At 35.8% G+C, this 265,951-nt stretch overlaps 4 protein-coding genes and 1 long non-coding RNA gene across 5 annotated transcripts in view; 2 read left to right on the top strand and 3 right to left on the bottom strand.

The window, feature by feature from the left end:
• Positions 1 to 8,527, bottom strand: part of LOC144438134 (phospholipid-transporting ATPase ABCA3-like) — a 105,549-nt gene extending 97,022 nt beyond the window's left edge. Inside the window, exons 1-6 of the mRNA XM_078127164.1 lie at positions 8,323 to 8,527; positions 7,765 to 7,884; positions 7,346 to 7,496; positions 3,651 to 3,771; positions 1,148 to 1,258; positions 413 to 556 (exon numbers count right to left, since the gene is read on the bottom strand). Coding sequence (XP_077983290.1) covers positions 413 to 556; positions 1,148 to 1,258; positions 3,651 to 3,771; positions 7,346 to 7,496; positions 7,765 to 7,884; positions 8,323 to 8,527 — 852 coding nt within the window. The remainder of the gene's footprint in view (positions 1 to 412; positions 557 to 1,147; positions 1,259 to 3,650; positions 3,772 to 7,345; positions 7,497 to 7,764; positions 7,885 to 8,322) is intronic.
• Positions 8,528 to 25,238: 16,711 nt separating this feature from the next.
• LOC144438205 (phospholipid-transporting ATPase ABCA3-like) lies at positions 25,239 to 161,597 on the bottom strand. Its single transcript, XM_078127249.1, has 43 exons — positions 161,442 to 161,597; positions 155,968 to 156,081; positions 152,622 to 152,695; positions 142,528 to 142,559; positions 138,560 to 138,721; positions 138,178 to 138,297; positions 137,258 to 137,411; positions 134,084 to 134,201; positions 133,665 to 133,775; positions 129,089 to 129,232; positions 126,376 to 126,584; positions 125,461 to 125,661; positions 124,703 to 124,803; positions 119,061 to 119,096; positions 112,193 to 112,272; positions 108,915 to 109,196; positions 107,428 to 107,546; positions 106,539 to 106,685; positions 105,994 to 106,083; positions 102,103 to 102,287; positions 100,933 to 101,169; positions 98,656 to 98,751; positions 89,903 to 90,183; positions 87,584 to 87,757; positions 81,121 to 81,209; positions 75,576 to 75,768; positions 73,703 to 73,825; positions 73,185 to 73,301; positions 69,428 to 69,601; positions 66,793 to 66,903; positions 64,508 to 64,671; positions 54,537 to 54,675; positions 53,478 to 53,540; positions 51,825 to 52,023; positions 50,307 to 50,410; positions 48,482 to 48,669; positions 45,629 to 45,695; positions 44,262 to 44,365; positions 43,735 to 43,827; positions 39,806 to 39,920; positions 36,175 to 36,297; positions 34,938 to 35,106; positions 25,239 to 33,465 (listed from the first exon to the last, which is right to left on the bottom strand). The coding sequence occupies exons 2-43, from the start codon at positions 156,022 to 156,024 to the stop codon at positions 33,455 to 33,457; spliced, it is 5,556 nt and encodes a 1,851-aa protein (XP_077983375.1). The 5' UTR covers positions 156,025 to 156,081; positions 161,442 to 161,597; the 3' UTR covers positions 25,239 to 33,454.
• Positions 161,598 to 203,167: 41,570 nt separating this feature from the next.
• On the top strand, positions 203,168 to 204,268 carry LOC144437222 (uncharacterized). The gene is made up of 3 exons (XR_013481007.1): positions 203,168 to 203,235; positions 203,908 to 203,992; positions 204,199 to 204,268. It is a non-coding gene; the product is annotated as an uncharacterized LOC144437222 (long non-coding RNA).
• A 10,462-nt stretch (positions 204,269 to 214,730) lies between these two features.
• Positions 214,731 to 252,453, bottom strand: LOC144437306 (pseudouridylate synthase 1 homolog). Its single transcript, XM_078126230.1, has 12 exons — positions 252,389 to 252,453; positions 251,138 to 251,414; positions 249,314 to 249,414; positions 248,330 to 248,559; positions 245,627 to 245,755; positions 232,552 to 232,630; positions 231,428 to 231,567; positions 227,633 to 227,748; positions 226,597 to 226,671; positions 220,465 to 220,535; positions 216,698 to 216,797; positions 214,731 to 214,903 (listed from the first exon to the last, which is right to left on the bottom strand). Exons 1-12 carry the CDS (start codon positions 252,445 to 252,447, stop codon positions 214,766 to 214,768), a joined length of 1,515 nt encoding a protein of 504 aa, XP_077982356.1. The 5' UTR covers positions 252,448 to 252,453; the 3' UTR covers positions 214,731 to 214,765.
• Positions 252,454 to 253,210: 757 nt separating this feature from the next.
• The window catches only part of LOC144438323 (ubiquitin carboxyl-terminal hydrolase 10-like), a 47,286-nt gene continuing 34,545 nt past the window's right edge, over positions 253,211 to 265,951 (top strand). The window contains exons 1-4 of the mRNA XM_078127391.1: positions 253,211 to 253,274; positions 255,404 to 255,499; positions 256,561 to 256,615; positions 261,123 to 262,400. Of these exons, the coding sequence (XP_077983517.1) occupies positions 253,257 to 253,274; positions 255,404 to 255,499; positions 256,561 to 256,615; positions 261,123 to 262,400 (1,447 nt within the window). The 5' untranslated portion in view covers positions 253,211 to 253,256. The remainder of the gene's footprint in view (positions 253,275 to 255,403; positions 255,500 to 256,560; positions 256,616 to 261,122; positions 262,401 to 265,951) is intronic.

Here is a 265,951-nt window from a genome sequence, read left to right as displayed (position 1 = left end):
TACATGGAAATAGCGGCAGAAGAAATGAAAACTTTATTTTCATAACAGAATGGTCGTCTCCATACCTGTATATGGATGGCGTAGGTTTGTCATGTGCCTTCGTTTTCAGCATCATACACAGACATATTTACTCAAGGACTTTCCGTACATATACACATTTACATAATATCCCATAATAAGACCGATGTCAAATCTGAGCAACACATACATGCAGACATGTTGTTTTGTAACATCGACTCAACTTACATTGCGTTACATCGCCCCCAAGTGCCAAGCTGGTTTCAACTTACATTGCGTTACATCGCCCCCAAGTGTCAAGCTGGTTTCCAATATTCATTGAATACAGTTACTGTATTAAAGCGATCACTTTAACGAGGTGTTGAGAATTAGGGAATATAGTAAACTAACAAACCTTTAAGAAAATTGACATCAAAAATCCGGATATCATGAGAAACATAAAACATTTGACAAACCAAGCCGACCAATGTAACCAATTTGATAATCCCATCATCTTCATACTTTCTTTCAGTCTTGTTTCTTTCTCTAAAACCAGTTCCTGTGAGATTAAAAATGAAACGGCAATCACTGTTCACTGTCATAATAACCGAATAAAAAGTGTCGTTTTAATGCACAAACCTCTAGATGTGTCAAATACACAAAATAGTTTACAGCTGCTACAATAACAATTATTTGAAACGGGGAAATATCATTCCGCCTGGAAAATATAACTCTACCAAATATTATTTCTTGATCTCACACTGACATTCTAAAAAAATTGAAATGCCATGGTTACAAGTCTTGGCCCTGGTACGTAATGGTATTTGTCAAAATATGATTCACTGAACAAGAGTCGATGTTGATGGATCTCTACTTTCTACAGTATTTAATTTCTCTCGCTGAATGCCAATATCAATTCAATTAATTCAATTACTGAATTGTTCATTCAAAACCCTCGAACACAGAATTGTGACTTTTCGTGTAGTGTCTCACTTCAATAGTTTCTGCTTTTCTGAATCAACTTACTTGTACAAGCTAATACATTCCTTATCAACAAGTCAAATCAAACAACTGGTTAAGGTACGTAAGTTGGCAATTCTCATCAAATCATTTACAAACTTGTCGTCCATTAAAATTCAAGTAGTACTACCTTTGTGATAACACCGGCGGAGTAAATAAGTGACAAACACATAATTATTGGCATCAAGAACTGCATTGTGGATATGAAGGTTTCCACTTTCCATTCAGGATAAGGGTATCTCTGGGTTGGAAAGGAGACAGTCAAGTTAATTATTAAAACACCTCCTTCTACAATAATTAAAGATATTGACATTTTCTTATACAACAAGGTTGTTCCAACCTAGCATAGTAGCTGTATAGGGATTTTCCATGATTTCTGTGTGTCGAAATAATATTTGGACTTGTTCTTAGATTATATCTGCTGAAACAAAACTGATCGCCCAGTGACCCAATACCATTAGTATATCTCATGAATTCACAACTTGTTGACAGAGTAAATGACGTCATCACTTTCATTGCTGTTTACTAACGGACATGTAAGGGGTCGGTAATTTTTTAACCGACTGTGGGGGCCGGTGTTTTGTAGTTGAACATGGGATTTCTCAAACTGACCCCACAGTAAAGACCATATTTTCCAAAATGCCTCATGCTATATCTTTGGAATGCACACTTCAATTAATTGTGCACATGCATTAACCATGACAAAGCACACATATCATCTTGAACCTGTTGGTATACGGTTCAATGTTAATGACTAATCTGCATAATTAATGAGTTTCAGTAATTAGGCTATATCTCTAAGAATGCACACTTAAAGTTGAATATTATTTGGTACACACTTCAAACAAAATAAAGCACACATATGAAAAACTTGTTGATGTAGCTTTTCAGTTTTAATGAGTTGTTTGCATAATTAACGATGTTCAGTAATTAGGCTATATATGAAGAGTGCAATCTTCAAGTTCTCTATAATTTGGTACATACATTCATTCACGATACCCAGGTGCACATGTCTCATTAAGCTTATTGATGTAATTCCTAGTTTTAATGAGTCGTTTGAACAATTAATTATTTTTAGTAATAGGGTTATATCTTAAGAATGCATACTTCAAATTCAATATAATTTGGTACATACTTCAGACATAACTAATCGTACCTGTCGTGAAGAGCTTCATGGTGTAACTTTTAGTTTAGTCACTTGCATAATTAATGATTTTTAGCACAACTGAACTGGCAAGGTTCAGTAGTGCTATAGGCATGGCAAAGTGTCTGTCTGTCTGTCTGTCTGTCTGTCTGTCTATCTGTGTGTGTGTGTGTGTGTGTGTGTGTGTGTGTGTGTGTGTGTGTGTGTGTGTGTAAACAACTTACAGTCAAAAACTGCTTGACCGATTGCCATGATATTTGATGGTCATATTACCTTCGGTGTCTAGTTAGGAAATGTTCAAATCAAAATGATCTTACCACTGGTGTGTGATTTGGGTCAAAAACATGATTTTTGGTAAAAAAAGTAAACTCTATAACTACTCGGCAGATCGATCTGAAATTTGGTTGGAACGTTCTTCAGGGTGTTTATATTAAGAATTGTTCATAACATAATGATCCAATCAATGATATGCAAATTAGAGCTAAAAATGTGTCTTTTTGGTGAAAAATCTATCATGCCAAAATTATCGAGCAGATTGGGCTGAAATATAATGCATCTGGACATGTGTAAATGAAGCTGTATTCACAACGTGATAATCCCAAGCTATACTACCAAACTTTATATGACATATGCACTTTGTTATCATCAATATATGTACCAACTAACATTGATTTTGAAGTGTAACTACCAAAACCATTAATTGTTCAAATCTATCATTAATATTCATGGTATGTTTTCTGAAACTCAGTCAGTTTTAGCAATTACCCTACAGATCATCTGAACTAAATTTTCGTTTGAATCGAGCTTGCCATTTTTGAGAAAAGGATTACACGGACAGACAGACAGACTGACTGACACACACATACATACATACATACATACATACATACATACATACATGCATACATGCATACATACGTACGTACGTACGCACACACACATACATACACACACATACATACATAATACATACATACATACATACATACATACATACATACATACATACATACATACATACATACACACACACACGTACGTACATTTCTGTGTCTCGTCGATTTTTCCTTTGAAAAAGAATATTTATTAAAAACGTCGGATTTAACAGCTATTTATACGGACTGATTTATTAGTTCCATATGCATTTCTTTTTACATACATACATACATACATACATACATACATACATACATACATACATACATACATACATACATACATACGGACTTTTCACCCCTAGATTATAACCTTCCCTTACGGAAGGTAAAAACGCAATATCTAAATCATGACAAGTTGTTGTTATTGTTGTTGTTGTTGTTGTTGTTGTTGTTGTTGTTGCTGTTGTTGTTGCGGTTGTTGTTGTTATTGTTGTTGTTGTTGTTGTTGTTGTTGTTGTTGTTGTTGTTGTCGTCGTCGTCCTCCTCCTCGTCCTCGTCCTCGTCGTGGTGGTGGTGGTGGTGGTGGTGGTGGTGGTGGTGGTGGTGGTTACCTGTACTTCTCTTCGTATTCTGTTAAAGATATCGTCACTTCCGGTGTGTTGCTCACTCTGCATGGCAATTAAGGTTGAATCGACCGCGTGTTGTAATTCCAAAAAACGCTCATCGTAAGCACTGTATACGTAGAATAAAGTAAGCAAGATTTAAAACTAGCACTATACAGACAATGACTGATGATGTTTGATTGACAGGACATTATTCTGTCTCATCAAGTTCATTCACATCGACCATTAGTAATCGTTGCACAAGACACTGCTGTTAGCTTACTGCTAGAGGCCTGTCCATCGTTGCTATTTGTTAGTTTATTGCTATAGGCCTGTCCACCGTTGCTATTTGTTAGTTTATTGCTATAGGCCTGTTCATCATTGCTATTTGTTAGTTTATTGCTATAGGCCTGTTCATAGTTCCTATTTGTTAGTTTATTGCTATAGGCCTGTCCATCGTTGCTATTTGTTAGTTTATTGCTATAGGCCTGTTCATAGTTGCTATTTGTTAGTTTATTGCTATAGGCCTGTCCATCGTTGCTATTTGTTAGTTTATTGCTATAGGCCTGTTCATAGTTGCTATTTGTTAGTTTATTGCTATAGGCCTGTTCATAGTTGCTATTTGTTAGTTTATTGCTATAGGCCTGTTCATAGTTGCTATTTGTTAGTTTATTGCTATAGGCCTGTCCATCGTTGCTATTTGTTAGTTTATTGCTATAGGCCTGTTCATAGTTGCTATTTGTTAGTTTATTGCTATAGGCCTGTTCATAGTTGCTATTTGTTAGTTTATTGCTATAGGCCTGTTCATAGTTGCTATTTGTTAGTTTATTGCTATAGGCCTGTTCATAGTTGCTATTTGTTAGTTTATTGCTATAGGCCTGTCCATCGTTGCTATTTGTTAGTTTATTGCTATAGGCCTGTTCATAGTTGCTATTTGTTAGTTTATTGCTATAGGCCTGTCCATCGTTGCTATTTGTTAGTTTATTGCTATAGGCCTGTCCATCGTTGCTATTTGTTAGTTTATTGCTATAGGCCTGTCCATAGTTGCTATTTGTTAGTTTATTGCTATAGGCCTGTTCATAGTTGCTATTTGTTAGTTTATTGCTATAGGCCTGTTCATAGTTGCTATTTGTTAGTTTATTGCTATAGGCCTGTTCATCGTTGCTATTTGTTAGTTTATTGCTATAGGCCTGTTCATAGTTGCTATTTGTTAGTTTATTGCTATAGGCCTGTCCATAGTTGCTATTTGTTAGTTTATTGCTATAGGCCTGTTCATAGTTGCTATTTGTTAGTTTATTGCTATAGGCCTGTTCATAGTTGCTATTTGTTAGTTTATTGCTATAGGCCTGTTCATCGTTGCTATTTGTTAGTTTATTGCTATAGGCCTGTTCATAGTTGCTATTTGTTAGTTTATTGCTATAGGCCTGTTCATAGTTGCTATTTGTTAGTTTATTGCTATAGGCCTGTTCATAGTTGCTATTTGTTAGTTTATTGCTATAGGCCTGTTCATAGTTGCTATTTGTTAGTTTATTGCTATAGGCCTGTCCATCGTTGCTATTTGTTAGTTTATTGCTATAGGCCTGTTCATCGTTGCTATTTGTTAGTTTATTGCTATAGGCCTGTTCATAGTTGCTATTTGTTAGTTTATTGCTATAGGCCTGTTCATAGTTGCTATTTGTTAGTTTATTGCTATAGGCCTGTTCATCGTTGCTATTTGTTAGTTTATTGCTATAGGCCTGTTCATAGTTGCTATTTGTTAGTTTATTGCTATAGGCCTGTCCATCGTTGCTATTTGTTAGTTTATTGCTATAGGCCTGTTCATAGTTGCTATTTGTTAGTTTATTGCTATAGGCCTGTCCATCGTTGCTATTTGTTAGTTTATTGCTATAGGCCTGTTCATAGTTGCTATTTGTTAGTTTATTGCTATAGGCCTGTCCGTCATTGCTATTTGTTAGTTTATTGCTATAGGCCTGTCCGTCATTGCTATTTGTTAGTTTATTGCTATAGGCCTGTTCATCATTGCTATTTGTTAGTTTATTGCTATAGGCCTGTTCATAGTTGCTATTTGTTAGTTTATTGCTATAGGCCTGTTCATAGTTGCTATTTGTTAGTTTATTGCTATAGGCCTGTTCATCATTGCTATTTGTTAGTTTATTGCTATAGGCCTGTTCATAGTTGCTATTTGTTAGTTTATTGCTATAGGCCTGTTCATAGTTGCTATTTGTTAGTTTATGGCTATAGGCCTGTTCATAGTTGCTATTTGTTAGTTTATGGCTATAGGCCTGTTCATAGTTGCTATTTGTTAGTTTATTGCTATAGGCCTGTCCATCGTTGCTATTTGTTAGTTTATTGCTATAGGCCTGTTCATAGTTGCTATTTGTTAGTTTATTGCTATAGGCCTGTTCATAGTTGCTATTTGTTAGTTTATTGCTATAGGCCTGTCCATCATTGCTATTTGTTAGTTTATTGCTATAGGCCTGTCCATCATTGCTATTTGTTAGTTTATTGCTATAGGCCTGTTCATAGTTGCTATTTGTTAGTTTATTGCTATAGGCCTGTCCATCATTGCTATTTGTTAGTTTATTGCTATAGGCCTGTCCATCATTGCTATTTGTTAGTTTATTGCTATAGGCCTGTCCACCGTTGCTATTTGTTAGTTTATTGCTATAGGCCTGTCCACCGTTGCTATTTGTTAGTTTATTGCTATAGGCCTGTTCATAGTTGCTATTTGTTAGTTTATTGCTATAGGCCTGTTCATAGTTGCTATTTGTTAGTTTATTGCTATAGGCCTGTCCATCATTGCTATTTGTTAGTTTATTGCTATAGGCCTGTCCATCATTGCTATTTGTTAGTTTATTGCTATAGGCCTGTCCATCATTGCTATTTGTTAGTTTATTGCTATAGGCCTGTCCACCGTTGCTATTTGTTAGTTTATTGCTATAGGCCTGTTCATAGTTGCTATTTGTTAGTTTATTGCTATAGGCCTGTCCACCGTTGCTATTTGTTAGTTTATTGCTATAGGCCTGTCCACCGTTGCTATTTGTTAGTTTATTGCTATAGGCCTGTTCATAGTTGCTATTTGTTAGTTTATTGCTATAGGCCTGTTCATAGTTGCTATTTGTTAGTTTATTGCTATAGGCCTGTCCATCATTGCTATTTGTTAGTTTATTGCTATAGGCCTGTCCATCATTGCTATTTGTTAGTTTATTGCTATAGGCCTGTCCATCATTGCTATTTGTTAGTTTATTGCTATAGGCCTGCAAAAGAATAAACGACAGTAAACGTGACAACCAAAAAGAAATCGCGAGTGTACACTACATCGATTTTAATCAGATTGGTATAATAAGAAACTTTTTTTACACATACGACCACTTCAACATACGTCTTAGTATTGCTGCTAGACGTCCGGGCTTTCTTCCGATACGATAAGCGAACGAAGTTCGCAGTGAGGGCCATCCTCGATAGCGATGTTCGGTCGTGTGTCGTATTGTATCGAAAGAATATCAGAGGTCTAGCAGGTAGACTACATACATCTAAGCTTACTCTAGTGGTATAAGAACACATACAATCTCAAGTAATGTAAAACACATTTTCGGTGACATTCCTGTTTCTTCACTTAGTTGATAAAAACTTACTCTTATAAGGTACAAGTTCAGTTACACATTGCACACAGTCGATAGTCAATTGAAGGGAATAAATCTTACTTGTATGGTATTGGTACAGTCAGTATGTAGTAAGAATACGTCTGAGCGGTATTCCACGAATTGAATGCTACCAGTTCAGTAGATACACGTATCCGGTAGGGGGTAAATAATGGTAGTGACGTCTCGTTTGCGGGGAAATCGAACACTACAGCTGTAAGGGAAAAGATAAGGAAGGTTTGATATGTTGCATCCGATGTGTCATTGGCCGACTTCATCCCGAACGCTTGAGGGTGTGATACGCTATCTCTACGACGATTCCCATGTTCGCATTAGTTTTTTCGACCTTTCGACCTTTCGAACAAGCTAAAATGTGTTTGACTAATTAAAGGGACTTTATCAGAAAACATACAATGAAAGATGTGCATCGATTGTTTTACATCAATAAGCGTTAAAATGACCAAAAACACCATGTACTGTACCTGCAAAGTATTTATCAGTGTCTTCGGATGCTACCTTAGCCATGTCTTCTTCACTGTCAAATTCAGATTCTGTGAGCAGAAGTTGCATATTGACTGATACACGCCGCATTATGTCAGTTGCTGTAACAAGACAGATTTGAATTGCATATTTACTGCTGCACCCAACATAATGTCAGTTGCTGTAACAAGGCAATATACAACGTGCAATCGGGTGTACATTATTATCATTAAACGCCAGAACGATATCCATATCATGGGATCATGGGGGGGTGGGGGGGGGGGGCTCAGAAATTGTTGCTTTCCTTGTCTACAGACTAAACATAACAACGTTTTGACTTGAATATATTTCCCATACCTTGTGTATTGATACATTATGTAGTAACATGATTCGTGATATTTTCCTTACGGAAACATTACTCAAAGTAGTAATACGTGTCCTTGTGATCCATAACCGTTATACCAAGCAATGAAATAATTCGTGCCTAGGTTTTGCTTTAAAAACCCGCTGATACTGTCATTGTATTGCGTCACAGAAGAAGATTATGAAAACCAACATACTGAGTTCTGTTTGTGGATACCATGCCAGCTCGCCACATCTTTTGGTAAGGTTGCAGTATATATCTTGTACGGGAAGGCTGCTAACGATGGGTGGTAATGCCGTTGGTGGAATTAATCCCGGGGGTAGGGGGAATGGTATACCTCCACCACCATCCGTACTAAAGTTGGTTGGCTCATAATTGACTGAAAAAAAGTACTGACTCATTTCAAGATTGTAAATTGAGTATTTCAAGTTATGAAAAGTACGTACATCAGCATCTCCTGACGAGTGATTTACTTACGAAACAGGCTTGTAGAGACGAAAAACCCTTCTTGATTTTCTTCTACCCTCAACATATACTCCGCTCTGCGTGCAGACGTATCGGGCACTGTGTTACGGATAAATACTTACCACTGACTTCCTATATATATATATATATATATATATATATATATATATATATATATATATATATATATATATATATATATATATATATATATATATATATATATATATATATATATATATATATATATATATATATATATGTGTGTGTGTGTGTGTGTGTGTGTGTGTGTGTGTGTGTGTGTGTGTGTATATATATATATATATATATATATATATATATATATATATATATATATATATATATATATATATATATAGTTTTGGTAGTACTGGAACTCTTTCTTGGGTTACACCCAAGAAAGAGTTCCAGTACTACCAAAACTATTACGCTCTGCCACTGCGGTATAGAGCACTGTCTTAGCAGATTGATACTCACCGAGTTATATATATATATATATATATATATATATATATATATATATATATATATATATATATATATATATATATATATATATATATATATATATATATACGTATATATACGTATATATACGTATATATTACTAACGATCACAATGTATCAGATATGTCTATTTCAGGAATGTGTAAGGTTTCTGGCGATGAGAATCAATTGAGGTTGAAGGAAGAGGAAATAATTTACGCTGGAACCCCTTGGAAATAATAGATTATTCACGTCATTTCATGTCTAACTACGCTTATTTCATATTTCAGGCGTGTTCTACTGGGTTCGTTTTGGTGCGTGTGAATTTTAGAACTTTTTGCACTACTCTTATAACCGTTAATCTCGCGCGGTAGTCGTTCTATTCCATAACATTCGAATATAGTCAGGTATTTACCAACTATGTCTTGCCTTATACCTTGAATAAGAATTTTTATTCAAAACGTCGGATGATAGTAAATACGTGTGAAAAGTTATCAAATTATACTTCACATTATGGTGTTATATTCTCTATTTAGTAACTATATTGATTTTTACAAGTAAAAAAGTATCAAGATAGGTAACACTTTCCGAACCATTGCGAATTAAGTTTTTATACGATGGTGGGAATGGTTTGGTCCCATTGGGAATTAAGTTTTTTATACGATGGTGGGAAAAGTTTGGTCTCATTGGTTTTCAGATGATAAGTTATCAACGATTCATAGATTTATGTCACTATTTGCGTTTTGTAATGCATTGTCTGTATGACTGCAAATAATATACTTAATATACTTACCAAAGCACTTGTCTTGGTCAAAGGAAGTTTCTAAACCAACCCTATAGGTGGAACAAAGAATGGATAAATGAAACCTCGCATACTCGTGCTCCTCTCTTTGCAACATTGATATGTGATCGATCAAACGTTGATTGCGCTTCCAAGATGAATTTTACTGAAAATCAAATTTAAAATTCTTAGAATGTCGCCAAACTTCGCTTGCTGTTCGTCCTTTTGAAATAACAATAAAAAAAATGGAGGTCTACTACCTTGCTTTCAAGGAAATTAACAATCTTTTATTTTCCAATAGAGGTAATACATGATTCGTGGGCCATGTTGCGTAATGAAATGTGATAGTATTGTGACCTCTACTTTATAAGATTTGTACGGGGACCCCTATTATTTGAAATCTGACTGGAGAGAACAGTGTATTAGTAGCAGAGCATTATAGAATGTTGTAAGCTTAAGTCTTTACTCGGAGTTTCACACTTCTTCTGCAATCATCAGACGACTATATTAAATTGAGATTGTTAAGGACTATATGTACACGTAAAATGTCTGTATATTCATTGCATAATAAGATGGTCGGACTAAACTACTCCTTATGGAGGTTTTCTTCAATACTTGGCGAGGTGACGGCATTTGGAAACCAACTCGGATTTTTGTTTGGATTACAATATTTTGTTTCATTTGTGTAGGCGGCTGCTTGAGTGATGATAGCTCACTTAATATGGTATGATTGATTCTTTTCCTTCAGGCTCCAAATGTTTTTAAATAACTGTGTTGAACTGAGCTCATGTTTGTGGTAGATTATGTCATGCAATTAGTATAAAAAAAGCGCCAATGGCGTTATCACAACTGCATTTGGCTGTTGCTACGGGCATGGTCTTGTTGCTAGGCATCTGCTTACATTTTTGGAATCGTTATTCACTTACATACCCACGCCACGTTTCATCTTTGCAATATACATTATCATTTGGCTGTTGCTATGGGTGTGGTCTTGTTGCTAGACACATTTGCATACATTTTCTGAACCTGTATTCCCTTTACCTACCCATACCTGTTCTTATCTTTGTAATATTCATAACCATTTCACTGTTGGTAAGGGCGTGGTCATAGTTGCTAGGGCTAGCTATGTCAAAATATTTGAACAGTAACTGCAGAATAACACCTCCAGACACATTCCATTAACGCTCCTACCAAATTTCAGGCCCATCTGCTCAGTAGCTTTGGAATTATAGATTTTTAATAAAAAAGACACATTCTTAGCCCTAATTTGCATATCACTGATTGGATCATGATATGAAAAATTCTTAATCTAAACATCCCCAAGAATGTTTCCACTAAATTTCAGACCGATCTGCTTCTTAATTTTTTAGTGTAGGTTTTTTGACCAAAAATTCACATTTTCTGACCCAAAACGCATATCTCTGATACGACCATTTTCATTTGTATAATTTCCAAACTAAACACCAAAACTAATGTCCCCAGCAAATACCAAGGCAATCGATCGGGCGGCTTTTGAGTTTAAGTCATCCACACACACACATACATACATGCATGCATGCATGCATGCATGCAGGCAGGCAGGCAGGCAGGCAGACAGACAGACAGACAGACAGACAGACAGACAGACAGACAGACAGACACAGACATACATACATACATACATACATACATACATACATACATACATACATACATACATACATACATACATACATACATACATACATACATACATACATACATACATACATACATACATACATACATACATATACAGACAGACAGATGGACAGACACCCAGACACCACAGCATACATATATCACTTGAACTTCATTAGTTCAGTTGTGCTAACTAGAGACTGAAATCAACATCCCTACAAAAAATCAAAATATTCTTCCCAGTGGTCCAGTTAAATTTCATTAGTGACGCAATTTTGAATGTATTATTCAACACCATAATGTAATTTGAGAATCGCTGTTATAACATGTTCTCTGTTAGTCCGTATTATAGTCCTGCCTACATACAGAGTAAGTCGTTCCTTCCTCATTGTATTCTCACATATATACTCAATCTAATTAAAATCTGACGTGGTGAAAACGGCTAAATGCATTCATTTTTTCTTCCGTAAGGAACAGTATTTAGTGGGTGGAAGCCTGTGTGTGTCTGTGTGTGAGTCTGTGTGTCTGTCTATCTGTGTCATCGTTTTCTCCATAATGGTTTGCTAAATTCAAACGAAATTTTGAAGACGTATTTCGTAGGGTAATGGCAAGACTTGATTAGGTTTTGGTAAACATCCCATGAATATTAACGACAAATTTACATAATTAATGGTTTTCGGTAATTAGGCTATATCTCAAGAATGCACGCTTCAAATTCAATATAATTTGATACATACATTTGCGATAACAAAGCCCACTTGTCCTGAAAATATTATTGATGTAGCTTTTAGTTTTAATAAGTTATTGGCATATTTTTGTAGGCCACTGAAAAGGAAAAAATAGTTTCTCGTCAGGAAATGTTGTCTAAAGTGTTGCGATGATGCTCTTATTTTTTTTTACATTCTCAACAAATGTTAATCAATCTACTTATCATTGCAGTTACTGTTCTTTTTATTTAGTACTTTACAGGAACTGTGTATGTGGGGAAGATGTCAGGCTAGTCCATGATTAGTTTTTCAGTTGTCTTCACTCATTGCAATTAATGTTGAGAGAGTTACTTTTGTGTTTTCCCTTTCATCTGCAGACTGAATTGGCTAATACGGAAGAAAAAATTTACTCTGGAAGGGGGGTACTATGATGTGTTAATAGACCAAGTCAATGACCATGACTTGTTAATAGACCAAGTCAACGACCATGACATGTTAATAGACCAAGTCAATGACCATGACATGTTAATAGACCAAGTCAATGACCATGACTTGTTAATAGACCAAGTCAACGACCATGATTTGTTAATAGACCAAGTCAATGACCACGACTTGTTAATAGACCAAGTCAATGACCACGACTTGTTAATAGACCAAGTCAACGACCATGACTTGTTAATAGACCAAGTCAACGACCACGACTTGTTAATAGACCAAGTCAACGACCATGACTTGTTAATAGACCAAGTCAACAACCATGACATGTTAATAGACCAAGTCAATGACCACGACTTGTTAATAGACCAAGTCAATGACCACGACTTGTTGATAGACCAAGTCAACGACTTCGACTTGTTAATAGACCAAGTCAACGACCACGACTTGTTAATATACCAAGTCAACGACCATGACGTGTTAATAGACCAAGTCAACGACCACGACATGTTAATAGACCAAGTCAACAACCATGACTTGTTAATAGACCAAGTCAATGACCACGACTTGTTAATAGACCAAGTCAACGACCATGACGTGTTAATAGACCAAGTCAACGACCATTATGTGTTAATAGACCAAGTCAATGACCATGACTTGTTAATAGACCAAGTCAATGACCATGACTTGTTAATAGACCAAGTCAACGACCATGACGTGTTAATAGACCAAGTCAACAACCACGACTTGTTAATAGACCAAGTAAACGACCATGACTTGTTATTAGACGAAGTCAATGACCACGATTTGTTAATAGACCAAGTCAATGACCACGACTTGTTAATAGACCAAGTCAACGACCACGACTTGTTAATAGACCAAGTCAATGACCACAACTTGTTAATAGACCAAGTCAATGACCACGACTTGTTAATAGACCAAGTCAATGACCACGACTTGTTAATAGACCAAGTCAACGACCATGACTTGTTAATAGACCAAGTCAACGACCACGACTTGTTAATAGACCAAGTCAACGACCATGACTTGTTAATAGACCAAGTCAACAACCATGACATGTTAATAGACCAAGTCAATGACCACGACTTGTTAATAGACCAAGTCAATGACCACGACTTGTTGATAGACCAAGTCAACGACTTCGACTTGTTAATAGACCAAGTCAACGACCACGACTTGTTAATATACCAAGTCAACGACCATGACGTGTTAATAGACCAAGTCAACGACCACGACATGTTAATAGACCAAGTCAACAACCATGACTTGTTAATAGACCAAGTCAATGACCACGACTTGTTAATAGACCAAGTCAACGACCATGACGTGTTAATAGACCAAGTCAACGACCATTATGTGTTAATAGACCAAGACAATGACCATGACTTGTTAATAGACCAAGTCAATGACCATGACTTGTTAATAGACCAAGTCAACGACCATGACGTGTTAATAGACCAAGTCAACAACCACGACTTGTTAATAGACCAAGTAAACGACCATGACTTGTTATTAGACGAAGTCAACGACCACGATTTGTTAATAGACCAAGTCAATGACCACGACTTGTTAATAGACCAAGTCAACGACCACGACTTGTTAATAGACCAAGTCAATGACCACGACTTGTTAATAGACCAAGTCAATGACCACGACATATTAATAGTCCAAGTCAACGACCATGACTTGCTAATAGACCAAGTCAATGACCATGACATGTTAATAGACCAAGTCAATGACCACGACTTGTTAATAGACCAAGTCAATGACCACGACTTGGTAATAGACCAAGTCAACGACCACGACTTGTTAATAGACCAAATCAATAACCACGACTTGTTAATAGACCAAGTCAATGACTATGACTTGTTAATAGACCAAGTCAATGACCATGACTTGTTAATAGACCAAGTCAACGACCATGACTTGTTAATAGACCAAGTCAACGACCATGACTTGTTAATAGACCAAGTCAACGACCATTATGTGTTAATAGACCAAGTCAATGACCATGACTTGTTAATAGACCAAGTCAATGACCATGACTTGTTAATAGACCAAGTCAACGACCATGACGTGTTAATAGACCAAGTCAACAACCACGACTTGTTAATAGACCAAGTAAACGACCATGACTTGTTATTAGACGAAGTCAACGGCCACGATTTGTTAATAGACCAAGTCAATGACCACGACTTGTTATTAGACGAAGTCAACGGCCACGATTTGTTAATAGACCAAGTCAATGACCACGACTTGTTAATAGACCAAGTCAACGACCACGACTTGTTAATAGACCAAGTCAATGACCACGACTTGTTAATAGACCAAGTCAATGACCATTATGTGTTAATAGACCAAGTCAATGACCATGACTTGTTAATAGACCAAGTCAATGACCATGACTTGTTAATAGACCAAGTCAATGACCACGACTTGTTAATAGACCAAGTCAATGACCATGACATGTTAATAGTCCAAGTCAACGACCATGACTTGCTAATAGACCAAGTCAATGACCATGACATGTTAATAGACCAAGTCAATGACCACGACTTGTTAATAGACCAAGTCAATGACCACGACTTGGTAATAGACCAAGTCAATGACTACGACTTGTTAATAGACCAAGTCAATGACCACGACTTGTTAATAGACCAAATCAATGACCACGACTTGTTAATAGACCAAGTCAATGACCATGACTTGTTAATAGACCAAGTCAACGACCATGACTTGTTAATAGACCAAGTCAACGACCATGACTTGTTAATAGACCAAATCAATGACCACGACTTGTTAATAGACCAAGTCAATGACCATGACTTGTTAATAGACCAAGTCAACGACCATGACTTGTTAATAGACCAAGTCAACGACCATGACTTGTTAATAGACCAAGTCAACGACCATGACGTGTTAATAGACTAAGTCAACGACCATTATGTGTTAATAGACCAAGTCAATGACCATGACTTGTTAATAGACCAAGTCAATGACCATGACGTGTTAATAGACCAAGTCAACGACCATGACGTGTTAATAGACCAAGTCAACAACCACGACTTGTTAATAGACCAAGTAAACGACCATGACTTGTTATTAGACGAAGTTAACGACCACGATTTGTTAATAGACCAAGTCAATGACCACGACTTGTTAATAGACCAAGTCAACGACCACGACTTGTTAATAGACCAAGTCAATGACCACGACATGTTAATAGACCAAGTCAACGACCATGACTTGCTAATAGACCAAGTCAACGACCACGACTTGTTAATAGACCAAGTCAACGACCACGACTTGTTAATAGACCAAGTCAATGACCACGGCTTGTTAATAGACCAAGTCAATGACCACGACTTGTTAATAGACCAAGTCAATGACCATGACTTGCTAATAGACCAAGTCAATGACCACGACTTGTTAATAGACCAAGTCAATGACCACGACTTGTTAATAGACCAAGTCAATGACCATGACTTGTCAATAGACCAAGTCAATGACCATGACTTGATTATAGAGTACGTCAACAAAAGTCAAAAGTGAAACTAACATGCACCATTCAGTGATACTGCTATCCAGCAAATCTATGACCAACATACACGACTCAGTAATACAGCTATATATCAAATCTGTATATGACCAACTCAGAGTTTAGTTCGATCAATGAAAATGGAGTCGACATTAATGGCAAATTTTCATCAAAGAGTTCAAGAAATTACTGCTGTATAAGTATCACCAATCAAAATGCTCTATTCAGTTGACTTGTATAGGACTCCAACAATAAATATGATACGACCTTTGACTACTTTCCTATCCGTTATGTAACGAGTGTGAAGCTACCATCATATTCATATTCATATTCACTTTCAAAAGTTGACCTCTACTCTCAATGTGAATATGATGATAGCTTCACACGTTCATCATCAGATTCGAAGTCTTCCGGATGGGTACGAACAAGCATTCGGCAAATCACAAATCCTTCATTGGCAGGTTGAAATCATGTGATTATAGTTACTTTTCACTTGATTAGCGTGGATTTGCATGCTTTCTTCTTATTTTTGCCAGAGTATCCAATTTGCACCATGAATTATTGTTGTCATATAAAAAACTAATTTGGATGTTTAGTATGCCTTTCCCATATCTTTGAAAATGAAATATCAATATTTGGGTGTGCAAAAAACCTGTATGAGTAATGTAATAAAATACTGCCTGGCTGGGTGTGTTTTGATTTCCCGCAGTGCCACTATCTTTGAAACCCTACTTAACACTTACACTGGTGAAATTTACACAAAATAGTGTTGTCAAGAACACAATTATCACAATGTGTGTAGTTCCCTTGATCGGGATCGGTCAACGCAATGGATTGTGAAAAATAATGGTCCATGACAACAATAATTAATGGTGCAAATTGGATACTCTGGCAAAAATAACAAGAGAGCATGCAAATCCAGGCAAATCAAGTGAAAAGTAATTACAATCACATGATTTCAACCTGCCAATGAAGGATATGTGATTTTACCGAACGCATGTTCGTAGCCATTCGGAAGTACTTCGAATCTGATGATGAATGTGTAAGCTATCATCATATTCACATTGATCGTAGAGGTCAACTTTTGAAAGTGAAGATGAATATGAATGTGATGGTAGCTTCACACTCGTTATATGTAGCTTTGATCATTAACAAAGGGGTGACCTTTGACCGCTTGCCCACATAATAATCATGACATACATAATCCGACCTAGTCAATCGATTCGTATCAGTAGCCCCCCCCCCCCCCCCATTTCCCCGGAATTACTGAAGTCTCCCTAACTCAAATGGTCAATTAATTGTATTACAAAACTGTTATGATAGTTTCGGCTACACTTTGGTTTCCTCAAATTTCTGAAAGACAAATTATTGATACATGTAGATTTATTCGTACTGATCACCAATGTTATGTATGATGTTTACGAATGAATACGAGTTTATTATGCATTTTGGTTAAACTTAAAGCACTGTAGTTGGCAACGCTCCTGCTTGTCAAACAAACGAACACAGTTTGGTTTAAAGTGTTATGTATGGGGGAAGGTGGATATTAAAGACTAAGGAAACCGACATTGAGTTGTGGCTCTCCGAATCAAATTAAACCCCAGGAGCAATTATTACAGATGTCGGTTTTACAGTTGGCTCACTTTTTACAAATCAGTGCTCGGGGGAGGACCATATTTTAAACTGGAATTAGATCCAACGACTATGAATACTACATTGTGTGGAACTGAGCTTTGCATTCGTGTGTGTTGCAGTGCCAACAGTGTGTCCCAAGTCTGTGATTCGATACAAGACAAACAAGACTTAATTTCGCTGTAAAAAGTGTTGTATTTTTATATTTGAGAGGTAAATTAGACAGTTAAACTTGTGACATCTGCCTGCCTGAGCGTGTGTGTGTGTGTGTGTGTGTGTGTGTGTGTGTGTGTGTGTGTGTTTGTGTGTGTGTGTGTGTGTTATTTCTGATTTCTCCAGTAAGTATGGTCCCTCCCAATTCTGTACTTTAGAAAAACTCGGCTTTCGTGAGTCATGCAAAGCCAAGTTCTAATGTTCACTTCAAGTCCTATCTGCAAACCACAACATACTGTAAAATAAGAATTCTTTTCTCTTGTTTAGAAAGATGCACTTTGCAAAGATGCAATATATCCTACAAAACGTTGATCAGGTGGTTCACATAGTTTATTAGTACTCGTAAGTAATATAATTAGCTACAACCCTTGATCGTGTCATACAACAAGTAATTATTGAAAATATGCAAGATTATTTTTTTCCTAAACTTCAACACGTCATAAACGCACCAGCATCACTTTAATTTGTGTTTAATTGAGATGTTACATAACATACCTGGCGACTACCAACAAAGCAACCAATATTATGGGAACTAATATCTCAAAGACCGATCCTACAGGACGTCGCCACTGAAAATAAATTACACAAAGAACATTATCAGATGTGAACTAAAAATAATCGCATAGGTTGAACTTGCTTGTAATAAATGTGATGCGGGTATATTCCTATTCCTCGGTGTGTTCACGAATATTACTTGTCAAATATCGACGTATATGTGCATTCCGATCGGAAGATTTCGATTATCCAACCCCCTAGCTCACCTCGGATGCACAAATATCAACATTACATTGGAGAAGTACATAACACAAATTATGTGTTTACGTATTCAAGAAGTCAAATAGTCTACACTTATTAAGTAATACAATGTGTATTAGCTATACTGGCCTAGCATCTCTATTGAATTTATTTATCGCTCAATTTTCTGCCAAACATAAAGTCGGCTTATGGTTCTAAACGTACATTTTAGGGGTAAGTTTGTGAATACATAATTGACCATTGTATTTTGTCAGGGAATAAATTCAACGACAAACTGCTTGTTAACATCAAAGTTCAAATGTGTTGGCACACAGATCAAAGTTCAAATGTGTTGGCACATAGATCAAAGTTCAAATGACGAGTGTGAAGCTACCATCATATTCATATCTTCACTTTCAAAAGTTGACCTCTACGATCAATGTGAATATGACGATAGCTTACACCTCATCATCAGATTCGAAGTACTTCCGAATGGCTACGAACATGCGTTCGGCAAATCGCATATCCTTCATTGGCAGGTTGAAATCATGTGATTGTAATTACTTTTCACTTGATTTGCCTGGATTTGCATGCTCTCTTGTTATTTTTGCCAGAGTATCCAATTTGCACCATGAATTATTGTTGTCATGGACCATTATTTTTCACAATCGATTGCGTTGACCGATCCCGATCAAGGGAACTACACATATTGTGATAATTGTGGTCTTGACAACACTATTTTGTGTAAATTTCACCAGTGTAAGTGTTAAGTCGGGTTTCAAAGATAGCAGCACTGCTGGAAATCAAAACACACCCAGCCAGGCCGTATTTTATTACATTACTCATACAGGTTTTTTGTACACCCAAATATTGATATTTCATTTTCAAAGATATGGGAAAGGCATACTAAACCGGTCCTACTAATTACATCCAAATTAGTTTTTTATATGACAACAATAATTCATGGTGCAAATTGGATACTCTGGCAAAAATAAGAAGAAAGCATGCAAATCCACGCTAATCAAGTGAAAAATAACTACAATCACATGATTTCAACCTGCCAATGAAGGATTTGTAATTTACCGAACGCTTGTTTGTACCCATTCGGAAGACTTCGAATCTGATGATGAACGTGTGAAGCTATCATCATATTCACATTGAGAGTAGAGGTCAACTTTGAAAGTGAATATGAATATGAATATGATGGTAGCTTCACACTCGTGTTCAAATGTGTTGGCACACAGGCGCAAGCATAACCTTTGGTTGTCAATAGGTACTATGACAGGTCGTGTAAGGTGATAATTTACACGCAATAACATATCATGGTAAATTATTAATTTGTCAAAGTTTGTTAACCCTTGGTGTAATTTATGTCACCATTCTAACAATGCATGTTCCTCTTTCATCACGTGACATCCAAGACTGCATTAGCTAATAATTAGACACTTTGTCTTCAAATCTCACTATTTCTAACGCGACTTTGCAAATTATTTCGGGTTTTTTCGATACTTTTTTTTTCGAATTAAAAACGATAACAAATAATAATAAAAAGTTTAGGATCGGCAGTAGAAAAATAGGTTTGGTTGGGTTACCCGAACGAAAGCTTTTTGCCTAATATTTCTGGTACCAAAACCTTTTTAAAAGTTCCACAGTGTGGGTCTCCGTTTGACAGCAATCTCCTTTGTACATATCTCTAGATCTCGCTATACTTGCTGCTAATCATTGTCATGTGTTAGTGTCACTATACAGTACAGTACGAATAAATACATGTACGAGATATTTTGACTGTAAGATTACCACTCCATTACCGTAACAATAGTTCATCTCAAACAAAGTTGACGTAACGTGTATGTTGACCCGAGGTTAATTACACGTTAGGCTATATGTCTGTCATTAATCATGGGGGATCGATTCCTTACACAATTTTGTACAATGCTAAAACGATACTCATTTAGCTAAATCCATGGTTTGATCTTGTAAGAAAATGAACTATTCTTTTAAAATTTCACATTAGAACCTATCTCATTTTTAGCCCAATATAAAATCGTTTACTGACATATTCTCTCTCTCTCTCTCTCTCTCTCTCTCTCTCTCTCTCTCTCTCTCTCTCTCTCTCTCTCTCTCTCTCTCTCTCTTTCTTTCTCTCTCTCTCTCTCTTTCTCTCTCTCTCTCTCTCTCTCTCTCTCTCTCTCTCTCTCTCTCTCTCTCTCTCTCTCTGTCAATATGTCTGTCTCTCAGTCGTCAGTCTCTCTGTCAGTCTTGTGTTACTTGAAAACAAATAATAAACGCAAACGAACAAATCAACCGATCAGTAAACACGGTAAACGAACCATAATGTTCTAGGTACGTAAAGCAGTCAGGTTGCAAAGTCATCAAAGATTCAATAGATTTAACCCTGGTTGCCTTGATCAGTAATGTAGCGAAAGTTAAGTTGTTTGTTGTTTGGACTCGATTTGTTCTGATTATACGAATTAACTCATCTCAACGAGTCACAATCAAACATATATAAATATACAATACCTGTAAAATGAAGTTCTTCCATGTCAACCATTTGAACTGTCTGGTTCGGGCACCCATTTCACAACTCAATAATGGTGGGAAATTGCCAGATATGGTACTTTGTTCCACTCGCTATCTTTGTTCACGAAATCAATAAAATATTGTTGCATTCAACATATAGCGAGTGAAATCACTGTGGAAATTAAGAAAATATATATTAGCGGCTGATATTCTTCACTTTTTGATAAACCGGAAGAGGACAGACAGTCACTGATTCAGGTGCTGATATCACGTCACGAGTCCAGTAACTAGATGACGTCGTCAACATCTTTTACATAGAATAATCGAGATAGGAAGTGTAAGAACCTGAGCTACCACTTACCTTTCATATACACGGGGAAGAAAGTTATCCGTCAATTTGTTCAAATCTATAAATTCGGTATACAGTGCAGTGATCGTCATAAAGCACCCGTTAATACATAAAGGGAGACAATTCTGTACAAGTTAAAGTTTAACTTAATCTCCCTTTGTCTTGTTGAAAATTAACGACATATATGATAAGGACGATCACCAAGTGGTCATCTTATATACGCAACCCTATACGCAAACATGGACGTATTTCATAGTCATAATATTTGAGATCCAAACATGGGAGTGGTTAAGTTAAATTATAACAATTGCATTTGTGTTGAACGCAGGTGTAGTTTTATTTCATTGCATTTATTTCGATTTTGAACGACATTTAACATTATATATGAATAGTTTTGCTGCGTCATCGGTGATGCATCTTCATGTATGTCAAAAGTTATAAAATACCACACGTCGACATGACTACGTTTGACCTTTATGATTTTAGTCGTAGAACACAGGGGAATTCTGGGTATTTTCTTGACTGGTGACGTCAGTTTTTTATTTAGCTATGGCAAATATAGTAGAATAGAACAATAAACATAACTAATGATACGAATACATTTATATCACGTGTGTATTAAATGACATCATGTAGTCGATCTAATTACTATTTCAAAAACGTCAGTGACTGGACTAAGTGGTACCACATTTAAACTGAATGCCTTCCGTAAGGGGCAAATTAAGGCTTTAGATTTTCGTTCCTACACACAATAATTGTTGAAATGCAACATAATATTTGTGATTAGTTATGTTTTAAGTTACGTACCAAATTATATTGAATTTGAAGTATGCATTTTGATGATATAGCCTAATTATTGAAAACCATTAATTATGCAAATAACTCATTAAAACAAAAACCCTGTGATTAATATCATACTCATAACTTTATGATAATGTGTCAGTTTATACCATATATTGGGGTTATTTTGCCCCGGAATGTGGTTTGGTCCTTTAACATCTAAAGTTTATACAATATCAGATATTAATTTAACAAAGGATGACGTTTGTAAATGATGTACTGCGCAAGGCCGTGGTAGACCGAAGCAGATCGAGCCGAATCAACAAGGACCCAATACCACAATACAAAGAACGATTAAATAACAAGACCGCCCCAAAAATGTGGCTGAATAGAAAGAACGCACCCAGAAAGTTACTAAAATTGCGCCTTTTCGAGTCACAGCGCCCTCAGTGACAAACTTTACATTGTCTATGTATCTTATTGTAGCTTAGGTTGGGGTCAGAATTTACGACAGGGTCGCCTGGAGAGAAATAATTTTGGTCAAAAAAAAATTTGCAGCCCCCCCCCCCCTCTCTGCGCTTTCATGCCACCCCCAAAAAATGAACCCAAGAATTTTCGTAGCCCCCCCCCCCCCCCCACACACACACACATATTTAAATGTGTAATTATACATTACCCCGCTCCACTTCAGAGATGTACAGTATGGATGGTTCACTACATTAAGCTAACAGTGAAAATCAATTTCAGCGTCCATACATAACAATGAGAGATTTCTTTACAAATAGATGTGGGCTTTGCGAAAAAGATCTCACATTAGGCTGTACAGCGAGGTTTTTTCTTTCAATCGTGATTGTGGGCAGAAACAGCATCTCCATGATAGCTAGTGAGGAAGGTGTGTTCTATTGTACATAGAACTAGTACTACTGCTACCGACAGAATGATAGCTAGTGAGGAAGGTGTGTTCTATTGTACATAGAACTAGTACTACTGCTACCGACAGAATGATAGCTAGTGGGGAGGGTGTGTTCTATTGTACATAGAACTAGTACTACTGCTACCGACAGAATGATAGCTAGTGGGGAGGGTGTGTTCTATTGTACATAGAACTAGTACTACTGCTACTGACAGAATGATAGCTAGTGAGGAAGGTGTGTTCTATTGTACATAGAACTAGTACTACTGCTACTGACAGAATGATAGCTAGTGGGGAGGGTGTGTTCTATTGTACATAGAACTAGTACTACTGCTACCGACAGAATGATAGCTAGTGGGGAGGGTGTGTTCTATTGTACATAGAACTAGTACTACTGCTACTGACAGAATGATAGCTAGTGGGGAGGGTGTGTTCTATTGTACATAGAACTAGTACTACTGCTACTGACAGAATGATAGCTAGTGGGGAGGGTGTGTTCTATTGTACATAGAATTAGTACTACTGCTACTGACAGAATGATAGCTAGTGGGGAGGGTGTGTTCTATTGTACATAGAATTAGTACTACTGCTACTGACAGAATGATAGCTAGTGGGGAGGGTGTGTTCTATTGTACATAGAACTAGTACTACTGCTACCGACAGAATGATAGCTAGTGGGGAGGGTGTGTTCTATTGTACATAGAACTAGTACTACTGCTACTGACAGAATGATAGCTAGTGGGGAGGGTGTGTTCTATTGTACATAGAACTAGTACTACTGCTACTGACAGAATGATAGCTAGTGGGGAGGGTGTGTTCTATTGTACATAGAACTAGTACTACTGCTACTGACAGAATGATAGCTAGTGGGGAGGGTGTGTTCTATTGTACATAGAATTAGTACTACTGCTACTGACAGAATGATAGCTAGTGGGGAGGGTGTGTTCTATTGTACATAGAATTAGTACTACTGCTACCGACAGAATGATAGCTAGTGGGGAGGGTGTGTTCTATTGTACATAGAATTAGTACTACTGCTACTGACAGAATGATAGCTAGTGGGGAGGGTGTGTTCTATTGTACATAGAATTAGTACTACTGCTACTGACAGAATGATAGCTAGTGGGGAGGGTGTGTTCTATTGTACATAGAACTAGTACTACTGCTACTGACAGAATGCTTCGTGGAATAGACTTACTTTGGACTGTATTACATGAATTCGCGGAATGGCGAGGAATATTTGTTACAGTATATATGACATTGTTGTGAAAGTCTACGATGATTGGAATACAGTGGCGATCTCAGAATATTATTAGTAAGGCGTATTGCAAATAATCGCAAGATCTTATATGTTATCGATAAGTCACATCTACAAAATGTTTGATCAACTTATAGTTAGTGCGATATATCATCAAAAGTAAACTCATCAAAAAGTAAATGTTATGAAAGTGAATTGAAAAACAATTTAACAGTTGGAGAAGAAAAGATGTGTAAGTGTTCCAAAATGGACAGCAGATTTTTAAAAAGTTTTGGAACAAAGTTATAATAGTATTGGGGTTACGTTTTCCAGCAATAATAATAATACTGTAGAAGACTGTGAAAGGTAATGTCAAAGAAAATAGTTATACTAGAGACGTCTCCAGATGTCAACGTATAATTAAGTCTTGAAATGATTTGTTTAAGTGGCGTCACAAACCCAAATTGTTATGCAGTAAAGGAATTGAGAAATAGGAAAACACACACACACACACACACACACACACACATCGATGTGATTGCCATCTCCTTCTATTGATTGGGTATACGCAACTTTTCAATGAAAATGAACAATTCTAGCATGACAAAATAACATTTCAATAAGCACAACACCATATTTTATTACTGCACTATCCATTACGACACATTACAAACCTGAAACTTCAACTCTGTTTAAAACAAAACTGGATAAAGGAACTGCTGGCAGTAATGAAAGTTATCTTGAAAAGTACTTCACTAAATTATGAAGTATGTGCCAAAAAGAAACCACTGATAAAGTGTTCTTTGTGAGATTACACTTTGTCAGGAATTACAATAGCCTGTGTACAGTGCTAGTGTTTATAGACTCCACTGAGTGAAATACAGTAGCCTGTGTACAGAGCTAGTGTTTATAGACGCCACTGAGTGAAATACATGCTAGAATTACAAAGGATAATTCTGTAACTAATTGCCTGACATGTACCCATAGTGGCACGGATAATAAACCAAAAGTTTAAGTATGTGGTATATGAATATTTCTGAAGTAATTAATTAAATTAATATATACACCATCATTCAAAGGCACTTGGTTTCAGAAAGATGATTGATTCATACATTCAATTTTGTAGCTGGTGAATATTGTATGTGTGTCAGTATTTGTATTTGTACCTCTAGCTGTTTCTGTGTGTGTGTGTGTGTCAATCTCTCTGTTAGTCTAGTTCCTATATAGTATCATTACCATTTACTCCTCCACTCACATAGTCTAGTTCCTATACAGTATCATTACCATTTACACCTCCACTCACAGTCTAGTTCCTATACAGTATCATTACTATTTACACCTCCACTCACTAGTCTAGTTCCTATACGGTATCATTACCATTTACACCTCCACTCACAGTCTAGTTCATATACAGTATCATTACCATTTACACCTCCACTCACTGGTCTAGTTCCTATACGGTATCGTTGCCATTTACACCTCCACTCACTAGTCTAGTTCCTATACAGTATCGTTACCATTTACACCTCCACTAGTTTAGTTCCTATACAGTATCGTTACCATTTAAACCTCCACTAGTCTAGTTCCTATACAGTATCGTTACCATTTAAACCTCCACTAGTCTAGTTCCTATACAGTATCGTTACCATTTAAACCTCCACTAGTCTAGTTCCTATACGGTATCGTTACCATTTACACCTCCACTCACTAGTCTAGTTCCTATACAGTATCGTTACCATTTACACCTCCACTCACAGTCTAGTCCAAATACAGTATCATTACCATTTACACCTCCACTCACATAGTCTAGTTCCTATACGGTATCATTACCATTTACACCTCCACTCACTAGTCTAGTTCCTATACAGTATCGTTACCATTTACACCTCCACTCACTGGTCTAGTTCCTATACGGTATCATTACCATTTACACCTCCACTCACAGTCTAGTTCCTATACAGTATCGTTACCATTTACACCTCCACTCACTAATCTAGTTCCTATACAGTATCATTACCATTTACACCTCTACGACTCACATAGTCTAGTTCCTATACAGTAGCATTACCATTTACACCTCCACTCTCAGTCTAGTTCCTTTACGGTATTGTTACCATTTACACCTCCACTCACAGTACTGTTCCTATACGGTATCATTACTATTTACGCCTCCACTCACAGTCTAGTTCATATGCAGTATCATTACCATTTACACCTCCACTCACATAGTCTAGTTCCTATACGGTATCATTACTATTTCCACCTCCAATCACGGTCTAGTTAGAAACCACACTGACATCAAGACTATCTATCTGTCTGTCTGTCTGTCTGTCTGTCTGTCTGTCTGTCTGTGTCTGAATCTATCTGTACCTTATCTTATCTGTATGTGTATTTGTATCTGTATCATTTTGTATTTGTATTAAATTTTGTATTTGTATTCATATTGGTATTCATATTTGTATTTGTGTCCGTATTTGTATTCATATTTGTATCAAATTTTGTATTTGTATTTGTATTTATATTTGTACCTGTATTTATATTTATATTTGTATTAAATTTTGTACTTTTATTTGTATTAAATTTTGTACTTTTATTTGTATTTGTATTTGTATTTGTATTTGTATTTATATTTATATTTGTATATGTATTTTTATTTGCATTACATTTTGTATTTGTATTTGTATTAAATGTTGTATTTGTATTTGTATTTCTATTTGTATAGGAACAGAGAAGTGGTATAAGATCAATAGTTATATTACTTACATTTGTAACAAGTTACTGAATTGAACAGTTCTATACATTGATAAAGTTAAGGCACAGCATGTTACAATTCTAAAACTCATGGCTTTGATAGATGCTAGTGACGCCATATTGTTTTTATGGGTACATGATTAGTCACCTTCTTTGATATAAAGTGCTGATACAGCTGACCCTGACACTTGTTTTGGTAGTACTATCTCAAGAAGCTCTTTAGCTCAGAGACTTGTCTTGGTGTTATTATCTCAAACACATCTCTATCAAAGAGATTTATCATAGTTTTACTATATCTCAAGAAGCTCTTGGTGTGGAGAACTTCTTGAGATAGTAACACCAACTTCAAAACAGGTCTCTGTGATAGAGCTGTAGAATGTATGTCCATTTCAAATACCAGAATGCAACCGAGCTATTAAAAACATTTTCAATGAAATTTACAAGTGACAAAGTTCTACTCTTTAAAAACAAAAACAATGTAGACTGTATACTATTAACACTGTATATTGAACAAAATATAGACAGTCACCATTATTAATAGGTTTATACAGAACTTCTGGAATTCAAAAAAGGGAATCTCTCAATCTTTACAAACATTTAAATAACTGTTCTAACATTCACATTCATGTAAATAAGTTACAACATACAATTAACAATGATATGTTTGAAGACATTAAATAAGCTGGTGTCTAAAATATGGTCCAACAATTAGTTGCCAACTTGAAATGTAATATGGTCCTAGAATGGTAGTTGGCAACTTGAAATGCAATATGCTGGTGTCTAAAATATGGTCCCAGAATGGTAGTTACCGACTTGAAAACCTTGTACATAGCAATGTCTTCTTACAACATAAATGGCTATTTATTGACCTCAATATATACAGGTCATGGAGAAAATGTTAGAATTAGTACAGTATGAGATCAGTCTGATTTCCTCTCATAATATTGGTGTTGACAACTAAATCATTTCTAAATTAAAAAACAACCATTTCCAACCCTAAAATCGATAATTAAGGTCAAAGAATATTCTGTTCCATCCTCAATAGTGATGTTCGGTTGTGTGTCGCATTGTATCAGAAGAACATCCAAGGTCTAGCAGTTAGACTATGTTGACAATTGCATGGTGTCTCGATCTTGGCACAAAAATTACAAAGTTGTTCAGAAATTTGCTATGTAACTTTGAAGATGGTGATCAAGGTCAAAGGTCGGTGTTTGACTTGAAAGCTTATACTACAAAATATGCACAGACACTTTATTTAGTGCTATTACACACATGTACAAAACATAGGAGGTAAATAAATAATTTGTTGATTGAGCTGAAGATGAAGGTAATTATCAAATGTTACAGTCTTAAAATAGAAATCTGACACTATCCTTTTCTTGTTTGACAATGTCTTTCCACCTGGGTAATTAGCGTAAGCAGAGGATGTGTAAATGTGGTTAGTATGGCACAAAGTTCCACCTTTGACTTAATTTACCCATGGTGATATTTCTCCTGGGATCTGTAGGAAATCAAAAGTGGTACTGAGTTTTGTTCTACCCCTGGACAGAAATGGTGCCATGGGTAAATTAGACTTTTTGTTTAGTGTGACCTCTGATAATATAGGACTGGTATAAACACTTGAATGAAGTCTCTCTACATTGAAATAATTGTCTGGTTTAAACTGCTCCCTTTCAAAGGTTACATGACCATAATATAGTAACTATATTTTGGAAAGTTTGCAACCAAAAATCACTTTGCATTACAAAGACAACATAATACTCACATCTTGCACTTAAAAGTGCCATCAAAACATTACAGGATTTTTTTCTTGCATTCCTAAGTACCAAATTTCTTGATTGTATTGACTGGTCTTATTTTTTTATTTCATCAATTATTGCAAAGTCATTTCACTTTTTAACATATTTCATCAGTCTCCTTAACTTAATGACAAATTTCCTAAAAGCCTCAAGTGAAATCTTCAGCCATGGTCAGTTTTTCCACAGTCCTTTGTAATGTCAAGTGTCAAATTTCAACTCTATAAGCCAATGGCATTACTGGATTACATGCATATACAGATCTAGGAATTGTTGCCATTAGATCGGTGGATTATTCAGTATAAAAGATTCATTCTAGTGTATACCACTAATGACAACATTACAAAATATCTACATAACAAAGAAAACATGCAAAAAATATTAAATGCGCTATTGAATCATTGTTCTCTTGGTTAACATATATTTATTCATACGGGTTGGTAAAATTTGTTAAATAAATTCAAATATACTGATATATTGATTAAAACACTACATATGGTGATAAAAAAGTAAACAAGTAAAATGTGACCAAATATGCCACTGTATATAAATAGAATATTATATACTTGGTCACGTGACCCATTCACTCTACCATGCATAATTATTGGCAAGCCTTTTGTCCAATTTATCTTATGTTTTAGTTGACAAGTACAGTATTAAAGTGTACATGCAAAGGGTGATACTTTTTTCCTCATGTTTATTTTGCCATAAAAATAAAGGACATGGGGTTTCGTGATAGTATATATATTATTAGAATCGGCCGCTAGCAGTAACGATAGTTCCTCTGGCAGTGAATGAGTGAGGACGGTGGTGGTCAACCACAAAGACTGAATGACACTGCTTTATAAGCTTTTTTTTAATGTAAATTTCACAGAAAAATGTAGTCATGGCAAGTACACATTATATGTAATACTAATAGTATACCTGTGTTTAAATATCCATCATGCAAGTTTAGTGCTTGTTTTCTGACTGTGACTTGCTGTCTTGTACCGCAACATGGACCATCCAGTGTAGGTGCACGTCCAACTCATGTTTCCAAAACATTGCTATCATACTGAGGATATTTTATGAAGCTAACTTGCTTTCTTGATTCATGAAAACATCATTTCAAATTATTTTATATGTTTTCCTTTTTTTTCACTTTGATCATGGCTACACCGGTGGTGTGGAGAACCCCAGCCCCAATAACATTTACCGGCTTTCACTGTCCAGTTTTTATGCGTCGTTTCAACTGCCTTCACCCATTACCTACTCAGTTATATCACTCGGAAATGTGTGTAGGGTGATCGTTTCACTGTGGGTGCTGCTGACAAATCACCAAGGAACCATACGTTGCCAGAAGACTAAACTGGTACACCACAATATGTACAGTTACAGATTATACTATATGGCAAGCGTAATTAGTAATTCATAAGTAAACATTACACAAAGGCTTAGAAGGCTTTTGTAATACCGTGGGACCTCGACACCTTTTGTGAGCTGGTTGAGGTGCTAAAGTTAGTTGAAGCAAGTATTTTTGCGACTTTTTTGCCAATGCGCGTAATATTTTGAGGTATGAATGCAATTTCATTTATTTTTATGGCAAAATAAACATAATAATGAACAAGTCATTGAGAATGACATAGTCCCCGCTATGATTGGGTTTTAAGGAACTGGCACTTTATGTTGTCATTTTCAAACCTGGTTAATGTTGTTTGGCCTCATATGGTTGTTTTTAGGGTGAGGATTGGTATGGTATGTTTGAGTGCACTAGTAATATTCGTTGAACATGGAACATGCCTACTCATGTTGTATCTCCTCGTTGGACATGGGACATGTCTACTCTTCAAGATGACGTCATGGAATAAACCATTCAACAATAAAGGATGGGTCGGGTATGGGGGTGGGGTGGGGGGGGGAACCTGTTCAAGCACGTCTGAGTTATGGCTTTGGACATGAAAACTGCAACAACAAAATGGCTGCCAGGCAACCATATCGGATTGTATTACGATGAAAATGGATATGCACATGTATGTCACAGAACACTGTGCTAATACCAACTTTGAATGAGATCTGTTCAAGCATGTCTGAGTTATGGCTTTGGACATGGAAAATTCGCAAACAAAATGGCTGCTAGGCGGACATATTGGATCGTATCATGAAACAAATTGACGTGCATATGTATGCCATAGTATGTTGCCCCTGTACCAAGTTTGAAAAATATCGGCCCAGGCATCTCCAACAAACGGCTCCGGATGGACGATACCCAATCCATAAGTCCCCGTCCCATAGACTAAAAAAATTATCAACCTTTGCATGTACACTTTAATATTCTTCTACACTCCAAATGTGTACATTCTTGCAACCCAAACAATGAAAATAAGGTTCATTCTTGTCAAAATGTGTACATTCTTGCAACCTCAACAGTGAAAGTATGTTCATTCTTGTCAAAATGTGTACATTCTTGCAACATCAACAGTGAAAGTATGTTCATTCTTGCAACCCCAACACTGAAAGTATGTTCATTCTTGTCTTCCATACAAGGTATGTTCATTCTTGTAAACCCATATGTACAATGCAATTTACACTACATAATCTACTAGAATCAAAGTGTATAATTATTCTTATAAAACAGTCCCTGTAATAATGTACTACACATTAAGTAAGTAGTTAGGGTCAGTCCATATGTCACTGGACAAATGTATTTCTTCATATACTTCACCCTTGAATGTGTACAATACGACACTGTGTGGTATTTTTGAATACAATAATTAAGCATATATTGCACAGCCTCAACGTCGTGCTATAGAAGTCAGAAAACATACATTGTTAACTATCACCTAATGGGTGTAGTCGCAATTCATTGCATTACAAATAGTAGTATATAGTGTTCTCATGACATTACAGGTAGTAGGTAATGTGTTCTCTTGTCCAAGGTCAACATGTTTGTTAAATTGTTTTGTCTGATAGGATTATATACCTTAAAAAACTTGTTTGTGATAGACTATAGTTATAATGGGTAGAAACTATTTCATTTTTATTACAGAAATATAAAATAATTCAAATTTGTAATCATATCCTGTAACAAATTTGATAAATTTTAATTAAAAATATTGCAAGTTATCATTTAGACGATGACACTGACTGGACTTACGTTGTTGTACACGTCTTTCACATTATTAAGGGACACAAGCTGACATTGATGCTGTATATTTAAAAGTCATAGTATTCTACTTACTGATGTATTACCATTACTTTCACCTGACAGAACTAAAACCTGGTATTAAGACATAACATATATAGTAAACGATCCGATGACATAATTTTTTATACATACCAAAAAACGTCAAGGAATCCCTACTCTGTAATCAACTCTTCTAACAATGCCAGGAAGTAATTGTAATATCATAGAAGACATGCATCAACTGTATTTAATTTAATATTATGTTATGTTATAATAGTTGAATCAAGTTTTTATGTAAGTATTTTTTACTTGTGTAAAAAGTTCATAAGGTCAGCTTATGTCACTTTAAAGTGACACTGATTATTAGAGTAAGACACCACTTACAATAGAGAGTCAATTACAATTTGAACTTTGTAAATAACTCTATTAAAGTTCTGATCAAGTCCAATTTGATAGCATCAGGTAGTGTGTATATTAGTAATTTTGTTTAGTGGTTGACATTTATACGTCTTCAAGAATCACGACTTGTCTTTACATCTTTGAAGACACCAAATTGATTTCTGCATAAATAGGAGTGTTCAATTTACATAGTCTAATTACACTAGTGGTTTATTAATTTAACAATGCAATGCCAAATGTGATTACCAAGTTTTCAATATGGCTGCTTTAATGATCATTCATACATAGTGTCAAAAGCTGCTGTTTCTCCATTTTATTACTGCTATAAATGCAGTTTTCTTATTGGTCAGTAAGTTGTACTTCCCTGCCAGTCTCCAAGGGCGCAAAATGGAATGAAAATTTAGTCCTCGATAATAAGCATACTTTGTCATACAAACTGTACATTAACCAGGTGGTTTGAGTACATTAATATGCAAATACAAGTACAAGTACATGAGGCATGATGCTTGTTGTCATCTCTCAATAGTATCTGTACATTAACTTTGGCACCAGTCACATCATTATACTAACATGAAAACAGTGATGTAGTAGTGTTAGAGATGGAATGGAATGTATGAGGTAGTAGAAATGACAGTGATGTAGTAGGGTTAGAGATGGAATGGAATGTATGAGGTAGTAGAAATAACAGTGATGTAGTAGGGTATCTTCATTCTTGAGTGAAAATGCATCATGGTGATTCTAGAAAAAAATAACATATGAACAAAATAAGATCTTTATAGAACTGCATGCATGGTATTATTATTTCAATGGCTTTGACTGAAAACAACATTTAATAATAAAGGTATTTACTGGTTATTGATAGCAGTAAACAAATACACACTAAAATATCATGAGTAAATAGCTGAAGTAGCAAACAAACAAGCAAACAAACAAACAACAAACAAGCAAGCAAGCACATGCATATTACCAGTTACAACAAACAGTGACTGAATGGTTTAACAAACACACAAATGCTATAATAGATTTTGCAGAAGATTTTAGAGCTTAATTTTCAAACAATTTGACAACATCTATAGCTATCAATGTAATGTAACTGATATTCAAAGATGATGTATCATAAATGTGACGATGTGAAATCACGTAAATATGTAATATATAATCTTTACAGTTTTGATATATATTAAATTGTTCAACTTACATTGGCCATAAATTGTGTATTTTGTACAAAGACTGGTAACTTTATCTGAAACTGCCACCACCTGTCAACCACCCTACTAATATGCAGATAGGTTTATGGGGAAACAGCCACCACCTGTCAACTACCTTACTAATATGCAGATAGGTTTATAGGGAAACTGCCACCACCTGTCAACCACCCTACTAATCTGCAAATTAGTTTATAGGGAAACTGTCACCACCTGTCAACTATCTTACTGATAAGCAAATTGGTTTATGGGGAAACTGGCAACATCTGCCAACTACCCTACAAATATGCAAATTGGTTTATAGGGAAACTGTCACCACCTGCCAACCACCTTACTAATATGCAGATAGGTTTATGGGGAAACTGTCACCATCTGCCACCCACCCTACTAATATGCAGATAGGTTTATAGGGAAACTGCTACCACCTGTCAACCACCCTACTAATATGCAGATAGGTTTATGGGGAAACTACCACCACCTGTCAACCACCCTACTAATATGCAGATAGGTTTATAGGGAAACTGCTACCACCTGTCAACCACCCTACTAATATGCAGATAGGTTTATAGGGAAACTGTCACCACCTGTCAACTACCCTACTAATATGCAGATAGGTTCATAGGGAAATTGTCACCACCTGTCAACCACCCTACTTATATGCAGATAGGTTTATGGGGAAACTACCACCACCTGTCAACCACCCTACTAATATGCAGATAGGTTTATGGGGAAATTACCCTACTAATATCAACATGAAGACTATAATTATGACACCTAGCATACATATAAATCAAGTACACAGGCAGCAAAGCTAATAAAAGTAATAACAAAAGAGATCTCTGCAGACAAGTTCTTTTCTTTAACAAAGTTTGGAAAGTAGAGCAAAAGAAATATTTAGTCAAAGCATTTAGTTTTGTGAGTCTACTAGTCAACTCTATTTCTTAGTCATACTTGTACGACTCATCATTTGCATACGAAGATGAGGCATATCTTGAGATATATTACCATAGGATGGATTGACAACACCATCAACACCATTGACTGGATTGACCACCAAACCATCACCACCACTGACTGCCGCCACCGAGTAGGACACCTCAGCATTCTTAGGTTTGTGTTTTTTCTGATGCTTATCCATTTCTGAATGCTGCTGTTTGGCAAAATTCAGGAATACCTAGACACATGAAGTCAACATCAATTAATCTTTGCATTCAAGTATTTGCACAGTTTACTATATTAACTAAATTCAGATGTTCTCATATTTAACAATTTTACATGTAAACGAGCCTTCGATCTATTAAACTTGTATCTTTTGTGGCAAACTTACTGTGTGAATCTGAATGGTGTCTCTAGATACAAAAATTTATAATTCATTGACCAATGTGCTATTTGACCTTGAATATGGAGGTCAAAGGCAAAGGTAAAGGTATAAAGAGAAAGCTGACCTTTGGGACAGTTATAGACAATTAAATGAAGTCTTTGTTTATTCAACTTCTTGAGTTATGATAGAAAGAAAAATTCCATCCATTTCACCTTGAAAATGTTTGTCAAGGTCAAAGGTCAATGTCTCATTAGAAAGCTCATCATTGGTAATGTGAGGGCAGACACTTGAACAGTGTCCATATGTATCAAATGTTTGGTGATACCAGGTAAAATGTGCTTGTGTATCACAAACATGGCTGCGATTTTGCTACTCAGGTCAAGGTTGTGAAATTAAGTGACATGCATATGAGTCACATATCAAAAACCAAGACATGATTAAAATATCACCATCACTTATATTTTATTTATCACTTATATTGAATATTTTATTCAAAAAGCTGTGAAAATTTGGCAATTTGAAGCCTTTCAAGGTCAAAGGTCAGGGTCTTAAAAGAAAGCTCATATTGAACACATATTGCCTGGCCATGAGGGCTATAGCACCCGTTTATTACACCCGAGGGACTGTGAGTTACCAGAATCACATGCTATTTCCTGAGGCCGAAGGCCGAGGGAAATAGTATGTAATTCTGGTAACTCACAGTCCCATGTGATAGCATTCTTGCCAAATGTAAATAGCTTTGAATTTTTCGTTCATTTTTGCTGAAAAATAATTTGTGTGATCTCAGCAAGTCCTATACAGTTGATTTGACTGCTTTCTTACTCTGCTATAAGAATGGCATGTAGGATAAAAAGTAACACTTTTTATTTCTTCTAAGGTTGCAAACTGGAATATTGCATATTTAATTTGGCTTTCACTTACTTGTTCTAGAGTGGTTTGACTAACGCTGTAATCAATGATATGTAAAGCTTCACGTTGCTGTTCTATTGCACCAAAAATAAATGACCAAGTCAGATCATTGTTTACTTGGTAGTGTAGCATACTCTGTCAATAATGAAAACACATAATGGTGAAAAATTAGTATATCATATTACAGTACTGTTATTATTGGAGTGGATAACAGTACTGTTATTACTGGAGTGGATTGCAGCACTGTTATTATTGGAGTGGATAACAGTACTGTTATTATTGGAGTGGATTACAGTACTGTTATTATTGGAGTGGATTTACAGTTACTGTACTGTTCTTATTGGAGTGGATTTACAGTACTGTTATTATTGGAGTGGATTTACAGTTACTGTACTGTTCTTATTGGAGTGGATTACAGTACAGTTATTATTGGAGTGGATTTACAGTTACTGTACTGTTCTTATTGGAGTGGATTACAGTACTGTTATTATTGGAGTGGATTTACAGTTACTGTACTGTTCTTATTGGAGTGGATTACAGTACTGTTATTATTGGAGTGGATTTACAGTTACAGTACTGTTATTATTGGAGTGGACTTACAGTTACTGTACTGTTCTTATTGGAGTGGATTACAGTACTGTTATTATTGGAGTGGATTTACAGTTACTGTACTGTTCTTATTGGAGTGGATTACAGTACTGTTATTATTGGAGTGGATTTACAGTTACATTACTGTTCTTATTGGAGTGGATTACAGTACTGTTATTATTGGAGTGGATTTACAGTTACTGTACTGTTCTTATGGGAGTGGATTTACAGTACTGTTCTTATTGGAGTGGATTACTGTACTGTTCTATATATATATTGGAGTGTAATAATGAAATTGGAGTGAATTTGCAGTACTGTTATTACTGGGATGGACTGCAATACTGTTATTACTGGAGTGGACTGCAGTACTGTTATTACTGGAGTGGATTGCAGTACTGCTATTATTGGAGTGGATTGCAGTACTGTTATTACTGGAGTGGATTACAGTACTGTTATTACTGGAGTGAATTGCAGTACTGCTATTACTGGAGTGAATTGTAGTACTGTTATTACTGGAGTGGATTGTAGTACTGTTATTACTGGACTGGATTACAGTACTGTTATTACTGGAGTGAATTGTAGTACTGTTATTACTGGAGTGGACTGCAGTACTGTTATTACTGGAGTGAATTGTAGTACTGTTATTACTAGCGTGGATTGCAGTACTGTTATTACTGGAGTGGATTGCAGTACTGTTATTACTGGCGTGGATTGCAGTACTGTTATTACTGGAGTGGATTGCAGTACTGTTATTACTGGCGTGGACTGCAGTACTGTTATTACTGGAGTGAACTGCAGTACTGTTATTACTGGAGTGAATTGTAGTACTGTTATTACTGGAGTGGACTGCAGTACTGTTATTACTGGAGTGAACTGCAGTACTGCTATTACTGGAGTGAATTGTAGTACTGTTATTACTGGAGTGGACTGCAGTACTGTTATTACTGGAGTGGACTGCAGTACTGTTATTACTGGAGTGAACTGCAGTACTGTTATTACTGGAGTGGATTGTAGTACTGTTATTACTGGAGTGAATTGCAGTACTGTTATTACTGGAGTGAATTGTAGTACTGTTATTACTGGAGTGAATTGCAGTACTGTTATTACTGGAGTGGATTGCAGTACTGTTATTACTGGAGTGGACTGCAGTACTGTTATTACTGGAGTGAACTGCAGTACTGTTATTACTGGAGTGAACTGCAGTACTTTTATTATTGGAGTGGGTTGCAGTACTGCTATTATTGGAGTGGACTGCAGTACTGTTATTACTGGCGTGGACTGCAGTACTGTTATTACTGGAGTGGACTGCAGTACTGTTATTACTGGAGTGGATTACAGTACTGTTATTACTGGAGTGGACTGCAGTACTGTTATTATTGGAGTGGATTGCAGTACTGTTATTACTGGAGTGGACTGCAGTACTGTTATTACTGGAGTGGACTGCAGTACTGTTATTACTGGAGTGAATTGTAGTACTGTTATTACTGGAGTGGACTGCAGTACTGTTATTACTGGAGTGGACTGAAGTACTGTTATTATTGGAGTGGGTTGCAGTACTGTTATTACTGGGATGGACTGCAGTACTGTTATTACTGGAGTGGATTACAGTACTTTTATTACTGGAGTGAATTACAGTACTGTTATTACTGGAGTGGATTCCAGTACTGTTATTACTGGAGTGGATTGCAGTACTGCTATTACTGGAGTGGATTGCATTACTGTTATTACTGGAGTGGACTGCAGTACTGTTATTACTGGAGTGGACTGCAGTACTGCTATTACTGGAGTGGACTGCAGTACTGCTATTATTGGAGTGGATTGCAGTACTGTTATTATTGGAGTGGATTGCAGTACTGTTATTACTGGAGTGGACTGCAGTACTGTTATTACTGGAGTGGACTGCAGTACTGTTATTACTGGAGTGGACTGCAGTACTGTTATTACTGGAGTGAATCGTAGTACTGTTATTACTGGAGTGGACTGCAGTACTGTTATTACTGGAGTGGACTGCAGTACTGTTATTATTGGAGTGGTTGCAGTACTGTTATTACTGGAGTGGATTACAGTACTGTTATTACTGGAGTGAATTACAGTACTGTTATTACTGGAGTGGATTGCAGTACTGTTATTACCGGAGTGGACTGCAGTACTGTTATTACCGGAGTGGATTGCAATACTGCTATTATTGGAGTGGATTACAGTACTGTTATTACTGGAGTGAATTACAGTACTGTTATTACTGGAGTGGATTGCAGTACTGTTATTACCGGAGTGGACTGCAGTACTGTTATTACCGGAGTGGATTGCAATACTGCTATTATTGGAGTGGATTGCAGTACTGTAATTACTGGCGTGGACTGCAGTACTGTTATTACTGGAGTGGACTGCAGTACTGTTATTACTGGAGTGGATTGCAGTACTGCTATTATTGGAGTGGGTTGCAGTACTGTTATTACTGGAGTGGATTGCAGTACTGTTATTACTGGAGTGGATTGCAGTACTGTTATAACTGGAGTGGACTGCAGTACTGTTATTACTGGAGTGGACTGCAGTACTGTTATTACTGGAGTGGATTGCAGTACTGTTATTACTGGAGTGAATTACAGTACTGCTATTATTGGAGTGGATTGCAGTACTGTTATTACTGGAGTGGATTGTAGTACTGTTATTACTGGAGTGGATTGCAGTACTGCTATTATTGGAGTGGATTGCAGTACTGTTATTACTGGAGTGGATTGCAGTACTGTTATTACTGGAGTGGAGTGTGAATTGTCAGTCTGACTATTGCCAGAGAAAGAAACAACAAATTATCAAATCAAATAAAATCATCATTTCATGCTTGCTGCTCCCTGTGGTTCAAATTGCCAACTTGTACTTGGTTTACAAGCATGGACCCAGGGAAAGTCAAAACTTAGAGGTCACAGGGCATAACTGTACTTGTTTCATATGCATTGACCCAGGGAAAAACAAAGTTCTGAGGTAAAAGGACCTACCTGTACTTGTTCTACAAGCATTGACCCAGGGAAAGTCAAAGTTCAAAGTTCAAATTACCTACCTGTACTTGTTCTACAAGTACTGAGCCTGGGAAAGTCGCTTCCACAAACTGCTTGACAATCTTAGGATCTCCCCCCTCTCCAACTTTGATTATCATTGTGTATCCCATACCAAACCTAACAGTGAAAACAAGAACAATTTACTAAACACATACTCTTTACAAATTAATGCTCTGAAGCCAATGATTACTCAGCATTACAGATATGGAAATAAACTAAATAACAGTCATGTGAGGGTTATCTTAATAATTGAGTGTCAACAAGTATGATTGATTACTTTTATTTCATATTGACACACATATTTATCGCTATCATTCACTGTTTTGAGACCTTTCACAGACAATTTACAATATCAAAATTACATTATACTCATAGGTCACAGTCTCAATTAGCAAGCCTCACTCTCTAAAACTATAGTGTTAGGGTTGAATCATTACTGCAGTGATTACCTCACTGTCTAGAGTAACTACTAGTGTTAGGGTTGAATCATTACTGCAGTGATTACCTCACTGTCTAGAGTAACTACTAGTGTTAGGGTTGAATCATTACAGCAGTGATTACCTCACTGTCTAGAGTAACTACTAGTGTTAGGGTTGAATCATTACTGCAGTGATTACCTCACTGTCTAGAGTAACTACTAGTGTTAGGGTTGAATCATTACTGCAGTGATTACCTCACTGTCTAGAGTAACTACTAGTGTTAGGGTTGAATCATTACAGCAGTGATTACCTCACTGTCTAGAGTAACCACTAGTGTTAGGGTTGAATCATTACTGCAGTGATTACCTCACTGTCTAGAGTAACTACTAGTGTTAGGGTTGAATCATTACTGCAGTGATTACCTCACTGTCTAGAGTAACCACTAGTGTTAGGGTTGAATCATTACTGCAGTGATTACCTCACTGTCTAGAGTAACTACTAGTGTTAGGGTTGAATCATTACTGCAGTGATTACCTCACTGTCTAGAGTAACCACTAGTGTTAGGGTTGAATCATTACTGCAGTGATTACCTCACTGTCTAGAGTAACTACTAGTGTTAGGGTTGAATCATTACTGCAGTGATTACCTCACTGTCTAGAGTAACTACTACTGTTAGGGTTGAATCATTACTGCAGTTATTACCTCACTGTCTGGAGTAACTACTAGTGTTAGGGTTGAATCATTACTGCAGTTATTACCTCACTGTCTGGAGTAACTACTAGTGTTAGGGTTGAATCATTACTGCAGTGATTACCTCACTGTCTAGAGTAACTACTAGTGTTAGGGTTGAATCATTACTGCAGTGATTACCTCACTGTCTAGAGTAACCACTAGTGTTAGGGTTGAATCATTACTGCCATGATTACCTCACTGTCTGGAGTAACTACTAGTGTTAGGGTTGAATCATTACTGCCGTGATTACCTCACTGTCTAGAGTAACCACTAGTGTTAGGGTTGAATCATTACTGCAGTGATTACCTCACTGTCTAGAGTAACCACTAGTGTTAGGGTTGAATCATTACTGCAGTGATTACCTCACTGTCTAGAGTAACTACTAGTGTTAGGGTTGAATCATTACTGCAGTGATTACCTCACTGTCTGGAGTAACCACTAGTGTTAGGGTTGAATCATTACTGCAGTGATTACCTCACTGTCTAGAGTAACCACTAGTGTTAGGGTTGAATCATTACTGCAGTGATTACCTCACTGTCTAGAGTAACCACTAGTGTTAGGGTTGAATCATTACTGCAGTGATTACCTCACTGTCTAGAGTAACCACTAGTGTTAGGGTTGAATCATTACTGCAGTGATTACCTCACTGTCTAGAGTAACTACTAGTGTTAGGGTTGAATCATTACTGCAGTGATTACCTCACTGTCTAGAGTAACCACTAGTGTTAGGGTTGAATCATTACTGCAGTGATTACCTCACTCTCTAAAACTATAGTGTTAGGGTTGAATCATTACTGCAGTGATTACCTCACTGTCTAGAGTAACTACTAGTGTTAGGGTTGAATCATTACTGCAGTGATTACCTCACTGTCTAGAGTAACCACTAGTGTTAGGGTTGAATCATTACTGCAGTGATTACCTCACTGTCTAGAGTAACTACTAGTGTTAGGGTTGAATCATTACTGCAGTGAATACCTCACTGTCTAGAGTAACTACTAGTGTTAGGGTTGAATCATTACTGCAGTGATTACCTCACTGTCTAGAGTAACTACTAGTGTTAGGGTTGAATCATTACTGCAGTGATTACCTCACTGTCTAGAGTAACTACTAGTGTTAGGGTTGAATCATTACTGCAGTGATTACCTCACTGTCTAGAGTAACCACTAGTGTTAGGGTTGAATCATTACTGCAGTGATTACCTCACTGTCTGGAGTAACTACTAGTGTTAGGGTTGATCATTACTGCAGTGATTACCTCACTGTCTGGAGTAACTACTAGTGTTAGGGTTGAATCATTACTGCAGTGATTACCTCACTGTCTAGAGTAACTACTAGTGTTAGGGTTGAATCATTACTGCAGTGATTACCTCACTGTCTAGAGTAACCACTAGTGTTAGGGTTGAATCATTACTGCAGTGATTACCTCACTGTCTAGAGTAACTACTAGTGTTAGGGTTGAATCATTACTGCAGTGATTACCTCACTGTCTGGAGTAACTACTAGTGTTAGGGTTGAATCATTACTGCAGTGATTACCTCACTGTCTAGAGTAACCACTAGTGTTAGGGTTGAATCATTACTGCAGTGATTACCTCACTGTCTAGAGTAACTACTAGTGTTAGGGTTGAATCATTACTGCAGTGATTACCTCACTGTCTGGAGTAACCACTAGTGTTAGGGTTGAATCATTACTGCAGTGATTACCTCACTGTCTAGAGTAACTACTAGTGTTAGGGTTGAATCATTACTGCAGTGATTACCTCACTGTCTAGAGTAACCACTAGTGTTAGGGTTGAATCATTACTGCAGTGATTACCTCACTGTCTAGAGTAACTACTAGTGTTAGGGTTGAATCATTACTGCAGTGATTACCTCACTGTCTAGAGTAACTACTAGTGTTAGGGTTGAATCATTACTGCAGTGATTACCTCACTGTCTAGAGTAACTACTAGTGTTAGGGTTGAATCATTACTGCAGTGATTACCTCACTGTCTGGAGTAACCACTAGTGTTAGGGTTGAATCATTACTGCAGTGATTACCTCACTGTCTAGAGTAACCACTAGTGTTCGGGTTGAATCATTACTGTGATTTACAGGGGTAGGTAATAAATATTAGTCTAGCGCACGATCGATATAGTGACAAGTACAAATATAAAAGTTGTGGGAAAATTCTACATAGTACCTGGTACAAGTCGTTTAGTAACAAGCAAAGTCTATATTGCGACGAACACAAAGTCCTGATTTTCCCAGCGTCCATTGCGTATTCAACATGGCGGCAAGTAACATCGACAATCCTGATGGTAAGAATCAGTCGATTTCTACTACTAAAAATCGAAAATACGTATTCCTATAGCGTGCGTTCTGGGAAGAATGGGTTGGAGGAACAACAGGGAAAATTTCATTGATCGATTCCACCGTTTGTGGGAGGAGTTAGCGAAAAACTTTTTCTACCGACGGATGTCCTATTCTAAAACACACGTCCCTATACGAATGCATGTACATACGTATATTGAACCACTGATCTTCCATCAGCGTACTGTGGGGTTTGTTAGCTGGCTGGTTGTAAATATTGTATGCTTTACTTTTTACATAGAATTTGCAGGCAACATATGGGTTCGTTATTCTGTCTACATAAAATATAGTACTACTGTCAATATTTTCCCGCAACTTTTATATTTGTACTTGTCACTATATCGATCGTGCTCTGGACTAATATTTGTTACCTACCCCTGATTTAGCACATACACCTTTATATGTTTTTATATATGTTTTAAGACAATTACCTGCTTTTGAGATGTTGTGTACTGCCAAGGCACTTGAATTCTCCATTCACCATTATTGCTAACCTTGTACACAGGGCTTCACATTCCTCCATGCTAACATTGAAATAAAATTGTAAAAGATGTAAGAGACCCATGAGAGTTGCTTTCTTGTCGTGCATAAAAATTCCCCCTTTCAATAGAGGCATCACTGTAGCAACATATGGATCAGTTGCTTTCATATTTCAAACAGCTTTTGTAATAAATAGTGTCATTTGCCTATTTGCCTATATGGTCTTTGTTGCTAAGCATATCTGTGTCCATTGTTTGAATGTCTACTCACTTGTCCACCTATCACTGTCATTTTTGCAGTTGTGCTAAAATCCTCTCCCTCCCTCCCCCCCCCCCCCTCTCTCTCTCTCTCTCTCTCTCTCTCTCTGTCTCTGTCTGTCTCTCTCTCTCTCTCTCTCTCTCTCTCTCTCTCTCTCTCTCTCTCTCTCTCTCTCTCTCATCATTATCTCTCTCTCTCATCATTATATGTTGCACCATACCTGTGTGAAGTCAGTACAATTGAACGACCCCCTTTCATTAGGGCAGTCAAAGCATTCCACAGGAACCTCCTGGCTTTAGGATCCATTCCAGTGGTTGGTTCATCCTTAAATGGTAATAAGAAGCAAGTCCACTACAAGTTAATTTATCAAGAAAACTAACATGTCAATCATTACAGTTAAAATTGACAATCCAGGAAGAACTAAATCAGTGCCTAATCTCAAAAACTTAATACCAGGAACAAAACTGGTGCCTCCCTAACCTTTACAGTGATTTTGAAAACTTACCAAGAACACACTTTGTGTGTTACTAACAATGGCAAGTAATTTTGAAAACTTACCAAGAACACACTTTGTGTGTTACTAACAATGGCAAGTAATTTTGACAACTTACCAAGAACACAATTGGTTACTAACAATGGCAATGATTTTGACAACTTACCAAGAACACAATTGGTTGCCAACAATGGCAATGATTTTGACAACTTACCAAGAACACAATTGGTGGGTTACCAACAATGGCAATGATTTTGACAACTTACCAAGAACACAATTGGTTGCCAACAATGGCAATGATTTTGACAACTTACCAAGAACACAATTGGTGGGTTACCAACAATGGCAATGATTTTGACAACTTACCAAGAACACAATTGGTGGGTTACCAACAATGGCAATGATTTTGACAACTTACCAAGAACACAATTGGTGGGTTACCAACAATGGCAATGATTTTGACAACTTACCAAGAACACAATTGGTGGGTTACCAACAATGGCAATGATTTTGACAACTTACCAAGAACACAATTGGTGGGTTACCAACAATGGCAATGATTTTGACAACTTACCAAGAACACAATTGGTGGGTTACCAACAATGGCAATGATTTTGACAACTTACCAAGAACACAATTGGTGGGTTACCAACAATGGCAATGATTTTGACAACTTACCAAGAACACAATTGGTGGGTTACCAACAATGGCAATGATTTTGACAACTTACCAAGAACACAATTGGTGGGTTACCAACAATGGCAATGATTTTGACAACTTACCAAGAACACAATTGGTGGGTTACCAACAATGGCAATGATTTTGACAACTTACCAAGAACACAATTGGTGGGTTACCAACAATGGCAATGATTTTGACAACTTACCAAGAACACAATTGGTGGGTTACCAACAATGGCAATGATTTTGACAACTTACCCAGAACACAATTGGTGGGTTACCAACAATGGCAATGATTTTGACAACTTACCCAGAACACAATTGGTGGGTTACCAACAATGGCAATGATTTTGACAACTTACCAAGAACACAATTGGTGGGTTACCAACAATGGCAATGATTTTGACAACTTACCAAGAACACAATTGGTGGGTTACCAACAATGGCAATGGCAGTGCTAAGTTTTCTTTTGTTTCCTCCACTGAAACAGAGAATATTCGCCAGAGTTATCAACATGTAGATAGTGGATGCGTCATCAGATATTGACAAAATTATGCATCTCATTGACAGCAATAGGAATAAATGAACATTTGATATTCTCAGTGTTTATCTCAGACTCCAAACCATTTATTTGGCAGCAAGGAGGTGGGGTTGGGTTGCATTATTTTACTGGAGGTAAAACAGTTAACAAAGAGTGCAAAACTTGTTGTATTTTGTCTACTTATTAATAAGGCTACCATTCTTACTTTTATTACAGACACTAATGTGATACCCTTAATGTTGACTTACTAAAATGACACAAACTATAACTGTTATTGTAACTTGTACATAGGCGATATGATAGTAGTGATATAGGGTATATGATAGCAGTGATATAGGGTATATGATAGTAGTGATATAGGGTATATGATAGCAGTGATATAGGGTATATGATAGCAGTGATATATGGTATATTATAGCAGTGATATAGGGTATATGATAGCAGTGATATAGGGTATATGATAGCAGTGATATAGGGTATAGGATAGCAGTGATATAGGGTATAGGATAGCGGTGATATAGGGTATATGATAGCAGTGATATGGGGTATATGATAGCAGTGATATAGGGTATATGATAGTTGTGATATAGGGTATATGATAGCAGTGATATGGGGTATATGATAGCAGTGATATAGGGTATATGATAGCAGTGATATAGGGTATATGATAGCAGTGATATAGGGTGTATGATAGCAGTGATATAGGGTATATGATAGCAGTGATATAGGGTATATGATAGCAGTGATATAGGGTATATGATAGTTGTGATATAGGGTATATGCTAGCAGTGATATAGGGTATATGATAGCAGTGATATAGGGTATATGATAGCAGTGATATAGGGTATATGATAGCAGTGATATAGGGTATATGATAGTTGTGATATAGGGTATATGATAGCAGTGATATAGGGTATATGATAGCAGTGATATAGGGTATATGATAGCAGTGATATAGGGTATATGATAGCAGTGATATAGGGTATATGATAGCAGTGATATATGGTATATTATAGCAGTGATATAGGGTATATGATAGCAGTGATATAGGGTATAGGATAGCAGTGATATAGGGTATATGATAGCAGTGATATAGGGGATATGATAGCAGTGATAATGGGTATATGATAGTTGTGATATAGGGTATATGCTAGCAGTGATATAGGGTATATGATAGCAGTGATATAGGGTATAGGATAGCAGTGATATAGGGTATATGCTAGCAGTGATATAGGGTATATGATAGTTGTGATATAGGGTATATGCTAGCAGTGATATAGGGTATATGATAGCAGTGATATAGGGTATATGATAGCAGTGATATAGGGTATATGATAGCAGTGATATAGGGTATATGATAGTTGTGATATAGGGTATATGATAGCAGTGATATAGGGCATATGATAGCAGTGATATAGGGTATATGATAGCAGTGATATAGGGTATATGATAGCAGTGATATAGGGTATATGATAGCAGTGATATAGGGTATATGATAGCAGTGATATAGGGTATATGATAGCGGTGATATAGGGTATATGATAGCAGTGATATGGGGTATATGATAGCAGTGATATGGGGTATATGATAGCAGTGATATAGGGTATATGATAGCAGTGATATGGGGTATATGATAGCAGTGATATAGGGTATATGATAGCAGTGATATAGGGTGTATGGTAGCAGTGATATATGACAGCATGCACAACATATAAAAAAAAATATGTATCACAGACACGGAAGAAAGAAATCAGCAATAGACCCTTTCCCATTGTCCAAATGGGCACGGCAGTGCAAGACTCACATGCAGACCCTGCACTGCCCAATGCTCCGCCCTGTTTGCAGTACACGCCCTCGCTGGTGGCTGGCAACACTAAGTTACCACGCCTTCCATGACGTGACGCCACTTAAACAGGTGAGTGGCTTCACGACATGGCTGTTCGCCTGCTACATAACATAATAATATTATGTAAATTCATCACCATGTCAAAATACACACACAAGCTGCATAAACCCTCATGTAAATGTCAGAAATGTTGCAACTATGGAATGAAGTATCTATTTTTCTGACAAATATCCCAGTGGGTAGGATGAAAATCCCTGAGTGTGACGTACTACAGAGTCATAGAACACAACTTGACCTATCGTCAGATTTTGTCCTACAGTGCGTAACTTTTTCCATATTTCTACAATTTTCACTAAAACATGCTCATTATATAATCATAAATTTGACCGTTCCTAAAAGGTAAGTTTTAAAAAGCAATAACTCAACTAAATCTCTCGATTTCAAACTGTTTTCATAAAAATTTTCACTTCTGCTCAAAGATGACTCATTCTGACCTTTGACCTTTACCAAGGATGTAGTGTTGCTATAGAAACACAAAAAATGATGGTTCCCAAGAGCAACTCACATATCACTCTGTAACTTCCAGTGTATGTTTGAAAGAAAGGAAACCCTTGCAGCCTACCCGAGATGATGACCGATCTCGTAATCCCTTCATTAACACCTTGGAACAATACCTATACCCATTGCTAATCTGTTTCTTTCTTGTCTGTGCATGTACATGTACATAGGGTATATGATAGCAGTGCCTAATTTTCAGAGCTCTCTTTTACACAGGTTCCTTGATGTAGCATTGATAGAAGTAACATTGCATGTCTTTCCTAAACAAAAGGAATGCAGCAAAGATGAAATTAGCCTAGGTATATAAAATAAATGCATTTACCTGTAATTACCACATAATTTATCAGCCCACTGGCCAAGATTAAGGTGTTGTATTGTTGTCATGACAACTTCATCAATCTGTTTACTTGGAATACCCCTCAGCCTGGCAAACATGACCAATAGTTCTCTACCAGTCATTCTGTCAATTAAAGCATCAAACTGTGGACAGTAACCAATTCTCTGTTGTACCTGTATACAGTTGAAAGTAAAGACAAATGAATGATAGGTGGTGTATTAAAACTAGTGCCACTTAGTATAGTGTTTTTATTTATAAGCTAAACCAACAAGCTTTACAGTACATTGTACACTAGGGTAAGGGTAACCATATTTGGTTTGTTTCTCATTAGCCGACCTACCCCAAATTTTCATAATTTGTAGGACAGCACCCTCATTATGGATGTTATTCAAGCAGGGGGGGGGGGGGGGGGGGGACTGAGAACACGCCAATTATGTAGAGAAGCTGGGAAAAGGGTTTGTTACCAGAAACCCAATAACAAGAAGATTGAGAGGAGGAAAAGGAGAGGCAGAGAAACATGAAAAAGGTGAATTTTTTTAAAACTTTTTTAAAAGAAAAAATGACCCATAGTTGCCATGAAAGTAACAAGAAACATAAAAAATACTGCCAATGGCATTGTAGCACGACTGTACAGTTTTTAAAAATGTGTATCCATATGCTAGTCCATGCTAACAATAGGTGTTCATTTGCTGAATGACTATCCAGTTGCCTATCCAACCATGTTGCTATATTTGCAATATACGCAATCATTTGGCTGTTGCTATGGACGTGGTCATGTTGCTAGATATATTTGCATATATTTTTTAATGTTTTTATTCACTTGTGTATGAATTTCTGATATTATCTTTGCAATATACGGGATTACTTGGCTGTTGCTATGGGTGTGGTCTTGTTGCTAGGCAAATTTACATACATTTTTTGAAGGTTTATCCAATTTTCTCTTAATCCCTGTTATCTTTGTGAAACACACGACCGTTTGGCTGTTGTTATGTATGTGGTTATGGTTGCTAGGGATATTTGCATACATTTTTTGAACGTTTACTCACTTGCCTACCAGATGATGTTGTTGTTTGACCAAAATATACTGCCACTTGGTTGTTGCTATGGGCATGGTCATAGTTGCCAGGGCCAATTGTGTCAAAATGTTTTGAAAATCTGCAGAATAACACTTCTAGAAACATCTCACCAAGTTTCAGTCTCATTGACCGAGTGCTTTTTGAGATATAAATTTTTGACAAAAATTCACATTTTTACACCTAATTTGCATATTACCAATGAGATCATTATATGCTTAATATTTCTTCATCTATACACCTACAGATGCATCCCTGTTAAGTGTCAGCCCAATCAGCTAAGTAGTTTTTGAATTATAGGATTTGACCAAAAAGACACATCTTTAGCCCTAATTTGCACACAGACAGAAAGACAGACAGACAGACACTTTGCCATGCCTATAGCACTACTGAACCTTATTAGTTCAGTTGTGCTAAAAATAGGGTCACCCTATAATGAATGTATGTATCAAATTACTATGAAATGGAAGGTTGTATCCTTTTAAAATGTTGCCTAATTGCCAATAATCATTAAATATGAAAACAACTTATTCAATTGAAAAGCCATATTCATCATGTCAGTGCAGTAAGGTCGTATCTGTTATACAATTGTATAGCATATACAACCTTACTACATTGTGTCCTTTGTTAATATCAATGTACGTGTCAAATTACATACAATTCAAATCTTGCATTCTTTAAGATATAGCCTGTCAACAATGTTGTTACTAGTTGATACGATGTCCAATAATTCTAACCTGTCGTTTGTGTGTCTGTATGTTGTATCCATCCATATAAGCAGTTCCAGCAGTGATAGTTACATCTCCTGTCAACATTCCAAATGTTGTTGTCTTTCCAGCACCTTTAAATTAACAACATTGGATAGCCAGGTTCAACATTTCTCATTTCACTTATTACTGTTGTTATTATATACATAGATCCTCCATACATTTCATATTACATGTACTAGACTTAATTCTGACATTAGAAATATAGTTATATGGTCAGAACTACTTTGAATTGTTTGTAAGTATCAATGTTGTTGTTGCTAAATGCGAAAGTGTAAGTCATAATTTTGTGATATAATACATCTGTGAAATAAGGCTTCGGTTATAATTGATGATTTTTTTAATATTAGACGTGATCATCAAAATTAACAGTGGATAAAAACTGCTCATGCTCAGTGACATCACCTTATCATAATAGAAAAAATAGTGGGTCTATGTATATAATAAATAAATAATTTCCCAGTATTTCTCATCCATGCTACATCATCTCAGACTCATGATTCCCCTATGTCTGTATCCTTCCTATCAGCTTGGAGGGATACGGCCGACATGACAGGAATCATTCATCCTCGATGACATAAAACTCATTAGGAATACCAGGGGATTATAATATAAATACATTTACAAGAAAATACATTTAATATGTAGAAATGACATAACGTAATGCTTGTACATCCATATCTTCCATAACATTCAACATTAGATATTTGACTTGTTTCACATAAAAAAAGTTAGTTTAAATTTATCATATTTGCTAATTTTGCACCCCAGCTATATCTGTAGCTATATCCTTGTATTAAACCATCATAAAAATCTGACAGTATATATCAATCACACCACACACATTTAGTACTGTAAGCCAGGGTTTAATTTTCTCTGTGAATGCTGGGTGAGTTTGTCATAACACATCAAAGGTATAGTGGTTATTAGAATCAAAGGTATAGTGGTCATTAGAATCAAAGGTATAGTGGTCATTAGAATCAAAGGTATAGTGGTTATTAGAATCAAAGGTATAGTGGTTATTAGAATCAAAGGTATAGTGGTTATTAGAATCAAAGGTATAGTGGTCATTAGAATCAAAGGTATAGTGGTCATTAGAATCAAAGGTATAGTGGTTATTAGAATCAAAGGTATAGTGGTCATTAGAATCAAAGGTATAGTGGTCATTAGAATCAAAGGTATAGTGGTTATTAGAATCAAAGGTATAGTGGTCATTAGAATCAAAGGTATAGTGGTTATTAGAATCAAAGGTATAGTGGTTATTAGAATCAAAGGTATAGTGGTCATTAGAATCAAAGGTATAGTGGTTATTATGATCAAAGGTGTAGTGGTCATTACTGACTATAATTTCACACAATAATCTAACTTTAGTAAAGTTTCACTTACAAGTCACTGTAATATCACACACTAATCTAACTTTGGTAAAGTTTCACTTACAAATCACTATGATTTCACACTATTCTAAATTTGTAAAGTTTCAATACTTACCGTTAATACCCAGTAGACCAAAACATCCTCCCCTTGGTATAGCCAGACACAATGAGTCAACAGCTGGTCTAGGAACTGATCTACACGAACAAATACCTCTGTAGACTTTGGTCAGGTTCTTCAGTACAACTGCCATCTCACCAATGGTATTCTTGTCCATTTGACTGATATGAGCTCTCTCCTGACTTACATCTGCATCCTTAGATCAAAATCAACACAGTGAATAATACACTTATTTATAAGTTTTGTATTAAAATCAACAAAGAGAGAGAGATGCTGTGATAGAGATAGACATACATACATACATACATACATACATACATACATACATACATACATACATACACACACATACATACATACACACATACATACATACATACATACATACATACATACATACATACATACATACACACATACAGAGACAGACAGACAGATAGACAGACCGACAGACAGACAGACAGACAGACATACATACATACATACATACATACATACATACATACATACATACATACATACAGACAGACAGTCCCTGACAGGAAATGCCACACAGAAAGACATGCAAACACACAGAGAGACAGACAGGCAGGCAGGCAGGCAGGTAGATAGACAGAGACAGATAGATAGACAGACAGACAGACAGACAGACAGACAGACAGACAAACATGAATATACACTAAGTTTTGCAACAAAGAGAAATACAAACAATGTGACAGAGACAGACAGACAGCCAGACAAGTAGACACTGACATAGTCCCTGTACGCAATTCCACACAAGACAGACACAGCTTGACAGACAGACAGACAGACAGACAGACAGACCTGAGAAAATAAAAGCGCCAATGGCTTTATAGCACAACCGTTGTCAGTACACTTTAATTTTCTGTGATGATCATGTGGTCTTGTTGCTACACATATTTACATACATTCTTTGAAGATTTATTCGCATGGCTTCCCATCCATGGTGTTATATCTACAATATACACCATCTATTTAATGTTACTATGGGCATAGTCTTGTTGCTAGGCATATCTATACAATTTTGCAGTGCTCATTCATTTACCTTCCTGTCACCATTGTTATTTTGGCATTATATGTCATTGTTTACCTGTAGCTATGGGTTTGGTCTTGTTCCTAGGGGCATTTACATATTTTAAAATAATGTTTATTCAATTGCCTAGTACCCATCCCTATTGTTATAATTGTCAAAAAGACTTATCATTTGAACCTTATCAGTTCAGTTGTGCTAAAAAAAGCTTTAGCTGAATTGGAAGATAAATAAATAATCTTTTAATTATACTGGATAGTTCTTTAAGTATATAAACACTTCTCTCTGAAGAAGTCCAGTGAGGGCCATCCCTCATGGGTTCAGTGATAATGCAGGAGGAAACCGGAGTACCCGGGGGAAAACCTGCATTATTCGGTTGAGTCAAACTGAATGACACTCTTCTTACTTACTGCGTGGTAAATTTAATCAAACCCTGAATGGGGTTCAAACCCCGACTGCAGTGGTAAGAGGCAAGTGGTTTAACCACTCGGCCACCATCAAGCCTAAAGGAAAATGACAATTAAGTGATGCCTAACTCATTTAATTTCTACTTCAACCCGACAGTTGCAGTGTATGCAATTACAATTAATTCATCTTACCTCTGGTGTGTGTTGTTTATTCTTTAGAATACTGGCAGATCGGGATGGTATGAAGAAACGAACCTGTTAATAAATTAATCAAAATCATATCATATTTATTTCAATCTTCTTTTTATGGGTGAACTTATGTTAATGTCACACAATACTGTAAACCCAAACACTGTTGTCATTCAAAGAAAATATCAGATTATTTCATGGAAGTTAGTAAATGTGAAAACAGAGTACATAATGCTCTCTGGGATTTGAAAGAGTAAATTGGGATAAAACTTAAAATCTTGGTTGTTTTACATGGTACATTCCATTTTACTAAATGGCTTTGATCATTGTGCTAGGTTTGATTTGTCCATATACCGCCATGTTAACAATTTGACAATGTCAGCCCTAGCATCTCTTTTAACTCCTTGACATTATTTAAGGGCCTGTCAATAACACTTTGAATTCTCACTTCAAATAATTTTGACCGTGCCAATAGCAATTTTGCTAATAAGCAGATGTAATGTGAATTATTTCAGTAAGGACAAAGCCTTTACAGTTTTGCTCCTGCATTGTCAGATGCAAAATTCTGAGATATAAAAGCTATCATAAATGTTATACCCCCATAACTAGCAAATCAATTATACCAAACTATATGAAATTTTAAGCTTGTAAACTTACAGTTTTGCCTAACTACCAAGACTATTGTCAATTATGCAAATGAATTAAGATTATAAGCTACATCAAGCTTTACTGGACATATGCACTTTGTTATCATCAATGTACGCAAGAAATTAAGATTATAAGCTACATCAAGCTTTACTGGACATATGCACTTTGTTATCATCAATGTACGCAAGAAATTAAGATTATAAGCTACATCAAGCTTTACTGGACATATGCACTTTGTTATCATCAATGTACACAAGAAATTAGATGAAATTTGAAGTTTGGATTCCAAACTTATAGTCTAATCAAAAATAATTAACGATAGAAATGTTAATAAATGGTCAGAGAGAGACACACAGAGGAGACACTCAGACAACCAAATTACATAACCTTCCTTAGAGGAAGTAAAACACCTACCTCAATAAGAAGAACTAGGATGAAATAGACCAATCCTTCAACTGCCAAGTAAGTACAGTGTTTACCAACTCCAGTATCAGCCCATTCAAAGTTATTATTAGAGTACGTGGTATTGGAATACTCACAGTACAATTTAGTCCTGTACAGATAAATTATATTATTAGGATCAGATCATGCTTTGAAAGCTGTGACTGTCACCAAATTACATACAACCCACAAATATAGAGTCATATGGGTTATAGATAGAAATAGATATAGAGTCATATGGGTTATAGATAGAAATAGACTCTAATATAGAGTCATATGGGTTATAGATAGAAATAGACTCTAATATAGAGTCATATGGGTTATAGATAGAAATAGACTCTAATATAGCGTCATATGGGTTATAGATAGAAATAGACTCTAATATAGAGCCATTTGGGTTATAGATAGAAATAGACTCTAATATAGAGTCATATGGGTTATAGATAGAAATAGACTCTAATATAGAGCCATTTGGGTTATAGATAGAAATAGACTCTAATATAGAGCCATTTGGGTTATAGATAGAAATAGACTCTAATATAGAGCCATATGGGTTATAGATAGAAATAGACTCTAATATAGAACCATATGGGTTATAGATAGAAATAGACTCTAATATAGAGTCATATGGGTTATAGATAGAAATAGACTCTAATATAGAGCCATTTGGGTTATAGATAGAAATAGACTCAAATATAGAGTCATATGGGTTATAGATAGAAATAGACTCCAATATAGTCATATGGGTTATAGATAGAAATAGACTCTAATATAGTCATATGGGTTATAGATAGAAATAGACTCTAATATAGCGTCATATGGGTTATAGATAGAAATAGACTCTAATATAGAGCCATTTGGGTTATAGATAGAAATAGACTCTAATATAGAGTCATATGGGTTATAGATAGAAATAGACTCTAATATAGAGCCATTTGGGTTATAGATAGAAATAGACTCTAATATAGAGCCATTTGGGTTATAGATAGAAATAGACTCTAATATAGAGCCATATGGGTTATAGATAGAAATAGACTCTAATATAGAACCATATGGGTTATAGATAGAAATAGACTCTAATATAGAGTCATATGGGTTATAGATAGAAATAGACTCTAATATAGAGCCATTTGGGTTATAGATAGAAATAGACTCAAATATAGAGTCATATGGGTTATAGATAGAAATAGACTCCAATATAGTCATATGGGTTATAGATAGAAATAGACTCTAATATAGTCATATGGGTTATAGATAGAAATAGACTCCAATATAGAACAATATGCACGGGTTATAGATAGAAATAGACTAATATAGAGCCATATGGGTTATAGATAGAAATAGACTCTAATATAGAACCATATGGGTTATAGATAGAAATAGACTCTAATATAGAGTCATATGGGTTATAGATAGAAATAGACTCTAATATAGAGCCATTTGGGTTATAGATAGAAATAGACTCTAATATAGAGCCATTTAGGTTATAGATAGAAATAGACTCAAATATAGAGTCATATGGGTTATAGATAGAAATAGACTCTAATATAGAGCCATTTGGGTTATAGATAGAAATAGACTCTAATATAGAGCCATTTGGGTTATAGATAGAAATAGACTCTAATATAGAGCCATTTGGGTTATAGATAGAAATAGACTCTAATATAGAGCCATTTGGGTTATAGATAGAAATAGACTCAAATATAGAGTCATATGGGTTATAGATAGAAATAGACTCTAATATAGAGCCATTTGGGTTATAGATAGAAATAGACTCAAATATAGAGTCATATGGGTTATAGATAGAAATAGACTCCAATATAGTCATATGGGTTATAGATAGAAATAGACTCTAATATAGTCATATGGGTTATAGATAGAAATAGACTCTAATATAGAACCATATGGGTTATAGATAGAAATAGACTCCAATATAGAACCATATGCATGGGTTATAGATAGAAATAGACTAATATAGAGCCATATGGGTTATAGATAGAAATAGACTCTAATATAGAACCATATGGGTTATAGATAGAAATAGACTCTAATATAGAGTCATATGGGTTATAGATAGAAATAGACTCAAATATAGAGTCATATGGGTTATAGATAGAAATAGACTCAATATATAGCCATTTGGGTTATAGATAGAAATAGACTCAAATATAGAGTCATATGGGTTATAGATAGAAATAGACTCCAATATAGTCATATGGGTTATAGATAGAAATAGACTCTAATATAGTCATATGGGTTATAGATAGAAATAGACTCTAATATAGAACCATATGGGTTATAGATAGAAATAGACTCCAATATAGAACCATATGCATGGGTTATAGATAGAAATAGACTAATATAGAGCCATATGGGTTATAGATAGAAATAGACTCTAATATAGAACCATATGGGTTATAGATAGAAATAGACTCTAATATAGAGTCATATGGGTTATAGATAGAAATAGACTCTAATATAGAGCCATTTGGGTTATAGATAGAAATAGACTCTAATATAGAGCCATTTGGGTTATAGATAGAAATAGACCAATATAGAGCCATATGGGTTATAGATAGAAATAGACCAATATAGAGTCATATGGGTTATAGATAGAAATAGACTAATATAGAGCCATGTGGGTTATAGACAGAAATAGACTCTAATATAGAACCATATGGGTTATAGATAGAAATAGACTCTAATATAGGGCCATTTGGGTTATAGATAGAAATAGACTCTAATATAGAGTCATATGGGTTATAGATAGAAATAGACTCCAATATAGAACCATATGCATGGGTTATAGATAGAAATAGACCAATATAGAGCCATATGGGTTATAGATAGAAATAGACTCTAATATAGAGTCATATGGGTTATAGATAGAAATAGACTCCAATATAGAACCATATGCATGGGTTATAGATAGAAATAGACTCTAATATAGAGCCATATGGGTTATAGATAGAAATAGACTCTAATATAGAACCATATGGGTTATAGATAGAAATAGACTCTAATATAGAACCATATGGGTTATAGATAGAAATAGACTCTAATATAGAGCCATATGGGTTATAGATAGAAATAGACTCCAATATAGAACCATATGCATGGGTTATAGATAGAAATAGATATAGAGTCATATGGGTTATAGATAGAAATAGACTCTAATATAGAGCCATATGGGTTATAGATAGAAACAGACTCTAATATAGAACCATATGGGTTATAGATAGAAATAGACTCCAATATAGAACCATATGCATGGGTTATAGATAGAAATAGATATAGAGTCATATGGGTTATAGATAGAAATAGACTCTAATATAGAGCCATATGGGTTATAGATAGAAATAGACTCTAATATAGAGCCATTTGGGTTATAGATAGAAATAGACACCAATACAGTAGTTGTAAAGTTATTTAGATATATACGGACTACAATTTGTATACTTATTGCTATATATATCATGCAGATAATAATAGAATTTGATTTGCAAATGTACATAGAGAATATATTGATTTGTTTAAAACTAGACCATAGACCCTCTACCAACGTTGGTAAAGGGTCTATGGCTAGACCTACAGATAGATAAGCAGATAGGTTGGCTTTCATTTTCAAAACAAACTTGGTAAATGTTTCAAATAACAAATTATTCCTGCAAAAGATCCCAAACATTATCTTTCTAACGATCAATCAGGGATATGTGATTCATGCAAATAATGAGTAACCTGAGAAACATTCTTGACTTAATCATTCATCACTGTTGGCACATCTGTTAATGGGGAACACCACTCCAGGAAATAGAGGTATTGTCATAAACTTTGGGTTCTGGAGAATCATTTGATAATTTCACATCTAATTCACATAAATTTTGTACAATTGCCAAGAAACACTAAAATTGAAACTCTGTTTCACCTCCACTGGTCCAGAGTGCATATTACCTTTAGATAAATAGTCATGAATATTCAGTGTGCATCTAATAAACATGCATGTCTAGTAAATCGCAAGATGCAACAGTTAAAGAACAATAGAGGTGAATTAGAGTTTCAATTGTGTTTCTTGGCAATTGTGCAAAATATATGTGATGTGTAATCAAGAAATGAGTCTCCAGAACTCAAAGTTTATGTAACTACATCTATTTCCAAGATTGGCATTTCCCTTTCACCATAACTAGTAAATACTTACTTGTAACAAACGAATACAGCCAAGTACAATCATAGCAAACGAATACAGCCAAGTACACAATTATAGCAAATGAATACAGCGAAGTACACATTTATAGCAAATGAATACAGCCAAGTACACAATTATAGCCAAGTACACAATTATAGCAAATGAATACAGCCAAGTACACAATTATAGCCAAGTACACAATTATAACAAACGAATACAGCCAAGTACAATCATAGCAAATGAATACAGCCAAGTACAATCATAGCAAACGAATACAGCCAAGTACAATCATAGCAAATGAATACAGCCAAGTACAATCATAGCAAACGAATACAGCCAAGTACACAATTATAACAAACGAATACAGCCAAGTACACAATTATAACAAATGAATACAGCCAAGTACACAATTATAACAAACGAATACAGCCAAGTACACAATTATAACAAACGAATACAGCCAAGTACACAATTATAGCAAATGAATACAGCCAAGTACACAATTATAACAAACGAATACAGCCAAGTACACAATTATAGCAAATGAATACAGCCAAGTACACAATTATAGCAATTGAATACAGCCAAGTACACAATTATAGCAAATGAATACAGCCAAGTACACAATTATAGCAAACGTATACAGCCAAGTACACAATTATAACAAACGAATACAGCCAAGTACACAATTATAGCAAATGAATACAGCCAAGTACACAATTATAGCAAACGAATACAGCCAAGTACACAATTATAGCCAAGTACACAATTATAACAAACGAATACAGCCAAGTACAATTATAGCAAACGAATACAGCCAAGTACACAATTATAGCAAATGAATACAGCCAAGTACAATCATAGCAAACGAATACAGCCAAGTACACAATTATAGCAAATGAATACAGCCAAGTACACAATTATAGCCAAGTACACAATTATAACAAACGAATACAGCCAAGTACAATTATAGCAAACGAATACAGCCAAGTACAATCATAGCAAATGAATACAGCCAAGTACAATTATAGCAAACGAATACAGCCAAGTACAATCATAGCAAACGAATACAGCCAAGTACACAATTATAACAAACGAATACAGCCAAGTACACAATTATAGCAAATGAATACAGCCAAGTACACAATTATAGCCAAGTACACAATTATAACAAACGAATACAGCCAAGTACAATTATAGCAAACGAATACAGCCAAGTACAATCATAGCAAATGAATACAGCCAAGTACAATCATAGCAAACGAATACAGCCAAGTACACAATTATAACAAACGAATACAGCCAAGTACACAATTATAACAAACGAATACAGCCAAGTACACAATTATAGCAAATGAATACAGCCAAGTACACAATTATAGCAATTGAATACAGCCAAGTACACAATTATAGCAAATGAATACAGCCAAGTACACAATTATAGCAAACGTATACAGCCAAGTACACAATTATAACAAACGAATACAGCCAAGTACACAATTATAGCAAATGAATACAGCCAAGTACACAATTATAGCAAACGAATACAGCCAAGTACACAATTATAACAAACGAATACAGCCAAGTACACAATTATAACAAACGAATACAGCCAAGTACACAATTATAACAAACGAATACAGCCAAGTACACAATTATAACAAACGAATACAGCCAAGTACACAATTATAACAAACGAATACAGCCAAGTACACAATTATAACAAACAAATACAGCCAAGTACACAATTATAGCAATTGAATACAGCCAAGTACACAATTATAGCAAACGTATACAGCCAAGTACACAATTATAGCTATGTATACAGCCAAGTACACAATTATAACAAATGAATACAGCCAAGTACACAATTATAGCAATTGAATACAGCTAAGTACACAATTATAGCTAAGTACACAATTATAACAAACGTATACAGCCAAGTACACAATTATAACAAATGAATACAGCCAAGTACACAATTATAACAAATGAATACAGCCAAGTACAAAATTATAGCAATTGAATACAGCCAAGTACACAATTATAACAAATGAATACAGCCAAGTACACAATTATAGCAAACGAATACAGCCAAGTACACAATTATAGCCAAGTACACAATTATAACAAACGAATACAGCCAAGTACACAATTATAGCCAAGTACACAATTATAACAAATGAATACAGCCAAGTACACAATTATAGCAAATGAATACAGCCAAGTACACAATTATAGCAAATGAATACAGCCAAGTACACAATTATAGCAAATGAATACAGCCAAGTACACAATTATAGCAAATGAATACAGCCAAGTACACAATTATAACAAACGAATACAGCCAAGTACACAATTATAGCAAATGAATACAGCCAAGTACACAATTATAACAAATGAATACAGCCAAGTACACAATTATAGCAAACGAATACAGCCAAGTACACAATTATAGCAAATGAATACAGCCAAGTACACAATTATAACAAATGAATACAGCCAAGTACACAATTATAGCCAAGTACACAATTATAACAAATGAATACAGCCAAGTACACAATTATAGCAAATGAATACAGCCAAGTACACAATTATAGCCAAGTACACAATTATAACAAATGAATACAGCCAAGTACACAATTATAGCAAATGAATACAGCCAAGTACACAATTATAGCCAAGTACACAATTATAACAAATGAATACAGCCAAGTACACAATTATAACAAATGAATACAGCTAAGTACACAATTATAGCAAATGAATACAGCCAAGTACACAATTATAACAAATGAATACAGCCAAGTACACAATTATAGCAAACGTATACAGCCAAGTACACAATTATAGCCAAGTACACAATTATAACAAATGAATACAGCCAAGTACACAATTATAACAAATGAATACAGCCAAGTACACAATTATAGCAAATGTATACAGCCAAGTACACAATCATAGCTAAGTACACAATTATAACAAATGAATACAGCCAAGTACACAATTATAACAAATGAATACAGCTAAGTACACAATTATAGCAAATGAATACAGCCAAGTACACAATTATAGCCAACGAATACAGCCAAGTACACAATTATAGCAACCGAATACAGCCAAGTACACAATTATAACAAACAAATACAGCCAAGTACACAATTATAGCAATTGAATACAGCCAAGTACACAATTATAACAAACGAATACAGCCAAGTACACAATTATAACAAATGAATACAGCTAAGTACACAATTATAGCAAATGTATACAGCCACGTACACAATTATAACAAACGAATACAGCCAAGTACACAATTATAGCAAACGTATACAGCCAAGTACACAATTATAGCAAACGAATACAGCTAAGTACACAATTATAGCAAACGTATACAGCCAAGTACACAATTATAACAAATGAATACAGCTAAGTACACAATTATAGCAAATGTATACAGCCAAGTACACAATTATAACAAACGAATACAGCCAAGTACACAATTATAGCAAACGTATACAGCCAAGTACACAATTATAACAAATGAATACAGCAAAGTACACAATTATAGCAAATGAATACAGCCAAGTACACAATTATAACAAATGAATACAGCCAAGTACAAAATTATAGCAATTGAATACAGCTAAGTACACAATTATAACAAATGAATACAGCCAAGTACACAATTATAGCAATTGAATACAGCTAAGTACACAATTATAACAAATGAATACAGCCAAGTACAAAATTATAGCAATTGAATACAGCTAAGTACACAATTATAGCAAATGAATACAGCCAAGTACACAATTATAGCAAATGAATACAGCCAAGTACACAATTATAGCCAAGTACACAATTATAACAAATGAATACAGCCAAGTACACAATTATAACAAACGAATACAGCTAAGTACAGAATTATAGCAAACGTATACAGCCAAGTACACAATTATAGCCAAGTACACAATTATAACAAATGAATACAGCCAAGTACACAATTATAACAAACGAATACAGCTAAGTACACAATTATAGCAAATGAATACAGCCAAGTACACAATTATAGCCAAGTACACAATTATAACAAATGAATACAGCCAAGTACACAATTATAACAAACGAATACAGCTAAGTACACAATTATAGCAAATGAATACAGCTAAGTACACAATTATAGCAATTGAATACAGCCAAGTACACAATTATAGCAAACGTATACAGCCAAGTACACAATTATAGCCAAGTACACAATTATAACAAACGAATACAGCCAAGTACACAATTATAACAAATGAATACAGCCAAGTACACAATTATAGCAAATGAATACAGCCAAGTACACAATTATAACAAATGAATACAGCCAAGTACACAATTATAGCCAAAGAATACAGCCAAGTACACAATTATAGCAACCGAATACAGCCAAGTACACAATTATAGCCAAGTACACAATTATAGCAAACGAATACAGCCAAGTACACAATTATAACAAATGAATACAGCCAAGTACACAATTATAACAAATGAATACAGCCAAGTACACAATTATAGCAAATGAATACAGCCAAGTACACAATTATAGCCAAAGAATACAGCCAAGTACACAATTATAGCAAACGAATACAGCCAAGTACACAATTATAACAAACAAATACAGCCAAGTACACAATTATAACAAATGAATACAGCTAAGTACACAATTATAGCAAATGTATACAGCCAAGTACACAATTATAACAAATGAATACAGCTAAGTACACAATTATAGCAAATGTATACAGCCAAGTACACAATTATAACAAACGAATACAGCCAAGTACACAATTATAGCAAACGTATACAGCCAAGTACACAATTATAGCAAACGAATACAGCTAAGTACACAATTATAGCAAACGTATACAGCCAAGTACACAATTATAACAAATGAATACAGCTAAGTACACAATTATAGCAAATGTATACAGCCAAGTACACAATTATAACAAACGAATACAGCCAAGTACACAATTATAGCAAACGTATACAGCCAAGTACACAATTATAGCAAACGAATACAGCTAAGTACACAATTATAGCAAACGTATACAGACAAGTACACAATTATAACAAATGAATACAGCCAAGTACACAATTATAACAAATGAATACAGCCAAGTACACAATTATAGCAATTGAATACAGCCAAGTACACAATTATAACAAATGAATACAGCCAAGTACACAATTATAGCAAACGAATACAGCCAAGTACACAATTATAGCAATTGAATACAGCCAAGTACACAATTATAACAAATGAATACAGCCAAGTACACAATTATAGCAACCGAATACAGCCAAGTACACAATTATAACAAATGAATACAGCCAAGTACACAATTATAACAAACAAATACAGCCAAGTACACAATTATAGCAATTGAATACAGCCAAGTACACAATTATAACAACCGAATACAGCCAAGTACACAATTATAGCTAATGAATACAGCCAAGTACACAATTATAGCTAATGAATACAGCCAAGTACACAATTATAGCTAATGAATACAGCCAAGTACACAATTATAGCTAATGAATACAGCCAAGTACACAATTATAGCTAATGAATACAGCCAAGTACACAATTATAGCTATGTATACAATTATAGCAAATGAATATATCACTATATATTTACTATATACTTCCACTATTATAATCATATCAATTCATATTTTATCCTTCTGTGTTCCCTCTAAGTCAACTTACATTTCAGTGGAAGTACAAACTTCCCGGATTCCATGATTGATGGCAATGGTAACCATAGCTTGTCCCATTGTATGTGATGGTAGTAACATAAAGACATGATCAACAAGATCGGCTTCATCAGGGTAGTCTGTTATGTCCAGGACAAAGACAGCTATCATACTGCCCTGCCATCACAAAAATAAAAATAAAGATTTAGTTACAGTGCAAGTAGACCATATAAGATGTGACATGAATGTTACTTTGTGGTCTGACCCAACAGATTAGTTACACTGCTGTAATAGCACTGTGTATAAGTTTAAAATATATTACTAATGTTACTGTAACAGTACTGTACTGTACAGGACATTTCATAGAATGATGGAATACTGCTGTTACGGTCTGACCCAACAGATTAGTTACACTACTGCTACAGCACAGTAGGTCATACACTACTGCTACAGCACAGTAGGTCATACACTACTGCTACAGCACAGTAGGTCATACACTACTGCTACAGCACAGTAGGTCATACACTACTACTACAGCACAGTAGGTCATACACTACTGCTACAGCACAGTAGGTCATACACTACTGCTACAGCACAGTAGGTCATACACTACTGCTACAGCACAGTAGGTCATACACTACTGCTATAGCACAGTAGGTCATACACTACTGCTACAGCACAGTAGGTCATACACTACTGCTACAGCACAGTAGGTCATACACTACTGCTACAGCACAGTAGGTCATACACTACTGCTACAGCACAGTAGGTCATACACTACTGCTACAGCACAGTAGGTCATACACTACTGCTACAGTACAGTAGGTCATACACTACTGCTACAGCACAGTAGGTCATACACTACTGCTACAGCACAGTAGGTCATACACTACTGCTACAGCACAGTAGGTCATACACTACTACTACAGCACAGTAGGTCATACACTACTGCTACAGCACAGTAGGTCATACACTACTGCTACAGCACAGTAGGTCATACACTACTGCTACAGCACAGTAGGTCATACACTACTGCTACAGCACAGTAGGTCATACACTACTGCTACAGCACAGTAGGTCATACACTACTGCTACAGCACAGTAGGTCATACACTACTGCTAACAGCACTGCAGTAGGTCATACACTACCACATACAGCACCATAATGTAGTGCAGGTGATACACTACAGCAAACAGCACCATACTAGGTCATACACTACTGCTACAGCACTGCAGTAAGTCATACACTACTACTGCAACAGCACTGCAATAAGTCATACACTACTGCTACAGAGCTGCAGTAAGTCATACACTACTGCTACAGCATTGCAGTAGGTTATACACTACCGCTACAGAACTGCAGTAGGTCACACTACTGCAACAGCACTACCACATACAGCACCATAATGTAGTGCAGGTGATACACTACAGCAAACAGCACCATACTAGGTCATACACTACTGCTACAGCACTGCAGTAAGTCATACACTACTACTGCAACAGCACTGCAATAAGTCATACACTACTGCTACAGAGCTGCAGTAAGTCATACACTACTGCTACAGCATTGCAGTAGGTTATACACTACCGCTACAGAACTGCAGTAGGTCACACTACTGCAACAGCACTGCAGTAGGTCATACACTACTGCTACAGCACTGCAGTAGGTCACACTACTGTTAACAGTCCTGTAGTGGGTAATGTACTACTGTTACAGCACTGCAGTAGGTCATACACTACTGCTACAGCACTGCAGTAGGTCATACACTACTGCTACAGCACTGCAGTAGGTCATACACTACTGCTACAGCACTGCAGTAGGTCATACACTACTGTTACAGCACTGTAGTAGGTCATACTCCACTGCTACACCACTGCAGTAGGTCATACACTACTGCTAACAGTCCTGTAGTGGGTCATGCACTACTGTTACAGCACTGCAGTAGGTCATACACTACTGTTACAGCACTGCAGTAGGTCATACACTACTGTTACAGCACTGCAGTAGGTCATACACTACTGCTACACCACTGTAGTATGTCTTATGGAACATTGATAAAGACTTTAGGTTCTAAATACTGATTCATTTATTAAATACTGTCATATACAATAATTATGTTGTAAAACATATAATTTAATAAATCCTAAATACTTCTCAATAGACATTCAATAAATGACTTCATTGTCTAATTTCCCAAATTATAATTGGGATGGATGGAGAATGAATGGTTACCCATGGTTATAACTTGCACTGTTGTTGACAGCTAAACAAAAAAAAATGATGTTTGAGATACTTACCATACTGATCAAAGCAAAGATGAAATAGATGACACTAAATGCTGCCAGTGAGTTCTTGAACATAAATGTGAAACAGTAGACCAAAGGGAGGGCTGCCCAACCATACAGCAACTGTTTACAAGATAAACAAACACAACTGTTTACAAGATAAACACAAAAGTTGGAATGAACCAGACAGCAGCAACAAAAAGATAACCCGGTTACAATTTAAAATCACAAGATATGGAAATGTAGCATGTAACATTTGATTCTGTCATTTACTTATTATTTACTTTCAAGACAAGGAGGTGCAAAAATTAATTTGATTATTTCATTTTTCATTTTGTTTGTACATATCATCAATGATTTCTGTATCCAATGTATAAAGTGATTATCATTTACATTTGACATTTGAATTGAAGCACTGATTGTTTGGCAATGATGTTGATATGTTAAGTCAATGAGATGATCGTATCAACCATATCAACCATATTAACCATATTAACCAGTGTGCGAAATTAACGCTGGTCCGTTGGTCCCAGACCAACAGTTTTCAGCCAGGACCAAGAGTTTCTGAGCACTGCTGGTCCTTCTGACCAACAGCTCTATTTTTATGACATCAAAGGCATACAATTTGTCCTGTGGCAATAAACATGTTATCAACGTACAACTAACGTATTCAACGTATACAAGCTGCAGAATTAGGACTAAATGTTGCGACGCGTCGTGTAAGTCATCTTTTCCCAACAATTCTAAGGGCCCATTTGTACTTAGTACCGACAATTTTAGACATGATTCTAATTTAATCACTCACGGCAAATCAGAGGGCCATAAAGTCGCAGTTGAACACACATGGAACAGAAATCAACCTCCCGGACAGAGTGCAGCAGAGGTATCGCTTCAGAAACTAAACGAATCTGTGTTCAACAAATTAAGGGGCGAAATCAAAATAAAAAAACATTGTAATTACGTGTCCTAATGAGTAGTGACGACTAGCTACCAGTAGTTACTATGTACTACAGCCACAGTGAATATTCATGTCTCGACGCATATTCATATACTTTAGGTTATTCATGACCCCAAACTGCGATCATTTACGCGTAGTCTTCATTGTGAAAAAATCACGAATCTAAAAGATTTTCTTTCCTGTGCAAATCAGTTTCACGCTTACTTTTTTCAATGTTCTTCATTCAATGCCTTCTATGGCATTCGTACAGTCGGCTAGTCAACTAAGTGTTTCAGATATATTTAGGTATTTGCCTAACATGTCTTGCCTAAAAATACCTTTAAGAAGAATTTTTATTCAAAACGTCGGATTTTACATCTATTTATTCGGACTGTCTCACAAGTTCCGTATCATTTCTCGGCAAGTCAACAAACATGTCGACCATTTTCGTCTGGCTGGGCTGGTGAACGGTGTGGTGCATTGATCGTGTTAGATTCGAGTCGCAGGATTCGTCAGTCGAATCCGAACATTGTCCACAAAAAAAAAAAAATTAAAAACTAAAGTTTATCTCGCATTAATATACAGTTTGATTTGGCTAATTTAGAAGTTACCTAAAAACATCTTGTTTCTTCAAAATTTTGAGGAAAAACGTCATTTATATAACGAAATGTTACTGTACTGAGAAACATAAAAAATTAGTTGTTGTTTTAGAATATATAAAACAAATCCCGTTTATCGCCGATATAAAAGTCAAAACTGTACTTCCGCAACCCAGAAATTCAACTGCATTTCTTTGCCCATGGAAGTAGAACCCTACTTCTACTTCCATGCTTTGCCCTACCATGGCCGCCAAGCGTGAACTTGTAAGTTGAAGTTGTAGTGTTAGTTTGTCGACCGTGCAAAAAATAGTCTAACCGCGATTGATGCTTTGAGACTCACTCAATTGTACGATAATCTTCCTCAAAGATTTACTGTTAACCCAGGACTATTACAATATTACGTTCATGCGTCCATCACAAATTTTGAATCGATGCAGTTTCTACATAGTCATGTACGTTGTATATTGAAACTTTGATTTTGTGCATATCTAATTGTTTTTTGATGAATATCACCCATGAACTTGCACTCATAATAACATGTACAGTACTAGTATCATCAGCACATTACTGGCTGCAGTACATGGTTTTCTTTGACAATCGAAAATTATGACCAACTATGACCAACTATCATAGAAGACGATGTCATCATTGGAAACATGGAAGGTGAGAATCACTATCTATTGTGTGTTGGCAATAAAAAAAATTATGTGTATCTATGCTCAAAGACGACATGTGAAGGAACAACAGTTTTCCATCAGGACCAGCAGCTCAAATCTCTGTTGGTCCTTTTGACCAGGACCTTTTTTGTGTTAATTTCACACACTGATATTAACCATTAATTTCCTGGGCGGTCTGATGGTCAAGCAGACCTTTCTTATACATAGACACACACAGAGGCACAGGCAACATACATGCACATACATACATACATACATACATACATACATACATACATACACACACACACACACACACATATATATATACACACACACGAACACACAAACACACACACACACACACACACACACACACACACACACACACACACACACACACACACACACACCTGCTTCACTATGACTATTAATGACTATGCTAAAATACTCACTAGGATGACTATGACACTGCCAAAGTTTCTGCCACTGAAGGAATCAGTGTTAAAGGCTGCAAATAGAATAATAAGCACTACAAAGACAACAAGGTAATTGATGAAGTCCCACACAAAAGTAGCAGTCCAATAACTAAATGGGTCAACTCCACTCACAAACTGAAGATGTTTGGCCTGTGAAAGAAACCAGAAAAGTTTGTCAAAACATATTTATCAGAAATTTAAAAAAGAAAATAGTGTACAATATTGCTTTAATAGCTAGTGTACAATGCTTACGCTTGACAATACATCTGAGATATCTCGGACAGCTTCAGGTAACAAAATTGGAAACTGAGTTTAGGACCAACTTATTTTACTTTGATTGGTTCCAATGTACTGACAGATACAACTTTAAGATGCCACACTCTGACTCAATATCTTGTAAGTTCTTACCCTGTCCCATAAATCACAATACCTAAATGTATTGTATGCTATTTCTGACTATAACAACATAGTGTAGAACCAATGCATTACATCAGACAAGTCTGCAACCAATGCATTACATCAGACAAGTGTAGAACCAATGCATTACATCAGACAAGTGTAGAACCAATGCATTACATCAGACAAGTCTGCAACCAATGCATTACATCAGACAAGTGTAGAACCAATGCATTACATCAGACAAGTGTAGAACCAATGCATTACATCAGACAAGTGTAGAACCAATGTATTACATCAGACAAGTGTAGAACCAATGCATTACATCAGACAAGTCTGCAACCAATGCATTACATCAGACAAGTGTAGAACCAATGCATTACATCAGACAAGTGTAGAACCAATGCATTACATCAGACAAGTGTGCAACCAATGCATTACATCAGACAAGTGTAGAACCAATGCATTACATCAGACAAGTGTGGAACCAATGCATTACATCAGACAAGTGTGCAATCAATGCATTACATCAGACAAGTGTAGAACCAATGCATTACATCAGACAAGTGTAGAACCAATGCATTACATCAGACAAGTCTGCAACCAATGCATTACATCAGACCAATGCATTACATCAGACAAGTGTAGAACCAATGCATTACATCACACAAGTGTAGAACCAATGCATTACATCAGACAAGTGTAGAACCAATGCATTACATCAGACAAGTGTAGAACCAATGCATTACATCAGACAAGTGTAGAACCAATGCATTACATCAGACAAGTGTAGAACCAATGCATTACATCAGACAAGTCTGCAACCAATGCATTACATCAGACCAATGCATTACATCAGACAAGTGTAGAACCAATGCATTACATCACACAAGTGTAGAACCAATGCATTACATCAGACAAGTGTAGAACCAATGCATTACATCAGACAAGTGTAGAACCAATGCATTACATCAGACAAGTGTAGAACCAATGCATTACATCAGACAAGTCTGCAACCAATGCATTACATCAGACAAGTGTGCAACCAATGCATTACATCAGACAAGTGTAGAACCAATGCATTACATCAGACAAGTGTAGAACCAATGCATTACATCAGACAAGTCTGCAACCAATGCATTACATCAGACAAGTGTGCAACCAATGCATTACATCAGACAAGTGTAGAACCAATGCATTACATCAGACAAGTGTAGAACCAATGCATTACATCAGACAAGTCTGCAACCAATGAGAGATCATGTTGTGGTGTAGAACCAATGCATTACATCAGACAAGCGTAGAACCAATGCATTACATCAGACAAGTGAGCAACCAACATGGTGTCTAACCCTGTCTAGATGACAACATGATCTCTAACCCTGTCTGGATGACAACATGATCTCTAATCCTGTCTGGATGACAACATGGTCTCTAACCCTGTCTAGATGACAACATGATCTCTAACCCTGTCTAGATGACAACATGATCTCTAACCCTGTCTAGATGACAACATGATCTCTAACCCTGTCTAGATGACAACATGATCTCTAACCCTGTCTGGATGACAACATGGTGTCTAACCCTGTCTGGATGACAACATGATCTCTAACCCTGTCTAGATGACAACATGATCTCTAACCCTGTCTAGATGACAACATGATCTCTAACCCTGTCTGGATGACAACATGGTGTCTAACCCTGTCTAGATGACAACATGATCTCTAGCCCTGTCTGGATGACAACATGATCTCTAATCCTGTCTGGATGACAACATGATCTCTAACCCTGTCTAGATGACAACATGGTGTCTAACCCTGTCTGGATGACAACATGATCTCTAACCCTGTCTAGATGACAACATGGTGTCTAACCCTGTCTTGATGACAACATGGTGTCTAACCCTGTCTGGATGACAACATGGTGTCTAACCCTGTCTAGATGACAACATGATCTCTAACCCTGTCTAGATGACAACATGATCTCTAACCCTGTCTGGATGACAACATGGTGTCTAACCCTGTCTGGATGACAACATGGTGTCTAACCCTGTCTGGATGACAACATGATCTCTAACCCTGTCTAGATGACAACATGGTCTCTAACCCTGTCTGGATGACAACATGATCTCTAGCCCTGTCTGGATGACAACATAGTCTCTAACCCAGTCTGGATGACAACATGGTCACTAACCCTGTCTAGATGACAACATGGTGTCTAACCCTGTCTGAATGACAACATGGTCTCTAACCCTGTCTAGATGACAACATGATCTCTAACCCTGTCTAGATGACAACATGGTCTCTAACCCTGTCTGGATGACAACATGGTCTCTAACCCTGTCTGGATGACAACATGGTGTCTAACCCTGTCTGGATGACAACATGGTGTCTAACCCTGTCAAGATGACAACATGATCTCTAACCCTGTCTAGATGACAACATGGTGTCTAACCCTGTCTAGATGACAACATAGTCTCTAACCCTGTCTGAATGACAACATGGTCTCTACCCCTGTCTGGATGACAACATGATCTCTAACCCTGTCTAGATGACAACATAGTCTCTAACCCTGTCTGAATGACAACATGGTCTCTAACCCTGTCTGGATGACAACATGATCTCTAGCCCTGTCTAGATGACAACATGATCTCTAACCCTGTCTGGATGACAACATGGTCACTAACCCTGTCTGGATGACAACTTGGTCTTGAACCCTGTCTAGATGACAACATGGTGTCTAACCCTGTCTGGATGACAACATGGTCTCTAACCCTCTCTGGATGACAACGTGGTCTCTAGCCCTGTCTAGATGACAACATGGTCTCTACCCCTGTCTAGATGACATTATGGTCACTAACCCTGTCTGGTCAAACTGACTCAACCATAACCAAAGGTTGTTCATGCAAATGAGTAAACCCCAACTATTATAATGAAAGATGTAAAGAGTGTATGTAGCATCGTAAGCTGAGATATATACCATATTTGGACATTATGTAACTGCCTACAATAAACATTTACTTCTTATTGGTTAAAATTCTCTGACTGATTGATGAACAAAATATGATATTAATGACTGTTGTGGGTAGCTGTGGTTGAATATTACATTCCATCTCATGCATCTCAGGACTTCATTGAGCGATCTGAAAGGATAGTACTAGACTGATATACAGACACAATATACACAAAGACTGCTTGTGGGAAGCAAAAAGTAGTTCCTCTTGACAAGTGCTTTGAGTTATCACTGAACTTTAGATATTGGGTTTTACCAAAAAGTGTTGGCCAACATACAGGGAAATCAGCTGATGTCTGAATTTTATACGATTTATGTCACCTACCTTGCTTTCTTTCTCTTCTACAATAAATGGACTGAAGCTAGCAGCCAGGAAGGCCAATCCAAAGGCAATCAGAATAGCCAAACCAACAGAACCAAAGTCAGCTGATGTTTGTGTCACCTGCAATGAAATAAATTATAATTAAATCCAAACTGTAAACATACTAAATAGTTTTGAAAAAAAAATGTTGGCTTATTTGACAGAAACAGCACTACAACAAGATATGTAAAAATTATCTGTAACTGTCCATGCTAAATTAATAATGTTACTGTATCAACATGGTCTATAATAAACTGTATTGAACAAAATTGGCATAACTTTTGGGATAATTCAGCAATGATTACTGCTAGTGCTAAAGTTACTGTTTGTAAACTAATTTTGAAGCAACTATGTAGCTGTGTCTCAGATATTTTATATGTTTTGGAGTCACATGACAGTAGTAATTATGCTGCTGATATCTGAGAGATTCAGATAAAAGCTATGCAGTTGCTTCAAAACTAAATTCCAAGTATAATACTTACAGAACTTTCAGTACTTAAAGGCAAGGGGTAGTTAGTGACTTCAATAGAGTAACTAGAATCTGTCATCTGCTGTAAAATCATGTTGTCTGCTGCACTGAGTGTTTGTGCTGCTATATGGTAACCCTAGAGGGAAAACAGGAAAAAGAAGAAAATGTAACCATTAATTGTTGGTACCTGTAAAAACCAACACTACATTTTTTGTAGAAGGTCAAACTAGAACAAGAAGGTTGACTTATTCTGCCATGCACCTTATACATGGAGTGTGTTGACTGCAAGTTAAGTGTCAACTAAGAAATCATATAGTCCTTATTTTCATGATGTACCTAGGTGGCAGAATTCTACTGTGGGTACCAAGAATTGTGAGTTGTTTGGTGAACACAAATGAATATTTCCACTTGTAACAGTGCACAATACACTGACTATCACATCTCTCTCTGATAAGATCACTTGTAACAGTGCACAGTACACTGACTATCACATCTCTCTCTGATAAGATCACTTGTAACAGTGCACAGTACACTGACTATCACATCTCTCTCTGATAAGATCACTTGTAACAGTGCACAGTACACTGACTATCACATCTCTCTCTGATAAGATCACTTGTAACAGTGCACAGTACACTGACTATCACATCTCTCTCTGATAAGATCACTTGTAACAGTGCACAGTACACTGACTATCACATCTCTCTCTGATAAGATCACTTGTAACAGTGCACAGTACACTGACTATCACATCTCTCTCTGATAAGATCACTTGTAACAGTGCACAGTACACTGACTATCACATCTCTCTCTGATAAGATCACTTGTAACAGTGCACAGTACACTGACTATCACATCTCTCTCTGATAAGATCACTTGTAACAGTGCACAGTACACTGACTATCACATCTCTCTCTGATAAGATCACTTGTAACAGTGCACAGTACACTGACTATCACATCTCTCTCTGATAAGATCACTTGTAACAGTGCACAGTACACTGACTATCACATCTTTCTTATTTAGATATTCAGAAATGTATTATAATACTTTCATGTCAGGAAAATCTTACCAGGCTTAAGGGTTTTAAATAAATTTTTTATTGTTACTGAGTTTCTGAATACCCATTTCACAGGTGCAGATATCAGGGATTTGGGGTGACCCTGCTGATACGGACAGCAATGTTTCTCCCTCAGAAAATAGTGTCAATGGTGTTGTACCACAACTATATAATTTATGGGTTAATCTTTTAAACTTTATACAACCACATGTAAAGTCTTCTGGACAGACAGACAGACAGACAGACAGACAGACAGACAGACAGACATTCATATATGATGCTTTAACAGGACTGAATCTTAATTCTTATACTTAAGATGTGCTGAAAACTCTTACCATTTGCACACACACACACAAACACACACACACACACACACACACAGATGGATGGATGGGTGGACAGAACTCTACTATGCCTATAGCATAACTGGATCCTATTCTGATCAGTTGTGCTAAAAAACCTTTCTAATCAAAGTGGAGTTTCAGTCAAAGACATGCATTTAGTCTTGTACAATTGAAATCACAACTCAGAAATGACAAAAATACAGAAAAATGTCATAAAATACAGAGGAATTGATTGTGATTATGTTGTAGTTTAATTATAATAGTGAGACAAAATAAGTTGTAACACAAAAATGTACATCTTACTCGTGTTAATGATGATGATGTTGGATAGATGTTTCTGATGAGCTAATGTGGTTAAATATTTCAAGATTTAGTGAGTCTCTGCATGCGATTGTGACTAAATCTTTTATTATGCATGAAGTTATCAAACCATCAAAAAATGTCAAGCTTGAGGCCTGCTGAAGACTTGGTTTCAAACCTACCTGATTGCTGTACCACAAGGTAAGTATTGTTTTATACAAATCCTCATCATCATCAGACAGTGTAAACCCAGCCACGTATGTCTCAAAATACTCTTCACTGTTACTCTGTCTTAACACGTACTCTTGAAAGTATGTTAGCTTATCGTCCAAGTAAGAAGTGTTAACACCCAGAGGACATTGCAAATCAACCATTCTGTAAAGGAATAGTAGGACATATATTGTACTTACTCAAATGATGTAATATTACATATATGGTACTTACTTAATTGATGTAATATTACATATATTGTACTTACTTAATTGATGTAATATTACATATATTGTACTTACTTAATTGATGTAATATTACATATATTGTACTTACTTAATTGATGTAATATTACATATATTGTACTTACTTAATTGATGTAATATTACATATATTGTACTTACTTAATTGATGTAATATTACATATATTGTACTTACTTAATTGATGTAATATTACATATATTGTACTTACTTAATTGATGTAATATTACATATATTGTACTTACTCAATTGATGTAATATTACATATATTGTACTTACTTAATTGATGTAATATTACATATATTGTACTTACTCAGTTGATGTAATATTACATATATTGTACTTACTCATTGATGTAATATTACATATATTGTACTTACTCATTGATGTAATATTACATATATTGTACTTACTTAATTGATGTAATATTACATATATTGTACTTACTTAATTGATGTATTATTACATATATTGTACTTACTTAATTGATGTAATATTACATATATTGTACTTACTTAATTGATGTAATATTACATATACTGTACTTACTTAATTGATGTAATATTACATATATTGTACTTACTCAGTTGATGTAATATTACATATATTGGACTTACTCAGTTGATGTAATATTACATATATTGTACTTACTCATTGATGTAATATTACATATATTGTACTTACTTAATTGATGTATTATTACATATATTGTACTTACTTAATTGATGTAATATTACATATATTGTACTTACTTAATTGATGTAATATTACATATATTGTGCTTACTCAACTGATGTAATGTTACATATATTGTACTTACTTAATTGATGTAATATTACATATATTGTACTTACTTAATTGATGTAATATTACATAGATTGTACTTACTTAATTGATGTAATATTACATATATTGTACTTACTTAATTGATGTAATATTACATATATTGTACTTACTCAAATGATGTAATATTACATATATGGTACTTACTTAATTGATGTAATATTACATATATTGTACTTACTCAATTGATGTAATATTACATATATTGTACTTACTTAATTGATGTAATATTACATATATTGTACTTACTCAGTTGATGTAATATTACATATATTGGACTTACTCAGTTGATGTAATATTACATATATTGTACTTACTCATTGATGTAATATTACATATATTGTACTTACTTAATTGATGTAATATTACATATATTGTACTTACTTAATTGATGTATTATTACATATATTGTACTTACTTAATTGATGTAATATTACATATATTGTACTTACTCAACTGATGTAATGTTACATATATTGTACTTACTTAATTGATGTAATATTACATATATTGTACTTACTTAATTGATGTAATATTACATATATTGTACTTACTCAACTGATGTAATGTTACATATATTGTACTTACTTAATTGATGTAATATTACATATATTGTACTTACTTAATTGATGTAATATTACATATATTGTACTTACTCAATTGATTTCATATTACATATATTGTACTTACTCAGTTGATGTAATATTACATATATTGTACTTACTTAATTGATGTAATATTAGATATATTGTACTTACTTAATTGATGTAATATTACATAGATTGTACTTACTTACTTAATTGAAGTAATATTACATATATTGTACTTACTTAATTGATGTAATATTACATATATTGTACTTACTCAAATGATGTAATATTACATATATGGTACTTACTTAATTGATGTAATATTACATATATTGTACTTAATTGATGTAATATTACATATATTGTACTTACTCAGTTGATGTAATATTACATATATTGTACTTACTTAATTGATGTAATATTACATATATTGTACTTACTCAATTGATGTAATATTACATATATTGTACTTACTTAATTGATGTAATATTACATATATTGTACTTACTTAATTGATGTAATATTACATATATTGTACTTACTTAATTGATGTAATATTACATATATTGTACTTACTCAAATGATGTAATATTACATATATGGTACTTACTTAATTGATGTAATATTACATATATTGTACTTAATTGATGTAATATTACATATATTGTACTTACTCAGTTGATGTAATATTACATATATTGTACTTACTTAATTGATGTAATATTACATATATTGTACTTACTCAATTGATGTAATATTACATATATTGTACTTACTTAATTGATGTAATATTACATATATTGTACTTACTTAATTGATGTATTATTACATATATTGTACTTACTTAATTGATGTAATATTACATATATTGGACTTACTCAGTTGATGTAATATTACATATATTGTACTTACTCAGTTGATGAAATATTACATATATTGTACTTACTTAATTGATGTAATATTACATATATTGTACTTACTTAATTGATGTAATATTACATATATTGGACTTACTCAGTTGATGTAATATTACATATATTGTACTTACTCATTGATGTAATATTACATATATTGTACTTACTTAATTGATGTAATATTACATATATTGTACTTACTTAATTGATGTATTATTACATATATTGTACTTACTTAATTGATGTAATATTACATATATTGTACTTACTCAACTGATGTAATGTTACATATATTGTACTTACTTAATTGATGTAATATTACATATATTGTACTTACTCAATTGATTTCATATTACATATATTGTACTTACTCAATTGATGTAATATTACATATATTGTACTTACTTAATTGATGTAATATTAGATATATTGTACTTACTTAATTGATGTAATATTACATATATTGTACTTACTTAATTGATGTAATATTAGATATATTGTACTTACTTAATTGATGTAATATTACATATATTGTACTTACTTAATTGATGTAATATTACATATATTGTACTTACTCAATTGATGTAATATTACATATATTGTTCTTACTTAAATGATGTAATATTACATATATTGTACTTACTTAATTGATGTAATATTACATATATTGTACTTACTTAAATGATGTAATATTACATATATTGTACTTACTTAATTGATGTAATATTACATATATTGTACATACTTAATTGATGTAATATTACATATATTGTACTTACTCAATTGATGTAATATTACATATATTGTGCTTACTTAATTGATGTAATATTACATATATTGTACTTACTCAATTGATGTAATATTACATATATTGTACTTACTTAATTGATGAAATATTACATATATTGTACTTACTTAATTGATGTAATGTTACATATATTGTACTTACTTAAATGATGTAATATTACATATATTGTACTTACTTAATTGATGTAATATTACATATTGTACTTACTTAATTGATGTAATATTACATATATTGTACTTACTTACTTAATTGATGTAATATTACATATATTGTACTTACTCAATTGATGTAATATTACATATATTGTACTTACTTAATTGATGGAATATTACATATATTGTACTTACTCAATTGATGTAATATTACATATATTGCACTTACTCAATTGATGTAATATTACATATATTGTACTTACTTAATTGATGTAATATTACATATATTGTACTTACTTAAATGATGTAATATTACATATATTGTACTTACTTAATTGATGTAATATTACATATATTGTACTTACTCAATTGACTTCATATTACATATATTATACTTACTTAATTGATGTAATATTACATATATTGTACTTACTTAATTGATGTAATATTACATATATTGTACTTACTTAATTGATGTAATATTACATATATTGTGCTTACTTAATTGATGTAATATTACATATATTGTACTTACTCAATTGATGTAATATTACATATATTGTGCTTACTTAATTGATGTAATATTACATATATTGTACTTACTTAATTGATGTAATATTACATATATTGTACTTACATAATTGATGTAATATTACATATATTGTACTTACTCAATTGATGTAATATTACATATATTATACTTACTTAATTGATGTAATATTACATATATTATACTTACTTAATTGATGTAATATTACATATATTGTACTTACTTAATTGATGTAATATTACATATATTGTGCTTACTTAATTGATGTAATATTACATATATTGTGCTTACTTAATTGATGTAATATTACATATATTGTACTTACTTAATTGATGTAATATTACATATATTGTGCTTACTTAATTGATGTAATATTACATATATTGTACTTACTTAATTGATGTAATATTACATATATTGTGCTTACTTAATTGATGAAATATTACATATATTGTGCTTACTTAATTGATGGAATATTACATATATTGTACTTACTCAATTGATGTAATATTACATATATTGTACTTACTTAATTGATGTAATATTACATATATTGTACTTACTTAATTGATGTAATATTACATATATTGTACTTACTTAATTGATGAAATATTACATATATTGTGCTTACTTAATTGATGGAATATTACATATATTGTACTTACTTAATTGATGTAATATTACATATATTGTACTTACTTAATTGATGTAATATTACATATATTGTACTTACTTAATTGATGTAATATTACATATATTGTACTTACTTACTTAATTGATGTAATATTACATATATTGTACTTACTCAACTGATGTAATGTTACATATATTGTACTTACTTAATTGATGTAATATTACATATATTGTACTTACTTAATTGATGGAATATTACATATATTGTACTTATAATTGATGTAATATTACATACTTACTCATTGATGTAATATTACATATATTGGACTTACTCAGTTGATGTAATATTACATATATTGTACTTATAATTGATGTAATATTACATATATTGTACTTACTTAATTGATGTAATATTACATATATTGGACTTACTCAGTTGATGTAATATTACATATATTGTACTTACTTAATTGATGAAATATTACATATATTGTACTTACTCAGTTGATGTAATATTACATATATTGTACTTATAATTGATGTAATATTACATACTTACTCAGTTGATGTAATATTACATATATTGTACTTACTCATCAGTTGATGTAATATTACATATATTGTACTTACTTAGTTGATGTAATATTACATATATTGTTCTTACTTAATTGATGTAATATTACATATATTGTACTTACTTAATTGATGTAATATTACATAGATTGTACTTACTCAGTTGATGTAATATTACATATATTGTACTTACTCAGTTGATGTGATACAATTTTTACAGTCATAATACCCAAAGCCTTCCACATCATCACACAATCCAGTGTTAGTTCCTGCATCATTGATCTGTGTATAAGATAACAGAAAATTATAAACGAAAATCTGTAGCTCTTTTTGTCAGTACTCAAATGACATGTCTTTAGTCAATATACTGTGTCCATTGGAGTGTAGGATGAATGACATTTCACAGAATTATGCCCTCTAGTGTTAGGTATGGAAATATGGGAAATAGCCAATAATTTGACACCATACTGACATTCAAGAAAGACTTATCAGTACATATATACTGTCTAAAGATTGAGGTACTGCAGCACTGTCATGACATCTCGGGAAAAATAATGATTAATGTTTCTTTATCAATTTTTAAAACATTACTAGTTGTTTATTCTATTATCTAATACTGTGACAGTACTATGACAGAACTCCATGACATGCGAGCTCAAGTGTGGCTTACTCGGAGTATTTGCATGAGTATTTGCAGTGTTCTCTGCAGCTGTACTTTCATGAATGTAGTGAGTTAAAGTGCAGCAGAAAATATTGCTAGTGCAAATACCCCAAGTACCCACAATGGAACTCACACAGTACATTTATGGGGTTCTCTTATTATTACATATGTTTATCTGAAGCAGCAAATTTCCATAAAAACATACAGCGAGTGATCACACGATTTTGTGTATAACATTGGCATGCAGGTATATAATTATGTTTTCAGTATTGCATTGCAGTGAAAATACCATGAGTATATGCACATACCAGTGCAAGTAATCCCTGGTACATATGCACACATACCAGTGCAAGTAATCTTTGGTACATGTGTAACAAGTCAGTGAGAATGACATAGACCCGCTATGATTGGGTTTTAAGGAACAGGCAGTTTATGTTGTCATTTTCTTAATATCACTACTCTGATCACGCAACAACACTTGTGAACCTAAATCAAACAGACTTAGATATGTTGTGTCTGCTCGTTGGACATGGAACATGCCTACCCATGTTGTGTCTCCTCATTGGACATTGGACATGGGACATGCCTACTCTTCAAGATGACGTCATGGAATAATACATTCAACAATAAAGGATGGGTTGGGTATGGGGGGGGGGGGGAGGAACCTGTTCAAGCATGTCTGAGTTATGGCTTTGGACATGAAAACTGCACCAACAAAATGGCTGCCAGGCAGCCATATCAGATTGTATCACAACGAAAATGGATATGCACATGTATGTCATAGAACACTGTCCTAATACCAACTTTGAATGAGATCTGTTCAAGCATGTCTGAGTTATGGCTTTGGACATGGAAAATTCACAAACAATATGGCTGCCAGGCAGCCATATTGGATCGTATCATGTCGAAAATGGATAATATGCACATGTATGTCATAGAACACTGTGCTAATATCAACTTTGAATGAGATTTGTTCAAGCATGTCTGAGTTAAGGCTTTGGACATGAAAAATTCGCAAACAAAATGGTTGCCAGGCAGCCATATTGGATCGTATCACGATGAAAATGGATATGCACATGTATGTCATAGAACACTGTCCTAATACCAACTTTGAATGAGATCTGTTCAAGAATGTCTGAGTTATGGGTTGGGACATGGAAAATTTGCAAACAAAATGGCTGCTAGGTGGCCATATTGGATCGTATCATGAAACAAATTGACGTGCATATGTATGCCATAGTATGTTGCCTCTGTACTAAGTTTGAACAAGTCATTGAGAATGACATAATCCCCGCTATAATTGGGTTTTAAGGAATTATCACTACTCTGATCACGCAACAACATTTTTGAACCTAAAACAAACAGACTTAGATATGTTGTGTGTGCTTGTTGGACATGGAATATGCCTCCAACAATAAAGGATTGGTTGGGTATGGGGGATGATATCACGATGAAAATGGAGTCTGAGTTATGGCTTTGGACATGGAAAATTCACAAACAAAATGGCTGCCAGGCAGCCATATTGGATCGTATCACGACGAAAATGGATATGCACATGTATGTCATAGAACGCTGTCCTAATACCAACTTTGAATGAGATCTGTTCAAGCATGTCTTAGTAATGGCTTTGGACATGGAAAATTCACAAACAAAATGGCTGCCAGGCAGCCATATTGGATCGCATCACGACGAAAATGGATATACACATGTATGTCATAGAACACTGTCCTAATACCAACTTTGAATGAGATCTGTTCAAGCATGTCTGAGTTATGGCTTTGGACATGAAAATTCACAAACAAAATGGCTGCTAGGCGGCCATATTGGATCATATCATGACAACAATGAATATGCACATTTATGTCATAGAACACTGTCCTAATACCAACTTTGAATGAGATCTGTTAAAGCATGTCTGAGTTATGGCGTTAGACAGGGAAAATTCGCAAACAAAATGGTTGCTAGGCGGCCATATTGGATCATATCATAAAACAAATTGACGTGCATATGTATGACATAGCATGTTGCCCCTGTACCAAGTTTGAAAAAAATCGGTCCAGGCATCTCCAAGAAACGTCTGCGGACGGACGGACGGACGGACGCAAGGACGGACGGACAGACGGAACCCAATCCATAAGTCCCCGTTCCGGACTTCGTCCGCGGGGACTAAAAAGATCGGTAAAGGCATCTCCAAGAAACAGCTGTGGACGGATGGACGGATGGACGGACAGATGGACGGACGGACAGACGGAACCCAATCCATAAGTGCCCGTCCCGAACTTCGTCAGGCGGGGACTAATAATTCCACTAGTATATGCACACATACCATTGCAAGTTATCTCTGGTACATATGTAAATAATACAACTAGTATATGCACACATACCATTGCAAGTAATCTCTGGTACATATGTAAATAATACACTAGTATATGCACACATACCATTGCAAGTAATTTCTGGTACATACTATGTACTTTAAATTAATTTATATTAAGTATATACATGCACCAGGTTAAGTAATTTCTGGTACATATGTAATAATACCACTAGTATATACATGCACCAGTTTAAGTAATTTCTGGTACATATGTAATAATACCACTAGTATATACATGCACCAGGTTAAGTAATTTCTGGTACATATGTAATAATACCACTAGTATATACATGCACCAGGTTAAGTAATTTCTGGTACATATGTAATAATACCACTAGTATATACATGCACCAGTTTAAATAATTTCTGGTACATATGTAATAATTCCACTAGTATATACATGCACCAGTTTAAGTAATTTCTGGTACATATGTAATAATACCACTAGTATATACATGCACCAGTTTAAGTAATTTCTGGTACATATGTAATAATTCCACTTATGTGCACACCAGTGCAAGTAATCTCTGGCAGTGGTACATATGTAATAATACCACTAGTATATACATGCACCAGGTTAAGTAATTTCTGGTACATATGTAATAATACCACTAGTATATACATGCACCAGGTTAAGTAATTTCTGGTACATATGTAATAATACCACTAGTATATACATGCACCAGGTTAAGTAATTTCTGGTACATATGTAATAATACCACTAGTATATACATGCACCAGTTTAAATAATTTCTGGTACATATGTAATAATTCCACTAGTATATACATGCACCAGTTTAAGTAATTTCTGGTACATATGTAATAATACCACTAGTATATACATGCACCAGTTTAAGTAATTTCTGGTACATATGTAATAATTCCACTTATGTGCACACCAGTGCAAGTAATCTCTGGCAGTGGTACATATGTAATAATACCACTAGTATATGCATGCACCAGTGTAAGTAATCTCTGGTACATATGTAATAATACCACTAGTATATGCATGCACCAGTTTAAGTAATTTCTGGTACATATGTAATAATACCACTAGTATATACATGCACCAGTTTAAGTAATTTCTGGTACATATGTAATAATACCACTAGTATATACATGCACCAGTGTAAGTAATTTCTGGTACATTTGTAATAATACCACTAGTATATACATGTACCAGTTTAAGTAATTTCTGGTACATTTGTAATAATACCACTAGTATATACATGCACCAGTTTAAGTAATTTCTGGTACATTTGTAATAATACCACTAGTATATACATGCACCAGTTTAAATAATTTCTGGTACATATGTAATAATACCACTAGTATATACATGCACCAGTTTAAGTAATTTCTGGTACATTTGTAATAATACCACTAGTATATAAATGCACCAGTTTAAGTAATTTCTGGTACATTTGTAATAATACCACTAGTATATACATGCACCAGTTTAAGTAATTTCTGGTACATTTGTAATAATACCACTAGTATATACATGCACCAGTTTAAGTAATTTCTGGTACATATGTAATAATACCACTAGTATATGCATGCACCAGTTTAAGTAATTTCTGGTACATTTGTAATAATACCACTAGTATATACATGCACCAGTTTAAGTAATTTCTGGTACATTTGTAATAATACCACTAGTATATACATGCACCAGTTTAAGTAATTTCTGGTACATATGTAATAATACCACTAGTATATACATGCACCAGTTTAAGTAATTTCTGGTACATTTGTAATAATACCACTAGTATATACATGCACCAGTTTAAGTAATTTCTGGTACATATGTAATAATACCACTAGTATATACATGCACCAGTGTAAGTAATTTCTGGTACATTTGTAATAATACCACTAGTATATACATGTACCAGTTTAAGTAATTTCTGGTACATTTGTAATAATACCACTAGTATATACATGTACCAGTTTAAGTAATTTCTGGTACATATGTAATAATACCACTAGTATATACATGCACCAGTTTAAGTAATTTCTGGTACATATGTAATAATACCACTAGTATATACATGCACCAGTTTAAGTAATTTCTGGTACATATATTATGTAATAATACCACTAGTATATGCATGCACCAGTTTAAGTAATTTCTGGTACATTTGTAATAATACCACTAGTATATACATGCACCAGTTTAAATAATTTCTGGTACATATGTAATAATACCACTAGTATATACATGCACCAGTTTAAGTAATTTCTGGTACATTTGTAATAATACCACTAGTATATACATGCACCAGTGTAAGTAATTTCTGGTACATATGTAATAATACCACTAGTATATGCATGCACCAGTTTAAGTAATTTCTGGTACATTTGTAATAATACCACTAGTATATACATGCACCAGTTTAAGTAATTTCTGGTACATATGTAATAATACCACTAGTATATACATGCACCAGTTTAAGTAATTTCTGGTACATTTGTAATAATACCACTAGTATATACATGTACCAGTTTAAGTAATTTCTGGTACATATGTAATAATACCACTAGTATATACATGCACCAGTTTAAGTAATTTCTGGTACATATGTAATAATACCACTAGTATATACATGCACCAGTTTAAGTAATTTCTGGTACATATGTAATAATACCACTAGTATATACAAATGTACATGCACCAGTTTAAGTAATTTCTGGTACATTTGTAATAATACCACTAGTATATACATGCACCAGTTTAAGTAATTTCTGGTACATATGTAATAATACCACTAGTATATACATGCACCAGTTTAAGTAATTTCTGGTACATTTGTAATAATACCACTAGTATATACATGCACCAGTTTAAGTAATTTCTGGTACATATGTAATAATACCACTAGTATATACATGCACCAGTTTAAGTAATTACTGGTACATATGTAATAATACCACTAGTATATACATGCACCAGTTTAAGTAATTTCTGGTACATTTGTAATAATACCACTAGTATATACATGCACCAGTTTAAGTAATTTCTGGTACATATGTAATAATACCACTAGTATATACATGCACCAGTTTAAGTAATTACTGGTACATATGTAATAATACCACTAGTATATACATGCACCAGTTTAAGTAATTTCTGGTACATATGTAATAATACCACTAGTATATACATGCACCAGTTTAAGTAATTTCTGGTACATATGTAATAATACCACTAGTATATACATGCACCAGTTTAAGTAATTACTGGTACATATGTAATAATACCACTAGTATATACATGCACCAGGTTAAGTAATTTCTGGTACATTTGTAATAATACCACTAGTATATACATGCACCAGTTTAAGTAATTTCTGGTACATATGTAATAATACCACTAGTATATACATGCACCAGTTTAAGTAATTTCTGGTACATATGTAATAATACCACTAGTATATACATGCACCAGTTTAAGTAATTTCTGGTACATATGTAATAATACCACTAGTATATACATGCACCAGTTTAAGTAATTTCTGGTACATATGTAATAATACCACTAGTATATACATGCACCAGTTTAAGTAATTTCTGGTACATATGTAATAATGAAGATTAAACGATTAGGCTTCTTACCTTTGGTACACAGACATCATTCAAAACTTGATGTCCATAGTTACAACAATCAGAGTCTGTAGTCCTAGTAGTGCCATCAATCAAACTACCCTGGTTACTGGTTTCAATGTCAGATGTAAGTGTTGTCACATTATTGGAATTCATAGATATTGTTGATAAGTAAGTCTCAACATTCTGTCAAGTCAAAAAAGAAGTAAATTGTAAACACATACATAATGTTATCATAATCTATATTATAAATAATAATAATGTTATCATAATCTATATTATAAATAATAATGTTATCATAATCTATATTATAAATAATAATAATGTTGAAAAGAAAGAAAGAATGTGGTCATTAAATAATTCTAATTTTCATTCCTTAAATAGCAAATTCAAAAGTAAATCATTTTTTCAACACATTTTGATGTAAACAGTCCTCAAGCAGTCTGCTAAAGGATTGCATGCACATAATTTATGTATTTTATTTTTGTTTATTCTACCATGCTTTCTATGGCATGTTGTTATGCAATAAAGATTGTTTATATAAAAGTGTAGTGTTATCATTTATAGAAGAAATATTGTAAATGGTAGGAAACAGACTAAGTGTAATACAATAATACAACATCTCTACAAAACATTGTGTTAGAAATACACAAGTTATATACTTATTGCCTATGTGATACTCTATGGTGTTACAGCCTTTTAGACGACAAGACACAGTAAGAAATAACTTTTTTGAGATTTTGAGATATTTACTACAATTGTAGCAGCATCTACAATGACCACTAACTGTTTGGATTGATAGTACAATGACCACTAACTGTTTGGATTGATAGTACAATGACCACTAACTGTTTGGATTGATAGTACAATGACCACTAACTGTTTGGATTGATAGTACAATGACCACTAACTGTTTGGATTGATAGTACAATGACCACTAACTGTTTGGATTGATAGCACAATGACCACTAACTGTTTGGATTGATAGTACAATGACCACTAACTGTTTGGATTGATAGTACAATGACCACTAACTGTTTGGATTGATAGTACAATGACCACTAACTGTTTGGATTGATAGTACAATGACCACTAACTGTTTGGATTGATAGTACAATGACCACTAACTGTTTGGATTGATAGTACAATGACCACTAACTGTTTGGATTGATAGTACAATGACCACTAACTGTTTGGATTGATAGCACAATGACCACTAACTGTTTGGATTGATAGTACAATGACCACTAACTGTTTGGATTGATAGTACAATGACCACTAACTGTTTGGATTGATAGTACAATGACCACTAACTGTTTGGATTGATAGTACAATGACCACTAACTGTTTGGATTGATAGTACAATGACCACTAACTGTTTGGATTGATAGCACAATGACCACTAACTGTTTGGATTGATAGCACAATGACCACTAACTGTTTGGATTGATAGTACAATGACCACTAACTGTTTGGATTGATAGCACAATGACCACTAACTGTTTGGATTGATAGTACAATGACCACTAACTGTTTGGATTGATAGTACAATGACCACTAACTGTTTGGATTGATAGTACAATGACCACTAACTGTTTGGATTGATAGTACAATGACCACTAACTGTTTGGATTGATAGTACAATGACCACTAACTGTTTGGATTGATAGTACAATGACCACTAACTGTTTGGATTGATAGCACAATGACCACTAACTGTTTGGATTGATAGCACAATGACCTGCTGTGATGAGTACATTGACCAAATACTGCACATCTGTTTTATACCACTTGTTACAACTAAAATGATGCAGGCTTGGTGTTTCACTTATGGGACCTTACAGCTAAAATGATGTAGACTTAGTGTTTCACTTATGGGACATTACAGCTAAAATGATGTTGGCTTGGTGGTGACTCATGGACATTAATAAGCATTGTTATTCTTTCACAGTGCAGTAAAAACAGGGTTCTAATGAAAACACTACACATGGACTTGACCATTTTACTGAATGCACTAATATTGTACATTTTCTAACTGATAATAAACATATCAACTTGACTACTTCTACATCTCTACTGTGCATGGCACCTATGTAATTCTTTTGCATTAGAACTCCTCTGAGGGTGTTTGTGTATTAAATGTCATTTTACATGAGTGGAACATCAAGCCTACATCATTTTTACAGCTGTTGTGCACTTGTAAGTGTTTGGTTTTCATTGCTGCTGACAAATTACAGAAAAAACTCATAAAGTATACTTGAATGGGAAAACCAGACTTCAGACATTCATAGCTGTTTTTTACTGTTTAGAGCCTTCCAAATAATGACTCACCTGAAATAGCATTTCTTGTTGTCCATTTGAACGCAAATCAGCATAGTAACCCTCTAGATTGGTCAGCTGACTGTCTGTCAAATCAGACAGCTTTAGTTCTAGAGGGGGATCAGCCTGGGATGGGTTATTTGTCACTTCCACTAACAGTCCAAAGAGGATGAATAACAGAGGTAGAAACAACTGTGTAATGACAGCTTTCACATCACGTTTGCTGTTGTAAAATCGTTTGACAAACATGGCTATAAACTGCTGCCATTTCAATCCGATGCCTGTCAGATAATCTAAAGGCAAACAGATAATACAAGATTAATTTATTGTTGTTCTATCTAAGACTAATTACTTATCAGCTACCACAGACCAGACACACATTAGTAAATGAATATGGAGGGAAATTTACAGTTTAACAAGATTAGTATATTAGTGACTTGGTTTGATTTGTTATCACAACTGTAAATGATATGTGGCATGTCATATGAGTGGTTATATTGTATTATATACTGACTACTGCTAGCTAGTCACTGGTTAGTGGTGCACAATGTGAGCATAAGATACAAAAGAACAATGCAGTGATTAGCAGGAATTGGTGGAATAATTTGTTTAAAATTAACAAATAGAAAGAAAAGACAGAGCAAGGCTTTTTAAGTATAGGACAGGAGAGGTCAATGCACACAGAGAGGGATGGAACACAAATAAATGCAAGCTCATACTGATTTTAACAGCAAATATTGCAGTGCTGGTAGGATCATGCAGCTTGGTGTGGTCTGTGATAGATGTGTGACCTGTAAATGGAATGTAAATGGTTTATAAATACATGATGAGGTAACCAATGTGTGTATGCTGATCACATAACAATAATAACATTCTAATATTGGCAAGCTGAAACTCACATTGTACAAATACTTATTAAGACTTACTAAACCCAAATCTTTCAGTACTGCAGCAAACTTTAAAACTATTTCTGAATCATTTTTTTCATTCATTTTAATGGAAAGGTACAGTAATATTTAGTAGCTCGCACAGCAGCAGCAAAGCGATAAAAAATTGGTGGTTCTCCCAGGGATGCATTGGGGCGCAGTGACTACGCATGCACCTTCCATATACTTTGTGCATTCTCCACGCACTAACTAACTCCGGTCGTCGTATAGGTGACATAATATCGCCATAAATTGCAATATTGTAACAGTAGGCCTGTTGGCACGATTATCGTAACATTGTAACGAGTATCGAGGCATCACTATACCCCTAGAAATTGTTACACTATTTGAAAGTTTGACGCATGGTACGCGATACCGACTACTGATGACTCTGACTGATGACAAATTAGCACAGTTGAATTTCCTGGTAGTGGAAGTGCTGTTTTGACATTTGTCGATAATTGATTTTTTAAAAATGTTCTAAAAAGAATAACTACCTTCCTATGTTTGTTGGTACAGTAACATTCCTAAAATCATTGAGTTGAATTGAGAAATCGCGATGTTCGGCAACATGTCAACAAAACATTTGTCCAAAGACCAACGTTGGTGGAGGGTCTATGATAAGTTGGCTGATTGAAAATAAATCAAGTGTACGAACCCTTGCCCAGGCAGCCGGTCACAAAAGAATCTACCCGTGCGAGCTTATGGGCTTTGTCTAGTTATTATATTAACTCGTAAGGTTGTTGCACATGACTGCTTTAGAGTTTATTGTACTGCCATGTGATTGACAGACATTTTCTTGTACGGGAATGTGATTGGCAGACAGTTTCTTGTACAGGAATGTGATTGGCAGACAGTTTCTTGTACTGGCTTTTACTGCCATGTGATTGGCAGACAGTTTCTTGTACTGCCATGTGATTGAAAGACAGTTTCTCATACTGTCATGTGATTGAAGGATTTTCTTGTGCTGCCATGTGATTGGCAGAGAGTTTCTAGTGCTGCTGTGTGATTGGCAGACAGTTTCTAGTGCTGCTGTGTGATTGACAGAGTGTTTTGTACTGCCATGTGATTGGTAGAAGTTTCATGTACAGTATTAAACTGTTACAAGCCTCATTTTTCTTACTCTCCAATTACATGATACTGCTATTAAAAGTGGCTGCAAAGTGGATATAAGCCAGAATATGGTGTATTACAGCTTGCCTCAGTGACAGTGGCCAGCTGTCATGCAAAGTTTACCATCACAGCTCTACATATACATGACAGGTATACGGTTAAACACAAATTATCAACAACATGCTCTACGTCTTTCCCTCAGACAAAGGACATGTCTGCTCTATGTCTTTCCCTCAGACAAAGAAGGACATGTCTGCTCTACGTCTTTCCCTTAGACAAAGGACCTGTCTGCTCTATGTCTTTCCCTCAGACAAAGGACATGTCTGCTCCATGTCTTTCACTCAGACAAAGAAGGACATGTCTGCTCTATGTCTTTCCCTCAGACAAAGAAGGACATGTCTGCTCTATGTCTTTCCTTCAGACAAAGAAGGACATGTCTGCTCTATGTCTTTCCTTCAGACAAAGAAGGACATGTCTGCTCTATGTCTTTCACTCAGACAAAGAAGGACATGTCTGCTCTACGTCTTTCCCTCAGACAAAGGACATGTCTGCTCTATGTCTTTCCTTCAGACAAAGGACATGTCTGCTCTATGTCTTTCACTCAGACAAAGGACATGTCTGCTCCATGTCTTTCCCTCAGACAAAGAAGGACATGTCTGCTCTATGTCTTTCCCTCAGACAAAGAAGGACATGTCTGCTCCATGTCTTTCACTCAGACAAAGGACATGTCTGCTCTATGTCTTTCCTTCAGACAAAGGACATGTCTGCTCCATGTCTTTCCCTCAGACAAAGGACATGTCTGCTCCATGTCTTTCACTCAGACAAAGAAGGACATGTCTGCTCTACGTCTTTCCTTCAGACAAAGAAGGACATGTCTGCTCTATGTCTTTCCCTCAGACAAAGAAGGACATGTCTGCTCTATGTCTTTCCCTCAGACAAAGGACATGTCTGCTCTATGTCTTTCCCTCAGACAAAGAAGGACATGTCTGCTCTACGTCTTTCCCTCAGACAAAGGACATGTCTGCTCTACGTCTTTCCCTCAGACAAAGGACATGTCTGCTCTATGTCTTTCCTTCAGACAAAGAAGGACATGTCTGCTCTACGTCTTTCACTCAGACAAAGGACATGTCTGCTCTATGTCTTTCCCTCAGACAAAGGACATGTCTGCTCTACGTCTTTCCCTCGGACAAAGGACATGTCTGCTCTATGTCTTTCCCTCAGACAAAGGACATGTCTGCTCTATGTCTTTCACTCAGACAAAGGACATGTCTGCTCTATGTCTTTCCCTCAGACAAAGAAGGACATGTCTGCTCTATGTCTTTCCCTCAGACAAAGAAGGACATGTCTGCTCTATGTCTTTCCTTCAGACAAAGGACATGTCTGCTCCATGTCTTTCCCTCAGACAAAGGACATGTCTGCTCTATGTCTTTTCCTCAGACAAAGGACATGTCTGCTCTATGTCTTTCCCTCAGACAAAGGACATGTCTGCTCTATGTCTTTCCCTCAGACAAAGAAGGACATGTCTGCTCCATGTCTTTCCCTCAGACAAAGAAGGACATGTCTGCTCTATGTCTTTCCTTCAGACAAAGGACATGTCTGCTCCATGTCTTTCCCTCAGACAAAGGACATGTCTGCTCTATGTCTTTCCCTCAGACAAAGAAGGACATGTCTGCTCTATGTCTTTCCCTCAGACAAAGGACATGTCTGCTCTATGTCTTTCCCTCAGACAAAGAAGGACATGTCTGCTCTATGTCTTTCCCTCAGACAAAGAAGGACATGTCTGCTCTATGTCTTTCCCTCAGACAAAGGACATGTCTGCTCTATGTCTTTCCCTCAGACAAAGGACATGTCTGCTCTATGTCTTTCCCTCAGACAAAGAAGGACATGTCTGCTCTATGTCTTTCCCTCAGACAAAGAAGGACATGTCTGCTCTATGTCTTTCCCTCAGACAAAGGACATGTCTGCTCTATGTCTTTCCCTCAGACAAAGAAGGACATGTCTGCTCTATGTTTTTCCCTCAGACAAAGAAGGATATGTCTGCTCCATGTCTTTCCTTCAGACAAAGGACATGTCTGCTCTATGTCTTTCCCTCAGACAAAGAAGGACATGTCTGCTCTATGTCTTTCCCTCAGACAAAGGACATGTCTGCTCTATGTCTTTCCCTCAGACAAAGGACATGTCTGCTCTACGTCTTTCCTTCAGAGAAAGAAGGACATGTCTGCTCTATGTCTTTCCCTCAGACAAAGGACATGTCTGCTCTATGTCTTTCCCTCAGACAAAGGACATGTCTGCTCCATGTCTTTCCCTCAGACAAGGAAGGACATGTCTGCTCTATGTCTTTCCCTCAGACAAGGAAGGACATGTCTGCTCTATGTCTTTCCCTCAGACAAAGGACATGTCTGCTCTATGTCTTTCCCTCAGACAAAGGACATGTCTGCTCTACGTCTTTCCTTCAGACAAAGAAGGACATGTCTGCTCTATGTCTTTCCTTCAGACAAAGAAGGACATGTCTGCTCTATGTCTTTCCCTCAGACAAAGGACATGTCTGCTCCATGTCTTTCCCTCAGACAAGGAATGACATGTCTGCTCTATGTCTTTCCCTCAGACAAGGAAGGACATGTCTGCTCTATGTCTTTCCCTCAGACAAAGAAGGACATGTCTGCTCTACGTCTTTCCCTCAGACAAAGGACATGTCTGCTCTATGTCTTTCCTTCAGACAAAGGACATGTCTGCTCTATGTCTTTCCCTCAGACAAAGAAGGACATGTCTGCTCCATGTCTTTCCCTCAGACAAAGGACATGTCTGCTCTATGTCTTTCCCTCAGACAAAGGACATGTCTGCTCTATGTCTTTCCCTCAGACAAAGGACATGTCTGCTCTATGTCTTTCCCTCAGACAAAGGACATGTCTGCTCTATGTCTTTCCCTCAGACAAAGAAGGACATGTCTGCTCTATGTCTTTCCCTCAGACAAAGAAGGACATGTCTGCTCTACGTCTTTCCCTCAGACAAAGGACATGTCTGCTCTATGTCTTTCCTTCAGACAAAGAAGGACATGTCTGCTCTATGTCTTTCCCTCAGACAAAGAAGGACATGTCTGCTCTACGTCTTTCCCTCAGACAAAGGACATGTCTGCTCTATGTCTTTCCCTCAGACAAAGGACATGTCTGCTCTATGTCTTTCCTTCAGACAAAGGACATGTCTGCTCTATGTCTTTCCTTCAGACAAAGAAGGACATGTCTGCTCTACGTCTTTCACTCAGACAAAGGACATGTCTGCTCTATGTCTTTCCCTCAGACAAAGGACATGTCTGCTCTATGTCTTTCCTTCAGACAAAGGACATGTCTGCTCTATGTCTTTCCCTCAGACAAAGGACATGTCTGCTCTATGTCTTTCACTCAGACAAAGAAGGACATGTCTGCTCTATGTCTTTCCCTCAGACAAAGAAGGACATGTCTGCTCTATGTCTTTCCCTCAGACAAAGAAGGACATGTCTGCTCTATGTCTTTCCCTCAGACAAAGGACATGTCTGCTCTATGTCTTTCCCTCAGAGAAAGAAGGACATGTCTGCTCTATGTCTTTCCCTCAGACAAAGGACATGTCTGCTCTATGTTTTTCCCTCAGACAAAGAAGGACATGTCTGCTCTATGTCTTTCCCTCAGACAAAGGACATGTCTGCTCTATGTATTTCACTCAGACAAAGGACATGTCTGCTCTACGTCTTTCCCTCAGACAAAGAAGGACATGTCTGCTCTATGTCTTTCCCTCAGACAAAGGACATGTCTGCTCTATGTCTTTCCCTCAGACAAAGTAGGATATGTCTGCTCTCCATTCAAGCATTTCAAAGCAAACCTTAGAGTTTGTCATTCAATAAATTTTGTGAAATCATGATTATCACAATAAGACAAATTTAACATTTTTTTTCTAAATAGAAAAACCACATGCAAAGTTAGCAAACCTTCTTAGTTCTTGTTTTGAAAGAACAAACATTTCCTCTAGCTTTTCAAATGAAAATCTAGCTGTGTTGGTAAACTACAGTATTCAATTGAACTTTCATTCTAAACACAAAGTTGAAAAATAGCGCAAATATTGCGTTGCCGCACAACTTCATGTTCAGGGCAATGATAGATATATAATTTTTTGAAGATTTAAAGTTGTAACCAAAACAAAATTTTCATACCTAATTTCCATCATCATAATCCAGCCATCCTATGTTGGAAGTGTACAAGACAAGTATAGCAACATCCTAATCAAACTTTAAAGGGATGTGTCTACAAGGTTTTGTACTTCTTTATTTTTTAAAATCAATTTGGAATCAAGTCATACCAATGTAACATGTTAAACTTTCTTGGTTGTCTTATTGTAATATTTTAAACACAAGCTACATTCAGTTTATATGGGTAGGTGATGAAGCAGCTGTCTTACAACATATTACATAATCAAGTCATAAACCAAACTGGCCATGCTACAGGCTTTACCACCAGAGGAAATAGTAAAGTAAACATTATAGTTAATTAACAATGTACTGTTCTCACTGTGTCAGCTATTAATGAGGACAAATCTACACATTCTCAACAAAGTTAAGCTCAATCTACTGGGTAATTTCAGAGTTGAAGATTTTTGAGGAAAAGCAATGATATAGATAACACTTCTAGAAACATCTCACCAAGTTTCAAACTCATTCACTTAGTACTTTTTGAGATATAAGTTTTTGACCAAAAATGAACATTTTTACACCTAATTTGCATATCACTCATGGAATCATGGTATGCTTAATATTTCTTTGTCCATACATCCCTAGATACATTCCCATTAAATTTCAGCCCAATCTGCTCAGTAGTTTTGGAATTATAGATTTTTAACCAAAAAGACACATTTTTAGCCCTAATTTGCATATCACTGATGGAATCATCCCGTCATGGACAAATCTTACTTTACATCCCCTTAAGAATATTCCCACCAAATTTCGCACCAATCTGCCCAGTAGTTTCTGAGTTTAAGTTTTTTAACCAAATATCACATTTTTTGACCCAAATCACACATCTGTGATGCGATCATTTTGATTTGAACAATTTCCCAACTAGACACCCAAGGTAATGGACCCACCAAATATCGTGGCAATCGGTTCAGCGGTTTTAGACTTTAAGTTGTTTACACACATACACACACACACACACACACACACACACACAGACAGACAGACAGACAGACGCCGGGCGATCCCTATAGCACTACTGAAACTCAGTTCAGTTGTGCTAAAAATGTACCTCAAATTTTGGTCTGCCCACTTCAGTCTTTGTCAACAGATTGACTAGCTATTATTCAGTACATGTGACCTTACAGACATGTACATGTGAGCCTAATATGGGGTCAATCAGTTCCAGTTTGTGTTTGCAACAAGCGACATATCGGTCAGAATAGCTCTGCTGGTTTTTTTTTATTTTATTTTTTATTTTGGTGACACGTAGAAGTGGTTCAGTTCTTCAGCTCTTCACTATGCAGTTTTGTTTTAGCGATGCAATAAAGTGGTTAGTGGTTCATATGATGTCTCAATGTAAAACACATTTTACACAGAAGTTGGTAATTATTTTTACTTGCCAAATGTTTGCATTTTGGAAATGGCAAGACACGTTCATGTCGTTTAACTTTACATGTGAACTGTCGGCCAATAAACAAAATTTGGTTGATTCACAGTCCGCAGTTAGACTGCTCTTGCATAACTTCAACCGCATGCCTTCCTTACGCAAGTTGTCTTAATTCTGGTTCACTGTCACTCCAAATTGCACGACAATATAGAATTAATCACAAGTTACATGTTATCTGAAAACATCACATTTTTATAGTGGGTCTGAAGTGAGATTTTAGTGAGTACCAAGAACGTCCTGTGTTGTTACTTGCTGTGGAAAATCGCCCGGTCAAATGAGGTCAGCTTCAGCTTCTGGTCGAATCAGGATAGAGTATGCAAATAAGGACGTTGCGGACTGGCTGATTATGTAGAAGGGGTGCAGAATTTGGATTTGAAGTTTACAACCCTGTTTCGAATAAACGCTTGTCACTTCATGCATTTGGGCGCCCAATGCGTAGAATTATGACTGTAGCACATATTACATTGCTTGTTTGACGTCAATAGTGTCTTTTGAAAAGTGGCAGTTTACTTAAAGTCTCGTCGACTGATTTCCAATATGGCATCGGTCATAATGCTCATTAACATATTCATTTTTTTTTCAAATTACAAAAAAAAAATCATAAAAAATAAAAATGAAGATGTGCTGACTTGAAATTAACAAACCTGAGTAAGCTACCCCCTGCACATCAACACACCAGATATCAAAGCAATCTGACAATAAGTTTTCACGGAGATGATGAAAATGACAATTTATGAAAAAAATCATAAAAAATTGAAAATGGCACAGATCAACTTGGCATGAACAAATCTGAATAGCCTCCCCCCAGGGAACATGCACACCAAATATCTAAGAATACTGACTGTCACTTTCGGAGAAAATAATGAAAATATAAATGATTCACTCTACTCTATACTCTATACAACCTATACCTAAAGCTACGCTTTCAGCTTTCGCTGACAGCGGAGCTAACAAAAGTTCAATTGGATATTATTTTCCTCTTGAACTTTGAAAGTAACATGTTTACAAATCTTGCCAAGTAGATGATGATGCCATAACGTGATGACAGCACTACTGACTGTGGATCTCTTACTCTCAAATATACCTGGATTTTTTATTAGTATGGATGGTGGTGTTGAATCAGTAGCTTCTACAAACTGAGATGAAGTACCAACTTGAGGAAGATTATAAGATTTGGTATCTGAATCAAAGACAACATGTCCATGGAAAGCAGCATGGAAAATGAAATGGATTAGACAGAATGGTTAGTGATATGAACAAATTTTGTTAGCATGGAGGAGAACAGAGCTAACTATGGGATGGAATATACTCACTGCACTAGACAGGATAATTTGAATAATTAAATAATACCTATCATCAATGATTTCTAGATCCATTTACCTATAGTTATCATCAGTGAGTGTAAATTTGTAGGGTCAACCAACATTACTTGTATTTCAAATAATGACTTTAATAATTCAGCTGGTTGCAAACACCAAAATAACACAATTATAAACACAAACAGATCAAAATCAGTAGATAGAAATAACAACTTATAGTGACTGCTACTCACATTTTAACCAGATTCAGCTGGCACAAGTTGTGCACTTTTTGAAATAAATGACATGAGAATTTTTTCATATTTTTTATGTAAAAACATAGTGTATATATTAGTGATGATCAGCAAAACCAAATTAATAATCTTCAGAGATTAAGATTGTATGGAACTTTCATACTTCAAATCATCAAGTGTTATTTACTAGTATTAGAACTATGTCCAGTGCAATGAGTATTTTCTTCATAGCAAGTGCTAGTAATAGGTAGTTTTGTTAACTTACTAATTTGACCAGTGACTTGTTAGTAAAGCTCAGAAGAAATGCAGCAACTGTTTATCAAGGCTGAGAGTAAAACCAGTAACTTGTTAGTAAGGGCTTAGGACAGAGAGAAAGACAATAACCATCTCCCCCCACCCCCTCCAAAAAAAATCCATTACTTTTATGTGACTGAATGGAGACAATAGTTGTTAAAAATTGTGCCAACAAATAAATACTATAAAGTGTCTGATAATGCAGGAAATTGCTGAATATTGATAACTGAACCAGAAGATCAGAGTCAAGGTCAAAGGTCAATCTCGCAAAAGAAAGTTTGACACTTGAATGTAGTCTCTAGCTATGTATCAACAGTTTTAAGTTATGTGGTAAATAGATTGCTCAATACAAATTTGGCTGCTGTTGAATAAAAAGTTATATGAGCACCAAAGTAAAGCATGTGTATGTTTATCTGGTTCTATATTATCTATAGACATGATATAAAAGACATTAGCCGCACATAATTGCTACAAAGTGTTTGCAATATGTAGTAATAGCTTAATTTTGATGGTCTACCCTGTAGGTCAGGGTCAGGTCAAAGGTCACTGTCATACAAGAAAACTTGCTTGTGATTAGATGGGGTTAGACACTTGAATGGAGTATCTACTATTATATGGGGTTAGACACTTGAATGGAGTATCTACTATTATTTTGAGTTATGCATTATAATAGTGAGTTTCTACTACAAATATGGCGGCCATTCAGTATAAAGTGATAACCGCACAAAACCAATGCCTGTGTACATTGTATACATGATGTAGTTCTTTTCTTCAATATTTCTTGTAAAGATGATTTAAAAGAGACCTGGCAGTTGTAATTCGCAATATGTAAATAATACAATGTATCTGTGATAGGCAGGAATTGGCTTGATTTTGATAAGTGACCCTGAAGGTCAAGGTCAAAGGTCAAGGTCTCAAAAGGTAACTTGCATCTTCTAATATCATGGGGTAGACACTAGAATGGACTGTCTATGTATTAAAGTTTTTGAGTTACCGGTATGCAGTAAAAACATTGATTTGTAACTACAAAGATGGCCGGTCAAACTTGCAATGCATATATCAAAAATCAAAGTTACATACATTTGTCCCATGTAATATATCACCTGTGTGGCAGGTTTAAAGATATTAGATATTGCATATCTTATGACATATTACAGATGCATGGACACATGGATGAAGCCCATTGTAATAGTCCCCTGAAAGACTGAGTAATAATAATAATCTATATAACTATAATATATATGAACTGAACATTCAAGATAACAAAGGGTATTATTTGCAATATTTATAGTTACTTCTTTTCATGACAAGAAACTACATGTATGTATCAAAGATACTGTGCCTTCCAGTATTCATCACCACATAATAACAAGTATTACAAAGATGTTTTATGCAGATTGAATAGCAGCAATTTTGAAATAATGTGCTATTTTGGCAAAATTAATAAAATAGGTTTGGCTTAACAAGTGTGTATAACATAGATATGGAAGATTTTTTTTTTTTTAAATATGTTACCTTTATGTGAGTCAACAACCAAAGTATCTGGCAATGAAGACATGTCAATCACTGCACTCTTAGATCCTACAGGCTTTACCAATGTTGTGTCATCAGAGTCTACATCATTTGTTGCCATGCCAACCCCATTTTCCTCATTTTCTGCCTCCTCTGCCATTTCACCGACCTTCATGAATACTTCCTCCATGGTTGTGACAGACACACCATAGCTATTTATACCCAATGGTTGTAAATTCTCTGTTATAACAAACAAACAAACAAACAAACAAACAAACAAACAAACAATGTTATGATTATTATATTTTTGTCATTAAAATTGTGAACTGAAGTTGACTATTTCATTACTTTCTGTTGACTCAGTTTTTGCTGTGTTGTCTGTGCTTATGACCAATAGGAAATGGAATGAATCAAGCACTATTTGAAGAATACAAATCATCCTTTTTTACCTACACCATATCAGTTTGCCATTCTTTTATAATACAAACTGAATTATGCAATGGACAAGAAGTCAATTTTGTACTTTGATTTATTCAATATAGATCAGGTTGTGCCTCGATGTGATGTTGTATAAATGTTACATAACATATTAAGTTTACTAATTTCCAGAATTCCAAACTTGGCTAAATCAGATAGGAGTACAGACACTAATTTACAACTTCTGTGACTGATGTTTCCAATATATGATTGATTGTCAACTTTGCTCTATTCTCAGTCTTAAATCAACATAACAAAGGAATGCAATCAAGGAATGACCAGCATATATGAGAAAGCATTAGGTTGTGGACAGTCACTTCATGGTTCTACAATAACTAACTTTCATTACAAGCAATTCAGATAAAAACTGGGTTGAAACTTATTCTACAATCATCATTCAGATCAGCTCCTTACCATGGAAGTCAGCAGATAATACCTATCAAATAGCTTACATCATTATAAATGTCAATTTTAAATGGTGAAGTAATAGTGAAAATAACACTACTATAACTTTACTTTGGCCTCCCTTACTATGATACAGGCATGTAAAATTATAAGTAAAGATGTCATTACAAGTAATTGGATCTGATTGTATCATTACTTCTGTAGCATTGTCCAGAGTCATCAATAACTGCAATCCAACAGTCTTTGCATTCATGGGTAACAATGGCAACCATAAATCAATTAATATCTAACCTTCCAGGTCCTTGAAGAGGGCAGTGAATACTGTTGAGTTTTCTCTGGGAAGGATATATGACAACTCTGCTCCAACATCACTAACCATTGCAGCTGTTGGTACATATGATTTTACCATGTTATCTATAGCAGCTTTGTCTACCGTGTCTCCTTTCACCAGGTTCATATGATAACCAATACCAAATCTGAAAATCAACTCTAGACTTTGTAATTTATGTTTATAATAAAAAGTTACCTATTTACAAAGTTTCAACAAGAATAACACTTTTTCCATCACAAAAGTTATACCAGGATATTCCTCTCGGCAGGGTCTTCCAGGCAATTTAATTGATATTATCCAATGTAAGTAGCTAAAATACGGCCAATGGCATTGTAGCACAACTGTACAGGTATTAAAAATGTTTATCCATATGCTAGTCCATGCTAACAATAGGTATTCATTTGTTGAATTACTATCCAGTTGTCTATCCAACCATGTTACTATCTTTGAGATATATGCGATCATTTGGCTATTGCTATGGGCGTGGTCATGTTCCTAGATATATTTGCACACATTTTTGAATGTTTTTGTTCACTTGTGTATGAAATCCTGATATTATCTTTGAAATATACGTGATTATTTGGCTGTTGCTATGGGCGTGGTCTTGTTGCTAGGCACATTTGCATACATTTTTTGAATGTTTATTCATTTGTCTTCCAATTCCTGTTTGTTATCTTTGCGATATATGTGATTATTTGGTTGTTGCCATGGGAATGGTCATGTTGCTAGACAAATTTACATACATTTTTTGAATGTTTATTCATTTGTCTTTTATTCCTGTTATCTTTGTAAAATAAACCACTGCTTGGCTGTTGCTATGGGCGTGGTCATGGTTGCTAGGGTATTTGCATATATTTTTTGAATGTTTACTCACTTGCCTACCAGATGATGTTTTTATTTGACCAAAATATACTGCCATTTGGTTGTTGCTAAGGGCGTGGTCATGGTTGCTAGGGCCAATTTTGCCAAAATGTTTTGAAGGAAATCTGCAGGATAACACTTTTAGAAACTTCTCACCAAGTTTCAGACTATTGACCAGGTGCTTTTTGAGATACAAGTTTTTGACCAAAAATGAACATTTTTACACCTAATTTGCATATCACTCATGGAATCATTGTATGCTTAATATTTCCTCATCCATACATCCCTAGATGCATTCCCATTAAATTTCAGCCCAATCTGCTCCGTGGTTTTGGAATTATAGATTTTTTACCAAAAAGACACATTTTTAGCCCTAATTTGCATATCACTGATGGGACCATCATGTCATGTCTTAGTAAAACCACCCTGAAGAATGTATCACCCATATTTCAGCCCAATCTGCCAAGTTGTTTTTGAGTTTAAGTTTTTTGACCAAAAATCACATTTTTAACCCAAATCACAAACCGGTGGTAAGATCATTTTGATTTGAACAATTTCCCAAGTAGACACCCGAGGTAATGGCCCCACCAAATATCATGGCAATCGCTTCAGTGGTTTTTGACTTTAAGTTTTTACACACACACACACACACTTTAAGTTCACACACACACACACTTTAAGTTCACACACACACACACACACACACACACACACACACGCACACACGCACACACGCACACAGGCAGACAGACAGACACACGCCGTGGGATCCATATACCACTACTGAACCTCAGTTCAGTTGTGATAAATATATTGCTGCCAATCAGTTAACGAGTTGACCACTCTCCAAGAAAAAAAAATGTTGGAGTCTGGTAAAATCAATATCTGAATTTATTTGTTTAATTGTACCAGTAAACTTTTATAATACGCAATAACAAATAATTACAAAAATCTGATTCTTTATATATACAATTAATCAACAGCATGTAAACTATTCCAATTGTGGTTACAATCTGTTTTAGACATAGTAACAACCCACTACACATTAACACTTACTAACCTGTTTTAGACATAGTAACAACCCACTACACATTAACACTTACCAATCTGTTTTAGACATAGTAACAACCCACTACACATTAACACTTACCAATCTGTTTTAGACATAGTAACAACCCATTACACATTAACACTTACCAACCTGTTTTAGACATAGTGACAACCCACTACACATTAAGTTACCAATCTGTTTTAGACATAGTAACAACCCACTACACATTAACACTTACCAATCTGTTTTAGACATAGTAACAACCCACTACACATTAACACTTACCAATCTGTTTTAGACATAGTAACAACCCACTACACATTAACACTTACCAACCTGTTTTAGACATAGTGACAACCCACTACACATTAACACTTACCAACCTGTTTTAGACATAGTGACAACCCACTACACATTAAGTTACCAATCTGTTTTAGACATAGTAACAACCCACTACACATTAAGTTACCAATCTGTTTTAGACATAGTAACAACCCACTACACATTAACACTTACCAACCTGTTTTAGACATAGTAACAACCCACTACACATTAACACTTACCAACCTGTTTTAGACATAGTAACAACCCACTACACATTAAGTTACCAATCTGTTTTAGACATAGTGACAACCCACTACACATTAAGTTACCAATCTGTTTTAGACATAGTAACAACCCACTACACATTAACACTTACCAATCTGTTTTAGACATAGTGACAACCCACTACACATTAACACTTACCAATCTGTTTTAGACATAGTAACAACCCACTACACATTAACACTTACCAATCTGTTTTAGACATAGTAACAACCCACTACACATTAACACTTACCAACCTGTTTTAGACATAGTAACAACCCACTACACATTAACACTTACCAACCTGTTTTAGACATAGTAACAACCTACTACACATTAACACTTACTAACCTGTTTTAGACATAGTGACAACCCACTACACATTAACACTTACCAATCTGTTTTAGACATAGTAACAACCCACTACACATTAACACTTACTAACCTGTTTTAGACATAGTAACAACCCACTACACATTAACACTTACCAATCTGTTTTAGACATAGTAACAACCCACTACACATTAACACTTACCAATCTGTTTTAGACATAGTAACAACCCACTACACATTAAGTTACCAATCTGTTTTAGACATAGTAACAACCCACTACACATTAACACTTACCAATCTGTTTTAGACATAGTAACAACCTACTACACATTAACACTTACTAACCTGTTTTAGACATAGTAACAACCCACTACACATTAACACTTACCAATCTGTTTTAGACATAGTAACAACCCACTACACATTAACACTTACCAACCTGTTTTAGACATAGTGACAACCCACTACACATTAACACTTACCAACCTGTTTTAGACATAGTAACAACCTACTACACATTAACACTTACCAACCTGTTTTAGACATAGTGACAACCCACTACACATTAACACTTACTAACCTGTTTTAGACATAGTAACAACCCACTACACATTAACACTTACCAACCTGTTTTAGACATAGTAACAACCCACTACACATTAACACTTACTAACCTGTTTTAGATATAGTAACAACCCACTACACATTAACACTTACCAACCTGTTTTAGACATAGTAACAACCCACTACACATTAAGTTACCAACCTGTTTTAGACATAGTGACAACCCACTACACATTAACACTTACCAACCTGTTTTAGATATAATAACAACCCACTACACATTAACACTTACCAACCTGTTTTAGACAGTAACAACCCACTACACATTAACACTTACTAACCTGTTTTAGATATAGTAACGACCCACTACACATTAACACTTATTACCAACCTACTTAGTCACTTCAAAACCTAGATTCCAATAAGGTACCTTCACTATAATCTTGTTACCAACCTGTTCTTGAGGAATAGTGATGACCCACTACACATGATCTGTCCATTTGCCATGATAGCTATTCGATCTCCAAGAAGATCAGCTTCATCCCTGATGAGATGGAAAACAATTTGAGAGAGAAATCAAGTTTAACACTCAGATACATGCACTGTAGTTTAAACTCTGACAAAGTAATATTGATAGCACGTTTAAACATGAGTCAATAACCGGAGTCTAAAGTAACATTGCATCATACAAGAATGGTCAAATAGTAACATTTCTGGTTTCCCTTGACTTGATTCATAATTCCCACAAAAATCAAAATGTTGTAAAACTTAGAATGTTGCATGCTACTTTTCTTCTACTTGTTATTTTACTGTCCATATGAGTAGTCATCATCAAAAAAGGAGTGGACTGGAAAAAACGCAATGCCTGATGATATGACAAAATAATTGTTTCACAGACTTTTTTATTGGACTTTGACAACACTACTAAGAGGCAACAATGAGTCATCGACAACCTATCACCATGGTTTGTAACTGAACCATAATTTTAAGTTGACTTACATGAAGTGTGTGGTAAGAACCATAGTTCGTCCAGTTTTATGCTTCAACAGAAGTTCCCAGGTAGCTCTTCTGGCATATGGATCCATACCAGATGTTGGTTCGTCCAAAATCACAATCTTAGACCCACCAATCAGAGCAATAGCACAGCTAAAATAGATCACACTCATTGTCAAAATAGATCACACTCATTGTCAAAATAGATCACACTCATTGTCAAAATAGATCACACTCATTGTCAAAAAAAGATCACTCTCATTGTCAAAATAGATCACTCTCATTGTCAAAATAGATCACTCTCATTGTCAAAATAGATCACTCTCATTGTCAAAATAGATCACGCTCATTATCAAAATAGATCACACTCATTGTCAAAATAGATCACTCTCATTGTCAAAATAGATCACTCTCAATGTCAAAATAGATCACTCATTATCAAAATAGATCACACTCATTGTCAAAATAGATCACACTCATTGTCAAAATAGATCACACTCATTGTCAAAATAGATCACACTCATTATCAAAATAGATCACACTCATTATCAAAATAGATCACACTCATTGTCAAAATAGATCACACTCATTGTCAAAATAGATCACACTCATTGTCAAAATAGATCACTCTCATTGTCAAAATAGATCACACTCATTGTCAAAATAGATCACTCATTGTCAAAATAGATCACTCTCATTGTCAAAAAAGATCACACTCATTGTCAAAATAGATCACACTCATTGTCAAAATAGATCACTCTCATTGTCAAAAAAGATCACTCTCAATGTCAAAATAGATCACACTCATTGTCAAAATCAAACCTTTCATTTATTATGATGATGAATAGTTGACTGTGATCATTGTGAGTACTGTGAGTGTAATCATAAAATTTACCTCAGTTTTCTTTTCATTCCACCTGATAATTTTTGAGATTGCCAGTCAGTTTTATCAACCAATTGCAAATCTGCTATCATGGAGGTAACTTCAGATTTGGCCTCAGGACCACTTTTACCCTACATGTACATGTATAAGAATTACAAACACATTTATTGTAAAACTCTCACTATATCATGACATATCTATGTATTTTTGTGTACTACGTGTAAAACAACCAATAATTGGTACTTCAAGGTAGACCATGTCTCAATGACAAATTTCACTTCAAATCAGTTTTTGAAATTTCTCCGAACTTTGCCATATAAATTACAAGCTAATTCCTGTTTTCTGACCTCATTAATATTCATGGTCTGACCTCATTAATATGCATCACAATACCCTCAAATCAATCACAAAACCCTATTATCAGTTAAAGCCAGTACCCTAAAAAAGGTGTGTACCAAATTTCATTTGAACTGAGTGGTGTTTTTAAGAAAACGATGACAGACACACAGATGAGATTGACTTCACAATGCATATAATATAACCTTCCCTTACCTAACATGGGAGGTAAAAAACAGTCAATAAAAGTAGTTTCTAAAAAGATCAAACACTTTAGATACAACTTAACAAGTGACTTATTGGTTGGATTAGTTTTGTTATTTTTTGTTTTGGTAGGTATATAGTGAAAGAGATGGACAAGGTACAAGCCTCAGATGTGTTGTTAGGATTGTCATACACTAGACATAGTCCCCAACTGGTGTCTTATGCAAATTTGAATGGTTTCTCTAGATACAAAATAAATAATTTATTGAAAGATTTGCTATTTGACCTTGAATATGGAGATCAAAGTCAAAGGTCAAGATTTAAAAAGAAAGCTTACCTTTTTGTCAAGGTCAAAGGTCACTTTCTAATTAGAAAGGTCATTGATAATATGAGGGTAGGCACTTGAATGGTATCCATAGGTATCAAATTTTTGGAGATAACATTTTTTTATCACGAATATGGCTGCCATTTTGCTATACAGGTCAAGGTCGCGAAATTAAGAGAGTCACTGAAGTTTAAGTGCATCACAAAGTAACACTGAAATCATGATTACAATATCATCATCACTTTGACATGTTTGATTCAAAGAGCTATGAAGATAACCCAAATTTGACTATTTGACCTTGAAGAAGACTTTCAAGGTCGAAGGTCAAGGTCTAAAAAGAAAGCTCATACATCAACTGTATAGCAAGTTAAAATCTTTCAAACAAAATCTATCCAAAGTTAAAGCTTTACAAAGAAATTCTTCATTTGATGCGTAGTAAAAGTAATTAGTAAGTAAGTAAGTACGTTTTGCCACTATTTTTCTCATTCATCAAGGCATGGTTAATTCTTTTTCTGATGAGTTGAGTTTAATGCCAATTTACTTTCGCTCCTTCCAGACCTTCCCAATAAAAAATATGTAAAGTGTGTAAATGCCATGGGAGATTGACAAAATGTGAAATTTCATTTGATCATACCTTCAAGGAGATGAAAAAATCCAAATGTTCCTTGACAGTCAGTCTATCATACAGTACATTATGTTGTGGACAGATGCCAAGGCTGTCTCGAATTCTGTCCATTTCATTGAGGATGGAGTATCCATTGACCATTGCACTGCCATGACTTGGAGGGAACAGACCAGTCAAGATAGACATTGTAGTGGTCTTACCGGCACCATTGTGACCCAGGAGTGAAGTGATCTGACCTTCAAACATATTCAGACTTATTCCATCCACAGCTAGTTTGCTACCAACAGAACTCTACAAAGAAGGCAAATGAAAAACACTTACAATGGTGTTATAGTAGTTACAGTAGAGTTTGGGTAACAACTGAAGTGAGGGTTTGATATTGGTGGGACAGAGATCATCCAGTCTTAGCAAGTTGATTGATAACAGTTACTTCTGAGTCTCTGTTGCTATCTTTGCACATGTTACTGTAGCTTGCTTGTTGCTATGGGCTATGGTTGCTATGCATATATGTGTTTATTTTTATATGCGCCATTCATCACATTATTGTTATATCTTAGCCAAAATTTAGCCATTACCAGAGGCATAGTCATGGTTACTAGGCATAGTGTTTATTTTCAGAATGATAATTCACTTGACTACCAATCCAAGTTGTCATTTTTGCAATGTATATTTACAATACCTCGTGTGACTGTTGCTATGGGCATGGTCTTAGTTGCTAGGTATATTGGCATGTTCCTGAATGATTTATTTTTGCTAACTATATAAACCTTCATTTCCTGTTACTATTAATGTGGTCTTTATTGCTAGACAAAAGTGGGTGAATTTTTAATAGTATAAATCAGTCTGTAAAAGTTCTTATCCTAGATTTTAGATTTTACCATAACTGAAATTGTAATCATATGTTGAAGTGAATGCAAAAACAAGTGAATTTAATTCATTATAATGATGATTTTGCACATGAACACTTTTCCATAAAATAGCGCTAATGCCATTGTAGCATAACTGTAGTTTTTTAAAATGTTTACCCACATGCTTATTCATGCTAAGGTTTAGGTGTTCATTTGCTGAATGATTTATCTACTACCTGCCAAAGTACTATATGTGTTTTTGCGAGGTAAAAAAGTAACAACACTACGTCCTCTTTGTCCTACATTATCGGCTTGCAGAAGGTGTTCCAAGTTCAATTATTTCAACCTCTTCTTATATCGTAGGTAACGTCAATCAAGGTATGAGTTTCATAATTTCAGTTCACCTTTTATCAATGTAAATTGGTCATGTGAGAATGCTTTACAATGCACATTGTATATCCTTTCACCAGATGGTAGGCATTGCTAATGAATACTGATCTAAGGTTAGAAGGTCATGCCTTAACCAATCACATTGGTGCCATACCTAACTTTGAGTATACTGCTCATCAATTCACAAATAACATTTATATTCCCGGGAAATAACAAGCCTCTGCCATCAATAGCATATATTTTGATGAAAAATGGGGAAATTATCAGTCACAAAATGATAGAGTTATACACACGCCAATAAACAATGAACATGAGTGCATAGTAGCCAGGAAGTGTATTCAGACTCCTGTAAACGAGTAAGCTTATACTCATAACCCAACATAAATTCTGTTGATTAATATTTATGTTCATGTGTATATGTTAATTCAGAAATGGTTGAAATTTAATTGAAGTTTCATATGTTGTTGACACCATACATGCAATCAGTCACATACAAAATGCTAGAAGAGTGTCAATATTGCCAGAGTAAACACACATATTTTACTTCCACATTTACTGGCAACTTGTTGATGTTAACACAAGGGATCTTCAGCTATCTGTCTCTAGACCATGTCTAGACCATTCTAAACAATTTAGTGTGCATTTGCTGTTCTTCAAATTTAAGTTATTATTAATACAACAAGACTTTGGTTATGGGCTATGGGGTTTCCGTACGGCAACAATCCCAAGTACGCGGATGCACGGGGGACTAACCCGGAAGCGAGTCATTCCCAGCCATACGTTACAGTGGTAACACTCGTTCATGTTCGATTACCTTTCACAAAGAAAACACAACGAAATGGTTGAAGTGATCTTTTTTTTATTTTTTTTCATCACAACAACAAAATCTCCGGGATCAACAGTGTTGTAAACTAAACCAGAAAGAATTATCGGACTGGCTAAACTTCCCGCTGAACTGGAGTAAGGTCCAAGTCCAAGTAAGCCTTGACAGTACGTGAGAAAATCTTCTCAAAATAGCGATAAAACTTTCAAAATATAACTTATACTAAATCAAGAAGGGGTTTCACTCGAAAATGGCAATTCTGTGAATAATGACACTCTGAACGCAGCGATTTCTCAGACAGTGTTATCACTGTAACGTATGGCCGAGAATGACTCGCTTCCGGGTTAGTCCCCCGTCCATCCGGGTACTCGGGCTTGTCGCCGTATGGAAACCAAGATGGCGATTAATACATTTCTTCCCTATAAAGTACTGGGTGTCATTCCACATGAAGCCTGAGAAGTGGGTAGGCAGAAAGGCCCTGGGGGGAGGGCCGCACAGGCTTTGAAGGATGAGATTCGTCCTCTGGAAGGATGACCAGCACGTTTAGTACATACGTTAACCATAACAAAGCGGATATGTCCTATAAAATTTATTAATATAGCTTAGAGTTTTAATGAACAATTTGCATAATTAATGATTTTAGGTAACTAGGTTGTATCTTAAAAATACAAGCTTCAAATTTCGTATAATATGGTACATCACACCATAATAATACGCACCTGTCCTATGAAGTTTGTTCCTACAACTTTTACCTTTAATGAGTATTTTGAATAGTGAACGATATGCAGTAATTATGCAGTATCATGCACTCTTCAAATTCCATATAATTTGGCATATACATTAACCAAAGAAGGCACGCTTGTCCAAAAACAAAGCCTGTTACCATAGTTTTTTTAGTTTAATGAGTTATTTGCATAATTAGTTATTCCCTTACGGGAGGCATTCAGTTTACATCTAGTTGAGTTTAAGTTGTCAAGTCGTACATGCGCGCGCGCGCACGCACACACACACACACACACACACACACACACACACACACACACACACACACACACACACACACACACACACACACACACACACACACACACACACACACACACACATGGACATACACCAAACCATACCTATAGCACTACTGAACCTTATCAGTTCAGTTGTGCTAAAAATGACTATTACATGTAATTCTTTCGGAACACATTTTACAAATTAAGTTAACTACATACCTTATAGACCTTGGTTAGGTTGTTTATACTTATACCAGTGGCAAGGTCAGTAGGCTCTTGTTCAAAATTCTTACTGTGTACTTTATCAGCATCAGGAGTAACCTGTGAAATGAATTACTTGACTGTCAATAAGATGACATGTTACATCTATATAGACATCATAAAATTAAACATCATTTATGAAACTATTTTGAGATATTGAGATCTGGGGCGCATTCGGTAGACAAAACGGCCACAGATGTTTCAAAGCGTTTTGTTCCTGAATGACTAATTGTCACAGTTTTTCGCGGGCAACCCAGGACAAAGGAAGGCGGAAGAATGACGTGACTCACCAAAAAACATCATTTATGAAACTATTTTGAGATATTGAGATCTGGGGCGCATTCGGTAGACAAAACGGCCACAGATGTTTCAAAGCGTTTTGTTCCTGAATGACTAATTGTCACAGTTTTTCGCGGGCAACCCAGGACAAAGGAAGGCGGAAGAATGACGTGACTCACCAAAAAACATCATTTATGAAACTATTTTGAGATATTGAGATCTGGGGCGCATTCGGTAGACAAAACGGCCACAGATGTTTCAAAGCGTTTTGTTCCTGAATGACTAATTGTCACAGTTTTTCGCGGGCAACCCAGGACAAAGGAAGGCGGAAGAATGACGTGACTCACCAAAAGCCAAGATGGCGGCCACAAATTCTCACTTTATCGACAAACTTGAGTTTTTGTGTAGGATTATTTAGTGCACATTAGTTTTGATTCAGCACTACAAAAACTTTTCTACTATTTTGAGATCTTGAAATCTGTTCTCTAAGATTTCAGATATTGAAATCTGTTCTCTACTATTTTCAGATCTCGAGATCTGTTCTCTACTATTTTCAGATATTGAGATCTGTTCTCTACTATTTTCAGATCCCGAGATCTGTTCTCTATTTTCAGATCTCGAGATCTGTTCTCTACTATTTTCAGATATTGAGATCTGTTCTCTACTATTTTCAGATCTCGAGATCTGTTCTCTATTTTCAGATCTCGAGATCTGTTCTCTACTATTTTCAGATATTGAGATCTGTTCTCTACTATTTTCAGATCTCGAGATCTGTTCTCTACTATTTTCAGATCTTGAGATCTGTTCTCTACTATTTTCAGATCTCGAGATCTGTTCTCTATTTTCAGATCTCGAGATCTGTTCTCTACTATTTTCATACTCAATGTACACACAGTGTGTACATTGTAATCCTCATACCATAGTCTCAAGGTACACACAATGTGTAGACAGGTAATCCTCATAGTGACTTTCATGGAAAGTAGCATGTTAACTTTGTTAAGTGTATATATAAACTTAAGTTTGCAATATACTTGAAAGTACACTAAAGCTCTGCAGTAAAATGGTTTAACTCAACACAGTTTCAGTACCAATTTATTTTCAGTCATTCTTTAAACAAAGTTTTGTTACAGCTCAGCCCACACCATGACCGTCTGAGGCTACAGGTACATATATTTCTAGAGGACACAGTGTTTTTGACCCTCACTATCTCTATAGAGGTATATCAACATATAAAGAGATACAAATGACAGGTCTACCATCACCATATCTTACTGACAAGACCCCTTAATATGTCATTCATATTCCATCACAATCTAACCAAGTCATGAGGCCCCTTATGTCATTCATATTCCATCACAATCTAACCAAGTCATGAGGCCCCTTATGTCATTCATATTCCATCACAATCTAACTAAGTCATGAGGCCCCTTATGTCATTCATATTCCATCACAATCTAACCAAGTCATGAGGCCCCTTATGTCATTCATATTCCATCACAATCTAACTAAGTCATGAAGCCCCTTATGTAGTCTATTTTCCCACTAGCCTATTTAGACCACCTTAACTAGTTTGTACAGTTAGGGTTGGAATACAAATAGAGACCACCTTCACTAGTTTGTAGAGAGTTGTAGAGTTAGGGTTGGAATACAAATAGAGACCACCTTCACTAGTTTGTAGAGAGTTGTAGAGTTAGGGTTGGAATACAAAAAGAGACCATCTTAACTAGCTTGTAGAGAGTTGTAGAGTTAGGGTTGGAATACAAAAAGAGACCACCTTCACTAGTTTGTAGAGAGTTGTAGAGTTAGGGTTGGAATACAAAAAGAGACCATCTTAACTAGCTTGTAGAGAGTTGTAGAGTTAGGGTTGGAATACAAAAAGAGACCATCTTAACTAGTTTGTAGAGAGTTGTAGAGTTAGGGTTGGAATACAAAAAGAGACCACCTTCACTAGTTTGTAGAGAGTTGTAGAGTTAGGGTTGGAATACAAAAAGAGACCACCTTCACCAGTTTGTATAGAGTTGTAGAGTTAGGGTTGGAATACAAATAGAGACCACCTTCACTAGTTTGTAGAGAGTTGTAGAGTTATGGTTGGAATACAAATAAAGACCATCTTAACCAGTTTGTAGAGAGTTGTAGAGCTAGGGTTGGAATAGAATAGAATAGAGACCACCTTCACTAGTTTGTAGAGAGTTGTATAGATAGGGTTAGAATACAAACAGATACCATCTTAACTAGTTTGTAGAGAGTTGTAAAGTTAGGGTTGAAATACAGATAGAGACCACCTTCACTAGTTTGTAGAGAGTTATAGAGTTAGGGTTAGAATACAAATAGATACCATCTTAACTAATTTGTAGAGAGTTGTAGAGTTAGGGTTATAACAAAAATAGAGACCATCTTAACCAGTTTGTAGAGAGTTGTAGAGTTAGGGTTAGAATAGAATAGAATAGAGACCATCTTAACTAGTTTGTAGAGAGTTGTAGAGTTAGGGTTAGGGCTGGAATAGAATAGAGACCATCTTAACCAGTTTGTAGAGAGTTGTAGAGTTAGGGTTAGGGTTGGAATACAATAGAGACCATCTTAACCAGTTTGGAGAAAGTTGTTGAGTTAGGGTTGGAATAGAAATAGAGACCATTTTAACCAGTTTGTAGAGAGTTGTAGAGTTAGGGTTGGAATAGAAAAAGAGATCATCTTAACTAGTTTGTAGAGAGTTGTAGAGTTATGGTTGGAATACAAATAAAGACCATCTTAACCAGTTTGTAGAGAGTTGTAGAGTTAGGGTTGGAATAGAATAGAATAGAGACCATCTTAACCAGTTTGTAGAGAGTTGGAGAGTTAGGGTTAGAATACAAATAGAGACCATCTTAACCAGTTTGTAGAGAGTTGTAGAGTTAGGGTTGGAATAGAAATAGAGACCATCTTAACCAGTTTGTAGAGAGTTGTAGAGTTAGGGTTAGGGTTGGAATAGAATAGAGACCATCTTAACCAGTCTGTAGAGAGTTGTAGAGTTAGGGTTAGGGTTGGAATACAATAGAGACCATCTTAACCAGTTTGGAGAAAGTTGTTGAGTTAGGGTTGGAATAGAAATGGAGACCTTTTTAACCAGTTTGTAGAGAGTTGTAGAGTTAGGGTTAGAATAGAAAAAGAGACCATCTTAACTAGTTTGTAGAGAGTTGTAGAGTTATGGTTCGAATACAAATAGAGACCATCTTAACCAGTTTGTAGAGAGTTTTAGAGTTAGGGTTGGAATAGAATAGAATAGAGACCATCTTAACCAGTTTGTAGAGAGTTGGAGAGTTAGGGTTAGAATACAAATAGAGACCATGTTAACCAGTTTGTAGAGAGTTGTAGAGTTAGGGTTGGAATAGAATAGAGACCATCTTAACCAGTTTGTAGAGAGTTGCAGAGTTAGGGTTAGAATAGAATAGAATAGAGACCACCTTCACTAGTTTGTAGAGAGTTGTATAGATAGGGTTAGAATACAAACAGATACCATCTTAACTAGTTTGTAGAGACTTGTAGAGTTAGGGTTGGAATACAAATAGAGACCACCTTCACTAGTTTGTAGAGAGTTGTAGAGTTATGGTTGGAATACAAATAAAGACCATCTTAACCAGTTTGTAGAGAGTTGTAGAGCTAGGGTTGGAATAGAATAGAATAGAGACCACCTTCACTAGTTTGTAGAGAGTTGTATAGATAGGGTTAGAATACAAACAGATACCATCTTAACTAGTTTGTAGAGAGTTGTAGAGTTAGGGTTGAAATACAGATAGAGACCACCTTCACTAGTTTGTAGAGAGTTATAGAGTTAGGGTTAGAATACAAATAGATACCATCTTAACTAATTTGTAGAGAGTTGTAGAGTTAGGGTTATAACAAAAATAGAGACCATCTTAACCAGTTTGTAGAGAGTTGTAGAGTTAGAGTTAGAATAGAATAGAATAGAGACCATCTTAACTAGTTTGTAGAGAGTTGTAGAGTTAGGGTTAGGGCTGGAATAGAATAGAGACCATCTTAACCAGTTTGTAGAGAGTTGTAGAGTTAGGGTTAGGGTTGGAATACAATAGAGACCATCTTAACCAGTTTGGAGAAAGTTGTTGAGTTAGGGTTGGAATAGAAATAGAGACCATTTTAACCAGTTTGTAGAGAGTTGTAGAGTTAGGGTTGGAATAGAAAAAGAGATCATCTTAACTAGTTTGTAGAGAGTTGTAGAGTTATGGTTGGAATACAAATAAAGACCATCTTAACCAGTTTGTAGAGAGTTGTAGAGTTAGGGTTGGAATAGAATAGAATAGAGACCATCTTAACCAGTTTGTAGAGAGTTGGAGAGTTAGGGTTAGAATACAAATAGAGACCATCTTAACCAGTTTGTAGAGAGTTGTAGAGTTAGGGTTGGAATAGAAATAGAGACCATCTTAACCAGTTTGTAGAGAGTTGTAGAGTTAGGGTTAGGGTTGGAATAGAATAGAGACCATCTTAACCAGTCTGTAGAGAGTTGTAGAGTTAGGGTTAGGGTTGGAATACAATAGAGACCATCTTAACCAGTTTGGAGAAAGTTGTTGAGTTAGGGTTGGAATAGAAATGGAGACCTTTTTAACCAGTTTGTAGAGAGTTGTAGAGTTAGGGTTAGAATAGAAAAAGAGACCATCTTAACTAGTTTGTAGAGAGTTGTAGAGTTATGGTTCGAATACAAATAGAGACCATCTTAACCAGTTTGTAGAGAGTTTTAGAGTTAGGGTTGGAATAGAATAGAATAGAGACCATCTTAACCAGTTTGTAGAGAGTTGGAGAGTTAGGGTTAGAATACAAATAGAGACCATGTTAACCAGTTTGTAGAGAGTTGTAGAGTTAGGGTTGGAATAGAATAGAGACCATCTTAACCAGTTTGTAGAGAGTTGCAGAGTTAGGGTTAGAATAGAATAGAATACAGACCATCTTAACCAGTTTGTAGAGAGTTGTAGAGTTAGGGTTAGGGTTGGAATAGAATAGAGACCATCTTAACCAGTTTGTAGAGAGTTGTAGAGTTAGGGTTAGAATAGAATAGAATAGAATATAGACCATCTTAACCAGTTTGTAGAGAGTTGTAGAGTTAGGGTTAGGGTTGGAACAGAATAGAGACCATCTTAACCAGTTTGTAGAGAGTTGAAGAGTTAGGGTTAGAATAGAATAGAATATAGACCATCTTAACCAGTTTGGAGAAAGTTGTTGAGTTAGGGTTGGAATAGAAATAGAGACCATCTTAATTAGTTTGTAGAGAGTTGTAGAGTTAGGGTTAGAATAGAAAAAGAGACCATCTTAACTAGTTTGTAGAGAGTTGTAGAGTTAGGGTTGGAATACAAATAGAGACCATCTTAACCAGTTTGTAGAGAGTTGTAGAGTTAGGGTTGGAATAGAATAGAATAGAGACCATCTTAACCAGTTTGTAGAGAGTTGGAGAGTTAGGGTTAGAATACAAATAGAGACCATCTTAACCAGTTTGTAGAGAGTTGTAGAGTTAGGGTTGGAATAGAATAGAGACCATCTTAACCAGTTTGTAGAGAGTTGTAGAGTTAGGGTTAGAATAGAATAGAATATAGACCATCTTAACCAGTTTGTAGAGAGTTGTAGAGTTAGGGTTAGGGTTGGAATAGAATAGAGACCATTTTAACCAGTTTGTAGAGAGTTGTAGAGTTAGGGTTAGAATAGAATAGAATATAGACCATCTTGACCAGTTTGTAGGGAGTTGTAGAGTTAGGGTTAGGGTTGGAATAGAATAGAGACCATCTTAACCAGTTTGTAGAGAGTTGTAGAGTTAGGGTTAGAATAGAACAGAATATAGACCATCTTAACCAGTTTGTAGAGAGTTGTAGAGATAGGGTTAGGGTTGGAATAGAATAGAGACCATCTTAACCAGTTTGTAGAGAGTTGTAGAGTTAGGGTTAGAATAGAATAGAATATAGACCATCTTAACCAGTTTGGAGAAAGTTGTAGAGTTAGGGTTGGAATAGAAATGGAGACCTTCTTAACCAGTTTGTAGAGAGTTGTAGAGTTAGGGTTAGAATAGAATAGAATAGAGACCATCTTAACCAGTTTGTAGAGAGTTGTAGAGTTAGGATTAGAATAGAAAAAGAGACCATCTTAACCAGTTTGTAGAGAGTTGTAGAGTTAGGGTTGGAATAGAATAGATACCATCTTAACTAGTTTGTAGAGAGTTGTAGAGTTAGGGTTATAACAAAAATAGAGACCATCTTAACCAGTTTGTAGAGAGTTGTAGAGTTAGGGTTATAACAAAAATAGAGACCATCTTAACCAGTTTGTAGATAGTTGTAGAGTTAGGGTTATAACAAAAATAGAGACCATCTTAACCAGTTTGTAGAGAGTTGTAGAGTTAGGGTTATAACAAAAATAGAGATCATCTTAACCAGTTTGTAGAGAGTTGTAGAGTTAGGGTTATAACAAAAATAGAGACCATCTTAACTATATAAGTTTGCATATTTGAAAATAAAATGTTGACCAGAATGTTCTTCATCTGTCCACATTTTGACTTTAACAAGGCATGCTACCATAATACGTGATTTGTTATTCAGAGAAAGAGAATTAACACCTACTTTCAATAGAAAAAGAACTACATCTGATTCAGTGTTTGGACATGTATAAGGATACATTTTTTAGAAGTCCTCAGTTCCACACAATTGAAAATAAATACAATACACATGTTAGTTACATTGGTAAGTAGGCCAATAGTCACAGAACCTTTAACTTAGTGTAGAATTTAGTGAGTAAGAAGCTAGTAAATAAAAGAACCCTTAACTGAGTGCACATTTTAGACAAGTGTGAATTAAAAGTAACATTGGCTATATATTTAAGAGAAGTGGGTATACATACCGTATCAAATGGCTGGAACAGATACAATAGGAAAATGTTACAAAACACAGTCAAACAGATTTAATGAATGGATATAAAAATAAGTTTTGAGTCTGATCAGAAACTACTGATAAGAAAGAGGTTTGAGAATCATGCAAGATGTACACTACAAAGACATCTTTGACTGGTGGCAGGTGATATGATGATAGACATGACAGTGAAAGCAAATACAAGTTCAATACAAACTTATGAGGAGAGGGGGGGAGGGGCACATAATGCGATTGGAATCTTGTTTACAACATAAACTTGAGTACCTGCATGGTGGGCAAAATAAAAAATACATGATATTTAAAATTGTAACTAATTGTTGTATAGTTATACTGGCTAGCTGGGTCACTGCTTGCAGACTATAGCTGGGTCACAGGTTATAATGGCTAGCTGGGTCACTGCTTGCATTCTATAGCTTGGTCACAGCTAGGTTTTACTGGCTCGCTAGCTGGGTCACTGCTTGTAGACTGCAGCTGGGTCACAGGTTATACTGGCTAGCTAGATCACTCACTTATAGTGAGTATTTAGGGAGGATTCACTACTAGGCCAGCTTGAAAAACATCATGCCCAAACAGTACCATTAATGGCCAGCTTGAAACACATGCATATACAGTACATTTTACTATATAGGCCAGCTTGAAATACATGCCACAACAGTTACTAGGTCAGCTTGAAATACATGCCCTAACAGTTACTAGGCCAGCTTGAAATACATGCCACAACAGTTACTAGGCCAGCTTGAAATACATGCCCTAACAGTTACTAGGCCAGCTTGAAATACATGCCACAACAGTTACTAGGTCAGCTTGAAATACATGCCCTAACAGTTACTAGGCCAGCTTGAAATACATGCCCTAACAGTTACTAGGCCAGCTTGAAATACATGCCACAACAGTTACTAGGCCAGCTTGAAATACATGCCACAACAGTTACTAGGCCAGCTTGAAATACATGCCTTAACGGCTACTTGGCCAGCTTGAAATACATGCCCTAACAGTTACTAGGCCAGCTTGAAATACATGCCACAACAGTTACTAGGCCAGCTTGAAATACATGCCACAACAGTTACTAGGCCAGCTTGAAATACATGCCTTAACAGTTACTAGGCCAGCTTGAAATACATGCCCTAACAGTTACTAGGCCAGCTTGAAATACATGCCCCAACAGTTACTAGGCCAGCTTGTAATACATGCCTTAACAGTTACTAGGCCAGCTTGAAATACATGCCACAACAGTTACTAGGCCAGCTTGAAATACATGCCCCAACAGTTACTAGGCCAGCTTGTAATACATGCCTTAACAGTTACTAGGCCAGCTTGAAATACATGCCCCAACAGTTACTAGACCAGCTTGAAATACATGCCCTAATATCGGTAGTTACTAGGCCAGCTTGAAATACATACCCTAACAGTTACTAGGCCAGCTTGAAATACATGCCCCAATATCGGTAGTTACTAGGTCAGCTTGAAATACATGCCCTAACAGTTACTAGGTCAGCTTGAAATACATACCCTAACAGTTACTAGGCCAGCTTGAAATACATGCCCTAATATCGGTAGTTACTAGGCCAGCTTGAAATACATACCCTAACAGTTACTAGACCAGCTTGAAATACATGCCCTAATATCGGTAGTTACTAGGTCAGCTTGAAATACATACCCTAACAGTTACTAGGCCAGCTTGAAATACATGCCCTAATGCCGGTAGTTACTAGGCCAGCTTGAAATACATGCCCTAACAGTTACTAGGCCAGCTTGAAATACATGCCCTAACCGTTACTAGGCCAGCTTGAAATACATGCCCCAACAGTTACTAGGTCAGCTTGAAATACATGCCTTAACAGTTACTAGGTCAGCTTGAAATACATGCCCTAACAGTTACTAGGTCAGCTTGAAATACATGCCCCAACAGTTACTAGGTCAGCTTGAAATACATGCCCTAACAGTTACTAGGTCAGCTTGAAATACATGCCCTAACAGTTACTAGGCCAGCTTGAAATACATTCCCTAACCGTTACTAGGCCAGCTTGAAATACATGCCCCAACAGTTACTAGGCCAGCTTGAAATACATGCCTTAACGGCTACTTGGCCAGCTTGAAATACATGCCACAACAGTTACCTGGCCAGCTTGAAATACATGCCACAACAGTTACTAGGTCAGCTTGAAATACATGCCACAACAGTTACTAGGTCAGCTTGAAATACATGCCCTAACAGTTACTAGGCCAGCTTGAAATACATTCCCTAACAGTTACTAGGCCAGCTTGAAATACATGCCCCAACAGTTACTAGGCCAGCTTGTAATACATGCCTTAACAGTTACTAGGCCAGCTTGAAATACATGCCACAAGAGTTACTAGGCCAGCTTGAAATACATGCCCCAACAGTTACTAGGCCAGCTTGTAATACATGCCTTAACAGTTACTAGGCCAGCTTGAAATACATGCCCCAACAGTTACTAGACCAGCTTGTAATACATGCCTTAACAGTTACTAGGCCAGCTTGAAATACATGCCCTAATATCGGTAGTTACTAGGCCAGCTTGAAATACATACCCTAACAGTTACTAGGCCAGCTTGAAATACATGCCCTAATGCCGGTAGTTACTAGGCCAGCTTGAAATACATGCCCTAATATCGGTAGTTACTAGGCCAGCTTGAAATACATGCCACAACAGTTACTAGGCCAGCTTGAAATACATGCCCTAACAGTTACTAGGCCAGCTTGAAATACATGCCCTAACAGTTACTAGGTCAGCTTGAAATACATTCCCTAACAGTTACTAGGTCAGCTTGAAATACATTCCCTAACAGTTACTAGGCCAGCTTGAAATACATGCCCTAACAGTTACTAGACCAGCTTGAAATACATGCCTTAACAGTTACTAGGTCAGCTTGAAATACATTCCCTAACAGTTACTAGGCCAGCTTGAAATACATGCCCCAACAGTTACTAGGCCAGCTTGAAATACATGCCTTAACGGCTACTTGGCCAGTTTGAAATACATGCCACAACAGTTACCTGGCCAGCTTGAAATACATGCCACAACAGTTACTAGGTCAGCTTGAAATACATGCCCTAACAGTTACTAGGTCAGCTTGAAATACATTCCCTAACAGTTACTAGGCCAGCTTGAAATACATGCCTTAACGGCTACTTGGCCAGTTTGAAATACATGCCACAACAGTTACCTGGCCAGCTTGAAATACATGCCACAACAGTTACTAGGCCAGCTTGAAATACATGCCCTAACAGTTACTAGGTCAGCTTGAAATACATTCCCTAACAGTTACTAGGCCAGCTTGAAATACATGCCCTAACAGTTACTAGGCCAGCTTGAAATACATGCCACAACAGTTACTAGGCCAGCTTGAAATACATGCCCTAACAGTTACTAGGTCAGCTTGAAATACATGCCCTAACAGTTACTAGGTCAGCTTGAAATACATGCCACAAGAGTTACTAGGTCAGCTTGAAATACATGCCCTAACAGTTACTAGGTCAGCTTGAAATACATGCCACAAGAGTTACTAGGCCAGCTTGAAATACATGCCCTAACAGTTACTAGGTCAGCTTGAAATACATGCCCTAACAGTTACTAGGTCAGCTTGAAATACATGCCCTAACATGACATGACAGTTGAATTATCCTAAAGACATGACAGTTGAATTATCCTAAAGACATGACAGTTGAATTATCCTAAAGACACTACAGTTGAATTATCCTAAAGACACGACAGTTGAATTATCCTAAAGACACGACAGTTGAATTATCCTTAAGACATGACAGTTGAATTATCCTAAAGACACGACAGTTGAATTATCCTAAAGACATGACAGTTGAATTATCCTAAAGACACAACAGTTGAATTATCCTAAAGACACGACAGTTGAATTATCCTAAAAACATGACAGTTGAATTATCCTAAAGACACGACAGTTGTCATGAATTATCCTAAAGACACGACAGTTGAATTATCCTACAGACATGACAGTTGAATTATCCTAAAGACACGACAGTTGAATTATCCTACAGACATGACAGTTGAATTATCCTAAAGACATGACAGTTGAATTATCCTAAAGACACGACAGTTGAATTATCCTACGGACATGACAGTTGAATTATCCTAAAGACATGACAGTTGAATTATCCTAAAGACACGACAGTTGAATTATCCTACGGACATGACAGTTGAATTATCCTAAAGACACGACAGTTGAATTATCCTAAAGACACGACAGTTGAATTATCCTACGGACATGATAGTTGAATTATCCTGAAGACATGACAGTTGAATTATCCTAAAGACACGACAGTTGAATTATCCTACAGACATGACAGTTGAATTATCCTAAAGACACGACAGTTGAATTATCCTAAAGACACAACAGTTGAATTATCCTAAAGACATGACAGTTGAATTATCCTACAGACATGACAGTTGAATTATCCTAAAGACACAACAGTTGAATTATCCTAAAGACACGACAGATGAATTATCCACCAGACATGACAGTTGAATTATCCTGAAGACACAACAGTTGAATTATCCTAAAGACACGACAGATGAATTATCCACCAGACATGACAATTGAATTATCCTAAAGACACAACAGTTGAATTATCCTAAAGACACGACAGTTGAATTATCCTACGGACATGACAGTTGAATTATCCTAAAGACATGACAGTTGAATTATCCTAAAGACACGACAGTTCAATTATCCTACGGACATGACACTTGAATTATCCTAAAGACATGACAGTTCCCTACATATATGACAGCTGAATTATCCTAAAGACATGACAGTGCAATTATCCTAAAAACACAGTGACTTGAAGTTGACCTTGAAGGAGGTCATGGTCAAAGCTTAGTCACTTGCCTTGAACAACATAGGTGTAGGCATATGAATGGTGTCTCTAGATGTAAAATGTCACACTTTATTGAACAATTTGCTAGTTGACGGTATAGATGGAGGCCAAGGTCAAAGATCAAAATATAAAACAAAAGTTTACCTTATAATAATATAGGGGTAGACACTTGGATGGATTTTCTATGTATTCAACTTGAGTTATTAGTTGATTGTGGGGTAGCCACTTGAATGGTATCTATCTGTATTCAATATATGGAGGTTAAAGGCAAAATGTGTAATTTAGGACAAACATAGCCATCACTTTGTCATAAAGTGCTCATACTGATGGGTAATTTGCATGGTGTGTATTTGATGGGTAGGGATAACAACCACTTTTTCAAATGTGGAAGAGAGAAATTCCAACTGACCTGATTCATCTCAACACCTATGGTCTTGACTTTGGTTCCACACCAATATGATGGCTGGAATGGGAAATAGAATGGTCTTGGTACGCCATAACTGCCTGGAAAAACAGCCTCAACATACCTACAAAATAAAGTTATAAGCTTAGAATTGTTGATGGAATACACTGTACAGTTTACAAATCAGTATGCCTTGCCATGGTTCAAGCAAATCAGTATGGTTTACAAATCAGTATGCCTTGCCATAATAACTAACCATGCTACTACTCCATACAGAACACATTAACTCACCATGTTATTAGTCCACACAGAACACATTAACTCACCATGTTATTAGTCCATACAGAACACATTAACTCACCATGTTATTAGTCCATACAGAACACATTAACTCACCATGTTATTAGTCCATACAGAACACATTAACTCACCATGTTATTAGTCCACACAGAACACATTAACTCACCATGTTATTAGTCCATACAGAACACATTAACTCACCATGTTATTAGTCCATACAGAACACATTAACTCACCATGTTATTAGTCCATACAGAACACATTAACTCACCATGTTATTAGTCCATACAGAACACATTAACTCACCATGTTATTAGTCCATACAGAACACATTAACTCACCATGTTATTAGTCCATACACAACACATTAACTCACCATGTTATTAGTCCATACAGAACACATTAACTCACCATGTTATTAGTCCATACACAACACATTAACTCACCATGTTATTAGTCCATACACAACACATTAACTCACCATGTTATTAGTCCATACAGAAATGCATCAAATACAAGCATAACAAGCATCACAGCAAAGCTGAAATTGTCATCAACAGATACCGGGGTTGCAATATTTTTCCATGTAACACCTACTGTCTGAGATTCACGCTGGGCAAACAGCTGGGCTGCTAACCCCAAGCAAGTATTGGAAAGTAAACACGCAGCTGCTTTAGCACCACTGTTGAAATGAAAAATAAAATTAGACTTAAGAACATGTGACAGTGTGAATAATAGAACATTTGTGGGTGCATTTTAACTATCACAGAGATGTTTCCATATTAAATTGTCTTCTGTTGTTCTAAGAATATTAAATAGCACGTCATTCTAACAGTGAGTGGTGCCATTCAAGATTGTAAACAAAATTGGTTGATTGTCCTTTTATCTGATACTTATTATATATAACTTTATACGTTATCATTGATAATGTGACTTTTTATACTTTCCTTAGTATGTGTTGTTACATAGAGAATAACTTCATCCCTGCTATTCAAAAGTTATGTATCACTATCAGTAAGCAAGACACATTTATAGAGTATGTCATCCTACTACCAACAATATGGGCACTATGTGTATCTAAATATAAGTGATAATAAATTGTCATTTGTTGTTCTATTTAAAATGATGGTAAGCTCAGTCATCATATTTCATAATATGCTTTTGAGGGACATTATGTGAACTTGTGATTTGTATGGATAAGAATTAGAACTTGTTTTAAATGACCAGTGTTATGACATGTAAAGAAATCATGACAACAAATAAATAAACATATAAGTGTGTAAACAGAAACCAATAGGTGATGAATTGAACTACAGAGATGGAATTCAACAACATGACCAATTTTTACATTTTATAATCAATTAACATGTACTATATAGTAAAAGTTTCACTTTACCTGCTCATACCATTATAGACAGTAGGATTGGCAATAAACATGTAAGGCATGTAGTTAAGAAACCATAAAGTACATCCTACAATGATAGCAATCTTTCCTTTGGAGAAGAAGACGCTAACAGCAAAACACCATGCAATACTTGCTATAATCCATACTACATAAAATACCAATATGATTGCTCCATCACTGTACTGAAATATCCTGCCAACCTGATAGATACAAACCAAAGAAAACAATGTCACTCTCTCTTAAAATACAATCACTTAATAAGAAAGTCAATATGACTTCTTTTTTTTAAATTGCAACTTTGCTATAATACTAACGACACTGGTAATCCAGCTTTCCGTTTACTAACTTAAGATAAACACAAACTAAATCTATTGTTCTTCAATGTGGTAGATTACACAAGTGGATGATAGCAGTTCATCTGTTGTGTGATTCTAATCACCCTGTGACAGTGGTTCATCTGTTGTGTGATTCTAATCACCCTGTGACAGTGGTTCATCTGTTGTGTGATTCTAATCACCCTGTGATAGCGGTTCATCTGTTGTGTGATTCTAATCACCCTGTGACAGTGGTTCATCTGTTGTGTGATTCTAATCACCCTGTGATCAACATAGTGTAAATATTTGAAATTCCAAAACAACACTCAAAGTTCTTAAGAACGCTAAATAAGCTAGTTTATATCAGAGGAGGCTGGAAGGGGTTCAGAGCATGATAGGTAAAAAACAACTATGATAGCTTTATTTACATACATTTTTTTAATGTTTATTCAATTGTCTATTAGTCCCCATTGTTATCTTCGCAATATATGTGACCATTTGGCTGTTGCTATGGGCGTGGTCTTGTTGCTAGGCACATTTGCATACATTTTTTGAATGTTAATCTTTTGTCTTTCAATTCCTGTTATCTTTGCAATATACGTGATTATTTGGCTGTTGCTATGGGTGTGGTCTTGTTTCTAGGCACATTTGCATACATTTTTGAATGTTTATTCTTTTGTCTTTCACTTGCTGTTGTTACTTTGCAATAGACGTTATTATTTGGCTGTTGCTATGGGCATGGTCTTGTTGCTAGGCAAATTTAAATACATTTTTTGATTGTTTATTCAATTGTCTATTAATCCCTGTTATCTTTGTGAAATACATGACCATTTGGCTGTTGCTATGGGCGTGGTCATGGTTGCTTGGGTATTTGCATACATTTTTTGAATGTTTACTCACTTGCCTACCAGATGATGTTTTTATTTGACCAAAATATGCTGCCATTTGGTTGTTGCTAAGGGCGTGGTCATGGTTGCTAGGGCCAATTTTGTCAAAATGTTTTGAAGAAAATCTACAGAATAACACTTTCAGAAACATCTCACCAAGTTTCAGACAAGTACTTTTTAAGTTTTTGACCAAAAATGAACATTTTTACACCTAATTTGCATATCACTCATGGAATCATGGTATGCTTAATATTTCTTTGTCCATACATCCCTAGATACATTCCCATTAAATTTCAGCCCAATCTGCTCAGTAGTTTTGGAATTATAGATTTTTAACCAAAAAGACACATTTTTAGCCCTAATTTGCATATCACTGATGGAATCATCCCGTCATGGACAAATCTTACTTTACATCCCCTTAAGAATATTCCCACCAAATTTCGCACCAATCTGCCCAGTAGTTTCTGAGTTTAAGTTTTTTGACCAAAAATCACATTTTTTGACCCAAATCACACATCTGTGATGCGATCATTTTGATTTGAACAATTTCCCAAGTAGACACCCCAGGTAATGGCCCCACCAAATATCATGGCAATCGGTTCAGCAGTTTTTGAGTTTAAGTTGTTTACACACATACACACACACACAGACAGACAGACAGACAGACAGACAGACAGACAGACGCCGGGCGATCCCTATAGCACTACTGAACCTCAGTTCAGTTGTGCTAAAAAATTGATGTTTTTAGCCCTAATTTGCATATCACTTATGGGATCATAATGTAATTAATATTTCTTGATTTGTATATCCTAAGAAACATCCCTGTGAAATTTCATTGAAATCAACCGAGTAGTTTTGGAGTCCCATTTTCACTTATCTGTATATCTCCAATGGGATTGCCATGTCAAGAAAAATCCTTTCTGGATACATCCCTTTCAACATCTTCACCAAATTTCAGGCCGATCTGCCCAATGGTTTTTGAGTTAAACGTTTTTGACCAAAAATTACATTTTTTTTACCAAATGTATCATCTATGATGCAATCATTTTCCTTTAAACAATTTCTCAACTAAACACCATAGGTAATGTCCCTACCAAACACCAAGGCAATCAATCCAGTGGCTTTTGAGTTTAAGTCACACACACACACACACACACACACACACACACACACACACACACACACACACACACACACACACACACACACACACACACATTTCAGATGACAGATTTTTAAGGACCAATTGAATATGGCACAAATAATTTCACAAAGACGGGCTCAGAAAATCAAAGTGACCAATAGGTATGGAGACATACACCACACAATGCCACCAACATTATCAGTTCAGTTGTGCTAAAAATGGCTGCTTTTGTTGTTTGTTTGTTGTGATTTTGTTGTTGGTGTTTGTTTGTTTGTTTGTTGCTTTTGGGTTTATATTATTGGGGGGGGGGGGCTGCAAAGATACTTTTTACACTCTCTATAATAATGATGACACCTTACCTTTAGAAGAACAATGATCAGAATTCCTGTAATCATCAGAAATACAAAGTTTTTGATAAACCAAGCCAACCAATGAATCCAGTTGGACAGTCCCATCATCTTCATACTCTCCTTCAAACGAGCTTCTTTCTCAATAACCAATTCCTATAGTATACAAAGTCACTAGTAATAACCAACAGCTCCAAATGATATAACAGCATCATCTAAGATACACCGTCAAGAGGCCTTGGTTTCATTCACTAGTATTAATTAAAATGTTATTTGGAACAGGTATTCTGTATGTAAATACTACAACCAATCAGATTGCCTCATACATATCAAGACGGGATATATGTACTGTCTTTAATAATGATACACACACCCTGCCATCATACATGCACACACTGAATATGGCCTGGGTTCATATCATATGCAAACACTGAATATGGCCTGGGTTCATATCATACACACACACACACACACACACACTGAATATGGCCTGGGTTCATATCATACACACACACACACACACACACACACTGAATATGGCCTGGGTTCATATCATACATGCACACACTGAATATGGCCTGGGTTCATATCATACACACACACACTGAATATGGCCTGGGTTCATATCATACACACACACACACACACTGAATATGGCCTGGGTTCATATCATACACACACACACTGAATATGGCCTGGGTTCATATCATACACACACACACTGAATATGGCCTGGGTTCATATCACACACACACACACACACACACACACACACACACTGAATATGGCCTGGGTTCATATCATACACACACACACACTGAATATGGCCAGGGTTCATATCATACACACACACACACACACACTGAATATGACAGGTTCATATCATACATGCATGCACACACTGAATATGGCCTAGGTTCATATCATACATGCACACACTGAATATGGCCTAGGTTCATATCATACATGCACACACTGAATATGGCCTGGGTTCATACCATACACACACACACTGAATATGGCCTAGGCTCATATCATACACACACACACTGAATATGACCTGGGTTCATATCATACACACACACACACTGAATATGGCCTGGGTTCATATCATACACACACACACTGAATATGGCCTGGGTTCATATCATACACACACACACTGAATATGGCCTGGGTTCATATCATACATGCACACACTGAATATGGCCTGGGTTCATATCATACACACACACACTGAATATGGCCTGGGTTCATATCATACATGCACACACTGAATATGGCCTAGGTTCATATCATACACGCACACACTGAATATGGCCCAGTGGGTTCATATCATCATCCACATCATCATCATCATCATCATCCACAACACGTGACCTTGGGGTTATACTTGACTCAGAACTTAGAATGACTTGTCATGTAAATAACATCTGCAGAGCAGCATCCCTAGCCATTCGAAAGATCGGCCAAATTAGAAAGTACCTCGACAATACCAGCACCGAAAGACTAATCCATGCATTTGTTACCTCTAGGCTGGATTATTGCAATTCCATCCTCTATGGATTACCAGACAAAGAGATCAACAAACTTCAACGTGTGCAGAACACAGCTGCTAGACTTGTTGCCAAACTACGCAAATATGATCATGTCTCACCAGTATTACATAATCTTCATTGGTTACCTGTACGTCAACGTATTGTATACAAAATCTTGCTCGTCACCTACAAGGCTGTCAACAAACTGTCACCATCCTACATCATTGAACTAATACCCATACACAAGCCAACACATGCCCTACGTTCTAGTACTTATCTTACACTTGCCATTCCACGTGTTGCAACTACCACGTACGGAGATCGCGCCTTCTCTGTTGCCGGTCCTAAGTTATGGAACTCTCTCCCAATTCACATTAGGAGAGCGGTATCGATCGAAACATTCAAGTCCCAACTAAAGACATACTTGTTTACAAACTTTTAGAACATACTATACTTTTATAAGCAGTAATCAATAAGTTTTGTTTTTTAGTGAATTTCAAGTTTTGTTTTTTTTTTGTTTTGGTTTTTTGTTTTGGGTTTTTTGGGTTTTTTTTTTCAAATTAAGTTTGTGCCATACTCTTGTCTACAAACGTTCAGGACATATTGTACTTTTAATAGTAATCAATAGTGAACGTCAAGTTTTTGGTTTTGGTTTTGATTTCTATGCAAATCAAGGTTTTTGTTTTTTTGTTTTTTGGGGTTTTTTTTTTCTTCTCAGTTTTGTTAAGTGCATTGAGGCTGTTGCATAATGCGCTGATAAGAATTAATTATTATTATTATTATTATTATTATTATATCATACACACACACACTGAATATGGCCTGGGTTCATATCACACACACACACACTGAATATGGCCTGGGTTCATATCATACACGCACACACACACACTGAATATGGCCTGGGTTCATATCATACACACACACACACACTGCATGACCCATGGGCATCATGGCACAATAAAGCTAAGATTGTGAATATATAAAATAACAAAATGCAAATAGAATTTGAAAACGAAACAAAAAAATTCCAGTCTTTTCCTATTGTAGATGTAGATTTATGTGTAATGCATGTGATGTGTGGGTTCGAGAAATATATCGTGTCAAAATGAACGTTGGTGGCTCACTTCTGTAGCGAGAGTGTCGAATGATACATTGTTGCAATTGGTTGCTAAGGGCGCGGACGCGCTCACTCATGTAACCTTCTCTGCACACCCAATAAAGCTAAGATTGTGAATATATAAAATAACAAAATGAAAATAGAATTTGAAAACGAAACAAAAAAATTCCAGTCTTTTCCTATTGTAGATGTAGATTTATGTGTAATGCATGTGATGTGTGGGTTCGAGAAATATATCGTGTCAAAATGAACGTTGGTGGCTCACTTCTGTAGCGAGAGTGTCGAATGATACATTGTTGCAATTGGTTGCTAAGGGCGCGGACGCGCTCACTCATGTAACCTTCTCTGCACATATGAATATGAGAGCGCTTCCTCGGCCTTCCTAGCAACGCAACAAAATATCGATCAATCGTCTGCTCGCGCTCGCGCTTCATTTTTAAAGTGCGCCACCAACGTCGATGTAAGGTAAACCAGGAAGCTACCGTGTAACGTTACGGCGGTGGTACGGGGTCATGGTGTTGTTCTAATTCTACAGTGAGAAAGACTAGGTTTTCTGGGGTTTCAAGTGTTTGTATTGATATTCTCGTTGAATCTGAAGATTATTACATCAAAGGAAGGAGGTTAACACTGAAAATACACACCAGTAAGCTTTATTGCAATAATAGTCACAATCGTCCGCTCACTTCAAGCTTCATACCTGTCAGTTTCAGGCACATGTTTACGCGTATTTGTATTACATACTATTGTTATTAGATTATAAATATCCATAATCTTAGCTTTATTGTTCCATGATGCCCATGCATGACCTGGGTTCATCATACACACACACACTGAATATGGCCTGGGTTCATATCATACACTCACACACACACTGCATGACCTGGGTTCATCATACATGCACACACTGAATATGGCCTAGGTTCATATCATATACACACACACACTGAATATGACCTGGGTTCATATCATATACACACACACTGAATATGGCCTGGGTTCATATCATATACACACACACACTGAATATGGCCTAGGTTCATATCATACACGCACACACACTGAATATGGCCTGGGTTCATGTTACACGCACACACTGAATATGGCCTGGGTGGTTCATGATACACGCACACACTGAATATGGCCTGGGTTCATGATACACGCACACACTGAATATGACCTGGGTTCATGTTACACGCACACACTGAATATGGCCTGGGTTCATGATACACGCACACACTGAATATGGCCTGGGTTCATGTTACACGCACACACTGAATATGGCCTGGGTTCATGTTACACGCACACACTGAATATGGCCTGGGTTCATGATACACGCACACACTGAATATGGCCTGGGTTCATGTTACACGCACACACTGAATATGGCCTGGGTTCATCTTACACACACACACTGAATATGGCCTGGGTTCATGATACACGCATGCCACACACTGAAAATGGCCTGGGTTCATGTTACATGCACACACTGAATATGGCCTGGGTTCATCTTACACACACACACTGAATATGGCCTGGGTTCATGATACACGCACACACTGAATATGGCCTGGGTTCATGTTACACGCACACACTGAATATGGCCTGGGTTCATGTTACCCACACACACTCAGTTTTCAACAAAGAACTCAATATGCACTCGTTTACTGGTCAAAACTTGTATATTGCTTAATCATTTTACTTCTGAGGCATACATCTGAGGTATACTTTTCTCTTTTCTGTGTATCTTGCTTTTTTTGTGTGTGGGTGTTTTAATGCGCAATTTGCACAGAGGCTTCATCAAGACAGCTACTGAAAAAAACTATATGTGGGGTCTCCTTTCTTAAATTGGATGGCCAGGGTTTCATCCCAGCTTTATAAGCTTGCCATTTATAACTGATGTGTGTATTCCAATATAGTGTCAAATACGTACCTTGACAATAACACCAGCCGTATAGATAAATGCCAAACACAAAAGGAGAGGTAATGTGCCTGATATAATTGGGATAAAACCATCCTCTGTCCACTTTGGATATGGATATTGCTGTACAAAACAAACACATACCATCAGTTTTGTAACACAATATTGTTCAAATATGAGAAAGATACAGTTCCTTGATTGTTGCTATGGACATGGCCATGGTTGCTATGCACATTTGGGTTTATTCACTTGACAGTATACATCTCACTGCTGTCACTATGTTCATGGCAATAGCTGCTGTGCCCATTTGCGTTTATTCACTTGACTAACACTCACTATTGTTATCTCAACATATGACACTCATTCTTGCATTTGACTGTTGCCATGAGCATGATCTTCATCACTATAAATAGTTGTGTCAGAAACCTTACCCTCATGTTGAATGTAACATTGGAAATATCATCGGTTGAACCATAATCTGTCGATAAGGTTGTGATTAAGGCAGCATCAATAGCCCTCTGAATCCGTAAAAATCGGTCACCATACAAACTGATGGATGAAAATCACACAACACATGTAAGGGACAAGATGAATACTTCAATTCTTTTAGTTTGGATGTGACCGGTCATCCGAACTGACTACGTGTCCCCGAAAAAATCTATTGTTCTGATATCAAAGTAATGTTTCGGTAAAAATTTGAAGTTTGATGAATGACGATCGACTTGTGAATGAGCGCGGTTTGTCTTGGAGCTACAGTGTGTATTGTTTGTAAACAATCACTGTCCACCACTTGAATGACGTGATGTTAATGATGTACGGTAAAACAAAAGACGACTACATCGAGTGCGTTGGAACGATCACACCTTCAATAACATCTCAATAAAGTTGTTCTCCTATTGACCGCCTCGTTCTTTTGTATGATTCATAAAAGATTTGAAATGATTGTGAAATGGTGAGAACGGCATGTCACACTCTGACTATAGTGGCGACTTTCAAACAACTTGTCGGCATGAGATGTAACGCAACCATTGATGATTGACTGTGATACCGAAAAGATGATTGTCGGTCAGAAGTGAAAGGAGTTTCGTTTCTTTTTCCAATAAAGATTTTCAAAGGTGTAAAACTTTTTCAGCTTCGGCCTACCTATAAATCTGCAATGTCTAGCAAGGAATCCTCACTCGATCGTGAAACTTAAGATAAAGTCGAAAACGATGTCCCATGTGAACCAGTACCATTGCACGGCGAAGCGGCAGCTATGCTTTCTCCGTGTTTGTTATGGCTAGAGTCACAGCCTGATTGTGAACCTACCCAGTTGTTATTGCTCCGTAGTTTACACAGAAAAGCAGCAGACAGCCGTGCAATGAAACAGAAACCCCTGACTTCGTTTTTCTGAACTTTATTTTCTTTCTCATTGAGTGGCTAAATTGCGGACACATCGTTTTATACACATTGATACAATTTGATTACATTTACATGTCAGTAAACACTATTTATAGATGCAACCATGACAACAATGTGTTCTTATCAGCTGTCCACCACGTCGTCGTCTTTCTTGTAAATACGTTTTTTTAATTTCTTCTACACATATTCAATTCGTTTTCCTATTATAGTCAACTCTTTATTTAGTTTTAGTATTAAATAAATACAATTCATTAAAAAGGTTTCTATGTAGTATGGTACGTCTCATTTGTCTGAGAGTGCATGTAACATGTGTAAGTGTGATATGCAGCGTATGTGTATGTTCATTCTGTATGAGCCCGTCACATCACGATGCAGATCGCATATCCGAACTGACCGCATATCCGAACTAAATGCATGTCCCCGTAAGCGTTTGGATAATCTACGTCACTCGTATTTCAGACTTATGAGCTCGTTACGTCACCCGTATATATTCGTTCAGACGTCACTCGTACTTGAGACTTGCGAGCTCGTAACTCTGCCCGTACTTGGTCAGTTTTGGGCCAATTACTTACATGCACTACTCTAATCACACAACACTTGTGAACATAAATCAAACAGACTTAGATATGTTGTGTCTGCTTGTTGGACATGGAACATGCCTACTCATGTTGTGTCTCCTCATTGGACATGGGACATGCCTACTTTTCAAGATGACGTGATGGAATAAACCATTCAACAATAAAGGATGGGTCCGGTACGGTGGGGGGGACCTGTTCAAGCATGTCTGAGTTATGGCTTTGGACATGAAAACTGCATCAACAAAATGGCTGCCAAGCAGCCATATCGGATTGTATCACGATGAAAATGGATATGCACAGGTATGTCATAGAACACTGTCCTAATACCAACTTTGAATGAGATCTGTTCAAGCATGTCTGAGTAATGGCTTTGGATAGGGAAAATTCGCAAACAAAATGGCTGCTAGGCGGCCATATTGGATCGTATCATGAAAGAAATTGACGTGCATATGTATGCCATTGTATGTTGGCCTGTACCAAGTTTGAAAAAAAATCAGCCCAGGCATCTCCAAGAAACGGCTCTGGACGGACCGACGGACCTACGGACGGACAGACGCATGGACGGACGCAATCCATTCCATAAGTCCCCGTCGCGACTAAAAACCTTTCAAAATGAGACAAATTCTCCTGAAACAGCTGTTTAGATTGTGTGTCACTCAGGATTATTCAAATATGTGCCATTTACATGTGAACAACCCTGATAGGGAATGTTTATATTTTGGTGATTACTTGCCAGTGCGTCACCACAAGTTCTCCATCTCCAAAACATAGAGTCATATATGCAAAATAGGGTGCCAAGCACCAGGCAGTTATGCCTTTAATCTAAACAACACTAACTTAAACTTTAAAGGATGTTCCCATCAAATTTCAGACTGATCTGCCCAGTAATTTCTGAGTTTAAGTTTTTTGACCAAAAATCACATTTTTTTACCTACATCACAAACTGGGGGTAAGATCATTTTGATTTGAATAATTTCCCAGCGTAACACCCAAGGTAATATACCCACCAAATGTCATGGCAATCGCTTCAGCAGTTTTTTACTTGAAGTTGTTTACACATACACACACACACACACATCCACAGAGACAGACAGACAGACACTTCGCCATGCCTATAGCACTACTGAACCTTATCAGTTCAGTTGTGCTAAAAAGTATGGAATAAAGTACTGCAACTTTGCCTGTTCAATGATGTACATACACAGTAGTGCAGTTGTTAGGGTTATAATTTTTCTATCTGTATTTCCTGGCTGACTTAAAATCATGTGTTTTGGTCAAACACAACCTACAGAATTACTATCAAAATTAGTTTAAGGGTTTACTGTGGTTTCTATTAAACATTTAATAAAGTTTGTTTGCAGCCTTACACATAATCATTGCCTTCTTTGGGCTATAAAAACCAAAGTATCAAATTGAAAGGGCAAATTGGCTGAGTTGATTCTGACACACACACACACACACACACACACACACACACACACACACACACACACACACACACACACACACACACACATTCAAATTATGCAATATTACAAGTCTACTTACAAGAAGTTAATATCTATAACACTTAATATGATATGCACTGAACAGTTGAATTGTGTTTAAAATAATACAGGTACTTACTCTTCTGTACGAGGTCCAGCCACTTGAAAGAATGGATATTGGCGATCTGTGTGGAAACTTTCCTCACCACTACCAAATTTGTGTGAAATCCTTATACTGTAACTGACCTGACTTGGCCAACTTGTATCAGAGGCTGACACACCAAATACCACACCTGTGGCATAACAAAATATAACGTCATGAAATTCTCTCTAATAACAGTCCACCACCCCTCCCCTGAATTTGTACATACATGTATTACAATATGTATTGTGTTAAAACTGATTGGAAGGAAGAATTGGTTGCTCTGAAAAGAGCCATGACTACATACATGTACATGTATGGGCAGATTCCAGTACTTTCGTACCTAGTAGTGGGCCAACATTGTACATTTGTGACATCTCTTATACAATATTGATGTGTTAATAATCAACTAGTCTTTCAAATCTTCTCAATGGTGTTACTATCCCATTTCTTGATCAGAAACTGTTGGAGGTTCTGGATATTGTCAGATGGCATTACATTTTCCTTGTCCTTGCTACACACATCCTACTGGGGCTTAGAGATTTATAACAGTACACATTTATTAAGTGCCTTCCACAATGGAATTATCACTATCACAATGCATGCTGTACAAGTACATTGTATATTAGCCCAGGCATGGACCTATATCAACACACCACCCCTATATGTATATAACTTCCCCAACTCTCAGAGGAGCATACCATACATTGAAGCCTTTGTAAACACATTGGATTAAATGGTTTCCATAGCAACCTCTGTCCTACCAGGGTTGACTTTAACTTATAAGCACAGTAATTCTGATTCAAACTTTGCTTCAGGGTTTTTTAGCCATTCAGAAACAAATGAAAGGTTTGAGCCTGCCAGTCACTCCAACCATTTGATCAACATGACTCTACAATTTTATTCATTCAACTTACCAGCATAGTAGGAATCTTCATTCACAGATGCCGTTTTGGCCAATTCTTCCTCTGATGTGAATGCAATAGTTGACAATGGTAATCCAATTGTGCTTCCCACTTCTGCCATTAAACTTGTAGCTGTGTTGTTTTTAGGAAAGGTAAAAATTGAAAAGTTGAATAAAAAATAATCAAGACGATTTTGAGCTGCCTGTTGTGGGCAAAGTTTTATGGATGGAAAATTCTTTTTTATATACATGTGATAATGTTATTAACAGCTTCATACTTTACAATGTATTGTACTTTATGATCAGCAACCATGACCAAATTTTAGCCCTCGTTTTGCAAAATCTATATCTCTCTATATCTGGAATATACACTGGAATTAGTTGACATTACTTACTCAATGGGGATTTGGGATAGAAAGCCAGCTCTGGACAACTCGTATAGTTGCATATTAAACTTGCAAGTACAGTATCTGGTACGGATGTTGGTATAAGACTAGCATATTGTGATGGTATTGATGGTGGGTCTACTGCTTCAAATTCATATTTCTCAAATGTAGCTGAAAAATAAAAGTATTAACATCATTAAGTAATCATCATTGTGTAATCATCATTAAGTAAACATCACTCAGTAAACATCATTGTGTAAATATGCTCAAAATGATTTTCAACCAACAATAAGATAAGGGGGTGGTGGGGTCTGTTGATGGAATAGTAGACTGTTTTCTGAAATTGAAAGTGATAGAAGTGGTGGTTTAAAATGTTGTATTGGGCATTCAGTATGTATCGCCATCACCTGCTTTGCCAACATATCATCAGTAAGCTTTGGTGACAGTTCTCATTTTTACCTCCCATAATGGAGTGCTATATTGTGTTCATATGTGTGTGTGTGTGTGTGTGTGTGTGTGTGTGTGCGTGTGTGTGTGTGTGTGTGTGTGTGTGTGTGTGTGTGTGTGTGTGTGTGTACAACATTGTATGTATGTATGTAGGTATGTACAATGTAGGTCTGTCTCTCTGTCTGTGGACAAGATATCTAAAAAATACCGCCAATGGCGTTGTAGCACAACTGTAATTTTTTTAAAAATGTTTATCCATATGATAGTCCATGCTAACAATAGGTGTTCATTTGCTGAATGACTATCCAGTTGCCTATCCAACCATGTTGCTGTCTTTGCGATATATGCTATCCTTTGGCTGTTGCTATGGGTGTGGTCATCATGTTAGATATATTTGCATACATTTTTGTATGTTTTTGTTCACTTGTGTATGAATTCCTGATATTATCTATGCAATATACGTGATCATTTGGCTGTTGCTATGAGCATGGTCTTGTTGTTTGGCATATTTGCATACATTTTTAAATGTTATTCATTTCTCTATTAATCCTCGTTATCTTTGCAATATATGTGATCATTGGCTGTTGCTATGGGTGTGATCTTGTTGCTAGGCATATTTGCATACATTTTTTGAATGTTTTTCATTTATCTCTCAATTCCTGTTATCTTTACAATATACATGATTATTTGGCTGTTGCTATGGGTGTGGTCTTGTTGCTAGGCACATTTACATACATTTTTGAATGTTTATTCAATTGTCTATTAATCCCTGGTGTTATTTTTGTGAAATACACGACCGTTTGGCTGTTGCTATGGACATGGTTATGGTTGCTAGGAATATTTGCAAACATTTTTTGAATGTTTATTCACTTGCCTACCAGATGATGTTATTATTTGACCAAAATATACTGCCAATTGGTTGTTGCTAGGGTGTGGTCATGGCTGCTAGGACCAATTGTGTCAAAACATTTTGAAGAAAATGTGCATAATAACACTTCTAGAAACATATCAACAAGTTTCAGTCTCACTGACCATGTACTTTGTGAGATATAAGTTTTTGACCAAAATTCACATTTTTAGACCTAATTTGCATATCACTCATGACATCATTGTATCCTTAATATTTTTTCATATATACATCCACAGATGCATTCCCAATAAATTTCAGCCCAATCTGCTCAGTAGTTTTGGAATTATTGATTTTTGACCAAAAAGACACATTTTTAGCCCTAATTTGCATATAACTGATGGAATCATCATATCATGAACAAATCTTACTTTACACCCCCTTAAGAATATTCCCAGTAAATTTCGCACCAATCTGCCCAGCAGTTTCTGAGTTTAAGGGTTTTTTTTACCAAAAATCACATTTTTGACCCAAATCACACACCTGTGATGCGATCATTTTCATTTGAACAACTTCCGAACCAAATACCAAGGCAATCGGGTTGGCAGTTTTTGAGTTTAAGTTGTCCACACACATACAGACAAACAGACAAACAGACACCACTCGATGCCTATTTATGTATAGCACTACTGAACCTACATTGTAGTTCAGTTGTGCTAAAAAAACTATTGCATGGATTCTCATGAATCTTGCTACACATCTTCCATATGCTAATGGCAAGGACTGCACATGATTATAGATTTACATCCAATGAACATAAATTAGCTATTTGCATTTGGTTTTTAGTAATTAGGCTATTATACGTTAACCATAACAAAGCGCATAGTTCCTATAAAGTTTGCTGGTGTAGCTTACAGTTTAAAGGAATAATTTGCATAATTAATGACATTCGGTAAGTAGGCTTTATCATATGAATGCAAGCTTACAATTTCATATAATTTGGTACATATAACAACCCTAATAGTGCACACCTGTCCTTTGAAGTTTATTGATATAGCTTTTACTTTCAATGAGGAATTTGAATGATAATTAATTATTTTCATACATTTTTAAGCATATTTCATTTGTTGTTGATTGAATAATGAGAGATCATTATATTGGGTGTCCAAGTCTATCATAATAATAAGGCATCGTAATAACAAAACATTCTACTACTTAGTCTTCTATGTATTGGCTTCATTATATTTGGCCAATTACTGTAAAGTGTAATATGTCAAAAAATTGATCCAAAAAAATAAAACCATTATTAGCATCCATCAAAAGATTGGATGTAAATCTGCTATGACAGCAATACTATTTTACAACTGCTGACATAAAACCATGGATAACTGGAACCTGTTACAGTCAGGTAAAGTAAACAACTGATTCAGAATTAGATTAATGACACTTGGCACAGCATGTTACATTACATTGATAAGGACAGCTCTATGGCATCTTTTCATTATAGTTCATGTTCACAAACAAATTAGAAGTTCCCCTGGCATTTCATGCACACATAAAGAGGCCATGAAACTATTCTTATCAAACCATGAAATGTACCACAAGCCTATCAAACCATGAAATGTACCACAAGCCTATCAAACCATGAAATGTACCACAAGCCTCTGCTGTTCCAACATGCTGTGCCAAAAAGTTATTAATCCAATCCATTTGTTTACTTTCCTTATTTGTAATAGCTTAATTCTGTTTGTCCACAGTCTGATGACCTAAGTCTATCTGCTAGACCTCGGATGTTCTTCCGATAAAATATGACACACGACCGAACACCGCTATCGGGGAAGGAACATCCAAGGTCTAGCAAATGTCATCAGGATATAAATAACTGCCAATCAGAGAACCGCATTAGCAACAAGCACAAACAGAGGACAATAGCTAAATTTTCATGCATATTCACCTTAAGGAGGGGTTTGAAAAATAACCACCAATGTATTAACTGAAATGTGTGAATGACAACGTCTACATACTCACAATTACCATAAACCGATAAGACATACATGTAGTAATGACGTAACATGTGTTTGTCAATATCTGCATGCAGAGATTGAATATATTAAAGTATATATATGTATACATGGCCCAACCCACCGCTTAACGTAATCTCAATGGAATGTCTGGTCTGAAAATGACATTTGCTAGACTGTTTGGGCAAGCACTCACTGCGAACTTCGTTCACTTATAGTATCGAAAGAAAGCCTGAATGTCTAGCAGCAAGACTATCTGATGACAGCAGTTATATCATCAATTGGTATGAAAGATCAAGCAATTATATTCTCCTTTGGGAAATCAACTTAAAGGTTTCCCTCATGACGTACCTGTAACCTGATATACAAGACTACAAGAAATGTTTGCACATCTATATCAATAATGAATTATGTAATAAATACTCCTATGAAAGAGGATTTGAGAGAATTCTGCTATCAAATTCTCTTCATATCATTTCAGACATTTACTGTATGTGTCAGAAGTCCCATGTCAAATGATGAAATGATATATATTTAGCACTCCTACAGATATAATATTCAAGCAATGTAGTGTCTCCCTTAGAAAATAAACTGAAAAAAGTTCCCTGATGACCTGTCGTGATGCACAAAGACTGTAATTAACGAATTTAAATAATACTTACAAAAACAAAACTTCCCTGGCTTTATAAGAATTCTGTAAGACAATGAAGAAAGTGACATCATAATAATGGGCTTTCAAATCAATGAAAAATATTGACATTTTACTGTCATTGTAAGAACAGACACAAAGTAAACAAAGGAGTGTGATCTGAACAATTAGAAAATGAGATCTCACATTATTTACAATTGCTATTATAAATACTGTAGGAGATGATTATGTGATAATCACATGTAATGAACAAACACCCCATCTTGAAAGCTGAGCATTTTGGAGTTTGACAAAATTAATGCAAATTTGTCATCATGAAAAAAGTGCAGTAACTCTATTATAGACCATAGACATTGGAAAGAGACCTCCCCAATATGGCTAGACATATGCAGATTTTTCATAGTCCAAGTCAAGCATTTTGGAATATAGCACATACATTGTACATGTATACATGATGGTAGAGTTCTGAATTGTTATCTATACAACAGAAGCCAACTCCATGACCAGAAGTATATGTGTTAACCAATAGAGATCTTCCTAGCTTGTTCACTCACAGTATTTTTAATTTCAGAGAACAGCTGATTGATGAACTTAGAGACAATCCCACAAATGATGTCACACAAGCTTAATATGAACTTTTTCCATTTAGGCCCTGGGGGGTCTGGCATCAGTGTGATTGCATGCTGAACTTCATTTTCACACTTCTAACAAAATTTCAAACACTTTCACACGTTCAATGATAACACATTCTGTCTTTACTACTGAGATGTTGATAAATTAATTAAAATTTACAGTGATATACGGTCCTGGGTATTTTAATGTGTTCACTATGTTTTTACACTGTATTTATCATAAGGGTGGAACCGCTACACTTTTCACAATGGTTTACATCAGGCCTAACAACAACAAAAATTGTGTGGTTCTGATTACACTCAATTTTAGATTAGGTGGGGTAGGTAGATTTTTTATTTAATTTTTTTCATATTTTTTTCTGATGCGAGTGTCTAGTTCAGGTAGTTATGTTTTCCGTTGTTTTCCATATGGTCTCTGTATTATTGGTTTCTTCTCATCAGATGTATAGCCATTACAGATTGGAAGAATAGTTTTATATTGTCTTTTTAAGTTGATGTCAGTTTCTGCATCCACTATTTCTTGTGAGACTTCCCAATTTTCATGATTTTATTTTTTTTCTTGAACAAGTAAAACAAGTCATTGAGAATGACATAGTCCCCGCTATGATTAGATTTTAAGGAACTGGCAGTTTATGTTGTCATTTTCTTAATATCTCTACTCTGATCACGCAACAACACTTGTGAACCTAAATCAAACAGACTTAGATATGTTGTGTCTGCTAGTTGGACATGGAACATGCCTACTCATGTTGTGTCTCCTCGTTGGACATGGGACATGCCTACTCTTCAAGATGACATGGTGGAATAAACCATTCAACAATAAAGGATGGGTCGGGTATGGGGGGGGGGACGACCTGTTCAAGCATGTCTGAGTTACATGTATGGCTTTGGACATGAAAACTGTGCCAACAAAATCAGCCATATCTGATTGTATCACGACGAAAATGGATATGCACATGTATGTCATAGAACACTGTGCTAATACAAACTTTGAATGAGATCTGTTCAAGCATGTCTGAGTTATGGCTTTGGACATGGAAAATTCGCAAACAAAATGACTGCCAGGCAGCCATATCGGATCGTATCATGAAACAAATTGACGTACTTCTGTATGTCATTGTATGTTGCCCCTGTACCAAGTTTGAACAAGCGACCTATCGGTCAGAATAGCTCCGCTGTTTTTTTTTTTAATTTAATTTTTTATTTTGGTGACATGTAGAAGTGGTTCAGGTCTTCAGCTCTTCACTATGCAGTTTTGTTTTAGCGATGCAATAAAGTGGTTAGTGGTTTCATATGATGTCTCACTATAAAACACATTTTACACAGAAGTTGGTAATGTATTGTACTTTTATACCATAGTCACCATTTTATGACAAAAATCTACTGTTATGAAAAATTGCACAAAATCTCAGAAAAAAATGACTGGGAAATGCACACAAGAAAAAGAAAAAAAGAGGATTTTGAGGTTGGCTATAAATAATTCCAGTGTCTTACAGCTGTAACCCTGGAAAATTTTAATGATGAATGAAATAAACTAGGGATCTAAAATAATTTTGAGGCAATTTGAATTTCAATTTTCTAACAAATTTACAAAGTCAACAACATTCAACTTGTACTAGTTGTGGTAGATATATATTGGGAAGAAATGTATTAATCGCCATCTTAGTTTCCGTACGGCGACAATCTCAAGTACCCGGAAGAGAGTCATTCTCAGCCATACGTTACAGTGGTAACACTCGTTCATGTTCGGTTACCTTTCACAAAGAAAACACAACGAAATGGTTGAAATGATCTTTTTTTTAATTTCTTTTCATCACAACAACAAAATCTGCGTGATCAAAAGTGTTGTAAACTAAACCAGAAAGAATTATCGCACTGGCTAAACTTCCCGATGAACTGGAGTAAGGTCCTACTACTTCCAAGTAAGCCTCGATAGTACTATAGTACGTGAGAAAATCGTCTCAAACTAGCGATACAACTTTCAAAATATAACTTGACATGTCTTCATTTGTTAGAGTTATACAATTCAAGACGGGTTTTCACTCGAAAACAACAATTCTGTGAATAATGACACTCTGAACGCAGCGATTTCTCGGACGATGTTACCACTGTAACGTATGGCTGACAACGACTTGCTTCCGGGTTAGTCCCTCGTGCATACGGGTGGATTGTCGGCGATTAATACATACATCGTCTGATATTTTAATTCACAGTGTTTCTTGTGACCGGCGCCTGTCAGCAGACTCTGCCATTTTTTTCATCATTCCATTGTATTTAAACCTTGTACTTGACATTTCGCAATATTTATAATTCTCAACAAAATACCTCAACATGCCTCACTTCGCTCGTACTCAAAGCAGCCCCGCGCGGTATGATCACTGACACTGATGACATGATGAGAGAGAACCTTTTCGGATTTACATGTAAAACGGGGAAAGATACGCAAAACATAATGCAAAGTCTGAAGCCAAATTAAAGTTGTAATTATTTTAATTATTTTTACTTGCCAAATATTTGCATTTTGGAAAGGCAAGACACGTTCATGTCGTTTAACTTTACATGTGAACTGTCGGCCATAACTTCAACCGTTAACCGCATGCCTGGCATGCCCTTCCTTACGCAAGTTGTCTGAATTCTGGTTCACTGTCATTCCAAATTGCACGACAATATAGAATTAACCACAAGTTACATGTTATCTGAAAACATCACACTTTTATAGTGGGTCTGAAGTGTGATTTTAGTGAGTACCAAGAACGTCCTGTTTTGATACTCAAGATACTTGCTGTGGAAAATCGCTCGGTCAAATGAGGTCACCTACAGCTTCTGGTCGAATCAGGATAGAGTATGCAAATGAGGATGTTGCGGACTGGCTGATTATGTAGAAGGATGCAGAATTGGATTTGAAGTTTACAACCCTGTTTCGAACAAACGCTTGTCATTTGGTCGCCCAATGCGTAGAATTATGACTATAGCACATATTACATTGCTTGTTTGACGTCAATAGTGTCTTTTGAAAAGTGGCAGTTTACTTAAAGTCTCGTCGACTGATTTCCAATATGGCGTCGGTCATTATGCTCATTATCATATTCATTTTTTTTTCAAATTACAAAAAAAAAATCATAAAAAATAAAAATGAGGATGTGCTGACTTGAAATTAACAAATCTGAGTAAGCTACCCCCTGCGCATCAACACGCCAGATATCAAAGCAATCTAATAAGAGGTTTTCAAGGAGTTGATGAAAATGACATTTTATGAAAAAAAATCATAAAAAATTGAAAATGGCACAGATCAACTTGGCATGAACAAATCTGAATAGCCTCCCCCCAGGGAACATGCACACCAAATATCGAAGAATTCCGACTGTCACTTCCGGAGTAGATAGTAAAAATATAAAAGTTTGACGGACACCTATGATTCACTCTACTCTCTATACCTCAATACCCACCTATACCTAAAGCTACGCTTTCAGCTTTCGCTGACAGCGGAGCTAAAAAAATTGGTCCAGGCATCTCCAAGAAATGGCTTTGGATGGACGGACGGACAGACGGACGGACACACGGAACCCAATCCATAAGTCTCCGTCCCGGACTTCGTCCAGCGGGGACCAAAAAAAGTTTAGGGTTGGCAGTAAAAAACTAGGTGGGGTTGAGTAACCAGAACCAAACATTTTTTTTGGCCTCATACATGTATGTAAACATGTCTATGTCATATTTGTGAATGCTCATTTAGAGGAGGGTGGTTTGGCCTAAATCAACAAAATTCACTAACTGAGTTTGTGTGACATTGTGCTGCCATCTCTAATAAGCTAACGTTCCTGCCCAACCATATGGACAAACTTTCAGACACTTTCAGACAGATTAATAATTAATGTAATCAAGCTTTCTTTGACTATATATGTCATCAAGATGGTTACATTATTTGGTGTGGTCACAAAAAATGTAAGGTTCTTTGAGTGTCTGTTTAAAAACTGGTACATATACACATATGCTGAAACTGTCTCAAATCAGTCTAATGTATGGTTCAGTGCTCGCGCTACCCATTCGCCACAGTCGCAAATGTGAAAGCAAAAGTCGAATGGCGAAAAGAAAATCAAAGTCGTTCGCCACAGTGGCGAATCAAAATTCTCACCAACCAAGAGTCAATGGCTGTTCCCCTGACTTTTCCCGCACACATATAATAATTTGACTGATAGCCGCCATGTTTATTTTGATGCACACAAATCGCAATCATCATTACCTACAACTTTTATACATTGTAACTATCGACCTGCTAGCAAGATTTATTGTTGTATCGAGTACCAAGGCAATTCACTGACCATTGTAAGTTAGAAATGGTTGCACTGTATTGAAAAGCCAACATACATGTATGTGGGAAGCAGGACTACCATATTGCCAAGCATTGGTTGAAGTAAAATTACGTGGTTAGGCAATAGAAATATGGTTTTGACATTTATATTAATTGTCGATAAAAGACGTTTGTTTAACATATTCTGAAAGAATGTTCAGTTCTTTTTGGTCCTCAAGTACAGGAACATTCCTAACTGCCCAAGTTGAATAGAGAAATCACACGATGTATCACACATGGCGATAATGTGTTTACATTTGTGACATAAGTGATGATCGTATTCAGTAATTCATAGCCCAAATTTCATTACATAAAATAGCGTTTTTCTTTCACATTTCTACTACAAATTTCGCTTTAAGTAACTCAAGAATATAATTAGATCAAACAGTATAAATCTAAGAGGTTTAATTTAGTTTGTAATTTGTTTTATACTGAATATGCTCAAATTCAGCTGACGAATCCGCAACTCAAATTTTACGACCAGTAATAGCATAGCTAGCTACAGCTGGATGATACATTGTGTGGAATGGTTTTGTGTCGTCTCACCATTGTTCTTATTGCAATGCAAACAGAGACGATGTGTGCACACTTATGTCAATTTAGTCTTGTTATTCTCAACATTTTTCATGAGACAATCGTGCTATTGTAAATATTAAGTAGTTCACAAACAAGCTGCATCAAAATACTGTGTACTTCTCATGACAATCAAAGTTTATTCAATATTTTAAATTTAAACATTGTACCGATCTTAGGATACTGTTTTGGGTACATCTACATTGTTATTAATTAGATTTGCTCATCCCTTATCAAATTTAACTGTGAAACAAAATGTATGTATCCCATTGTAATATTGTGTCATTCATTCACATGATAAAGAGTTCCAGAATAACTGGATTATTTCATTTACCAAAAATAAAAAAAAATCCTATAGCTCCGCTGTTTTTTTTGGGTTTTTTCGTTGTTCCTGTTTTTGTTTTTGTTTTTGTAACGTGTAGAAGTGGTTTTGTTGTTGTAACGTGTAGAAGTGGTTTTGTTTTTGTAACGTGTAGAAGTGGTTTTGTTGTTCAGCTCTTCCACTTACGCAATTTTGTTTTTAGTGAAGTAATAAAGTGGTTAGTGGTTTCATATGATGAAATTTATGTACTATACATAATTTTTTTATAAATCATACCGACTGATTTGAATGCCTGTGGTCCGTACTATACGTCGAACTTTCAAATAGTGTAACAATTTCTTAGTACAGTGACGCCTTGATACTAATCGTATTAACAGACCTACTGTTACAATATTGCAATGTATGGCTATGTTATGTCACCGATATATAACAACCAGAGTACGATAGCAATATCTATACATAGTATGAATGATCAAAAATATTGCATTTTTATTTTATAGTCACCATTTTACAAAAATTCTATGAAAATTATACAAAATCTCAGAAAAAATAATGACAGGGAAATTCACAAAAATAACAAAAAAAGGATTTTTGAGGTTGGCTATAAATAATTCCAGTGTCTTACAGCCTTAACCCCAGAAAATTTTCATTATGAATAAATTGAACTAAGGATCTTAAATAATTTTGAGGCAATTTCAATTTCAATTTCCTAACAAATTTAACCAAATACACCATTTTTGGCCAAATATGCCCAAAATAATAATTCTAGAAATAAGATAGTGGCCTTTTTCTGGCAATATACACCAGTCTATTCGTTGTGTAGTATAATAGAAAGTGTCATGTTGTAAGATATATTTGCATACATTTTTGTATGTTTTTGTTCACTTGTGTATGATATTATCTTTGCAATATACATTATCATTTGGCTGTTGCTATGGGCATGTCTTGTTGCTAGGCATATTTACATATTTTCTGAATGTTTATTCAATTGTCTATTAATCCCCGTTGTTATCTTCGCAATATATGTGATCATTTGTGTTGACTCTCTGCTATAGTTCATTCTGATGTTTTTTATTTCCATGGCAACCATCTTGAATACTTAACTTAAGGTGTACGAATTTCATCATGCGATGATCTGAAAACAGGTAAAAATATCAACAGCTAATAAAAAAAATAGCGCCAATGGTGTTGTTGCACAACTGTACAGTTTTTAAAAAATGTTTACCCACATGCTGATTCATGCTAGGTATAGGTGTTCATTTGCTGAATGCATATGATTATCCAGTTATAATATTTCAGTAATCATAACTTGTAATCATAATTTGCATGTATGCAAATAATAATAATAATAATAATGTTGGGTTCTTATATAGCGCTTTCCCACACCGTGCTCAAAGCGCTTTACAATTTATTACCCCTGGCTCGGATCAGAACGGCACAACAGCCCTTTAGTCTTCCTCAACTCCCCGGGGAGCATACAATCCATTGCAGCCATTTCAGCGCATAGGATTAAAGCCTTCACATTGCAACCTACATCCTACCAGGTCCCCAATTATACAGCTGGGTTGACTGAAGCACAGTCGTGGTTCAAATCTTGCCCAAGGACTTTAGCCACTCAGAAACAAACAGCAGGCAGCGACAGGGCTCGAACCTGCAACCTGTAGATTCCAAGCCGGTCACGCTAACCATTCACCCATCATGACTCCAATATGTGCAAATGTGCCTAGCAACAAGACCACACCCATAGCAACAACCAAATGATCACATATATTGCGAAGATAACAACAGGGATTAATAGACAATTGAATAAACATTCAGAAAAAATGTAAATATGCCTAGCAACAAGACATGTCATGAATATTAACTTGTGCACTACACTACCGGTACTGCGTAGTGAACACTGAAGGATCATGTATCATGTACTACCTGGGTCAAATTTAGAGGGCTAATCGATAGATATTAAAAGTTGATTTGTAAATAAACTACAGTGTTATGAACCCTATCTAACCTAAGTTATCATCATTCAAGTCTTCTTCTATCATTTCAGGCTAAAAGCCTTTCTTTCGTTCCTAGTACCTCAGCAATTCCATCTGCACACCATCTTGTTTCCTTGAATCACACTTTGCTGGAATCTACCATTCTGTAGAAGGTAGTGTGGGTAGAGGGGTGCACTATTCAAATTTATACTGGTCACTTGTCATTGAGGGTGCACAATGCATACAATTCTATAGAGCCATCAATGTCTTTTGAAAAGTGGCTGTTTACTTCAAGTGTACATGTATGTAAACAGGTTTCCAATTTTTCCGACTTTTTGCCTGCAAATGATGTAGTTTTCATGGGTGATTAAAGATTTGTATGACATTTTTGACAAAACTACGATATTAATAACGAAAAATTGAAAATTGCGTCACAGCCGGAACACGATCGCAGTGTCCATGTTTTTTTTAACCATGCCTGAACGTTGCGTGGTAGAGGGGGACGTCAACGATTGAGTCTACACTGATTTTCTCACAAAAGATTTGGAAGTTCTAATCAGCTTGCTTCTTTTCAATATACAGAGGATAAGTTTCCAAATGTTTTCAATGATGTCTTAGTACTGCACAGCTCTCAAACTCACAAAAAACGATCATGAATTATAACATGTTGTGTCCTCGTGCATGGGGACGGAAGGTAAAATGTTCGAAATGTTTGCCCACTACAACGGCCGGTTGAAAGTTCATGTTTATGTACGGTACTAATGGTGGCCGCCTTTCATACCTTGTGTCTTCTTTCGCGGTGAGTGAACCTGCGCGATCACAGAAACAAGTGTAATTTTACCGCTTTCATATATAGTTGGCTAAATACGTCAATATTAATGATATTATCGACATTTTTTTGCATTCTGATCGAAACATTCTGAGACATAACTCAGGAAACAAATGCCTGTGGTTCAAACACATGTTAGCGTACACACATTGTGTAGTCAGGTAGTCAGTAAGTCGATTATAATCCCACTAAATAGTACTACTGTTACGGTGTCACGATCTCAATGGGACAACTACTTTTGAAATTTCGACCCAATGTGTTCCTTCATCTGCTAATTTAAAATATATACTTTTTATTATCATAACTTACCAGTCAGTATTATTTAGTCTGTCGACAACCATTATGCATGTCTGCAGCTGGGGATTGCTGTTTGGCTGTAGTCGTGGTTTCGGTAGTGGTTCATATAGAAATGGTACAATACAAGCATCCCCCACTACCGCATCATCTTCGTCATCGCTAGTACTGCATGTATTGTTGTCATTGTCAACTTTGACTTCTAAATAGTGGGACATGGTTCCACTAGAATGGCTATCCCATGTTATGTGATCGGACATATTTGAAGTTCGTACCGGTTGTGACGTAATGAAATACATAAACAACTTCGGCAATTTCCGGAATTTTTCCAAGAAAATCATTTTTTTATAATATCGTACTTTTGTCAAAAATGTCACACAAATCTTTAATCACCTATGAAAACTATGTCATTTGCAGACAAAAAGTCTGAAAGTTTGGAAAACTATTTACATACACTTTCAGTCGAGTGGGCTGATTTCCAATATGGCATAGGTCAAAATTAGCATGCATCTAATTTACATATAATTAATATACATGCAAGATATCAAAGCAATCTGACCAAGTAGTACAAATGTATTTGAGAAGAAGTTAAAATATCATTTTTGACGAAAAAATTCGTAAAAAATTGAAAATGACATAGATCAACTTGGCATGAACAAATCTGAATGTTGCAGGTTACTACTGGACAGTGGTACAACAACATACAGCATGTTGCAGGTTATTGTTAACTGGTTCAAACAAATGAGAAACTGTTACAGTAACTGCATTCTACACTTTAAGATAGCAACATTACTTTCTTGCACCTACATTTAGTCTGAATGTGATAAACCATATAAAAGTACTGCACCTAAACAGACAAGTGAGAGCCAACGTTTTGATGTCTCCATGGTCACCTGACATGTTGGTTCATTTCATTTTTAATAGACAAAATGTCACATGAAACTTTAATTATTCAATCTTGTTATCTTAGTGTAGAATATGCAGTTTCCTATATTGGTTTCTGTATATTTTCCTTTTTGTGTACCTTGCTTTTTTATGACATCTTCGTTGGTAAACAGAAAACCTAACAAATTAAACAAGAATTTAAAAAGTAATTGAAACGTTTCTATTGACAAGAAGATAAAAAATGGCATTACCTGGCAAGAAGAAGTAGAGCCACAAAAAACACTGGTATGAGAATTTCAAAGGTTGTTCCAATTGGTCGACGGAACTGGTGGAAATATAGAAAGAAAGAAATTAGTTATTATCAAAAAGAAAACATTTTTGGTTTTTTTTCACTACATATAATTTTATGATAGATGTATTCAATTTGTACTAATACAGTCTTTGGAATAAAACTTAATTACATTATACATGTACATGTAATACTTGAAATTATGTCTCACTTTTAGTTGCATATCATCAATTTCACTTTCTACATGTACAAGTACTTCTCTGATACATGTGATGAATTTTTTCTATGAATATTAATCAGGTTATATTTACACCTTAAGAATTAGAAAATATCATTTGAACATAATTATAAGTGAAGCCATAGATCCCATACATCCTACACTAGTTCAGGTTTATTACTATATATCTGTATATTTGGTGGGATACACTAGTTCAGGTTTATTACTATATATCTGTATATTTGGTAGGATACACTAGTTCAGGTTTATTACTATATATATGTATATTTGGTGGGATACACTAGTTCAGGTTTATTACTATATATCTGTATATTTGGTAGGATACACTAGTTCAGGTTTATTACTATATATCTGTATATTTGGTGGGATACACTAGTTCAGGTTTATTATTATTTATCTGTATATTTGGTGGGATACACTAGTTCAGGTTTATTACTATATATCTGTATATTTGGTAGGATACACTAGTTCAGGTTTATTACTATATATATGTATATTTGGTGGGATACACTAGTTCAGGTTTATTACTATATATCTGTATATTTGGTGGGATACACTAGTTCAGGTTTATTACTATATATCTGTATATTTGGTGGGATACACTAGTTCAGGTTTGTTACTATATATCTGTATATTTGGTAGGATACACTAGTTCAGGTTTATTACTATATATCTGTATATTTGGTGGGATACACTAGTTCAGGTTTATTACTATATATCTGTATATTTGGTGGGATACACTAGTTCAGGTTTATTACTATATATCTGTATATTTGGTGGGATACACTAGTTCAGGTTTGTTACTATATATCTGTATATTTGGTAGGATACACTAGTTCAGGTTTATTACTATATATCTGTATATTTGGTAGGATACACTAGTTCAGGTTTATTACTATATATCTGTATATTTGGTGGGATACACTAGTTCAGGTTTATTACTATATATCTGTATATTTGGTGGGATACACTAGTTCAGGTTTATTACTATATATCTGTATATTTGGTAGGATACACTAGTTCAGGTTTATTACTATATATCTGTATATTTGGTAGGATACACTAGTTCAGGTTTATTACTATATATATGTATATTTGGTAGGATACACTAGTTCAGGTTTATTACTATATATCTGTATATTTGGTAGGATACACTAGTTCAGGTTTATTACTATATATCTGTATATTTGGTAGGATACACTAGTTCAGGTTTATTACTATATATCTGTATATTTGGTGGGATACACTAGTTCAGGTTTATTACTATATATATGTATATTTGGTAGGATACACTAGTTCAGGTTTATTACTATATATCTGTATATTTGGTAGGATACACTAGTTCAGGTTTATTACTATATATCTGTATATTTGGTGGGATACACTAGTTCAGGTTTATTACTATATATCTGTATATTTGGTAGGATACACTAGTTCAGGTTTATTACTATATATCTGTATATTTGGTGGGATACACTAGTTCAGGTTTATTACTATATATCTGTATATTTGGTAGGATACACTAGTTCAGGTTTATTACTATATATCTGTATATTTGGTAGGATACACTAGTTCAGGTTTATTACTATATATCTGTATATTTGGTGGGATACACTAGTTCAGGTTTATTACTATATATCTGTATATTTGGTGGGATACACTAGTTCAGGTTTATTACTATATATCTGTATATTTGGTAGGATACACTAGTTCAGGTTTATTACTATATATCTGTATATTTGGTGGGATACACTAGTTCAGGTTTGTTACTATATATCTGTATATTTGGTAGGATACACTAGTTCAGGTTTATTACTATATATATGTATATTTGGTGGGATACACTAGTTCAGGTTTATTACTATATATATGTATATTTGGTGGGATACACTAGTTCAGGTTTATTACTATATATATGTATATTTGGTAGGATACACTAGTTCAGGTTTATTACTATATATATGTATATTTGGTGGGATACACTAGTTCAGGTTTATTACTATATATATGTATATTTGGTGGGATACACTAGTTCAGGTTTATTACTATATATCTGTATATTTGGTAGGATACACTAGTTCAGGTTTATTACTATATATATGTATATTTGGTAGGATACACTAGTTCAGGTTTATTACTATATATATGTATATTTGGTGGGATAGACCTGTTAATGTTGATTACTGTATTTTGTGAACTCGATAGACTTGTTTACTGTATTTTGTGGACTCGATAGACTTGTTTACTGTATTTTGTGGACTGGATAGACTTGTTTACTGTATTTTGTGGACTCAATAGACTTGTTTACTGTATTTTGTGAACTCGATAGACTTGTTTACTGTGTGAAGACGGTTGCAGGATTAATTGCAAGGATGTGGCTATTTTACATAGTGGTTTGCATAGTGATCAGTTGTATAATATGCATGTCTTCAAGACTGGACTAGAACAAACTTTTAACACATAAATACATGCCGCACATTCGTCATTGGGGATCAGCCATTTCCCTTCATGTGAATTTTTATTATGATTTTGTCATTCAAAGATTACTAAAGCTCAAGGATGGTAGAACACTTCTGAAGCACGGTAGAAAACTGCCAAGCATGGCAGCCTAGAAGGCAAGGATACTGTTTGTACCTACAATATCCATGCTTTCTCTATAGTAGGGAGAACACTGTACTAATAACCTACAATATCCATGCTTTCTCTATAGTAGGGAGAACACTGTACTAATATCCTACAATGTCCATGCTTTCTCTGTAGTGGGGAGAACACTGTACTATCTACTAATAACCTACAATGTCCATGCTTTCTCTGTAGTGGGGAGAACACTGTACTATCTACTAATAACCTACAATGTCCATGCTTTCTCTATAGTGGGGAGAACACTGTACTATCTACTAATAACCTACTCAACTCATTTAATCCCCTATTTTTTTACAACTTGTAGTTTACTGTTGTACACAAATGAATACCTTCTTGGTACAAAGAGGAATATGTTTTGTTCTGCAAAATAACCTAATGATTGGAAATATTGTGAAACCATAAGAAGAAAATAAGAAATAAAATTTACCTGAAGAAGAAAATTTTTCCAAAGAAGAAGGCGTAGCTGCTTTGCTTTGGAACCCATTATCTACTGTGTATGCTGGTCTTTGTGTTCAATAGATAATAACATATACACCACTGCCTAGAAAGAGAATCAGCGGAATCAGTTAGTGTTACCATGGAAACAGAAATACGACATTGACTGAAGTGATTCCTTATATAACGGCAACAGTGTAAGGGACTACAGGAAAATTAATGCAAATGGTAGTTCTGGTACAAGATTTATGAGTTTCAATAGATCAATAACACCCAGTGTCACTGTTCAGTATCACTGCAAGTTTATTATGATGATGTCATTTGATAGCATGTTACACAGCCAATAACTGGTAATTTCATACAAATTAATTATTCAGAAGTTTGTTTGGCTATCATTTGTAAGTTTTTCTTTCATTTTTGGCACTTTTTAAAGGTGATTCAAAATGCCTGATACCACACCCTTGAAAAGTGTTCTTTATATGTCTCTTAACTAGTAAATCCAAGCTAACTATTCAAAATTGCATGAGAAAAAAAAGAGTTAAAACTAGGATCACCAGCCAACCTGAGCAGCCATGAATTTACAGTAGTTATACTACATTGTGTACCTAATGTTCTCTCTTATGATTATGACATCATATAGAGGGGAGTGTTTCGTCTCAGTTAGTATAGTAAGCAGTGGCAGATGATAGTAATTCTGACATTGATACGCATCAGAATTAAGGGAGCCATCATTATTTATGACAGGGGGGGTCGGAGGAATATAGGGGTGTTCAAAAACTGGGGAGTGAAAGGGGGCTACTCAAATTTTTTGCTAACACTGAAGTATAGAACACATCTATATATACAAGATTATGCAAAACACTGTTTTTTCTGTTAGAATTTTTCAGTGCATATTGCATATACATACATGTAGTCCCTATGAAAAAGCATACACATTTGACATATACATGTAGTTTCTGAAACCAGTGCAGTAGACCATAACAATCTGTAACACAAATTGATCAAACGATACTAGTGCTTAGTAGTACATTGAGTTCTGTTGCATGAAACAAATCATCAATTGACAAGTCATTGAGAATGACATAGTCCCCGCTATGATTGGGTTTTAAGGAACTGGCAGTTTATGTTGTCATTTTCAAACCTGGTTAATGTTGTTTGGCCTCATATGGTTGTTTTTGATATCACTACTCTGTTCAAGCATGTCTGAGTTATGGCTTTGGACATGAAAACTGCACCATCAAAATGGCTGCCAGACAGCCATATTGGATTGTATCACGACGAAAATGGATATGCACATGTATGTCATAGAACACTGTGCTAATACCAACTTTGAATGAGATCTGTTCAAGCATGTCTGAGTTACGGCTTTGGACAGGGAAAATTCGCAAACAAAATGGCTGCCAGGCGGCCATATTGGATCGTATCATGAAACAAATTGACCTGCATATGTATGCCATAGTATGTTGCCCCTGTACCAAGTTTGGAAAAAATCGGCACAGGCATCTCCAAGAAACGGCTCTGGACAGACGGACGGATGCACAGATAGACGGAACCAAATCCATAAGTCCCCGTCCGGAGTTCGTCCGGCGGGAACTAATAAAGTAGTAAGGAATAACCTAGTTAAAGAAATAAACAGCTGAAGCCACACAGGAGGGCAAAGTCTGACCAAATAGGATCATCATGTCATGAAGAATTCTTAATTTAAACACCTCTAAGAACGTTCCAACCAAATTTCAGACCGATCTGCTGAGTAGTTTTGGCATTTAAGTTTTTTGACCAAAGAATCACATTTTTTTACCCAAATCACACACCACTGTGGTAAGATCATTTTAATTTAAACAATTTCTTAACTAGACACCCAAGGTAATATACCCACCAAATATCATGGCAATCAGTCCAGTGGTTTTTTGACTTTAAGTTGTTTATACACACACACATTTACACACACACATACGTACGCACACACGCACGCGCATATACTTTGCCATGCCTATAGCACCACTGAACCTTATCAGTTCAGTTTGTGCTAAAAATCATCTACCTGTAAATTCTAGACAGACTTACAAATGAACAAAATTATCTACACCGTACCTATAACTTCCCCGAGTGTTATCCTTCATGAAATCTCTCTTTCAGTCCAGTCAGTCTAGTTGTTAGCATGGAGACATTATTCTTGTCACTATATGGATTATTGGTACCAGATATCAGGCTGGCATCAAGACTAAACTTCCCTATGCCAGACACAAAAGTACATGGATGTGACAAAAGCTAACCTTTACTCACACTGGCTGATGTCACACATTTCTAGTCTAAAGTATATTGACCAATGCAATAAATCACTCTCAATGACAGGTCAACATTTTTACCTGTGTGACTCATGTGACTGGTATTCTATAAAGGCAAGAGTGCACCTGAACTAGATACATGACATAGATACATGGTACATTTTTGTATGTATGGTTATACATACATGTACATAATTACATGTACTCCAATATCAAAATTCTTGGTCATCAGAGTGAGACTTTCTTAGTCAAAGAGATGTGAAATTGATATTACATGTATAGTCAATCAATTGCTAATAAATGGAATTGCAGGCCAAGTGTCTCAGAATACAATGTCACTGGAGATGTTTAGGAACAATGTCATAATTGAGTCCCATACTGCAAGCATGACTTAACCAACTCAAGGAAATTAGTGTGACGATATGATTATTTGATGAGATCTCCTATTACTAGATTAACTATTACAAACATAAGACAGAGATATTAATACAAGAAGTGTTAACCTGAGCATGAAAACGTAGTAGAGAACAGAAATATTATACATTATTATCATTATTATTATTAGTATATTGATATATATATATACATATATACATCCTTATTCTTCTGAATTAAGTCTACAATGCTCTGCTACTAATATTTGCATCAAGCACTGTTCTCTCCACATTCATATATATATATATATATATATATATATATATATATATATATATATATATATATATATATATATATATATATATATATATATATATATATATATATATATATATACACACACATGTATATACTTCAGTTGCTTTCAAAATGGTGCCACAATAATAAATTATATCTTGCCAACCAAGAAAACCCCTATACAAAGTAGATTAACCCAACCATCTTGTTACGCAATGAACCTCCAGACATTTTATGTGTTACTTACATATATAATGACCATCTCAAAATTTACATCTAAGGAGTGTGAAACTCCCTAGTCACGACTTACAATGTATTACATCCTTATACCTCCTTGGATTAATCTAGATATTTCGTACTAGTGTGTGTGTCATATAATATTCATATCAAATAACATTTATATATATGTGTGTGTGTGTGTGTATGTATGTATACTATAGATACACAAAATGTACATAATTATTCTCTGCTGCACATGCATTATGTAACAAGTGGAATTTTAGGACTATAACCCCAGCACATGTAAACTGAACAAATTTCACCGTGAATTATACATTTAACATTTCTGACTGTTTAGTCTGGATGCCAACATGGTTTCTAAGTTAGGGGAGGTGTAAATCATAATGATACTGTATAGCAACTGGACTATGACTGTTGGACTATACTTGTTTCTCCTACATGTACCTCTGTTGACTACAGATTTACCAGGACTAACAATGTTACCACCCTCTAAATTAGCTACTACATAATGAATACACTGTCCCTCTATTTATAGAAGTATAAGTACAAACAGAGGTGGTCTTTCTCTTATCATGAATAAATTATGCATTCAAAACAATCCATCATGGAGAACACTGCTGTTATGTTCTCAATACTAGAATCTGAATATTACTTGCAATAGAGCTTCAATACACATGTACATTTCCAAGTGTTTCCATGATAGTGTGCCTATCATCAATCTACCAATGAAGGTTCATTTACCCAGTCTGGGTACCCTGAGTACTAGGCAGTAGTGAATATTTACACTGTCAATGTCCTTTTCTGGAATGCAATGTAAGCACACAGTGACTAACTCATGTCACTAATACTTTTAGTAACCAGGTAACAGTTTATTTGATCACATCACTCTGACAATCATGTGATGATGATAAAGAGAAAATGAGGTCATACTGACTTGCTCTGCTGATTTGTATTATGGGGTTGGGGTTGGGGGGGGACAAGTGTCATACTGACTTGCTCTGCTGATTTGTATTATGGGGTAACGGTTGGGGGTTGGGGGAGACAAGTCACATGATAATTTGTTTAACCTGAGAACAATAGAGTATGACTTCGCTACACTACTGGTGAGAATATTCCATTTTTCAATGATTTTTGAGCGTATTTGTCACTTGCACTATTTTCTCAGGATATGTTCCAAATTTAATGTGAAGCTATAAACCATCATGTCAAACTGACTGAATTATTAACGAAAACGTCCGGTTGTGAAATTATGTTCATGTGAAGGCAGGCCGGTCCGACTATTAGTACTATGAATCCCCCAAAGTATTTGACAAAAGGTATTTTCCAATGGTTTATTTTACAGAAAATCATGTATTAATGAAAAAAATCCAGCTTCAAATACTGGTGTCAAACAGTAAACACAGGGAAAGTCAAGTTACATAACATACAGTATATAAATTAACATAATGTAGTGATGTAAATAGGATACTATGAAAGACAACTGCTCTGATATTTAGATATTGATTATGTACTTTCAATTTGATGATTCACAGACAAGACATGGGAAGATAAGATTACACATACAATCTGACAGTTGTCACAAATGTACTAAAGGGACAACTATTACTAAGACTCACTAAGACCACTACAGTAGATAATCTACAAATACACACAACAAAGGAAACACTACGTAAAAATATTTAAATTGACCCCCAAAATAACGAAAAATGTTGCAGTTGGCTAAACATTACACGTACAGTAATAAATTGTTTTCATTTACAATATACGGTGGTAAACATGGAGATACAGAGAGTGGAAATCACTTAGTTTACTGTTCTACACTTGCACTTGAAGTTGGCATAATGACACAGCATATCTGTCATGAGTTGGTCGTGAAAAAAAGCTAACGAGATATTCATCAGAACATAATGCATGTATTCCCGGCATGTATGTACTACCATCTAAGTTACGGTTATAATTCGTTCGCTGTTTACAACCATCAATAAACGCATACATTTGTACATACAATCATGTGACATGGAGACAGTACAGGTAAGCAAGCGAGATTTGATATGACGATCGAATGATCGAGTTGTAACCTGCGGCCAATTAGCTGTAGGCGGCGTGCGAACTGTGCGAAAGCTAGTCCTGCTTGCAGACGGTGTACGGGTCTAGAGTACTGACAAGACCCTCAACACCAAGGTACGATCATAGACCAAATTTCGATCTGTGGTACGACTTACTCCGTATGCAAACGGGACTATGCGAAAGTGTAAGTATCACTCACCAAGTAGACTTACGGCACTGCTGACGTCCTTCGAAATCGAATTCCACCTTTCACACGAGTATCGTAACACACTAATATTCCTCTGAAAGTGGCACGTATGTTGCTATGGCTTGTGGTTTGATGTCATCGAGCACATAGACTGTCACGCGACACACAATGTCTGATCGACCGTGTCGCTCGTGTTTGTCATGTTTACACTGTCACGTGATGCAGGGAATGAGGTGAACGCCCTTTTAGGGCCAGAGCGAAAGTCAATCATTGTACGACCCAGTGGGTGGTACGAGCTCTGTGGGGGTGCTGTAAACGTATTCTGTTTGAAGGGCATTAGAGTTGCGTTTAAAATAAACTGCCTTTAAAGATTAGGCTTCATATGTCTGTGTTTACTTAAATATTGGAGTAGATTAATAGTTTGCCAAGTAATCATATTCTGAAAGAAGCACGTAAAGTAAAATAGGCCCATACCCATACGAAAATTTTCATCATACTAAAGTGTTCAAATCGTTTGGAACAATAAAGAAAATAAGGCAGAAATTGTCTAATGAATATTTCATTGCTTGGAGAACAAATGTATTCAACGATGGAAAAATGATATTCACTTTTTTGTATACTGTAATGTAAATTATTTTTGCGCTAGGCTGAGGCCTTAGGATTTGAAATAATGTAACTACTATTTATGCAAATACACACACACACACACACACACACACACACACACACACACACACACACACACACACATACGTGTGTTTTATTACAAATGAGGCCTTCAGTACGGGTGTGTGTTATGAGACCCCTAGTTTGTTGTAATGCTAAATCCATGAACATGATATCGTATATTCTTCCCCTAGTAGACTATACAAAAATCATCGCAGTTTAAAGAAACAACCATTAATGAGCTTTCTGTAGGCATGTGAACTTGTGAAGCCTTCCCAGGCTGACGTGGTTTATGGAGCCATTGGGTGTGAAGCATTTACTGGGCATAAGCTTAAAAGTAGAACCTTGGACCGAGTGTGTACTTTTAAGTGGGAAGTAGGGCCATTTACATACTCATGGAAGTAAAGTATAAAATAGGACCTTTATGTATTTTTAAAAGGTAAATTAAGTATCCCGGTATTTTTCGTTGTATCTTTACACAACAGCAACTGCAAAATTTTCAGAAAACTGACAACCTACTGTAATAATCTGGTATTTGACATAATTTAATATGCTTTCTTCCTTGAAATATATATAGACTTTTGAGAATGCAGAGTAGACAGAGGAAAAGATACCAAAAACTCTTGAAAACTTCAAAACCAGTTTGAAGTTTACTAGGTTGTTAGCATGTTATTAGTAGACTTCCTGAAACACGATTGTAGTCATATACTGGCGAGTAAAATCAGACTTTTACCTTTATTTGACAATGATTTAATTGGCCGATAAAGACTAGGTAAAACAATATGGCAAATTTGAACACCCCTTGTTGTAACTGGTCTGCACAAAGGAACAGTGTGATTACATATAGGTTTTTGCATAGTGCTCTTAGCATTCTGAAGTCATGGGCTGATATGACACTAGACACAGATATTACACCAGAGACAGAAAAATATACTGATCATATATTTTTAATTGAAACATCAAAACCAACAGTTAGAACTTTGCTATGTTGTGGACCAACATTATTTTGTTTTGGAATACAGACTTCTACTTAAAAGGGTTTCTTAGCTGATCTGGCAAGTAAAACGTGTGCAAGAAGTGAAACAAATTTTGAACATGATGTTTACATAAAGTATACCCAATCCTTGTTCAGTTTATTTATTTTCCAAAAAATGTGAAAAACTGACTTCAAATGAACAATACGAAATACAGTTCCTGCACACCAAAATTTTGCAGTCTGAGTCAAAGTTGAACTTTTTAAATAAAATGGTGTGACAGGTGAACAAAGAAATGAGTAGGTGGCCCAGAATGCCAGGTCCACTTATATTATCACTTCACATACTCCAAAGCTTCATGGTTAGTCAGAGATTTCAATTATTGTGCAGGTACTGAGTATTTTTGTTTGGGCAATGGAAAAAAATAAATTAAATGGTACATTTCCAAGGAAAGCCAAGCATTATTTTCAGAATGTGGTCGATCAATACACTAGCTATTTGTCACAGCTGAATTTATGTATGACATGCATTGAGCCCAGGTGACAGTGTAGTGACCATAGTTGGCAGAACTCACATGGAGTCTAAAGTAGGTTACATGATGCATTTGTATAAATAACTCTGGCCCACCCCCATCTGTCAAAAATTGTTGTGCCTTATCTCACTCACAAATTTACTTTTTTTAAAAATAAATAAGAAAAAAGTCTGCTTACAAAGGTCAAACTCTTTCCTGTACATTACAGATTTGTCCAGTTAGTGACTAGCTACTATCTGCATTGAAACATTTTTCCAGGAAGAGGAACATGAATCAAAATTATTCCACTGTTGTTATATTTAGGAAAGTGAGTTTAAAGTATTGAGCTTTTGAAATAAGACTGTGATAGGTTAGCAAACAAGTTACTATGTAGCCTAGGATCAATTCAACTTCCTAATACTATAGTCACCACAAAGTCACCAAAGCTTAGGCCACAGATGAGAGATTCAATTTCTGCTGTAATTTCAAATAGAAGACACAAGTCAAATTGTGTACACATTACAAGCTACAAAGTAATACTTTGGTGTGTGTATTTTCAACAGAAAAGCAGGACCATTCACACACCCTTGGTACCATGGTACAATAGAAGGCCCTGGAGTGTGATAATTTAAGTGACAAATAAGGCCATCTACACACTCTTAGTAATATGGCAACATGACAGACCTTTGACTGTCTATTTATACATTGAAAGTTGGCCATTTATACAATCATAGTAATAATATGGCACAATGAAAGGAGTTTGTAGTGTGTACTTTTACGAGGAAAGTTGGACATTTACACATTCAAAGTATTTTGGTAGAATGTATTTTTTAAGTTGAAAGTGGGGTCATTTAAACACTCATGGTAGTTTGGTGGAGAGAGAGACATTATTGTGTTCTGAAGTGGAAAAGTAAGAAGTCCCAGAATGTAAACAGACAAGAGGTCAACTACAAGCTATGCAGCTTTGAACAGCAACCAATACACAATTGTAAGATGACTGATGACTCAATATATTGTTCTCACATTTGACAGCACTTCATATATGTGGTCTTGCTAGATATTAGACTTTAGGGGGATATTACACCAAACACAGAAAAAATATACTGATCACATATTTTTAATTGAAACATCAAAACCAACAGTTAGAACTTTGCTATGTTGTGGACCAACAATGTTTTGTTTTGGAATAAAGACTTCTACTTAAAAAGGTTTCTTAGATGATCTGGCAAGTAAAACCTGTGCATGAAGTGAAAAAATGAAGTAAGAAAAGTTTCAACTTAAACTTTGAACATGATGTTCACATTAAGTATAACCAAGCCTTGTTCAGTTTATTTATTTTTCAAAAAATGTGAAAACCTGACTTCAAATGAACAATAAGAAATACAGTTCCACCATAATACTCAGTGAAGGTTGAACTTTTTAAATAAATGATGTGATAGGTGAACAAAAAAGTGAGTATGTGGCCCAGAATGCCAGGACCACTTAAATTATCACTTCACATACTCCAAAGCTTCATGGTTAGTCAGAGGTTTCAATTCTTGTGCAGGTACTGAGTATTTTTGTTTGGGCAATGGAGAAAAATGAATTAAATGGTACATTTCCAAGGAAAGCCAAGCATTATTTTCAGAATGTGGTCGATCAATACACTAGCCCATGGTCACAGTTGAATTTATGTATGACCATGCATTGAGTCCAGGTAACGGTGTAGTGACCATATTTGGCAGAACTCACATGGTGTCTAAACTAGGTTACATGATGCATTCGTATAAATAACTCTGCCCCCCCCCCCCCAACCTGCCAAAAATTGTTGTGCCTTATCTGACTAACACATTTACTGTGTAAAAAACAGAATAACAAAAAATTCTGCTTACAAAGGTCAAACTCTTTCCTGTACAACAGAGATTTGTCCAGTTAGTGACTAGCTACTACCTGCATTGAAACATTTTTCCAGGAAGAGGAACATGAAGCAAAATTATTCCATTGTTGCTATATTTAGGAAAGTGAGTTTAAAGTATTGAGCTTTTGAAATAAGACTGATAGGTTAGCAAATAAGTTACTATGGAGCCTAGTATCCATTCAAGTTCCTAATACTATGGTCACCACAAAATCACTAAAGCTCAGGCCACAGATGAGAGATTCAATTTCTGCTGTAATTTCAAATAGAAGACACAAGTCAAATTGTGTACACATTACAAGCTACAAAGTAATACTTTGGTGTGTGTATTTTCAACAGAAAAGCAGGGCCATTTACACACCCTTGGTACCATGGTACAATAGAAGGCCCTGGAGTGTGATAATTTAAGTGACAAATAAGGCCATCTACACACTCTTAGTAATATGGCAACATGACAGACCTTTGACTGTCTATTTATACATTGAAAGTTGGCCATTTATACAATCATAGTAATAATGTGGCACAATGAAAGGAGTTTGTAGTGTGTACTTTTACGAGGAAAGTTGGACATTTACACATTCAAAGTATTTTGGTAGAATGTATTTTTTAAGTTGAAAGTGGGGTCATTTAAACACTCATGGTAGTTTGGTGGAGAGAGAGAGACATTATTGTGTTTTGAAGTGGAAAAGTAAGAAGTCCCAGAATGTAAACAGACAAGAGGTCAACTACAAGCTATGCAGCTTTGAACAGCAACCAATACACAATTGTAAGATGACTGATGACTCAATATATTGTTCTCACATTTGACAGCACTTCATATATGTGGTCTTGCTAGATATTAGACTTTAGGGGGATATTACACCAAACACAGAAAAAATATACTGATCACATATTTTTAATTGAAACATCAAAACCAACAGTTAGAACTTTGCTATGTTGTGGACCAACATTATTTGGTTTTGGAATAAAGACTTCTACTTAAAAGGGTTTCTTAGATGATCTGGCAAGTAAAACCTGTGCATGAAGTGAAAAAATGAAGTAAGAAAAGTTTCAACTTAAACTTTGAACATGATGTTCACATTAAGTATACCCAAGCCTTGTTCAGTTTATTTATTTTTCAAAAAATGTGAAAAACTGACTTCAAATGAACAATAAGAAATACAGTTCCACCATGATACTCAGTGAAGGTTGAACTTTTTAAATAAAATGGTGTGATAGGTGAACAAAAAAGTGAGTATGTGGCCCAGAATGCCAGGTCCACTTATATTATCACTTCACATACTCCAAAGCTTCATGGTTAGTCAGAGATTTCAATTATTGTGCAGGTACTGAGTAATGTTGTTTGGGCAATGGACAAAATGAATTAAATGGTACATTTCCAAGGAAAGCCATGCATTATGTTCAGAATGTGGTCGATCAATACACTAGCCCATGGTCACAACTGAATTTATGTATGATCATGCATTGAGTCCAGGTAACGGTGTAGTGACCATAGTTGGCAGAACTCACATGGTGTCTTAAGTAGGTTACATGATGCATTTGTATAAATAACTCTGCCCCCCCCCCCAACCTGGCAAAAATTGTTGTGCCTTATCTGACTAACACATTTACTGTGTAAAAAACAGAATAACAAAATATTCTGCTTACAAAGGTCAAACTCTTTCCTGTACAACAGAGATTTGTCCAGTTAGTGACTAGCTACTACCTGCATTGAAACATTTTCCCAGGAAGAGGAACTTGAAGCAAAATTATTCCACTGTTGCTATATTTAGGAAAGTGAGTTTAAAGTATTGTGCTTTTGAAAAAAAGACTGATAGGTTAGCAAATAAGTTAGTATAGAGCCTAGTAACCATTCAAGTTCCTAATACTATGGTCACCACAAAGACACTAAAGCTCAGGCCACAGATGAGAGATTCAATTTCTGCTGTAATTTCAAATAGAAGACACAAGTCAAATTGTGAACACATTACAAGCTACAAAGTAATACTTTGGTGTGTGTATTTTCAACAGAAAAGCAGGACCATTTACACACCCTTGGTACCATGGTACAATAGAAGGCCCTGGAGTGTGATAATTTAAGTGACAAATAAGGCCATCTACACACTCTTAGTAACATTGCAACATGACAGACCTTTGACTGTCTATTTATACATTGAAAGTTGGCCATTTATACCATCATAGTAATAATATGGCACAATGAAAGGAGTTTGTAGTGTGTACTTTTACGAGGAAAGTTGGACATTTACACATTCAAAGTATTTTGTTAGAATGTATTTTTTAAGTTGAAAGTGGGGTCATTTAAACACTCATGGTAGTTTGGTGGAGAGAGAGACATTATTGTGTTCTGAAGTGAAAAAGTAAGAAGTCCCAGAATGTAAACAGACAAGAGGTCAACTACAAGCTATGTAGCTTTGAACAGCAACCAATACACAATTGTAAAATGACTGATGACTCAATATATTGTTCTCACATTTGACAGCACTTCATATATGTGGTCTTGCTAGATATTAGACTTTAGGGGGATATTACACCAAACACAGAAAAAATATACTGATCACATATTTTTAATTGAAACGTCAAAACCAACAGTTAGAACTTTGCTATGTTGTGGACCAACATTATTTGGTTTTGGAATAAAGACTTCTACTTAAAAGGGATTCTTAGATGATCTGGCAAGTAAAACCTGTGCATGAAGTGAAAAAATGAAGTAAGAAAAGTTTCAACTTAAACTTTGAACATGATGTTCACATTAAGTATACCCAAGCCTTGTTCAGTTTATTTATTTTTCAAAAAATGTGAAAAACTGACTTCAAATGAACAATAAGAAATACAGTTCCACCATGATACTCAGTGAAGGTTGAACATTTTAAATAAAATGGTGTGATAGGTGAACAAAAAAGTGAGTAGGTGGCCCAGAATGCCAGGTCCACTTATATTATCACTTCACATACTCCAAAGCTTCATGGTTAGTCAGAGATTTCAATTATTGTGCAGGTACTGAGTATTTTTGTTTGGGCAATGGAGAAAATAAATTAAATGGTACATTTCCAAGGAAGGCCAAGCATTTTTTTCAGAATGTGGTCGATCAATACACTAGCCCATGGTCACAGCTGAATTTATGTATGACCATGCAGTGAGTCCAGGTAACCGTGTAGTGACCATAGTTGGCAGAACTCACATGGAGTCTAAAGTAGGTTACATGATGCATTTATTAAATAACTCTGCCCCCCCCCCCCCAACTGTCAAAAATTGCTGTGCCTTATCTGACTAACATATTTACTGTGTAAAAAACTTATAACAGATTCTGCTTGCATAGGGTAAACTCTTTCCTGTACAATAGAGATTTATCCAGTTAGCAACTAGCTACTACCTGCACCAAAGCATTTTTCCAGGAAGAGGAACATGAATCAAAATTATTCCACTGTTGTTATATCTAGGAAAGTGAGTTTAAAGTATTTTGCCTTTGAAATAAGACTGTGATAGGTTACCAAACAAGTTAATATGTAGCCTATAATCCATTCAAGTTCCTTATACTATGGTCACCACAAAGTCACCAAAGCTCAGACCACAGATAAGATAGTCAATTTCTGCTGTAATTTTAAATAGAAGACAATACAAGCTATGATGTGTGTATTTTCAACAGAAAAGCAGGGCCATTTACACACCCTTGGTACCATGGTACAATAGAAGGCCCTGGAGTGTGATAATTTAAGTGACAAATAAGGCCATCTACACACTCTTAGTAATATTGCAACATGACAGACCTTTGACTGTCCATTTATACATTGAAAGTTGGCCATTTATACAATCATAGTAATAATATGGCACAATGAAAGGAGTTTGTAGTGTGTACTTTTACGAGGAAAGTTGAACATTTACACATTCATAGTATTTTGGTAGAATGTATTTTTTAAAGTTTAACATGGGGTCATTTAAACACTTATGGTAATTTGGTAGAGAGGGAGACATTATTGTGTTCTGAAGTGGAAAAGTAGGAAGTCCCAGAATGTAAACAGACAAGAGGTCAACTACAGGCTATGCAGCTTTGAACAGCAACCAAAAAAATGAATTAAATGGTACATTTCCAAGGAAAGCCATGTATTATTTTCAGAATGTGGTCGATCGATACACTAGCCCATGGTCACAGCTAAATTTATGTATGACCATGCATTGAGCCCAGGTGACGGTGTAGTGACCATAGTTGGCAGAACTCACATGGAGTCTAAAGTAGGTTACATGATGCATTTGTATAAATAAGTCTGCCCCCCCCCCCCCTCATCTGCCAAAAATTATTGTGCCTTATGTGACTAACAAATTTACTTTGTAAAAAACTTAATAACAAAAAAATTCTGCTTACAAAGGTCAAACTCTTTCCTGTACAACAGAGATTTGTCCAGTTAGTGACTAGCTACTACCTGCATTAAAACATTTTTCCAGGAAGAGGAACATGAATCAAAATTATCCCATTGCTGTTATATTTAGGAAAGTGAGTTTAAAGTATTGTGTTTATGAATTAAGACTGTGATAGGTTAGCAAACAAGTTAGTATGGAGCCCAGTATCCATTCAAGTTCCTTATACTATGGTCACCACAAAGTCACTAAAGCTCAGGCCACAGATGAGAGATTCAATTTCTGCTGTAATTTCAAATAGAAGACACAAGTCAAATTGTGTACACATTACAAGCTACAAAGTAATACTTTGGTGTGTGTATTTTCAACAGAAAAGCAGGGCCATTCACACACCCTTGGTACCATGGTACAATAGAAGGTCCTGGAGTGTGATAATTTAAGTGACAAATAAGGCCATCTACACACTCTTAGTAATATTGCAACATGACAGACCTTTGACTGTTCATTTATACATTGGAAGTTGGCCATTCATACAATCATAGTAATAATATGGCACAATGAAAGGAGTTTGTAGTGTGTACTTATGAGGAAAGTTGAACATTTACACATTCATAGTATTTTGGTAGAATGTATTTTTTAAAGTTTAACATGGGGTCATTTAAACACTCATGGTAATTTGGTAGAGAGGGAGACATTATTGTGTTCTGAAGTGGAAAAGTAGGAAGTCCCAGAATGTAAACAGACAAGAGGTCAACTACAGGCTATGCAGCTTTGAACAGCAACCAAAAAAATGAATTAAATGGTACATTTCCAAGGAAAGCCATGCATTATTTTCAGAATGTGGTCGATCGATACACTAGCCCATGGTCACAGCTAAATTTATGTATGACCATGCATTGAGCCCAGGTGACGGTGTAGTGACCATAGTTGGCAGAACTCACATGGAGTCTAAAGTAGGTTACATGATGCATTTGTATAAATAACTCTCCCCCCCCCCCCTCATCTGCCAAAAATTATTGTGCCTTTTGTGACTAACAAATATACTTTTCAAAAAACTTAATAACAAAAAATTCTGCTTACAAAGGTCAAACTCTTTCCTGTACAACAGAGATTTGTCCAGTTAGTGACTAGCTACTACCTGCATTAAAACATTTTTCCAGGAAGAGGAACATGAATCAAAATTATTCCATTGTTGTTATATTTAGGAAAGTGAGTTTAAAGTATTGTGCTTTTGAAATAAGACTGTGATAGGTTAGCAAACAATTTACTATGGAGCCCAGTATCCATTGAAGTTCCTTATACTATGGTCACCACAAAGTCACCAAAGCTCAGGCCACAGATGAGAGATTCAATTTCTGCTGTAATTTCAAATAGAAGACACAAATAAGTCAAATCATGTACACAATACAAGCTACAAAGTAATACCCTGGTGTGTGTATTTTCAACAGAAAAGCAGGGCCATTTACACACCCTTTGTACCGTGGTCAAATGGAAGTCCCTGGAGTGTGATAATTTAAGTGACAAATAAGGCCATCTACACACTCTTAGTAATATGGCAACATGACAGACCTTTGACTGTCCATATATGCATTGAAAGTTGGCCATTTATACAATCATAGTAATAATATGGCACAATGAAAGGAGTTTGTAGTGTGTACTTTTACGAGGAAAGTTGAACATTTACACATTCATAGTATTTTGGTAGAATGTATTTTTTAAAGTTTAACATGGGGTCATTTAAACACTTATGGTAATTTGGTAGAGAGGGAGACATTATTGTGTTCTGAAGTGGAAAAGTAGGAAGTCCCAGAATGTAAACAGACAAGAGGTCAACTACAGGCTATGCAGCTTTGAACAGCAACCAAAAAATGAATTAAATGGTACATTTCCAAGGAAAGCTATGCATTATTTTCAGAATGTGGTCGATCGATACACTAGCCCATGGTCACAGCTAAATTTTTGTATGACCATGCATTGAGCCCAGGTGACGGTGTAGTGACCATAGTTGGCAGAACTCACATGGAGTCTAAAGTAGGTTACATGATGCATTTGTATAAATAAGTCTGCCCCCCCCCCCTCATCTGCCAAAAATTATTGTGCCTTATGTGACTAACAAATTTACTTTGTAAAAAACTTAATAACAAAAAAATTCTGCTTACAAAGGTCAAACTCTTTCCTGTACAACAGAGATTTGTCCAGTTAGTGACTAGCTACTACCTGCATTAAAACATTTTTCCAGGAAGAGGAACATGAATCAAAATTATCCCATTGCTGTTATATTTAGGAAAGTGATTTAAAGTATTGTGTTTATGAATTAAGACTGTGATAGGTTAGCAAACAAGTTAGTATGGAGCCCAGTATCCATTCAAGTTCCTTATACTATGGTCACCACAAAGTCACTAAAGCTCAGGCCACAGATGAGAGATTCAATTTCTGCTGTAATTTCAAATAGAAGACACAAGTCAAATTGTGTACACATTGTGGTGGAGTCATGATGGGTGAATGGTTAGAGTGGCCGGCTTTGAATCTGCAGATTGCAGGTTTGAGCCCCGTCGCTGCCATTTGTTTCTGAATGGCTAAAATCCTTGGGCAAGGTTTGAACCACGATTGTGCCTCAGATAACCCAGCTGTATAATTGGGTACCTGGTTATAGATTTAGGTCTATGCTAGGGATAATAATAACTCGACCCTCATGAAAAGAGGCATTATACCTATGAGGCTATCGAGTCTAAATAAGGATTATTATTATTATTATTATTATTATTATTATTATTATTATTACAAGCTACAAAGTAATACTTTGGTGTGTGTATTTTCAACAGAAAAGCAGGGCCATTCACACACCCTTGGTACCATGGTACAATAGAAGGCCCTGGAGTGTGATAATTTAAGTGACAAATAAGGCCATCTACACACTCTTAGTAATATTGCAACATGACAGACCTTTGACTGTCCATTTATACATTGAAAGTTGGCCATTCATACAATCATAGTAATAATATGGCACAATGAAAGGAGTTTGTAGTGTGTACTTATGAGGAAAGTTGAACATTTACACATTCATAGTATTTTGGTAGAATGTATTTTTTAAAGTTTAACATGGGGTCATTTAAACACTTATGGTAATTTGGTAGAGAGGGAGACATTATTGTGTTCTGAAGTGGAAAAGTAGGAAGTCCCAGAATGTAAACAGACAAGAGGTCAACTACAGGCTATGCAGCTTTGAACAGCAACCAAAAAAATGAATTAAATGGTACATTTCCAAGGAAAGCCATGTATTATTTTCAGAATGTGGTTGATCGACACACTAGCCCATGGTCACAGCTAAATTTATGTATGACCATGCATTGAGCCCAGGTGACGGTGTAGTGACCATAGTTGGCAGAACTCACATGGAGTCTAAAGTAGGTTACATGATGCATTTGTATAAATAACTCCCCCCCCCCTCATCTGCCAAAAATTATTGTGCCTTTTGTGACTAACAAATATACTTTTCAAAAAACTTAATAACAAAAAATTCTGCTTACAAAGGTCAAACTCTTTCCTGTACAACAGAGATTTGTCCAGTTAGTGACTAGCTACTACCTGCATTGAAACATTTTTCCAGGAAGAGGAACATGAATCAAAATTATTCCATTGTTGTTATATTTAGGAAAGTGAGTTTAAAGTATTGTGCTTTTGAAATAAGACTGTGATAGGTTAGCAAACAATTTACTATGGAGCCCAGTATCCATTCAAGTTCCTTATACTATGGTCACCACAAAGTCACCAAAGCTCAGGCCACAGATGAGAGATTCAATTTCTGCTGTAATTTCAAATAGAAGACACAAATAAGTCAAATCATGTACACAATACAAGCTACAAAGTAATACCCTGGTGTGTGTATTTTCAACAGAAAAGCAGGGCCATTTACACACCCTTTGTACCGTGGTCAAATGGAAGGCCCTGGAGTGTGATAATTTAAGTGACAAATAAGGCCATCTACACACTCTTAGTAATATGGCAACATGACAGACCTTTGACTGTCCATTTATGCATTGAAAGTTGGCCATTTATACAATCATAGTAATAATATGGCACAATGAAAGGAGTTTGTAGTGTGTACTTTTACGAGGAAAGTTGAACATTTACACATTCATAATATTTTGGTAGAATGTATTTTTTAAGTTGAAAGTGGGGTCATTTAAACACTCATTGTAGTTTGGTAGAGAGGGGGACATTATTGTGTTTTGAAGTGGAAAAGTAGGAAGTCCCAGAATGTAAACAGACTAGACATCAACTACAGGCTATGCAGCTTTGAACAGCAACCAATATACAATTGTAAGATGACTGATGACTCAATATATTGTTCTCACATTTGACAGCACTTCATATATGTGGTCTTGCTAGATATTAGACTTTAGGGGGATATTACACCAAACACAGAAAAAATATACTGATCATATATTTTTATTTGAAACATCAAAACCAATAGTTAGAACTTTGCTATGATGTAGACCAACATTATTTTATTTTGGAATAAAGACTTCCACGTAAAAGGGTTTGTTAGTTGATCTGAGAAGTAAAACGTGTGCATAAAGTGAAAAAAATGAAGTAAGAAAAGTTTAAACTTAAACTTTGATCATGGTGTTTACATAAAGTATCCCCAATCCCTGTTCATTTTTTTTTTATTTTTCAAATATTTGAAAAGCTGACTTCAAATGAACAATAAGAAATACAGTTCCACCATTATACTCAGTGAAGGTGAACTTTTCAAATAAATTGGTGTGATAGGTGAACAAACAAGTGAGTAGGTGGCCCAGAATGCCAGGTCCACTTATATTATCACTTCACATACTCTAAGGCTTCATAGTTAGTCAGAGATTACAATTATTGTTCAGGTACTGAGTATTTTTGTTTGGGCAATGGAGAAAATGAATTATATGGTACATTTCCAAGGACGGGGTAGTTCCATGCATTATTTTTAGAATATGGTCGATCGATACACTAGCCCATGTCACAGCTGAATTTATGTATGACCATGCATTGAGCCCAGGTGAGAGTGTAGTGACCATAGTTGGCAGAACTCACATGGAGTCTAAAGTAGGTTACATGATCATGATGCATTTGTATAAATAACTCTCCCCCCCCCCAACTGTCAAAAATTGCTGTGCCTTATCTGACTAACAAATTTACTTTTAAAAAACTTAATAACAGATTCTGATTGCATAGGTTAAACTCTTTCCTGTACAACAGAGATTTATCCAGTTAGCAACTAGCTACTACCTGCACCAAAGCATTTTTCCAGGAAGAGGAACATGAATCAAAATTATTCCACTGTTGTTATATTTAGGAAAGTGAGTTTAAAGTATTTTGCCTTTGAAATAAGACTGTGATAGGTTACCAAACAAGTTAATATGTAGCCTAGAACCCATTAAAGTTCCTTATACTATGGTCACCACAAAGTCCTCAAAGCTCAGGCCACAGATGAGAGATTCAATTTCTGCTGTAATTTTAAATAGAAGACACAAATAAGTCAAATCATGTACACAATACAAGCTATAATAATACCTTGGTGTGTGTATTTTCAACAGAAAAGCACAGGGCCATTTACACACCCTTGGTACCATGGTACAATGGAAGGCCCTGGAGTGTGATAATGTCAGTGACAAATAAGGCCATCTACACACTCTTAGTAATATGGCAACATGACAGACCTTTGATTTTGACTTCACAATTATGAAAAAGAAAAAAAAGACCTTGAAAAAGTAGGATCATTTACAAAGTAACATTGCAACATGGTTAAATGTGCGACTGGGGAGAGTACACAAACTCTTTTTTATAAACATCAAAGCCAACAAAGTTACAAATATACCATACTGAGAACCCATGTTTTTTTAATATTGGGTAAAAAAAGTCATTTCCCAGATAAACAAATTCCTACATACTCTGTGAAGTCAAACTTGCATATGAAGAGGAAAACAGGAACTTGGAAAACTCAACGTCAAAAAGCCTTCACCTTTGAATAAAATGTTTTGATGAAGTATCTTAGTTACTCTAGTTCATATGAGCTGTCTTTCAAAAATGTCAGAAAACAGGCGCCAAAAATCAAACACCTTACAGCACACTTAAGTTTTGTTTTGTCAGCGAAAGGTTGAGATTTTGAAATCAGTGGGTAATCACAAAATATGTAGCCTAGAATCAAAGCCAGTTCCGATTGCATTTATTGTTAGTGTAACACAACACAAAGGCTTGATTGTCAGTCATTTTAATTACAATGAAAATTGACTAATTTTGATTAGAAAATGCTCATATGAAAATTACATTGTGTGGTAAATTTCCATGGCAATGCCAATGTTTTCAAAATGTCAGTACTATACCACACCTGTTTGATTCCTTTTTTCCCCCTTTTTTCATATGATATTGCTCTGGTTTGAACATGCCATTTTATTTATTTCCAGTCCCTGTTGCACAACACTTTCTCCTTCAATTGGCATTCTTCAGCTTCAATCTTTATTACAGCTTTCCTCTTTTGAATGTGAGACATGAAATGCCTGTCAATGGCTTCTTCTTCAGCCTTTGTCCATGGCAATTTTCGTCGAACAACTTTAGACTTTGTCCCAACTACATGTGCAAAGAAAAAGGGACAATTTTCAGCAATATACATTAAACAGAACTCTAGTGTGTTCAGACCCATGTTGCATCCAAACACTATGTCAGCCCACAACTGCTTGAAAGAAAGTTTGACACTAACAACTTGTTAGCATATGTAGGTCCATATATATATTATTTGTTACAGTCATGTTGTAACCACTCATAATCAGTGTCTAGAATGATACAAATATTTTTGGTTACACATTTAATGTTTTCTCATCCATATATACTATTTATTGTGCCATGATTCATACAATAATATGCTTATACAGCAAAAGGAATGCAAACAGTATTCAGCAATGAGCCGTTTCTTTACAAATCAAGGAATTGCTATATTTACACAAAATGCAAGCATCATTTGGGTATAATCACTGACAGAGATAATTTAATTGTATGACATCAAGCTGAAGTCCAGTAAGAAATCTGAGGGTGTTCCAGTATTCCATATGCTGCAATGCAAGTCATCTCATTCCCTTCTCATGCATTGTCAGTTTTATGCTCAGATGTCTAGCAAGACATTAAGAGATTGATCTGGCATTTGGGACCGGTCAGTTTCTTTGCCCTGGGGGGTGGGGTGGGTGGATTGGGAGGGGGTCACCCTGTTTTTGAAATTGTCAGTGGGGGGGGGGGTATTCTGTTTTTAAAATTATGGATAGGGGGGAGGGGTCATTGTGTTTTGGATTGTGATGGAAGAAAAAAATCCTTTTTCTGCAATGGCATATAGCCTTGTCTGAAATGTGGTACATGTAAATATTTGTTCTTGTCCCTGTTTCTTACATGAATTTTTTAATATTACTTATTAGTTCAAGCATAACTATAAATATACATATACATGTATTACCTAGCTACCACACTAGTTACAGAACATGTCATGTAAATGATTGACTGTTTCACAATCAGTGCTTCACTTATATTGCACTTTCGGGCAAAAGTGAACTTGAAGGTTTCGTAATCATGGTAATCTTCATAGATAGTTTATAAAAGAAGTTAATCTAAAATGTTCCCTACTCGTCACTATGAACTTGTCAGAAATAATACACTTTCTATTTTGGACACTACAAATCACCACATCTCATCAATTTCCAGTTTCTATAAATACACTAGGTATGACCACCTAAAGTTCTCTAACATACCGGTGACTTTACTATACATGCAATATTAATGCCACTATACCAATGTTACAGGGCCATTTTTATGTGACATGGGAAACCCATTTAAAACTTACATTTACGTTAGCTATTCGAAGCTTGGAAATATTAGCTCAAAGGATATGAATAACCTAAGCATTTCCTTAATAGAAGCAAAAAACTGCAGATCTCCCAGGGGGAAACCCCCAAGGACTCCCTCACCCCCAGAGGTCACTCATGCATTCAACCAACAACCTTTTTACTGTCATAATGGTATTAAACTTTTCTTAAATATTTTCACCCAATTCTAATTTGAGATGATATTGTCTTTTAAAGATGTGAAATGTTTGCCAAGGTAGTCTAAAATTGTCTTAAACTCCAAATCTCCCCTACCAATGATAGTACCAGTAGATGTGCTGACCTTTACTACATGTATATAATGATGTCATTTAACTGTTTAAGAACATATTTTCAACCCTATGTAAGTTATAAATAATAGTTTCTGATACTTGATTGTGCTGTCTTGTAAAGCATGGATTGAGTTATTGCTTGAAAGGGTTTGAATAGCCTAAAATTGGCTTTAAGAATAACAATCCTCCAGGGCTTCTAGAGGGAGATCCCTTGGACCCCCCCCCCCCCCCACATAAGGTGGACATATCCCAGTCTCAAGCTCTTCCCGACTTACTGTCAAGATGCTATCAAAGTATAAGTATTTCAACCCTGTGTAGTTGCTTTTTACATGTTGGTGCTGTCTTGTAAAGCTTGGAAATTATTGTCTGAAAGGGTCTGAATAGTCTCAAAATTGACTTTTCACAGTACAAAACCTCCAGGATTTCTAGGGGGAGACCCCTAGGACCCCTCCCCCACTACATGAGGTGTACACTGTAAATTTTGTATGGTAAGCATAAACATGGTCTATATTTTCATTCATTTGTGACTTTTCGTTTTTCAGTACTCTTGGCTTCTGTGCTTTCCCTTTTCAGACTACCCAGATTTAGGCATGTCGCCATCAACTAAAATTGTACAGCCCTAGAAGATCGCCTCTGTCTGGAACATGAGCGACTACTTTTAAATAAAAAAAAACACATACATGCAGATGAATGTCTCTATCCTTTGATGAAAGGCTTGGCAACAATAAATGCTGAAAATGTTGACAAAAATAGATGAATTCAACAACATCTACAGCACAGAGGGCCACACATATGAGCGACCATATTCAATTTGAGTTTGCTCACTGTGAAGGGTCAGAATAATAGTGTCGCCAATTCATTTTGAAACTCTGAAATAATGGTCTTAAATGGTAGTCATTAAATTACCAAAATATGAGTGGTGGATTACTAACCTTCAGAAAAAGGAAACTCCAATGACAGGACTTGTCATGAGGTCGTGAATGCTCCCTGGAAGTACTCACAAGTGAACAGCAAACTTACACTAGTTACAGAGATACGCGCATGCGCACATGAACGATTTCAACTCTTGGTGGCGCTATGTGCCTAGAACATGTGTGTGTGCTTTCCTGGTGACTTTTGCGAACACTCACGCCGATTTTCGCACATATTATATTTTTGACAAAAAAGTAGGACCATCGCTGAGAACATTTCTAGGCACTTTTTATGCCTTTTTAAGCGTAATAGGAGGGCCAAAAGTGTGGAGCCCGAGTGCGTGGCTTCACAACATTTTGTGGCTTTACAGCGGTGGTGGTTTCGGGGGGTAATGGATTGACATTTGATAAAACACACACACACACACACACACACACACACATTACCTTCCACACTAGTTGCAGGACATGTCATGTAAAGTATTTGACTGTTTCGTACAATCAATGCTTTTTGTACTATTTCAACCAAAATAAATTGAGAATTTATTTTCAACTTTTGAAAATTTCTAAGGTTTCTAATTTTACAAGATACAAATATACCTTTACTCACATTTTGAATTGTTACTATTGTTTCGTCAGTTTAAAGAGAAATTTGTATCGAAACCTCCTCCCTGCGTCGCGTCGGAAGGCTACGGGTACGCAGGGCCGTAGCCTGACCAAATTGCCAAGGGGCAGAACTTTGTCTTGGTGCAATCTTGCATTTAAAATTTAGAAAAGTGCTAATTTACATAACTTTGCATGCAATTTACATAATATATATTTTAGCATACGCAATAAAATATCATATGTAGGGTCAGAAAAAATAAAAAATGCTGGTCAACGGGTAACCTAACCCATCACGTTGGGTAAGTAGGTCGATTTCATTTTTTCACAATGCTTGACATGGATAAACAAACCATATATAATGATAGCAAAATATTTCAGGTCGAGTTTAGATAGAACTTATTCAGTCATCTTGATACTATCTCATGCAATTTGTCTGCATAGCTACAGTTAGGAAATGTACACAATTTACGGTTAAACAAATGGTGTAGTTAAAAATTCCTCTAACCCTCTCTCTAATGCCAATTGAAACTCAAGCATTATTTTAGCCACCCCTTCTGTCACCTACACTACAGTGGAGATATAAAATCATATGGTACAATGATGCATTGGAAGGAGACAACTCCAAAGGTGAAAAAAATTGAAAATAAGAGTGTAGGAGGCCATTTAGAAGCATAAAATATCAACCCATAGACATAATAAAATACCAGAATTGAAACAATTATGCTATGCATTACATATTATTTGAAAGTGTATTTTGTTGTGGCAAAGCTGAAAGATATTATGCGGATGTGGACATCACATGGTAAATGACCTCTCCTGAAGTTTAATTTGGTTCCGAAATTCCCGAATAAAGAGCAAAACATTTCAAGACTTTCAGACTTTTGATGGCCCAATGGTCGTAAACTTTTGTTCAATTCTTTTTAGTGCACATTGGATATTTAATCTAAATTCATGCTTGTATGCAACATCAGAGCCAAGTAAACCACTGTATAAGATATTATATTATTTGGAATAGACTGTAGATGCATATTCTTACATGTACTATTCAGAAAATATGAAGAAATATCCTTAATTTTGAAAAGAAAATGCGCAGCCCGCATGAGGATATATTGCCCATCACCAGAAAAAAATATATGGGTAGGTTGAACAGCTTTTTCATTTTTTTCTGGCCTAATGTCGTATCTTTCAAAGTAGTTGCCGAAAAGATGTCACATTCAAAGTAAGAAAAATGGATGGTGCTTTCTCAAATAAGTAACACAACAAAATAATCATCTTCTTTATCCAACTCCCAAAAACTGTTATGGCCTCGTTTATGTCGGAACCCAAGGTGAACTCGGTGAATTCTCCTTGTTATTATCATTATAATGGAAATTGAAGTTTGGATTTTGATGTCGAAGGTACTGTGTACAAATTCAAGACCATTCTTTCCATAGCAAATTGTCGCTTCAAAATTAATTGCGGAATAACGCTAGTGTCAGTGTGCAATGAGATAATAATATAAAACATTTTAACCAAAGACATATTCAAAAAGTAGCTTTTTTTCTTTCTTTTTTCCAAAATCTCAGGGGGGCAGCTGCCCCCCTTGCCCCCCCCCCCGCAGGCTACGGTACTGGTACGGCGTGGCGGGTAGATATATCTATAAATTAACGATCGGCGATGATGAATCGTCAAGGTCAAGGTTCATGTATCTCAGAACGAGGCAGGCGCCCAATTTGAAATGTTGGTAAGTGGTCACGTAGCCATACTTTAAAATCCGTATTTTTCGCCTGTTTTACCCATGCAACTTCATCGACAACCATATTTGACTTCATATACTCGAAAGTATTTGAAGAAATGTTTTGTAGAAATTTGCAAGATTTTAAAGGGGGTTATGATCGAGTGTAAATGTGATGGTGGCAGTGTGACGTTTCCAAACAGAATATACGTACGTACACGTGTACATGTCCATGCGACTGTAACAATGGTATTACTACAGTGAAGGCAGAATGCAGCTAGTCTCCTTTTGAAACGGGCCGTCAACTTGTTCTTACCAAGTGATAGCATAGCTGACTGCTATACTAATCTCAACAGTGACTTATAATCATGATAATGTTTGTTTTTTGTAGTGAAATTGGGCTCTAACATGCATCGCCATCAGCGATGAAAGTGGGGACATGTCACACTGACAGTGGTAGTCGCCGTCGGAAAACAGCCTAACAAGTATGGTAGCATCTTTGGAACAAGTTTTGGGACCTTCATGGGACATCCGAAGACTAATCCTGGGAGATAACTTGAAATTGATACCTGCAGACACCAGAAGCCGTCTTGGAAGTTGTCTGCCGACTAGTGACTTGAGGTGGACGACGACTACTCGTGGTAATTATTACGTTCCGACACCAGCTGTGAAACTAGGACAAACCCGGTTAGTATTTTTTCTCAGTATATTTTTTCAGTTTTGGGTCGCCAAAAGTCGCGGTGATAATGTTGTTCATGGATGTGTGATTTGTCGGCATTCCATGAACATCTGGTAAATTTTGGGAACAAGCCCTTACAAGTTTCCACTCGTTTTCTACTTTGTTGAGGCTTGGAAATTACATTTTTTTTAACTTCCACACAAAAAAAACTTTTGAGTGTAGTCTCTGTTTCTATTTTCGGCTACACTTCGTGAATAAATCAACACTTGTCAATTCCGTCTGGAGGCAATAGTGTCTGTTTCAGTCAGCAAACAACTTTTTTTCTTTTTTTGCTTTGGGAGTGAGAATTTAATTTTGTAGCTAGTTCCAATTTCTAGGGACTTTGGCGACATCGGCAAATATAACCCTGTTTTTTGGTGTTTTTTTAAAAAAAATGTACAGCCATTAGCCCAGAATTGACAGAGCAATTAGTTGTTACTGACTGTTCATTTGCTGTCCACATAGCTTCTCTTTCCTTTGCCAAAAAAATGACAGGGAGAGTGGTATAGTACGTACACATGTTGACTGACAATGAGGGCAATAGCATATGTTTGTTGACAAGGGACTAGCCGGTCACACAAAAACAGTCTCAGAAACAAGACTGTTGTGGTTTCCCCGAGGGCAAAACCTGATTGGAAATGAAACTGTTTTGGTGTGACTGGCTAGTCCCGAGGGGAAACAAACTCACCCAAATAATGTCAGTCAACATGTGTTTTATAACACCAAACAAGAATCATACACCACAGCGCACTAAAGTAATTATAACAAACTTCTCCAGCAAGCAAAGTTGTTTGCATTGTGTTCAATAACCTTTTAGAGTTGTCCCAATAACAAATAGTTCTCCAAAATACCAACTGCTGTCTTGATTGCAAAATTCACTACATAAGTACTCGAATATACCCATATTTGATTCAAAATGGCAATAAGTACTCAGTAGTGGTTTGGAGTCCTTGGCAACCATTACGACGTTGTTCTAGTGCATGGAGCATGCAAAGTATTAGTCAACATGTCCACCGAATTTGAAAATTTAGCTGTAATGTTGAGAATATAGTACGATTTCCGCTTGAAAATAACATTGAGGAAGCATTAATGTGATCGAGAGCGACACATTTATACCGGTAGACTAAGACAGGATATGCTCGACTTTCAAAGAGGTGGTGATATTGTCTACAAAAAGACAGTTTGAACAGGATCCTGAACACTTTTTAATAGGAGCTTACACATGATTGATCTGTAGCAATTCTAGTGGAGGACTGAGCGTGACGTAGTGAAACAGCTACTGTACTAAGTTGATGTTTGCTGTATAAAATGTTTCATCTTAATTTTGTTGAAAATAAAAACTAGGGATGTGTATTTTTGATTATGTATTGTTGCAGCTATCACAAAATAATTGACAACAACATAAATACTGAGATACATGTGAAGTTGTGTTATCTGTCTAACAGACAACACCCAAAATGGAATGAGCCATGTGGGCGGGGGGGGGGGGGGGGGAATGTAATGTGTAATTTCTGACAAATAATTATAGATCACAGCAGATCATAGCATCAAAGGTGTAGGACCAAGCAAACTCAACAGTACTTGACATGGTATAGCATTTACAGAAGATATAGTCTTGCAGGTCTAGCGAATGTCCTGTAAAATTTACAGAAGATATAGTCTAACTTTGCAAGTCTAGCGAAATATTCTGTAAAATTTACAGAAGATATAGTCTGACCTTGCAAGTCTAGCGAAATGTTCTGTAAAATTTACAGAAGATATAGTCTAACCTTGCAAGTCTTGCAAAATGTCCTGTAAAATTTACAGAAGATATAGTTTAATCTTGCAAGTCTAGCAAAATGTCCTGTAAAATTTACAGAAGATATAGTCTAACCTTGCAAGTCTAGCAAAATGTCCTGTAAAATTGACAGAAGATATAGTCTAATCTTGCAAGTCGAGTGAAATGTCTTGTAAAATTTACAGAAGATATAGTCTAACCTTGCAAGTCTTGCAAAATATTCTGTAAAATTGACAGAAGATATAGTTTAATCTTGCAAGTCTAGCGAAATGTTCTGTAAAATTTAAAGAAGATATAGTCTAACCTTGCATGTCTAGCGAAATGTCCTGTAAAATCTTACTGATTACTGCATGGCCATTTACCTTCAATCTAAGATATCCAGGCAAATTATAGCACTGTACGATAAATAAATCCAGCTAAAATCACCTTTGGCTTTGGCATTACATTTTTTTGTAAGAGTACAAATCTTTTTGCAGGCACTAAATTGTGATATTTTGCTTGTTGGCGTGTGTTATTATTTATGTTCAATGTCCAAGAACTATTTAGATAGATAAGAAAAAGGCTTCACACACTGTTCATTACAATAGTAACAATTCTAAACCCCTAGAGACACGCAGGCACTGTATGTGCACACATAAATTGCCACAGGGAACCATGCAAGCAAATTCAAATTCTTGTTAATTTTTCGCTGACAGCGTAAACTTTAGGTATAGGTTGGTATACACATATGTAGGTATAGAGGTATAAGTGATCATGGTCTGTCTGTCAACTTGTTTTATTTTCATCATCTTCTCCGAAAGTGACAGTCAGAATACTTTGATATTTGGTGTGCATGTTCCTTGGGGGAGGCTATTCAGATTTGTTCATGCCAAATTGATCTGTGCCATTTTCAATTTTTTACGATTTTTTTTCCAAAAATGATATTTTCATCATCTCCTCAAATACTCCTCGTCAGATTGCTTTAATATCTGGTGTGTCGATGCGCAGAGGGTAGCTTACTCAGATTTGTTAATTTCAAGTCAGCACATCTTTTCTATTTTTGATGATTTTTTTTTGCAATGTAAAAAAAATAAATATGTTAATGAGCATTATGACCGACGCCAAATTGGAAATCAGTCCAGGAAACTTTAAGTAAACTGCCACTTTTCAAAAGACACCATTGACGTCAAACAAGCAATGTAATATGTGCTATAGTCTTAATTCTACGCATAATGTGCAAAGTGTTTGTTCGAAACAGGGTTGCAGACTTCAAATCCAAATTCTGCACCCCTTCTACAGAATGGTTCATTCCAGTAGATATGTATGCTCTCGATTGACAAAGTCATGAAGTTGAATTGGGAACGATTTTTGACAGAGTCAGTCATCAATAAAAACGATAATACTCATTCTAAAATTACCTCATTTTGAAAGGGAAAGTACTTTGTGGTTCATTTATGAAGTTTTGATTTTGTATGATCAATATTGGTGGCAAAATCACCACGTTAAAATTGCCGATGTGGTAATGGCAGTGCAGAAACGAGTACAGGCGAGGTGAAAGTTCTTTTGCTAATGAACCTTACCATATATGGGAAAAAAAGTAGTCATGAGATTGCAGTCCAGACTTTCGTTTTAATTTTTCATTAAAAGCTGGCGATATGATGTCTTGTTGCTTTTTAGCACAACTGAACTGGAGGTTCAGTAGTGCTACAGGCATCACTTGTCTGTGTGTGTGTGTGTGTGTGTGTAAACAACTTAAAGTAAAAAACCGCTGAACCGATTGCCATGATATTTGGTGGGTAAATTACCTTGGGTGTCTAGTTGGGAAATTGTTCAAATGAAAATGATCGCATCAGAAATGTGCATTTGACGTTTCAAAATGTGATTTGTTGTATTACAAAATGCTTTGACTTCAGCCTGGAAATGAAATTTTCTTGTTTTATTGATGCAATGAAATCATTAAATCTGTATGGGCTACTTCACATATTTGTGTCAAAAGCGTCATAAATAAAGGCTGCTAGTCTATGTAATTCACTTGATTGATCAGATGATAACAGTTGAGTAAACTTTTCAAACGATGACAGCTGATACAAATATTGTGGGATGTATTTTGACCTAAGGTTTACAAAAATTCACATTTCAATAGGAAATGGTATTCGTCCTCGATTTCATTTGAATCGCAAAGTACACAAATACGGTCAGCTCTATCAATACCTTGTCTTCTTCCTGTCTCGATATATGCAAACCATGAGACGAACATCTAAAACGTGCTAGCATTGTCCTATGACTAGCAATTCTTACTATTGTCAAGTATTTTTCTGGTTGAAGCAAGGACTTAAAATTTCTATATGTATCTAATTTATCTAACACTGAAATGTCAGTACACCATACACTTAATAAATATGATCGAAATCTAATATCAAAAGCATCGACAAAATTTTGTACATCACCTATTTCCTGTACTTGCCAGACATCATGCAAGTTACACAGGAACAATAAAATTGTAACTTCAGTCGCCCAAGTGCATCTAGAATTTATATTAGAATTTTCAATATTTAGGAGCATATCATAACACTTTCTGGGGTACCTGTAGTTTAGCATAGTAATTAACTTGGCCCAATACTTAATACACCTTTTTACAGTATGTAGGAAAATAGGGTGTCTGCCGCATTCTCCCAGAATGGCACTATTTGGTGCACTGTTAGAGACTCCTAAAAACATTTTACATGCAAGGTACTGAACTCGGTCAAGCAATACGTAGGATTGAAATCCCCAAATGTCAGAACCATAAATTAAAATTTGTAAAATCATAGAATCAAATATTTTGAAAACATTGTAAGGCAATGGCTTGATTTCCCCAACTTTTCTCATTGTAGCAAAAAGCACATTTCTGCCCTGTTGTGCCAGCAGTTTAGTTGCTTCAGCCCATTTCAGTCTACATGACAGTAAAATTCCAAGATATTTATAATAGGAGACGAGACCACTTTAAGTTTTTTTCCATTAAAAACCCACTTCTCCTGTGAAATATAGCCTCCAGCTTTAAAGACGACAATTTTTGTTTTAGACAACTTTACACACATTTTCCGTCGGTCGCAATAACTACTTAAAACATTTAACAATCTCTGAAGTCCAACAATGCTATTCTGAAAACAAGGCAACATCGTCAGCAAACAATAGACAGCATAATTCGACTAAATCAGGTGTAAGTTGAATACCTCTGTGTCCAGATTTCTGTACTACAATTGCAAGTTCATTTATGAAAAAAGAAAAGGACTTATACAACCTTGACGGACACCAGTTGGACAACTAAAGTAGTCCGTACAACCATTTGGTATCCTCACACAAGACTTAACATTACAATACATACTCTTTAAAATACTAAACATTTTACCATTTACCCCACCTTTATGTAAAATATACCACAATTTTTGTCGCTCGACCTTATCGAAGGCCTTTGCGAAGTCAACAAACACACAATAGAACTTTCCTTTCTTCAATGTTAAGTATTCTGGATCATGGATTGCAAAATAAAGACATCAATGGTTGAATATCCCCTACGAAAACCAGCTTGACCTTCTTCAATTTTGTTGACACGATTGGCTCAATTCAAACGAAATTTATTGCATTTGTTCTGTAGGGTAGTGACAAGAACTGATTAGGTTTCAGTAAACATCCCAAGAATATTAACGAGAAATTTACATAATTAATAGTTTTCGGTAATTAGGCTATATCTCAAGAATGCACGCTTCAAATTCAATATAATTTGATACATACATTTGCGATACCAAAGCGCACTTGTCCTGAAAATATTATTGATGTAGCTTTTAGTTTTAATAAATTATTGGCATATTTTTGTAGGCCACTAAAAAGGAAAAAATAGTTTCATGTCAGAAAATGTTGTCTAAAGTGGTACAACGATGCGCTTATTTTTTTTTTTTACATTCTCAACAAATGTCACAGTACATGTTGTGGTTGGCCAGGAGATCACTAACAGCAATGAGTAAATAGCAATCAATGAGGAAAAATAACTTATTATATATGTTCTGTTGTATTCCAACAATTATCTGTAGGAACGACAATCTCAAAACTTTGCCCTCACGGAAGACATTCAGTTTACATCTGGTTATATAATGGAATAATAATTGCTTTGGTCCAATCACTGGGGAAAATACCGCTATCAAAAATCTTATTAAACAAAACATACAAATAAGGAGTAAGAAAATATTTACTTGCTTTGAAAAATTCGCCAAGTCGACTGTCTGGACCAGGTGACTTACCATTTTTTATACTATTAATACTGGTTCAAATTTCTTCTTGCGTAATTGGGGAATTTAGAATATCGAAGGTTAAGTCTGCTACAGTGTCTGGTATAATGTGTTCAATAGTAGGATCAATATATATTAATTCGTCAGCCTCATTTAAATTAACATGTTCATCTACTGTGAAAAGATTTCTAAAATAATTAAACAACCAGTCATCTACATGTATAGAGGGAAAAGACGAACTGGTAGAAGGGGATAGTCTGTTGAGATTTGTCCAAAATAATTTAGAATTACCCAAAGAAAGAGATAATTTTAGTCTTTCATTTTCAAGAAATGCCCTCTTTTTGTCACGACACATTTTCTTAAAATCTTTGTTTTTTAAACTAGTTATATTGCCTCAACAGTCACACATGTCCCTCATTCCGGAAAACGTCTTAAACATTGATATTTTTGAGCTTTTAAAACTTTACATTCGGTATTGAACCACAATGGCTGTTTCTGTGGTTTCCTATTCAGTGTAATATTTTACAACATACCACAGTGGAAAGCAGCAAATTTACAAACTTCCTTAATTATATTAGTAAAATGCTCGATGTTATAATGACAAATTAATCCTCTACAATATGTTCTAAATGTGTTTTGTTCTCATCGGTTTCCATTGCACTGACAAAGTCCCAGTATTTGTCTGGATTCCAACTATATTTTGTAATACGTTTGACTGGGGTACCGTAGCTCCTCGGGTTAGCGCCCTCACACGGGCAAGCGCCCAGGCCTTTCTTTTTTACAATGTCGACTTTTGGCAAAGTTACGGGAAACCGCCCTCCCCCCCCCCCTCCCCATACCTAAACTTTGAATAGATGATTGTGTATGTGTGAGCTATAAAAGAAGAACGTAAATCCTGGTATGCGAGGAATGAAATTTTTGTTCTTCCCGTTTTTCAGCATTCATGTGTCTAAAAATTCATTCACAATCTGACCTTGCATTGTTTATTCATCATTATTTTGACATACCTGCCAAAGTTGTTTGCCCCCTTTGAGACACCGCCAGTGCTAATGTGTGTTGGGGGCAATAATGAGACTGCATTGTAATGAGAGTTGAATGATTGACAAGAACTTAATTTATTCACGTAGTTCTCTTGGGACTGTCGCAAAAGTAGTCGGTCTACTACAGAGGTCTACTTGGCAACAAGTTAGCATTTGTATAATATTCATACCAATGATAAGACAGTATGATACTTAAGCTAATAAATGATTGACAAGGTACACTTTTAATCAAAATTCATGTAACTCCCATGGGACAACAGCTGGCGGTTTCCCTCACAATAAATTTGAAGTTGTGCAGGCTACATACGAATGATAATACGCCAGATTAAAGTACCTTATACTGATTGTCCCCCTCCCCCCTTGCATAAAATTTTGGGGGATTTAGTTCAAAATAGGGGGGGGGGGACAACTGAATAATTTCATTTTTTAATCTATATTATTTTGGAGGATTTAGAAAATGACTGACTTGGCATGCATTGGTATATTTTGTAGTACATGTACATACAACGATGTGTAACTGTAAACATATTCCACGTGGGTGGACTCACATCAACATACGTAGCTTCAATTCTTCCGTATGACGTAATTCAATCTGCTATTTACATCACAGAAACATCAGTATGCTTTCTAGGAATGTAACATTGCTAAAAATGTATATTTCCCTTCATAAGATGACTGTATACGGCGCATTCCAACCTCCAAGTGTGATCGCTACGCTAGTCTTTTTACAAGTCGCCATGTTGTGAAATAATTAATGTAATTAGGTCACTACGTCATATATGACCAATAGGATCACAGCTTACAAAACAGTGAGCAATTTCACCCAATCACATTGGGTATATGATACTGGCAGAGCTATTCACTGACCATGCATTGAAAGTTGTCAACACTTACATGTATTACGTCTTTATCGTCGTGGGACTGGGTACATCATACTACATGTACAATATCATGTGTCACGATCCAATATACATTAAACAGCTGTGCTTGTCACAGAGGAGCAGCCATTACCAATTCCTGCATTACCTAATGTAAATTCTAATTTTCTTGTCTTCCGTCTGGTACTTTTTACTTGGAAAATCGTTTTATCAATGTTAATAAATGCAGAGATTAATTACATCAAAGGGACCGCTCATGGTTTTTATCAATGTGCATTGGTTTGATAGTAGAATTGAGTGAAAATGAAAGATTGCAACATTGTATGTTTCCAGCACATGTGTATTCTGTTTCAATTAAGACATCTATTCTCCCAGTTCCGGAAGGGCGAGTCAGAATTGTCGGAGCTTTTGATCAGTGTATTTAGACTGTACATTTGCAAAACTCATAGTATGTATGAGGCATTGTTTTGGTGACAGCGAAAATAGGGTACGCAGGAAACCGCCCAACCCCAACTTTGGGGGTTGGGGGGCTTGAGACCGCCCAGGGCGCTTACCCCCCCAAAAAATCTTGTTGACATCGAGAAAATAAAAGGAAGGTGATCAGACTCGGTACATATTGGTATAGAAAAATTAACACATTTATCCAAGAATGTTGACAACACTATTAAAAACATAATCGACAACACTTGCACCAGTACTTGTAATGCAAGTGAAGTCACCCATGTTTGAATCTGTTCCAGCTCTACTATTTAACATATGTAGATTAAACGACTGACATAGTGAAAGGAGCGAGTGACCAAAGGTATTTACAGTTGTGTCTTTTGATACACGTGGAATGTAAAAAGAATCTTCATCATACGCGAAACCCTCATCCACAATATGCTCTAAATTATCACCACTAATAAAGTCAGGTTCATCACCTGTACATGTACATGCATTAAAGTCACCTGCAACAACAACATGTACATCAGGTAACTCGGATAAGGTGTCAAGTAATTGACTTTCAAATAGCTGTATACCATTGTTTGAGAATTGACCTTCGTAAACCGAAGAACTCGGGCGGTATATACATGTAAATATTACACAACAAAATATCTTTTTCACTATTTACAATTTCTCCTTTTAAAAGCAAAAATATGCAGTCTTGTAATTTACAATTTATTTGGACAATATACGGCAATATATAGCCATGATCCAAGCAAAAAAAGGAGAACATAAAATAATTTGAAATGATGTTTCACGAATCAAGAAAGCAAATTTATCTTCATAAAAAATTTTCAGTACAAAAGCAATTTTTTGGAAACAATGCGTAGTCCGATTGTATGTTTTGATTTTCACATGTACAGTACATACTGTCTAACTACCTTCCGAGAACGTGATTGGATATCGATGTTTACATGTTAAATGGAGAGCCGTTATCGGCAGTAACATGTGCTGCTGTTCCATAAAGGGCTAGGACAATATGCAAAATAGGTAGTTAGAAAAAATTTATCTGCTCCAATTCCCCTACATGGCGTTAGAAATCCGTTGATATCTTTGGTAAGCGTGGTCCGATTGTAACAACGAGGCGATTTATCGGAAGATTATTAAATTTGGGAACCAGGAAGTGACGGAAGGTAAAATTTTTCGAAATGTTTGCCCAGTACAACGGCCGGTTGAACTTTCATGTTTACGTACGGTAATGGTGGCTGCCTTTCATACCTTGTGTCTTCCTTCGCATTGAGTGAAACTGCGCGATCACAGAAACAAGTGTAATTTTACCCCTTTCATATAGTGTTGGTTTAATACGTCAATATTGACGATATTATCGTCATTTTATTGTATTCTGATAGAAATATTCTGAGCCATAAACAAATGTCTGTGCTTCTTCCTCACTCATTCACTGCCAGAGGAACTATCGTTACTGCTAGCGATCGGTTTGAATGAATATGACTGAATCACACCATCAAATGTTAAAGCCAGGGTGTTTTGCTCTACGCTTGAGGAATCTGATCAATATTCAACGTCGGGTTCTGGCGAAAACGGGTTGTGAAGTTGACCTTCTGGTTCGACCACAATGGCTTTGCATGTAAACATACACTGACGAATGCGTTTGTGTTCCCGAAGTGACGTCATAAAGTTCCAAACGCTGTCCTATCCATATGCAAATGAGAGGTATTACCTGAAGGTGCTCTGTGGCTGAGCTGAGAGTGCCTCATTTTTCGCGCAATTTCTCGTGTTACAATTATATTGTACTATTACAAACCCGATTTCCTTTATTTTTATGGCAAAATAAACATAATTATGAAAAAAAATTATCAACCTTTGCGTGTACACTTTAAAATAAGCCTTTTTGCCCTGTTTTCTATATTCTGCTACTGTCTTTTGTTGTTGCCTGGTAAGATCGTTACTAATGCCAATGTCCGACTCTCTTAATCTCTCTCTGGCTGTTAGTGCAAAAACTTTGTCTTCTTCATGGTGGAACTTTACGACCACAGGATGTGATCTCCCCTGAAGTTTTGGACCAACGCGATGGGCGCGTACGATATCTCGTCTTCCATACTTTTTTTCTTTACATGTTCATTTAGAATACATACCACCTTTTCTTTACATTGGTCGATTGATTCCTCGATTTCCTCTGTATGCCATATATTCTAACATTATCTCTTCTCGAGAAGGATTCCAGGCGATCAGTTTCGTTTTCCAAGTTGTCTAAGCGGTCTTGAATATTGTCGAGTTTTTGATCAACTGCTACAAGATCCAAACAATTTATATGTACATCTTCCTTCAGATCAGTTAAGTCGCTGTCGCTTTTGTTCACCGACACACGAAGATCTGAAAATTTACTATATAAATTTGTGCACAAGTTCTGTAATTCAGTTTGTTATTCACCATTGTTATTTCCTGAGATACAGAGTTCAATTTACGGAGTAGTTCCTGTTTCATATCATTCATGTTATTTTCAGTCATACTAATTTGAACAAAATTAACAGCTCACCAATCTGATTATGACGTAATAGTCAGTGCAGCATCAACAATGAAAGTGTACTAAAATATCTGAAGTCGTCACCTCAATACCTATTGAAAAGTTAGTATGTGTAAATATAATTCCTTATTTAGCAGAACAACAAAAGTTACCAATAACTTTTGCCCAAAATCAGTAAAAAAAATGCCCACAAGTTGGAAGTATGCGAGTCCAAATCGAGATGCGAAAGTGGCGCTTTTTGCTGACATGCTTATTCTCAAGAGCAAATATGTAGTCAGAATATAAACTAAACATTGCAGCAATCTGATCCCTACATAAACTGTTTTGAGTTCACTCAGCCATGTCCTTGTATAAAACAATGTATTGATAGTCAAAATGTAATGAAATTTCTATGAACAGCACCTTTATTAGTCCCGCCGGACGAAGTCTGGGATGGGGACTTTAATGGATTGGGTTCCGTCCGTCCAGAGCCGTTTCTTGGAGATCCCTGGACCGATTTTTTTCAAATTTGGTACAGGGGCAACATACAATGGCATACATGTGCACGTCAATTTGTTTCATGATACGATCCAATATGGCCACCTAGTAGCCATTTTGTTTGCAAATTTTCCATGTCCAAAGCCATAACGCAGACATGCTTGAACAGATCTCATTCAAAGTTGGTATTAGGACAGTATTCTGTGACATACATGTGCATATCCATTTTCATCCTAATACAATGTACGATCCAATATGGCTGCCTGGCAGCCATTTTGTTTGCGAATTTTCCATGTCCAAAGCCATAACTCAGACATGCTTGAACAGATCTCATTCAAAGTTGGTATTAGCACAGTGTTCTATGACATACATATGCATATCCATTTTTGTCATGATACGATCCAATATGACTGCCTGGCAGCCATTTTGTTTGCGAATTTTCCATGTCCAAAATCATCACTCAAACATGCTTGAACATATCTCATTCAAAGTTGGTATTAGGAGAGTGTCCGTATTCCCTTGAAGTAGATTAACTAGTGATTGGGGACAATCATGATTAGTAACTGAAACAAACTTGGGTAATGTTGAAGTCACCGTTGAGGGCAGTCAATCTTTGCGTACCCTCTGGTCTCTGTAGCTTTTTGTTATTAAACGGACAATCAGACATAGCGTGTGTCTCTTTTTGTTTTGTTTCCTGAATCTGATACATGCGGAACATATATGCTTTTCCAGCCGACCATCTACTACGTGATCATCTGTAGACGGGCATCTGTGTGACTGGAATTGTGCACAGAATCTCGGTCTACGATCTCCACTTGCTTTATGTGCAGTACCACTTGTCTTGCTGTTATCGGAGGGGGGATTATGAACAAAGGCAGTGTGGATGCATTCAAAACTGTTACCCCAATGTGTGACCGACTCCTGTCATTAGTTTGGCGACGGAATCTTGTAACTGCCTGTCACTTCTGAGTTCATTAATAGTTCTGTATGATTTTGTAGCTTGTGGACGTGAATGGTCTACGCTAGTCCGCTTTGCTTGGGTAGCTGTCTGCGAATTTTTGATTACTAAGTTAGTTAACCGCTGCAATTGTTCAGTTAATGTGTCCATTTGTTTTTGCATGTCAGTTCCTGTCACGGAACCTGTGTCCATCCCGGATTTCACCCCGCTTTCCGACTCTGATTTCGTACAAATTGTAGCGTCTGGTTTACCTTGACCGGGGCCCGCCACTTGCTCCCGAACTTGACGTACTAAAATCATCTTCCAGATTGTCTGCCATCGCTGAACAGAATCTGCCACTCAGCCTGCCGTGACCCTTCAAATGTTTTTTGCACGTTGAACAGACATTAGCTGATCCCGATGTCGGAATTAGCGGTAAAAATTACCACTACCAAAAAATGCACGACATTACCCAGCAGAGGAAAGTACAGAATGGCGGGATGATTAACGCATGCGCTGGCTCCATGACAATATTTTGCTACAACACAGGGAAAGGTCAAAGGCCAGTCATAGATGGTAATTAAAATAAATGAAACATTTACAACCCATGCTTGAACAAATCTCATTCAAAGTTGGTATTAGGACAGTGTTCTATGAAATACATGTGCATATTCATTGTTGTTGTGATACAATCCAATATGGCCGCCTAGCAGCTATTTTTTATGCAAATTTTCCATGTCCAAAGCCATAACTCAGATATGCTTGAACAGATCCCATTCAAAGGTGGTATTAGGACAGTGTTCTATGATATACATGTGCATATCCATTTTCGTCGTGATACGATCCAATATGGCTGCCTGGTAGCCATTTTGTTTGCGATTTTCCATGTCCAAAATCATCACTCGATCAGACATGCTTGAACTGATCTCATTCAAAGTTGGTATTAGGACAGTGTTCTATGACATGTACAGGTAAAACCTCATTACAACGAATGACTTTGGACTGGGCAATTTTGTTCGTTATATCCGGATGTCATTATAACTGTAGTGACACTTGGAGCACCCGTCAATAGACCTGACATTGTACTGACAGTACGCACTCATACTCCCATTCGATTTTGAAACCAACATCTCACTAGACACACAGGAATCACATATAAACGCATTCAGTTGGAGAAAAATACAGTATTCATCATCAACATAATGTACAATTTATTAATAAATATTAAAGTTGGTAACGGTACAGTTAGTTACACATAATGTAAATTGAAATGAAGATTTTCACATAGAGGAATGAGACGGAGAGGAAACGATGTCAATGAAAGTTTCAAGTACACACTGTGCATTGTATGAAATGGTCAGCATTCATAAAGTCCTGAATATCGCTTACTTCAAAAAGTCTGTAATCTTGGTTTGACGGCGACTGGCACACATTGCGCTAAACAATAGGTCTTCCATCTTGGATAGCTCTGTAAATACAGATGGGTCAACATTTTTACGGGACTGCATGTAACATCATAAGTACAGTAAACATTGCATGGCTTCTGATGTTGTTGGGATCTTGACAACGTAGTGTTTTATACTTTCAAAAAACAAAGGCCAGCCTTCAATTTACACTTCTAATGTGTGGCGGTCTGTCTTTCTGCTGTCGGCAAAGTTTAAATCGTCGCTGTAGGTGTAGAAAACCATTGTTTGCTAGAGGAAAATGTGTTCGTTATAAACGGGTTTTTGTAAAACGTACGTTCGTTCTGAACGTCATTATTTACATAGGTAACAATAGCAAGGGATCGGTACCTTTGAATTGTGTTCGTTCTGACCAGGTTTTCGTTATAAGCGATTTCATTCTAACGAGGCTCGACTGTATGTGCATATCCATTTTCATCGTAATACAATCAAATATGGTCGCCTGCCTAGCAGCCATTTTGTTTGCAAATTTTCCATGTCCAAAGCCTTAACTCAGACATGCTTGAACAGATGTCATTCAAAGTTGGTATTAGGACAGTGTTCTGTGACCTACATGTGCATATCTATTTTCATTGTAATACGATCCAATATGGCCCCCTGCCTAGCAGCCATTTTGTTTGCGAATTTTCCATGTCCAAAGCCATAACTCAGACATGCTTGAACAGATCTCATTCAAAGTTGGTATTAGCACAGTGTTCTATGACATGATATATGTGCATATTCATTGCTGTCGTGATACAATCCAATATGGCCACCTGCCTAGCAGTTTTCATGTCCAAAGCCATAACTCAGACATGCTTCAACAGGTCCCCCCCCCCCCCCCCCCCGTACCCGACTCATCCTTTATTGTTGAATGGTTTATTCCATCACATCATCTTGAAGAGTAGGCATGTCCCATGTCCAACAAGTCGACACAACATGAGTAGGCATGTTCCATGTCCAACGAGCAGACACAACATATCTAATTCTGTTTGATTTATGTTCACAAGTGTTGTTGCGTTATCAGAGTAGTAATATCAAGAAAATGACAACATAAACTGCCAGTTCCTTAAAACTAATCATAGTGGGGACTATGTTATTCTCAATGACTTGTTTACATTGTAAATGATGTTAGGGGAGACAGCTTTGCTTTGGCGATGTTGAAATTTGAATTCCTCCCCTGATTTTTGCAAAAATAGTATACTAGGCTTATATATTATAGTATTAATTTTGATTGTGACATAACTGGGTAGTTGATTATCTATCAAAAATAGTTAGTTTAAGGTTTTATTATTAACTGATGATTGTCGCCATCCTGAGGTAAAATATTCCCATTTTGTTGCAGCCTATGGGATATTGACTCCACTAGCTTTAAACCTTGTCAGAACTCTGACATTTATTTTTGTTTCTTTCTTTCAGATTATGCATACAAATATGTTGTATGAACAGGTTTTAATGTGTGACTGAAAAGCCATCACTCTATGGCTAATAGAGTCTTCCTTGAGGACACCCTCAATGGGGAGAGGAGCTGATGACTATATAATCTGATGTAAGCTGCTATTTCCCAGGCAGGATGGACTACATATATGAAGAGCGTGTATATGGAAGACAACACAAATTCCATATATATGTATACTCCACCACACATAATCAGCGACAACCAAGTTCTGCCTGATGGTAGTCAGAGAAGGTAAAAAAATGACATTCATCCTACATATTGACGGTCAGATGCACCAATACATATAAATTTCAATTTCATCCCAAAGATGGAGAACAAAGATTTGGAATTTACAAACTAAACACAGGGAGAAGAGCAAATCAAACATTTGGTCAGTCAAGCACTGTCAAGTATTCAAGTGTTACAGGATCAGGTTAATGAACTTGCAGCCCAAAACACAACAAGAACATAAAAAACATCCACCTATTGCCTACTTTTGGTAAGGAAGTCCATCATTGCAATGGGGTGGACAGAGAGATGGTAGCTTTAGTGCCTACTACAAATTTGGAATCATAAACATCCTAATGTGAAAGATCTTCTCTGTGAATACCTATGGAGATTTTGAACTTCATCCTCCTGAGATGGATGACATATGGTAACTACTGGTGATGCCAACCAGAGATTTAAAAAACCTAATGTGATGGCTGGAATGAACCAGGAGATTTGGAAACCTCAACTAAGTGGATGGAATGTGTGCTTCCGGAATTCTCAGATGTAAAAAAGAACACAATTGTGATATACATGTAAGGATGGAAAAACAATAGGCCACCTGTGCGAAATGGTCACAGTGGAAATGTAAAATGAGATGAAAAAACAAAAGGCCACCAGTGCAAAAATGGTCACAGTGACAAGGGAAAACGAGATGAAAAAATAGGCTACTGTTGTGAAATGTACACAGTGGCAAGGGTAAATTGATATGAAAAATGAAATAAGCAAAGTGGTGAAATAAAATGATATGTAAAAAGCACGCCACCAGTCCAAAACAAGAAAAGTGGCAGGTAAGAGGACACATAAATAAACTAGACACTGATGTGAAATGGATGTAGTGTCAATGTTAAAAACAGCCCAAGGTGTTAAACAGACACCTAGGTGATATAAAAGGACATTAAAAGTCTACAGTGCGAAACTGGCACATTAGTGCGAAACTGGCACATTAGTGTGGACATAAAATGAAACGGGCCACAGTGCGAAACAAGAAAAGTGGCAAGTGAGAAGACATGTTGAAAACAGACAGTGGTTATCTAAAAAGACATTAAAAAACAGTCACAGTGCGAAACTGGTACACTAGTGTGGACATAAAATGAAACCGGCCACAGTACGAAACAAGAAAAGTGGCAAGTGAGAGGACATGTTGAAAACGGAGACAATGGCGATATAAAAGGACATTAAAAAACAGTTCACAGTGCGAAACTGGCACATTAGTGTGGACACAAAATGAAATGGGCCATAGTGCGAAATAATAAAAGTGGCAAGTGAGGGGACATGTTGAAAACAGACAGTGGTTATATAAAAGGACATTAAAAAAACAGTCCACAGTGCGAAACTGGCACATTAGTGTGGACATAAAAATGAAACAGGCCACAGTACAAAACAAGAAAAGTGGCAAGTGAGAGGACACGTTGAAAACAGACAGTGATTATATAAAAAGACATTAAAAACAGTTCACAGTGCGAAACTGGCACATTAGTGTGGACATAAAATGAAACGGGCCACCGTGTGAAACAAGAAAAGTGGCAAGTGAGAGGACACGTTGAAAACAGAGATAATGGCAATATAAAAGGACATTAAAAAACAAGTGTACAGTGCGAAACTTGTACACTAGTGTGGACATAAAATGAAACAGGCCACAGTGCGAAACAAGAAAAGTGGCAAGTGAGAGGACACGTTGAAAACAGACAGTGGTTATATAAAAAGACATTAAAAAACAGTTCACAGTGCGAAACTGGTACACTAGTGTGGACATAAAATGAAACAGGCCACAGTGCGAAACAAGAAAAGTGGCAAGTGAGAGGACATGTTGAAAACAGACAATGGTTATATAAAAAGACATTAAAAAACAGTTCACAGTGCGAAACTGGCACATTAGTGTGGACACAAAATGAAACAGGCCACAGTGCGAAACAAGAAAAGGGGCAAGTGAGAGGACACATTGAAAACAGACAGTGGTTATATAAAAAGACATTAAAAAACAGTCCACAGTACGAAACTGGTACACTAGTGTGGACATAAAATGAAACGGGCCACAGTGCGAAACAAGAAAAGTGGCAAGTGAGAGGACACGTTGAAAACAGAGATAATGGCAATATAAAAGGACATTAAAAAACAAGTCTACAGTGCGAAACTGGTACATTAGTGTGGACATAAAATGAAACAGGCCACAGTGCGAAACAAGAAAAGTGGCAAGTGAGAGAGTACACATTGAAAACAGAGACAATTGCAATGTAAAAGGACATTAAAAAACAGTTCACAGTGCGAAACTGGCACATTAGTGTGGACACAAAATGAAATGGGCAATACTGCGAAACAAGAAAAGTGACAAGTGAGAGGACACATTGAAAACAGACAATGGTTATATAAAAAGACATTAAAAAACAGTCCACAGTGCGAAACTGGTACACTAGTGTGGACATAAAATGAAACCGGCCACAGTACGAAACAAGAAAAATGGCAAGTGAGAGGACATGTTGAAAACGGAGACAATGGCGATATAAAAGGACATTAAAAAACAAGTCTACAGTGCGAAACTGGCACATTAGTGTGGACATAAAATGAAACGGGCCACCGTGTGAAACAAGAAAAGTGGCAAGTGAGAGGACACGTTGAAAACAGACAGTGGTTATATAAAAAGACATTAAAAAACAGTCCACAGTGCGAAACTGGTACACTAGTGTGGACATAAAATGAAACCGGCCACAGTGCGAAACAAGAAAAGTGGCAAGTGAGAGGACATGTTGAAAACGGAGACAATGGCGATATAAAAGGACATTAAAAAACAAGTCTACAGTGCGAAACTGGCACATTAGTGTGGACATAAAATGAAACGGGCCACCGTGTGAAACAAGAAAAGTGGCAAGTGAGAGGACACGTTGAAAGCAGAGACAATGGCAATATAAAAGGACATTAAAAAACAGTTCACAGTGCGAAACTGGCACATTAGTGTGGACACAAAATGAAACGGGCCATACTGCGAAACAAGAAAAGTGGCAAGTGAGAGGACACATTGAAAACAGACAGTGGTTATATAAAAAGACATTAAAAACAGTCACAGTGCGAAACTGGCACATTAGTGTGGACATAAAATGAAACGGGCCACAGTGTGAAACAAGAAAAGTGTCAAGTGAGAGGACACGTTGAAAACAGAGACAATTGCGATATAAAAGGACATTAAAAAACAGTTCACAGTGCGAAACTGGCACATTAGTGTGGACACAAAATGAAATGGGCAATACTGCGAAACAAGAAAAGTGGCAAGTGAGAGGACACATTGAAAACAGACAGTGGTTATATAAAAAGACATTAAAAACAGTCCACAGTGCGAAACTGGCACACTAGTTTGGACACAAAATGAAACAGGCCACCGTGTGAAACAAGAAAAGTGGCAAGTGAGAGGACACGTTGAAAACAGAGACAATGGCAATATAAAAGGACATTAAAAAACAGTCTACAGTGCGAAACTGGCACATTAGTGTGGACACAAAATGAAACGGGCCACAGTGCGAAAACAAGAAAAGTGGCAAGTGAGAGGACACGTTGAAAACAGAGACAATTGCGATATAAAAGGACATTAAAAAACAGTTCACAGTGCGAAACTGGTACATTAGTGTGGACACAAAATGAAATGGGCAATACTGCGAAACAAGAAAAGTGGCAAGTGAGAGGACACATTGAAAACAGACAGTGGTTATATAAAAAGACATTAAAAACAGTCCACAGTGTGAAACTGGCACACTAGTTTGGATACAAAATGAAACAGGCCACCGTGTGAAACAAGAAAAGTGGCAAGTGAGAGGACACGTTGAAAACAGAGACAATGGCAATATAAAAGGACTTTAAAAAACAAGTCTACAGTGCGAAACTGGCACATTAGTGTGGACATAAAATGAAACGGGCCACAGTGCGAAACAAGAAAAGTGGCAAGTGAGAGGACACACTGGAAACAGAGACAATGGCGATATAAAAGGACATTAAAAAACAGTTCACAGTGCGAAACTGGCATATTAGTGTGGACACAAAATAAAACGGGCCACAGTGCGAAACAAGAAAGGTGGCAAGTGAGAGGACATGTTGAAAACAGTCAATGCTATATAAAATGACATTACAAACAGTCTACTGGTACACTAGCGTGGACACAAAATGAAACAGGTTACATTGCGAAAAACAAAATGGGGTGATGTAAAACAACGTGTAAATAAACAGGACACTGATATGCAACGGACATAGTGTCAACCTTACAAACAGGCTATTAGGCGACACAGGACAAGAACACTGGACAAAGGAGGAGTGGCATAAACGACACAATAAATGATGTGTGAGCAAAACAAATACATATAGAAGATTCACAGCAACCTGTATAAAAGAAAGTGAAGTAGTGATAAATAGACACATTATAAAACGTGTGAAAAGAAAAATATCAAGGTGATTGAAAGGACAAGAAGAACCAGCCCACTGGGTTACAACCTGTTTGAACTAAAGTTAAAATGAAGAGTTGTAACATGGAAGTGTAACTCATGTTACCCCTAGAAGTATGTTATGAGGATATCCCCTAGATGACAACAAAGGATACCACTACTCTGATAATGGTAGTAATCTGTGATAACTATTAAAAGTACATCACATGTACCAGACTACTGTCATAACTGCAGAAGACATCTCTCGGAATTGAAGTTCACCAAGTCAGTTATCATACACTGGCTAGAAGAGGAATACTGGACTGAAGATCGGACATCCACCAAATCGTGATAATCAGATGGTCATTGGCTGTCATCAGCGTATGTAACCTGCAGATTACCACTCGTGCACAATTGCGTATAGTTTGTAAACTGATCAAACACGTGGTGTTACTTGGTTGCAAACTACTAAAACCTTATAGGTTCACAGAAATCTTGAATGATTTTTCTATCTGTTCTACATGTAAATATGTCTTGCTATAGTGGTCAGTTATAAACTGCAAGCCACTATGCAAGCTATTTTCGATGAACAGATGCAGCGCAGCGAATCTGGTTATCTGCAGTCTTATAAAAGAAGGTAAGTCTTGTTTGAGTAAAGCAATGGCTTTACTTCTTATACCCATATAAATCTCTTTTTCTCTTTTTCTCTACACAGATAACAATGAAGAAGGACTCTACCACTGAAAGATTTCAAGAAAAAGAATATCAAAGGCAAGTCACCTATATAATTTTGTTCATTTTTTAATAATTTGTTTTCCTCGTTTTTTCAGATCACTGGAAAAGCTGATGAAGTTATTAGAAGATGAAGCATATAAGTAAGTTTCAAATCTTTGAATGTTTTCTCAGTACATGTACAGGCTTATGTAGAGGTAAAATGATGGTTGAGAGACCCAATACCATTTGTGTGTGTGTGTGTATATATATATATATATATATATACACTTATAGGTTCAATGCGTTCATCAGTTGTCTGATGAACGCATTGAGCGTGATTGAACGCATTGAGCGTGAAACTCGGAGTTACAACCAAGCACCTCAAGTTCCAACCAACCTACTTTGATTATATATATATATATATATATATATATATATATATATATATATATATATATATATATATATATATATATAACTCGGTGAGTATCAATCTACTAAGACAGTGCTCTATACCGCAGTGGCAGAGCGTAATAGTTTTGGAATAGTCAAAACTAATATATATATCTGAATAACCCATTGTTAGATCACCATACATTTAAATAAACCATGGAATGCAGTATTTCTCTTCTCTTCTCAGGTAACACAAATTGAGTCATCATTGATGAAGAAGGATGCTGCTGAAGAAACTTTATTGAAAGAAAAAAATATGAGAGGTATGTATCTATATATTATTTCTATTCAGTTTATTTGATAATGTGTTTACCCTATTTTTCAATCACACCCAGGAATGATGAAGAAAGCTAGCGAAGAATGTTATTAAAAGAAGAGGACAAGTAAGTTTATTATTTTTCTATCTTGATGTTCTGATGCAATCAATCATTAGTCTCTCAAAGGGGACTATTCCAATTGGCTGCACCCACCTTTTTTGTCCATGCCTGCATGCGTCTGTCTGTGTGTAGTACATCATTTCTCAGGCGACAATATTTGTAGTTAAAAATAAACACTGCATAACTCAAAAACTGCAATACCCATGACACTTCATTCAAGTGTCTATCCCCATATTATCAGATTCAAGCTATGTTTGGAGACCTTGACCTTCAGAGCCAATTATCAAAATCCAGCGAATTCCTACCTATCACACACATTGTAGTGTTTACACATTGCCAATTTATTTTAAATCATGTTTACAAGTAATGTGAAGAAAAGAATTAGACATTGTTTTTGGTGCTAATGTAATTTCTATTGAATGGCAGCCATATTTGTAGCCAAGTTCTTTTAAATCATGTCTCCATTCTGTCACATAGAAGTAAAGTATTTCGGAGGGGGGGGTCTTCTATGAAGACTTGTTCAGTTCATCAAACAAGCAGTGTGTGCTTGTATTCCAGATCATGCTCATACCCCCAGGAACTTGTATCACCAGAATTAATGAAGGAAGCTCAAGAAAAAAGTTATCAGAAGATAAAGAAGATAGTAAGTTTTAAGTCTTACAGTCTCATCAAAATGTATGATTTTCTAAGTCGTGAAGAAATTTTTTCTCACTGGATGGTTTTATCAAAGATTGTGTAGAGGGAAAGTGATGGTTAAGAGAGCCAAAATGTTTTCTTTATAGATCTGAAAACACCATTGTTGGATCACCATAGATATAAATAATCCATGTAAATCTCTTCTCTACTCAGGTAACACACAATTGACTCAACATTGAAGAAAACACTACTGAAGAAAGTCTAAAGGAAAAGAATATCAAAAGTAAATACCTATATATTTCTGTACAATTTATTTGACAATGTTTTTTTCTTCATTTTCAGATAATACCCATGTGTCACTTTACTTCGGAAAAGGTGTGAACGAACGATTTGTTTTAGGGCATTTGTGTGCTTAGAGGGTTTGGTCAAATGGTTTATAAATAAACATCAAAACATGGCGCTTGGCGTCAATAGGAGGATGCCTGGTGTGGATAGCAGGATGCCATGCCCTGCTAAAACTCTGTACCCCTACTTCTATCTATATATATATAGGCCTATTTCCTTAGATTTACAGATTTATTGTTTCTGACATGGGATTGATATAAAATTATTAGAGCAAGTGTGTATATGTGAGAGGTATGTATATATATATTATTTCTTTTCAGTTTATTTGATAATGTCTTTGCCTTATTTTTTAGATCACACCCAGGAATTATGAAGAAAGCTAGTGAAGAATGTTATTAAAAGAAGAGGACAAGTAAGTTTCTTATTTTGCAATCTTGATATTCTAATCACTCCTAAAATGAATCATTAGTCTCTAAAAGGGGGACTATTAGAATGGGATCCGCCCACCGTTTTTGTCCATGCCTGCATGCATCTGTCTGTGCGTAATACATCATTTCTCAGACATGCCGTATCCAATTTCTTTCAAACCTGGCACAAAGGTGACATGTCAACTGGGACATACACAAAGTTGACCAAAGAGGTCGGTTATAGAAATGCAGCCATTTCCTGCATAAGTATCTATTTCTTGCCAGTAAATTCTTTTAAATCATGTGTTCAGTCACATAGAAGTCAAGTATTCGAGGGGGTCTCTACCTCCCATGAAGTCTTGCTAGCTTTTTTAGCTCCACTGTCAGCTAAAGCTGAAAGCGTAGCTTTAGGTATAGGTTGTATTAAGTTATAGAGTATAGGTGGAATCATTGGTGTCCGTCAAACTTTTATATTTTCATCATCTTCTCCAAAAGTGAAGTCAGAATTCTTCGATATTTGGTGTGCATGTTCCCTTGGGGGAGGCTATTCAGATTTGTTCATGCCAAGTTGATCTGTGCCATTTTCAATTTTTTATGATTTTTTTTTTCAAAAAATGACATTTTCATCATCTTTTTGAAAACTACTTATCAGATTGCTTTGATATCTGGTGTGTTGATGCACAGAGGGTAGCTTACTTAGATTTGTTAATTTCAAGTCAGCACGTCTTCATTTTTATTTTTTATGATTTTTTTTTGTAATTTGAAGAAAAAAAATGAATATGTCAATGAGCATTATGACCGACGCCATATTGGAAATCAGTCGACGAGACTTTAAGTAAACTGCCACTTTTCAAAAGACACTATTGATGTCAAACAAGCAATGTAATATGTGCTATAGTCATAATTCTATGCATTGGGCGCCCAAATGACAAGCGTTTGTTCGAAACATGGTTGTAAACTTCAAATCCAAATTCTGCACCTCTTCTTCATAATCAGCCAGTCCGCAACATCCTCATTTGCATATTCTACCCTTCAGTTTGCGACTTTTCACAGCAAGTAACAACACAGGACGTTCTTGGTACTCATCAAAATCACACATCAGACCCACTATAAAAGTGTGATGTTTTCAGATAACATGTAACTTGTGATTAATTCTATATTGTCGTGCAATTTGGAGTGACAGTGAACCAGAATGAAGACAACTTGCGTAAGGAAGGCATGCCTAGGCATGTGGTTGAAGTTATGCAAGAGCAGTCTCACTGCCGACTGTGAATCGACCAAACTTTGTTTATTGGCCGACAGTTCACACGTAAAGTTAAACGACATGAACGTGTCTTGCCATTTCCAAAATGCAAATATTTTGGCAAGTAAAAATAATTAAAATAATTACAACTTTAATTTGGCTTCAGACTTTGCATTATGTTTTTGGTATCTTTCCCTGTTTTACATGTAAATCCGAAAAGGTTCTCTCTAGTCATGTCAGTGATCATACCGGGGCTGCTTTGAGTACGAGCATGAGGCATGTTGAGGTATTTTGTTGAGAATTATAAATATTGCGAAATGTCAAGTACAAGGTTTAAATACAATGGAATGATGAAAAAAAAATTGGCCGAGTCTGCTGACAGGCGCCGGTCACAAGAAACTCCGTAAATTAAAATATCAGACGATCAGAGTGCGTTCAGAGTGTCATTATTCACAGAATTGTTGTTTTCGAGTGAAAACCCGTCTTGAATTGTATAACTCTAACAAATGAAGACATGTCAAGTTATATTTTGAAAGTTGTATCGCTAGTTTGAGACGATTTTCTCACGTACTAATAGTACTCTCGAGGCTTACTTGGACCATGCTAGGACTTGGACCTTACTCCAGTTCATCGGGAAGTTTAGCCAGTGCGATAATTCTTTCTGGTTTAGTTTACAACACTTTTGATCACGCAGATTTTGTTGTTGTGATGAAAAGAAATAAAAAAAAAGATCACTTCAACCATTTCGTTGTGTTTTCTTTGTGAAAGGTAATCGAACATGAACGAGTGTTACCACTGTAAAGTATGGCTGAGAATGACTCTCTTCCGGGTACTTGGGATTGTCGCCGCCGGTACGGAAACTAAGATGGTGATTAATACATTTCTTCCCTATATATATCTACTACAACTAGTACAAGTTGAATGTTGTTGACTTGGTAAATTTGTTAGAAAATTGAAATTAGATCCCTAGTTTATTTCATTCATCATTAAAATTTTCCAGGGTTAAAGCTGTAAGACACTGGAATTATTTATAGCCAACCTCAAAATCCTCTTCTCCTTTTTTTCTTGTGTGCATTTCCCAGTCATTTTTATTCAGAGATTTTGTGCAATTTTTCATAACAGTAGATTTTTGTTATAAAATGGTGACTATGGTATAAAAGTACAATACATTACCAACTTCTGTGTAAAATGTGTTTTATAGTGAGACATCATATGAAACCACTAACCACTTTATTACATCGCTAAAACAAAACTGCATAGTGAAGAGCTGAAGAACTGAACCACTTCTAAGTGTCACCAAAATAAAAAAATTAAATTAAAAAAAAAACCCAGCGGAGCTATTCTGACCGATATGTCGCTTGTTTAGTTTGAACAGACAAGCAGAACAGTTTGCAACTGGTGACCACTACTTCTACTTTAGAAAATGCACTCTCTTAATTCAATTAAATTTGGTACATACTTCAAACATAACTAATTGTATATGTTCTGTTAATGTTGCATTCAAACAATTATTGTGTGTAGGAACAAAAATCTAAAGACTTTGTCCTTATGGAAGGCATGCAGTTTAAATGTGCTTGGTATTCTGTTCAATTCAGTTCATATTAATGTTTTCTTTGTTTACAGATCTTACCCATGAAGAACTAATGTGACCAGAATTGAAGAGGATTATGCTATAGAAGAAAGTTATCAAACAAGAAGACATAAGTAAGTGTCAAATATTGCAATCTCTTCAAAGTTAGTTTTAATAACCCCGACCTATTGATCGTGATGCTGATGTTCAAAGTGAAAAAGCCAAAATTATTCAAAGTGTGGATGTACACCTCTCAGGACATCCATTGGCCATCCAGCTATAATAATGTTTTATTTGTTTTCAGGTCACATCCATGAAGAATATGATGGAATGCTATCAAACAAGAAGCCGACATGGGTAAGTTTCCAATTTTGCTCATCAAAGTTTGTTTCCATAACCCAGACCCTTGATCTTTATCACAATGTCTAAAGTCAAATTGCCCAAATTATAGGGGGGGGTTGTTACACCGATGAGATCCATGGACGACTTTAAACCAAATCTAGCACAAATGTTGTATACAGTAGTCCACATATGCATGTAATTATGTTTGATGACTTTTACAATACGAGTTGGATGGCAGTCATATTTATTGTTGAAGTCAGAATATTGACCTGATAGAGGGAAAGTTACTTTTTTGACCAAGACTTGTTAATAATGTGTTTCCTTGTTTTTAGACCATGCCCATGCTGCCAAGAAAATGTATTACCACAATTTATGACATCAAAGCTGTCGATAAAAACTATTATCAGAGAAAGAAGAGAAAAGCAAGTATTTTATTGAGCAGTTTGGTAATAATCTTCTTATTTTATGTACTTGTCAGTCACAAGGAAATTGTTTTCTTGAAAGATGTTTTATTAAGGTTTGTGTTGAGGGAAAATCTCGGTTAAGAGTCCTGCAATACTTTCTATATTTATCTGAATTCACCATTGTTGGATCAGCATACGTGTAAATAAACAAATACCTGTGTTCATCATTCTACATCTGATTTTTAGTACCATTTCAGTTGATTATGTAGTTGACATAAAAATCTGGTAGGTAATTTACTCAGAATTACAGATGGAAGTTCCTGACATGGGATCATATATTATAAAAAAGATGAGAACAAGTGTTTTTGAGTTGTATTTCAGTTCTGTTCAGTTCATAAAATGTTTCTCCTGGTATTTCAGATCGTACTTGTACGTCAGGAATTTGTATTACTGGAATTGAAGAAGAAATCTGAAGAAAACAGGATGAAGTAAGTTTGACATCTTGCCATCAGTTGAATTGTTGTCTATATTCCACTTGAAAATAACCCAAAGCTCACTGCCTGTACTGAATAGAGTAGCCAGCTATTGGTTTTAGACACTGGCTATGGACATGATAAGAGCTTGCAAAGAAGTGTGTTAATCTTTAAAGTTTTATTGATGGAAGGTTTGTCCATTCATTTACATCATTGTATTTATCATTTGTAATTTGGAATAATATTTGCATGAGCTTTACTGTGAATTAATATTGAATTATGTCAATGATTTTTCGATTACAGGAATCAACAAACTCTCATGAGCACTTTGAATGCGCTGCACATAAAGAACTGTACCAAAGATTGTACATAGGTGTACTTATTCATAGACATCTGATTCATCACCATGAAAACATGCATGCCAGCCTGGAGGGGAGCCATAGGCATGTACCATGCTAGATATTATCAAAGACAGTAACCTATGACTTTGACCTTCATATTCAAGGTCAGCTAGCAATTTACTCCATACTGTTAATATTTTGTACAGACAAATTTAAGTATATTGTAAACATACCTTTTAGATGAGCTTTCTGTGTAAAAACTGACCTTTGCCCTTGGCTGTCAGGATATTATGAACTTAATTACCATCAACTTGTACAAGCAGATTTTGGACACTGATTAACATTACATTCGTGCATTTAATTTTGGGTTATTGTCGTTGAACATAATAGAACACAACTAGTGTGTTTGTTTTTATCACAAGGCCAGTTGGTTTGTTAAGTTAGGTAATGGTAATACTTTGGTGTAATTATAAATTTATGTTCACTGCGAAATGATCAGATATCTGGTATTTAATCCTCTTTCTCCCAACTAGTAGTTAGTTGTGTACAAACAAATATCCTACAGCCACTGGGAGAAAGAGGATTAAATTCATTTGAAAATTGAAATTTTTGATTAAATGGTTAGAAGAACTTTAGAACCAACTGATTAGTATACAGTTGGGTGGGGAACTATTTACATCAGAAAATTGTGAAATTTAAGTAACATGATACAAATCTTCATTGTACTTCAAATGATAGACTTTGTTGCTTAATTTGTGCAAGCTTTGATCACTCCTTTAACCTTCTTTATGTAACCTTAACCTGAACTATAACCTTTAACCTATAACCTTACCCTAACAATAACACTAACACTAACACTAACACTAACACTAACATTAATCCCAACTAATATATAATAAAAGTAACTCTAACTATCTTTCAGTGGTCGTTAACTTTGCGCAAAGAAACCAGGCAACTTGTCTAGTATTTGTAGTACAATGATAATTGTGGGATTTACTGAACAACACTTTATGGGGAGTCACACAGGTGATATGTTTGTTTATCCTTCATATAATTGTGGGTTTTTTCACACGGGTTGGTTGTTCATATTTGGTTGCTTAAACTTTACAATACCCTTTGTATTACCACTGCCATTCTTCATAGAAAGTATTTGAAAAGTATGTCCATCCCAAATAAAAAGTATCTCTCTCCCCTATATGAAAATGCTTTTCATATAGATGTAGGGGATTGATGTACTCTTCATTTAGGGGATGGATGTACTTTATATTTAAGGAAGTTTTATTTAGAGGGTGGAATTGTACTTTTTATTTAGGGGATAGATGTACTTTATATTAAGGGGAGAGAAATATTTTATTTAGGGGATAGAAATATTGTATTTAGGGGATGGATATACTTTATATTAAGGAGAGAGAAATAAAATTTTAGGGGATGGATGCACTTTATATTTAGGGGAGAGAAATATTTTATTTAGGGGATGGATGCACTTTATATTTAGGGGAGAGAATTATTTTATTTAGGGGATGGATGTATGTTTTATTTAGGGGATGGATGCACTTTATATTTAGGGGAGAGAATTATTTTATTTAGGGGATGGATGTACTTTATATTTAGGGGAGAGAAATATTTTATTTAGGGGATGGATGTACTTTATATTATGGGGAGAGAAATATTTTATTTAGGGGATGGGTGTACTTTTTATTTAGGGGAGAGAAATATTTTATTTAGGGGATGGATGTACTTTATATTTAGGGGAGAGAATTATTTTATTTAGGGGATGGATGTACTTTATATTTAGGGGAGAGAAATATTTTATTTAGGGCATGGATGTACTTTTTATTAAGAGGAGAGAAATATTTTATTTAGGGGATGGATGCACTTTATATTTAGGGGAGAGAATTATTTTATTTAGGGGATGGATGTACTTTATATTTAGGGGAGAGAAATATTTTATTTAGGGCATGGATGTACTTTATATTAAGGGGAGAGAATTATTTTATTTAGGGGATGGATGTACTTTATATTTAAGGGGAGAGAATTATTTTATTTAGGGGATGGATGCACTTTATATTACGGGGAGAGAAATATTTTATTTAGGGCATGGATGTACTTTATATTACGGGGAGAGAATTATTTTATTTAGGGGATGGATGCACTTTTTATTTAGGGGATGGGTGTACTTTTTATTTAGGGGAGAGAAATATTTTATTTAGGGGATGGATGTACTTTATATTACGGGGAGAGAATTATTTTATTTAGGGGATGGATGCACTTTTTATTTAGGGGAGAGAAATATTTTATTTAGGGGATGGATGTACTCTTTATTTAGGGGATGGATGTACTTTATATTACGGGGAGAGAATTATTTTATTTAGGGGATGGATGCACTTTTTATTTAGGGGAGAGAAATATTTTATTTAGGGGATGGGTGTACTTTTTATTTAGGGGAGAGAAATATTTTATTTAGGGGATGGATGTACTTTATATTAAGGGGAGAGAATTATTTTATTTAGGGGATGGGTGTACTTTTTATTTAGGGGAGAGAAATATTTTATTTAGGGGATGGGTGTACTTTTTATTTAGGGGAGAGAAATATTTTATTTAGGGGATGGATGTACTTTATATTAAGGGGAGAGAATTATTTTATTTAGGGGATGGGTGTACTTTTTATTTAGGGGAGAGAAATATTTTATTTAGGGGATGGATGTACTTTATATTAAGGGGAGAGAATTATTTCATTTAGGGGATGGATGTATGTTTTATTTAGGGGATGGATGTACTTTATATTAAGGGGAGAGAATTATTTTATTTAGGGGATGGATGTATGTTTTATTTTGGGGATGGATGTACTTTATATTAAGGGGAGAGAAATATTTTATTTAGTAGATGGATGTACTTTTTATTTAGGGGAGAGAAATATTTTATTTAGGGGATGGATGTACTTTATATTAAGGGGAGAGTATTATTTTATTTAGGGGATGGATGTACTTTATATTAAGGGGAGAGAATTATTTTATTTAGGGGATGGATGCACTTTTTATTTAGGGGAGAGAAATATTTTATTTAGGGGATGGGTGTACTTTTTATTTAGGGGAGAGAAATACTTTATTTAGGGGATGGATGTACTTTATATTAAGGGGAGAGAATTATTTCATTTAGGGGATGGATGTATGTTTTATTTAGGGGATGGATGTACTTTATATTAAGGGGAGAGAATTATTTTATTTAGGGGATGGATGTATGTTTTATTTTGGGGATGGATGTACTTTATATTAAGGGGAGAGAAATATTTTATTTAGTAGATGGATGTACTTTTTATTTAGGGGAGAGAAATATTTTATTTAGGGGATGGATGTACTTTATATTAAGGGGAGAGTATTATTTTATTTAGGGGATGGATGTACTTTATATTAAGGGGAGAGAATTATTTTATTTAGGGGATGGATGCACTTTTTATTTAGGGGAGAGAAATATTTTATTTAGGGGATGGGTGTACTTTTTATTTAGGGGAGAGAAATACTTTATTTAGGGGATGGATGTACTTTATATTAAGGGGAGAGAATTATTTCATTTAGGGGATGGATGGATGTTTTATTTAGGGGATGGATGTACTTTATATTAAGGGGAGAGAATTATTTTATTTAGGGGATGGATGTATGTTTTATTTTGGGGATGGATGTACTTTATATTAAGGGGAGAGAAATATTTTATTTAGGGGGTGGATGTACTTTATATTAAGGGGAGAGAATTATTTTATTTAGGGGATGGATGTATGTTTTATTTAGGGGTTGGATGTACTTTATATTAAGGGGAGAGAAATATTTTATTTAGGGGATATATGCACTTTATATTAAGGGGAGAGAAATATTTTATTTAGGGGATGGATGTACTTTATATTAAGGGGAGAGATTTTATTTAGGGGATGGATGTACGTTATATTAAGGGGAGAGAAATATTTTATTTAGGGGATAGATGTATTTTTTATTAAGGGGAGAGTATTATATTTTATTTAGGGGATGGATGTACTTTATGGATGCAATTACGATATATGCCTACGCTTTTCCAGAGTTTTTAAAATATTTTTTATCTCTGGTTTTTAGTGCGGGGCCAAGTTTGGGTTAGCAATGCCTTAGTAACCCCTGTTGTTATAGAAATGGTAATGTAACCACTTTTGTATGGATTGTTGTATTGTACTTGCATGTAGAGTATTTTATAAAAGTATGATATTAAACCAATATGGTTGCAGCTTGTCAGTGATGTCTGTTTGTGTGTGAAGCCCATGTGTGTAAGTAAACGCATCAGATATTAGTTTGGTGAGATCACTTTTGACAAGTTTAGAAAGACACAAACTAAGCTATTAAAAGTATTATAATAATTGTATATATTGTGACATTTCATATTAATGTCCATAGCTTAAGTTGATCTAGTCAATCTATGAATGGACATTGAAATGACTACACACATAATACAGTGTATGTATCAATCAAATACAACTTCAAGTGTGTATGGAAAAGACTTTTTTCTATTTATTTCACCAGAAATTGTACAAAGGGTACATAACAGAAAAAAAAAGAGGAACAGGAAAAGCAAATAAGTCAATAAGCTAATAATTTACACTAAAACTAAAAGAAAATGAAAAAAAGAAGAGCAAAATATTCCTGGTGAGGACCATGGATATAGTCCACTGAGCTGACCCTAGCATCATTACAATGTAGTTTCATCACTAAGACAACACTATCATGTATAATGTACATACTAAATGTTATCCATTTAATCTACAATCCATTGTACACAATCAAGATTTTCATTATCTAAAACTCCACTATCTACAACCCTTTCACTTTGTTTACTGTTTGTTGCTTCAGTTCAACCACAGACCCTACACGAAAGGTCTATAGTTCAACCACAGACCCTACACGAAAGGTCTATAGTTCAACCACAGACCCTACATGAAAGGTCTATAGTTCAACCACAGACCCTACATGAAAGGTCTATAGTTCAACCACAGACCCTACATGAAAGGTCTATAGTTCAACCACAGACCCTACACGAAAGGTCTATAGTTCAACCACAGACCCTACACGAAAGGTCTATAGTTCAACCACAGACCCTACACGAAAGGTCTATAGTTCAACCACAGACCCTACACGAACAGTCTATAGTTCAACCACAGACCCTACACGAAAGGTCTATAGTTCAACCACAGACCCTACACAAACAGTCTATAGTTCAACCACAGACCCTACACAAAAGGTCTATAGTTCAACCACAGACCCTACACGAAAGGTCTATAGTTCAACCACAGACCCTACACGAACAGTCTATAGTTCAACCACAGACCCTACATGAAAGGTCTATAGTTCAACCACAGACCCTACACGAAAGGTCTATAGTTCAACCACAGACCTTACATGAAAGGTCTATAGTTCAACCACAGACCCTACACGAAAGGTCTATAGTTCAACCACAGACCCTACACGAAAGGTCTATAGTTCAACCACAGACCCTACACGAAAGGTCTATAGTTCAACCACAGACCCTACACGAAAGGTCTATAGTTCAACCACAGACCCTACACGAAAGGTCTATGGTTCAACCATAGATCCTACACGAAAGGTCTATAGTTCAACCATAGATCCTACACGAAAGGTCTATGGTTTAACCACACTTGTCTTGAGTCTGTGTACATTCATTATTTGTGCCATCTGCTTTGCTTTCATTCTTGTCTTCACTTGTTGTTGACAACTGTGACTCACTACACCTGTCAGTCTTGGATTTCTCCAGTTGTATCATTTCCTGGAATATAAAAATGATGACAGCAGATAAAACTCTGAATTCAGACTAAGATTAAACTTTTCATGGTATGAAATTACGATGATTGTCAGTACAGATTATTTATATGAATAACTCACAGAAAGTACCATCAGTACAGATTATTTATATGAATAACTCACAGAAAGTACCATCAGTACAGATTATTTATATGAATAACTCACAGAAAGTACCATCAGTAGAGATTATTTATATGAATAACTCACAGAAAGTACCATCAGTAGAGATTATTTATATGAATAACTCACAGAAAGTACCATCACTACAGATTATTTATATGAATAACTCACAGAAAGTACCATCAGTAGAGATTATATATATGAATAACTCACAGAAAGTACCATCACTACAGATTATTTATATGAATAACTCACAGAAAGTACCATCAGTAGAGATTATTTATATGAATAACTCACAGAAAGTACCATCAGTAGAGATTATTTATATGAATAACTCACAGAAAGTACCATCAGTACAGATTATTTATATGAATAACTCACAGAAAGTACCATCAGTACAGATTATTTATATGAATAAATCATAGAAAGTATCATCAGTAGAGATTATTTGTTTTAATAACTTTAAATTTGACAAGTCAGTCAGTCAAACTGTGGAGTGTAAGTGTTCTGACAAGTCAGTCAGTCAAACTGTGGAGTGTAAGTGTTCTGACAAGTCAGTCAGTCAGTCAAACTGTGGAGTGTAAGTGTTCTGACAAGTCAGTCAATCAGTCAAACTTTGGAGTGTAAGTGTTCAGACTAGCATCATATTTTACATCTAGTTTGCATATAAACAATTATGATAGCAAACATCCCAGGCCATTTTCCTCAGTAGTTTATGAACTAAGTTTTTGACTGGTTGATTAACCTAAATTTGCATATCTCCTATCTGATCGCCTGTACACACACATACAGGCACTTGTTCTTGGTGAATCACAGACATACAGACACTTGTTCTTGGTGAATCACAGACATACAGGCACTTGTTCTTCTTGAATCACAGACATACAGACACTTGTTCTTGGTGAATCACAGACATACAGGCACTTGTTCTTGGTGAATCACAGACATTCAGGCACTTGTTCTTGGCGAATCACAGACATACAGGCACTTGTCCTTGGTGAATCACAGACATTCAGGCACTTGTTCTTGGTGAATCACAGACATACAGGCACTTGTTCTTGGTGAATCAGACATTCAGGCACTTGTTCTTGGTGAATCACAGACATACAGACACTTGTTCTTGGTGAATCACAGACATTCAGGCACTTGTTCTTGGTGAATCACAGACATACAGGCACTTGTCCTTGGTGAATCACAGACATTCAGGCACTTGTTCTTGGTGAATCACAGACATTCAGGCACTTGTTTTTGGCAAATCACAGACATACAGACACTTGTTCTTGGTGAATCACAGACATACAGACACTCGTTCTTGGTGAATCACAGACATTCAGGCACTTGTTCTTGGTGAATCACAGACATACAGACATTTGTTCTTGATGAATCAGACATTCAGGCACTTGTTCTTGGCGAATCACAGACATACAGACACTTGTTCTTGGTGAATCACAGACATACAGGCACTTGTTCTTTGTGAATAATTTGTAGTTTTATCTTTGTTATGGTTATGATCCTGGTTTCATCAGCATCTAAAGTAGTCATCATTTGTTACTATCTTTCTTTCATTCTATTCTCATTGCATAATTTATCATATTTACTGCAGAGACAAACTTGCAATATTAAATATAATACAACCTACTTCCAAGGCTGGCTTTCCTTGTATACTTCCATCTGGACTCCGGTGATCATTCCGAGTATCATAAGTATGTAGTGGCAATGTTGTCAACCACTGCATCATGCTGATTGATGATAGTCAAGGAAAATTTAAACAAGTCTTTGTCGAAGACACCAAACTTTTTAACTCACTTATTCACATTATGAGTTTTTGCGACAAATACAGCTATTATTCAGTCTTTAGGTCATCAAATAAAGCGGTGTATGTAATTGGACTACATTATCTGACAGTTATACCAGATTTGATTGAAATTGGTCTGTGCATGTCAATGGTATACATTAACACTGACAGTTATACCAGATTTGATTGAAATTGGTCTGTGCATGTCAATGGTATACATGAACACTGACAGTTATACCAGATTTGATTGAAATTGGTCTGTGCATGTCAATGGTATACATTAACACTGACAGTTATACCAGATTTGATTGAAATTGGTCTGTGCATGTCAATGGTATACATGAACACTGACAGTTATACCAGATTTGATTGAAATTGGTCTGTGCATGTCAATGGTAAACATGAACACTGACAGTTATACCAGATTTGATTGAAATTGGTCCGTGCATGTCAATGGTATACATGAACACTTTGAGTTATACCAGATTTGATTGAAATTGGTCTGTGCATGTCAATGGTAAACATGAACACTGACAGTTATACCAGATTTGATTGAAATTGGTCTGTGCATGTCAATGGTATACATGAACACTGACAGTTATACCAGATTTGATTGAAATTGGTCTGTGCATGTCAATGGTATACATGAACACTGACAGTTATACCAGATTTGATTGAAATTGGTCTGTGCATGTCAATGGTATACATGAACACTGACAGTTATACCAGATTTGATTGAAATTGGTCTGTGCATGTCAATGGTATACATTAACACTGACAGTTATACCAGATTTGATTGAAATTGGTCTGTGCATGTCAATGGTATACATGAACACTTTGAGTTATACCAGATTTGATTGAAATTGGTCTGTGCATGTCAATGGTAAACATGAACACTGACAGTTATACCAGATTTGATTGAAATTGGTCTGTGCATGTCAATGGTATACATGAACACTGACAGTTATACCAGATTTGATTGAAATGGGTCCGTGCATGTCAATGGTATACATGAACACTGACAGTTATACCAGATTTGATTGAAATGGGTCCGTGCATGTCAATGGTATACATGAACACTGACAGTTATACCAGATTTGATTGAAATTGGTCTGTGCATGTCAATGGTATACATGAACACTTTGAGTATTTTTGAGTCACTTGACCTTGAGCTCTATGAGGTCAAATTAGAAAGTCAGTGTTCGTGCTGCAGCCGATCACCAGATGGTCAAATGGTGAATTGATTTATTGACTGGTGACTCAGACTTACATTACTTTAGCCAATCTGGCGACTCCAAATTTTGAATCGCGCTGTTCCTCAATGAGTGACAAACTTGAGAATGTGTCAAAATTCATTCAATGTTTAGGAGGTATCTCAGAGGTCACGGTGCTTAGGAGGTATCTCAGAGGTCACAGTGCTTAGGAGGTATCTCAGAGGTCACAGTGCTTAGGAGGTATCTCAGAGGTCACGGTGCTTAGGAGGTATCTCAGAGGTCACGGTGCTTAGGAGGTATCTCAGAGGTCACAGTGCTTAGGAGGTATCTCAGAGGTCACGGTGCTTAGGAGGTATCTCAGAGGTCACGGTGCTTAGGAGGTATCTCAGAGGTCACAGTGCTTAGGAGGTATCTCAGAGGTCACGGTGCTTAGGAGGTATCTCAGAGGTCACGGTGCTTAGGAGGTATCTCAGAGGTCTTGGTGCTTAGGAGGTATCTCAGAGGTCACGGTGCTTAGGAGGTATCTCAGAGGTCACGGTGCTTAGGAGGTATCTCAGAGGTCACGGTGCTTAGGAGGTATCTCAGAGGTCACAGTGCTTAGGAGGTATCTCAGAGGTCACGGTGCTTAGGAGGTATCTCAGAGGTCACGGTGCTTAGGAGGTATCTCAGAGGTCTTGGTGCTTAGGAGGTATCTCAGAGGTCACGGTGCTTAGGAGGTATCTCAGAGGTCACGGTGCTTAGGAGGTATCTCAGAGGTCATGGTTACATTTTTTATCATGCTCCCTCAATGACCCATAGCTATCAAAATTGGCATCAACTTCATCTATAATTCTACCTCACATTCCATAGTTACTTCAGAATTATGTGCGTTGAACTTTAATTTCCATATTGTACATATTTCAGCTGTACACTAAATGTACACATGACATTCTTACGCACAACATAATATAACAGCTTGCACTACCAAAATGTCACAAGAAAACATTTACATGCAACAATACTCTACCATGGAAGTATACTTCCATGACTCTACATCATGGTTTAATGTTATCTTTCTGGGCTTTCGATTTTCTATGGTTGCTCTGGATATGTGCTTCGAGAGTTCGAGTTCCACGACTGGATGATAGTGTTAACTTTCACCTTGACAGAGACACACTTGCAAAAGTGTTTGATACAACTTTTATGTCAATACTATAGCACCCATATGCTGTCTCCATAATCAAGGTGAGCTCTTACCAATGCTTTATAGAGTGTAATAAATGTTTCTTGATCTAGATGACTGAAGCCGCAGTTGATAAGTCCACACATCCTGTTTGCTTTGTTTACAACTTGACTAATATGTTATATAAATCTCTATCACTCTACCATCTATATTATAAATACTGTATACAACATCTCTACCATCTACATTATACATACTGTATACAATATCACAATTCTCTAACAATTTCTCAACTAGACACCCAAGGTAATATACCCACCAAATATCATGGCAATCGGTCCGGCAGTTTTTGACTTTAAGTTGTTTACACACACACACACACACACACACACACACACACATCCACACAGACAGACAGACAGACACTTTGCCATGCCTATATGAACCTTATCAGTTCAGTTGTGCTAAAAATGCTTCACTGAAGCCTGCAAAGGATTTACAAAATAAATTTCCAAAATTCAACTCTTACACGATGATCAAGACTCTAGAAGTCTCTGTACATCCCCAGAATCATCCCTGCCAAATTTCAGCTAAATAGAACTTTAGTATTTTTTACCAAAACATCACATTTTTATTCCTCATTTGCATCTTTCCATTGGGATCACCATGTCATGAACAATCTTTTGTGTATACACCCCTATCAACATCTTCACCAAATTTCAGACAGATCTGCCGAGTGGTTTTCGAGTTTAATTTTTTTGACTAAAAATGACATTTTTTTTACCCAAGTCACACACCCATGATGCGATCATTTTCCTTTGAACAATTTCCCAAATGGACATCACAAGTAATGTCCAAATACCAAGGCAATCAGTCTGGCAGTTTTTGAGTTTAAGTCATCCACACACACACACACACACACACACACACACACACACACACACAGACACACACACAGACAGACAGACAGAGCACCATGCCTATAACACTACTGAACCTTATCAGATCAGTTGTGCTAAAAATCATGTAGTTGTCATTTCACGTACACTATACAGATATTTAAATGTACTGTATTAGTTTTAACTTATCAGTTATCACTTGATGTACATCATAGAGATCATCATATACCATACCATACATAGATAATTCTGAAATCATATCGACATCTGAAAGTGATATTGTATGGATATTTCTATAATTCTATATGTTACTAGAATAAGATGAAGAAAGGATACGATTTCTCACTCTCTTCAGTTTCAATGATTGTTGGATAAATATGTCCTTCCTTGAACTTCTGAATGGTGTCCTGTATTTAAATTGAAGGAAGAAGAACCAAGTTGGTTTTGTCAAGTTCAAATTATAATAATAATAATAATAAATTAAGTATTCTTTATTGTATCTTTATCCAAATCTGGACATCAGACCTATTCACAATAAAGAAGGAAAATAACCTGACAATAACAATACAGAGAAAAACAAAGAAAATACACCTTAGCAGGTGTCAAAAACGACTCATGTTTAAAATATTTATGTATTTATTTTTCCGAGGCAGCTGACAGTGTACCGCTCTCTAAGTTTGAAGCATGTGTATGTGTATTTAGCCACTTCTTTAATTATATTCTCATTTTTACTGTTCATTATATTAAGGAATTTTTGTGTCTGACAAATCTGGGGGCCATATTTTAAAGTGTGCTAATATTGATTTTCTTTCATCCGTGAACATTTTACAGTTTAAGATAAATTGTTGCTCATCTTCAATTTCATTGGTTTGGCACATGGGGCATGTTCTACTGGCTATGTCTTGTTTATTGTGTCTACCTGTTTCTATTTTTAGTTTGTGTGAACTTATCCTTAGTTTTGTCAGAGCAGATCTATGGAGAGGATTTTTTATAATGCTTAAATATTTCTCACAAGTAGTATCTTTTTTCATTTGTCTATACGTACAGAGTTTATTTTTATGGTTTTGTCCTTTGTTATCATTATATAATATGTCTATGGATTGTCTGTCATACAGTTCTTTTAGTTTCTCTTTGACTATATTAATTAATTTAGAATCACCTTCTGTAGCTATTTCTGTCCATTCCTCCTCCATATTTATTAATTTTAAGATCTGCTTGATACCTGTTACCCAGTTTTGTGTCCCCACCCGCTCCATTTCTATACCCAGTTTGAATGCTTCATTTACAAGAGAATCTGTTGGTTTCTGTTTAATTTTTGTCCAATACTTTACTGCTTGTATTAAACCAAATAAAATTAGCGGGCTACGTCCTAGTTCTAGTAAACATGCTAAATTGTGTGATTTGGGGCTAACCTGGAGTAGAAATTTACAGAATCGTGTAATGCATTTTTTCACTGGGGTTTGTAATATTTGTTAAATTTGTTGTGGAGTTGATAACATCACCAGCCCAGACCTCACTGCAGTACAGTAGTATTGGTCTGATGGTGGCATCAAACATTTGCAGATATGATTTAACTGGTATCTGGCCTTCTGAGAACAGATATTGTTTTAATTTAAAACATGCTTTCAATGCCCTGTTGGTGAGATCTTGCTGGGCCTTGTTGAGTTTTCCTGTAGTGTTTAGTTTTATGCCTAGATATGTGTATGATGAGACTCTTGCAAGTTCAAGATTGTTCAGGTAGAATTTTTGTTTCTGCATGGTTTTTCCTGTTTTATTAAAAAAAATAGCGCAAATATTGCATTGCCGCACAACTTCATGTTCAGGGCAATGATAGATATATAATTTTTTGAAGATTTAAAGTTGTAACCAAAACAAAATTTTCATACCTAATTTCCATCATCATAATCCAGCCATCCTATGTTGGAAGTGTACAAGACAAGTATAGCAACATCCTAATCAAACTTTAAAGGGATGTGTCTACAAGGTTTTGCACTTCTTTATTTTTTAAAATCAATTTGGAACCAAGTCATACCAATGTAACAGGTTTATCTTTCTTGGTTTTCTTATTGTAATATTGTAAAAGCCAGCTACATTCAGTTTATATGGGTAGGTGATGAAACAGCTGTCTTACAATATATTACATAATCCAGTCATAAACCAAACTGGCCATGTTACAGGCTTTACCACCAGAGGAAATAGTAAAGTAAACATTATAGTTAATTAACAATGTAATGTTCTCACTGTGTCAGCTATTAATGAGGACAAATCTACACATTCTCAACAAAGTTAAGCTCAATCTACTGGGTAATTTCAGAGTTGAAGATTTTTGAGGAAAAGCAATGACAAAGAATAACACTTCTAGAAACATCTCACCAAGTTTCAAACTCATTCACTTAGTATTTTTTGAGATATAAGTTTTGACCAAAATTCACATTTTTACACCTTAATTCCATATCACTCATGGAATCATGGTATGCTTAACATATCTTCGTCCATACATCCCTAAATGCATTTCCATTAAATTTCAGCCCAATCTGCTCAGTGGTTTTGGAATTATAGATTTTTAACCAAAAAGACACATTTTCAGCCGTAATTTGCATATCACTGATGGAATCATCCCGTCATGAACAAATCTTACTTTACACCCCCTTAAGAATGTTCCCACCACATTTCGCACCAATCTGCCCAGTAGTTTCTGAGTTTAAGTTTTTTGACCAAAAATCACATTTTTTGACCCAAAACCCACATCCCTGATGCAATCACTTTCATTTGAACAATTTCCCAACTAGACACCAGAAGTAACATGACCACCAAATATCAAAGCAATCGGTCCAGCAGTTTTTGACTTTAAGTTGTTTACACACATACACACACACACACACACACACACACAGACAGACAGACAGACAGACAGACAGACACTTTGCCATGCCTATAGCACTACTGAACCTTTCAGTTCAGTTGTGCTAAAAATTGTTTTTGATTTCGCTATGTTAATATCCAGTTGCCATTTTTTTTGCAGTACGTTGCTACAGCATTTAAAGCATTTTGTAGACCTGAACTGGATTCTGATAACAATAGTAGGTCATCAGCATATAGCAGACAGGGTATATCATTATTCAAGAGTCTTGGGGGATCAATTTTAGTTTCTTCCAGTTGCTTCTTAATGTCATTTATGTATATGTTGAACAGTAGAAGGCTTAGTCCATCTCCTTGCCTAATGCCTCTTTTGACTGGAAAAGCTTTTGACAATCCATTATTTGTTTTGATACAACTTAAAGAATTGGAATAAATTGAATTTACCACATTCAGAAATTTACCAGAAATGCCACTTTTTCGGAGTTTGCATATCAGGCCTTGATGCCATATGCAGTCAAAGGCCTTTTTGAAATCTATGAAGCAAGCAAATATATGTTTACTGTGGTTTAAATATTTTGTGAGTAGCTGTTTTAATACAAATATATGGTCTGCTGTGCTGAATTTTGGAATAAAACCAATCTGTTCCTTAATGATAATTTTTTTCTCCTTTAGGTGTCCTAATAGTCTATGTTTAAGTATTGATGTAAATAGTTCATTTAGGCTGTTAAGTAATGTTATACCCCTGGAGTTATTAGCATCTGATTTGTCTCCTTTCTTAAAAATTGGTATTATTATGCCTGTGTTCCAGTTTTGGGGGATGTGTCCACTGTCCAAAATTAGGTTAAACAGAATTTGTATGGGTCTAATTAATATATGTCTGCTTGCTTTGATCATTTCATTTCTAATTTTGTCAATTCCAGGGGCTTGTTTTATTTTTAGAAGATTAATTGCATTATGGATTTCCAATTGTGAAATATATTTGTTAAGATATGATGGATTTGCAGAAGTTATGTAGCTATGTTCTTCCTGCATGTTTATGTTCATGTTGTCACTGGTGTTATTCAAGTCTTTGAAGTGTTCATACAGTTTGTTATCATTAATGTATTCAAGGTTGCCATGTTTTTTCTCGTTTTTTAATTGCTTTATTAGCTCCCAATACTGATTAGGGTTGGATCTTCCTAAACTTTCCAGTTTAGTCAGTATTGAGCTTTGAAATTCTTTCTTTTTCTTTTTAACAAGCCTTGTGTATTCTTTTTTTAGTTTATAACATTCTTGTCTATGTTGTTTGTTGAATGGATCTCTGCTTAGTTTTAATGATTGTGATCTAATAGTTTTTTTAATATTGCTAAGTTCTTTTGTGTACCAAATTTTTGGTTCTTTGTTCTTGTCTTTTTTCGGTTTACTTGGTTTATTTATTTTCTTTTTAAGGCATCTGTCAGCTGCCTCAAGATATATATGAGTTAGTCTTGCTGCTAGACGTTCGGGCTTTCTTTCGATGCTATAACTATAAGCGAACGAAGTTCGCATGTGAGGGCCTGCCCGAACAGTCTAGCGAATGTCATTTTCAGACCGGACATTCCATTGAGATTACATTGAGTGGTGGGTTGGGCCATCTATGCATATATGTATACTTTAATATATTCAATAACCTATGACCTCGGGAATCTCTGCATGTAAGTGTTGACAAACACATTTACGTCATTACTATGGCTTATCGGTTTATGGTAATTGTGAGTTTGATGAGTGTGTAGACGTTGTCATTCACACATTTCAGTTAACGCATTGGAGGTTATTTATACAAGCCCCTCCTTAAGATGAATATGCATGAAAATTTAGCTATTGTCCTCTGTTTGTGCTTGTCGCTAATAGTACGGTTCTCTGATTGGCAGTTATTTATATCCTGATGACATTCGCTAGACCTCAGATGTTCCATCCTCGATAGCGTTGTTCAGCGGTGTGTCGTATTGTATCGGAAGAACATCCGAGGGCTAGCTGATAGACTATATATGAGTAAGCTTGGTACAGGCATCGTCTACTGATCCTTTTTCGATATCAAATTTCTCCAAGCAAAGTTTGGCTATTAGCAATGCAATGTGTTTACTTTGTAAAGTTTCATAAAAATTAATATTGGAATCTTCATTCCATATATAAACACTATTTGTTTTACTGCTATGCTTAGTGAAATGATTCTTTTCAATCGGGTGTGTTTGTGTTGCCTCAGATGCCATCGTCCTGTTTGTCTGAAGGCTGAATGATATTTGACAGTGATCAGACAGAATTGTATTTAATCATGTACCAGAAAATAGTTAATTTTAGAATACAGATGTTGACTGACTACTGTGTAGTCAACAGTACTACTTCCATTGGGCTGGTGACATGTGAATTTACCCCTTTTATCTCCTATGCATCTGCCATTCAGGATTATAAGGTCTGATGCAGTACACAGGTCCAATAACAGTTCACCATACTGATTTTTGTTAAATGTATCCTGAGCATTTCTCTTACTGAGGTTTATGTTTTCTTCTGACACATAGTAGCAGTCAAGACTCTCACATGTGTTGACTTCTTGTTCATCTTTAGTACGTGCATTTAGATCACCATTTAGTATTACAGATCCAAAATTAGAATATTTTACTATATCTTTTTCTAGTAGATAAAATAGATTTGAGTCCTTCCAATTAAAAACACTAGAGTATTGTGGACTTAGGTTTAGAGTGCATAGGTAAACATCGTTCTCTAAATGAAAAAAGTTTTTATCTAACCGTACCCATATAAAGTCTTCACTGCTGCTTGGAATTTGTTTTATACCACATTTATACTCAGACCGGTAGTATAATACTACGCCTCCTGAATCTGTCCATGCTTTTTTATGTTTTTTTGATCTATAAGAGTGAACATGGTTATAGCTAGGAATTTCCAAATCAGAATCTTTGTTTGTTTTTGATTCAACTATCCCTATAAAGTCATAGGCTTCAACAAGCTCTATAAAATTCTTGTTTGTTTTCTTTTTACTTAGATTTCCATGAATGTTCCATAAAGTAAATTTCAAGGCAGCTCTTTCAGTAGAGTCCATGATTAACAAAAAGGATACAGCTGCTAAATAATCTTACACTTGTGTTGCACCTGCTGTTGGCTGTTACACACATGTGACTGTCTGTTTAAATAAGGTTACAATAAGTTGTCCGTGTCCACCACATGTAAGTCTATCCATTCAAGAATTGTATTATGTTTGTAAATAACTCCTTGACAATATCATTTCTATTGTTTTTGTCCTTGTTTGATCTCCAGTTTGTATTTGTATATGAAGGTCTTTTCCTTGGTTGATATGTCCTGGTTCCGTGTGTTTCCTGTATCTCGGTATCGGTAATATATTACGTCATAGTATGATGTCTTACATATCTCTGTGTCAGCAAAACAAGCAGGTCACATCAACAAAGACTTAGCCAGTATATAACATGTTAAGGTCAAATCTAATTATTTTCTGATGAAAGGTCATATCTTATATTATGGGGGGGGGGGGGGGTTAGAGTGTGTTGTCAGTTTTCTCTTTACATTACTTGTAGTACAGTGTGAGTGATCACTTATGGACAAGTAAAACATAAAATTTACCTCATGATCATCCCAGCTAAGTGCCTCGTGTATACCATCATTGCCGTATCTCTTGTTATATGGATCAAAATGAACCTGAGGAAAGCAATATCTGTCAATCAATAAACTTGAAGGAAAACATCATAATTGCTATGAAGTCTTGGTTCATTTTAAATTAACAAAATAGATAACTCTTGTATTCACATGAAATACATCTCATATAGAACAAAACATTTTCATCTTACTAGAGTTCCTAGCTTAGAATCCAGTCGTGGGGGGTGGGGGGGGGGGTGTTGTTCTCTCACCTTTCTCCTACCACACCTGGCATTTTGCTTGTAACCATTTATCAAAGCCTAAAATTAGATCATGATTTCCCACACTAACAATTTATTCTGTTTATGTTATATTGTTCAACCTTCCAAGTTAGTTGTGGTATCATGGTAGCACTATGGATGTCATATTTCACAGTGGGACAAATTTAAAATCCAATGAAATGAAGTCATTAAAAATTTGCCTCTGTTTTTTGGCAATAGCTTCATTAAAGCAACAGGTCAATGGTGCATGTCATACATGGTTGGGGAAAAGTGACAGCAAAATCCCCTGGTGACTGGATTCTGGGCTATACAGTTTAACCTCTCAAATGCTAATTTTCTTGGGTGGGATAGCTACTTCACCTGGCCTAATGAGGGCACTATCCATACAGAGCTGGTGGCACTGTCTGAATCAATTCCAAATAACTATTTTTAACTAAGCCAATATCTTCTCTCACCATGCATATGTTATAAAACCCAAACAAAATGTATGTAAGAAGTACTGGTGTTGTAACATTTAGTAACAACTGTAGCTTTCTCTTACAGATTTAGTTCATTGACTATGGTCTATAAGGTACTACTATAGTATGCTGTCATTGCTCTCTACAACACATCGACCAACTCCTTTCAGGCCGATGAGGATGGAGTAACACAGTGTATCTTGTAGTCTAATATTTTGTACTAGATAACAAGAGAAATCAATTAACCTTGAATTCATGAAATGAGGAAGGGTGATTTGTACTTACATTCTCCAGCATAAGACCTAACGAAGGAGCTTTAGGTATATCCATTTTACCATCATTCCAACACTGCTTTAAGGAGGACTTTGGTGCAAAACCTTTTGTGATTGCAATAACAAGACCTACAAATAGAAGGATACTAAGTTGTGTCATTTAATGCAAGAATTTCAAAACAAAACAAACAATGCTTACTACAACAACATTAAAAATAGTGCCTGCCACACACACACACACACACACACACACACACACACACACACACACACACACACACACACACACACACACACACAGGGTGATCCCTATAGCACAACTGAACCTCAGTTCAGTTGCTAAAAAGCCATTATGAATTTGAACTTTATGGTGCGTACAAACCTATCAAGGAGATTACTTTGAATTTGCACACAAAACGTAATAATTCATTACACAAATGGCATGGTTACCACTGTGATGCATAGCTTATGCCTCAATGTCAAATATTTAATCAACACTACCATATATAGGTACAGAGGCAAGTCAAATGAATTAAACCATGGCAACAGATTCAAAACCTGGTTTTCACTCCTGATTTACACATTTCAATACACTATATGTAGAGAAAAATCGACCAATAATTATCAACAGGTGCAATGTCTTTTTATGAATAACTGAACAATTTTTAGTGACTTTATCTTTGGTTGATTGATGAAAAGACAAGTATTCTTAGAAGACACATCACCCTCAAATACTTTACTTTTATGTGACTGAATGGAGACAATAGTTGTTAAAAATTGTGCCAACAAATAAATACTATAAAGTGTCTGATAATGCAGGAAATTGCTGAATATTGATAAATGAACCAGAAGATCAGAGTCAAGGTCAAAGGTCAATGTCGCAAAAGAAAGTTTAAACCTGGCAATATGGGGGTAGACACTTGAATGTTGTCTCTATATTAACATTTTTAAGTTATGTGGTAAATAAATTATGTATGGCTAATTGCTTTTAGATCATGTCTATAGATAATACAGAACCAGATAAATAAACGCATACATTACTTTTGGTGCTCATATAACTTTTATACTCTATACAGACATATATGTAGTGAACAAAAAAAAAATCATTATTTATAGATAACCCATAGGAGTATACTGACAACTTTCATGGTTATAGACAACCCATAGGAGTATACTGACAACTTTCATGGTTATAGACAATCTATCAGATTATACTGACAACTTTCATGGCTATAGACAATCTATGGGATTATACTGACAACTTTCATGGCTATAGACAACCCATAGGAGTATACTGACAACTTTCATGGTTATAGACAATCTATCAGATTATACTGACAACTTTCATGGCTATAGACAATCTATGGGATTATACTGACAACTGTCATGGCTATAGACAATCTATGGGATTATACTGACAACTTTCATGGCTATAGACAATCTATCGGATTATACTGACAACTTTCATGGCTATAGACAATCTATCGGATTATACTGACAACTTTCATGGCTATAGACAATCTATGGGATTATACTGACAACTTTCATGGCTATAGACAATCTATGGGATTATACTGACAACTTTCATGGCTATAGACAATCTATGGGATTATACTGACAACTTTCATGGCTATAGACAATCTATGGGATTATACTGACAACTTTCATGGCTATAGACAATCTATGGGATTATACTGACAACTTTCATGGTTATAGACAATCTATGGGATTATACTGACAACTTTCATGGCTATAGACAATCTATGGGATTATACTGACAACTTTCATGGCTATAGACAATCTATGGGATTATACTGACAACTTTCATGGCTATAGACAATCTATGGGATTATACTGACAACTTTCATGGCTATAGACAATCTATGGGATTATACTGACAACTCTCATGGCTATAGACAATCTATGGGATTATACTGACAACTTTCATGGCTATAGACAATCTATGGGATTATACTGACAACTTTCATGGTTATAGACAATCTATGGGATTATACTGACAACTTTCATGGTTATAGACAATCTATGGGATTATACTGACAACTTTCATGGTTATAGACAATCTATGGGATTATACTGACAACTTTCATGGCTATAGACAATCTATGGGATTATACTGACAACTTTCATGGCTATAGACAATCTATGGGATTATACTGACAACTTTCATGGCTATAGACAATCTATCGGATTATACTGACAACTTTCATGGTTATAGACAATCTATCGGATTATACTGACAACTTTCATGGTTATAGACAATCTATGGGATTATACTGACAACTTTCATGGCTATAGACAATCTATGGGATTATACTGACAACTTTCATGGCTATAGACAATCTATGGGATTATACTGACAACTTTCATGGCTATAGACAATCTATGGGATTATACTGACAACTTTCATGGCTATAGACAATCTATGGGATTATACTGACAACTTTCATGGTTATAGACAATCTATGGGATTATACTGACAACTTTCATGGCTATAGACAATCTATGGGATTATACTGACAACTTTCATGGCTATAGACAATCTATGGGATTATACTGACAACTTTCATGGCTATAGACAATCTATGGGATTATACTGACAACTTTCATGGCTATAGACAATCTATGGGATTATACTGACAACTCTCATGGTTATAGACAATCTATGGGATTATACTGACAACTTTCATGGCTATAGACAATCTATGGGATTATACTGACAACTTTCATGGTTATAGACAATCTATGGGATTATACTGACAACTTTCATGGTTATAGACAATCTATGGGATTATACTGACAACTTTCATGGTTATAGACAATCTATGGGATTATACTGACAACCTTCATGGCTATAGACATCTATGGGATTATACTGACAACTTTCATGGCTATAGACAATCTATGGGATTATACTGACAACTTTCATGGTTATAGACAATCTATGGGATTATACTGACAACTTTCATGGCTATAGACAATCTATGGGATTATACTGACAACTTTCATGGCTATAGACAATCTATGGGATTATACTGACAACTTTCATGGCTATAGACAATCTATGGGATTATACTGACAACTTTCATGGTTATAGACAATCTATGGGATTATACTGACAACTTTCATGGTTATAGAGAATCTATGGGATTATACTGACAACTTTCATGGTTATAGAGAATCTATGGGATTATACTGACAACTTTCATGGTTATAGAGAATCTATGGGATTATACTGACAACTTTCATGGTTATAGAGAATCTATGGGATTATACTGACAACTTTCATGGCTATAGACAATCTATGGGATTATACTGATAACTTTCATGGTTATAGAGAATATATGGGATTATACTGACAACTTGCATGGCTATAGACAATCTATGGGATTATACTGATAACTTTCATGGGTATAGACAATCTATGGGATTATACTGACAACTTTCATGGCTATAGACAATCAATGGGATTATACTGACAACTTTCATGGTTATAGACAATCTATGGGATTATACTGATAACTTTCATGGCTATAGAGAATCTATGGGATTATACTGATAACTTTCATGGCTATAGACAATCAATGGGATTATACTGACAACTTTCATGGCTATAGGCAATCTATGGGATTATACTGACAACTTTCATGGTTATAGAGAATCTATGGGATTATACTGACAACTTTCATGGTTATAGAGAATCTATGGGATTATACTGACAACTTTCATGGTTATAGAGAATCTATGGGATTATACTGACAACTTTCATGGCTATAGAGATTGTACTTACCAATCATTTTTCTGATCTGATGAATCATGAAACTTTGACCAACAATAGTAATAACAACAAATTCCAGACTACTTCTTACAAACGGACTGCTAAGTGTCAATTCCTTCATATACCTGTATGCACTCTGGTCATTGAAAGCCCTGCAACAAAATTATAACAAAAGTTACAGTATTCTGTGATCATGGAATATTTTGGGGGCAACACATGTAAATGTAATAAATACTAAATAATGTTAGGTTTTACATAGCACTTTCCCACTCAAAGCACTTTACAATTATTACCCCTGGTGTGGACCTATAGTGGCACAACAGTCCTTTATATTTTCTAAACTTGATGGGGATCTATTGCAGTTTGTGTATTAAAGCTATATCACATTCCATCCTCTATCCTTCCAGGTCCCCAATCATAAAGTTGGGTTGACTGTGGCATACATTGTAAGTATGGTTCAAATCTTGCCAAAGGATTTTAGCCATTCAGAAAGAAATGGTGATGGCAAGGCTGGAACCTGCAGATTCCAAGTCAGCCACTCTAACAATTTAACCATTATAATGCCACAACCAGCAATGTACAGATACCACGCTGGCCACTCTAACCATTCAACCATCATGACCCCCACAAATGTATAGATTCCAAGTCAGCCACTCTAACCATTCAACCATCATGACTTCACAACCAGCAATGTACACATTACAAGCCAACCACTCTAATGATTCAACCATCATGACTCCACAACCAGCAATGTACAGTCAGCCACTCTAACCATTCAACCATCATGACTTCACAACCAGCAATGTACAGATTACAAGTCAGTCACTCTAACCATTCAACCATCATGACTTCACAACCAGCAATGTACAGATTACAAGTCAGTCACTCTAACCATTCAACCATCACGACTTCACGTAATCATTTTTGATTTAATACACTTCATGTTATAGTTGAGACAACTATACTGACCTGTCAAAATTTAAGGGTAATTGCTCAGAAAATAAAATGTAGGACTGAAAAGAAAAAATAATTCAGCATCTAATTTCCATCATTATCGTACCTTAATCTTCATCTGTTGAGGTGAATAACCAAATATTATGTTTTCTAAGTGACAGATTTGATGAATATTTACTTACTTTCCTGATGTAAAATTATGGAAATTATGTGTTCCTTTGTAGCAATCTAACAAACTTTGAACTTGCTGTAGAACATCATCTGTAATAATGAAGACACACAGTGTCACACATTAACATTAAAACCAGTAGTAACAAGTCATTGAGAATGACATAGGCCCCGCTATGATTGTTTTTTAAGGAATTATCACTACTCTGATCATGCAACAACACCTGTGAACCTAAATCAAACAGACTTAGATATGTTGTGTCTGCTTGTTGGACATGGAACATGCCTACAACAATAAAGGATGGGTCGGGTATGGGGGATCGTATCACGACGAAAATGGATATGCACATGTTTGTTATAGAACACTGTCCCAATACCAACTTTGAATGAGATCTGTTCTTGCATGTCTGAGTTATGGCTTTGGACATAGAACAATCGCAAACAAAATGGCTGCCTGGCGGCCATATTGGATCGTATCACAACAACAATCAATATGCACATGTATGTCATAGAACACTGTCCCAATACCAACTTTGAATGAGATCTGTTCAAGCATGTCTGAGTTATGGCTTTGGACATGGAAAATTTGCAAACAAAATGGCTGCCAGGCAGCCATATTGGATCGTATCATGATGAAAATGGATATGCACATGTATGTCATAAAACACTGTCCTAATACCAACTTTGAATGAGATATGTTCAAGCATGTCTGAGTTATGGCTTTGGACATGGAAAATTCACAAACAAAATGGCTGCTAGGCGGCCATATTGGATCGTATCATGACAACAATGAATATGCACATGTATGTCATAGAACACTGTCCTAATACCAACTTTGAATGAGATATGTTCAAGCATGTCTGAGTTATGGCTTTGGACATGGAAAATTCGCAAACAAAATGGCTGCTTGGCGGCCATATTGGATCGTATCATGACAACAATGAATATGCACATGTATGTCATAGAACACTGTCCTACCACCAACTTTGAATGAGATCTGTTCAAGCATGTCTGAGTTATGGCTTTGGACATGGAAAATTCACAAACAAAATGGCTGCTTGGCGGCCATATTGGATCGTATCATGACAACAATGAATATGCACATGTATGTCATAGAACACTGTCCTAATACCAACTTTGAATGAGATCTGTTCAAGCATGTCTGAGTTATGGCTTTAGACAGGGAAAATTTGCAAACAAAATGGCTGCTAGGCGGCCATATTGGATCGTATCATGAAAACGAATTGACGTGCATATGTATGCCATTGTATGTTGCCCCTGTACCAAGTTTGAAAAAAATCGGTCCAGGCATCGCCAAGAAACGGCTGCGGACGGACGGACGGACGGACGGACGGACGGACGGACTCACGCATGCACGAACAGACGGAACCCAATCCATAAGTCCCCGTCCCGGACTTCGTCTGGCGGGGACTAATGAACACACACACACACACACACACACACATTCAAATTATGCTCACAGTTTAAATGGTCTCAACAAAGACCAAAAAAGTTTAGAATTAGTGTCATTTGCAGAATCGGCGCCGCTAATTCTTTCTGTTTTCCATCTTTAAAGTAGTTAAATGTGTCAGTACATTGAGTGAGTATTTATGTTTATGTATCTTTAGTGCTGATTTTGTTTTAGTCTTTGCTTCTCGCCACTTGTTGTCCCATTACCAGTGTAGCTGAGTGTTGGTGAAGTTTCTGGGACAGTTGCATTTTCGATGTTTGGCCTTCTCGTCTTTAATTTGATTGGTAGTGGCAAATTAAAGACAACAGGTTGGTGATCAGATACAGTCCTATTACCAGCCTACATAAAGATCTGTCATTAGAGCTATAGTGTCACATGACAACAGAACATAATCTACTACACGACTGCCTTGTTCTGTAATAAATGTAAAACCTCCACTGCGATGGTCTTTAAACAATTTACCATTTGCAATGACCATATCTGTACATTTACACATTTCTAATAGAAATCTGCCGTATTCATTAACAGTTGTGTCACATGATTTGTGTGTCGGGGTTTGATTGGTAAATTATCATCATTCCCTATTGGTATGTAATCCGGTAGATTGCCTGTTGCCACAGTCAAGCCAAATGCATCAACCAATTTTTCTGTTGAACTCTGATCGAGAAGATTACAAATTTTGCCTAATATGCACTACAGAGCAAACAATTCAAAGATGTTTATAGACTCATAATATGAGTGGTCATGCATCCAGAATGACACAAAGGTCATTAAACTGCTGGAGAAGAATAAACACTGACTTCCCCCAACCTGCAAATCACAAGAGTGTGGTAGGCCCACAAATCAAAAGTGTGTGGTGGGCCCACAAATCACAAGTGTGTGGTGGGCCCACAAATCACAAGTGTGTGGTAGGCCCACAAATCACAAGTGTGTGGTAGGCCCACAAATCACAAGTGTGTACTGGGCCCACAAATCACAAGTGTGTGGTGGGCCCACAAATCACAAGTGTGTGGTGGGCCCAAAAACATAACTTCGAGGAGAACCTCACCACCTCAATTTTACCATCATTTAGTGTCAGCATGTTATCATGCCATCCACTGTTGAATTTCCTCAACACATTTTCTCTGGGAGTGCAATCACGGGTACAAGCGATATTCAGCTGGGAATCATCAGCATACAACATATAATTTAAACCATGGTGAATTACATGTATGATGTCGTCAAGAGGTGCCATGTAAAAATTGAATAACACTGGTCCAAGAACAAAGAGCCGTGAGGCACACCACAATGTTCTAAACACCACCGACCCAACACACATTTGCTGTGTTCTTCCCTGCAAATAAAAGCAAATCCACTCTAATGAAACACCATGCAATCTACATGTATGCAATAAAATAGCATGGTAAATGGTGTCGAAAGCAGCAGAAAGATCAAGTAGTACAAGAACAAGATCATTGTGAGAGAACACAATACATCATTCTACACTGGAAGGAGTACAGTTTCTGTTCTGTGACCCTCCTGGTTGGCAGACTGACACTTGGCATACAGATTGTCATTCTACACTGGAAGGAGAACAGTTTCTGTTCTGTGACCCTCCTGGTTGGCAGAATGACACTTGGCATACAGATTGTCATTCTACACTGGAAGGAGTACAGTTTCTGTTCTGTGACCCTCCTGGTTGGCAGACTGACACTTGGCATACAGATCATTTAACACATGTATGAATTAATTTGAATCAATGTTGTTTTTCGATCAGCTTGGAAATATATGCCAAATTAAAAACAGGTCTATAGTTGTTTTTTAAAACTATAACTGTCAAGTCCTGACTTCTTCAGAAGTGGTTCTACAGATTTACATGACTGGGGAATTTGCCCGACATGAATGGAGAGTTAATTGACCGATCATCCTGAGCACTGTAGCCATGCCCACCTTAGTTACCGTTGCTTCTAAGTCAACTTCGCACATTTTACATAGTTTATCGCAGGCAAAACATTGCATCCAATGTGGCAATCGCCGAAAAATACTACCGGTACTCAAAGTTTGAGAGTTCTTTGTCATTCCACTGCCACCAAGGCAAAGATGTTGTATCATAGGCTTTCCTACGGTAGATACATTGATGGAAACAATTTATTTTATTTGTGGTAGTGTCAAAATTCACCAAATTTTATCAAAGTCAGTTGAAGTCTGAGAAACCAGATGGCAGATGCATGTTGAGTAGAATTTTTCATCATAGCTGTCCAGTTCCTGTAAAGATGGCTGCATATTTCTTTCTTTCACTGGTGTTTTCATTTGATTTTCACATTTCATAACAGTACTATTTGTTTTACAATAAATTCAATGGGTGACAAAGATAAACCATCAGATTTGAACTATAAATGTATGTTAACATGATTCAGTATTGCATCTCTATGATATCATGTACATTATTCACTAATAACAGGTTTGTTTCGCAGGAGAAAAAAAAGGTTTGATTTTTATCTTTAGTGGTGTTACATACCAACCACAATTTTATCACATCAATAGAAACAAAATGCAAAAAGTAGAAATGCAATTTATAGTATTTTATGATATGAGAGGTCACTTATTCAACTGATAAGTTATAGAATACAATGTATCAAAAAATAAAGCATCCCTGCACAGTGTGTAATTTGTTGATGTACGTGTGGTGTACAGTGGGGGGCATAGGCAAACTGGGGAACACAAAAAAAACCCTTAAATTTCATAATAATATTATTCGGTCGCGTTATGACAGTTATAAGAGCAAAACTCAATAACCATATTTTCACCATCAATTAATCATACACTTAATTCGCACAACAACGTAACTCAGTGTAACGAACCATTTCTAAATTCTATTTCCATCTCTTGAACATTGCACAGTGAAACCAAGAAACACTTATTAGACTTTTAAACAAATAGACACTCATTTCAGTTGACCTCAAAAAGAGCAGTTATCATTTTGCAGATTATTACTGTCAGATACTCTTAGACTATCAATATCTGATAATCATAATCATAACAATAACTTATGATAATAAAGAAAACCATTCTTTTCTTTCTGAAGTTCAGCGAAGCAACAAATACTTCCTCATTTTATCCATTTATTATTTTCCTATTTGTATATTATTTACTTCCAACTTGCCTGGTCAGTTTTAACACTGTGGCACTAAACAAGTTGTAGCTGTCCAGGAATGGATATTTCTTTGTCTGAAAGTCATTTACAAGTAATCATTCATTACAGGCACACCCCCAGGGCACACCACACTGACAAAAGTGAAACAGGCCAAGTGACCCCATATAAACTGTGGGCCAGTAAAGCCCAGATATTTATTTGAAAAAAAATTAGCAATAGAGAATGAATGAAAAAACAGCTATAGGCTAGAATTTGTAGATAGTAATTGACCTGGTACTTTTACTATCTCTGATTTATTACATGATTGATAACTCACTGTCCATCAAGTGATTTAATTAACTAACACCAAATATAAAATGTCCTCAAAATGGCAGAGTAATAAGTCTCATGTTTTTGTCTTTGATGGCTTGTAATATTTACAAGAGACCTATCGGTCAGAATAGCTCCGCTGTTCTTTTTAGTTTTTATTTTGGTAGCGATGTAATAAAGTGGTTAGTGGTTTCATATGATGTCTCACTATAAAACACATTTTACACAGAAAGTTGGTAATGTATTGTACTTTTATACCATAGTCACCATTTTATAAAAAAATTTACTGTTATGAAAATTACACAAAATCTCAGAAAAATAATGACTGGGAAATGCGCGCGCGCGCGCGCACACACACACACACACACACACACACACACACACACACACACACACAAAGGATTTTTGAGGTTGGCTATAAATAATTCCAGTGTCTTACAGCTTTAACCCTGGAAAATTTTAATAATGAATGAAATAAACTAGGGATCTAAAATAATTTTGAGGCAATTCGAATTTCAATTTTCTAACAAATTTACCAAAAACACTGTCCATAAGCTTAATTGTCAACAACATTCAACTTGTAGTAGACAATATAACATCATCTAATATTTAAATTTACGGAGAGTCTTGTGACCGGCACCTGTCAGCAGACTCGGCCAATTTTTTTTCATCATTCCATTGTATTTAAACCTTGTACTTGACATTTCGCAATATTTATAATTCTCAACAAAATACCTCAACATGCTTCACCTCGCTCGTACTCAAAGCAGCCCCGGTATGATCACTGACATGACTAGAGAGAACCTTTTCGGATTTACATGTAAAACGGGGAAAGATACGCAAAACATAATGCAAAGTCTGAAGCCAAATTAAAGTTGTAATTATTTTAATTATTTTTACTTGCCAAATATTTGCATTTTGGAAATGGCAAGACATGTTCATGTCGTTTACATCACAGATAACTAACACTAGTTATCTGTGTTTACATGTAAACTGTCGGCCAATAAACAAAGTTTGGTCGATTCACTGTACGTACTGCTCTTAACTTCACCTGCACGCCTCTATGGCCTAGGCATGCCTTGCCTTGCTTACACAAGTTGTCTTCATTCTAGTTCACTGTCACTCCAAATTGCACGACAATATAGAATTAATCACAAGTTACATGTTATCTGAAAACATCAAAGTTTTATATTGGGTCTGAAGTATGATTTTAGTGAATACCAAGAACTCCCGCGTTGCTGCTGGCTGTGGAAAATTGCCCGATCAAACAAGGCCAGCGTCAACTTTCGGGTCAAATCAGCTGTTTTCTACTGAAAATTCTTGAACGGTCCAGACCGTTACACAACGATCCTACTAAATTTACTTGCCATGGTTATTTAAAATACATAAAAATCCACCTTTTTGTGAAATTTGTAAACTTTCCGGTCCGTATTGAGGAAACTATGAGCGAAAAACCGGGTCGAAAGTATGCGTCCCGAATTCGTCGGAAAATCAGTATTCCAAAATGTAATGCCAAAATTTATTTTGCTGGCAGGAAAGAAGAGATGTCAGTTGAGGTTTAGGCGTTTTCAGTATCTAAAATGGGGGACTCTAGTGAAAGTTACGGCAAGTTGAAAATACCGAAAAATAAGGCCCGTGAGCAGCCATTCAAAGTGTAACGGTCACTATCTGGAGGATAGATTGTATGCAAATAAGGGTATTGCGGACTGGCTGATTATGTAGAAGGGGTGCAAACAAAATGGCTGCCAGGCAGCCATATTGGATCGTATCACAACGAAAATGGATATGCACATGTATGTCATAGAACACTGTCCTAATACCAACTTTGAATGAGATCTGTTTAAGCATGTCTGAGTTATGGCTTTGGACATGGAAAATTCACAAACAAAATGGCTGCCAGGCAGCCATATTGGATCGTATAACGACGAAAATGGATATACACATGTATGTCATAGAACACTGTCCTAATACCAACTTTGAATGAGATCTGTTCAAGCATGTCTGAGTTATGGCTTTAGACAGGGAAAATTCGCAAACAAAATGGTTGCTAGGCAGCCATATTGGATCGTATCATTAAACAAATTGACGTGCATATGTATGCCATAGTATGTTGCCCCTGTACCAAGTTTGAAAAAAATCGGTTCAGGCATCTCCAAGAAACAGCTGCGGACGGACGGACGGACGGACGGACGGACGGATGCACGGACGGACGGAGGGACAGACGGAACCCAATCCATAAGTCCCCGTTCCGGACTTCGTCCGTGGGGACTAACAAACTGTGTAGTTCCTCTGACCCTCTCTTCTCAAAAAATGTTAAGCCCCGCCAATAAGCATTATTTTAGCCACCCCTTCTGTCACCTACACTACAGTCATTACTGGGACAAGCCATTACCCAAGCAAGTTGACTTGTTATCAAAGAGTACCAATATTTACACATGTGATGATGGGCTCTTACATAACACAAGTAAACAGCTGTAAAACCTCTATTCGGCCGTCTGCATGGACTGCAATTGAGGCAAACCTTATCTCCGTCTTATATCAGTTGTTATCAATTTATTAGGCTATTATAAGTAACGCTACAAACAGCTTTAGAGATGCAAACAACTTTTATGACACCCGTTTTCGCCAGGCAAGCCCGCGGGTTTGTTGCACTTGGACCGCTAATGGCTTGTGAATGTCATGTGAAGATATAAAATCATATGGTACAATGATGCATTGGAAGGAGACAACTGCAAAGGTGAAAAAAATGAAAATAAGACAGTGTAGGAGGCCATTTAGAAGCATAAAATATCAAACCATAGACATAATAAAATACCAGAATTGAAACAATTGTGCGGATGTGCACATGGTAAATGACTTCTCCTGAAGTTTAATTTGGTTCCAAAAAATCCTGAATAAAGAGCAAAACATTTCAAGACTTTCAGACTTTTGATGGCCCAATGGTCATAAACTTTTGTTCAATTCTTTTTAGTGCACATTGGATATTTAATCTCAATTCATGCGTGTATGCAACATCAGAGCCAAGTAAACCACTGTATAAGATATTATATTATTTGGAATAGACTCAAATGTATATTGTTAGTATATTGTTACATGTACTATTCAGAAAATATAAAGAAATATCCTTAATTTTGAAAAAAAAAATGTGAAGCCCGCATGAGGATATATTGCCCATCACATGGGTAGGTTAAACAGCATTTTTCATTTTTTCTGGCCTAATGTCGTATCTTTCAAAGTAGTTGCCGAAAAGATGTCACATTCAAAGTAAAAAAAAATGGATGGTGCTTTCTCAAATAAGTAACACAACAAAATAATCATTTTCTTTATCCAACTCCCAAAACTGTTATGGCCTCCTTTATGTCGGAATCAAAGGTTAACTCAGTGAATTCTCCTTGTTATTTTCATTATAATGGAAATTGAAGTTTGGATTTTGATGTCGAAGGTACAGCTCTGTTAACAAATTCAAGGCCATTCTTTCCATAGCAACTTGAATTATCGCTTAAAAACGAATTGCGGAATAACGCTAGTGTCAGTGTGCAATGAGATAATTGTGTCAAACAACATTTTAACCAAAGACAATGTCGAACACAATTATTGAAAGAAATATCTTCAAATAGTGGATCTTAAACTGCGTACCTAGTTTAATAGTTTTTCAAGGCCACCGAATATTCCAAGAAGAGATCTGCCATTTTATCAGTATGAAATGTTTTAATATTTAAGGAACAAGATGTAAATGAGATCGAGCGCATCTTTGGAGTCACTGCATGCAGCATAGCAGGCGACCTCACGTTGAACGACTTTTTCCGTTTTTTTTTTTTTTTCACTCGCTGACATTATAATTCCGACTTGCTATCTTCAAATGAAAGAGACTTTCAAGACTACTGTTACTCACGGAAAATGCACAGTGCATGTGCGCACTTCTTTTATACTTTCCCGCACAAAGAATTTTTAATTTGCTGCAAAAAGTTACAATTTTAACTGGACACATTTTTATTCAAAGTTAAGCCAGGGTACAATAGCGATATAAGATACATATTAGCCAGGAGTCAGCAGTGTACAGTCACTTTAGTGAAATATCCATTTAAATCGTGCATGCTAGGAATCATCACGTAATTAAAGATTTTAATAGCATCGCTATGTATTCAAAAAGTAGCTTTTTTCTTTCTTTTTTCCAAAGTCTCAGGGGGGCAGCTGCCCCCCCCCCCCCCCCCCCCCCCCCCCCCAGGGAACATGCACACCAAATATCGAAGAATTCTGACTGTCACTTTCGGAGAAGATGATGAAAATATAAAAAGTTGACGGACACCAATGATTCACCTATACTCTATACCTTAATATACACCTATACCTAAAGCTACGCTTTCAGCTTTTGCTGACAGCGGAGCTAATAAACACAAAAGAGGGTTCAAAGAAATTGTTAATACTGTCCAGAAAATGGTGTAGCAAATTATGAAAGAAGTTTTCATGTAGCTTGTAGAATATTTTTGATACTCAAGCCATGTAATTCATCAGCTGTAAACTTCATCCTAAATATTAAATCAGAAACAATATAGGATCTCCTTTTTAATTAATAGTCAGTGGATTTCAAATTTAAACACATTTCCATGTTACTTTATTACTCTGCTAGCCAACATATCCACTAGAAACCACTCCTGAAAATATATGAAAGTAGATAACATATTAATATTCATGTTTCATATACTTTTTTGTTCTTTTACAGACAGAACTTCTGTATCTAATGTTCAAGGCATCAATCAACTGAAGCATTGCTTGTGGAGATGTTCTTTCTAAAAAATGAGTTGACTGTTGTCAAGTTGCTATGACAGCAGTGGGTAGCTAGGCTGAGGTCACCATTAGGTGTTAGACGGATTATCAACACACAAGTCATTCAAGGAATGTGAAGAAAGGAAATGTATCTGTATCAAATTTGAACACTTCTGAAAATATTGAAAACAAACGTTCTTTTTTTAAAATTTTGATTTATTTTCACAACAATGAGATATACATATCTAGTTATTTGTAATATTTTCCTGACAATCTGAATGAAGTATGTCTGACATATTGCTAAAGTGTTACTACAAAGGGTTATCACTTTATAAGAATTATTCTCTATCATACCTTAATTTCTGGTTAAGGTCAACTTTTGCATGACTAAATTATTACACTATGTCTGTACTAGTTGTAGAAATTATTACACTATGTCTGTACCAGTTGTAGAAATTATTACACTATGTCTGTACCAGTTGTAGAAATTATTACACTATGTCTGTACCAGTTGTAGAAATTATTACACTATGTCTGTACCAGTTGTAGAAATTATTACACTATGTCTGTACCAGTTGTAGAAATTATTACACTATGTCTGTACCAGTTGTAGAAATTATTACACTATGTCTGTACCAGTTGAAGAAATTATTACACTATGTCTGTACCAGTTGACTAAATTATTACACTATGTCTGTACCAGTTGAAGAAATTATTACACTATGTCTGTACCAGTTGTAGAAATTAAAATAGGCCACTACTGTACAAGTGTGCATGACTAAATTATTACACTATGTCTGTACCAGTTGACTAAATTATTACACTATGTCTGTACCAGTTGTAGAAATTATTACACTACATCTGTACCAGTTGTAGAAATTATTACACTATGTCTGTACCAGTTGAAGAAATTATTACACTATGTCTGTACCAGTTGTAGAAATTATTACACTATGTTTGTACCAGTTGTAGAAATTATTACACTATGTCTGTACCAGTTGTAGAAATTATTACACTATGTCTGTACCAGTTGTAGAAATTATTACACTATGTCTGTACCAGTTGTAGAAATGATTACACTATGTCTGTACCAGTTGTAGAAATTATTACACTATGTCTGTACCAGTTGAAGAAATTATTACACTATGTCTGTACCAGTTGTAGAAATGATTACACTATGTCTGTACCAGTTGTAGAAATGATTACACTATGTCTGTACCAGTTGTAGAAATGATTACACTATGTCTGTACCAGTTGTAGAAATGATTACACTATGTCTGTACCAGTTGTAGAAATGATTACACTATGTCTGTACCAGTTGTAGAAATGATTACACTATGTCTGTACCAGTTGTAGAAATGATTACACTATGTCTGTACCAGTTGTAGAAATGATTACACTATGTCTGTACCAGTTGTAGAAATGATTACACTATGTCTGTACCAGTTGTAGAAATGATTACACTATGTCTGTACCAGTTGTAGAAATGATTACACTATGTCTGTACCAGTTGTAGAAATTAAAATAGGCCACTACTATACAAGTCTAAATACTTGCCCCATGTACAAACCATCTACAGTTTGTTTTATTGTTTATTTATTTACATTTATTTACTCATATATTTTTTGGGGTGGTTGTTGCAGAAGAAATTTATCACATTATTTGTTACTTCGCTTATTTCAATAAAAAAATTACTGAAAATGAAATGGGAAACATGGACAAGTAGTGATGTAAATATTGTAACAATATAAACTTTGATTTTGAGCCATGTCAGTGATATCTACAAATTGATATCCAGTTGCAATCTTGATGCTAGCTTGACATTTTTGTTTTGAATCTGGATTCATTAAAGCAAACAGGATTTACTAATTGAGATAGAAATTTGTCAAAGAGGTAACAGTATAAACAGTCAAAATAAAATGGTAATACTAAAATGCTTGAATGTGTAGGCCCAACAACATTACATAATTATATATATATACTTTCACAATTCAAATATATCACATTGTTGCTGTGATTCCTGAGACCAAAGAGTACATATATAAATGGGGAGAAATGAATATAAAATGTGAACAATAAATAAAGTCGCATGAAGCCTGAAGGTCACCCTTGTGTGTCATTCCCGTCAAAAGGTCACAAATGCACACAGTGAGACTTTCTTTCAAAGGGCAACATGCAGAAGGCTAGTATAAAAAGAATGCAGATAGGATGTTCATTGCTGTTACCAAACTATGTCCTTGCACATATCCAGTAAAATTTCATTTTCACAGTAATTTTAACCTCCTGAAGGTTGATCGTGCTTGCCAGTCAAACCATGGATATAGTACGGTTCAAACACAGACCGAACCATTCACTGCATACACTCGTACTCCTACAAGTTTGACTGTCGACAATGGATTTCTGCAGGCCAAACTTTTTGCGCGAGGAATGTTTTAGCATTTAGATGTCAAAATTTACATGAAGTCTTACTTGAGTCTAAAATGTGGCACACGTACACAAAGCACTGGGTATACCCAAAGAATGTTTTGTGATGTGTGGACTTACACGATCCTAGAAACCCGTGTTATTTTACCCCTTTCATATATTATTTGCCAGTATGACTGGTTTGTAACCATGATATTACACATACAAGTCATGATATACATGTATATGCACGTCTGTATGAAGGAAACTATGGCAATATCTTGCATGGTATGGCCAACATTTAATTCGGCCACCATGACCGACAAGATTAAGCACTAATCAGAGGCAGTTTGGGCTGAAAAATTGATATTTTATGAGTAGATCGATGAAATAGTTTGACTCACAGTAATATATCAACATACATACCTCAAAACAAATGCACGTAATGGCAGTCCATCTTCTTGATCAAGCAGGTCAACATTGTCGATAGTTTTTGGCTTCAGAAAGTGTAAAAATAAGATTTAACTTCTCTACACTTCGGGATAGTGATCGTGTTTATTATACCAGTATGTCATGATAATTTCAATGTTTGTAAACAAAGATTATGTAAGACAACTGATGGTAAGGTCAAGGTCCTTCAGCATTGAATACACGCTCCACGCTGATCGATAAGCTATGACAGATTGCTTTGTTTGTCATAGGCTATGACACATGCAAGTGCACATGGCAGAATTACACTCACTGATTGGTCAATGGCATCTGTCAATCAATCTCGGCGATTGGACAATTACACAAGAGTCATGGAAGTTGGAACCCATGATTGTTAAAACCACTTGGGATTGACTTTATTCATTGTGGCAAATATGGCTATCAATGAGTTACTCGATAAGAAAGCAAGTAGGAATCTCGGAGTTCTATACCTACCTCAAAACACTACAAGTTGATCTTGACAATCCTTTGAGTTAATCACAAGAGGTTTACTGGGCTTATCGCTCATCTTTTTTCTCACCTGTTATTCTGTATTTCTCTGATGTAAACTGTTCTTTTGGAGCAAAAGCAAATGTTGGTACCATGTAGGAATATGTTCTATGACTGCACGCATTCTTTGAGTTAAATCCACCCGTTGTTCGTTTATATGCTTGTAGATAAATAAAGAAAAACACATTTTTAATATCTACCTTAATATTTACACTGTCTCAGAAAGATAGAAGAATCACATGCAGTATATCTCTCATTGTTTTCTTATCAGATACAAGAATCCCATGATCAGGGATTGGTTTTGCATTAGGATCTTCTATTTTATCTCAATTTATCTCATTTGCATAGCCAACAGTGAAAATATTGGTTTTATTTCTGACTGTACATCAACGTACACAGTGTATGTCATGGAATGTTTTATTTCATGTAGACTTCCAGTATTTATCTAAGAAGGCCAATACAATGTTTTATTTCATGTAGACTTCCAGTATTTATCTAAGAAGGTCAATACAATGTTTTATTTCATGTAGACTTCCAGTATTTATCTGAGAAGGCCAATACAATGTTTTATTTCATGTAGACTTCCAGTATTTATCTGAGAAGGCCAATACAATGTTTTATTTCATGTAGACTTCCAGTATTTATCTAAGAAGGCCAATGCAATGTTTTATTTCATGTAGACTTCCAGTATTTATCTAAGAAGGCCAATACAATGTTTTATTTCATGTAGACTTCCAGTATTTATCTAAGAAGGTCAATACAATGTTTTATTTCATGTAGACTTCCAGTGTTTATCTAAGAAGGTCAATACAATATTTTATTTCATGTAGACTTCCAGTATTTATCTAAGAAGGCCAATACAATGTTTTATTTCATGTAGACTTCCAGTATTTATCTAAGGTCAATACAATGTTTTATTTCATGTAGACTTCCAGTATTTATCTAAGAAGGCCAATACAATATTTTATTTCATGTAGACTTCCAGTATTTATCTAAGAAGGTCAATACAATATTTTATTTCATGTAGACTTCCAGTATTTATCTGAAGATCAATGCAATGTTTTATTTCATGTAGACTTCCAGTGTTTATCTGAAGATCAATGCAATGTTTTATTTCATGTAGACTTCCAGTGTTTATCTGAAGGTCAATGCAATGTTTTATTTCATGTAGACTTCCAGTGTTTATCTGAAGGTCAATGCAATGTTTTATTTCATGTAGACTTCCAGTGTTTATCTGAAGGTCAATGCAATGTTTTATTTCATGTAGACTTCCAGTGTTTATCTGAAGGTCAATACAATGTTTTATTTCATGTAGACTTCCAGTGTTTATCTAAGAAGGCCAATAAAATGTTTTATTTCATGTAGACTTCCAGTATTTATCTAAGAAGGCCAATACAATATGTTATTTCATGTAGACTTCCAGTATTTATCTAAGAAGGCCAATAAAATGTTTTATTTCATGTAGACTTCCAGTATTTATCTAAGAAGGCCAATACAATATTTTATTTCATGTAGACTTCCAGTATTTATCTGAGAAGGTCAATACAATGTTTTATTTCATGTAGACTTCCAGTATTTATCTGAAGGTCAATACAATGTTTTATTTCATGTAGACTTCCAGTGTTTATCTGAAGGTCAATACAATATTTTATTTCATGTAGACTTCCAGTGTTTATCTAAGAAGGTCAATACAATATGTTATTTCCCTAGACTGCCAGTACATTTTCATTGTCTTCCATTGTCCATTTTGTCTATACATTGTCCAATGTTTACACTATTCCTATTACAGGGTGATTATATTCAATTTGGTATTATTAAGATAAATGGATCACCTATCAGGGCTTGAAATTAACTTTTTTAGTTGGTAGTCACTTTGACTACCACTTTTTAAAACTGGTAGTCAACAGGGAAGATTTGGTCGTCATTCTTTTTTTCAGCATTTAATAATTTAGGCATAAACAAAACATTAAGTAATAAACGTTCTGATAACACCCAAGTTTTTTTTCATGAAATTAGTGACATTCATATTATGCAAACATTTGACCTGTCCTAAAATACTACATGTAATATCATACTAGTATCATAGTAAGTAAATATCACACAGTGACACTGTGTGACATGAAAAAGACAATGAACAGTCATGAAATCAATAGAGTGTTGCATTTGAGTAGACGTTATGACGTTTGTAACATCACATACTGTATAAGCTACATGTATTTTGTTCATTTTACCAAGCAATTGTTATTGACTACAAACTTACAAAGTAAGCAATATCAAACATGCCAGCCATATCTAATCACATGTAGCTTTAGAGTCCAGCGCTCACACTACATCACCAACTTGTCAGCAGGCCTTCCATGCATACAGTGGGTTGGCGTCCCCAGGATTTTCGTGGTAGTCAAGGATGACTACCAGTTTTCGAACTTGGTAGTCATTTTGGAAAAACTGGTAGTCAATTGAGAGACTACTGCTAATTTCGAGCCCTGCCTATTTATATATTCTACAACATACCTCAATAATTAATTAACAGTTTGTGTTTATCTTTTCTTATCAAAACAAATGTTATAGCTATTCATAGGTATTAGCAAGTTGAAATGTTCATGTTAAAAGTGCACTTTCCAATTGAATCTATACATGCCTACAACAAATTCAACTAATAGATTCTGAAATCTGACTTGACATATCTACTGTTTGATTCTTAAAATACAAATTATGTGACATAAGTTCTACTCACTGATGACTCTGATAGCTGGTGGTAAGTGATGGTTTATTTTTTCAACACCATTTTCTATTAATAACATTTTCAAGGAGACAATTTGTCTAGCTGCTGACACTCCCTTATCTGTTCTGGCACATCGTTGGAACTGCATTTTCTGTGGCGTATTAGCATGATCCTGTGGGATGGCTCCAATTGCTACAAGGGCTGATAACAGGTCTTCTTCAATGGTTCGTACGCCTTTGTTTCTGTAGTAAATATACCAAGTTGAAATCAGGTCACAATTTGTGGTTTCTAATACACTATCATAATTGTGGTGGAGAACACCAGTAAATTGACTGGGGAACTCATGTAGATTTTATCTACTTACCATCCACAACAAGAACATTGGTAGGGACAACTTAAGCCAATTTGTTGAGCCCGTGATGCACACAATTTCTAGTGACACACCAAGATTTGGTGTTCCCCTATCTCTCACTATGTGGTGATGCACAAGAAATGTCTCATTTTGACCCACGACAACAAAATTTGGCTATTTCCCCTATAAAATGACAGGGGAAATCAGGTAGATTTTACCTACTTATGACCCATAACAAGAACACAGTAGGAACTCTCAGGCTGGTAATATGACTTGGGAACAGAGGGAGATTTTACCTACTTACTGCCCTTAACAAGAACATTGGTAGACAGGGCAACTCAGGCAGATTTTACCTACTTACTGCCCTTAACAAGAACATTGGTAGACAGGGGAACTCAGGCAGATTTTACCTAATTATCACCCTTAACAAGAACATTAGTAGACAGGGGAACTCAGGCAGATCTTACCTACTTACCACCCTTAACAAGAACATTGGTAGACAGGGCAACTCAGGCAGATTTTACCTACTTACTGCCCTTAACAAGAACATTGGTAGACAGGGGAACTCAGGCAGAATTTACCTGCTTACCACCCTTAGCAAAAGCTCTGGTAGATTACATGATGTGTACAAAATGTTCACATACCTTTGCATTCCCATGTAACCTTTTCCACTGTAAGAAAGTAATATAGCAACTTTTCTTTTAGGAATTCTGATCTGTTTCGCATCTGCCATGTCTGCTGGAGTCTTGTCATTATGAAATAAAAGATATTTGAGGTATACATTTAGGTACATGATGAGCAAGCTGCAGTAGCAGAGTATCGAATGAAGTAAAAACGAGATTTTCAATTTTGAAATAGTGAAGAGATTGTATGAAGTTATGTGGGCGAATTATCCAGCATGATTGCCTACAGATGCGATCTTACGACCAACCACAACATGTAATAATGTGAAGCTTTTAAAGAACGTTGGAGCACAGATCTCACGGTGGGAGTTTTTAAAGCCAAGAAAAAAAAAGAATTGTTTCTGGTCATTTTGCATCACTTAAATACTCTGCTTCGATCTTTTTTTTACTCGTGTTTGTCAAGCCAATGTACATGTAGACTGCAGATCCAAGGGAAAACACAAAATAACTCTCCCTACATCAATTGCTCCTTCAGGAAGACATCTGCAGAACAAATCAACAATTAAAAAAAAATTCGCATCATCACACTACTTTAGACAACGTATTCTGACCAGAAACAACAACTTTCTTTTTTGTGGCCTACATGTCGAATTACCAAAAATATGCCAATATTATATTAAAACTAAAAGCTACATTGATAATATTTTCAGGACAGATGTGCTTAGGTATCGCAAATGTATGTACCACATTATATTGAATTTGAAGCGTGCATTCTTGAGATATAGCCGAATTACCGAAAACCATTAATTACACAAATTGTTCATTAATATTCATGGCATGTTTACCAAACGCTAATCAGTTCTTACCATTACCCTACAGAACATATGTACCAAATTTTGTTTGAATTGAGCTAATCGTTTTTTAGAAAATGGTGATACAGACACACAGACAGACAAATACACACACACACACACAGACTTTTCACCCCTTATACATAACCTTCCTAATATGGAAGGTAAACAGCAAGTAATGATAAAAATATCCTCATCACTTGAAATATTTGATTCAAAAAGGTATGAAGTTAACCCAAATTTGTTTGAATTGAGCTAACCGTTTTTTTAGAAAATGGTGATACAGACACACAGACAGACAAATACACACACACATACAGACTTTTCACCCCTTATACATAACCTTCCTAATATGGAAGGTAAACAGCAAGTAATGATAAAAATATCCTCATCACTTGAAATATTTGATTCAAAAAGGTATGAAGTTAACCCAAATTTGGCTTTGACCTTGAAAAAACATTCAAGGTCAAAGGTCTTAAAAGAAAGCTCATATTTGATAATATGGGTGTATGCACTTGTATGGAGTCACTACGTAGTATACATGTACCTCCAAAGTTATGATGCATATTGTGAAATTTGGCTGTCATTTGGCCATTAAACAAAGTAGAGTACACATCTCTCACATACTATGTTCAGGTTTGGTTGAAATCAGTTGGTGCATGCCAGAGATATGAAGGTGAATGCAAGCATGGATGGATGGACGCACGGACAGAACCCAACATGCAATTCAAGTCCCCTAAAAAGGGGACTAAAAAGACATTGTACCTGTGTAATTAGTGGTCAATTTTACACAGGTTTAAATATTGTGCAAAACATTGGTTTTGAATCTTGTCAAATTTGTAAACAAGACAATATGATAATTATGTCTCATATTGCTGAGGAAGTTCTTGTTTATTAAGATAAGATCAAAGCATCTAATAATGTTCTTTTACTCATCAAACTGAGTCTGGCCATTGTAATATAAGTGAAAACTGAAAACTAATATAACTTGTACCTTATCTGTTTTCAATTTCTTGTTTACTATTAGTGCATCATTTGATGTACTATCAGCAGATCTTTTTTCAGCTCCACCAGTAGGACTTGACCCAGGTTCAGTAGGACTTGACCCAGGTTCAGTTGGACTTGACACAGGTTCAGTTGGACTTGACACAGGTTCAGTTGGACTTGATTCAGCCATGCTTATACAGTGAGGTTTCAGTGGTATACCTTTCTTGATGTAATGTCTGAAGAGTTTGATCAGTCTAGAAACTATCATGGGAAAATTCAGCAATCTGTATCAGATACACAATGTCATGTATTCAGGTTATCAACAATTGTAGTTTAAATATCAAAATCATCTATGGAGTTTTTCCAGCTTTTCCTAAAAAAACCAACAACTATTCATTGTATTGCATTGTATTGTATTGTATTGTATTGTATTGTATTGTATTGTATTGTATTGTATTGTATTGTATTGTATTGTATTGTATTGTATTGTATTGTATTGTATTGTATTGTTATATTTTCACCAATGTATGAATATTAAATTCATACTGTACAGACAAGGCAGTTATGAACTACTGGTGATCTACTGAATGTGAATATATACGTTACCTAGCAATATGTTGGAGGATGCTATATGTGTAGTTTTAGTTATGATATTTGTAAGATAATACAAAAATGTATACATCATACTTGCTGATAAAACATATACATGCACCTCAACTAGTACAAGAACGATATCATTTATTATCGTCATCTTAGTCTGGCTACATAACAATCTGTGATTTTGTGTGGAGAGAAGAAAATCACAGATTGAGAGGAAACCAGACTATAATCATCTATCAACAATGTGAAATATGATTTAACATGAACACTGAACAGGTCATTGACCTACAAGTACAACATACGTATAATAATAATAATATGATGATGATGATGATGATGAGGAGGAGGAGGAGGAGGAGGAGGAGGAGGAGGAGGAGGAGGAGGATGAACATAATAGTCTAAGACTGTCCTCATGACAACATGTTGGTGTGAATGGCTCAACCAGCCAGTATAATTACTCCAAGGCTAAGACTGTTTTTATAATATATACATTTTAACGTACACGGTACACTACAGACTACTTCTGAATACTGTATATGTACATGCATGTATATCTTGACTAGATAAGACCACAGGACTTATCAAAATTGTAAACACAGTGACAGTTGACATTTCTCATTACATACATGATAGAAGACCGTACCATTGCTCAACATACCTAGTATTTGACTGTAGGCTGTACTGTGCATGTAGCGCTTGATGTACTGTTGTACACATGTAAATAGAAAGGATCTTGAAACACGTGAAATTTTTATAGGTCAGTGTTTGAGGGCGCTGTAGATTGTCTAATATTTCCAATATCTGAGGGTGCTATATTATCCGTAATAACTTTATAAGACATGATAATTAAAAGTCTCTGAGAAATACAAGACGATGTGGTACCCTTCCACCGCACTGGCACCCAAACTCGTATTCACTGACTAAAATTCCCGAAGTTCCTCACGATTTTAATAGGCTCCTCTAACTTGTAATAAAAAGATACAGGTATACTTAGATTTGTTCAAAAATTGCTCCGATTGCATATTGCATACAGGAATAAAAATAACATTTAATTTCTCAGTTACGTACTTTAATGAATTATCGTTTTAAAATCAAAACTTCGTTTTTGTCAGAAACGACGCTTTTACACGGATGCATGGATGTCTACCGGCTTGCCATCGAAAGCGCGACCTCGGAGGACACGCCTACTTTATAAAAGTCCATTTGATTGGTCAATCCTTGGTACTCTCTAATATAATTTGCGACGATTTACCCAAAAGTATTGCATATCGTAGGTTCTTCACATTTAGAAAGTTTTGGAATTTATAACAGGAGAAAGTTAAAATATTTTGACCACAAATGTTGCTTTAATTGACACCGCATTCATTGACTAAGCAATACCATTCGCCTTCTTTAACCAATGAAAAATGTTGTACTGAACGTACAACTCCAGAAGAAGAAATTATGGCGCATGCGCCGAGTAAAACGTCACTATTCTCAACATGGCGGCCCTAAGAGCATGGCGTGATTAACCATTTTGCATCGCAATGTCTCTTTCTCATACGGTATGTGCCACCTACAATTTTGTTTTTAGAATAAGGTGTTAATCTGAAGAACAAGAGTAATAGTTGACAGAATTTAATTTTCGGTTAGTTTAGCAGCTGGAATGGTCGTCTTGGCCGTATTGAAATCAGTACGATAATATCTTGTCTGGTTGCACGGAATAAACGACCACTCTCGGACCAGAAATACTAATAGTAGTAGTATATTGGTAGGAAAGTCCTGTTCCCCAATCCATTTCATGGGTAGGAATGCTATAATCCATGTTTGGTTTTGACATGTCCCTTCACTCTCCGTACAGCGAAAGCACATACAGAAAACTACACCAATGCATATAAAATGTATTTGAGGGCGAAAATAAATGCCATCGACCACCCAAATAATGCCATCGATCTAGCAAACATCTCACAGTGTGACCATGACGGTACAATGTTGAATTCCTTCTAAGCTCTACCTCCATGGCCTGACATGGTGCTGAAGTAATCATTGTCTTTTTAATGTCTTGGTTATTTGAATTTGCAAAGTTCAGAAAGAATGCAATCATTTTAAACTTTTAAGTTTTTAATAATAATATGTACAAAAAATACAAGAACTTGTATCAATATATTTATACTGTAAATGGAAGTGTCATAAACCATATTGAATATACATGTCTTCACTACTGTTTCTTCAAAATGGTTGTCACTCTAGCCCATTATACTGACTTGCCATTGTTATATTTATTATGTGGAGCATGCACGCCAGCTTGACTAATTTCACTATTACTTAGTATAATGATTTTTTTTTTGTGGAAAATGCCATGAAGGCCAACACTGACATGTCAGTCACTGCTGAAGTGGTTGTAGTGGTAAAAGTGCAATTTAGCAATGTCAAAAGGAAGCATAACAAAAATGAAGATGGGCAAACAAAGGCAAAAATCTTGATAAAATTCAAGGAAATTGTTCAGCAATCAGGATCATTTGATTAAGCAAAGCAGACATGGTAGTATGCTGGATATGAAATGAAAATGGATTGAAAATAATCTTACAAAGAAAAGGGAAAATAATCTTACAAAGAGAAAGGGAAAATAATCTTACAAAGAGAAAGGGAAAATAATCTTACAAAGAGAAAGGGAAACATTCACATGTAAGCAGGAGTGTAGGTAATTTGAAGAGTACATTGTTTGCTGGACAAATATGAAAAGTAGGTAATTATATCTATGAACAGGACCCAAGAATCTATCAATCAATGAAATATGATTTTAAAACAAATTCCTGAAATCAATTATTGTTGAGTAGCTGATTGGTTTGCTGACTACCAACACTTATCTACATACATGTACATGGTAAGTGGGTGAAAATACTTGAGTTCCTGTTGATAACTGACAAATTCAGAAAAAATAAGTCATCCACAATAAAGTGCTGCAAATCCACATTGGTCAATATTTTGGAATGAAATATGAAAAAAGTGAACTGGATGTCGAAATAAATACCGAGTCTAATCTTTCAAAAAATTGTTGGCATGGCTATCTTTTCGTATGACTGGAACATAATAATTAACAATTGGTAGAATTTATCAAAACTAGGTTGCAACGGACTTCACAAGTATATCTAGTTTCTGTAACATGCCAACATACAATGTACAATAGTTTACGTTTTGTCTTTCAAACTTAAAGTTGCACGTCCGAAGAACTTCAGCACTACTACCATGATTCGTTAGTGTTGAAAATTGGTTTTCTTGTCAATTATACTTGTGTGGTTGACAAAACTGTCTTGAAAAATTGACTTGTTCAAGTTGTTGCTTTGTGTTTTGAGGGCATTTTGGAAAACTTTTTGTTGTCTGCAAACATTCAAGCTATTATATAATCACAGTAATTTTCATATGCAAATGACAAGTTACCATGTACAGTTATATGCGATGTACTCTCCAAAACAGCTATTCTGGTATAACAAAGTTGTTCCAAGCTGTATGTTTCAAAACAAAAAATAGGTGGCAAACACTGACACTGGAAAAGATCAACCTAAGATTGAAAACTGGTGGTGCAGGTGTGAATTTTTCTGCAATTTATTTGGAAGGGCACTGATGTAACTGGAAAAGATCAAGCCAACTATCAATATCAGGATGATAATTTCTTTTAATTTTCCTTTCTCTGCAGGAATTATCATTTGGGGATTTTAGTGGGCTTAGTCAAGAAGAGTACAAGAAACTCTTCAGTACTTTGAGTAGACCACTGAGTAATAACAAAGTACAGGTAAGTGTTCTTCAACAATCAATATTTTTTGCATTACCCAAAAGTATGACAACTGATTAGCCCTCTAATTTGTAAACCTGGATCAGTGTACGACCAGATACACATAATTATTGGTGTGTTATCACACATCAAACTGTAGTCGTTGCCCCCTCCCCACCCCCCACCTACCTGATTTTTCAAAGTTGTACATTTATCTAAACAGACAGTTGTACATGTAGTCAAACAGTAAGAATGTACGTAATCCAGGGCACATAGATTACTAAACATTGTGTCTAGACTACCAAATTAGCAGTAGTCCAGGACACATAGACTATTAGACATGGTATCTAGACTACCAAATTAGTGGTAATCTAGGACACATAGACTACTAAACATTGTATCTAGACTACTAAGTTAGTAGTAGTCCAGGACACATAGATTACTAAACATTGTATCTAGACTACCAAATTAGTGGTAATCCAGGACACATGGATTACTAAATGTGGTATCTACTATCTAGACTACCATTGTACCAAATTAGCAGTAGTCCAGGACACACAGACTACTTAGCATGGTATCTAGACTACCAAATTAGCAGTAGTCCAGGACACACAGACTACTAAACATTGTATCTAGAGTACCAAATTTATAAGGTGGTAGTCTGTAAGACCATTGGAAATCAGTAGAAGATTATAGTTGAATCTGTTCTCATGCCTAAATCTGACTCCCAAATGTAGAAGATAGATTTCTAGCCTGTTGTTATTTTAACTGATGACACACTTTTTGCTGCATAATTAAGATAACGTGGAAGAAAACATTACCCTATCTTCTTGAAGTTGTCATTGATGAGTCAGATCACAATATTGTCATGATAAGACCTAAACAAGAAGTCTGCCAGAGTAATAACCCCTGAACAACAGAAGCTTAGTTACCAGAATGCTTCACATACTGACATGGACTGAGCATTATCATGACCATTTTATAATGTAACATTGTAAAGTACATGTACATGTATGAACAGTGCTATCCAAACTTTTATAGATTTTATCAGATTTCCACCTTTTCATTTCTGTAATTTATAGTTTCCATGGAATGAAGAAGAATATATACAATCAGGAATCCAAGCTTTAAGCATAGGTAAGTAATTTCTGAATCACGTTAGAACAACCATGGCCAACCCATACTAACAATGAAAACTTTGATTGTCTTTTGTACAGATAACAGTGAAACTGATGGGTGGGAAAGTGTAAAACATTAAAATATAAACTAAATGTGCATAGCAACCATTACTGAGCCCTTAGCAATGGCCAAATGCAACTGTCTGTTGAAAAGCAACATTGCTGGATAGGCAAATGAATGAGCTTTAAAAAATTGCTATTATGCATAGCAGTTATAGCAACATTCAGGGTTTTACATGACGCAATATATTACATCTTTTACGCATTATTATGGTCTTGTGACCTTCATAAAAATCAGGAGTGAGTCCTATCGGATGCAAGAATTTCTGTGCAACATTCCCTTCCATTTGAAGTGATTACATTCACTTGCATTAGATTCTGACTACAGTAGAACCCACCCCCACCCCCGACTTGAAATGAAAAGTTCTGGAACTTCATTATCTATTCATCAGGACGTCGCCATTTGCACCAATAGCAAGATTTATACTGCGCCGGTACTTTGTTTCGATACTTTTTCAAACTGTTAACCTTTTTCTGGTTGGGTTAAACATTTCCAATGGTTTTCAACTTTTTAAAATGGCCACTGGTCCGAGACAATAGTTTCTTCGGCAGCAGGCTTTCTGACACAGTTTCTGTCGTAAGAAGTCACCGTTTTTACCGATGAAAGATCAAACTTTCAACGATGGGTGACTCAGTCGTTACTTGTCCACTCTGATAAAAATCTGATGTGTAGATGGGCTACGTTGCGTCTTTTACGTATGTATTTTGTCTTCCGGGTGTTACCGCCTATCTCACCGGTAACAACTGGAAGACAAAAGACGTATGTATAAGACGATGAAGTAAAGGTAAATAAAAGAAACGTAGCCTATCTACACATCGGATTTTAATCAGATTGTTACTTGTCAGACCGTAATGTCATGTTTCAAAGCAAAACGAAAAAAATTCTTTTTCTGAATTGTGTTCAAATTTCAGAAACTCAACTCTTACACAAAATCAAGACTCTAGAAGTCACATAAACAGTGTTTGTTTGTTGTCTATGAAGTTGGACTTATACTACAGATCGTCAGGTAACAAACGGGAGGAAATCTCAAGAGATGAGTGACAATGTAATATCATAGTCATACTCAACTCAACTGTGAACTTTTAACATGTTTATGTTATGATATAATGGCAAAACAAGATCTCCCTTGTGATCATGATGTATAAATACCAATTTCATGCATGTTCAAACTTTGAATGGTTTAGACACTGACTATTACAGACAGCCCCAGATTGTCAGGGAGTTCAAAGAATGCATTGAACAGGTACTTTCAAAATCTCTATAATTTGAATTACAAATGATAAAAATGTAAATGTATGGTATAACAAAGTTCCTATCTCATGGGTGAATAAAGACTGGGATAAAACTTAATTATTTGTATTTTCATTTGTCTTCTCAATGTCATTCAAATCAATTTAATTCTGTTCTGGCTTATTTCAATCGCTCCATTGTACTATTTCCCCATCTTACAGACATTAATTGCTTGGTTTTGTGAATGACCCCCAGATTTCCAGCTGTGACCCCCAAATTTTCAGACCTTGGGTCACAAAGACCCATAACCAAAAAGTGATGTAAAACCCTGCAACATTGCTGGTTAGTCAAATGAATGAGTTTAAAAAAATTGCTATCATGCATAGCAGTTATAGCAACATTGCTAGATAGGAAAATGAATGAGCTGTAAAAAAAGCTACATGTATTATGCGTAGCAGTTATGGCAGCAGCCAAATACCAGTATCTTTTCAAAAGATACAATAGTCTGGTAAATTCAGATGAATAAACAGTGAAAAATAATCACAAACAGTATAACAAATATATATACAAATCAGTTTAACAGCTGGTAACTGACCATGCTCATAGTAACAATCATCAACACTGCAAAGATAACAACCAATTGATTACTCTACCAAGATAGAATGATGACTTGTCAGTCATGCTAACCATAAATACCATGAATCCATGCCAAAACAGGGTTCTGCCAAGCTTGAGAATAGTCCCTGTCGCTAATTAATATTCATGCTAATTTGCTGGTATTCATGAATAAATTAATGATACAATCAAAGTATGTGATGTGCAATCAAAGTAGCCAACGAAAAAGGTAACCCAGTTTTCTTTCTTTGCAAATTTATAATTTTGAACTCAATCTTTGCACATCAATTTTTTTCAAATCACAGTTTTTGATTAGTTTTCTCAGGAAAGCTAAAATGATTTCAAACTAAATGTCCAAAGACGAGAACAGTTTCAAAACTAAAAAGTTGTTTATATGTACATGTACACATCGCGTCTGGTCAAAATCTTGTGATACATGAGACTTGCTCAGGGTTTTACATCACTTTTTGGTGATGGGGATCTTTGTGACCCAGGGTCTGAAAATTTGGGGGTCACAGCTGGAAATCTGGGGGTCATTCACAAAACCAAGCAATTAATGTCTGTAAGATGGGGAAATAGTACAATGGAGCGATTGAAATAAGCCAGAACAGAATTAAATTGATTTGAATGAAATTGAGAAGGCAAATGAAAAAACAAATAATTAATCCCAGTCTTTATTCACCCATGAGATACGAACTTTGTTATAACACACATTTACATTTTTATCGTTCGTAATTCAAATTATAGAGATTTTGAAAGTACCTGTTCAATGCATTCCTTGAACTCCCTGGCAAACCATTGTTTGAACATGCATGAAATCAGCATTTATACATGATCGCAAGGGAGATCTTGTTTAGCCATTATATCATAACATAAACATGTTAACAGTTCGCTGTTGAGTTGAGTATGACAGTGACTATGATATTACATTGTCACTCATCTCTTGAGATTTCCTCCCGTTTGTTACCTGACGATCTGTAGTAAAGTCCAACTTCATGGACAACAAACAAACACTGTTTATGTGACTTCTAGAGTCTTGATTTCGTGTAAGAGTTGAGTTTCTGAAATTTGAACACAATTCAGAAAAAGAATTTTTTTCCTTTTGCTTTGAAACATGACATTACGGTCTGACAAGTAACAATCTGATTAAAATCCGATGTGTAGATAGGCTACGTTTCTTTTATTTACCTTTACTTCATCGTCTTATACATACGTCTTTTTTCTTCCGGTTGTTACTGGTGAGATAGGCGGTAACACCCGGAAGACAAAATACGTACGTAAAAGACGTAATTACAAGGACGCATGGAAGTACTACGTAGCCTATCTAATCAGATTGGACAAGTGACAACACCATTTAAAACGACTGAGCCACCCATTGTTGAAAGTTCAATCCTTCGTCGGTAAAACTGGTGACTTCGTACTAGTACCACGGCAGAGTCTGTGTCAGACAGCCTGCCGCCGCCGAAGAAACTATCGTCTCGGACCAGTGGCCATTTTAAAAAGTTGAAAACCATTGGAAATGTTTAACCCAATCAGAAAAAAAGTTAATAGTTTGAAAAAGTATCGAAACAAAGCACCGACACAGTATATATCTTGCTATTGGTGCAAATGGCGACATCCTGATGAATAAATAATGAAGTTCTGGAACTTTTCATTTCAAGTTGGGGGGTTTCTACTGTAATCAGAATCTAATGCAATCACTTCAAACGGAGAGGAATATTATATCTTGCGCCGAAATTCTTGTGTCTGATAGGACGCACTCCTGATTTTTATGAGGGTCACAAGGCCATAATAATGCGTAAAAGACGCAATATATTGCATCATGTAAAACCCTGCTTGCTATATGTTACTATTGAGGACTCAAAAATCTCGCAATAGTTTGTGACGTTGTTACCCTCTGTGTTGGAAAATACATGCTTTCATTGTCGCATGATGTACTATATCAAACTATTAACGAAAAGTGTTTTCAGAGTAAAATTTAACTGAAAACTAATGATCGGACACAATGCCACCATTTTATCAAAAGGTATATGAGGCTGTTATACTTTTTTGATGATGATGAATGCTAGTCAAAAGTCTACAATATCATGTTTGCCATCTAATTCACACATTACCAGACATGCAGATATCAATGTATAGCGTCAGCTGTGGTCAATTCACACTTCGTCTTTATAAATAGTCGAGTATTTGTCATTATTGTAATTAATGGTCATCTACATTGTTCTTTTCTGAAAGACATTTTTGTTGTTCAGTATCCTTTAAGTCAATCAATATGCATGGATGGGTGGAAAACTTAGGTGACAATGATGGATCAACACAAGGGGAAGGAGAAAAATTCATGTCAAGTAGTTAAGGTCAGCAACCTCTGAGTCAAGGTTGGCAATTGTGAGTGGTGGTGAGCTGGACCCTACCCAAACTTTGCGGTTGTATTACAACATCATTGGCGGTATCTTTGAACATGGCATGTAAGGATATGAGCATGTAAAATTGTTGTGTGAACACTATTTTCAATAACCCTACAATGGCTTACAATATTTTCATTGTTTTGTTTTCTACTCAGAAGAGATTCCTGTAAGTGATACTAGTAACTATGTAGTGACTGATGCACAGACAACTACATCATCTTTAGATTCATCAAAACCAGTACCAAATGTTGTTAGTCAGAATGAGGGAAGCTTGCTACTTGTCAACGAACAAACAACCACTGCTGAAAGCTCAAAAGAGAACTTCTGTGAAGGAACTACTGAACAAACTTCTACAGAAGACTATTCTGTTGGCTTCGGTAATGGAGATGAAGACTCTGGTGGAACAGGCATTGGCAATAATGGGGGCAAACGTCGACGCAAAAAGAAACGAGACCCCAGTTATTACTTGAAATACTATGATAATCCGGAGCTTTATCATAATGAAAACAGTGAGAGGGATGCCAAAAATGGCAGGAGAATGGACTATCAAACAGAACTAGGAGAGATACAAAATGTGCCATTAGAGAAATCTGATTCTGCTGGTGGAGGAATTGAAAGTGATTTGCAAGGTGCTTGTACAGTTGACTCATCTGTGCCTGACAGGAGCAAAGAAACAGATAGTGACACTTCTACAGGGCAGATTTCTGTGATCACAAATAACATAAACTCACAGCAACTACGCAGCAATTCACCCTTAGACACAGAGCCAGTACCCCCAAGGACTAAAGAACAGAATGTTCAAGTTTTATCTACTGAAGCTGCCTCCATTCTTGAGGTGGACAAAACGCTTTCTGTTGAATCAAATACAACTCCCCAAACAATCGGCAATCAAAATAGCATGTCTGAAAATGTGACCATAAAAGGTGATCAAGGCATAACTATTAGCATAGAGGATGAAAAAGAAGCCTCAGTCTCACAGAATTCAAGTAAAACCATTGATGATGAGGATGCTTGTGGTCCTATATCTGCTGACAGTACACTGCATACTGCAGAAGAAGAATTACATAAACTAGAAAGTACAGCTGTGCCAAGTCAGTCTGTACCCACAGATAGTCCTGCCATTTCAGATGAAAAGAATCCATTAGTAGTCAAACCTGAGACTTCCTTATCAGAGGGTGTGCAAGAAATCACAGCAATTGACTCTCAAAGTGATAATGACAGCATTTCTAAACCCAAAGTTTCATCATGGGCTGGCTTGTTCAAAAATACTGCCACTCCTGCCAGTGGCCCAATTGCTTATGTCAGTCATGCTAGTAGCAGTGTCAATGAACCTGCTAAAACTCAGACAGTTGCTAAGAAAAGTCCAGATGAAGCTTTTGTACAGGATAAACCAGTGTCTCCGGAAGAAGATAAACTAGCAAAGGAATTGGGAGGTAAGCATATTCACTTGGTTTCAGAGATACCATGGAAGTAGAACCCCAGGAAGGACAACTGGTCATAGATCAAAGGGACAGTCATCGCCTCCGCTGTTTGCTAAGAAAACAAGTTTCTTTTCGTAGTACTGGGGTGTGAACAGCAACTTTTAAAGATCGTAACAAGCTTAGCATATTGATGAGGGCGTCCAGGTTTTGTTCGGGTGTTCTCGACTATTATCGGTAGCGTCATGACGCATCATTGATCTAAACATGGCCATCGACAAGCAATTCTGTGGCATGGCATGCGTGACTTCTGACTTTGACTATGAGGAAAATTCTTTCAACACGAACGATGCTGATACTATTGAAAGTGCTATTGTGGAAGAGGGGTGTTTTTGTGTATGTAAGGGCCCGGAGTCGGGCTCAATGATAACGTGTGACGGCGAAGGTTGTCATGTTGGAAATAACGAAATAAACATAAACAGTCGGGTGTGATCACAACATTACGCGTAATAACCTTGAAAATCGGCGACTTTTGACAGCCATTTGAAGCTTTGCAGCAATCTGCAGCTGAAAGATTTTGGTGTCATCGGAAAGCTTATAATCAGCGCTTCAAATTTTACTAAGAAACTTCTTTCGGAGATTGTCGCGAAGAAAACAGTCGGGAGGTGGAATTAACTCACAAAAAATGGCATGGAAGTTAAAAATCTTCATAACTTATCTAGTTGTCGCCTGATTTTCAAATGTTTGGTACGACCAAGCTCGTAGTGACGCAATCTAACTGCTGAAACACTCTGCGCAGTCGCATTGACCCCCCTATTCAACTGCGCTTGCATAGCAACGACCCTGGCTTTTGGAACGCCTTAACAACAGAAGAAGGGCGTTCTTGAACCGCGGAGGCGATGACTGTACAAAAGGGACTCAACACAATAGAGACAAAGGGATTAACTTGGTCTAAAACAAAAGATTTTAAATCGGATTAAGCCAGTTGTCCTTCCTGGGGTTCTACTTCCATGGAGATACTAAGTTAGCAGTATTGCACACAGTATTGTGAAAAAAACACAATCTTAACGGCTGATTTGCTAGGTTATATGGAAATCAAAAGTTGTGGCCTGTGTCACCAAAAGAAGTGGGACACTCTGTGCTCATATCTAGAATCTAAGTAATCTCATTGAATTATATAGTACAGTACTCAATAGAATCTAAGTGATCTCATTGAATTATATGGTACAGTACTCAATAGAATCTAAGAGATCTCATTGAATTATATAGTACAGTACTCAATAGAATCTAAGTGATCTCATTGAATTATATAGTACAGTACTCAATAGAATCTAAGTGATCTCATTGAATTATATAGTACAGTACTCAATAGAATCTAAGAGATCTCATTGAATTATATAGTACAGTACTCAATAGAATCTAAGTGATCTCATTGAATTATATAGTACAGTACTCAATAGAATCTAAGTGATCTCATTGAATTATATAGTACAGTACTCAATAGAATCTAAGTGATCTCATTGAATTATATAGTACAGTACTCAATAGAATCTAAGAGATCTCATTGAATTATATAGTACAGTACTCAATAGAATCTAAGTGATCTCATTGAATTATATAGTACAGTACTCAATAGAATCTAAGTGATCTCATTGAATTATATAGTACAGTACTCAATAGAATCTAAGTGATCTCATTGAATTATATAGTACAGTACTCAATAGAATCTAAGTGATCTCATTGAATTATATAGTACAGTACTCAATAGAATCTAAGTGATCTCATTGAATTATATAGTACAGTACTCAATAGAATCTAAGAGATCTCATTGAATTATATAGTACAGTACTCAATAGAATCTAAGTGATCTCATTGAATTATATGGTACAGTACTCAATAGAATCTAAGTGATCTCATTGAATTATATAGTACAGTGCTCAATAGAATCTAAGAGATCTCATTGAATTATATAGTACAGTACTCAATAGAATCTAAGTGATCTCATTGAATTATATAGTACAGTACTCAATAGAATCTAAGTGATCTCATTGAATTATATAGTACAGTACTCAATAGAATCTAAGTGATCTCATTGAATTATATAGTACAGTACTCAATAGAATCTAAGAGATCTCATTGAATTATATAGTACAGTACTCAATAGAATCTAAGTGATCTCATTGAATTATATAGTACAGTACTCAATAGAATCTAAGTGATCTCATTGAATTATATAGTACAGTGCTCAATAGAATCTAAGAGATCTCATTGAATTATATAGTACAGTACTCAATAGAATCTAAGTGATCTCATTGAATTATATAGTACAGTACTCAATAGAATCTAAGTGATCTCATTGAATTATATAGTACAGTGCTCAATAGAATCTAAGAGATCTCATTGAATTATATAGTACAGTACTCAATAGAATCTAAGTGATCTCATTGAATTATATAGTACAGTACTCAATAGAATCTAAGTGATCTCATTGAATTATATAGTACAGTACTCAATAGAATCTAAGTGATCTCATTGAATTATATAGTACAGTACTCAATAGAATCTAAGAGATCTCATTGAATTATATAGTACAGTACTCAATAGAATCTAAGTGATCTCATTGAATTATATAGTACAGTACTCAATAGAATCTAAGTAATCTCATTGAATTATATAGTACAGTACTCAATAGAATCTAAGTGATCTCATTGAATTATATAGTACAGTACTCAATAGAATCTAAGTGATCTCATTGAACTACATTACTATGTATATATACATTTATTGAATGGAATTTACATATTTTTATTGAGAATTTTAACTGACGTCCTAGCCTGTGCAACTCCCTTAAAACTCAATGACCAAACCATGACAGAAAGGAAGATTTCTTGTTGTTTGTGGGACCTACATGTTGTAAATCAAACCAATAAATATGTGGAGCTACTCCTGTCAATATGAAAAACTAAATGCAAATTATGCATGTTTCACCCTAGTTTCAGCATTAGCATTAGGTATTTAATTGTTACTAGCCCTAGCCATGTTGGAAAAAGTTTGATAGGCTATAGGAATTATGGTTTGTGTGCCTGTATCTGTAGTTTTAATAGAGCTATAGGAATTATGGTTTGTGTGCCTGTATCTGTAGTTTTAATAGGGCTATAGGAATTATGGTTTGTGTGCCTGTATCTGTAGTTTTAATAGGGCTATAGGAATTATGGTTTGTGTGCCTGTATCTGTAGTTTTAATAGGGCTATAGGAATTATGGTTTGTGTGCCTGTATCTGTAGTTTTAATAGGGCTATAGGAATTATGGTTTGTGTGCCTGTATCTGTAGTTTTAATAGGGCTATAGGAATTATGGTTTGTGTGCCTGTATCTGTAGTTTTAATAGGGCTATAGGAATTATGGTTTGTGTGCCTGTATCTGTAGTTTTAATAGAGCTATAGGAATTATGGTTTGTGTGCCTGTATCTGTAGTTTTAATAGGGCTATAGGAATTATGGTTTGTGTGCCTGTATCTGTAGTTTTAATAGGGCTATAGGAATTATGGTTTGTGTGCCTGTATCTGTAGT

This window comes from Glandiceps talaboti, chromosome 7 (assembly GCF_964340395.1).
Source record: "Glandiceps talaboti chromosome 7, keGlaTala1.1, whole genome shotgun sequence".
In the NCBI taxonomy this organism is placed as follows: Eukaryota; Metazoa; Hemichordata; class Enteropneusta; family Spengelidae; genus Glandiceps; species Glandiceps talaboti.
This window is presented reverse-complemented; position numbering and strand designations above follow the sequence as displayed.

Coding starts and splice junctions, on each gene's coding strand:
- LOC144438205 (XM_078127249.1), bottom strand. CDS start 156,024: ATGGGTTCCAAAGCAAAGCAGCTACGCCTTCTTCTTTGGAAAAATTTT. Junction 138,722..142,527: donor GCCAGGGAAGTTTTGTTTTT/GTAAGTATTATT, acceptor TTTATTTTTCAG/CTACATTTGAGAAATATGAA. Junction 129,233..133,664: donor CGGCTGGTGTTATTGTCAAG/GTACGTATTTGA, acceptor TGTATACTATAG/GAATTGGTTATTGAGAAAGA.
- LOC144437306 (XM_078126230.1), bottom strand. CDS start 252,447: ATGTGTACAACAGTACATCAAGCGCTACATGCACAGTACAGCCTACAG. Junction 220,536..226,596: donor TTAGCTGGGATGATCATGAG/GTAAATTTTATG, acceptor ATTTAAATACAG/GACACCATTCAGAAGTTCAA. Junction 214,904..216,697: donor AAGGAAAGCCAGCCTTGGAA/GTAGGTTGTATT, acceptor TTTATATTCCAG/GAAATGATACAACTGGAGAA.